Source organism: Amblyraja radiata, chromosome 17 (genome assembly GCF_010909765.2).
Source record: "Amblyraja radiata isolate CabotCenter1 chromosome 17, sAmbRad1.1.pri, whole genome shotgun sequence".
NCBI lineage: Eukaryota > Metazoa > Chordata > Chondrichthyes > Rajiformes > Rajidae > Amblyraja > Amblyraja radiata.
The window spans coordinates 38,458,650-38,715,349 of record NC_045972.1 but is presented as its reverse complement, the minus strand read 5'-3'; the positions used below and the strand labels follow the sequence as shown (position 1 = coordinate 38,715,349).

Below are 256,700 nucleotides of genomic sequence, written 5' to 3'. Positions count from 1 at the left end.
AAAACTCCCCCCCCCCCTTTGGTTGCCTGTTGCTTACAGGATTTCTGTAAAACTGGTATTTCTAAAAGCAAAAGTATTTTGTTTGATTTGTATTCCTAAGTAAGCTTGTAAAATTAGTTTACTTTAGAGATATAGTGTGGAAACAGGCCCTTCAGCCCATGGCATCCACACCAATTAACATTCAACCCATACACGTTTTATTCTACACTCTAGGGCCAAGTTACAGAAGTCAATTAACCTACAAACCTGCACGTCTTTGGAATATGGGAGGAAACCAACACAGTTACAGGGAGAATGTGCAAACTCCATATAGACAGCACCCATAGTTGGAATGAAACTGGGCCTCTGGTGCTGTAAGGCAGCCACTCTGCTGCTGCGCCACTGTGCAGCCCTTTGACAGTACTGCCGCACAGTAAAATGACTAGGGATTATGTCGCAACTTCATTTTCATTCTAAAGTACCTTCACTCCTTCAGATTTCAATGTCCTGTGCCTCTTGCATTCTATATTGGCTATTTAAACCAGTAATAAGTCTTCTGAATGAAGAATTAGTGAATGTCTTGTGGATTTGCTTAGTTTAGTTAAGGACATCAACAGCTTGTCCTCTTCACATGTCAGAGATTCCTTGGTGGAGGCTGCTACGCCAAGGTGAAATCCTAATTACATTCCAATGCCAGCTCCCAAAGCAGGTCTTTGGCTTTGGGTAGTGAGATGAATGGTTGGAACCTATCATTCACTGCCAATTGCAAAATCTGAATCATTGATATTTACCCATTAAGTATAAAAAATATGTTTGCTTGGTGTTATGTTGGTCACTGAAGTAGGATTGAACCTAAAACGTGTTGTGACATAAAAGATGAAACATGTTCGGTAAGCTGCTGCAGATGCTCTATCAATTGGTGGTGGCCAGTGCCATCTTCGCCCTTGGGCAGCAGGGTGAATGCCGTGGATGCTAACACAATTAACAAGCTCATCAGGACGGCTGGCTATGTCCTGGGGAGGAGTTGGATTCATGGGAGGTGGTCTTGGAGGGAAGGATGCTCCTCAAACTGCGGAGCATCTTGGACAATACAGCTCATCCCCTCCATGACACACTGGTCAACCTGAGGAGCACCATCAGCAACAGACTGGTTCCACCAAGATGCAGCACAGAAAGCCACAGGAGATACTTTTTCCCTGTGGCTATCAAACTGTACAACTCCTTCTGTAATGGGGTACACTGAATCCCCTCCCCAATCTTTGCACATCCCCAGTCCTGGACTCCATATCACTTTAATTTCATGTTTCTTGTATCTTGCTTAACGATTGTTGGCAGACCAATTTCCCTCCTGGGATAAATATATTTCCATCATATTGTCTAAAAATATTCAACTTTTGTACCTCGTGTCTTCTTCCCCAACAAGTATTTGGTCTCTCGCACTCTAGTCTTGTATCTAAGTTGGCCATCCCACCAATGTGGCACACAGCACGAAGGAATGATCCTTCCGGTCACAACCCTGCATAGAGCCCTGCCAAAAACTCTGCCATTCTTGTGCCTGGCATTCTTGGCCATGGTGCCTTACATTCTGATCATATCTATGGAAGTTAATTGGTATAACCTTCTCTTGTACAGGGAGGCAGGCATGCTTGATGATATTATCTTAACAGACCTTTTATGTCCTTGAGTATCATATCTTACAACACTATTATGTTTCCTTCCTGTAACCCTTGTCGCTGACATTAATATTGTACCATGTTTTTGGTCAATCTATTGCCATCCCCCTATTCTATGCGTCTATTCTAAAAGTCTATGCTGAACTTAACTATTTGCGCCTCAATATTTGAGCTGTCTTTTTCTGCCTTGATAGTAATGCAAATGCCAAGACTCTTATACTCGGAGTACCTTCTTGCAAGCAAATAATATGCATGTTTTATCTTAATCTTGCAGTTATGCTTAACACGTGTAATGTGATTAAACGGTTCTGTTTTTGTGGACAGCACAGTGTTAACAACCATTTTAATTGATGTGATAGGCAGTAAGTACTAACCAAGCCACTTGGGCGGCACAGTGGTGAAGTGGTAGAGTTGCTGCCTTAAGGGCCTGTCCCACGAGCATGTGACCCCATGCGGCAAGCGCGACCTCAGCGACTCCATGCGGCAAGCGCTACCTAACGTGGTCGCTTGAGCCGTACGGCCTCGCGGGGCCGGTCCCACTTCGATCGCTGGAGCCGTATGGAGTTGTGCGGAGCTGGTCCCGACATCGCGCGGGGCTCCGAAAAACTGACCGCGTTCAAAAATTCCGCGCGGCAACGGCCTGCCGGCCCGCGGCCTCCTCGACGCCGTACGTCACGCGCGGACTTCGCTCGCACTTTATGTCACTCACTCGACCGAGCAGCCCCCGCTTCTGGTTAGGTCGCGCTTGCCGCATGGAGTCGCATGCTCGTGGGACAGGCCCTTCATGGCGCCAGAGACCCGGATTCATGATTATGGGTGATATCTGTATGGAGTTTGTACGTTCTCCCTGTGACCACGTGGGTTTTCTGTGGGTGCTCTGGTTTCCTCCCATATTCCAAAGGCGTGCAGAATTGTAGGTTAATTGGCTTTGGTAAAATTATAAATTGACCCTAGTGTGTAGGTTAGTGCTAGTGTACAGGGTGATCACTGGTTGGCCCGGTCTTGACTGGCTGAAGAGCTTATTTTCACGCTGTGTCTTTAAAGTCTATAGCATAAAGATTAGAGTAAATGGTGATCAGGCAGCATCCTATTTGCTTTTGTGTAAACCAGCACCTGCAGGTCTTGTTTTTACGTAAAGTTTAGGGTGCCATGTTCTTAGTATATATATAGATAGATAGCCTTTTATTTGTCATCCAGACCGAAGTCTGAACAAAATTTAAGTGCTGATCTCTTCTGCAAAACAAATATTTTAAACAATAGAATAATCTTGCTATCCACCTCCGTGAAGTTAACATTTCCAGATTTGTAGAATTCCAGATATGAGGCATAGGATGCTGATACGCAGCTGCCAACGTTGATTAATAATGAAATAGTGTATCGCAATCCTGTGGTTTACCCAAATATTAGCATAAGCTAGTCTTTCCAGTTTTTATTTGGGTCTGTGGGCTTCGATACAATAAGGGACTGACTCTAGGCATGTGTGGTGCTGATCATTACAAGTAGTGGTTGAATGTACCCTTTCCTCTTAATCCCCAACTGCTCAACTGTTTTTATGTACTGCCTTGCCAAATGTAATAATGCTTACTAACAAGAAAAATATTTTAATGAATATTCTGAAGGAGTTAAGCTTTTGTTTTGCAGAAATCCTCGAATGTCTTTCCTGTTTCTAAAAAAAAAAAATAATACCGAGAAACATATGGCAAGATGAGACCGATAAACTTTGCATGTTAGTTAGTCGTCTGCCAAACAAAATGGCAAATCAGCTACTCCTTGATTTGATCTTGCTCCTCACAATGGGGAAAATAAACCATGTCCACTCGCACTTTCTGGACTAACGTTCATGTTTCTGGATTACCTGCTGGGCAGCTTTGTGAGGTTTTCATCTAATGGAGCTCTGGCCAAGAATGTTTTTGTTTAGACATATGGCACAGAAACAGGCTCTTCGACCCACCCAGTCTGCGCCGAGGGACAATTTACAATTTTACCAAGCCAAGTGTGGGAGGAAACCAGAGCACCCCGGATCGAACCCCGGGTCTCTGGCGCTGTAAGGCAGCAACTCTACCGCTGCACCACTGTGCTGCCCTAAGAAATAAGACTGCAAATAAGTCTAAATGGAGCCTAGATAAGGTTTTCAGTGCAATAAAGTCATTGCTTCAGCTGGTTTTGATGCAGATTTGCAGCCCAGGTTAAAGTTCTCTGGTGGTACCCTTGAGACCTGACACAGATTGGCCCCAATATTTCCTTGTGAGCAAGAGGGCTGTTCTTTCCCAGTGTAAATATTTGCAGGTCATGCAAGGATTCTGAAAACTATTGGTAACCCAAAGTTTAGTTTAATTAGCTCCAAGCCAGCATAGTTCTTGGATATTGTTGGATCTTAGAATGAGTTAATTAGTACAGATCCGTTCTACAGATTCAGAACATGCTGAGCCCCAGGAGATGTCAGACCACAGTTTCAATCTGTACCAACGCCTTGTGGGGTTTCCTGAAACTACAGATTCACTTTTAATCCAACACTTGTGCAGAACTCTATAATCTTTGTGCAGAACCTAGTTCTTGCTACTTTGTTGTGGTTTTGGTCAGAAAGAATTAAGTGTTATGAAAATCAATTATTAATAGAACAATGCAGCGCAGGAACAGCCCCTTCAGCCCACAATGTCCGGGCCGAACATCGTGCCAAATTAAACTAATCTCCCCAGCCAGTTTGTGCTCCATATCCCTCCAGTCCCTGTATATCCATGTACCTACAGTATCTTAAAAACCTCTTAAATGGCATCATAGTTTCTGCCTTCATTGCCACCCATGTCAACATATTCCAGCCACCCAGTACTTGTGTCAAAGAAAATGTTCCTTCACCAAGCTGGATAACACGAGTTTTAGAGATACTGGGTGGAAACAGGCCCTTCGCCCCACCGAGTCCATACTGACCCCGTACACTGGCACTATCCTACACACAAGGGACTATTTACAACTTATACTGAAGTCAATTAACTTACAAACCTTTACGCCTTTGAAGTGTGGGAGGAAACTGGAGCCCCCGGAGGTCACGAGGAGAACGTACAAACTCCGTATAGACAGCACCCGTTGGCAGGGTCGAACCTGGGTCTCTGGTGCTGTACGGCAGCAACTCTACCGCTGTGCCACTGTGCTGCCCATGTTTATGTTAATGATTCTAAATGCATAATGTCCACACATTAAGTGCTGATGAAACAGGAAGAAAATTTGTCTGATTGTACTGCGCTGGCAAAGGCTTGAGAATTACGTAAATAGTTAGATGCCAGGACTCCACTGTGTAAGAGGAAGAAGTTGTACATCAACTGAGTTAGCAGAGCAAGGATAGTGTGTATATCCAAATTGCTGCTCAGCTAGAAAGCTGGCAGTGAAGTTTGACTATTTTTAATATCAAAGCTATAGAAATGCTTGATTGTCCAACACCAGTTTTTGGCCCAAATACCAATTTGAAAATCAACCTAATTTACTGTAGAGCTATTTTCCCCCCAAGATGTTCTTGCCTATCTTGACAAATTTGATACAAGATAAACACTACTTTGAAGTTTACCTTTTTCTAAGTTCACATGCTGAATGCCAGTTTATAAATGTCTTGATTTCAAACTTGAAAGGGCAGATCAGTTTTACTGATTGCAGTATGTCTGGCTGAACAATCCAAACCTATTATTGAAGTTCATTTAAAAATCCAGGAAGTGTTTGACCTCCACATGGTTGAGGTCCACAGCCTGGGCACGGCGCCAAGAGAGACGGGACTGTTTGACCTTCAACCCCATTTTCCTCCTGAACTTTGGAGCCACCTTTGAGGAAAGGAGCTTTGAAATTGTAAAAAACAATTGGGGGAAAGTTATCAGTTTCCATATAATCAACCAAAAAGTCTACTTGTGAGGGTTCCTTCTCAACAAAAAATCTACATCAGAATTGATCGAAAAAGTATTCGGTGACCAACCATCTGAAGTCCAGTTAATATTGCAATTAAAGTGTTGACGTATTTTACTGTAGCGTTTTGTTCAGAGATACAGCATGGAAACAGGCACTTTGGCCCACTGTTCCATGTTCTTCCATGTTATCCCACTTTTTGTCATCCACTCCCTGCACATTGTGGCTTATGTTAGAGGCCATTTAGCCTACCAACTCGCCAGTCTTTGGGATCTAGGAGGAAACTGGAGCACCCAAAAGGAAACCTCTGCGGTCCCAGGGAAAATGTGCAAACTCCACACAGGTGGTGCCGGAGGTCAGGATCGACTGGATGGAGGCAGCAACTGCAACAGGCTTTTATGGCCAGTGTCAGCTGGGAATGTAAAATGGCACCTAAACCTGGTGACTATTGCACATAGTCTCAGTGGGCTGTTTCTATGTTTTATGTACACATTGTATTTGTGTATGGCAATAATCTTAGTTTAGTTTAGAGATACAGCGTTGAATCAGGCCCTTTGCCTCCTTTTTTACCAAAGATTTGGGCAGCAGTGGCGCAGGTGTAGAGTTACTGCCTTACAGCGCCAGAGACCTGGGTTCAATCCTGACTAAGGATGTTGTCTGTACGGAGTTTGCACGTTCTCCCGGTGACAGCGTAGTTTTTCTCTGGGTGCTCTGGTTTCCTCCCACACTACAAAGACGTGCAGGTTTGTAGTTTAATTGGCTTCTGCAAATTGTCCCGAGTTTGTAGGATAGAACTAGTATATGGGATAATCATTGGTCGGCATGGACCCGGTGGGCCGAAGGGCCTGTTTCCACCCAGCATCTCTAACCTAAACTAAAAACCAAACCACTGCTGACTAGAATCCTTGTATAGATGTGACCAGAGGAAAGCTATTCTTTCCCCTTTTGTTTTAGAGATACAGCGCGGAAACAGGCCATTCGGCGCACTGACCAGTGATCCCCGCATATTAATACTATCCTACACACAAGGGACGATTTACACATACACCAAGCCAATTAACTTACTTCCCTGCTGGTCTTTGGAGTGTGGGAGGAAACCAAAGATCTCGGAGAAAACCCGCACGGGTCACTGGGAGAATGTATAAACTCCGTGTAGGCAGCACCCGTAGTCGGGATCAAACCCAGGCCTCCAGCGGCAGCAGCAGCTCTATCACTGCGCCACTTTTAGTTAAACCTATGTTAGCATGGAATGGGAAGAAATAGTTAAATCGAAACTCGGCCATTAGTAGAGTAATTAGAGTTGCACATAAGTATTTTTTACTTGTCTTTTCAGAAATTAGTGTAAGCTGACTAAGCACTACCAGCTGTACTGTGCCCCAAGCTAAGCCCAGTGTCAAATAGCTACAGTATAATAGCCCCACAATATACAGACAATGAGTCTGCTTTCTGCAGTGTCTCCAGCATGAAATCCTCTCCTGCCTGTGGCTACTGGGATTAAAATAAAGAACCAACTCTTTTTTGTCAGCAACAACTGTGTATCCGAAAGGGCATTGTTTAAACAGTCATTTAGGGCTTAACTACAACGACTGAAAGAATCTAAATCTTAGATTTAACAAAAGTGCAAGACATGTAAACCCCATCCATCATTTAAATGCAGATCAGAACATATTCAGACTTAAATTAAACTTAAGTTAAAATTCAATAACATTTCAGGTTCATACAACTCAACATACCACAGAGTGAGTTTCCAATTTTTTTAATTCATTCTTTGGGATCAGGACATACGAACAAGGTAAACGTTTATTGCACATATCTCATTATCCTTGAAGATTTAATAGGAACCCAGGGGTAATTTTTTCACGCAATGGTGTGGTGGGTGTATGGAATGAGCAGCCGGAGGAGATAGTTGAGGCAGATACTATTGCAATGGTTAAGAAACATTTAGACAGGTACATGCATGGGTCAGGTTTAGAGGGATATGGGTCAATCATAGGCAGTTGCAACTAGCGTAGATGGGACATGTTGGCCGGTGTGGACAAATTGGGCCAAAGGACCTGTTTCCATGTTGTAAGACTATGATTCTAAGGTGGTAGTTAGCTGAAACTGTGAACCGCACTGTAGCCCACTTGGTGAAAGTACTTCCTCAGTGCTGGTGGTTTTGTGGAGTTCTAGCATTTAAAATCAGTAATAGTGAAGGATGATATACATCCTTGTCTGGGAGGTTGGCAAGTGGAAAATAAATTACAGATGATGGTGCTTCCAAGTGCCTGAAGCCCTTGTCCTTGGGATTGGGGGTCATGGGGTTGAGAAGTGCTGCTGGACTGGACTAGGTGAGTAACTGCAATAAGTCATAGTCATACAGTGTGGAAATAGGCCCAACTTGCCCACACCGATTTGTCTCATCTACATGAGTCTCACATGCCTGCGTTTGGCCCATATCCCTCTAAACCAGTTCTACCCATGTACCTGTCTAATTGTTTCTTAAACATTGCGATAGTCCCTGCCTCAACTATTTCCTCCGGCAGCTCGTTCCATACACCCACGACCCTTTGCATGAAAAAGGTTACCCCTCAAATTCCTATTAAAATATTTTCCCCTTCACCTTAAACCTATACCCTCTAGTTCTTGATTACCTTACTCTGGGCAAAAGACTCTGTGTGTCCACCCAATCTGTTCCTCAATGCATTATAAATACTACCTCCTGATGCCACCGTGTGCCAGTGGTGAAGGGAATGAATGTTTAAGCTAGTTGATTATGGGCAGGGGGAGGGGCAGGATGGGGTAAATGAAGGGTGTTGTTGTTTAGGTTAGATTATTATTGTCACGTGTACTGAGGTATAGTGAAAAGCTTTTTATTGCATGCAATCTAGTCAGCGAAAAGACTATACTTGACTAGAACACGCTGTCCACAGTGTACAGATACATGATAAAGTGTATAACGTTTAGTGCAGGACCAGGCTGCTTAAGAATTATTGGAACTGCATTAATTGAGGCAAAATCAAGGAGGTAGTTGAGACAGGTACTATCGCATTGTTTAAGAAACATTTAGATAAGATAGGTTTACAGGGATATGGGCCAAAAGCATATTCCTAGTGGGACTAATGTGGTACATGTTGGTGGATATGGGCAAGTTGGTCCGAGGGGCCTGTTTCCACACTGTATCACTCTATGACTCTATGACTAGAATATTCCAATGAGATTCCTGACGTACCTTGTGAACATTGGAAAAGTCATGTGATGTTGGGTGGGTCATTCCCTGCAGTAGACTCTGCTCTGACCTGCTCCTGAAGATACAGCATTGTGTGGCTTGATATTCTGGTCAGTAGTGATGATGATGGACATGATGGATGCTAATGCCATTGAACATAAAGTGTAGCTGGTTAAATTCTCCCATTGTCTGAAGGCTGGCTTCTATGAAGTTGGAGATCTCGGGAAGAGGCGTCGACAAATCATCCACTTAGTACTTCTGGCTGAACGTAGTTGTCAATGCTTCAGCTTCATCTGTGCTCAGTTTGTGGAAATTCCTTCCCCTGTTAGCTGTTCAGTTGCCTTCTATCTTCCACTACTAGGTAGTGGTAGCGCAGCAAACCTTGGTTAAGGCAGATCGGTTTTGCTGTTAACACTTATAGCTTTACTAGATCGGCAAGGCGTGCTTGAGTGTGGTCTACTGTTCCCAACATACAGACTGAACTAAGTGCTGGCATAACTCAGCGGGTCAAACGGCATCTCTGGAGAAAAAGGATGGGTGACATTTTGGCTCGGGACTGAAGAACGGTCCTGACCTAAAACATCACCCTACCTTTTTTTCCAGAGATGCTGCTCGACCCGCTGGGTCACTCCAGCATTTTGTCTTTCTTTGAAGCACAGTTGGTCTCCTATCTTGTCGTAATGGTTGAGTGAGGAATATGTTGGGCATGATGTTGGTGATGTAACTTTCTGATGCTGTTGACAGTCCAGAGCACCTCTCGGGCCCAGTTTTGAGCTGCTAGGTCAGTTATGAGTCAACCCAATGATCGTAACACCACACGAGGTGATGGAGAGTTCCTCCTGGAGTCAAAGTCCCATCTCGCCATCAAGGACTGTGAGATAATCACATATATCAAAGCATGACAGTCAAATACATCTGTCAGAGAAGCTTCTGAGGACAAGGTTAAATAGATTATCCCTCACTAATTCACTTGCAGACCTACTCTGACAGCTAAGTCCTTCAGAATCTGAACAGTTGGGTGAGTGGTGATGGTCTTCAGTCCTCCTCCAAAATCAAGAATGCTTTTATGCCTTTGTTGCTTTCAGTACTTCCGACACAGAGTCCGGGTTTGTCAGCTGAGAGAGGAGGGTAGATGTTAATCGGGAAAAAGTTTCCTTGTCCCTGCTGCAAGTTCCAAATCACTACCTACATTATTCCAATGGAAATAGGAATATTTTCTGCTTAGCAACAAGCTTGAGATATTTTAGTGGTGGAGACTGGATGACTTTGGCTTCCAATGTTATAAATGTTCCTTTCAATGAAGATCAAGCTTGAATGCTTCATGTATTAGACTGATGGGGAATACAGACTCTGTGGAAATTGTAGGCTAACCGCAACTACGCCACAAATTAGTAGAACGGAGATAAATGGAACCTATTCCGGGAGGCTTTGAATATTTTCCAACTTCCTCATGTGGGACATGTGGATGTTTTAAAAGAAGTATCAGTTTTCTTCTCCACATTGTGATGTGGACACCAAGCACTGCCCAGTGGGAGATATCTATCTGCTCATACATAAATGTAGGGCAAGTAGAAACATTAGGCTCTGTGAATCAGTACCAGGGCACGAGCAATATAAGCCCGTGGGCGACTCTTTTGTGTACTTTGTATGCCAAAACAAAGAATTTCACTGCACCGAGCTAGGTACAAGTGGCAGTAAAGGATCATCTCATCAAGAAAAGCCACGATTAAGGAATTTGAAGAAATGCTTCTCATCGTCTTGTGAAGAAAACCCTTTATTCCTGTAAATTCTGAGGTAATGTATAACTTCAAAATTCACACAGCACACTCATATTGCACTTGACAAGACCTCATTCCAATCTAAGTTCTATACAATTATTTCAGTGCTAACTCCAGAACTGAAACTGTAATTGGCAAATAATAGTTCAAAATCTCGTCTGGAAATAATAAAAATCGGCCAGTTGGAATCCATAATATTTACTTCAGATTCAACAAACTGCCAAATGGAAAATGTCCAATGATGGATTTGTTTAAATTATGGCAATAGTTCACATAATTACCCACAACTCATTTAATTGCCAGAGACTGAATAAATACAAGCAAGGTGGGAGTGACATTTCTTAGTCTTGGCACTGCCTCCAAAATGGGGACCATTTCCTGTTTTTAGTTAAACACAACTTGCTTTTTCAGAATGTCAGCTGAGGTAAACCTTGTTAGAATTGAATATTATGAAATCAAAATATGTTAAAAAGTAAAAAAAAGTTATACAAAGCCAGAATGCTGGAAGACATCACTGTCTGAAGCACAATTGGTGGGTGGTGAATCTGTGGAATTATTTGCCACAGAAGGGTGTGGAGACCATCAATGGATATTTTTAAGGTAGAGATAGATAGATTCTTGACCAGTTGACAGGTGTCCGGGGTTATGGGGAGAAGGCAGGAGAATGGGGTTAGGAGAGATAGATCAGCCAGAATTGAATGGCAGAGTAGACTTGATGGGCTGAATGGCCTAATTCTGCTTCCATCACTTATGAACATGAACGTATGAGCAATTTGTGGAGCCTTTTTCCTTCACAGATGCTGCTTGTCCCACTGAATTCTTCCAGTGTTCTGTTTTTATTCGAGATTCCACCATCTGCAGTCTATTTTGTTTTCAGAAAAATTGTTACAATGGTATGCAGACCAAGTGTTTAGCCAACCATTTGGGCCCCAAATCTGAGGAAGGATGTGCTGGCGTTGGAAAGGGTCCAGAGGAGGTTTACGAGAATGATCCTAGGAATGTTTGGGTTAACATATGATGTGCATTTGACGGCACTGGGCCTGTACTTGCTGGAGTTTAGAACATGGGTTTCCAACCTTTTTCGTCCCGTTTACCCCTGGCAACTTTAATAGCTCATAACAATGTTATTTCACTTATTTATGAACAACTAATGATGAACAGGTACCGGCATACCAGAACCAAAAACAGTCAGTCAATGGGGAAAAAAAAGTATCATTGCAGAATCATCAAATGTACCCCCTGGGTAGGTGAAATTTACCCCAGGTTGGGAACCCTTGGTTTGGAATGATGGGGGACCTCATTGAAACTTACCGAATAGTGAAAGGCCTGGATAGAGTGGATGTGGAGAGAATGTTTCTACTAGTGAGAGAGTCCAGGGCCGGAGGCCATAACCTCAGAATAAAAGGATGCACCGTTAGAAAGATGAGGAGGAATTTCTTTGGTCAGCGGGTGGTGAATCTGTGGAATTCATTGCAGCAGAAGGCTGTGGAGCCCAAGTCAATGGATATTTTTAAAGAGGAGAGTGACAGATTATTGATCAGTATGGGTGTCAGGGGTTATGGGGAGAAGGCAGGAGAATGGGTTGAGAGGGAAAGATACATCAGCCATGATTGAATGGCGGCGTAGACTTGATGAGCCTACTTCTGCTCCTATCACTTATAAACTTATGACATAACACCACCACATGTATCTCGGAGCCAAGCTGTTCCTGGTGGTGTTAGATGAGCCAACTGGCATTTATTGTTTGTCAATGGGGGAAGTGTTGGTGGGAATGTCTGTGTTGTTATGTGAGTGATATCGTTATCTGTTTTCATTTCTGCTCAGACATTTGAACTAAGCTTTGCCACTGATTATATTGGATGCCAACAATATGTTAATGGAGCCAGTCAAGCCCTCACGAAAGTTTGACTGCAATTAGGCACCAAGTCTATCAAAACCAAAAGAGGCCATCTTCTCTGATCTGGCACTGACGACCTCTCAGGCAGTAGCATCCATGGAAGGAGTACAGGCTGGAATCTTCTCTGAGGAAGTCTGCTTCACGCCACCAGAGATCCGGGTTTGATCCTGACAACGGGTGCTGTTTTGTACGGATTTTGTATGTTCTCCATGTGACCTGTGTGGGATTTCTCCCACACGCCAAAGACGTACAGGTTTGTAGGTTAATTGGCTTGGTAAGATTTTACATTTTCCCTAGTGTGTGTAGGATAGAGTTAGTGTACGGGGATCGCTGGTCAGTGGGCTGAAGGGTTTGTTTCCACGCTGTATCTCTAAACTAAACTAAACAAATGTTGACATTCGTATGGAGAAGAGAATGGTTGGGTGATTAGAATCTGGAAGGCACTGCATGAGGGGATGGTGGAGGCCACCATGTCAATGGTCAATAAAAGCAATAATATGTCGTGGAACAAACACATTTTTGTAGCCGAGAAGGCACATCCTACTTCCTGAGAAGACCAAGGAAATTCGGCATGTTTTGTATGACTCTTACAAACTTCTGCAGATGCACCATAGAAAGTCAAGTCAAGTCAAGTCACATTTATTTATATAGCACATTTAAAAAACAACTCTCGTTGGCCAAAGTGCTTTACATTTGTTATAAGAATAGCACAACAAAACAGACTACATACATATATACATGTAGCCCTCACTCAGAGGACGTCAGGAAAGGCTTGGGAGTATAGATAAGTATTTAGTCTTGACTTAAAAGAGTCGATGGAGGGGGCAGTTCTGATGGGAAAGGGGATGCTGTTCCACAGCCTAGGGGCTGCAACCACAAAGGCACGGTCGCCCCTGAGCTTATGCCTAGACCGTGGGATATTCAGCAACCCCAAGTCGGCCGATCTGAGGGGCCTGGAGGTGGAGTGGTGGGTGAGAAGACTTTTTATGTAGGTGGGGGCAAGCCCATTGAGGGCTTTGTGGACATGGAGGAGTATCTTGAAGTTTATACGGAACCGCACAGGGAGCCAGTGGAGAGAGGCCAGGATCGTGGTGATGTGGTCCCCTTTTCCGGTGCCCGTCAGGAGTCTCGCTGCGGCGTTTTGGACCAGTTGCAGGCGGGACAGGGAAGATTGGCTGATGCCAGTGTAAAGGGAGTTGCAGTAATCTAGGCGGGAGGAGATGAATGTGTGGATAATCTTTTCCAGGTCATCAAACTGGAGGAATTGTTTTATTTTAGCTATCATCCGAAGCTGAAAGAAGCTAGCTTTTACCACGGCATTGGTTTGTTTGTCAAATTTCAGTGCTGAGTCAAATATCACGCCAAGGTTTTTTACGCGAGGTTTGAGTAGTGGGGTAAGGCTTCCAAGGCTGCCTGCTATCATTTTGATTGAGTCCGAGGGGCTGAGAAGGATGACCTCAGACTTACTCTCGTTTAGTTGGAGGAAGTTCTGGGCCATCCAACACTTTATATCCTCGAGGCAGTGGGTAAGGTTAAACAGATTAGATTGGTTTTTGGGCTACAGGGGGAGATAGAGTTGGGTATCGTCTGCGTAGCAATGGAAGGAAATGCCGTGCCTTTCAATGACTTGGCCTAAGGGGAACATATACAGGGAGAAGAGAATGGGGCCAAGGATGGAACCTTGTGGAACCCCACAGCAGAGATTAGCTGGGGAGGAGAATGAGTTGCCTATGTTAGTTGAGAAACTCCTACCTTTGAGGTAGGAGATGAACCAGCTCAGGGCAGTGCCATCAATACCAACCCCATACCGGAGACGCTCAATTAGGATGGTGTGGCCGACAGTGTCAAATGCTGCGCTGAGGTCAAGAAGGAGCAGGATTGCACAGTCGCCGGAGTCAACGGTGAGGAGTAGGTCATTGTGTACCTTCAACAAGGCAGACTCTGTGCTATGGTGAGCCCTGAAACCTGATTGGAAAGTTTCCAAGATAGTGTTTTGGTGAAGGTAAGGTATAAGTTGACTTAAAATTACCTTTTCAAGGGCTTTTGAGAGGAAAGGCAGTTTAGAAATGGGCCTGTAGTTGCCTGGCAAGGTGGGGTCGAGGTTAGGTTTTTTCAGGAGTGGCTGGACCACCGCATGCTTGAAGCAGGTAGGTACAGTGCCAGTGGCCATTGAGCTGTTGAAGATGGCAAGGATGCTGGGACCAGCTGTTGTAATGACGTCCTTTAGGAGGGCAGAGGAGACAGTGTCGAGGGGGCAGGTAAAAGCATACTGTTGGCTTGCATCACCGCTTGGTTTGGAAACAACTCTTCCCAAGACCGCAAGAAATTGTAGAGAGTTGTGGATGTAGCACAGTCCATCACCCAGACCAGACTTCCCACCATTGACTCCATCTACATTTCACACTGCCCCGGAAAAGCAGCCAATGACTTGTCCCACTGCAGTACTGCTTCTTCTCCCTGCTCCCATCCAGCAGAAGGTACAGAAGCTTGCAAGCACGCACCACCAGACTCCGGAACAGCTTCTTTCCCTCCATTATTAGGCTTCTGAACGGTCCTTCCAAAACCTGGGGTACTGTTATTCACCTCTACATCACTGAGGACATTGGACTTTGTCTAAGGAACTGATGAGCCAAAATGCTAACTATATTCTGCACTCTGTATCCCTTTGCTCCAACTATTGCACGAGTTTGAACTGATTGTATCAATGTATGGTAGATCTGATCTGTTTGGATAGCATGCAAAACAAAGCTTTTCACAGTACTTTGGTACATGTGACAATAATAAACCTAAATAGTATTTGGATGGGCAGTTGAATTACCAAGGCACAGGTGCAATGGATCAAATGCTGGTACATGGGATTAGGATACATTGGTACCTGTTTGGTCAGCATGGATTTAGTAGGCTGGTAAACAGACTGTATCAGATAGCCTGGAGTTATCACTAACAGCCATGTGCATGTCTTTCAGCTAAATCTCCAGCACTACAGGTCGAGCAAGTAGCCTAGTGTAGGAAAACAATTCGTTGTTTTGGACAAATACTTGGGCTAACTTAGAAGAACCAGTAAATCATGAAGCCACCTGCAAGGTCACCAAGATAAATTTTAACATTTCAGAGCTATCCGAGACTAGCTTATTATGACCAATAACTCGAGTTTTTGGCACAAAGGAGGATGGCTCATTTTAAAAGATAGTCTACAATTGTTCTTGGATTAGGGTAGAAACACGAGTTTATTGATGGTATAAGAGCATGCCCTGACGGAGCTGAGGGAGCTTCACTTTCGGTCAGCGAGAGGGAGAGAGCGAGGGGGAAGAACGTCATATTTTGGGAAAGAGAACACGTGGACTGTAATATGTGCCTGGGCTTGGGAGATCTCCAGACCAGCCATCACTGACAGGAGTCTCTGATGTGCAGTAGGGCGTGAGATTTGTTGCTTTAATGGTCAGCGTGGTCTTGGTGGCCCAAAGGGCTCGTTTCCATGGTGTATCACTAAACTAGCACCTACCAGCATTCACACTTGTAAGATCCTAAGAGAGTGGGGAGGATATTTTCTTTTGTGCAGCATCTTGAACTCGAGGGTCACTGTCTGAAAGTAAGGGGTTGCATATTTAAGGCAGGGATGAAGCAATAGTTTTTTTTAATTATAGTTTGTTAGTGTTCGGAGTTCTCTTCCTCAAAAGGGCAGCATAAGCTGACTCTGAATATGTTTAAAGCTGAGGTAGACAGATGTTTGATAGTGGGTGGGAGGAGTGAATAAGGTTTGAAAAGTTACTGTAACTGGATGGGAATGCAGAGCCAAGAAAATAAATGGTGGAGCAGGTTTGCGGGACAGAGAGGCCCACTCCTGATCCTAATTTTATAGCCTGGATTTTGAAACACTGCAAAAATTGGAAAAAAATTGGGATTCATTTGCATTTCATTCGCAGGGTAAGAAATGTAATTTACTGCCTTCTTACACAACAGAAATATGGGACTTGGTTCAACGTAAAATAATTAAACATAGAACAGTACAGCACAGGAATGGGCTCTTCAGCCTGCAATGTTTGTGCTGAGCAGGATGCTAAGTTAAACTGATCTCATCTGCCTGGACATGATCCATATCCCTCTATTCCCTGCACTTCCATGTGCCTATCTAAAAGCCTCTTAAACACCACAGTAGTATCTGCCTCCACCCCCATCCCCGGCAATGTGTTCCAAGCCCCACGTACACGATGTGTAAAAAAAAACTTGCCCAGCACATCTCCATTAAACTTACCCTCTCTCACCTTATAGCTATACCATCTAGTGTTGGACATTTCCACCCTGGGAAAAAGGTTTTGACTGTCTACCCTATCTATGCCTCTCATAATTTTATATATTCTATCAACTCTCACCTCAACCTCCGATGTTCCAGAGAAAACAACCCAAGTGTGTCCGATCTCTCCACCTGGCTGAAACCCTCTAATCTGGGCAACATTCTGGTAAATTACAAAGTTCTTTTCTTCTTCTTTATGGAAACTTTATGTAACTATTGCCCTATTCTTACATGCAACCAATACTACGTAACTGACTGGAGGCCATCATTTATGAACACAATTCAGGCAAGTATAAAATCTTTGAACAGATCATTAAAGCAGAATGATTCAGTAAATTTATTTTTATTTGTAGTTTTAGAGATACAGTATGGGAACAGGCCCTTCGGCCCACACCGACCATTGAGCACCCGTACACTAGTTCTATCCTACACACTAGGGATAATTTACAGAAGCTAATTAACCTACAAACTTGCACATCTTTGTGGCGTGGGAGGAAACCGGGGCACCGTACAAACTCCGTACGGAGAGCACCCGTAGTCAGGATTGAACCCGGGTCTCTGACTCTGTAAGGCAGCAACTCTATAGCTGCGCCACTGTGCCATTTTTTATCAGTGCTGGTAATCTACAAAAAAAAACATGCCTTCTAAAACTGTGATTAGTATCCAATACTCATGGAATTAACGAAGCCAAGCAGACTGTATACATGCTAGTCCGGCTTTGAAGTAGTTCCCTTAAGGGCCTGTCCCACTTGGGCGACCTAATCCGCTCGTTCTGGCGAGTTTGCCCTCGACTCATGCTCGCAGCATGGTCAACACAAGGTCGTAGGAGGTCTTCGTAACTCTCCTTCATGCTCGAGAGTGGTCTCCGCGTACTAGCGGCCTCAGCTAGGTCGCGGCGTTTTTTTCAATATGTCGCCATGGAAAAAATCGCTACTTTCTTTACTCGTAGGTTTGGTCGTAGTAGGTCGGCATGTTAGTCGTAGGTCATCGAAGTTGGTCGAAGGTAGTCATAGATAGTCTTTATCATAATCAAAGCGAGGTCGAAGGGAGATCGAAGGAGGTCGTCTTCACTCTCACTCTCCACTATTCGGTGTCCAATTTTCCCGAAGTTAGGCTTAGCTAGTCGAAGCTGGTCTTCAACATAGTCGAAGGAGGTCAAAGGAGGTCTTCTACATAGTCGAAGGAGGTCTTCAACATGTCATTTTTTCAATCTCTTCTAAACTCGCCAATTAGGTCGCCCAAGTGGGCCAGCCCCTTTAGGATCAGCAAGTATGGAATATAATATTTTCACTCAACCCACTGATGGTATATTTTACTCACTGCACTAGGTATTGTCCCAAGAGTGATGTAGATGCTGTAGAAGATCTATGTTCTGCTATGTATATTTAACTCATACAGGAATCAATTACAAAGAACATTATGAATTATAGACCTACATGTTGGTACAAGCAAGGTATTATTTTCCATCCTGGGAAGCAAAAATAAGCAGGACATCTATAAAATGGCATGACACGTTTCTTTTTTTAAAACAGAAATAATCAACAAAATTTAAACTGTATTACATGCTCTTGCTTTCTGCAATTTCATGCTCTTTGAGCCCTTACCATTTTTGGTTCCATCTCAAATCTATTATTAGTCAAACACTATATTTTAAAATGAAGGATTGGTTCATTTATATTTCTGAAGTACCTTACAGATACAAAAGTAGCATTAATAATAAATTTGGCGGAACAGGTCATTGTACCGTACTAGTTGCTAAAATTATCCCAGAACATTTTTCATAAATCAGAGTTTGTAGGTCAAGGCATTAAACTTTTCCTGCAAGATTTGTCACTGCCATCAAGAAACATTAACCCCCCTTCCCCTGGCATAGTATAATTATGCAATTTATGAATCAATAACTCTTGGAAATGTTAGTCACTGTGGTGACTATTTCATGGGCTAAAATTGTGACTCATGACAAATTCATAACTTTGGCATTGATAAGATGACAAAAAAGTTTACAGTTCAATATACACATGACAAATAATGTATAGCCAGTATACATAATAAAAACACCACAGTCAATACATTCTTCACACCATAATGTTTTGTTGTACATTCCACGTTTAATTTAATTTTATACCAGTAAGCTTCGATTTCAAAAGAGTAGCAGAAAGTCTTGAACCTCCTTCATCAGAGATGTGGCAATAAATGATGTCAAGCAACAATGGTACATAAAGTTAGACTTTTTTGATGCAATTTGTGTCTAAATATGGGTGTTCTTTTGAAAATGCAGGCATGTGCATAGGTTGGGATTATAAAAGGAACATTCCCTCTTCAGTATTATCTGTAAAAATATTACCTATGTCTTATTCTCCATTTATTTACCTTTGGAGATGCAACAACTGTTACACCTAAACATAATTATTAGCTATTATGCTAACTATTCAAAAACATGTTTATAGACTGTGAAGTTCAGGACTTTAGGTCAACACCTCCAAAATCAGGATATCATCAAGTTGACAAAAGACTTAAACAAAAAAAAGACACAAAGTGCTGGAGTGAAGAGGGAGCCACTGTAGGTGACGGATGCAAGGAGTGGGCCAGTAGGAGAAGGTCTGGGTTGGGTCGGCTGCAGGACGCGCCCTCCGGGACACAGAGGAAGTTGGCAGAGGAGAGGGATGTCGGGTCGGGCTTACCTAGACTTACCTGGATTGGACTAGACCAATACATGGACTGGACTTTGCACATTAGACTGTTTGTGTTTCCTGTATTTTTTTTTCCTTTAAAAAAAAAAAAGTGCCAAAATTGTGGCGACTGTGCGTAAGAATGTCACTGTGCTGTGCATACGTGACAATAAAGACCATTGACTCAGCGGGTCAAGCAGCATCCCTGGAGAACATGGTTTGGTGACGTTTCGGGTCGGGACCCTTCTTCAGACTGATTTAAACAACTTGCCAAAACATTGCAGGCTTTCCTAGTAATTTAGATTGCACCATAAGAATGTTGTGCAATAAATAATTTTAGAATTCATACTGGATTTCATAATTATGAATGCTTTTTTTGAAATTGCTCTCAGCCATAAGTAGATCAGCCAACAAAGCATTAGAGTTGAACCTTTTCTAACCCCATCCACCCTAAACCTGTCACCGCAGTAATCCATGGGATGCAGTACATCTAACCCATCCTTAGAGTGTACAATAATATCCAACAATTGAGTGTTGTGTCATTGAAAGTGTTGACTGGGCCTGTAGACACTCGAAACCTGCTATGTTTCCGCTCCCAGCATTTTATGCACAAAATCTCCTGGCAGCATGTCCTTGGTAATTTTCATCATTACCAACAATTGCAATGAGATTTAAACACTGCCAGGCAGGTGGAGATTCCCTGTGATCGGGCAATCTGCTCCATCAGAAACAAAGGCGACCATTACTCTAGTCCTCTCCATCCACTTTCTCATCATTTTCAGTCAACAACGTCCGCACCTTCCAATCAAATGAACAAATCAACATATTGAGAACGATCAAAACTGATTGTTTGAATGAAAATGTCCATTTTGGGGCTTTTCTCGCATCAGTCTATTTTTGTAAAGCTTTGGGTAAGACTTTCTTAAATAGGAAAAACCTGTTGAAGATTAAATCGCTTAATGACGTGGGTAAAATACAGAGGAAGACGTACATAATGATGATCTCCTTTCCAGCGTAATATCTTGGTTTTGGATTTGATGAAAGGATAGCGTCTGTGATGCTCTCGATCACGGGGCTAAAGTCCTCTTTGGCGGTGGTGTTGTACTCTAGGAACAAGTCCTTTGTTTCCAGCATGTACTCTTCCCCATAGTCCTGCAGCAGTTCTGTAGAAATGTTTTTTATCAGGTGGTGGACCTGGTTTTCCCAGTACTCAGCGTTATATGACGGAGCTGAAAGAAGGATTGACACAATGAAAGCTGAACAGCATAACCAACAACCGAAGCAATGTACACTTTAATACTACATCAGATAGCACATGGCACCTTTTGCCAGCACAAATAACGGAAGATGGTTCCTCGTCTGTATCACCATTAATTACGATTTTCACTCGGAGCAGAAACAGGCCGTGTGGTCCACATCAACCATCAAACAACCACTTGCACTAATCCTATTATTAATGTCCCCACAATTTCCCCTCAGCTCCCCCAAGATGCGACCACTCATCTACGCAGCGGGGGCAATTAACCTAGCAACCCACATCTGTGGGAAGAAACCGGAGCACATGTATAGAGTGTTAAGAGTCATACAGCGTGGAAACAGGCCTTTCGGTCCAATTTTCCAATTGCCGACTAACGCCCTATCTACACATCCCACCTGCCAATATCCCTCTAAACCTATCCTATCCATGTACCTCTCCAAATGCTTTTAAATGTTCTAATAGTACCTGCCTCAACCATCTCCTCTAGCAGCTTATTCCATATCCGTACCACCCTTTGTGTCATACATATATCAATGTTATATAGTTTTATATATTCTAATAATGCCAATAAATAACTATAAACAGTTATAATGTTACAACTATTATCACAGTTAACTATTATAACAATGGATAATAGATATCCCTATAATAATTATTGTTATAATAGGGATAACATTTCTATTATTCCCGAATAATCAGGCAGATTATTCAGACTCCAGACAGACAGCATCCGAGGTCAGGATTGGATTTGTGAGGCAGCAGTCCCACTAAGGGGTGGAAGATTGCAACCTTCACGTGGTCCGCCCTATTTGGACGAATGCAATCAACCTGGCATGCACAATCAAGTAAGATCAAATAGAACAAGTTGTCCTACAACTTTAGGCTGTGCACGCCATACGCAAGAAGAAGTAGTCCCACTAACTGCTCTGTTGTCAAAGCAATGAGAGTACTGAGACTGACGTAGCTTGATGCCAGAATTCCCTCAGGATTTCAGTCGCGGCATTGGCTTGGTCTGGAGTGCCGGAGAAACCTGGCTCATGGTTGTTTTGCAGCTTTTCCAATAAATATTGTAGACAGGAAATACAAGTGAAGATAGAGATCCATCATAATAGATGTTGGAGGCCATGGGTGTGGCACTGACACAAACCTTTGCATCATCCATCTGTTTGTTTATACCACTGTAACTGGTTTCACAGTCCACCCTTTCTGCTGCTAGTGCATTACATTTCCAGTACATCGTACTTTCAAGATCACTGCATCGTCTCACCGAACCTTCACCGAGATCATCTGCCTCCCCTGAACGCCAAGTACCAGGACACAAGCAGAAGTGAAGACACAAGACAGTAGATGCTGGTAGACACAAACCTTCTGAATTTTGTAGTCAGCAGGGCAGTACTCTGCATATCGCCAACTTGGACAATTTTACATTTTTTTTATCAAGCCAACAAACCTGTACATTTTTGGGTGGAAACTGAAGATCTCGGAGAAGACCCACGCAGATCACGGGGAGAACTTACAAACTCCATACAGACAGCACCCGTAGTCAGGATCGAACCCGGGTCTCTGGCGCTGCATTTTGTTGTGAGGCAGCAACTACCGCTGTGCCAAATGCTGGAGTAACTCAGAAGGTGAGGCAGCAACTCTGGAGACAAGGAATGGGCGACGTTTCAGGTTGAGACCCTTCTTCAGACTGATGTCAGGGGAGGGGGCGGGACAAAGATAGAAAGTAGGCGGAGACAGTAAGACTAGTGGGAGAACTGGGAAGGGGAAGGAGATGGAGAGAGGAAGCAAGGCCTATCTGACGTTTGAGAAGTCAATGTTCATACCGCTGGGGTGTAAACTACCCAAGCAAAATATGAGGTGCTGTTCCTCCAATTTGCGCTGGGCCTCACTCTGACAATGGAGGAGGCCCAGGACAGAAAGGTCAGATTGGGAATGGGAGGGCAAGTGCTGAACCACCAGGGGTTAGGTAGGTAGGTTAAGACAGTAGATTCTGGAATCTTGAGCAGAAAACAAAGTGCTGGAGGAACTCAGCAGGCCTTAAAGAAATGCTTCAACCTCAAACATAGTCTGTCTATTTCCCTCCACAGTCAAATAGAAATGTTGTGTGGACATTTTCACTGAAAAATTCCAAAGGCCACAAACGACATTCAGAGGTGGAAAAAGGCTCAGTGACTTTCTTCCAATAACCTAATCAGTTGTCTTAGGTCATAAGTCATAAGGAATAGGAGTAGAATTAGGCCATTCGGCCCATCAAGTCTACGCCACTCAATCATGGCTGCTCTATCTCTTCCTCCTAACCCCATTCTCCTGCCTTCTCCCCATAATCTCTGACACCTGTACTAATCAAGAATCTTAAAAATATTCTGGAATCTTGGATTCCACAGCCTTCTGTGGCAAATAATTCCACAGATTCACCACCCTCTGACTAAATAAATTTCTCCTCAGCTTCCTAAAAGAATGTCCTTTAATTCTGAGGCTATGACCTCTAGTCCTAGAGTCTCCCTCTCATCCTCTCCACATCCAATGTCTTTATACTGTAAAATGAATCATTACCGATGCTCTGACAGAAGAAAGTTTAAAATATAACAATAACATTTGGGTGGGTTACGAGGAGCATTATCTGCTCCTTTTTAGGCTACAACCGAGATACTCGATGCCCCAACACAAAGGCTCCTTTAGAATACCTCAGAGTAATATGAATGGATGTGAAGTAGGGTAAACAAAAGGGTTAAGTATTATTTAGACACTGATTGCTTGGGAAATGTTGATGTACAAAGGGACCTGGGTGTCCTTGTACCTAATCGCTAAAAGCAAAAATAAAGGTGAAGCAAGAAAGCACAGGAAGGTTGGCCTTCATTACAAAAGGCTCCATGTTACAAGAGTATGGATGTCTTAAAGCTGGAAACCATTCAACGGGTCAGACTGCATTTGTGAGAAAAGGAACAGAGCTAACATTTCAGGTCAAAGACCTTTCATTGGGACTGCAATTATACTGGGATTAGTGCAATTATACCTGGGGTATTGTGCACAGTGATGGTCTCCCTACTCAAGCAAGGATACACATGCAAGAGAAGGACTGTGGACTGCTTCTTGGGAAGGTGGGACTGTCGTACAATGGGAGAGTGAGTCGGCTTGGCCTGTCCTCAGAGGTTTTAAAAATGAGAGAAGATCAAATGGAAAAGTATAAAATTCCAACAGGGCTCATTAAGCTCCATACATAATGCTATATGTATATCCTCCTGTCAAAGCCGTATAGCCAATGCTACCACAATGAATTCGCAGAATTTTGAGATAGAACATCACAGGGAACTAACCAAACTCTCCCAGTGATCAGTTTCACAAAGGAAATGGCACAGCCTCTGACCATAACTCTCATTCTCTTGTATAGTATATTAACTACGAGGCTGGAGAAAGAGCAAAAAATGCTTTTGCCAAGCAATGAGAGAATAAGCCATTAATTGGGGGAAAGATTTACTCGGAACCTGAGGGGCAACTCTGTATTTTTACCATAAGGTTAGTAAGTGTTGGGATTGGGCATTCCTGCCTCACCCTTTACATACCGAGGAATACTCTGAAGTGAACAACAAAGTGGTCTCTTTGCCCACAACCAAGACTGGGATAACAAAACACACACTTATTTGCAACTTTATTTTAAGTTGCTAATAATGTGGGACAGGAACATTGCACAAATTAGTAAGAAGTCTCCATGTGGCTTAGAATCTGAACCAGAATAGCAGACTTCGACTCGGCTACTGGCTCTGAAATAAAAGTACTGGAGGAGAAATTATTTCTAACCGTTTGCCTTGATGAAGAATTCTGTAGTATTTTGCATTATTATTACAAGATGTGCCTGTGATTGATGAAAACGCATAACTTTTGGCTCTTTTCATGATCTATTTTTACATAGCTATCTTTGGCGGTGATGTGTACAAAATCGTTACTACTTGTCACTGCTTCTTAGAGCAACTGTACAATAAAATGCGTAGTAATCAAGCTTATTTACTATCTGAAGAAGGGACCCGACCCGAAATGTCACCTATCCATGTCCTCCACAGATGTTGCCTGACCGATTGAGTTACTCCAGCACCTGGAGTATTTTTCTTTTGTAAACCAGCATCTGCAGTTCCTTGTTTATCCGAGTAATTATTTACTTGCTTTATTGATACTGTGTGAATTTATGAAATAAAGTGCAAATGGGTACTTTGGCTTCTAATTCTGCTCCTATGACTTGTTAACATTTAAAAGATATTTGGACAGGGACATGGATAGGAAAGGTTTAGAGGGATACGGCAGGTGGGACCAACGGAGGTGGTATCTTGGTCGGCGTGGACAAGTTGGGCCGAAGGGCAGTTTCCCTGCAGTTTGATTCCATGTGATCGCAAAACCAGCAGGTTTATATGGCAGGTATAACCATATAACAATTACAGCACAGAAACAGGCTATTTCGGCCCTTCTAGTCCGTGCCGAACACTTACTCTCACCTAGTCCCATTTACCTGCACTCAAACCATAACCCTAGGGTTTGTTTGAGATGCACCCTGTCTTTCACCAATGCAAAAGATTGATAATTGATTACTGCAAATCATTGACAACCATGGGCCAAAGCTGCCTTTTGTCAGTACACAAGGGCGGAGAGATTTTCCACTCACTGAAAATCAAATGTTGACATTTTCTGACAGGTTCTTCACTCTATTGGTACATCTGGATCTTTGAACCCACCATGTCCATCCTAACATCTGCAATGCAACCTCGGCAGTCATGGTGCCTACTGATAGTGTACAGTCAATAAACTACCTATTTGTATGCAGTTTTATATTATCAAAGTTGTTTTTGCATTCTGCCTAAAAAATAAATAGCACATTGATTCTCCTTGTAGACTTAATTCATTCAACACAATGTAAAGTCTTCTGTGTGTCTTAACAGTTTACGAGGATGTTGCCAAGACTCGAGGGTCTGAGCTATAGGGAGAGGTTGAGTAGGCTCAAACTCTATTCCTTGGAGGGCAAGAGGATGACGGGTGGGTCTTATAAAAGTGTATAAAATTGTGAGAGGTATAGATCAGGTAGACGCAGTCTTTTGCCCAGAGTAGGGGAATCTATTACCTGAGGACATACGTTTAAGGTGAAGGGAAAAAGATTTAATAGGAATCTGATGGGTAACTTTTTCACACAAAGGGTGGTGGGTGTATGGAATAAGCTGCCAGTGAAGGTAGTTGAGGCAGGGACTATTTCAACGTTTAAGAAACAATTAGACAAGTACATGGATAAACAGGTTTTAAGGGATATGGGCCAAACGCAGGCAGACGGGACTAGTGTAGCTGGGACATGTTGGCCAGTGTGGGCAAGTTGGGCCGAAGGGCCTTTTTCCATGCTGTATGACTATGACTCTAACAGTTCTTTCCCACAGACAAGTAAGTAGTAGTCCTGAATTACTCTGAGGCAGGCAGTCACTAGGCATCTCCAGCTGCTAACATGACTTTGTTATGAAATTAGCTCTTTGCAAATGAATGGTCCGTGGCCAAACAATAATCCCAAAGTTGTGATAAAAATCCAGAATTCCATGCAGTAAGAACAAAACGACTTCCACTTAAGGATTCACAGTGACCAGTGTTCTGCATTGGTAAACGACTGAGTGGAATGCACCAGAGCAGTAACCTATTGATTTGCAAACACAGTTAGAATCTTCAGTCTGGCTTATAATTGATGTGGGAATCGTGAGCCAAAGGGCCGGTTTCCATGCTGTATCACTAGACCAGATTAAACTGCAATACAGACTCTCTACAATTCTGGGAAAGGAGGTCTGACCAATGTCTGAGGGATCACAGGTTACCAGTTACAGTGGGTGGGTGGGGTGAGGGTTGAGTCCTACGCGTTGATTGCAAGGAATCACACACAACTGTGATGTTCTGGATGTATAAGAAGAAACCACAGGTGCTGGTTTAAACCAAAGACACAAAAAGCCAGATAGACACAAAAAGCCAGAGTAACTCAGTGGGTCAGGCATTTTGTTTATGACACTTTATAAATATTCTTGTTTTTTTGTTTTTGTTTTTTTGTATCCTGTTTTGTATACTTGCATTTTATTTTTTAGTCTGTTCGAAATAAAGGATTTATTATATTATTATATTATGAAGGAAAGGTGGAGCCCACAATGGTCCATTGTTGGCTGTGAGCTAGGTGATAATGAGTTATACAGACAATGAAACTTAACAGGATAACAGTGAAACTAACACGACGACTAGGGTGGTGGAGGAACAGAGAGAGAGAGAGAGAGAGAGAGAGAGAGGATGCAAGAATTACTTGAAGTTAGAGAAATCAATATTACTTGTGTAAGAAAGAACTGCAGATGCTGGTTTAAATCAAAGGTGGACACAAAATGCCAGAGTAACTCAGTGGGTGAGGCAGCATCTCTGGAGTCTGAAGTAGGGCCTCGACACGAAATGTTGCCCATTCCTTCTCTCCGGAGATGCTGCCTCACCCGCTGAATTAATATTACTTGTTGGATTGATGAGGAAATTGAAGGGTTTTTTCTTGAGCTTAACCCCCTCCCACAGAATTCACTGTGAGCTGCAAAAAGAAAGATTTTTAAAAGCTTTCTTAGGTGAAGGTAGTTGGAAGGACCATTCACTAAAGTCTTAAAAGCACAGGAGTCCATTCTCCCTTGGTGTCTTATGAAGAGGCATCACCACCTTCTTCCCCCATCTGCAGAGCATTGCAAAATATTGCTTTGTGGATTTATCCAAATCCCTTTTAAAAGTTACAGCTGAAACCAGGCAGTATATTCCAGACCACAACCTTTACTGATTTGAAGAAATGTCTCCCATCCCTCCTGCTGTTTTTAACATTGGTTTATTTTGCCACTTGCCATCGATTCTCCTGCCAAATAAAGCAAGGCCAGGGTGGCAGCTGCAAGGCATCTTGGCACCAAGAATGTTCATTCAAACAGTTCGAGGACTGCCAATAGTTTCTCAAGCACTTCCTCCCATAATCTCCACATCAAACTTTCACCAACTAAGTATGACCCTAGACTTCCGTTTCTTTGCCAACTTTGCCGTAGTTTTAGCAATATCAGAGTGTGTTTATCCATATTTATTCAATGCCTTAAATACTCTTTTTAATATGTTCTTTCTAAGTTCATGTTCATAAGTTTTAGGAGCAGAATAAGGCCATTTGGCCCATCAAGTCTACTCCACCATTCAATCATGGCTGATCTATCTTTTCCTCTCAACCCCATTCTCTTGCCTTCACCCCATGACCCCTAATCAAAAATCTGTGGCAATTAATTCCACAGATTCATCACCCTCTGACTAAAGAAACTCCTTCTCATCTCCTTTCTAAAAGTACATCCTTACATTCTGAGGGTAAGGTCTCTAGACCTAGACTCTCCCACGAGTGGCAATATCCTCTCCACATACTCATAAAACAAAACTTGGCCTTTTGGACAAAAGACACAAAGTGCTGGAGTAACTCAGCAGGTCAGGCTGCATCTCTGGAGAAAAAAGTCTGTAGAAGGGTCCTGACCCGAAATGTCACCCATCCTTTTACTCCAGAGATGCTGCCCGACGCGCTGAATTACTGCAGTACTTTGTGTCAAACCTTGATGAATAGGTTTTTTGCAGTAAGTAATTGAAGATGTGGCGTTTTGGTTTATGTTTAGGTCTGACGCTTCTTCAGACTGACGTCCTGACCCAAAACGTCACCTATCCTTGATCTCCAGCGATGCTGCCTGACCCACTGAGTACTCCAGCAGCTTGTGCCTTTTTTTGTAAACCAGCACCTGCAGTTCCTCATGTCTACATCTTGGTCTTTCAGATCATCGATGGTCCCAGAGCGGCAGTTGATAGATGTACAAACAAGTCAAAGAATGCAAAGAACCTTTCACCGCTTGAACCTAATAATACCTACCTGTTTTATAGAATCCCGGCAGTATGGTGCAGACTTTCACTCCCCAGCTACTGAGCTCCAAGCGCAGAATATTTGTGAATAAAGTGAGTGCGGCTTTTGAAGCTGCATATGCTGATAAATACGGTAACGGGAACTCTCCTGCAGATACAAGGATAGCAAAAAGCTTGGTTAAATCTTTATTAATAATTACACAGAATGGAATGCAATACATTGCTTAAGGATAAACACAAAATGCTGGAGTAACTCAGCGGGTCAGGCAGCATCTCTGGAGAGAAGGAATAGGTGATATTTTGGGTTAAAACCCTTCATCATTCTGATTTGGGACAAAATGTCACCCATTCCTTTTCTCCAGAGATGCTGGCTGACCCACTGAGTTACTCCATCCACTTGTGTACATCTTTTGTATAAAGCAGCATCTACAGTTACTTCCTATACACTGCATAAGGAGTTGTTGGAAAATACAATTTCACCGTACTGTGCTATTGGGCATTTTGGACAATTTTAGTATTTTACTTTCATCTGGAATAGGACAGCAGAGACTATTGTTTTTATACATAAATAACTGTCTGGGTCATTCCATGGATCAGTGCACTGGAGGCGGTATATGGAGGCCATGACTGGTTGGAGCCAATGTTTTAAGAATGTACAAGCCAACATTGTTAGATTAGCACACTGGCCCATGCAATACCAATTACACACCAGTAGGGTTCCTCAGAATCTGAAGTACTGAATTAGCTTGGCAGAAACTCCATGAAACACGGAGAAAATGTTTTTTTTTTTAAAGTTAAAGTTATGTACCAAGGCTATTCAAAGGATTCACCTTCCTGGTTAGTTTAGTTTATTATTGTCACGTGTACTGAGGTACAGTGAAAACTTTTCCAGTCAGCGGAAAGATTATACATGATTACAATGAAGCCAGAGATATATAGGATTTTGATTAGTATAGGTGTCAGAGGTTATGGGTAGAAGGCAGGAGTGATGGTCTGGGCTTTGTCCACATCCCTCTGCAATTTCTTGCAGGCGTTGGATGGAACTGTTCCCAAACCATGCTATGATGCATTCCTTATGTATCTGCCCACAGATACACCCCAGTGAGTTTGAGAGAGTCCCAGGAAGTACTCTTTACTGGTATGCAGCATGGAGCCAGAGGATGGTCAGACACTGCTTGTAAATGGAAGAAGAGGATAGACAGAATCACAGAAAACAAAGCCCTTTTTGCCCAACAGGTATTTCTAAGCAGAGACACAAGGAATTGCAGATGCTTAAATCTTGAGCAAAACACAACATGCTGGAGTCCATTTGAAGAAGGGTCCCAACCCAAAACATCGCCTGTCCATTCCCTCCATAGATGTGTAGGGAGGAACTGCAGATGCTGGTTTAAACCAAAGGCAGACACAAAAACCTGGAGTAACTCAGCGGGTCAGGCTGTATATCTGGAGAAAAGGAATAGGTGACGTTTCAGGTCGTAACCCTTCATCAGGCTGAGTCAAGGGAAAGCGGAACGAGAGATATAGATGGTACTTAGGACAAATTAATGGAAGATATGCAGAAAGCAACAATATTCAAGGAAATGTGGAACCCACAATGGTCCATTGTTGGTTGTGGGATAGGTGATACCGAGTTCATACAAATAGTGGAACTCCGTGCATCTATAGATGTTGCCTGACTCACTGAGTTATTCCAGCACTCTGTGTTTCGCTCAAGTATTCTAAAAAACATGCTTTGTTGTCTAACTCTCTGAATGGACAATATAGCTTGTTCAACATACCCACTGGACTGGAAACATTCACAATTCTTCCTTTTGTTTTACGTATCAATGGAAGGAAGCCCTTTGTGAGTTCCACTGCGCCAAAGAAGTTGATTTCCATACAGTCTCTATAGCTGGACATGGCGGAGAGCTCGGCATCACTAACATTGAAGCACTTGCCAGCATTGTTGACCAATCCCCATAAACCTGAGGCAAAAGAAAAAGTAGATATCTCTTTAGTGAGGCTCTGTGGCACATACCGTTAGGAAGGAGATGAGGAGGAATTTCGTTAGTCAGAGGGTGGTGAATCTGTGGAATTCATTGTCACAAATGGCTAAGAAGGTCAATTCATTGGGTATTTTTAAACTGGAGATTGACAAATACTTGTGTAGGAAGGAACTGCAGATACTAGTTTACACCAAAGATAGACACAAAATGCTGGAGTAACTCAGAGGGTCAGGCAGCATCTCTGGAAGAAAGGAATAGTGCCGTTTCTGGTCGAGACCCTAGTCCAGCATTTTGTGTCCATTATTAATTAGTAAGAGTGTCAAAGGTAATGTGGAGAAGGCTTGAGAATGGGGTTGAGAGGGAAAGATAGATTAGTCATGATTGAATGGTGGAGTAGACTCGATGGGCTGAATGGCCTAATGCTGCTTCTATGACTTATGAACCTATGTTCCAAGTCAGACGCTACAACTACCAACCACTTGAACATCCTCTTTGAAACTGGTGTGGAGATAATGATCAAAAATTAATGGGGTTGAGAGGGAAAGATAGATTAGTCATGATTGAATGGTGGAGTAGACTCGATGGGCTGAATGGCCTAATGCTGCTTCTATGACTTATGAACCTATGTTCCAAGTCAGACGCTACAACTACCAACCACTTGAACATCCTCTTTGAAACTGGTGTGGAGATAATGATCAAAAATTACAGGCTGTGCAAAACCAATTTACTATGATTATCATTAGTATTGTAATGCACTGTAGCAAAACAATGAACAAGCTGCGCCAACTCCCCGATTGTCTGATGTTTATAATGCATTCCCAATAAGGTATCAATGACAGGCACACATCATTAAATAGTTGCATATATTAACTTACAGCCCATTTCCCATTATAATTTGTGCCAACTCTGGTTGCTCTCTGCCAATTTTGAGCAGTGTGCCTTCACACAGACTATTTGTGACATGGTTGAGATGCAAATCTAAGTGAAAGGGATTTTATAAATTTAACTGCAGACACGGTAGAGTTGGCGCCTTACAGTGCCAGAGACCCGGGATCGATCCTGACTACGGATGCTGTCAGTATAAAGTTTGTACGTTCTCCCCATGATCTGCATGTATTTTCTCCGGGATTTTCGGTTTCCTCCCACACTCCAAAGATGAACAGGTTAATTGGCTTGGTATAATTGTATAAATATAAAATTGTCCCTAGTGTGTACAGAGTAGTGTTAATGTGCGGGGATCGCTGGTCAGTGCGGACTCGGGCCGAAGGGTCTGTTTCCGCACTGTATCTCTAAACTAAACTAAACTAAAACTAAACACAAGGAACTGCAGATGCTGGTGCTGATGGAACCCGACCCAAAACGTCACCTATCCATGTTCTCCAGAGATGCTGCCTGTCCCGCTGAGTTACCCCAGAACTATGTGTGTCTTTTTTTCTGCAAATGTAACTGATAGTTTTCAGTGCCTGGGAGGTTGTTTGCTATTAGCACATCATTAAACATGTAGTTACATTGGAACATACAATCCACGATTTTCTCTGGCAAGCAGCAAATATAGTAAATATAGATTGAGGTGTAAAACCTAATGGACATCATGATTCGTGCATTTAACTGTAATTTGATGGTTGTTGCCGTGTTATGTATATTTTCAACAATGCAAAAATTTGGTCTGAAGGGTCCCGACCCAAAACGTTACCTATCCATGTTCTCCAGAGATGCTGCCTGACCCGCTGAGTTACCCCAGTCTTATAGAAACTTACAAAATTCTTAAGGGGTTGGACAGGCTAGATGCAGGAAGATTGCTCCCGATGTTGGGGAAGTCCAGGACAAGGGGTCACAGCTTAAGGATAAGGGGGAAATCCTTTAAAACCGAGATGAGAAGAACTTTTTTCACACAGAGAGTGGTGAATCTCTGGAACTCCCTGCCACAGAGGGTAGTCGAGGCCAGTTCATTGGCTATATTTAAGAGGGAGTTAGATGTGGCCCTTGTGGCTAAGGGGATCAGAGGGTATGGAGAGAAGGCAGGTACGGGATACTGAGTTGGATGATCAGCCATGATCATATTGAATGGCGGTGCAGGCTCGAAGGGCCGAATGGCCTACTCCTGCACCTAATTTCTATGTTTCTATGTTTCTATGTTTATCAGCATCTGCAGCCTCTTTATCCAAAAAATTGAACTGCTTTATTAAAATAATGCTTTTGATATTGTCTTATTTTTGGTTGAACCCAATTGCTTTCATTATCAGAACAAACAACAGAATCTTGGACTAATTAACGTCCTCTCACCTTTTTCGCCGAGCTTGTCCTTTGTGATTTGCAAGGCTTTGTCAATGTCTTCTTGCTTTGTGAGGTCCATCTGAATCAGGGTAAGCTGTTGCGAACAGTCCTGTAACAGTTCCTTTGCTCCTGGCCCTTCCGTATTCAGCACCGTAGCAAAAACCTGAAGGCCCAGCGAGTCAAAGTGTTGAGCCATGATCTTTCCAAATCCTGAATCACATCCTGAAAAGAATTAGGATTTTTATAAATGATCAGCAAGTTGCTTGCATTGTAACAACTAACAAGCTAAGGCTTTTAACATGTGTCATGTGGCTTATTAGCCAGTTATTGATTATGCAAAAATATTTTAGTTCAGCAGGACATATTTCCAAGTTGCTCTTTACTGGAAGTATTTTGAATGAATAAATGAATAGGAATGATTGATAGTGTATAATCACGTGACATGTCACAGTGAAATACTATGTTTTGCATACCATAAGTAAAGTATGCAAAGAGTCGCCATCTATAGGGCACCAGCAAATGTTCAATGTAGTCCCAATAGTCCCTCTTCATTCTCAGTGACCCCCCGCACGCTGGGTCCCTCTTCATTGTCGCCCCCCATGACGGGTCCTCTTTGATCACGGCGGCCCCCAACACCGGGCCCCTCGTTGTTCTCTCTGCGGTGCATTCTTGACCAACCTCCGGTACCAACCGAGTGCCTGTCGGATGCTTCAAGTCAGGACCCTTTTTCAGACTTAAGATGGGACGAATGTCAGTATTTTTAAAACATGTCTAATTCGGTATGATATTTGCCAGGTAATTTGCCACGGATTTGTTTAAAATTTTATTTTTATTTTTTAGAGATACAGGAAATAGGCCCTTCGGCCCACTGAGTCAGCGCCAACCAGCGATCACCCATACACTCGTACTATGCTAGACACTAGGGACAAATTACAGAAGCCAATTAACCTACAAACCTGCATGTCTTTGGAGTGCAGGAGGAAGCTGGAGATTCTGGAGAAAACCCATAAGGAGAGATTGTACAAACTCTGTACAGACAGCACCCATATTCAGGATCGAACCCGGATCTCTGGCACTGTAAGGCAGCAACTCTACCACTGTGCCACCCTAGTGGAAGATTAACAGTGGATGAAGCCAAATAACAGGGGAAGAAGCTGTTCCTGAGTCTGGTGATGCGCACTTACAAGCCTCTGTATCTTCTGCTCGATGGGAGTTGGGAGAAGAAGGAATGATCGGGGTGGGACAAGTCTTTGATTATGTTGGCTGCTTTTTCAAAGCAGGGTGAAATGTGGACGGAGTCAATGGTGTGGCGTCCGGTCTGTGTGATGGAGTGGTCTACTTTTCAACTCTCCGAAATTTATTTCGATCTTGAACAGAGCTGTTCCCAAACCAAGCCGTGCAGCAACGCTTTGTACGATACCACCTGTAGATTATGTTATTACATATTGCGATTTGATACCTCTCTTTCAAGCAACACACAATTTGGCAGTAGATGCATTAAATAAGGCTGCAAACTATACTCAGGAAAGATGTGAAGCCAAGCCTGGCAGATATGCTTGCTGCTTGGTTTATTATTCTCAACAGGAACAGATGTTATCTTACGAAAAAGATTAAAAAAATAGCAAACAATGACATGTCCAAATAAACCTGATAATGTAGGCTCTTTACATTCCTTTGAACTTTTACCAAGTTATTTATAAATCGCAACACAAAAGCTCTTTTTTGTGTGTTGCGATTTAGTTTTTGAAAAAGGAAGCATTGTTAAAGAGGATGTATTACTTTGAACTGTGCAGCTTAAACTTGAAAGAAGCCAGCAGACAATCCTCTTTTGTCCTCAAATAATATTTTCAGTCAAGCATTTTGGTTTAATACTTTAATGTCCATCTTTGGTCAACAGAGTCTAATTTATTCTGCAGCAAAAAAGTAATAAATAACTCTATTCTGCACAGGGTCCCTTCAGATTTGTTGGCTTTCATCACCAATTAGTTATTTTTAGCGATTCTTGTAGCTCAGTATGATGTTCATCCAGGTTTTAAACCCTTGTTCAACTGGCTGCTCGTGCCATTTGGTGGAACTTTGAAGCCAGTGAACATGGTGTTTAATAGCTGGCTAGCAACCATTCACAGATTTCCTACCTATTCAAAAGGGTCCAGTGGACAAATTACGTTTGTTGCCCGGCCTGCTGCGTGTGACAGAAGGACCTGGCGAGCCGCGGCCTTGCCCTCGACAGCAGGCCTGGCTGGGAGAGGGAAGCCGCCGAACCCCGGCCCCTGCTCGTCCTCGGGAGACCTGGAGGTGGAGGGAGTCAACGACGGTGGCAAACGCTGGACAAGAGTTGTTAGGAAGAACTTACCTTCCGCGCCTTCAAGGTCGGCTCTGGGACGCGGAGGTTGATGTGGGCCGGGCAAGAACGACGGTTCGCTGGGCGCCAGCATCGTGGGGTGATGGCTGCAACTGGCCTTTATGGTCTGCTGCAGTTGGAGCTGTGAAATGGTATCAAAACCTGGAGACTCCTGCATATAGACTCAGTGGGCTGTTTCTTTGGATTATGATCTAACCGGGGATGGTACTGATGTATGGCAATAATCTCACTGATCTGTATGCAAACAAAGAATCTCACTGTACCTTGGTACACGTGACAAAGAAGGAACCATTATAACACAAGTCACACACCCGGTTGCTTTGAACTTTAAAATCTGAAGGAAAGCAGTGCATACAGCCCAAAATATAATTGATATTGTCACGTGTTCCAATGTTAATCCTGGCTGAAATCGAGCAGCCATAGTACCCACACTTTAATAAGGACTTATGCATTGTTAGGCCATTTTGGTCAAGTATGGTGTTCGCTGTAGAAATGGGACAGGCTTCTGATGGTGCCAGCAAGTTTGGGGCCCAGATCAATGTTGCATTGTCAGTTGACAGATAGATGAGATTTCTGCACAAAACATCATAGGAAATGCAAGATCCTGGTCACAGGGAGAACGTACAAACTCCATACAGACAAGTAGTCAGGGTCGAACTCTGGCTCTGATGGTGTTAGGCAGCAACTCTACTGCTGTGCCGCATATGCCAACCAGAATGTGCTGACCACAATAGCTTTTATTTGCTTCATCCAATCACTCTGTCAAGTCACTCATAACGTTCTTTGTTCCAAGTGGAACAGGCCTCACCAGTCTTGCCTTGTGGTTGAAATCCCTGGAACCACTCCAGATAATCCTTCCTGCACCCTCTCTGGATATATTATTCACAAGAATGTTGCCATTTCTTGTGAGAGTGAGCTACAGGGAGAGGTTGGGCAGGGCTAGGACTATATTCTGTAGACAACAGGAGGATGAGCAGTGTATAATATCTTGGAGGTGTACAAGATCTTGAGGGGAATAATTAGGGTACATGCACAGGGTCCTTTACTCAGAATAGGGGTAATCAAGAAACAGAATTAGGGCAGCACAGAGGTAGAGTTGCTGCCTTACAGTGCCAGAGACACAGGTTCGATCCTGACTACTGCCTGGGTACTGTCTATATGGAGTTTGTACGTTCTCCCTGTGTCCGGGAGCTCCAGTTTCCTCCCACACTCCAAAGATATACAGGTTTGTAGGTTATTTCACTTCTGTAAAACTAAATTGTCCCTAGTGTGTAGGATAGTGTCGATTTAAGATGAGAAGGAAATGAATTAATATGAACCCGAGGGCCAACATTTTTCCACACAGAGGGTGGGTGTACGGAACAAGGTGCCAGGGGAGGTAGTTGAGGCAGTTTCAAAAGACATTTGGATAGGTACATGGATAGGGTTATGGGCCAAACGCGGGCAGGTGGGATAAGTGTAGAGTTGGCATGGGCAAGTTGCGCCGATGGGCCAGTATCCATGATGTATGGCTCTGTGACATCCTTCTAAACAGTGACTTGACCAAAGTTACTCACAATATTGCTTTTGAGAGCATATTTCTGAAGAAGGGCCCCAACACAAAATGTCACATATTCATGTTCTCCAGAGATGCTACCTGGCCTGCTGAGTTACTGCACCACTGTGATTTTTGGCAAACCAGCTTCTGCAGTTCCTTGTATCCTCTCACAATACTTCTGTTGTGTATGCCAGGAAATAGTGCTCGAGAGGATTCTTTGTTATGATAATCAGCTGGTCCTGGCTTTTCACCAAAGGGAACAAGTTTAAAATTCTACCCAGATCCAATGCATGGGGGAAAAAAGCCTTTGAAATGTTCTACTTACTTAAAATTTGGGCGGATGCTTAATTTGAACATTGTGTCAGACTATCCAAGCTGGAATGTAAAAATGTCTTTCTTGTCCAACATGGTAGATTAGAGTGAGGGTGTGTGTTGGAAGGAACTGAGAGGATAGTGTGGCTGGTTTAAACTGAAGATGGACACAAAAAGCTGGAGTAACTCAGCGGGACAGGCAACATCTCTGGAGAGAAGGAATGGGTGACGTTTCGGGTCGGGACCCTTCTTCAGACGTGAGGATGTGTCGGGTAGACTTCAAATGATGTGGGTTGGGACAGGGGGTTCACTATTGTAACCGTACACTAGTTGTGATAATACAGCAACAGTAGAACAAGTAGAACAAGGGTTGCTCTGAAAAGATCACATCTTGTTTATATTAGTTCAGAAATCATATTCCTGAAGTTTAGACCAAACAGTAAATTACACCGATAAATCCCCCCACAAAAACTGTTGAAGTTGGGATTTATTTTTACAATGTGTCAGGCAGGACCTCTAGAGAACATGGACAGGCGACGTTTCAGCTCGGAACCCTTCTTCAGACTGAGCATAGCCTAACCTGAAACAATCTCCAGAGATGCCGCTGACCCGCTAAGTTACTCCAGCCAAGTACATCCAAACACAAGGCGTAGCTATGGGCACACGCATGGGCCCCAGCTACGCCTGCCTCTTTGTCGGGTACGTTGAACAATCCTTGTTCGAGACGTACCAGGGCCACATCCCCGACCTCCACCTCCGTTACATTGACGACTGCTTTGGGGCCACCTCCTGCGCCTACACACAACTGACTGACTTCATCCACTTCACCACCAACTTCCATCCGGCACTCCAATACACCTGGACCATTTCCGACACTTCCCTACCATTCCTTGACCTCACCATCTCCATCGCAGGGGACAGACTCCTGACCGACATACATTACAAACCCACTGACTCACATGGCTATCTGGACTACACGTCTTCCCACCCTGCCCCCTGTAAAGACTCCATCCCCTACTCCCAATTCCTCCGCCTATGCCGCATCTGTTCCCAGGATGAGACATTCCATACCAGGGCATCGGAAATGTCCTCGTTCTTCAGGGAACGGGGATTCCCCTCCGCCACCATAGATGAAGCTCACACCAGGGTCTCATCCATACCCCGTAACACTGCTCTCTCTCCCCATCCCCGCACTCGCAACAAGGGCAGAGTCCCTCTGGTCCTCACCTTTCACCCCACCAGCCGGCAAATACAACACATAATCCTCCGCCATTTCCGCCACCTCCAACGTGACCCCACCACTCGCCACATCTTCCCATCTCCCCCCATGTCTGCCTTCCGCAAAGACCGCTCCCTCCGCAACTCCCTCGTCAATTCTTCCCTTCCCTCCCGCACCACCCCCTCCCCAGGCACTTTCCGTTGCAACCGCAAGAAATGCAACACCTGTCCCTTCACCTCCCCCCTCGACTCCATTCAAGGTCCCAAGCAGTCGTTCCAGGTGCGACAAAGGTTCACCTGTATCTCCTCCAACCTCATCTACTGCATCCGCTGCTCTAGATGTCAGCTGATTTACATCGGGGAGACTATGCGGAGGTTGGGCGATCGTTTCGCCGAACACCTCCGCTCAGTCCGCAATAACCAACCTGACCTCCCGGTGGCTCAGCACTTCAACTCCCCCTCCCATTCCCAATCCGTCCTCTCTGTCCTGGGTCTCCTCCATTGCCAGAGTGAGCAACAGCGGAAATTGGAGGAACAGCACCTCATATTCCGTCTGGGGACCTTGCGTCCGGATGGCATTAACATTGAATTCTCCCAATTTTGCTAGTCCTTGCTGTCTCCTCCCCTTCCTCAACCCTCTAGCTGTCTCCTCCCACCCTCCCATCCGCCCGCCCTCGGGCTCCTCCCCTTCCCCTTTTCCTTCCTTCTCCCCCCCACCCCCCATCAGTCTGAAGAAGGGTTTCGGCCCGAAGCGTCGCCTATTTCCTTCGCTCCATAGATGCTGCTGCACCCGCTGAGTTTCTCCAGCAATTTTGTGTACCTTCGATCTTCCAGCATCTGCAGTTCCTTCTTGAACAAGTTACTCCAGCACTTTGACTTGTTTTATATAAGCCAGCACCTGCAGTTCCTTGTGTCTCCAATAATTTATGCTAGTCTGCAAAATTAAGGACAAGTCGTTTAAAAAAAAAGTTGTTGGATAATTGATAATCGTGGTGAACTTTGTTTTGGTTTAACTGGGACAAGAAGAACATTGCTGGGAGTCTTCAGCGAGAGAACAAAGCTGAAAAGCAGCTGAGGATGCGCATGAGTTCCTGATGTTTATTGATCAGCCTCACTCCCCAGTTCCAGCACTCGGGTTTGATCCTGACTAAGGGTGCTGTCTGTAGTTTGTACGTTCTCTCTGCAACTGCATGGATCTCCTCCGACATTCCAAATACTTGTAGGTTAATTTGCTTCTGTAAATTGCCTCTAGGATGCAAAACTGGTCTAGCATAAAACTTGTGAACGTGTGATCACTGGTCACGTGTGATCATTTTCTACAGCATTTGCCGCAAGATTTTAAACACTGCACAAGTAATGTGGACAAGCCCTCAATAATAAAAAGGTAATTGCAAAAAAATTAGAGTATACTTTAGTTTAGAGATACAGCATGGAAACAGGCCCTTCGGTCCACCGAGTCCGCACCGATCAGCGATCCCCGCACATTAACACTATCCTACACACACTAAGGATAATTGACACTCACACCAAGCTAATTAACCTACATACCTGTACATCTTTGGAGTGTGAGAGGAAACCAAAGATCTTGGAGAAAACTCACACGGTATCGGGGAGAACTTACAAACTCCATACAGACAACACCCGTAGTCAGGTTTGAACCTGGGTCTCTGGCACTGCAAGTTCTGCAAGGCAGTAACTCTACTGTCGCACCACCATGGCTGTCCTTTAGTTTATAGATATAGCATGGAAACAGGCTCTTCAGTCACCCAAGTCCACGCTAATCATCAATCGCCCGTTCACACTAGTTCTATGCTTTCCCATTTTCTAATCCAGTCCTGACAACATCTGCAGTTCTTTGTTTCTACATTTCAACCAACATCTTTGTTTTTACATTTTGACAGCACCACTGCGAAATCTCTGTGAATCTAGGCATGCAAAAGTATGCTTACTTTGTAGTTCTCCTCTGAAGAAATCTCGACCTGAGATGTCACCTCTCCACATTCTCCAGAGATGCTGCCTGATTCGCTGAGATACTCAACCTCTACGTGTCCTGTCAACTTGTAGACTTGCCTTGTCAATTCATTGATCTTCCTTCAATACTTTCTCCAGAGGGAACAACTCATTGTCAGAAACCTTAGTTCCACAGCCTAAGCTATCCTGCTGCCTGCCATGAAAATAGCCTAACGCCACAGTCAACACGAGACTGAATGCTGGCAATGGGGATAGCATTTAAAACTGGCTACTCTTTGTGAGCAAATTAAGGACAGGCATGTGTTTGCTGTGCTTATTTAGTTTAGTTTAGTTCAGAGATACAGCATGGAAACAGGCCCTTCGGCCCACCGATTCTGGGCCGACCAGCGATCACCCCTACACTAGTCCTATCCTACACACCAGGGGCAATTTACAGAAGCCAATTAACCTACAACCTGCACGTCTTTGGAATGTGCGAGGAAACCGGAACACCCAGAGAAAACCCACGCGGTCACAGGGAGAACGTACAAACCCCGAGGTGCAATGATGGGAACTCTCCACTAAAGCTCATAACCAAGCAACAGCTTTGAATTAATATTTATTCCACATGATTACCTGTCCTCCCCCTTTTCCCTTGCTCAGGGATACAGGTTTGGTTTTGCTGCTGACATTGAAGCAGTGGGGACTGAGAGCTAAGCATTCTTCACTGTGTTGTTGAACTGAACGAGATGGCCGCGGGTCAGTTACGGAGAGACCAAAATGCTGGAGGACTGACTGGGAACAGCTGAGTGGTTTTCCATTGATTGCCCAGTGGGACTACACAGCAAACAGCTGTGTCACGTAGCCCAGAAGGTGACGGGATTAATTCTTTGTACATGCTGTTAGCTGACCTTGTTAAAGCATCTGTTCTTCATGGACAAGCATGAAAAGTGAATGTGAGCAATGATATCAGCTCTAGGGAGAGTCACAGCCAAGTCTAATCTTGGCTCAAACATGTATGCACAACACGACAGAAATTGTGCATGGTATTCCTCTCCCCACTGTAGGAGTTATCAACCGCAGTGGTCAATGGTTATGGTTGACGTCAGCTCCAGTCACAAAAGGCAGAAAATGATTCTAGGATCTCCAATCATCTCCAATTACCTTCCCAGAAATGCAATTGCTTGGCACCACTGTGGTATACAAACACGGGCAGAAATGCCAGTCAGTCAGTTAGACAAAAAAAAACATAATAATGTAGCCTCTTTACAACTTCAAAATTGTCTTTGTTATTTAGAGTATCGTGTTCAGTTCTGGGCACTATATTATAGGAGAAACGTTGTTCAGTTGGAAAGGGTGCAGAGAAGATATACGAAGATGTTGCCAAGACTCGAGGGTCTGAGCTATAGGGAGAGGTTGAGCAAGCTAGGACTCTATTCCCTGGAGCGCAGGAGGCTGAGAGGTGATCTTATAGAAGTGTATAAAATCATGAGAGGAATAGATCGGGTGGACACACAGAGTCTCTTGTCCAGAGTAGGGGAAATCGAGAACTCAAGGACATATGTTTAAGGTGAAGGGGGAAAGATTTTATAGGAATCTGAAGAGTAACTTTTTCATGCAAAGGGTGGTAGATGTATGGAATGAGCAGACTGAGGAGGTAGTTGAGGCAGGGACTATCGCAACGTTTAAGAAGCAATTAGACAGGTACGTGGATAGGACACGTTTAGAGGGATATTGGCCAAATGCAGGCAAGTGGGACTAGTATAGATGGGACATGTTGGCCGTTGTGGGCAAGTTAGGCCGAAGGGCCTGTTTCCATGCTGTGTGACTCTATGATTCCATCATACTTTTCATAAATGCTCTGTTATGCTTTGCACCAAGTTATAACGGATGATAAAGTAGGTAACAACGGCTTGGCCAAAGAGGGAGTATTACTGGGTAAGTATCTCTAAAACAGGGCGGCACAGTGGCACAGCTGTTAGAGCTTCTGCCTCACTGCACCAGGGACCCAGGTTCAATCCTGACCTTGGGTGCTGTCTGTGTGGAGTTTGCACGTTCTCCCTGTGACCATGTGAGTTTCCTGCGGGTGGTCCGGTCACCTCCCACATCTCAAAGATGTGTGGGTTTGTAGGTTAATTGGCCTCTTTAAATTGCCCCTGGTGTGCAGGGAGTGGATGTGAATGGAGGATATATAGAACTAGTGTGAATGGGTGATTGATGGTCGACATGAACTAAGTGGGCCAACAGGCCTGTTTCCATGCTGTATCTCCAAACTAAACTAAACAGCAATGGAAGAGGATGACAGATAGAGGGTCAGCGAAGGAACGCTGGAGCTCAGGGCTTTATTGGCTGTTGGCATAATCACTTTTCATGCACCCATTAAATTCAGGGATACTCAAGAATTTGAGAAATGTACTGTAAAAAAAATAAAAATAAAAATCATTTATATTTATATGTGATGCAGATGTAAATATGTAAACTGACCAGTGTCCTTGGCAGCACAGTAGCGCAAAGGCAGATTTGCTGCTTTACAGCGCCAGAGACCCAGATTCAATCCTGGACTACGGGTGCTGACTGTACGGAGTTTAAGTTCTCGCTAAGACCACATGGGTATTCCCCAGGAGCTCTGGTTTCTTCCCACACTCCAAAGACATACAGGTTTGCAGGTTAATTGGCTTCAATAAAATTGTAAATTGTCCTTATGCCCCTGTCCCACTTAGGAACCTGAACAGAAACCTCTGGAGACTTTACGCCCCACCCAAGGTTTCCGTGCGGTTCCCGGAGGTTTTTGTCAGTCTCCCTACCTGCAACCTCCGGCAACCACCTGCAACCTCCGGGAACCGCACGGAAACCTTGGGTGGGGCGCAAAGTCTCCAGAGGTTTCCGTTCAGGTTTCTTAAGTGGGACAGGGGCATTAGAGTGTAGGATAGTGCTAGTGTACAGGTGTGATTGTTAGTCAGCACGGACTCGATGGGCCAAAGGGCCTGTTTCTGCGCTATATCTCTAAAGTCTTAAGTGCATCAAAGTGCAGATCAAACCATGGTCTCCAATAGAAGTGTAAATAAATCAACCACTTTTGATCAACTTTTTTGGCAAACATATAGTGAAACATCACCATTATTGGAACACTGCGAAAAAACAAAAACTGGCAGATCTCAAAGGCAGCTATGAAATAACTGAAGAAAGATCCTGACCCAAAACATCACCCGTCCATTCCCTCCACAGATGTTGCCTGACCCACTGAGCACCTCCAGAACTTTGTGCTTGTTTAATATTCCAGCATCTGTAGTCCGTTGTGTCTCCATAAAATGTTTTATGTTCATTGAAGAGGGCAAAAACAGAAGTTCTTGATTTAAGTGCTGATTCCAAAGGGGTGGTACCTCGTTCAGTATTCTCTGCACTAAGTTTAGATTAGTGCTCAAGTTGCTTACAAATGACTTGAACGAACAACCTTCTTAGAGAGGTGAAGCAGTTATAGAGTGATACAGTGTGGAAACAGGCCCTTCGGCACAACTCGACCACATCGCCCAACACCGCTACACTAGTCCCACTTGTCTGTGCTTGGTCCATATCCCTCCAAACCTGTCCTATCCATGTACCTGTCTAACTGTTTCTTAAACAATGAGATAGTCCCAGCCTCAACTACCTCCTCTGGCAGCTTGTTCCATACAACCACCACCATTTGTGTGAAAAAGTTACCCCTCAGATTCCTATTAAATCTTTTCCCCTTCACCTTGAACCTATGTCCTCTGGTCCTCGATTCCCCTACTCTGGGTAAAATACTCTTACCTAGAGACACCACGACGGTTGCGCCTCAAGCCACGCAAGCCCAAGAGCTGCTCTGCACAACACAGGATGACGCTTCTAAGGCCGCCTGGGTCAAGACAAGATGGAAGTCAGTGGAACTATCTAGGCTACACCATTACATCAATGACCCCATGAATGTCCCTGGCCAGGACCTGCCCCGAAATCAGTGGACAACCCTCAACCGCTTGAGGACAGGCATCGGACGCTATGGAGTAGCGATGAAGAGGTGGGGCCTCGTGGACAGCGAGCGCCTCCTGCGAGTGTGGGGACCCAACACAGACAGTGGAGCACATGGTCACCAGTTGCCCCAAACACCGGCCACCGAATGGTGAACGAGGTCTGATTGACCTGGACGATGACACGTTAGCCTGGCTCGCCTCAACGGAGCTGCAGGTCTAAAAGACATACGACAGAAGAAGAAGAAGGTAAATACTCTGTGCATCTACTCAATCTGTTCCTCTCATGATCTTGCACGCCTCTATAAGATCACCCCTTATTCTCCTGTGCTCCATGGAATAGAGACCCAGCCTACTCAACCTCTCCCTATAGCTCACACCCTCTAGTCCTGGCAACATCCTCGTAAATCTTTTCTGAACCCTTTCAAGCTTGACAATATTGCTTTCTTATAACATGGTGCCCAGAACTGAACATGATATTCTAAATGTCTCACCAAAGTCTTATATAACTGCAACTTGACCTCCCACCTTCTATACTCATTGATCTATAGAAAGGATACCCTGCAGAGAGGGTCATTGGCTATGTGGGGCAGTAACAGCTAAGATTAGATTAGATTAGATATAATTTATTGCCACACAGCCAGGCTGGTGGAAATTTGGGTTGTCTGCAACGATACAATAATACAGAACACACAACCACAATAAAACTGTAACACAAACATCCACCACAGCATTCATCACTGTGGTGGAAGGCACAAAATTTGGCCAGTCCTCCTCCATTCCCCCCCCCCGTGGTCAGGACCAGAGTCCAGAGTCAGTCCAGGATCGGCTCTTCCTCACCGGAGACCGCGGCTTCAAGTTGTTGTAGGCCGCAGGCCAGCGGTCAAGATTTAAAGACCCCGCCGCAGCCAGAAGCACCGTAGACTGCAGGGCCGGCGGTCGAAGCTCCCCTCCAGGGGTGTTGGTAAGTCCATGCCGGCCCCGCGGTAGAAGTTGGCCGCGGGCCGGCAGTGATGGCTTCTTCTTCCCCCGGGTCCCCAACGTGAGATCCCGGGCTGTAGACGCTGCACCAGCTGGAGCTCTGCAGACCGCGGCTTCAGGCTGCTGGCTGCCCCGGGCCAGCGAAACGGAGTGCTCCCCTCCAGCAAGCCCCAGCGAGGGTCGCCCGCTCCACGCCGAGAGTCCACGCTGCGCCCGCCGCTGAAGCCCCGGGCGCGTCTCCGGGAAAGGCCGCGTCGATCCTTGATGTTAGGCCACGGGGGAGGCGACCTGGAAAAACTCGCCTCTCCGTGGAGGAGGCGACCGAAGCGGTTTCCCCCTCACCCCCCCCACACCACACACACAAAGAAACATCAAATACAGACTTCAAAACATACTAAAAAAAATAAAAAAAGGTTGAAAAACTGACGAGCTGCATGACATGGCTGCTGCCAGAGCAGCGCCCCCTACAGACTTGCTAAGAGGGGTGGTGCAGCGGTAGAGTTGCTATCATACAGCGCCAGAGACCCCGGTTTGATCCTGACTACGGGTGCTGTCCGTACGGAGTTTGTACGTTCTCTGTGTGACCGTGTGGGTTTTCTCCGCGTGCTCCGGTTTCCGCCCACACTCCTACAACGTGCAGGTTTCTAGGTTAATTGGCTTTTGTAAAAATTGTCCCTAGTGTGTAGGATAGAACTAGTATATGGGTGATCACTGGTCAGGACATGGTGGGACAAAGGGCACGTTTCCACACTGCATCTCTAAAACGATAGAACTAAAGAATTTTGGAGCAATTGTTTTGTCTCGTATGGGGTTTGAAATAGAATTCTTACTCTTTTCACGTGAAAATCTTCTATGGAATTTAGTTCAAAATGAGCCGCAGGATCGTAGGCTGAGGAATGCAGCATTTCTGCTTTCGATACACTACACAGTATGAAACCCCAGGTTATCGCCACATCCAACATCCAAAGAAAACCCTTGAACAACACAGCACTGCTGCACTAGAACAATATTTTTGTTTCTTGCTCGAGCTATCATTGTGGCCTCCGAGTGCAACGGCCAATTTTCTGTCAATTAGTGCAAAAGTACGGGCAGCTTTGTAGCGTGGACTGCTGCCACTTGGAACTAGGTGGAGATTACACAACTTTGCTGCACTAGAGGGCCCAGGCAGCTGCTGAGAGGGATGACCGTCACTGCTTAACACTGGGCTAACTGCAAATGTCTCATGAATGAAAGATGTTTGCTTTAGCCACAGGCATTGCTATTCTGCTGGCTTGTGCTTCAGTGCAAAGTATGTTTCCAAATGCTTGTCGCACCTGTAACCTGCAAAGCTGCATGTTACTATGTAGATAATTATCCATTGCTCAATTTCACAAAAACTGTGAGCCTATATGTTATTTTACTTGCCTCAATTAAGTTCAGGTGATCACCAAGTTTCACTCTCACCATTCAACTCCCCACTCCCCCGCCAAACCAAAGGTTAAAAAAAAAGTTTTTTTTAAGCATCGATTTTAAAATGCTTAATCTAGAGGTTGCAGGGAGACCTGGTAGAAGTATATCAAATTATGAGAAACACAGATAGGATTAACAGTCAGAACCTTTTTCCCCAAGATGGAAAAATCAAATACTAGAGGACAGAGCTTTAAGGTGAGAGAGGCAAAGTTTAAAGGAGATGTGCGGGGCAAGTCTCTTTTAAAAGACGGTGGTTGATGAGTGCCTGGAATGTGTTGCCGGGGATGGTGGTTGAAGCAGATATGATAGTGGCATTCAAGAGATTTTAGGATTAGCAGGGAACGGAGAGATATGGATCATGTGCAAGCAAGATTTAAATTGATCTTGGCATCATGTTAAGCATTGACACTGTGGGTCGAAGGGCCTGTTCATGTGTTGTACTTGTCTATGTAATGCTAATTCGCCAGATTCTCAACCTGGAATTTAATTTGCATCACATTGAAAAGATCAATCTTGTTCATTTTGGGGCACAATTAACTGCCATAAAATATAGTTTTAATTTTGAAATGACAAAAAATTGAAATGGTTTTACAGCAATGATCCTGAAAAAAAGACCTTACATAACGAGAGTGTTTGATCACATTTAAACAAAAATGTCGCACTAAGTTTGGCCTGCCGTTTTGGAGCTGAAGTATTATCTCAGCTTCTCTTTCCACAGACGCTGCTTGACCTCCTGGGTGTTTTTATATTGTTTAAAACAAAAACAAATTTGGAACATATTCCACTGGGAGCCAGTTGAAGACTTACAACTTAAGAAAGAAGTCATCTGTAATTTGTAAAACTGGGGAGCAGGGAGTATTGGAATATATGTATTAGTATTTTTTCATTGCTGAAGCCTTTTCCACCATCGTATGAAAACTACACTAGATAGTTCACAATTACCTCATTGCTTAAAAGAATATAAACTAAGACAATGGGATTTTCTTTCAAAATGGCATGGTGTTTATTTATAGATGTGTTTATTTATTTAAAATGATGAATGTGAAAAGCAGGAGATTGCATTCTGCATAAACATTTAATCCACAAATGCCACAGAAGTGAGTGACCAACCAATCTATTTTTAATGGCCTTGGTTAAGGGAACATTACAGGCAACATTGCGAGTCGATGAAGCCCGCGGAGAATGGCCGATGGGTCTGCGGAGCCTGGGTCTGGATCGGCGTCCGGCGAGGCTCCGGCAGCTATAGTGGGGAGGTCAGTGCGGTGGACGATGATGGCCCCGACCCACGAACGATGACGGACATTTGGAAGTGAGGACGTGGGAAGGAATATTGGAGGACCCGGCATGGGTGATTGCCTTGAGGGAGGGGGAAGAACTATCAGGACCCCTCATGGGGGGGACCGCCGTGAGGGATGGGGGTGGAGAACAAAGAGGGTACTTTGTAAGCACCCTTTATGGGCGACTATTTGCATACTGGGTATGCAAGCAAAGAATTTCACTGTGACTTGTCACATGTGACAAAGCATTCATTCGTTCCCGCAGGTTTGAGGGGACCACCTACTGTGTTTTCGTTCACCTATTGACAATTGCATTGGCCAGACTTCAATCCTACAACCGCCACTGCAGCAGTTTTCAACTGTGGGCTTTTGCCAGCTCAACCAACATGAGGAATGGCGCACGGACAAGATGTTTTACCCACTGACTACAACAGCAAATGAAGAGAGAAGAAAAACTTGGAAGCCATCTGTTCGGCTTGATGGAGCGAGTTATTCTTTCATCGCAGATGATGGCACAACTTGGAAATTCCACAAAAATATAATGTTGAGATAGTTAGAGGCATTTCAAAAACTGAGATATTTCACGCCATATTTGGCTGCAACCAAGACCCCTATTAATATGGTGACAGCCAAACACGATGACGCGATCAGGAACTGGCCACTTAATGATATTGTTACTGCTGTTGCACTGCAGATGATGGGAGGAGAATGCAATGGATCATTTACAGAAAGCCATGGTCATATAGGGCAGCACAGTGGTGCAGTGGCAGGGTTGCTGCTTTACAGCACCAGAGACCCAGGTTTGATCCTTACTATGGGCGATGTCTGTATGGAGTTTGTACCTTCTCCCTGTGACTACGTGGGCTTTCTCTGGGTGCTCCGGTTTCCTCCCACACTCTAAAGATGTGCAGGTTTGTAGGTTAATTGGCTTTGGTAAAGATTGTAAATTGTCCCTAGTGTGAAGGATACTGTTTGTGCTGGTCGGCGCGGACTTGGTGGACCAAAGGGCCTGGTTCTGTGCTGTATCTCTCAAATAAACTAAAATAAAAAAGAAAGCCCAAGTGATTAAAGTGAATAATTCTTTTGGAAGTGGCAATTTAAATCATAACCTTAACTCCTTCACTGTTGAGTTGTACGGCAGAAATACTCTTTTAGCTTCAAGCACCACAGTTGCAAGTGTACAGGTCCCAGAACAAAGTCCCATCGCTGTATCTGACTGACAACTCTAATCATTTAATTGATTTCTCATTGCTTTATTTTCAAATGGTGTTTAGTTCCACTGCCCTTCACCTGGAGCCAGAAATTCTGCCATATTTTTTTTAAACATTGGTTTCATCATTTTTTTAAAGAATTCTTCCCACTAGGCAACACTTCAATGGAATGCAGAAGACACTATGTTTTGTGAGGGTTGATATTCACAAGTTAATTGACACAGATACATAAAAACTACCCTACTTGTGACTGGGTTTAACAAATTGTTCAAGAACCAGAGGACGTGGATTTAAAGTGAGGGGGGAAAGATCGAACAGGAAACTGAGGGGTAGCGTTTTCACACAAAGTGTGCTTGGTGTATGGAAGGAGCTGCCAGAGGACGTAGTTGAGGCAGGTACTATGGCAACATGTAAGAAACCTTTGGACAGGTACTTGGGTAGGATAGGTTTAGAAGGATATGGACCTCTAGAATTTAGGAGATTGAGAAACTTACAAAATTCTTAAGGGGTTGGACAGGCTAGATGCAGGAAGATTGCTCCCGATGTTGGGGAAGTCCAGGACAAGGGGTCACAGCTTAAGGATAAGGGGGAAATCCTTTAAAACCGAGAAGAGAAGAACTTTTTTCACACAGAGAGTGGTGAATCTCTGGAACTCTCTGCCACAGAGGGTAGTCGAGGCCAGTTCATTGGCTATATTTAAGAGGGAGTTAGATGTGGCCCTTGTGGCTAAGGGGATCAGAGGGTATGGAGAGAAGGCAGGTACAGGATACTGAGTTGGATGATCAGCCATGATCATATTGAATGGCGGTGCAGGCTCGAAGGGCCGAATAGCCTACTCCTGCACCTAATTTCTATGTTTCTATGTTTCTATACGCAGGTGGGTGGGACTAGCGAAGATGGGACATGTTGGCAGATGTGGGCAAGTTGGACTGAAGGGCCTGTTTCCACGCAGTAAAACTCTGAGGTGACAAATTTCCCCAGTAAACATCAGGAGAATCTGTGGAATTCATTGCCACAGACGACAGTGGTGGCCATGTCATGGGGCATTTTTAAAGCGGAGATTGATAGGTTCTTGATAATTACGGCCATCAAAGATTACCGGGAGAAGGCAGGTTAATGGGGTTGAGAGGGAAAAATAGATAAGCCATAATTGAATGGTAGAGCAGGCTCAATGGGCCGAATGGCCTAATTCTGCTCCTATGTCTTATGGCCTTATCTTCTGCATCTGCCAACACGTAATTATTATTAAATTAGAGTTTAATTTCATATCCACCTTTTTTTTTTTAACACAGAATCACTTCTATTGAAAGTAGAATTATATTATATTGACACTTACAAAGAGTTAGAGGTCTTTTGCTATCATTTCGTAGTATTAATCCAATAATATTGAGCAATATTAAGCAATTCGTGGAATGTCACAGGGATTAGTGGCGAGGCTCCAGTCATTTCCAATCAGTAATGGAACATGGAAAGGTACAGTACAGGAACAGGCCCTTTGGCCCCCAATGTCCATGCCAAATAAGCTAAATTAGTCTCATCTGTCTGCACATGATCCACACCCCTCCATTCCATGAGCACGATTGAGAGTGGAAGGCCGTCGGAGAGCAGTCAGTCAAGGTGTTGGGGGGTTGCCGAGAACAAAGAGGGGCCCAGTGTGGGAGGTTGCTGAGAATCAAGGACCAGGCATTGGAAGGGTGAGGGAGGGGGGAGGGAGGGTGAAGAAGAGGGACCATCCAAACTATATTGAATACTTTTTATAACTTTTGTCGGCAGCCTATACAAGGCGACTCTTTGTATACTTACGTATTGTATGAGAAACAAAGAATTACACTCTACCAAGTACATGTGACAATAAAAGTATCAATCAATCATTCCTTGCTGACGTAGACAGAGGCTGCATGTTGGACGTACTAAGATCTAATGAATAGTCTTTAACTCTCAGATGCTGCCTGAGCCATGGAACATTTGCATCATTTTCCACGAGTGGTCTCCCTGGTGAATGCAAGAATGTGGAAGCTGTTTTATATTTGGATGAAAGTTCTGGTTGGAGATCTAAAGTACAGTCCTGGACACTCCGAGGTACATGCACCGATCTTCAAATGCAGTAACAAAGCAGCAGAATTATATTGAGACCAAAAGGTTTAATTACAAGACAGTTTCGTTTTTTAGTTCAGTTAATTGTCACGTGTATAGAGGTACAGTGAAAAACTTTTGTTGCGTGCTAACTAGTCAGCATAAAAACAATACATGATTACAAGCGATTCATTTACAGTGTATAGATACACGACAAGGGAATAACCTTCAGTGCAAGGTAAAGCCAATCAAGGATAGTCCAAGGGTCATCAAAAAGGTAGATAGTTGTTCAGCACGGCTCTCTGGGTGTGGTAGGATGATTCATTGCCTGATAAAACCTGGGTATCAGCCTTGAATTGAAACAGGCTCAAAGTTCAGATGAGCTTTCTCACGCCATGTACCATTGCTATGTTTTGCGTGACAGAGCCTATAACTAACATTAACTCTTAACGTAGAAAAATTGCCAACCTTTGATCAATATTTGTTCGTCTAAATAACAATGACAAATGGGTGGAGTAACTTTTCCCTGCAAAAACTGGCTTTCATTCAATTCAGCTCACACTGAATGGATGGTGTTGGATCGTGGAACGTCTAATTGACTAGAGCTGGAATATTTTAAAACACAGAACGTAAATACCAAAATTACTCCAGTGCTGCGGTTCCTTGTTAAATGAGTAGATCGGTGCCAATTTCCCCTGCTGGCATTGATGGAAGTGAAAGGAAGAGGATGTGTGAAAGGTCATAGTCACGTCCAGTGCCAAAAGGATGAGTGGGTGCTCGGATTTGTCTGCCCACCACTCAGGAAGAAAAACATCAGCCCTTTCATTCATTTCAATGTGAAGGATTCAAATTTCAGAGCCACACAACACAAACTGAACAACATTAATTCTATTAAAGTTGCTTTCAAATCGTAACCACACGCTGTTTCCGTTGCAGACTGGACCCAGACTGATTTTCATTTGGTGCAGCAGATCAATCTGCAAAGCAACTCTCTACCAGTTTCCAGTTGCTCCAACTACCATTGGCAGCTTTGCCTTCAGCTGCCTTGGCACCAGGCTGTGAAGTGCACTCCCTACTTCTGCCTCTCATCTCATCAAAGGAAACCCACACACCGCATCTTCAACCAAAGTTTTATGTCCCTTTATGGTCTCTCGTCTTTCAACCTAGTGCCAATTTTCACTCAAATCCTCCCTTACAATATTGAACAGTATAGCATAGGAACAGGCCCTTCGGCTCACAATGTCCATGCTGAACATGATGCCAAGACTAACTCTTACCTGAGTGCACGTAATCCATAATCCCTCCATTCCCTGCAGATTCATGTGCCTAGTCCAAAGTCTCTTAAATACCATTATTGTATCTGCTTCATCCACCAACCCTAGCAGTGCGTTCCAAGTACCTACCACCCTCTGTGTAAATAAAACTTGCCCCGGACAACTCCTTTAAACTCTATCTCTCTCATCTTAAACCCTTGCACTATAGCATTTCATATTTCCATCCTGGGAAAAAGGTCATAGAGTCATGCCATTCGGTCCAACTTGCTCATGCCAACCAAGATGCCCTATCTACACTAATTCCACCTGTCTGAATTTTGCCTGTACTCTTCTGAACCTTTCCTATCCATGAACCTGTCCAAATGTCTTTTAAAGGTTAGGGAACTTGGAATATCTCACTTCATGTAAAAGGTATCACATGCATGTACATAGCACAATTCCAAAACCTCCCATTGCCTGGGAAAGGTGGAACAATGGTCGATTGTTGGCTGTGGAGAAGGTGATAATGAGAGATACAAACAGTGAAACTGGGTAGGGTGACAGTGAAACTAGTATGACGATTGGCGTGAGAGGGACGGAGAGAGAGGGGATGTAAGGGTTAATTGAAGTTAGAGAAATCAAAAACATAAACCTAGGTTGTAAGCTGCCTTAGCGAAATGTGAGGTGCTGTTCACCCAATTTGCGTCACCTATCCCTTTTCTCCAGAGATGCTGCCTGACTTGCCGAGTTACCCCAGCTTTTTGTGTCTATCCTCTGTGTAAACCAGCATCTGCAGTTCCCTCCCGCACATCTGCAGTTCCTTCCTGCACAAGGACCTGGAAAGCCTTCTCACACCAAACATGAAAGCTCTGCGTCGTGTGACATAGGATCTGAATGCAGAAATTTGGCTAAACTCTTATCGTTATTTCTTCTTCGTTAAAACGGTGACAACTGCACAGTTGGGACAGGGGGGGGGGGCCGGGGGGGGGGGGGGGGGAGTGGGGTACTAACTTGTTTTCCTACAGAAACTGCCACTCTGTAAGTTCAGCTCTTGTAGAGTGGACAGAGCTGATTTGTGAAGCATCCAATGACCTAGAGCTGGAATATTTAAAAATAAACAAAAAAACAAAAAAATACAAACTCAAAATTTACAGTAGGAACTACACAATTGATTGAAGTTGGTCTCTGCTGATTTAACAGATGAGTGACAGTTTTCACTGCTGGCATTGAATGGAAGAGGAAGAGGTTAAAGTGGACGGTCAAGTCCAGCACTGAAGAGGATTTCGTTTCGCGCCGCTCAGGCAAGCTCGTCAGCCCTTTCATTCATTTCTTTGCAAAGTACTCAGATTTCAAAGAGCACAAACTAAACTGCACTCATTTTATTTCACAACAGTTTATTTTGAAAGAACAATCACGTTCTCTTCATTGCAGAGTGCAGCCAGGACAGACTAATTTCATTTAGTGCAGTCTAAATCAGTTCTTCAATGTGAATATTTGCAGAGTTCCGTTTAAAACTGTAAATAAGCACTTTCATAAATCATTTTTCTAAAATAAAAATGTTTTTTAGATAGTTTGATATGGAGCACAAAGCGGTGACTCGAAGAGATTAATCTGCCAGACTTCCAGAATGTGGTGAATGTAGCAACAAAGTCCCGCTCGCTACAGTTCAGCATACAGCAGTCCTAATCAGAAGGCAGTTCCAAACCACAAACACGAGGTTTTTTTTTGCCACTGTAGGTCCGACGTAAAAACAAAAACACAATATAATAATCAGCAGGGCTGATCAGCATGTGTTTTATTATTTCAGGGCGCCAAATGTTTAACTCTGAAAATCAAAACTTTTTTAAAAATCCATTCATAATTTGAATTGATACTCACTTGCCTGCAGCCCATTATGCCTTTTTTTAAGTGATAAGAAATTATGTTTTGGACTGTATTTATTTCAAACAAATATCCATTTAAACAACACAAAGAAAATCCAGACACATTGGCATTTGTGCAGTTTTCAGTAGCATTTCAGGATGCGCCTTACCTGTTATGAACACGGCCTTCCCTTGGACAGGTAACTTGGGAGAGGAGAGTGACTGAAAAACGAGGAAGCATGCAGCTGTGAAGATTAGAACTCCTGAAAAGCCTGCCAGGAAAACGCAACAAATCCTCTCCAGGGCGATAAGGAGAATCACATAAATAATCAGGCGGTGATTCCATTGTATTTCAGCCATGGCTAGTCTCAGGAAAGCGACTGTGCCTACCACGCTGACAGCACACACATAAGCTAAGAAGGATGTGGGATAACCTTCCATGAGTTCTGGCAGAGAAAGACGCGGCAGGTCCAAGACTTGACTGATTCACAGACGGTATTTATATACTGTACTATTCGAAAAGCGCGACTAGCCACAAAAGGGGGAGGGATTATGAAAATGTGCGCTAGATTAAATAGTTTTTTTTTTTTAATTCGCCAGTCTGGTTATGCTGCAGCGTGAGTTCAAATATTCACTCAAGAGCCCCAGGCGCTGCTAGCCAGCTTATTCACAAATGTTCCCGGTCTGTTGCTTTCACGTTTCAATAAAAGACGGATTCGGTCTGGAAGTATAAGCTGCCATTTCACGTTGGAAAGATGCCAGGCGTCTGCACTTTAACCTGGAGAAGTGAACTCAAACCCCACGACCTGCCTTTTAATTAATGTGAGCACTGCACTTATAACGCGCCGCGCTCAAATTGCAACATTCGTCGTTTCAGCTTCAGCGGGGGAACAATTGTATTTCGCCCCAAATCGCGGGAGGTTTCTCAGAGCGGGTGTAATAAGGGGTGGGTAACAATGTACAGTGATATCAGGAGAAGTGCGTCCTAGGAACACAGCAGAACGCGGCTAGTTCAATTCCCAACTCTAGTGTGGTATATCACTCGCAGTAGACTAAATAAAGTCTGAGTGCTTCTTTCAACGTTTAAACCTAGCCGCGCGTAGCTCTTAATGTATCGCAGTCATGCATGGAACACACAAAGGACCTGCTTCTGATCCCATGATGAAGATATACACGCTGATTAGCGAAAACCCTTTATGCAATAACAACCCGCATCCTGAATTCCATTGCCTTCACATCTGATTGCTTTTCTTTGTGACTCTTCAGTCGAGTGTTCGAAAGCACCACTGAGCTGACCTGAGAACTCACCAGCACTTCAATCAAACTGATCGAGACCATCTGTTCCATTGCTTAGTTCCCGGCACCTTTCCACAAGTTCCCCCTTATTTCGCCACATGCTGAGATCTTTGCATTTCAGCAGGCCCCGGGAGATGGGTGACACCAATGACCCTTGCTAAACTTCCCGCCTGTCCTTGAAGTCAATTAGAGATGGTCACTCTGTCATCACGGGAGTTGAAATACAGCCTCTTGTTCAGGTGGACAGGTACATGGATAAGAAAGGTTTAGTTTAGAGATGCGGCATGGAAACAGGCCCTTCGGCCCACCGAGCCCTTGCTATCCGGGCAATCTAGTCACACTAGTACTATCCTACACACACTAAGGACAATTTACAATTTTTACCAAAGCCAATTACCCTACAAACCTGTACGTCTTTGGAGTGTGGGAAGAAACCTGAGAAACCTGATGTGGTCATGGGGAGCACGTACAAACTCCAGACAGACAGCACACCTAATCAGGATCGAACCCGGGTCTCTGGTGCTGTTAGGCAGCTACTCTATTGCCACGCCACCGAGCCGCCCAGGGATATGGGTCAAACGCGTGTGGGTGGGGCATCTTGGTTGGCATGGGCAGGTGGGGTTGAAGGGCCTGTTTCCGTGCCGTAGAACTCCATGACCTCCTGGAGCTGAAATTCCATTGCCCCGGCTGCAAGGGGCAAATTCGACCTGACGACCGGCTGCGGAAATCAAGATCGACCGCCTTACCCAAAGATCCTGTAGCGAGCAAGATAGATCACTCGACGAAAAAGACGTAATACGGTCATGGGCACATTCATGGGTAATTTTCGGCCCCATTTCCGTAACCGGCTTCCGTCTCCGCACCAAAGATCCCATAGCGGAGCAAAGATACTAGTGCGGAGAAGGAAGCCGGTTACGGAAACATCCTCGTAAAAATAAAAGTTATTTGGGAAAAATCTTCTCATTTTCAGAATTATAATTTATTGACACAAATTGTTCTCCCGCAACGTTGATTACACTGCGAGTTGGGTCGGGTCGGGTTACTGAAATGGATGAAAAAAAGGCCCACGTTCCGCTGCTTTGCATACTACACGTCAGCCCATTGCATTTAGCAGGAGTGGTCTATCTTGCTTGCTACAGGATCTTTGGCCTTACCTGGCCTAGGTGCCACCTCACGGGGGGACTTCCGGGGAGGGAGGGGGGAAGATTAAAAATGCCCTCTTGTGATATTGTCTGGATTAAAGGAGGTGCCGGACCACCAGTTGCTGGAAAATCGATGGTGGATCTGCTGTTTATACGAGTGCACCACGATAAGGCGATAATATGACAGTGTTGTAACAACGTTTATTGTGGAAAGTACCTGAGTGTGTCTGCCTCAGTGTGTCTGCCTCAGTGTGTCTGCCTCAGTGTGTCTGCCTCAGTGTGTCTGCCTCTTGACACTGAACATTTTATTTATTTAATAACATGATTTAAATTACTTACTATTTTCCAGGATCTTAGAAAGATGTCAGGTCAGATAAGCATTCTGTTGAAGCTGTGCCCATTTTCTAGATTACAAGACATTTTTAATTACTTCAGTCAAATTTATGTCCCTAATCATAAATATGATGATGCTGCACTTTCCGTTATCTACCAGCTGAATCTCTCTGCAGCCATTCATTGTGGATAACCACACTAATCCATATATAATCTATATTTAAAACTATGAGGCATAGATAGGGTAGAGTGTAGACTTTTTCCACATAGTGGAAATGTCCAAGACTTGAGGCCACAGCTTTAAGGTGAGATGGGCAAAGTTTAAGGGAGATGTGCGGGGCAGGTTTTTTATGCAGAGTGGTGGGTGCCTGGAATGTGCCACCAGGAGTGGTAATGAAGGCAGATACAGCAGTGGCATTTAAGAAGCTTTTAGATAGGCATGTGGGTTTGCAGGAAATGGAGGCTTATGTGTAGCAATGTTACAAAATTTTGAGATTTTAAAAATCAAGTCTGCAATTTATCCCATCAGATAAAGCATAACAATAAGTTTAATTTGACACCTAATTCACTTTCATATCTCAAGTATTAAAAAAGTTATGGCCATTTTCATACTGGGAAATGAGCATCTTGTTCCCTATTGATTTTCTATGGACATAACAAAAAAGCTGTGATCGTGAACAGTCAAAAGCCCATAACTTTCTTAAAAATTAAGAGAACTGAATGAAAATTTCAGTTATCATAGATTGAAGCATTCTGAAACAAATATAAAATAATCTTACTTGGATGACCTGAAATTAAAGCATATAATTAGTTAGTTACCTAATTGTAGCTAATTTCAGACTTCAATTACTAGATCTAAACATCTATCCATTTCTTAATAAATGATTAACATTTTTAAATAGCCTAAATGTCCAAATAATATTCACAAATAATTCACAATAAAACATGATTTTTAAATCTCATTTACATTAATTTATAGACCAAATGGAAGGAATTTAGTGTTCAATTGCTGTAAATTAAAGTCCATTTTAAATCAGCTTTCCAGTGGGTCCCCGTGGAACGCGCTGGTTTAGAACGTTCACATTGCGGTAGTTTTGTGCCCCAAATGCCCAGAAAAATACTGCGCGATATAATGGGGCCAAATTGAGCTACTCGCAATATTAAACTTTGTATAAAGGGATCTTTAGAAGCCCTTTTTAATGTAAAAATATACAGCCTTCCTTCAGATATTTGCTTTATGAGACCCTGCGGGTGCGGGTGGTCGCGGGTTCAAAGATTGATTTTTAAACTACTATAACTATTTTACGAGGCCTTTAAAACTAATAATAGCTTTTGCGACGGGGTCTTTCAGCGATTTTTCGTTAATAATTAACTAGGCTGAACATCTTCGATTTGAACAGCCTAGAGAAAATCGCGTTTTAAACCCGCCCCCTCTAAACGGCGCCAAAATCGCGCACAACCTCAGCGGCAGATATTCAACGACGCTTCAGGTAGGCTTTGCAACATACCTATTATGTGCAGGATCATGTGCAGGAAGATGAGAGTTAGTCTTGGCATCATATTCGGCACAGATGTTGTGAGCATGTTCCCATGCTATATTGTTCTGTAGAAGATAGTCACAAAGTGCTGGAGTAACTCAGCGGGTCAGGCAGCATCTCTGGACATAAAGGATGGGAGACGTTTTGTGTCGGGACCCTTCTTAAGACCAGGGTCCCGACCGAAAACGTCATCCATCCTTTTTCTCTGGAGATGCTGCCTGACCCGTTGAGTTACTCCAGCACTTTGTGTCTATCTTCAACATAAACTAGCATCTGCAGTTAATTTCTACACACTGTACTCTTTATCACATTCTACATTCTATCACCTCCAGAGTTTTAGTTCCACCATCCAGTTCAGTGTTAACTTATTGTTCTAATTTTACCATTAGCCTCTCACCACCCTATCTTTGCCCTTTCTCTTTCCCATTTACATGCATCCTTGCAGCAACCCAGCAACTTTGTCCAACATTAGATAGACATTGTTGCTGCATCCTGGACATGTCATACACCAGGTTGGTTTTGGAAACGTTTCAATTGCAATGTAGATGTTTGAAGAAAAAATTAAGGAGACCACCTCCAGCATGAGATACCTGACATCACAGCCTTCTGTGGTGGTGTTTGCCCATAGATCGGTTGATGAATGTGGCTTCGGAAGAAAGGTTCTAACAGCTGGGCTAGGGAAGGGAGGAGACCTGACAGGCAGAATGGAGAGAGTTAGGGAAGGAACTTGCGGGAGGCAAGATGGTTGTTGAGATGTGTTTATTGTCAGATGTAGCGAAAGAGAACAATGGAATTCTTACTTGCAACAGCACAACAGGTTTGTAAACACTCTACTCAATAGATATTATAGTAAACAAATATTTTAAAATGTCAATAAATTATACAAAAATTGCAGTGCAAAACACAAAACAAAACACAAAGTCCCTGGTGCAGCCGAGGGACCGACTCAATACACAAACAACTAGACCTTGCTCGTTAATGGCAAGAACTGTTATCTGAAAGTTGACGCAGGGGCCAGATGTAATGTGATCTGTCTAGTTGTGTTGCGATAAACAGAGACTGTCACTCCTACGACTGCCTCCCTTCTCCCATTTGCAGGATGTCCAGTGCACCCTATCGGTCAAGTCGAGTTACGCTATTGTCTTAACTCACATGTCCACAACCTGAGTTTCTATGTTGTTCTTGAGGATGTGTCACCTCTGCTGGGTGCCAACGCTTGTCACGACCTGGGATCTATCCCTTTCAACCCTTCTGCTTGTCATCAGGATTTGTGACTTTAGCCAACAAATCCTGACACATTACCAAACTTTGACGACAAGCTGGGCAGGCTGCCTGATAAGTACACAATTACCATTAACCCTGAGATAATCCTAGTTGTCCGTCCGGCACACAAGATTCCCCATACTATGCGGGACCGTGTTCAAAGTGAACTCAACAGAATGGTGTCCCATATGTATTCAATTGACTATCATCAGGATAACTTGGGATAATTTTACCTTGAATGCAAAGCATAACAGTATGATACTTGCTTCCTTCTCGATCGACAGATAACTGCTTTGGGCAATCCCTGTGGTAGCTATGGCTGAGTATCCCATTTCCAACAGATGGCTGTAATTTTATATGGTCTTTAAACCATAAATCTGTAAAGAATCATAAAAATCTGGTGAAATACTTTGATTATACTAATTCAGGATGTTTCCCAACTGTTCTAACTCCAGATCACCATAAATGTCCATTAAACTTAGCATTTTACCAGAAAACCACACTTTGAAAACAATGTGGTCAACTCACAAGGTTCCCCTGTCAATTCTCCTAGGTGGCAGATAACATACAGTCAGAATCACCGGAGGCGAACACACAAAAGATGTGAAACAAAAGGATTAGAGAGTTGCAAATTGTGAAGCCAGAGGATTGATGAGGTGTGAATTGTGTAGCATGGGGAAGGAATGTGTGTGGAGGGGGAAGAGAATGGAGAGATCGCTTCAAGTTAGCCAGAGCTCTCATACTGTTATTCTTTTGCATTCAAGGTAAAACTATCTCAAGTTATCCTGAAGATAGTCAATTGAATACATATGGGACACTTGAATTACTTGAATGACAGATGGGAAAATAAGACCTGCAACCTTAGACAGACACAAAAAGCTGGAGTAACTCAGCGGGTCAGACAGCAACTCTGGAGAAAAGGAATAGGTAACGTTTCGGGTCGAGATCCTTCTTAGAGTTCGTCTCAGTTACATTGTTGAGGTTTCTGATGAAACGTTTTGGGGTATCGGGGAAACATTGTTTCATCGGAATTGGCTTGATATTAATGTAAATTGTCTCTAGTGTGTGTGTGGGATTGTGTTAATTTTAGTTTAGTTTTAGTTTAGAGATATGTACAGCGCGGAAACAGGTCCTTTGGCCCACTGAGTCCGTGTCGACCAGCGATCCCTGCACATTAAAACCATCCTACACACACACTAGGGACAATTTACATTTATACCAAGCCAATTAATCTACAAACCTGCACGTCTTTGGAGTGTGGGAGGAAACCAAAGATTTCGGAGAAAACCCATGCAGGTCAAGGGGAGAATTTCAAAACTCCGTACAGACAGCACCCGTAGTCGGGACCAAACCCGGGTCTCTGGCGCTGCAAGGCAGCAACTATACCTCTGCGCCAAATGTGTGGGGATCGCAGGTCGGCACGGACTCGGTGGGCCGAAGGGCCTGTTTCAGCGCTGCATCTCTAAATTAAACTACACTAAAACTGTTGGGATTGCCCTTCATCATGCCGATGAACTGTGAAGCTGATCTCAAATTTTACAATAACAATCAACGATCGTGACCATTGAGTCCAGAGTGTAAACGGTCAGATTTAGTTAAGATTTGACTTTAATTAATTTGATCGTAAATTTGTCAGAATGTGTCTGTTCTTCTTCTTGCGTATGTAAATTATGTTGTGTCTTGGGTCTATTTGTTTGTAATGTATGGCTGCAGAAACGGCATTTCGTTTGGACCTCAAGGGGTCCAAATGACAATAAATTGAATTGTATTGTATTGTATTATTGTATTGTATTGTAATGTGTCTGTTCTTCTTCTTGCGTATGGCGTGCACAGCCTAAAGTTGTAGGACAACTTGTTCCATTTGATCTTATTTGATTGTGCACGCCAGGTTGATTGCATTCGTTGATTGCGGACCAGGTCAAGGTTGCAATCTTCCACCCCAAATGTGTTCTGTTGTGTTGATGAGTCAGTAAAGTCAAAGCCGACTGGCTTGAGTTTTGTTCAGACAATCTGTTATCAGATAAGGAGATATTTGCCTTAATCAATCAATCAATCAATCAATCAATCAATCAATCAATCAATCAATCAATCAATCAATCAACCTTTATTGTCATCTTGCAAGCAACAGTTGTACAGTGCAAAATGAAAAGACGTTTCCCAGGGAATACCGGAGCATCGCACATGAAATTTAAAACATTTCACACATAATAACACTAAAAACAATCCAGTCCCTGATGGAACAGTATAAATAGTTAAAAGCAGGTAAAACACAACGTTAAAATACAATAAACCAATCATAAAAATGTCCGGGGCATTTGTAATGTAGTACGCCAGCCTTTATTAGGTCCTCATTTCTTCTGTAGGTGGACCGATTATATTGCAGAAGAAACTGCAACCGGTCAAGAAATGAATGCTATGCAGTGCCAGTCATTCCATCTGGTTGCTTTTAGGCCAAAGATCATTCAAGTAGATGGGAAACATTTGAATCCAAAGATTAATTCACTTCAGTTGATCCACTTCCAAGAAATAGTCATTTTTTTCAAGCTGATAAGATGTCTTTAGATAAGAAATGCTCTTTCATCATGATTGCTTAAAATGGATATGTTATGCCAATCTATTTTCCTCATCATTTTTTAAAAGGTGCTTTACCACTAAGTTTCACTCTTGGCATACAAGCTCAGAATTTTCTGTATTAACACATTATTACAAATCGTCTTCTCTCAGGGTTGAGAGAGAACAAGGAGTACAACTTTCGAGGAAATATTGGCAACCAAAGTAAATGCCTGCTTAATTTTCTTGCACATTCATTACATGCCCGACTAACTGCGATCCACGATTACTGGGAAAGCGGCTTCGAATGGAATTCTGAAAACCTGCTTTGAAGGCACTATGATTATAATTTGAGAGGTAGATGAAAATCACAATGCCACAGATATACATTATAGTAGGCTTCATCACACGCATAAAAAAGTGCAGAAACCACCAATCCTTCATTTAGTGTTCTGACCTTTTATTTTGCGCCAGTAATCCATGGACTATGAACCAAGTGATCCTCACTGAATCGCGAGAGGTTGGTGAGGGTGCCTCTGCTGGGTGCTGTCAAGAAATTTGGCAGCTCTTGAGATTTAGACTTTAGAGATACAGTGGAAACAGGCCCTTCGGCCCACCAAGTCCACACCGACCATACACTAACCAACATAGGGACAATTTTACAACTTACCAAAGCCAATTAACCTACAAACCTGTACGTCTTTGGAATGTGGGAGGAAACCTGAGCACCTGGAGAAAACCCATGTGGTCACAGGGAGAACGTACAAACTCCATGCAAACAGCACCCGTAGTCTGGATCGATCCTGGGTCGCTGGTGCTGTAAGGCAGCAACTCTGCTGATATGCCACTGTGCCACACAGCACAGTCTTGTTCTCATAAGCAGATGATTCTCTCATAAGCAGAACAATCTCTCTGTGGCCTCACATCAACCTTGCTATTAGGGAATAATGGCCCTTTGGAATGAAAATGACCATGCGTAATTACCGTTCATTCACGTTCTTTATTTCAGTTTCACATCATTTACAATTACCATGGGTAATTGGGGAGGTCTTATTTGTCACAGACAAGAAGATAATGGCCCCATGTGCTTGTAGGAATCCCACAACAGCCACCCGAACTGTTTCAGGCTCGTCTCATGGTAAAGCAAATAGGTGTTTTAGTATAATGGTCAGGTTTGGGCGGCATGGTTGCACAGCTGCAAAGTTGCTGCCTTACAGTGCCAGGAACCCAGGTTTGATCCTGACTATGGATGCTGTCTTTACAGAGTTTGTACCTTCTCCCTGTGACTGCGTGGGTTTTCTCCGGGAGCTCCGGTTTCCTCCCACACTCCAAAGATGTCCAGGTTTGTAGGTTAATTGAATTTGTTAAAAATGGTAAATTGTTCCTAGTGTGTAGGATAGTGCTAGTGTATGTGGTGATTGCTGGTCAGCATGGCCTCAGTGAGCTGAAGGGCCTGTTTCCATGCAATATCTCTAAAGTCCAAAGTCTGTGTCTAACACAATGGTCACTTGTATTGCGCTTGTGTGGGCCACTGCTCGTGAGATCCTCACCCTGAACCTTAAGGTCCTCGGGGCAATCACAAAGCAAGGGGGTTGAAAGTGATGATGAACTAGCCAGAATTCACTGAATTCCTTGAAGCCATGGGATTTCAATTCTTATCTACAAGTTATCTCATCGCACTTCAATGCCGCTTTGCTGTAATATTTCAGAACACATTCAAAGTTCCAGATACGTCTGAAAGTTGCCCTCACTGAGCTATTAATTTATTGGATTTGGCAACCAGCCTGTTGCAAAGGTTAGCATGCAATCAGACGCACTCAGGTCTGATGTCTATGTCAATGGGTTGGGCACACCTTATTGATCCATGCCACACTTAGTACAATTAATCTCCCATCTAATTCAATACCCAGTGTTCAAATAAATTGCAGGTTTCTCTACCAATTCTCTGTCCCTTTCCCTAGTGAATAAAGCAGTGGTGGACAACACGGCTACGCTAGGCCAGGCGGACTCTGCAACACCGCCAGGACAACATGCCTTCATGGTCAGGTTAAGAACCATGCACTTACAACTGGGACTTCCAAATGGATCCAAAAACAGGCTACTCTGTATACTGATTCAGTGTGCCTTGCAGCTGCGGCTCGCCTGCAGTCCGTTTGTCTTTTCTGTTTTTTGTTTTCTTTTGTCCTGTTTTTGCGGTTTGTTTCGGTTTGTTTGGCTGTGTGTGTGTGTGGGGGGGGGGGGGTGGGTGTGGTGTGTTTTTTGGCTCTTCCTTCGGGGGGATGCGACTTTTCCTGCCGTATCCCCCGTCTCCGTGTCCGTCTGCGCTGAGGCCTATCGCGGAGCTGGCGGCCTCCAACTGGGACCGACCTCGAGGCTGTGGAGGCTGTGGAACTGAGCCAGGACTTACCAACGCGAGCCTGGCCGACTTCGGGGCTGTGGTTGCGGTGCGGCACAACTTCCGACCCGACTTTGGAGCCTCGGAGGCTCGGCCGCGGGCCAGTGGGCCAGTGGACGACATCATCGGGAGCTCGAGTTCTGTTTTCCGGAGCTCCCGCAACTACAGCTGCGTCCGCTGGACTGGAGGACGGCAGCTTTGGCAGCTTCGACCGCCCCGGGCCGAGGAGTTTGAACCGGCCCGTTTGCGGAGCTCGGATTCAGCCTGCGGGACTTGCCTACCATCACCCCGCGGGGTCACAACATCGGAGGCTTGGATTGCCTCAGCGCAGAGGGAAAGCAAGGAGGGAAGAGACAATGACTTTGGGACTTTAAACTGTGTTGAGTGTTTGTTATTTATTCTATGTTATGACTGCAGGCTAAACCATATTGTTTGTTTTGTTTTTGTTTTTGTCTTTTGTTTTTACCTTGTTTGGGATGTGTTTATCTTGTGTGGGACTAAAGATGGAAATTAGCCACTGGCTACAACCTTGCATATTACATGTAAATATTTTATTAATATGCACTGTCCCTAATAAAATCAATTCAAAATTCAATTCAATACACTGGTACTGTATCTGAGATACTTATCTAAGAATAGTGATACTTGTACCAAACTGTACACGAAAATGAATTTCACTGTGACAAATAAAGTACGATTGAACCATTAAACCATTAAACCATCAAAGCGTGATAAAGTACCATCAAAGACAGTTAATAAGGGATCATCAAAGAGAAACATGTCGTGAGTGTAAATAATGGCTCAAAAACGTACCATGGAGCAGATTACTATAAATGGTGTAGTCTTAAATATGAGGTCATGGGGAGAATGTACAAACTCTGTACAGACAAGCACCAGTAGTCAGGTTCGAACCCGGATCTCTGGCGGGAAACTACAGCTGTGAAAAGGGTCAGAACTAGTCAGAGCCGGCACCGATGACCAAATATTTGTTCTGAGCCTTTTCATACCTCTCGTTTCCCTCTCCCCCGACTCTCAGTCTGCAGAAGGGTCTCGACCCGAAATGTCACCTATTCCTTTTCTCCAGAGATGTTGCCTGACCCACTGAGTTACACCAACATTTTGTGTCTACCTTCGGTGTAAACCAGCATCTGCAGTTCCTTTCTACACATTAGAGAAAAAATTAGTAGGTTGATGCCATATACGTAAGTATAACAAGAGTGGGGGCAGTGCGATGAGCTCAAATGGCCATCTTTCGATTAAATCATCTCATGTTTCTGTGATTAATATGTGGAGAAATTCATTTACTATCTAAAATTGTGGTTGAAAAGGAAGCCCTTAATCTTAACACCATTTCTCCAATACACAAGCTACACGTTAGATATTTTTCAATTATCTTACTGGGCAAAGTGATTCAGAATAATTGCCTCTGCAAAACCAACATATACTGTAAAATATCAGACATTTACAATGCCATTCAACCATAAATAAAAACAGCTTCAGAAACACATTCTTAGGTTAAATAAGTTTGCTTAATAAATCAATGTCAGAGGGAGGAGAATTTCATATTTCTAAAGATTAAGAAATCAATTTCTAGTTATTCAACCTTTGCAGCAGCCGATATAACAATCAAAATTTTAATCTACCTATGTAACTCCTTCAAATGAGGTTCACTATTCAAAAGTAACAAGCAGTTTCCACTTGGCACAGAAATAAAATTTTCCAAATGTATAAACCTGAATCTGACTCCAGAAAGTCTCTCTCCATTTTGCTTGATTGTAGCCAGGCACAAGTTCTGCATTTAAACTGCCTTCAGACGATAAATGGAGCACCCACCCGTAGATCCATAAGTAAATATTTCATTGCAATTAGGGCATTTCATTCAGGGCGGCACGGTGGCACAGCAGTAGAGTTGCTGCCTTACACTGCCAAAGACCTGGGTTCGATCCTGACTACAGGTGCTGTCTGTACGGAGTTTGTACGTTCTCCCCATGACCACATGGGTTTTCTCCAGGAGCTCCGGTTTCCTCCCATGTACAAGTTTGTAGGTTAATTGGCTTTAATACACGTCGTAAATTGTCCCAGGTGTCTAGAATAGTGTGAGTGTAAGGGGGATCGCTGGTCAGTACGCACTCGGTGGGCTGACGGGCCTGGTTCTGCGCTGCATTTCCAAACTAAACAAATAAAAATCTTGGTACCGCAGATCATTAACTGCCAAGGCCTGAAAAGTGAAGCAAACAGAAGTGTTGCTACACTGCCGGCTTTGGACTGTCAGAAATTGCTATCATTTTGAAATGTTCAAAGATGTATCCTGGCAAAAATTAGCTCAGTGTACACACAGCAGCAGTGTTGTCATTTCCATTTGGTCAGTATATGGGAATCTAACATTTTAATTAAACGTTGTGTGCATTTTAAGTATGGCTTTCTTCCACCGTTTTCTCCTTCCCTCCTGAACGAAATTGCTTGAAAGACCAAACAGAAGAAGGACATAGGTTTAAGGTGAGGGGGCGGTACCTGAGGGGCAACGCTTTTACACAAAGGGCAGTCTTCTTCTTCTTCTTCTTCTTCTTCTTCTTCTTGCGTATGGCATGCACAGCCTAAAGTTGTAGGACAACTTGTTCTATTTGATCTTATTTGATTGTGCACGCCGGGTTGATTGCATTCGTCGAAACAGGGCAGACCACGTGAAGGTTGCAATCTTCCACCCCAACAAAGGGCAGTAGGTATATGGAACAAGCTGCCGGAGGAGGTAGTTGAGGCAAGTACTGTCACAACATTTAAGAAACATTTAGACAGGTACATGGATAGGACAGGTTTAGAGGAATATGGGCTAAATGCAAGCAGGTGGGACTGGTGTAGATGGGACATGTTGGACGACGTGGGCAGGTTGGGCCAAAGGGCCTGTTTCCACTCTCTATGACTCTATGATTAAGAACGATCATTACATGTATTACTCAAATCCCACTACCTTACTGTAGGATCCCAGTCGGAGAATACTTGTTATAAACCGACTGGTGCGGAACAATTCAGTTGCACTAAAACTAACATAGTAAGGGAAAACATGGGACTGGCCCTGAGATTCATGAAGCCCATGATGTTCCTTTTGGGTCTTTCATATTTCTGCTCACACATACTGACATGCACAGACTTTCACCATGGGAGGTTCAAGTTGCGAGTTTGCTCCAAATATACCTGTGCCATGAACTGTGGAGTAGGACATCACTGCACTTGTGAGGCTTGCTTCATCATTACTTAATCATTACAGTGGCGCAGCGGTACAGTTGCTGCCTTACAGTGCCAGAGATCCAGGTTTGATCTTTGCTAGTGTCGGCTCGGACTCGGTGGGCCAAAGGGCCTGTTCCCACACTGTATCTCTAAAGTGTAAAGTTTAAAGTCGTAACTAGAACATTAAGTCTGTCCCTCTCTCCATCAATACCACTTGCTGAGCTCTTCCCAAGATTTAATATGTCTTCTTCCTCAATAGATTTTCACTTTTTACCACCCACCCCTTCCCCCTCTACATCTTAAAGCACACATTTCTTCCTCCACAGTTATTGCCTGACCTGCTGAGTTCCTCCAGCACTTTGTATTTTGCTCCTGATTCCACGATCTGCAGTTCCTTGTGACCCCTTTAGTTCTCACTTGTCCGGCACTGCTAAAGAGTCATCGAACAGAGGCATTATATCTGTTCCTCTCATCACAGATGCTGCCTGACCTGTTGAGTATTATTAACATTCTCTGTTTTTATTTCAGTTTCACAGCATCTATAGGTTTTTTTTTTCAAATCTACATTCATCACATTTTTTTTGCTATTTCAGTCAATTTACTTTTGCCATCTCATCAGCTGTAAAATATTTCCTGAGGTGTAGAATGGCTTTGGAAAGAATTCAAATTTCCATATGCCAAACAAGTGAGAGAAATTCAGTTTTCCATATGTCAATCCCAGCTAAACATACAGTACAACACGCCTTTGCAATAAACTGCACTGTGAGGAGTTCCATTCAAGAAATTCCCAAAGGGGAGAATCGAGTTCCTTGGTTAAGTAACACATCCTACTTGAGTTAAAATAAACAGCTGTACATTTTCAACACATGGATTTGAGCAAGATTTTTTATCTCCATAGAGATTGTTAAACTAATTAGGCAACAATTGACACTGAAAAAAAATCTTCTGCATGATCTCTTTCAGAAAAAAAAAGACACAAACTGAACTGAACCCTTTGGTACGCTCATATTGAATTGACTCCCAAACAGCAAACCCTTCATTTGATAATGTGGGAAGGAGCTGCAGATGCAGGCAATATAGGCAAAAAACGCTGGAGTAACTCAGCGGGACAGGCAGCATCTCTGGAGGGAAGGAATGGGTGACGTTTTGGGTCGAGACACTTCTTCAGACTGAGAGTCAGGGGTGAGGGAGACACAGAGATATGGAAATGTAAGGTGTGAAAACAAGACATCAAAGGGGGACGAAGTTCAAGGAAAATGTAGAATAGATCATTGTTTGATTGGGGAAGTTGACAACGAAGCATACAGAGATAAAATTAAAATTTAATCAGGAGGACAGTCAGACTAGGATGGGGGAGGGATGGAGAGAGAGATGGAAAGCAAGGGTTACTTGAAGTAAGAGAAGTCAATGTTCATACCACTGGGGTGTAAGCTGTCTGTGCGAAATATGAGGTGCTGTTCCTCCAATTTGTGTTGGGTCCCACCCTGACATTGGAGGAGGCCCAGGTCAGCAGGGGAATGGGAGGGGGAGTTAAAATGTTTAGCAACAGGGAGACCTTTGAATAGCTTTCCTGTGTAGCTTCAACTTTTCAAAAACCCCTTTCCCCTGTGTTTCATAGAGTTTTTGCCAAGCTACTTCAGTACTGCTGGAAGCCTACTGACCGTGTAATTGGCCAGTATGCTAAACTAACAATGTTGTTATGTACATACTTAAATCTTTATTAATAATTGCACAGAATGGATGCAACAAACTGCATAAGGATAGACACAAAATGCTGGAGTAACTCAGCGGGTCAGGCAGCATGTCTGGAGAAAAGGAATAGGTGACCATATAACCATATAACAATTACAGCACGGAAACAGGCCATCTCGACCCTTCTAGTCCGTGCCGAACACGTATTCTCCCCTAGTCCCATATACCTGCGCTCAGACCATAACCCTCCATTCCTTTCCCGTCCATATAGCTATCCAATTTATTTTTAAATGATAAAAACGAACCTGCCTCCACCACCTTCACAGGAAGCTCATTCCACATAGCCACCACTCTCTGAGTAAAGAAGTTCCCCCTCATGTTACCCCTAAACTTCTGTCCCTTAATTCTCAAGTCATGTCCCCTTGTTTGAATCTTCCCTACTCTCAGTGGGAAAAGCTTATCCACGTCAACTCTGTCTATCCCTCTCATCATTTTAAAGACCTCTATCAAGTCCCCCCTTAACCTTCTGCGCTCCAAAGAATAAAGCCCTAACCTGTTCAACCTTTTGGGTGACGTTTTGGGTTGAGGCCCTACATCAGACTGAACGGTCTCGACCCGAAACGTCACCCATTCATTCTCTCCAGAGATGCTCCTTGTCCCACTGAATTACTCCAGCATTTTGAGTCTACCTTCATTTTATAGATTCATTACACTCCTCATTAGAAAACATCCACAAAGTACCTTAGGAAGGACGTAGGCTGAAGAAATGTACATATTGTATGTCAATACAATAGAGGTGGAAAATATATTTCTACCAGTGGAAGAGAACCAAACTAGTGCATAAAATATGTAGGAGAATATATGCGAGAAAATATAGTTTTCTCCAGAAGTGCTGCCTGACCCGCTGAGTTTCTCCAGCTTTTTGTGTCTAGAGTGCATAAAGTAGTCAGTAATAAACTCAAGGATTCAAAGGAGCTTTGTTACACAGAAAGTAATTTTTCAACCAGAAATTATACTGTACATGGATAGTAGATAAAAATGCTGGAGAAACTCAGCGGGTGAGGCAGCATCTATGGAGCGAAGGAATAGGTGACGTTTTGGGTCGAGACCCGATTTACCTGTTCCTTCGCTCCATAGATGCTGCCACACCCGCTGAATTTCTCCAGCATTTTTATCTACCTTCGATTTTTCCAGTATCTGCAGTTCCTTCTTAAACAACTGTACATGGATAGGGTAGGTTTAGAGGGATATGTGCCAAATGCAGGCAGATGGGACTAGTTTAGTTGATACATGTTGGCCTGTGTGGACAGGTTGGGTCCATGGGCCTGTTTTCACACTGTATGACTTTTTTAGTAAACACTGGGAAGGTAACAGCAACTTAGTGAATAAGAGCACTTCCTGAGATGCAATGTTGCAGAGGTCCATTCCTATCTTGAGCAACAGGCACTAAATGAAAAGGCCAGTAGATGGAGTACTGAATTAACATTAAGTACGATGGCTCAGAAACGTTGGGGTGACGTAGAGAAGCGGGAAATTGGTGAAAAGCACCGGTGGTGTGTTGGGAAAACATTCTACTACTGCAATGATATGAAGCAGAATTTGCAACTCTTCTTCAAGGGTAGAACAAGCTGTTATTTCAATTGTTAAATAAACCTGATCCATTGGAAAGAGTTCCACTTTCACTCTTTGGTAACTCCTGCAGTTGGATTGGTAAGTTATTAGCAAGAGATTGGACTGAGCACAAGTCCGAGAGCAATAGACTGGATGGTATGTTTTCCTTTTCTGCTGTGGAGAAGAACCCTCCCCCCTGCCTGGTACCGGCCCCTGATGGGGAACAAAGTCATATCATTTGGAATGCGATGAGTTATGCTAACTATTCGTCTATCAGTGCATCGAATTTACTGAAGCTTTTTTTCCCCAGATGACAACTGGAGCCTAAACTACAGATTTTGGCAACAACAGGCTAATTCAAGAAAACCAAAACATCTCAGATTCTGAAATATAAAACACAAACAGAAATACTGAATGCACTCGGTAGGTGAGGCAGATAGAAGTCGGACGTTCTGATGAAGGGTCTTCTATCTAAAATTTATCACTGGATTTTTCTTTTCTTGGTGCTACCTGACCTTTTGAGCATTTCCAGTTCTCTGGGTTTTTTTGGCGAAAATAATGTTATTATTTAAAATTTTTTTTTTTTTTTTGTAGTTTTAATATTTCCAATTGTAGTGAACACTCAATCCTATCATAGCAGGTTAATCTACTCAGGTAATCTTCAGAAATGAAAGGTGACAAAGGTACAATAATCAAGAATAGCGTAAGACTGAGTCCTGTTTGCCTGAATACAGGGGAATAAAGCGTACCGAAAAAGGACAACAAATCGGATCAGGCAACTAATGTATCACGAGTTGCTTACAAGGTATGTGCGGGCCATGTTGAAGAATGGCCGTGAGTGTTTTTTACATGGCACTAACCTGGACACTGGAGAACTAAAGGCATCCTTGTATGGCGAGGCCCCACAGAAGACCCCGTCAATGTCAAAAGAAATATGTTCTGTTCTATAGTTTCAGCTCGTTGACAGCAAGCACAAGATTTTAACTGCAAACTCCCAGAGTTAATCAGTAATGTGCAAACAGTTGGACATTCTAAAATGACTTGGCACCACTCTGGGATTGCAAGGGGGGATCAAGGATTCAGCATCTGTAACGAAGCCAAGTATTGAGGGCCAAAGAACATTCAGTTCTTGACTAAACCATACTGGCAAAATAGGATGTATTATCAAGGGAGGTAACAATTAATAAACTGAAGAGAGACTCTCTTGGGTTCAAAGTCTGCACTTTATCTGTTGTTACTACTTACTTTTTATGGTTTAATATAAAAGTATATATGTATTTTTTAATATTCCTTAAATGTTTAATGTGTATTGTAAAGATTTCATTAAAGTCAATGAACAGTCTCAAACGAATCCTTATAATTCCATCGCGTTGTATTTTACAGAATCACTAACACACTTTCACTGAGGGCTTTCTACAGACATACTTTAAGCCAAGGTGTCTGATTACTGAACAAACCCTCGCTAAAACCCTGGAGTAAATTTGACAGCATAATTAAAGACATTGGGCCAGAAAAGGTCATGTAGGGATAAATGACCAAATGTTTACACTGAGGTGAATAGGGAGGAGAGGTTTGGGGAGGGAATTCTGGAGTTTGGGGCAAAGAGACCAATGTCGTGGTCAATAGTCAGATGAGAAAAGCATCAAACTGTTGCGAGGATTGCAGTTTTGTGGACAGTTTGCAGGATTTAGGAAGTTTGATGAGTGGGAGGAGCCAATAGCCAAGTGGGCTTTGAACACAAGGTTGAAGATTTTAAAATCGGGGTGTTCAGCAATAAGTTGCCACAAGGTCAGTGAGTCCAGGGGAGGATGGGTGATTGAAATTTGGTGCCAATTTAAGATGAGCACAATCTTACGAGGGCAGAAGTTGGCACAGCTGAAAAGCTTCTATTTAACAAGTGGTTGCCTACTACAATAATATATGACTTTTATTTAATGCCTGTTAAACACTAGTTTCATGTCAAATTCCTCACTGAGTATCTCCCAAACAACTCAATAGAACTGTCCAACTGAACCGTCCTCTCACTGACTAGAAAGTAGTCTAGTTTCTATTTAAACTTTCTATTTAAAGTCCAATAAAGTCCGAGGTCTAGAAGGGTCTCGACCCGAAATGTCGCCTATTCCTTTTCTCCAGAGATGCTGCCTGTCCCGTTGAGTTAGTTCAGGAATTTGTGTCTATCTTAGAAAGTGGCCCAGTTCTCCCATCTACCACATTGGATACCTTTGAATTACCTTTAATCGGACTTTATTGGACTTTATCTTGCACTAAATGTTTTACCCTTTATCCTGTATCTGTACTCGGCAGTCAGCTTGATGGTAATCATGCATAGTCTTTTCGCTGAATGGTTAGCATGCAACAAAAAGCTTTTCACTAATCCTCGGTACACGTGACAATAATAAACTAAACTATACCTTATAAATTATGGCAATCTGCGTTTTCTAATTCTGTGCTCTTTAGACATCAACAGCGTCCGTCTAATGCCCTTACCTACTCTCTGTGTTGAAACTGCCACCAGTCAGTTAATGCCTTACTGATCTGCAAACCTCAGGCAGAGCTATTATCAGCGCTACCTGATCCCATTTGGTTTTGAGTGAACTCATGTGATCATAAGGCTCCATATAGTAAACTGAACCTTACTATGAACTGGAGAGCTCTCATGCGCCTCAACATGAAGAGTTTCCGGATGGTCAACGCTGTGTTTCCAGGAACCATGCGTGGCTCCTTTCTGAAGGAATCTACACTGTTTGAGCTCCCAGTGGGATGTACTGCCATCAACAAGGATCTTGGGAGATTAAGGCTCTATTTATTTATCTTGCTGCTTTCTGCACTTGCCAAATGCACCAGCTGCATCGACACGAAAATTCCTGGAAAATAGATCTTTAGAATGCTTCAAAATCGCATTCCGCTACCTTTAATACTCTGGAGACACCATGCAATATGTGCCCAGTAGACACAGGGAATGGAGAGATGTGGATCACGTGCAGGCAGATGACGTTAGTTTATATTGGCATCGTGTTCGGCACAGACATTGTGGGCCAAAGAACCTGTTCCTGTGCTCTACTTTTCTATGTTGTTTGTGGAAACTGTATTGAAGTGTGAATTGAAGATAGCACCCAGTGTTAGTGGAAGAGCAGCCAGATCTGGAGGCTGAAACCACAAGGAGGATTCTCATCCCAGTACAGTAAAAGAGAGAAATGGTATTCATATAGGCTAAAATAGACCGACAGGTAGAGAGGTGCTTCTCTAAGCATCCTATAAAACAAATACAATTCATTTGATCCTTTCCACAGTCTATTCATTACAACCGACACACACCATAGATCAGGTTTTAGTTTAGTTTACAGATATAGTGAGGAAGCAGGCCCTTCGGCTCACCAAGTCCGTGCCAGCCAACGTTCGCCTGTACACTAGTTCTATCCTACTGACTAGGGACAATTTACAGAAAGCCAATTAACCTACAAACCTGCACGTCTTTGCAATGTGGGAGGAAAACGGAGCACCTGGAGGAAATCCACGCGGTCACAGGGAGAACGTGCAAACTCCGTGCAGACCGCACCTATAGTCTGGAGCAATCCCGGGTCTCTAGCGCTGTAAGGCAGCAAATCTACCGCTGCGCCACTGAGCCGTCCACAAAGTAGTGTACCTACTTACTTACTTACTGCCTATTAGGGCATGTAGTGCAGCAACAAAGGTCCTCCTCTCCTGTTTGTTCTGGGCTAGCTTTTGGACACTACCCCAGGTCAGGTCCGTTGTTTTCATTTCCTCCACTACAGTTTGATGCCAGGTGGTTTTGGGTCTCCCTCTTTTCCTTTTCCCTTCCGGTGTCCAGTGCAGGGCTATTCTTGGGATGCTGTCTGGTTCTCTTCTTTCACCATTGACATTCATCCTAGCATCTGTCGATAGCCCTGGAAGTCCATCACGCCCAGTAGTGTTGATTCCTTCAGTTGCTTTTTCCGTAACATGTTTGTTTTACGAGAAAAGGTTGTTAGCCCTGTGACAAAGTAGTCTAGTGTAGCCCAAATGCAACTTAATAAACCCTCACAGGTAGCTTCGCAAGAGTTCAACCTGCAGTGGTTATAAGAAATTGATAACTGAATCCCTGATCCAAATACTGGAATGGCTTGGTACAATATATTATTGATGGTCTGCATCTCAGCCTGACAGATCTTGTGAAAACCTTACATTTTGTTATTGCATTGTTTCAACACTGACCACTTTTTCCTTTGCTGCACAGTGAATCCACAGAAGGTGTATTCAATTGGGCTTGATCCCTCTGGAAAGCCGACCAGTTCAATTTCAGCACGCTTGAGCGTAAAATACTCATACGCTGTTCCAAATTTAATTTTTGTTTTTTCCACCGTTTTTTGAGGAGTACCCAGAATGGGATTAGTGTCAAATTCAATAATGGGTCAGTGTACCAAAAACGCCAGCATTGCAACTTTCCCACAACTGCATCTTGCCAACTCCAGCTGTGAATCGTGCCATCTCCAACTGAAGACCCAAACATGTACAAACCAGAGTGAAGCCACGCGCAAATTGGAGGAACAGCACCTCATATTTTGCTTGGGTAGCTTACAACGTTGTATTCTCTAATGCCCCTGTCACACTTAGGAAACCCGAACGGAAACCTCTGGAGACTTTGCGCCCCACCCAAGGTTTCCGTGCGGTTCCCGGAGGTTGCAGGTGGTTGCCGGAGGTTGCAGGTAGTGGAAGCAGGTAGGGAGACTGACACAAACCTCCGGGAACTGCATGGAAACCTTGGGTGGGGCGCAAAGACTCCAGAGGTTTCCGTTCCGGTTTCCTAAGTGGGACAGGGGCATAACTTTAAGTAACTTCTACTAACACTCCCGTCCCCACTTCCTCCGTTTAACCAGTTCCACAGTTTGCAACAATGTATCGCTCTTGAGCTCACACCGTCCCTGGCCAACAATGGGCCTCCCAAGGAACCATCCTGCGTGTGGTCATCTATTGCTGGCCCTGATTTCTCCTGGTCTTTTCTTGTCTCCAGTTCTTCCCCTACCACCTCCTTACTTTCAGTCTGAAGAAGGGTCTCGATCTGAAACGTCACCTATCCATGTTCTCCAGAGATGCTGCCTGACGCGCTGAGTTACTCCAGTACTTTGTGTGGTTAGGTGCTGAAATGATACCTGTCTTCATACTGTATGACTCTAAATCTTCGGGATCTGATTAAATGTATCCAGGACACAGTGAGAAGCTGGGGAAGACACTATGGGTCCATAGCCAGAGATATTTGTATCATCAATAAAGGTGTGGTGCTGGGAGATGTCAGTGATATTTACCACCACAAAAAAAGTGTCTGATATTATGAGTAGCCTTTTCCCCGCTCTTGTTAATCTTCTTTTACAAAGTCGTTATTAACTAAGGGCGGCACAGTGGCACAGTGGTAGAGTTGCTGCCTTACCGCGCCAGGGACCCGAGTTCAATCCTGACCACGGGTGCTGTCTGTACGGAGATTGTACGTTTTCTCTGTGACCAGTGTAGGTTTTCTCTGGGTGCTCCGGTTTCCACTTATATACGTATGTACAAAGACGTACAGGTTTGTAGGTTAATTAGCTTCTGGAAATTGTAAATTCAAAGATCCAAAGGTCAGTTTATTGTCACACGTACCAATTAAGGTACAGTGAAACTCGAATTATCATGAAGCCATACTAAAAAAAAAGTGACAAGACACACAACTACATAAACGTGAACATAAACATCCACCACATGGAATTCCCCACATTCCTCACTGTGATGGAAGGCAATAAAGTCTAATCTTTTTCCTTCATTATTCTCCTACGGTCGGGGCAGTCGAACCATCCACAGTCAGGGCGATCGAAGCTCCCGCGTTGAGGCGATCGAAGCTCCTGCGGTTGGAGCTCCCAAAGTCGGTCTCTAAAAAGGGACTGCGAGCTCCACGACGTTAAAGTCTGCAGGCTCCCGCGGCTGGAGCTCCAAGGTCGATCCCCGACAGGGACCACCAGCTCCACGATGTTAAGTCATGCAGGCTCCCCAAAGTTGGTCTCCAGCAAAGGCTGCCAACTCCACTATGTTAGGCCGCAGTGCGGACTGATATACGATACGGAAAAAAATCGCATCTCCGTCGAGGTAAGAGATTAAAAAAAGTTTCCCCCACCCCCCCATAAAACAAGCTAAAGAACACTAAAACATACATTTAACACATACTAAAAAAAAAACGACAAAGAAGGAAGGGACAGACAGACGGTTGGCGAGGCAGCCACTGCTGCGCCACCCGATGAAGATTTGTCCCTAGTGTGTAGGATGGTGCTAGTGTACGGGGTGATCGCTGGTTGGCACGGTCTTGGTGGGCTGAAGGGCCTGTTTCCATGCTGTATCTCTAGTCTAAAGATACTGAAGCACTGAATGTAATTTCTATGTGCCCAAAATAATTTAAGTAATTTTCAGACAATAAATTGCATTAATTTTATTAAGTAGTCATTTAGCATTACAGTCAAGTCAAGTTTATTGTCATTTGCACAATTACGTTGAGGCACAAGTACATTACAGCAGCATCAAAGGCACCTAGACTTAGACAACATACACAAACATAAATCGCACATAAATTACACAAGGCAAAGTGCCAGAGACCCGGGTGTTCGATCCTGACTATGGGTGCTTTTCTGTACGGAGTTAGTACGTTCTCCCCGTGACCTGCATGGGTTTCTCTGGGCTCTCCAATTTCCTCCCACACTCCAAAGACGTACAGGTTTGTAGGTTAATTGTAAGGCAGCAACTCTACCGCTGCTCCACCGTGCTGCCCACGTCTAACCTTCACATCTATCCCTCCCGCAGCCTTTGTACCCTGGAACATGAAGCCTTCAGTTCTATCCCTCCTTCAGTGATGTTTCTGCAATAGCTTTAATATCCTTGTACTACATTCCATTCCATGCCCTGACCTCATCTGCCTGTCATTGAAATAAATGAAGTTTAAACCATCATTCCCTGCCGTGCTCCTCCTGTTCCGTCTACTGAACTCGCTCTATTTAACTTCTGTATTTGCCTCAACTCATCTGCCTCACTTCTGCAGCGAGTTCAATGGGCTGCAGATAAATTCACAAAACAGCATGTACTTTGCGGCTCATGAGCTTGGTTCTCCAACTAAAAAGCTGTCTGCACACATCAAATTGTAAAACAAAGGAGTTGACAAAGTTAAGAGAATTCTCCAAGCATTTACACTTAGCCTTTGAATATCTGTCTATTTTTCTTCTAAAACAGAACATTTTGAATGTTGTGTCAATAAACATGTTGTACTATGCAGCCAACTTGATTCTAATCACATATGGCATGAAAGGATACTTTCAAAGGGTTGCTTTCGAGTGAGACTAAGTCATTACCACAAAGCAAGATTAATGTACAAGTTGATTTTTATCCCTGTTTATTTTTACTGAGAGGCCTGCAGGAAAGGCCAGTTCATGGTGCAAGGCAGGAGCCAACGATCAAAGCACAGGAGAGAAACCAAGGTCAATCTGCACGTCAAATCATCCAAAAGTATATTTCCGAGAGAAAATAGTTTCAGTGGTTTATATTTCCTGGATTTCGTCTTTTATGTTTAGCAAAGAAAAGGATTAACCTCAAGAGAACTGTACATGTAGTCACTAGCAGATTGCAAGGGTGCCTCTCACTCCTTTGAAGATCTTGGTTCATTTGCATTATGGTGGCATGGCATGACTGGGGTACCCTCTGGCTCATTACAACTGCAAAACCAGACCTATCCAGCAAAGATCCATGTCCTTGTGGGCTCCTCTCACACCTCCAGCAATCTCGGTTCCAAAGTTAACAATGCAAACCCGGTCAGCTCACTGTAGCTATTATTCCACTGGAGATCACTGATGAGAAAAGTAAAGTGGGTGCTTAAAGGCCCGGCTTTCCTGCTCACAATATTATTGCAGCAACTGTTCACATGTCAGAACCACAGGGACCAGAAGTAAATCCCGGTCCGTGACCAAAGAAATCCCCGGAATATCCCAGCTGTGTAACTACGGAGCCATGTGGCACAACCTGTGGTTCGTGGCTGTCTGACGGATACTGAGAGCCCCAGAAAATCCAAATCACCAAAAAATCGCAATCTCATAAACCTAGGATTCTCATGAATTGTCAATGTCATTATCATGAATCTCCAGAAAACTTCCATTTAACTTTAGACTTTAGAGATACATTGCGGAAACGAGCCCTTCGGCCCACCGAGTCGGTGCCAACTAGTGATCACTCGCTCACACTTATCACACTTGTTATCACACTTTTGCATCTTTTCCATACGCGTTAGGAGCAATTTACCGGGGTCAATTAACCTATTTTTGGGATGTGGGAGGAAACCGGATCACCCAGAGGAAACCCACGCAGTCACAGGGAGAATGTGCAAACTCTACACAAACGGCACCCGGGGTCATGATTGAACCAGGGCCTCTGGTGCTGTGAGGAAACAGCACTGCACAGCTGCTTTGCTATAGCTTTTGTATCCCAGCTTGTCGCCCTCCGGCAGCTGTGTCCAGCCTCACCATCTTCCTCCCCCTTCTGGATCTTTCTTTTTCCTCCTTATCTGTTTCACCTATTACGCACGTATGGCTGATCTATCTCTCCTTCCTAAACCCATTCTTCTGCCTTCTCCCCATATCCCCTGACACACTTACTGATCAATAATTTATCTATCTATCCCAGCCTTAAAAATATTAATTGATTTGGCTTCCACAGCCTTCTGTAGCAATGAATTCCACAGGTTCACCACCCTCTGACTAAAGAAATTCCTCCTCACCTCCTTCCTAAAGGAACGTCCTTTAATTCCAAGGCTATGATCTCTGGTCCTGGACTCTCCCGCTAGTGGAAACATTATGGCCTTGTCTTGCACATATTCTTACATAGACTTACAATACCTACCACCCACACTTATTTACATTAACATTCAGCTCAGCATCAAATACTCATACTGCATGTAAAAGTACTGAGAATTAATTAGTAACGTGAAACCATAGCAATAAGCAGTTGTTCAAAGTTAGATTCCTACTGGTTGGCACTGCTCTGTCGCACACCTTTCGGAAGAAGTCTGTGTGCAACAAAAATCTCATTAAGAACAACGTCGCTCATGAAGGAAGGCAGGAAATAATAAAGGATTTTTAACACATCGATGATATACTCAGTGGTGTACCGAGACTTTGGATGTTGTACTAATAGAGCTGTGACAATTGTGTCAATTACTGGCTCCATGTGCTGTCGGAATAAAGGACCTAACGTGATAATGGTTTGCTTTAACTCAGCAAAATAATCCTCTCCGTAATCGTGCAGAAGAGCTGGTGAGAGGTTGTCCACAAGTTTCCCATACTGTTGCTCCCAAAATTCAACATTCCCAACTTGTCCTGAAATAGAAAATGTGAGAAAGGTTTACGTTTATAATAATAATAATAATAATAATAATAATAATATTATTATAATTATTATTATTATTATTATTATTATTATTATTATTATTATTATTATTATTATTATTATTATTATTATTCATTGGTGATCTATCAAGTCACAAAGACCTTATATGTCCATCAATAAGCAGCAATGATCAGATCTGAAAGAAATATTCACAGTCAAGCAAAAATAACCGAAGCAACCAAGCTGGTAGTAAATCGTGGGAATCATACATTTAGACTTTAGTGTGGAAACAGGCCCTTTGACCCATCTAGTCCACATTAACCAGGGATACTAGCACTATCCAACACTCCAGGGACAATTTACAATTTATAGAAGTTAATTAACCTACCAACCAGTACGTCTTTGGAGTATAGGAGGAAACCGGAGCACCCAGAGAAAACCCACGTGGTCACAGGGAGAACGTATAAACTCCATACAGACAGCTCCCATGGCCAGAATCTAACCTGGTTCCCTGGCACTGTAAGCCAACAACACTACCACTACGCCACCGTGCCGCCCCTATTTTTTCAATTAAGTAGTGAAAAATAAAATAAAAGCTCTGTGCTTAATCGGCACAGTAGTCCAGCTGGTAGAGTTGCTGACTCACAGCGCCCGAGACCCGGATTCCATCCTGACTTCAGATGCTACCTGTCTGAAGCTTGCACGTTCTCCCTGTGACCATGTGGGTTTCCTCCGGGTGTTCCGGTTTCCTCCCAGATCCCCAAATTGTATGAGTTTGTAAGTTAAATGACCTCTGTAAATTGCTGCTAGTGTGTAGGGAGCGATGAGAAAGTGGGATCACATGGAACTAGATCGATGGTCAGCCTGAACCTGGTGGGCCGAAGGGCCTGCTTCATGCTGTGTCTCTAAATTAAACTAAACAACAGTAATTTTTCACTTAAAATCTTTGGGAAAGTGCTTTCTGCTTGAGCTTCTGGCAAGTTGATTAGTGGCCGGCATGGACTCAGTGGGCTAAAGGGCCTGTTTCAATGCTGTATCCTTCAATAAAACAATTGACGGGTGCTGTCTTTAAGGAGTTTGTACGCTGACACTTGACCCAAAACGTCACCTATCCTTTTTCTCCAGAGATGCTGCCTGACCTGCTGAGTTACGCCAGTACTTTGTCTCTCTCTTTGGTATAAACTAGCATCTGCAGTTCCTTGTTTCTACATCAAGATTTGACGATCTCTTTTGCTGGTAACAATTTTGCACATCACTTGGGATAATATGACTTTATGAATCATTACTGTTAGCCTTGTATGTTACACTAATTAACAGGAATGCATTTTACCTGTCTTGGTGGCACCTGGTTGGATGATGGATACTTGTACTCCCCATGGTTTCATTTCTTGACGTAGAATATCTGAAAAAAACTCCAGTGCTGCTTTGGATGTTCCATATGGTGACATTCTTCCAAACGGTAGTTCCCCTGTTGGCCATAAGATCATTACTGAGGTAGGCTTTAGTTTAGGTTAGAGAGACAGCGCGGAAACAGGCCCTTCGGCCCACCAAGTCCACGCCGACCATCGATCCCCATACACTAACACTATCCTACACACACACCAGTGACAATTCAAAATTTTACCGATTAACCTACAAAACCCTGTCCAATAATGGGGGCCATATACCTGTCTTGTCCAATTCTCATCATTAGGTGGCAACCCTGGTGTAACCATGAATAGGCCAATGATCCACATATAAATTGGAGGAGCAGCATCTCATATTTTGCTTGGGCAATTTACACCCCAGCGGTATGAACATTGACTTCTCCAATTTCAGGTAGTCCCTGCTTTCTCCTCCCCTTCCCAGCTCTCCCTCAGCCCACTGTCTCCACCTCTTCCTTTCTTCTTTCCGTCCCCCCCACCCTCACATCAGTCTGAAGAAGGGTCTCAACCCAAAACATCGCCTATTTCCTTCGTTCCATAGATGCTGCCTCACCCGCTGAGTTTCTCCAACATTTTTGTCTACCACCCATTCACACAAGTTCTGTTATCCCACTTTCCTCACCCACTTCCTACACATTCGGGGCAATTTTACAGAGACAAGTTAACCTACAAAGCCAATGCGTCTTTGGGATGTGGGAGGAAACGTACACACTTGCAGGGAGAATGTGCAAATTCAACACAGACAGTGCCTGAGGACAGGATCGAACACAGATCTCTGGCGTGTGAGGCAGCAAGTCTACCAGCTGTGCCACTATATTATATTTTCCAACACACAAAAAATTATACGTTGATAAAAAAAAAGAAAAAATCCATTTTCAGTCTTAAATCTTCAAGTGACGCTCTGTCCCCCTTTACAGCTACTGTATGTTTTAATTCAGTTCAGACTATGGGGCAGTACATTGGTCATAAAGTTGCTGCCTATAAGTGCCAGAGACCTGGAATTGATCCTGAATAGGAGTCCTGTCTGTATGGAGTTTGCTCCTTTCCCCTTTGATCGCATGGGGTTTCTGAGGGTGCTCTTGTTTCCTCCCACATTCCAAAGGTGTGCAGGAACCTATTTCAGACCCAACCCCAAACGTAATATTTTCCTTTTGTCCAGAGATTCTGTCTGACCTGTTGAGTTACTCCAGCTTTTTGTGTCTATCTTCAGTTTAAACCAGCAATTGCAGATCCTTCCTACACACACGATACTATAAGATAGAACTTTATTAATCTCAGGAGGGATATTGTGTGTGTGTGTGTGTGTGTGTGTGTGTGTGCGTATATATATTATATATACACACACACATATATATATCGATATTTATATAGTTATATATTCATATATAAGTATACACCGTTTTGTTTTCTCGTTTATAACATTGTTTACAGAGTACTATGTTTACATATTCTGTTGTGCTGCTGCAAGTAAGGATTTCATTGTTTCAACTGGGATGTGAGAATAAAATACTCTTGACTCGTGAATTGCGTCGCTAATGTGTGGGATAGAACTAGTGTACTGGTAATCGATGGTCGGCGTGGGCCGAAGGGCCTGTTTTCACGTTGTATCTTTAAATTAAACTAAAAACACTAAAACCAGAGGGAGTCTAAAGATGGGTCTCTACCCGAAACGTCACCCAATTTCTTCTATCCAGAGTTGCTGGCTGCTCCATGGAGTTCCCCCGCATAATTAAAGCATGGAATATTCTCCACCCCACCATAGTTACCCAACCAGACGTAACTAAATTTAAGGTAGCTCCTTTTTCCCCAAGAACCCTTTTTTGCTTAAGTCCAAGTCAAGAGTCAAGCGAGTTTTATTGTCATGTCCCAAATAGGACAATGAAATTCTTGCTTGCTGCAGCACAACAGAATATGTAGACATAATACAGAACAGGAGATAAAAGTTCAGTGTGTTTATATACCATAGATCATATATATACACAATAAATAAACAGATAAAATGCAATAGGCTGTTATTGTTCAGAGATTGGAGTTTGGTGATGGATCCTCCACCACCTCCAGTTTAAATTCCATTTAGAATATTTTTGGAGGACCAGGAAACCAGAAGCAAGAGTTACTCCAGGGTGTTAGTCCAGCTCCAGGGAGTGATTCTGTGTTGATTCAGCGGTCGTGGCGAGGCGGCGACCAGACAGCAATGGCGGCCAGATCTCCCACAATTCAAAGCAAGGGAGAAAGTGCCCAGTGCCGACCAGTTGCCGTGGCAGTGCGCATGTGCAGGGCGGTCGATGATGTGCTGGCCGTGGTTGTGCACAAGTGCAAGGCGGTCGGCCGTGCCGGGGGATAAGGAGCGAGCGGAGAGCGGAGACCCGGCGGCCCGGACACGGAGACAGATACGAGTGGCGGGCAGAGGCGGAGAGTGACAGAGAGAGATAGAGAGGGGGGACCCGCTCAGAGTTGAACAGCAGGTGTCCCGGGTGCTTGCCAAGCCGGGCAAAATGACACAACTTTTAGGTTGCCCGGCCAGACGTTAGGTGGCCATTGGCACCCGGGCAACCATTAATTTCGAGTCCTGGGGCTGGTGAGAAGGGCACAGTGCGTGGAAGCAGATGGATACTCATGTATTCCAAATCAGCTTCAGTAGTTTTACATTAGCAGCAGCCAAAACGTCAGGAAGTGCCCTAGGCAAGAACTGTCATTGCAGGCTAGCTGTAAACCAGCTGTCAAATCCAATCGTGTTCTGTTTATGAATTTTATGGCTGCAAGAATAACTGAAATTTATGCTCTAATGTTGAAGTACAAAAGTGATGAATGACTTAGAAACAAATTACAACAGAAATAAAACATATTGATACAAAATGATGAAAAGTCATAAGTTGACAGTTTGCCAAATTTAGTGAGCTTTCTCCTATCAAAATAGTTCTGTTTTGAAATATCCAGAGATTTGGGTGACACGGTTGTGTAGTGGTAGAGTTACTGCCTTATAGTGCATGAGAACCGGGTTCGATCCCGAATACGAGTGCTGTCTGTACGGAATTTGTATGTTCTCCACGTGACCTGCGTGGGATTTCTCCGGGTGTTCCGGTTTCCTCCCACGTTCCAAAGACATACAGTTTTGTAGGCTAATTGGCTTGGTAAAATTGTAAATTGTCCCTAGTGTGTGCAGGATAGTGTCAGTGTGCGGGGATCACTGGTCGGCGCAGACTTAGTGGTCCAAAGTGCCTGTTTCCACGCTGTACCTCTAAACTAAACTAAACTAAAATTTGGTCTCAGATTCACAACTTAGAATGGATGTTGAACACAGGACAGGACAGCACAGCAACAGACCCTTGTGCTCAACCTGAAGCTAAACAAATCTCACCTGCCTGCGTATGTTCCATATTTCTCCATTCCCCGCATTTCCATGTGCCTACCTAAAAGCCTTTTAAAAGCTAAAGTCCTAGCTGCTTCCGTTGATTGTCACCTTGTCGTGGTGGAAAAGCTTGTGTGGACCTGAGATCTTGAGAGCGATGCCGTCTGGAGCTAGTCCCTGGTAGGGCCACCCTTGGCGGTAAGGTTGAGGGGGAGGTCTCTGACAAAGAGCAATCCAACCAAGACCTCAACGGTGGAACAGGCAGAGGACCTTAGTGGAGCGTCACAACGGCTGGGAAGGCGGATGAAGGCTGCAGCAGAAAAGGGTCCCTGGTCGTCTTGGACTCTATGCCACCGGATCCCGACCCAGATCTGTCAAGGACTGTGGGGTGGCTGTCTGTGCACCAGTCTCCCCACGTTAAACAAAGTAACGCACAGGCGTCCTCCGTATAGGGAATAGCACCCTGGAGACACCCGTGGTCAGCCATGACTGAAGGGGGCATAAGAAGAAGTATCTACCTCCACCACCATCCCCGGCAATTTGTTCCAGGAACCCACCGCCTTCTGTGTAAAAACCTTTTCCCGTACATCTCCTTTAAACATTGCCCCCTTGACCTCAAAGCTGAGCCTTCTAGACTTTGACAATTCCACCCTGGCCTGTCCACCCTATGCATTCCTCTCATAATTTTATATACTTCTATCAAGGCTCCCCTCAACCTCCAAAAAAAACAATCCAAGTCTGTTCAATCTCCAAAACCTCCACATCCTTCCTGTAATGGGTGGAATAATTGTTAGAATAATTCTACCGTCATCAGAAAATATCGTGGGATGCAACTTCCATTTGATGCTGGTGACTATAAAAACTTATGAGGTGAGGACTGCTATTTCACATTTCTGGGTCTTGGCATGTGGAGGTAGCAGGCAGTTTTCTGCTTAACTTGCTGGCTGTGATCCTGCTGGCACGGCTCATTATAGAAAGATGGCAATGAGGGGTTGGGCTGAGAGGTACATATTCCTCCCTCCTTCCCTCCCCCCCCACCCCGCCTGTAACTTTCCTCCCTCTAGCTTCACAATTCGCAACTCTTCAATGCTGTCTCACACCTTCTGCTTTTATATCTGTTCTAACCATCCGCTGACCAACCCACCAACCTATCGCCTGCATCCAATTATCAGCTTCCACGCTTTGTCTTGCCTCTCCTCTTCCGCCTCCTCCCCGCCACCTCCTTCACTACAATCAGTCTGAAGTAGGGTAGCCTCAACTACCTTTTGTGGCAGAGAATTCCAGAGATTCACCACTCTCTGTGTGAAAAATGTTTTTCTCATCTCGGTCCTAAAAGATTTCCCCCTTATCCTTAAACTGTGACCCCTTGTTCTGGACTTCGTAACTATTCATGGTTAACGTAACTATTCATTGAGTAAACTTTCTTTATCTATTGCACAAAAATACAATTGTGGTGCAGAAATGAATTTGGGTGATTGCTTGCATTGGCACAGGAAGCACATCTAAAATAACTCATTTTATTTTATTAGAAGCTGGACAGTTATATTAGGTAACTAATTTCAACATAGAAGAGTTGTAGTCAGACTTTTTAATAGGTGGAGTGTTATTGTAACACAAAAATTGGCATGCCTGTGTGTATGCTTCAAATCTAATAAAATGTTATACCCAAAAGATTAAGGTATTTACGAGCACAAGACAAGAACACAAGAATTTCCAGCTTTTAAATGGAAGTACATAGAATACATATGGCCTGTAGTGAGATGATCTGCCAATCTTGATGCCAAGATTCCAGAGTTAGAAAGACTCTGTGATTTGTGCACATTATAGAAGTAATGTTGTACTTGGGGGAAATAAAAACTACGAGTAGAGTAAACCAACTTAATAAATTGTTTCTGATGCAATTGAGCAGATTTTGATGTACGATCATATAAATGACCTGGAACTTTGGAATATAGAAACTTATTTGATTTGTGTGACAGAGGTTACTAGGTTTGTTATTTTGTACCACCAAATTTCACGTGAAATCCTGATTTCAATGCCAAAAACTATGCTCAAGGAAAGGATAATAAACTTCCCACGTTTGTCAAGAACATTGTGTTGTAAAGTTAAAACAACACCACTCTATATCCCTCCTGTTAGTAGCTCAGTCCTGTCAGCCATTTTTTAAACACCTCACAGGAACCATTACAGCTCTCTTACTATTGGAAACAACAACAACAACAATTTGTATTTATTTATGAAAATGTTGCCATTTGTTTCTCTGGAGGGTTATGAAATTAAAGTTGGCACATCTCGTAGGGCTGCTGCCTCTCAGCGCAGGAGACCCAGTTTCGATCCCGACTTCAGGTGCTGTCTGGGTGGAGTTTGCATGTTCTCCCTGTGACCGCGTGGATTTCCTCTAGGTGCTCTGGTTTCTTCCACATGCCAAAGACGGGCAGGTTTGTAAGTTAATTGGCTTCTGTAAATTGCCTTTTGTATGTAAGGAGTGGATGAGAAAATAGGATAACATAGAAATAATTTGAACGTGTGATTGATAGTCGGCATGGACTCAGTGGACTAAAAGACATGTTTCCATACTGCAACTTTCTATCAATTAATTATGGGGATAGGCAATCAAGACCTTGTACAAAGAGGTAAGTTATAAAGCACGCTTTAAAGAACAAAATATGAACTCAGGCCTTCATAGACATGGAATCACAGTCTTTAAGGCATCAGAATCTAAAACATGGTTTGCAAAGGTAGAATGATAGAATTAAGGGATGCTCAAGAACTATTGTAGTCCAATGAGCACTCGAGTGGTAATTCGACAGGGTTTAGTGCACTTCAGGACATGGGCAGATAAGCTGAAGACTGAAGACTGAGCCTGAAGACTGCAACAACCAGGTTCAGGAATAGCTACTTCCCCACAGCCATCAGGCTATTAAACCTGGCTCGGACAAAACTATGAACATTAATAACCCATTATTTGTTATTTGCACTTTATCAGTTTATTTATTCATGTGTTTTGTAGTCAATGCCTACTATGTTCTGTTGTGCTGAAGCAAAGCAAGAATTTCATTGTCCTATCAGGGACACATGACAATAAACTCTCTTGATCTTGAACTTGCATAAAGATTCAAAACTTACCAATGTTTTTTTGGGTTCACAGAAAATATATGGAGCTTTCATGCCTTCTCTTCAGCCTCTCCCCATCACTTGCCCTGCCTGCAGTCTCATACCAGGCAAATTCCTGAACAAACCCGATGTCCATCCTCATTCCAACCGCTGGATCTTCCAGTTGCGAACCATTTGAACTCCCCTTCCCATGCTGACCTTTCTGCCCTGGGCCTGTTCTGTTCCTTTTGCCAGAGTGACGCCACATGCCAACAGGAGGTACAGCACCTCATACTCCGCTTGGGTAGCTTACAACATTGTATCAATATTGGATTCTCCAATTTTAGGGTAACTAACCTGCAAAGAACTCTTCCCCCCCTTCCCCTCCCCTCTCTTCCCTGTGCCCCTCCTGGATTTACACCCATTTCTCCCCTTCACTCTCACCCAGACCCCTCCATCTATATTCCTTCCTCTTGCTTCACAATTCACACATCCTCTATCCTGGCGGGGCCTCGCAGGCTGGACAGAGGAGCCAGGCCCGTGGCTGGGGCCTGGGTCAGCACCATGGAGGCGTGAAGTGGGGAGTCGACAGCGGTAAGGCCTCGGCGGCAATGAAGCGATGGCAGCGGTGAAGCCTCGTGACGATGGGGTCTCGGCGGTGGTGAAGCCTCGCGGCGCCGGCAATACCTTGCGGGTCGACCCATGGTCAACTCTCGATGAGAGCGTGGTGGACCGCCGGAGGGGGGATGAACAATGGAGGACCCGGCGTGTGGGGACCGCCATGAGGGAGGAGGGGAAGAACAATGGAGGAAACCGTGTGGGAGGGGGGGGGGGGGGGGCCCCCAGGAGGGAGAACAATGGACAATGGGGAGGTGTGGGGGGGACCGATGTAGGAGGGGGGAGAACAAAAGGAGGAGCCGGCGTGCTTTGTAACTTTGTCAGCGACGTAGGTGGCTGCTATCTGCATTCATTGGGTATACAAGCAAATAATCTCAGTGCCAAGTCACATGTGACAATAAAGTATTCCATTCCATTCCTTATCTCACACTTTTTGTCTTTTAATCTCTTGCCTTCATCCAACCATTTGTCTATCAAAGCCCCCCTCACCTGTATCCAACTATCACTTGCCAGGATTTGCCCTGGCCTCACCTTTTTTTAAGTCCTATCCCTTGCACCCTCTCCCCTCCATCCCCACCACAATCAGTCTGAAGAAGGATCCCGGCTGAAACTTCATATATGAATGTTCTCCAGAGATGCTGCCTGTCCCACTGAGTTACACCAGCACTTTGTGTCTCATTTTGGAAACCACCATCTGCAGTTCTTTGCGTTTCATTCCTATCAGCCTTGGACAGAAGACCTAATTGAAAAATCAACATACAATCTTGGAGTTAGAATCGTTTGGGCTGACTGTTCCCTAATCACACGGTCCCCCTCTCAACTAAAACCAACTTCTTTCTTCCCCGAGTCAGTCTACGGTTTGGATCTTTAGTTTAGTTTAGTTTGGAGATAAAGTGCGGAAACAGGCCTATCAGCCCACTCAGTCCACGCCGACCAGCGATCCCCATATACTAACACTATCCTACACACTAGGGACAAATTTCAATCTTTACTGAAGCCAATTAACCTATAAACCTGTATGTCTTTGGAGTGTGGGCGAAAACCGGAGCATCCGGGGAAATCCCACGCGGTCACGGGGTAACGTGCAAACTCCTTACAGACAACACCCGTAGTCAGGATCAAACCAGGGTCTCTGGCGCTGTAAGGCAGCAACTCTACCACTGCGACACTGTGCCGCCCCCCTCTGATATTTATTTAATTTCTACCAATGGATGACTGGTAGTTTAATTAGTAAGGGTGTCTGGGGTCATGGGGCAAAGGCAGGAGACTGTGGTTGAGAGGGAAAGATAGAGCAGCCATGATTGAGTGTCAGAGTAGACTTGATGGGCCGAATGGCCTAATTCTGCTCCTAGACCTTATGAATTGATGGATTGAATCCGTGGGTAAAAAGTGCTCTTAGTAAACTTTCAATAAACACGCTTAGTGCTCACAATGCTGAATGCAGGCGTAAAAAACAACACCATTGTGACTGGCTCTAGACTGCTGAAATAATGCCAAAAGGCCACAGGCCTCAACTGTAAACAAATGTAACCGATAATGTGCAATCCTCTTACTAGACAGAAGAAAGTCCAGACTGTTCCTATTGAAACAATATAAGAAAAGGTTTTGTCCGTATGCTTGAACTGCTGCCAATCCTGGAGAGTAATCCAGAGTTAATGATAGTATTTCACAGAGAGGAGTGGCTCTGTGCCTCCCAGTCAGATGATTGTGAGTACAAATGCTGTTCTAAAGAAACCAGTACATAATTGAACACTGAGTTCTGTACAGAAATGTTATGGGCCTGTCCCACTTAGGCGATTTTTCAGGTGATTGCCGGCGACTGTAAAGTCGAGGCAGTCGCCTGAAAAACTGGCAACAGACGACTGTCAGAGTGGAACACACATACACATATCGCTTCCTTCACCAGCCCGTTATGCAGGCGGGGGACAGGGCAAGTGGGGGGAGCGCTGTCGGAGTGAAATTCATACGGCACAAAGCCAATGTGATACAGACACATACCACGATGAACTGTAATTAATACTGCTAAAGCACGGTGTATAGTAAGTCCTTTAAAAGAGGGTGGGAGAGTGGGGGGGGAGGGAGAGGGGAGAAGGAGTGGAGACAACTTTTAAGAAGCCAGAGATACACGGCTGCGAAGCTCGGCAGACATTAACATTACCAGTCAGTTATCCTTGGTTCTGAAAACTACTGCTTATGTTTTTTACCCCCAATGGGTCAATGAAATTCACCGGTCAGCACCAGCTACAACCTACGAGAATCTAATAGAACCTTTGACCTCCTCGAAACCCACTAGGACCTCCTGGCGACCCACCTACAGCACGAGAATTCTCGCTACTCTCCATGACAGCTTCATTCTGGTCGCCGCTAATTTTTCAGCATGTTGAAAAATTTACGGAGACCATAATGAGGCTGCGACTAGTTCCCAGAATGCGGGAACTCCTCACGACCATGAAGGCGACTCCCCAGCAACCACCCGTTAACATGTGGCGACCATGTGGCAAGTGCATAGTCTCCTGTAGTCGCCTAAAAAGTCGCCTATCTATCTTTTGGATGAGATATTGAATTTAGATTCTATCTCCCACTCAGGTGCACTTAAAAGTTCTGACAGCATTATTTTATAACAAAACAGCAATGTTCCTCCATACCCCTGGCTTAGTTTCAATAAAATGCATTTGAACTAAGGTCACTGTTGTGCTGCTGCTGCTACTGCTGCTTGCAAGTAAGAATTTAATTGTTACCTTTCGGTTCAGGGCACCAGGGTGGCACAGTGATAAAGTTGCAGCCTAACAATGCCAGAAACCCAGGTTCAATCCCGACTACGGGTGCTGTCTGTACGGAGTTTGTACGTTGTCCTTGTGATCGCGTGGGTTTTCTCTGCGTGCTCTAGTTTCCACCCACATTCGAAAGACGTGCAGGTTTGTAGGTTATTTGGCTTCTGTAAAATATAACTAGTAGGATAGAACTAGTGTACAATCTGAAGAAGGGTCTCGACGCAAAACGTCACCCTTTCCTTCTCTCCAGAGATGCTGCCTGTCCCGCTGAGTTACTCCAGCATTTTGTGTCTATCTTGATCATTGGTTGGTGCAGACTCGGTGGGTTGAAGGGCCTGTTTCCACGCTGCATCCCTAGACTCCATATGACAATTAAACACTCTTGACTGGTGTAGCAATCTGGGACTTACAACAGTTAGTTTACATACATAGCAGAGTTCTCTATTATATCCTAGCTTATATCTATTGTTAACACACATCATCAATACAGATTGTATAGCCATTATCTCACTGTTGCTTGTATGACCCTGTGTGTAAATTGAGTGTTGCAACAGCGACCTTAGTTCCCATTCATTTTATTACAACTGCGCTCTGGGGAATTTATTTTGCCTTGCTGCACTACTGCTCTTGATATCCACCCAACCTCCAACACGTCCCTGCATTAAACATTGACCAGTTTATTTGCTTTGGTAACATTGCTTGATGTTCAAATATTTGACAGAAGACCTAGAGAGACCTCATGTTCTTCCATTAATGGCAACACTGGGCCAAGGATAACACAGTAATGTAAAATCAAGCCACAGGCCACTTAAAATATATTGCCTGTGAAAAGTCACAAGATTATTTATGTGTTGGAAGGAACTGCAGATGCTGGCTTAAACCGAAGCTAGGCAAAAAATGCTGGGGGTAACTCAGCAGGTCAGGCAGTATCTCTGTAGCTTTATATCCCTTCTCTCCAGGGATGCTGCCTGTCCTGCTGAGTTATTCCAGCATTTTGTGTCTATCATGAGATTATTTACACTGGTATCAAACACTCAAATGTGGTAATGTAATCCATTGCCTTTGAAGCTAGCCTCAGCTCACCCGTCTACTCATGGCATTGACCTGGTGCCATGGCTTGTGATGCTGGAACTCTGTGCTGAGAGGGAAAATATAGATATGTTCTCAAAAGTCATTTTTAACAACAGGCTGGAATTATAGAGGTAAGTAATCGGTGTTCATTGCAGACCAAACCTTGGAAATAAATGCTGTTCCCTTTATCTTTTATCTGTGCACTCTGGATGGCTTAATTGTATTAATGTATAGTATTTTCTTTGACTGGATAACACACAAACAAAAGCCTCAGAACACATGACAATCTAACTATCTATATGGCCCACTGTGCTGCGATTTCCGATAGAACGCCGCCACCTACGGCTGTCATTTTTGGCCACCTCGCTCAGAGCCCCCCTCCGCCATCCTGGACCAGAGGATTTTTCCCATCGATGACAAATCAGAGAGATATTAATGTTTAAACAAAATTCACCATTCTCTCTGCTGCTCCTGCTGGAGGGAGGGGGAGGGACTATAAACCAAGGAAGTGGTGTGCCTCACTCAGTCTCTGCAAGATGGATGAAGCCAAAGGGTCACGTCTCGCTGAGCACTGAATAACACTGAACACATGTCTACTCAACTGTGAGTCCCCTTAATGTGGCTTGAAAATGAAAATATGGTTTGTTTGAAGTAAAAAGGCACTGCCTGCAAATGGTTGTTTGGGTGCTTTTGCGAAGTTAAAAGGCACTACTTACTGCAAATGGTAGCTTGGGTGCCTTGGCATGAAGTTAAAAGGCACTACTTACTGCAAATGGTGGCTTGGGTGCTTTGGCTTGAAAATTGAACAGCACTACTTACTGCAAATGGTGGCTTGGGTGCTTTGCTTGATGTTGAAAGGTACTACTTACTGCAAATGGTGCTTTGGGTGCTTTGGCTTGAAGTTGAAAGGCACTACTTACTGTAAATGGAGACTTGGGTGCTTTGGCTTGAAGTTGAAAGGCACTACTTACTGCAAATGGTGGCTTGGGTGCCTTTTGCTTGAAGTTGAAAAGCACTACTTACTGCAAATGGTGGCTTGGGTGCTTTGGCTTGAAGTTGAAAGGCACTATTTACTGCGCATGGCGGCTTGGGTGCTTTGGGTTGAAGTTGAAAGGCACTACTTACTGCACATGGCGGCTTGGGTGCTTTGGGTTGAAGTTGAAAGGCACTACTTACTGCACATGGCGGCTTGGGTGCTTTGGCTTGAAGTTGAAAGGCACTACTTACTGCAAATGGCGGATTGGGTGCTTTGGCTTGAAGTTGAAAGGCACTACTTACTGCAAATGGTGGTTTGGGTGCTTTAGCTTGAAGTTAAATGGCACTACTGCAAATGCACTTACTTCCTGTTTGCACTGTATATTGAATTTAGATAAAACACTACCACTTACGGCTGTGATTTTTGGCCATCTTACTCAGTCCCCCTCTGCTCAGCAGGTGCAGAGAATTCTTCCCATCAATTAAAAATAAAAGTGTTATTAATGTTTAAAAAATGTTGAGAATCTCTCTCCTGTCAATCACACAATGAAGGCCACACCTTTTCCGGTGGGAGGGGGAGGGGTTATAAAACCCAGAAGTGTGGGTGTGGCTCAGTCTCTGCATGATGGGGGAGGGAGAGGTCACGACTCTGTCTGAGCTGTGAATCAACTGAACACACTGAATGTCTACTGAACTGTGAGTTTGGTGTTTTGTGTGGTTTTATGGTGGTTTCACCCTGCATGAAATGGTATGAAGCTGCACTTGAATTTGGTGGCCTTGCACCCTGCTTGAAGTGGTTGGAAACTGCACTTGAATTCGGTGTCCTTGGACCCTGCTCAAAGTGGTAAGAAACTGCACTTGAATTTGGTGGCCTTGCACCCTGCTTGAAATGGTAGGAAAATGGATTTGAATTTGGTGGCCTTGCACCCTGCTCGAAATGGAATTTCAAGGAATAGCCATGAGTCAACTGCCAGCCCACCAGCCGTGAGTGAGCTGCCAGCAGATCAGGCTTGAGGGACTGAGCTGCCACCCCAAGAACCCATACCAGCGCTCCAGAAAGCCCCCCCACTGGCCACCAATATTGGAATTTGTGGAGAAGTGGAATATTGCGTCGGGGGACCAGCCCTCCCGTGTGAACATGGGACCCAACGGGTCCCACTTAGTCTAGTATATATAAATAAAGTTGCGGAGACATAGAAGACTGCCAATGCTGGAATCTGGAGTAAGAAACAAACTGCTGGAGAATCTCAGAAGGTCAAGCAGCTTTTGTGAGAGAGAAAGAACTAGCTGAAGTTTTGCATCCAAATGCTGCATAAAATTGAACTATGTGTTTCATGTATACTCTGAGAGAACGATCAATTTCTGCACTCACTTACTGCCAATTTTACTTTAGTTTAGTTTAGTTTAAAGATTTGGGCTGAAGGGCCTGTTTCCACGCCGACCAGCAATCACCTATACCATCCATATTAATGGGACGGAGGTGGAACGCGTCTCCAGCTTCAGGTTTCTGGGGGTCAACATCTCCGATGACCTCTCTTGGACCCACAATACCTCAACACTGGTCAAGAAGGCTCACCAGCGTCTCTTCTTCCTGAGGAGACTAAAGAAGGTCCATCTGTCTCGTCAGATTCTGGTGAACATCTACCGCTGCACCATCGAGAGCATCCTTACCAACTGTATCACAGTATGGTATGGCAACTGCTCTGTATCTGACCGGAAAGCACTGCAGAGGGTGGTGAAAACTGCCCAACGCATCACCGGTTCCTCACTCCCCTCCACTGAGTCTGTCCAAAGCAAGCGATGTCTGCGAAGGGCGCGCAGCATCGTCAAGGACTGCTCTCACCACAGCCACAGTCTATTTACCGTCCTCCCATCCGGGAGGTGCTACAGGTCTCTCCGTTGCCGGACCAGCAGGTCCAGGAACAGCTTCTTCCCTGCAGCTGTTACATTACTTAACTCTGCACCTCGATGATTGCCAGTCACCCCCCCCCCCCCCCCCCCCCCCGGACACTCCTTCCCCCAGAAAAATTGCACTACTACGACTGTGTGTACGTATATATATTTATTGCTCATTATTCTATGTTCGCTCTTCTGGGGAGATGCTAACTGCATTTTGTTGTCTCTGTACTGTACACTGCACAATGACAATAAAGTTTGAATCTGATACACTAGTTCTATCCTACACACAAGGGACAATTTTACGGAAGCCAATTAACCTACAAACCTGCACATCTTTGGAATGTAGGAGGAAACCGGAGCACCCGAATAAAACCCACACAGTCACAGATAGATCGTACAAACTACATACAGATAGAAGGTGTAGACAGTATTGAACCTGGGTCTCTGGCGCTGTGAGGCAGCAACTCCACTGCTGCGTCACCCTGCCGCCCTCGAAGCCACTGTGCCACTGTCAGTCAATCACTCATAAACAGTCTTTTTCTCTCTTTCTCTCCTATCATGACGTAGAAAAAGACTATTCAGCTGTGTTCTAGTTCCAAGATTATTATCCTCTAAATGCCCATGCAAATTTGTCATGCAGCAATTATACCATTCTGCAAAAATAGCCGTAAGTAAAGAAATGGAGAGTTCACTGGTGCCAATTCTTATGTCCATTATATCCCATTATCCAATCCCTCTTTACCTTTCATTACATTGATCCCATGAGAAGGTATTTAATCATTAATCATTTTTAGTACAATACTCTGATACAATGGCATCAATCTGTTTTGCAGGTGCCATTTAAAATCATTGTTCATCACTCTGCTAATTAAATGCAACATGAACACGTTGGCAGCCGCAGAGAGCGGCCAAATTGTGCCGGGTGTGAGTACCAAGGCAGATGCATTCCAGCAAGTGTTCAGCATGTTTATAGTCACTTCGGGCCAACACACCAATCCTACAAACTGCTTACGTAGTGAAAAGAACGTGTTCCTGGATGTGATCAAAATTACACTTTCAAAGTATTGGCTACAATATACCAACTTATTTATGGCTCTGGCATAAATTATTTGGGATTTTAATAATGCTGTGTGCACATCTTTACTCCAAAATTATTTGTCCTTACTCAAGACTACTTACACAAGGACTCTGACGATAATATCATTGATTGAAAGGTACAGCAATGGAAACAATCAACTTTGACCCACCGAGTCCACGCTGACCATCGATCATCTGTTCACATTAGTTCCATGTTATCTCGCTTTCACATCCACCCTCTGCACTGTAGGGGCAATTTATAGAGGCCAATTAATCTACAAACCTGCATGTCTTTAGGATGTGGGGGGAAACCCGAGCACCCGGAAGAATCCCAGGCACGATAATTAACGGGGAACTTGTGCTTTAATGCACAATCGGTGAAGTGAGTCCACCTTCGTTTCACATCACAAAGAAGAACGAGGGAGGTGAGAGAATTACATTTCTGAGCCGTGAAAATCTTAACGAGCCATTTGAACTGCATGAGGTACCGCACTGCACTGGATCTTAATTACAATCTTAGAGGTTTGTCAGGAGAACATTTCTTGGTCCAGACATTTTAACCACTTGGCTGCACTTAGTGAGCATGATTTGCCATAACAGGCCTCATAAACCAAACTAAACCCCGAGAGCAACCTTTACAATCTATCCAGCCATCCCAGTAAAGTACTTTGAGGCAAACCAGCTTGATAGGTCAAATGGTCCCAAGCCATAAACAGGTCCCTAATGTAAACTTTTTTCATCTAAAATGAAGATGTTTTGCAGAAAGAAAACCTGCCACTCTCCCTCTATCTTTTCTGGTGGTTTGGCAGTATTTTTGCTTTATAGCTGAGTGTTGACAATATTATTGTACTCTATTATTGCCGTGTAACGCTGTGATGGTAGTAGTTGCTGTAAGTGGGGGGGGGGGGGGGGTAAGAGTCTTAGTTTACTTTAGTTTAGAGATACAGCGTGGAAACAGGCCCTTCGGCCCACCGAGTCCACACTGTCCAGCGATCCCCGCACATTAATAATACCCTACATAGAAACATAGAAAATAGGTGCAGGAGTAGGCCATTCGGCCCTTCGAGCCTGCACCGCCATTCAATATGATCATGGCTGATCATCCAACTCAGTATCCCATCCCTGCCTTCTCTCCATACCCCCTGATCCCTTTAGCCACAAGGGCCACATCTAACTCCCTCTTAAATATAGCCAATGAACTGGCCTCATTGAACTGGCCTCAACTACCTTCTGTGGCAGAGAATTCCACAGATTCACCACTCTCTGTGTAAAAAATGATTTCCTCATCTCGGTCCTAAAAGACTTCCCTCTTATCCTTAAACTGTGACCCCTAGTTCTGGACTTCCCCAACATCGGGAATAATCTTCCTGCATCTAGCCTGTCCAACCCCTTAAGAATTTTGTAAGTACACATGCCAGGGACAATTTTACATTTATACCAAGCCAATTAGCCTACAAACCTGCATACCTTTGGTGTGTGGGAGTCACCCTTACCTTAAGGACTATGATAGATGATTATAAGTTGAAACATTGTTGTATCACTGTTGAAGATGGACCATCACAATATCACAACTTGTTGGCAATTTTCAAGTGAGTGATCAAAAAAAAGTGACTCAAGTCACAGGTTGGAGAAAGTAGGGAAGGGCAAACGACCTGATTTGTAAAGGAGTAGTAATACAGGAAACTTTCATCAAAACTAAAAAAATGATTAGCATAGGCAGATGGCAGATCAGGCAAATATTGAAAAATTCAGGAAAAATAAAACACAAGCGGTAATACCCAAAACGCTGGAGGAACTCAGTGGGGACTGGGGAGAGAATGGACTGGCAATCTTTCAGGCCGGGGCTGGAATTTCTTCTGCAAACCCCGGGGTGGCACGATGGCGCTGCAGTAGAGTTGCTGCCTTACTGTGCCAGAGAAATGGGTTTGATCCTAACTATGTGTGCTGTCTGTATGGAGTTTGTATGTTCTCCCTGTTGCCACGCCGGCTTACTCCAGGAGCTCCGGTTTCCTCCCACCTTTCAAAGAGTGCAGGTGTGTAGGTTAATTGGCTTCTGCAAATTGTCACATGTGTGTATAATAGAACTAGTGTAGGGGTGATCGTGGCCGGCACAGGCTCGGTGGGCTGACCTAAAACCTAAAACATTTGGCCTTTCTCCCTCTTTCTCCTCCCTTAAGGCTTAGTTATGGATAACATTTTAGTTATCCATTCTCATACCTGCTTACGTGGCTTGGTGTAAACTGTTGCCCGATAATAGAAACATAGAAACATAGAAACATAGAAATTAGGTGCAGGAGTAGGCCATTCGGCCCTTCGAGCCTGCACCGCCATTCAATATGATCATGGCTGATCATCCAACTCAGTATCCCGTACCTGCCTTCTCTCCATACCCTCTGATCCCCTTAGCCACAAGGGCCACATCTAACTCCCTCTTAAATATAGCCAATGAACTGGCCTCGACTACCCTCTGTGGCAGGGAGTTCCAGAGATTCACCACTCTCTGTGTGAAAAAAGTTCTTCTCATCTCGGTTTTAAAGGATTTCCCCCTTATCCTTAAGCTGTGACCCCTTGTCCTGGACTTCCCCAACATCGGGAGCAATCTTCCTGCATCTAGCCTGTCCAACCCCTTAAGAATTTTGTAAGTTTCTATAAGATCCCCTCTCAATCTCCTAAATTCTAGAGAGTATAAACCAAGTCTATCCAGTCTTTCTTCATAAGACAGTCCTGACATCCCAGGAATCAGTCTGGTGAACCTTCTCTGCACTCCCTCTATGGCAATAATGTCCTTCCTCAGATTTGGAGACCAAAACTGTACGCAATACTCCAGGTGTGGTCTCACCAAGACCCTGTACAACTGCAGTAGAACCTCCCTGCTCCTATACTCAAATCCTTTTGCTATGAAAGCTAACATACCATTCGCTTTCTTCACTGCCTGCTGCACCTGCATGCCCACTTTCAATGACTGGTGTACCATGACACCCAGGTCTCGCTGCATCTCCCCTTTTCCTAGTCGGCCACCATTTAGATAATAATGATCCAGCAAAGTCACCATAATCTCAAAGCACCTTTTAAACGTGACAATGTTGTACTCTGTATACTTCAGCAGCAGAACTGACAACATTTGTCAACTTGGGGAGTGATTAGTAAGATTTACAGTGCATTCAGAAAGTATTCAGACCCCTTCACTTTTTCCACATTTTGTTACGTCACAGCCTTATTCTAAAATGGATTAAATTCATTTTTTTTTATCATCCATGTACACACAATACCCCATAATGAAAAAGCAAAACAGGTGTTTAGCAATTTTTGTAAAGTAGTTAAAAATAAATAATTGAAATATTACATTTATATGTATTCAGACCCTCCACTCAGTACTTTGTTGAGGCACCTTTGGCAGCGATTACAGCCTCAAGTCTTCTTGGGTATGACGCTACAAGCTTGGCACACAATTATTTGGGTAATTTCTTCCATTCTTCTCTGCAGATCTTCTCAAGCTCTGTCAGGTTGGATGGGGAGCGTCGATGCACAGCTATTTTCAGGTCCCTCCAGAGATGTTCTATCGGGTTCAAGTCCGGGCTCTGACTGGGCCACTCAAGGACATTTACAGACTTGTCATGAAGCCACTCCTGTGTTGTATTGGTTGTGTGCTTTGGGGCATTGTTCTGTTGGAAGGAGAACCTCTGCCCCAGTCCTGAACGCTCTGGAGCAGGTTGTCATCAAGGATCTCTCTGTACTTTGCTCCGTTCATCATTCCCTCAATAGTGACTAGTCTCCCAGTTCCTGCCGCTGAAAAACATCCCCACAGCATGATGCTGCCACCACGATGCTTCACTGTAGGTATGGTATTGGCCAGGTGATGAGCGGTGCCTGGTTTCCTCCAGACGTGACGCTTGGCATTTAGGCCAAAGAGTTCAATCTTGGTTTCATCAGACCAGAGAATCTTTTTTAGGAGCCTTTTGGCAAACTCCAAGCGAGCTGTCATGTGCCTTTTACTGAGGAGTGATTTCCATCGGGCCATTCTAACATAAAGGCCTGATTGGTGGAGTGCTGCAGATATAGTTGTCCTTTTGGAATTTTCTCCCATCTCCACAGAGGAATTTTAGAGCTCTGAAAGAGTGACCATCGGGTTCTTGGTCACCTCCCTGACCACGGCCCTTTTCTCTCGATTGATCAGTTTGGCTGGGTGGCCAGCTCTAAGAAGAGTCCTGGTGGTTCCAAAGTTCTTCCATTTAAGAATGACGGGGGCCACTGTGCTCTTCGGGACCTGCAATGCTGCCAAAATTGTTTTATACCCTTCCCCAGATTTGTGTCTTGACACACTCCTGTCTCGGAGGACTCCGGACAATTCCTTCGTCTTCATGGCTTGGTTTTTGTTCTGACATGCACTGTCAACTGTGGGACCTTATATAGACAGGTGTGTGCCTTTCCAAATCATGTACAATCAATTTAATTTACCACTTGTGGGCTCCAATCCACTTGTAGAAACATCTCAAGCATAATCAATGGAAACAGAATGCACCGAAGCTCAATTCTGAGTGTCACAGAAAAGGGTCTGAATACTTCAGATAAATGTGATATTTCAGTTATTTATTTTTAATTACTTTGCAAATATTTCTAAACACCTGTTTTTGCTTTTATTTTATGAGGTATTGTGTGTAGATTGATGATAAAACAAATGAATTTAATCGATTTTAGAATAAGGTTGTAACATAACAAAATGTGGAAAAAGTGAAGGGGTCTGAATACTTTCTGAATGCACTGTATCAGAGCTTTTAGCACATGTTTTTTCAGTATTCTGAGTGCCAGTGAGTGAGTTTTCCCCACACCAAGAAATCTCACAGCTGCAGTTAAAATCTGTGCATGATTTTAATTCTCCAGACATTCTTGTCAGACATGCACAAAACCTGGAGTCTGTTCCCCATGCCTGCAACAGCAGTCATAGTAATTACGCTGTCAAAATTAATCAAAAGTGAGCAGAATTCACTTTCTGGGGAGCGGGGATTAGCTATCTAATTGAGAAATGTTACTGCCAGCAGTCCATGCAATTAAAGTACATAGTCTAAAAAAAACACAAACGAATACCCACATCTTCTCCACTGCATGTTTAAACTAGGAAAAGTAGAAAGACCACTTGAGGTCACTATGGAACTCCCTCGTTGAGGTCTGCCCTGGCCCTTCTACGCTTTGTAAGTTTTCAACAAGTACTTTCAATTGCTCAGCTGACCGAGGCCAAGGCAGATACACATCAAATTAAACCTCTGCGTACCGACGGTGCTTTAAAAAGTTGTGCCCACTTTTTAGTGCAGTTTGTATGCAGAGATAAAGAGTGTTTAATTTTCAAGCGCAGGAGGACGAGGGGTGATCGTACAAAATCATGAGCGGAATAGATCGAGTCTCTTGCTCAGAGTAGCGGAATTGAGAACCAGAGGACAAAGGGCGGAAAGATTTGGTTTAGTTTAGTTTAGAGATACAGTGCTGAAACAGTTCATTCGGCCCACCGAGTCTGCATCGACTGGCGCTCCCTGTACATTAGCACTATCGTACACACTCGGGACAATTTACAATTTTTTTTTAACCAAAGCCAATTAACCTACAAGTCTGTAAATCTTTGGAGTGTGGGAGGAAGTCGGTGCACCCGGGGAAAACCCACACGGTCACGGGGAGAACGTACTAAATCTGTACAGACAGCACCCCTAGTCGGGTTCGAATCCGGGTCTCTGGCGCTGCAAGGCAGCAACTCTACCGCTGCGCCACCATGCTGCCCTTATAATTTAAAATCCGTACCGACCGATGATCCCCATACACTAGCACTAGCACTCTAGGGACAACTTACAATTGTTTTTACAAATTCAATTAACAGACAAATCTGTACGTCTTTGGCCGCTCCAGTTTTCTCCTTCATTCCAAAGACTTGCAGGTTTGTAGGCTAAATGGCTTCTATAAATGGTCATTTGTGTGCAGGATGGAACTAGTGTACGGGTGATCGCTGGTCGCCGTGAATTCGGTGGGCCGAAAGGGCTGTTTCCAAGCTGCATCTCTAAACTAAACATTTGATCAGTTAAATAGCCCAAATGGGAAGTCATTGTGAAAAAGATGAGAAAAGAAAATACAGCAGAAAACTAACCAAAACCAAAACATATCTCTATATCGAATGCTCTAAAGAAAAAGAGACCAACTAAACAAAAATACTATATAATCGACTGCTAAGCATTGCTTTTAATGTTTGCTTTGACTGGTTGATATTTGTGTGACAATTTTACCTTGGATAGCTAAACTTCAAATCAAATTGTGGTCAATTTCCAGGCTGTACTTACTTACATTTAGAATAATGGCCAATAAGCAGTATTCCAGATATATATTGGCTGTCAAATGAAACTGGCACAAATATGGAATTCCTCCTTCTTAAAAGTTGGTGTTTATTCTTCCCAGTGAGGTGTCAGCAAACTGGGCAAAGACCTAACATTGCTGATTGTACATTTCTCAGGAGTTCCATCCCCTCTTAAGTGGTGTGAATCATTATTTTCCCTGATCCTCGATATATCTCATGTCACCGCTCACAGGCCACCCACGAGTCCTCTTTATCAAGGCCAGCCGGTGAAGCCAGCCAAGATCAAGCAGAAATAGAATCAGGAAGGGATTAGGATGGAGTCAGGGCTGCACTGCGGCAGGCAACAGTCTCAGAGCTGAAACCGGATCTTGCAGAGCTGATGCCAACCTTGTGTATATTGCTTGTCAATTATATTTGGCAATCTACCAACTGCAGGTTTTTGCTCTGGATAAGGGAGCACCCAGGAGGAGGTCAGCATGCAATCATTGTGATTTACTGAGCATAATGGTAGTCTGCGTACTTAGAGTTATAGAGTCATACAGCACAGAAAGAGGTCCTTCGGCCCAACTTGTCCATGCCGACCAAGGTGCCCCATCTAAGATAGTCCCATATCCCATCATCTGGCCCATTATTCTTCAAAACCCTTCTGATCCATGTACCTGTCCAAGTGTCCTTTCAATGATCTTATTGTACCCGACTCAACTACTTCCTCTGGCAGGTACACAAAAATGCTGGAGAAACTCAGCGGGTGCAGCAGCATCTATGGAGCGAAGGAAATAGGCAACGTTTCGGGCTGAAACGTTGCCTATTTCCTTCGCTCCATAGATGCTGCTGCACCCGCTGAGTTTCTCCAGTATTATTGTGTACCTTCGATTTTCCAGCATCTGCAGTTCCTTCTTAAATACTTCCTCTGGCAGCTCGTTCCATCTTTAGTTTAGAGGTACAGCATGTAAGCAGGCACTTCAGTCCACCACGTCCCCGCCGACCAGCAATCACCCATACACTAGTTCTGTCCTACACACGAGGGGCAATTTATGAAAGCCAATTAACCTCCAAACCTGCACGTGTTTAGAATGAGAGAGGAAACTGGAGCACCCGGAGAAAACCCATGAGGTCACGGGGTGAACGAACAAACTCCGTACAGATAGCACCCATGGTCAGGGTCAAATTCAGGTCTCTGGTAACCCCAGAATTCCACCACATTCTGAGTGGAAAAAGTTGCCCCTCAGGTTCCAATTAAATCTTTCTTACCTTCTCACCTTAAACTTATGTCCTCTGGTGCTTGAATCTGATGCTGGGTAAAAGACTCCATCCATTCACCCTATTCAAGAAGAATTGCTCTTAACACCTACATAAAAGCACCCAAGAATGAGATATGAAAACACTCGTTAAATGCAATGAACCAACGCCAAATTTATTGAGATGTCCAAAGTCAGTTTGGCAAGTTAAGGGCCAGTCCCTCTTGCAAATCATGTGATTTAAATCTCTCCCATTCTGAGAAGCTAAAATATTATGGTCAAGAAATTAATGATAGGCTTAGAAATCCCATTGTGTTGCCCATGGTCCTTATGCCTAACATGACTGACTTGTTTTGTAAAATCAATTGCCATTGCGATCAATGTGCTGTAGCATGCATAGAGTCATACAGTCATACAGTGTGGAAACAGGCCCTTCGGTCCAACTTCATAAAGTTGTGAACACTGCCCAGTCCATCACAGGTTCTGACCTTCCCACCATCGAAAGGATTTATTGGAGTCGCTGGCTCAAATAGGTATCCAGCATCATCAGAGACTCACACCACTCTGGCCACAAACTCATTTCACCTCTGCCATCAGGAAGAAGGTACAGGAGCTTGAAAACTGTAACGTTCAGGTTCAGCTTCTTCCCTACAACCATTAGGCTATTAAACATTACAACCCCCAAATAAGCTCTGAACTAGATGGACTAATATTGTTACAGTACTTTTATTGTTTGTTTTATACATATATATATATATATATATATATATATATATATATATATATATATACACATATACATATACATATACATATACATATACATATATATATATACTAGATGAAGTGGGAAATATGCGACACACGGGAAGGGCTGGTCCCACAACGCAATATTCCATCTCTCCACCAATTCCAATATTGGTGGCCAGTGGGGGGGGGGCTTTCTGGAGCGCTAGTATGAGTGTTGTGGGCCAAAGGGACTGATTTCCTGTGGGCTAGTACGGACATTGTGCGCCGAATGGATTCTTGGGCTGGCAACTCAGTCACTCAGGCCTGGTGGGCTGTCAGCTCAGTCACTCAGGCCTGACATTTTTCATCTTTTTCTGCAGTTCACAGCAATGAAGGAGGAAAGTCTATCCTGGCCTGGATCTCACAGGGAGCCTATGAAGGGAGAGATAAATAAACTGGGGTGAGGTTTAATAGTTGCAGGGGGAATACTTACTGATAGGCTGAAGGGGCCCTTTAAAAAGATAGTGAAATCTCAGTGAAAGGCACTTTTTCTGGAATTTTCCTGGCCTGGCACGGGCCTTTTGGGCCAAAATGCTCCTCCTGGGCAAATACGGGCATTTCAGGCAAAAAGGATTGGTTTCTCGGCTAATAGGGGCCTTATGGGCCGAAATTAGTGGTTTCAGGCAGGCCAAACAACTCATTTCATTTCCATTTCAATTTCAAACACAGGGCTGGCCAAACAACTAATTTCATTTAATTTCCATTTCCATTTCAATTTCAAGCATAAGGCAGGCCCAGACAACTCATTTCATTTTCATTTCATTTCCATTTCCATTGCAGTTTCAAGCACATGGCCGGCCAAACACCACATTTCATTTTCATTTCATTTCCTTTCCATTTCCATTGCAGTTTCAAGCACAGGGCAGGCCAAACAACTCATTTCATTTTCATTTCAATTCCATTTTCATTTCCATTGCCGTTTCAAGCACATGGCAGGCTAAACAGCTCATTTCATTTTCATTTCCATTGCAGTTTCAAGCACAGGGCGGGCCAAACAGCTCATTGCATTTTCATATAATTTCCATTTCCATTGCAGTTTCAAGCACAGGGCGGGCCAAACAGCTCATTGCATTTTCATTTCATTTCCATTTCCATTGCAGTTTCAAGCACAGGGCGGGCCAAACAGCTCATTGCATTTTCATTTCATTTCCATTTCCATTGCAGTTTCAAGCACAGGGCGGGCCAAACAGCTCATTGCATTTTCATTTCATTTCTATTTCCATTGCAGTTTCAAGCACAGGGCAGGCCAAACAGCTCATTGCAATTTCATTTCCATTTCCATTTCCATTGCATTTTCAAGCACAGGGCAGGCCAAACAGCTCATTGCATTTTCATTTCATTTCCATTTCCATTGCAGTTTCAAGCAAAGGGCTAACAAATCATTTATTGCAAGTACATTGCAGACTCACAGTTCAGTAGACTCACAGTTCAGTTGACTCACAGCAGACTCACAGTTGTGGCCTCTCCCTCGCGATCTTCCAGTGACTGACTCACGGCAAGACATCCGTGGTTTTATAGTCCAGCCCCTCCCCCCCGGAAGGGGCATTACCTTCATCATGGTGATTGACAGGCAAGAGGAGGAGGAGCCATCTTGGGGAACGGCTGCTAACCAGCAGCCGTCCGTTTAATTCACTTTTTTTTTGTAGTTTTAGTGAGTCCTGTGTTTTGTTTGTGGGAGAAATAGACTTTTTAATGTGGGGGGAAGGGGGTAACTATATTTCTAGGTCCCATCTGGTCGATGAGGCAGCTTTTTCTCCGGGCTGCCCCGTCGACCCGTCCTCGTGGCCTACCAGCGGGCGTGGAGCGCCGTTTCCTGGCGGGGACCGCCCAGCACCTCGGCTTCGGTGGCGGCACAGCGCTGGAGCGCTATCGCGGAGCGGAGCGGGCGATGCCTTGCCTGGGTCGCCGCGCTGGATCGACGCGCTGGAGCTCCGGTGAGCTGTGACCGCCGAGTTCAACACCTCCGGGCTGCGGGTCTGCGGAGCGGGCGGCGCCGACTTCAACATCGAGAGCCTGGGAGCTCCAAACCGGCGCGGCCTTGTCGGCTTCGGAAGCCGCGGTCTCCGGTAAGGAAGCGGCCGTTCCAGGTGGCCCAGCCGCTGATTGATTGATTGATTGATTATACCTTTAATAATCCTTTACAGGAAATTACGGTGCCACGACAGCTTCAAGACAGACATAACACCACACATTTCCTCAAATAGCTTCCATACTTAACAAGTTAAAATACAAGTTAAAATACAAGTTAAAATACAATGAATGAAAAAAAAGTGCAGTTATTTATGCGCATTATATAACCTTATAGCAGCTGGTATACAAGACTTCCTATGTCTCTCAGTTTTGCACATTGGTGCAATCAGCCTCTGACTGAAGATGCTGCTCTTGATCACCTTCAGGGCATGGAGTGGGTGAGTGGGGTTGGTCATTATTGAACCCAGTTTGTTCAGAGTTCTGGCCTCTGCCACCTGCTGGACCGTTCGTTGCTCAGCCCCGACCACTGAGCCGGCCTTCCTGATCAGCTTGTCCAGTCTGTTTTTGTCCGCTATGCGGGCGCCATCTCCCCAACAGGCCACAGCAAAAAAACAGAGCACTGGCCACCACTGAATGGTAGACACTGCACAGCAGGGGTTGGCAGATGTTAAATGACCTCAGCCTCCTTAAAAAATACAGTCGGCTTTGTCCCTTCCTGTACACCGCCTCCATATGACTCTTCCAGTCCAGCTCACTGTCAAGCTGGGCTGGTGTCATCGGGCCCCACTGCCTTCCCTGGCTTCAGTCTGTCCAGCATCATCTTGACCTGAGCAGTATGAAGAGTCATAGGTGGGGCTGCTGGTGGAGTGGGAGGTGGAAAGAGGGGACTCCGTACAGGTGACATCTCAGGAGTGTTGGAGAGAGGGAGGGGAGGAGGAGAGGAAGCAGCAATGGTCAGCAGACCAGGTGGGGGAGGCTGGGGTGGTGTGCGGCAGTCAAATCTGTTGAAAATCTGTTCAGATCATCAGCCAGACTCTGTTCGCCATCAGGCAGTGTACCACCCTTCTGCTTCATGCCCGTGATCTTTCGCATTCCAGCCCATACCTGCTTCACTCCATCTTGCTGCAGCTGTCGTTCTAATTTGAACCTATATGCTTCTTTCCCCTCCTTAATCCTCACCTTCAGTTCCTTTTGAAGTTCTTTGATTTTATTCCTGTCGCCCTCCCTGAAAGCCTTTTTCTTCTCATTTAGTAAGGCCTTCAGGCTGCTGGTAATCCATGGTTTGTTATTAGGGTAGCAACGAATTACCCTGGATGGCATGATGTCATCATAACAGAAATTGATGTAATGGGTAATACATTCTGTTAGGCAATCAATATACCGAGCAGACAGGAAGTGGTCAAGATTAGACTTTTAGTTGTATAGATAATATGTATATGTGTATATATAACTGGGACATGGGACATATGACAATAAAACACTCTTGACCCTTGAACTTGCCCACACCGACCAACATGTCCCATCAACACTCGTCCCACCTGCCTGCGTTTGGCCATCTCCCTCGAAACCTGTCCCATCCATAAATCTATGCAAATGTTCCATAAATGTTGCAATAGTACCTGCCTCAACTACCTGCTCCGGCAACTCGTTCCATACACCCACACCATACTGTGTGAAAAGGTTATCCCTCGGGTTCCTATTAAATCTCAAGCTTATGGAAGGATTTAATTACATGATTTCTTCTGCACCAAACACATATGCCTGACATATGCAGAGGAAGTGGAGCCAAGTCCACAGATCAAAGGCAGCAGGATAGCTAAATAAGATGCAGATAAGATAAAGACATGCAGAACACATTCCTTAATTAGTCGATACGTTGAAATACAAGAACATGGGTAACAAATGTTGGAATAGTCTACAATCCTTTTTAAACCACAGCCTGAATTGTGCGCTGATCACCAAATAATAGGAAGGACATGATTATACAGTTAACCCTCGTTATAACGGATCATAGGAGGGGAGTGGGAGGGGGGTGGGAGGGGAATGATGTCCATTATTGCCGATTGTCCGCTATAACCAAGTAAGGTATTATCATTGCATAAGTAGTAGAAGCAAACAACTACAGTTGCTGGTTAATACACAAAAGGACACAAAGTGCTGGAGTAAATCAGCTGGTCAGGCAGCATCTTTGGATAATATGGAGAGATTACTTTTCGGGTTGAGAACCTTCTTCAAACTCTCAGTCCTGAACTGGGCCTGGAATCTAGGTGTGTTGACGGCCCCAGCCTGCTGGTGACTGGGGGAGAGGCGAGGATCGGCGGCGTCAATGGTTGTGGCTCGCGGGGGCTGGAGTGGAGGTAAGGGTCGGCGGTCGTGGTGGCGATGATAGGCGCAGCCTGTTGGTGGCAGGGAAGACGATGTGAGCTGGGGGTGGAGTGAGCCGCCACGCATGGCGTGGGCTGCCAGGCCTGTAAGTAGCAGGGGAGGCAGTGCAAGCCGGCGGTGGGGAGCAGTGTGAGCAGTGCGAGCCGGGGGAAGTATTGCGAGCCGGGGGTGGGGGGGGGGGGGGGGGGGGGCAGTGTGAGCCGGGGGGGGGTCAGTGCAAGTGGGGTGGGGGGGGTATGGATAGCTGGGGGTGGAAACAGCAGAGGGTGGTAAGGGCAGCGAGGAGTGGGGTGGACAGTTATGGGGGAGGCGATGTGAGCCAGGAGTGGCATCATCAGCCGTCAGTAGGTCCATTCACTGTAACCAAACTCCTTATAAAGAGGTCCATTAACATACCCAGGACTGTGAAGTCAGACGCAGTCCCAACTTTATCTTTAAATTCACCGACGACACCACCATTGAGGATGACCTATGAGTAATCATGAGTCTGAGGATAGATGGGAGATTAATGGTGCCAGAATAACAAATTTGCTCTCAACGCCAGCAAAACAAAGAAGCTGACTATTAGAAGATAAGACCGAGGATCCACAAACCTATTTTCATCAATGGGTCGGCAGTGGAGAGTGTCAACAACCTTAAGTACCTGATCTCTAAAGATCTGTTTAAGAAGGAACTGCAGATGCTGGAAAATCGAAGGTACACAAAAATGCTGGAGAAACTCAGCGGGTGCAGAAGCATCTAGGAGCGAAGGAAATAGGCAACGTTTCGGGCTGAAAACCCTTCTTCAGTCTGAAGAAGGGTTTCGACCCGAAACGTTGCCTATTCCTTTCGCTCCTAGATGCTGCTGCACCAGCTTAGTTTCTCCAGCATTTTTGTGTACCTTCTAAAGATCTGTCCTGGGTCCAGCACATCAATGCAATCACAAAGAAAGCCCATCAATGCCTCTATTTCAACAACCATCAGGCTCTTGAACACTAGAATGACTAACTAAACAATGAACTACAAACTGCATTGGTTGCACCAAGGACTTTGGGCTGTTTGCAATAATATTGGGGTTTGATTAATTTATTGATTTTTCTTTTGTTTATTGTGTTATCGATCAGTATTGTGCTTACAGTCCTGTTATGCTGCTGCAAGTACGAATTTCATTGTTCCATTTTCGGAACATATGACATTTAAACACTCTTTGATCTTTTTTTCTTCAAAAGAAAAGGTTGAAGGTGAACTTAAATTAAACATATAAAATTATGAAGAGCCTGGACAGAGTAAAGAAAAAAAGTCTTTGCTGTCTGAAGGAGGAGCTCGACCCAAAATGTCAGTCATTCCTTCTCTCCAGAGATGCTGCCTCCCGCATTTTGTGTCCATCCAGAGAAAAAAAAAGACCTCTTTTCCTTAACAAAAGGATCAAAGTACAGGGGATGCAAACTTAAACTAATTGGTAGAAGGATTTCAGCAAAGGACAGGAATTGTTTCCTCCCAATAGCTGGGAGTTTTGCACAAAAGGTTAGATTGTGTTGTCACATTACAGATTTTTCTTAATCCATGTCTCAAAGGCTTTGGTTTCCAAACTCCGCAAGTCTTATCGAGGCAAATATACTTACTGAAGTCTTGTGAGGTAAATCATACCTTAAACATATAAATCTTGCAGGTGTTTCTATCAGCCTTCACATTTAACATAATATCACTTCAATTGGAACTGCATTAATCCTCAGATGGTGGTTTATATTTTCCTCTACCAGGTGATTCGTATTTTCTTTGTACCTGAATGATATTTTAACTCACAGCAATCCACCTATTTTGTAGAGTGTTCAGGGCGGCACTGTGGCGCAGCTTTAGAGTTGTTGCTTCCCAGAGCCAGAGACCCGGGTTTGATCCTGACTACAGGCGCTTGTCTATACAGAGTTTGTACATTCTCCCTGCGACCATGTGGGTTTTCTCCGGGTGCTCCGGTCTCCTCTCACACTTCAAAGGCGTACAGGTTTGTAGATTAATTGGCTTCTGCAACTTGTCCCTAGTGTGTAGGATAGAACTAGTGTACATGTGATCATTGGTCAGTGCCGACTCGGTGGGCCTGTTTCCATGCTGTATCTCAAAAAAAATACTAAACATACAATTTTCCCTCAAATTTTTGGACTCAGTAAGGTATAAGGATATATAAAAATGCTTCCTCTGTGATTGTATGATTCTTGAAACATTCAAATGGAATGTTAAAAGAATTCAGATTTTTGCAAACCGCATCCGTATTAAAAGTTGCTATGGTAATGCCTAATTCTCAGGTAATGCCTAATTCCAAAGGGAATGTGACTGTGAATGTAAATAATTTTATAACAATGGCAAAAAATCTACTATGTAGGAAGGAACTGCAGATGCTGGTTTACACCAAAGATAGACACAAAATGCTGGAGTAACTCAGCGGGCCAGGCAGCATCTCTGGAAAAAATGAATCTCTGGAGAAAAGGATGTGTTGGCAGAGATGCTGCCTGACCTGCTGAGTTGACGACTGCATTGGTGGTACCTCCTGCACCCATGCAGAACTTACTGACTTCATCCATTTCACCACTAATTTCCATCCCGCACTCAAATTCACTTGGACCATTTCCGACATCTCCCTACCGTTTCTAGATCTCATCATCTCCATCGCAGGCAACAGACTACTGACCGACATCTACTACAAACCCACTAACTCCCATAGCTATCTGGACTACACTTCTTCCCACCCTGCTTCCTGTAAGGACTCTATCCCCTACTCCAAATTCCTCCATCTATATCTGCACCCAGGATGAGGTGTTCCAGACCAGGGATGCCCTCATTCTTTAGGGAACGGGGATTCCCCTCTTCTATTATAGATGAGGCTCTCACTATATCCCACAGACTCTTCTATATCCAACAGCTCTGCTCTAACTCCCCATCCCCTCACTCGTAACAAGGACAGAGTCCCCCTTGTCCTCACCTTCCACCACATCAGCCATCACATACAACATATAATCCTCCGACATTTTCGCCACCTCCAACGGGATCCTATCACTGGCCACATCTTCCCATCTCCTCCCCTTTCTGCTTTTCGCAGAGACCGTTCCCTCTGTAACTCCCTGGACAATTCGTCCCTTCCTACCCAAACCGCCCCCTCCCCGGGTACTTTCCCTTGCAACCGCAGGAAATGCTGCACTTGTCGCTTGACCTCCCCCCTTGACTCCATCCAAGGACCCAAGCAGTCTTTCCAGGTGCGCCAGAGGTTCACCTGCACCTCCTCCAACCTCATCTATTGCATCCGCTGCTCTAGGTGTCAGCTGTTCTACATCGGTGATCGCTTCGCTCAACACCTCCGCTCGGTCCGCATTAACCAACCTGATGTCCAGGTGGCTCAACACTTCAACTCCCCCTCCCATTCCGAATCCGACCTTTCTGTCCTGGACCTCCTCCATTGCCAGAGTGAGGTCTGGCGCAAATTGGAGGAACAGCACCTCGTATTTTGCTTGGGTCGTTTACACCCCAGCTATATGAACATTGATTTCTCTAATTTCAGATAGTCCTCGCTTTCTCCTTCCCTTCCCCAGCTCTCCCACAAGCCTACTGTCTCCGCCTCTTCCTTTATTTTTCCCCCCCCCCCCCCCCCCCGACATCAGTCTGAAGAAGGGTGTCGACCCGAAACTTCACCTATTCCATCTCTCCATAGATGCTGCCCCACCCGCTGAGTTCCTCCAGCATTTTTGTCTACCTGCTGAGTTACTCCAGTATTTTGTGTCCATCTTTGCTAAAAAAAAATAATTACTTATTGGTTGCAGCATTGTCTTCTAGGAAACACATTATTTTTTATCTGGAAGATCTAAGAGCAGAAAAGCTGTTTGAGGATTCCTCCATTCACCATAATATAACTACGAAGCAGTGAAATCAACAACTGATCCCAGTACCTCGATACAATGGCTACAATCAGATAATCATCCCCCTGCTATATCCCACAGATTTCCCCAAACCACCAAATCAGTGAGAGCAGATAAGAAACAATAGAAGTAACCACCGACACCAGTCATAATCGATCATTTATAGTCGGAACAAAAGTTATGGTAACACAACAATCTCAACGGGGACGACAATGGAATGATTCAAAGTTAAGTTCAAGTCTACTTGTCTACACAGTTGGGCATGGAACTGACAAGCACACACAGAGTCTTATTGTCCCCTCGGGCTTGTACATCAATCTCGCATTTAGGTATTGGAATCATGGTTCACAGAAAAGGCAGCCCTGCAGTGTGTAAAGCTAATAAAAACCATATGATTCGATCCTTCCTCTTTTTAGTTTAGTTTGGTTTAGAGATTTCGAGATACAGCGTGGAAACAGGTCCTTCGGCCCACCGAGTACGTGCCGACCAGCGATCCCCGCACATTAACACTATCCTACACACAATTGGGACAATTTACATTTATACCAAGCAAGTTAACCTGCAAACGTGTCTGTCTTTGGAGTGTGGGAGGAAATAGAAGATCTCGGACAAAATCCACATGGTCACGGGGAGAACGTAAAAGTCCGTACAGACAGAACCCGTAGTCAGGATCTAACCCGGTTCTCTGGTGCCATTAGGCAGTAACTCTACCACTGTGCCACCATGCCGCCCATACAATTATCAACACAGATAAACAATAATGGTTAATTATAGATGTTCTGGCAAATAACTGCAAAAGAAGGCAAAGTCAAAGATATAATTGGTATGTTCATTATCTTTTATCCACTAAACAAACAAGAAAAAAATGGTGTAAGGGAAGTCTTAATTACAAAAATTAAGACAGATAAGGAGAAAAAGCGATAAGAAAATCAGCATATTCGTTATTTGGATAATCAAAACCTTTTTTCTCACAGGTGGAAATGTCAAAGATTAGAGGGCATCCATTTAAGGTGAGATGGTCAAATTTTAAAGGAAATGCGAGGGGAGAGTGTTTGTTGAGTAGCGTTTAAATGCTTTTAAATAGACAAAATATGATACGCAGGGAATGTGCAGTGCCTGTTCCTCTATTGTACTGCCCTGTGTTTTATGATAGTATAATTGCAGATTAGCTCATACAGGATAACGGACTATTGCAGTGCTGTAGGGAGACATGACTTACAGTGAGTTTAGTATGCTAGAAGGTAGAACAATGGAATGATTAACATCAAAATGCACAGAAGTTTGCAACATTACTTTGTCTATTTTGAGTTACTGAAGAGAGAAATAAAGAACCCTGTAAGGAGATAATGGAAGATAGTAATATGTGTGCAGAAAGAACATTGAATAATATAGATAGAATAGATATTTTAAAACAACAACAAAAGGCAAAGACAATTCAACGTCAGTGACTTTAGAGAGACAGTGTGGAAACAAGCCCTTCGGCCCACTGAGTCCGTGCCGACCAGCGATCACCCAGTACACTCGCACTATCCTATACACTAGGGACAATTTATAGAAACCAATTAACCAACAATCCTGTACGTCTTTCGAATGTGGGAGGAAACCAGAGCATCCGGAAAAAGCCCACATGGTCACAGGAGGAACGTACAAACTCCGTATAGACAGTACACATAGTCAGAATCGAACCCGGGTCTCTGGTACTGTAAGGCAGCAACTCTACCGCTGTGCCACAGAGCAGCCCTGGACATCTGGTGTCATTGAACAAGAGGTGTAATAAATATTAGGCATGGATATTTAACCTCATATTATTTCAAGAGTAAACCAGTGATTTGTTCCAATTGACCCTCCCCAACTGGACCGGGCAGTATTAAATCTGTGCTCCAATTCTAACTCTTGCTCTATGAAAATTAGGGTGGCTTTATTTGCCAAATCCTTTAAATAAACCAGATTGCCCCTTTGTGTCACTCAAGTCTAGGTTCTTAAACAATTCCCTCCTTACGAATCATTTACAACTGTAGCAAATCGTAATTATATAAATGTTGGCCGGTTCAGCTTTTTATGAGGCTTCATCTGAAAGTCTGCTTGGAAGTAGAGATTCAGAATGTATTGAAATGTATCCAAGCCTCGTATATCAACTAGAACTGAAATAGAAACTTGCAATTTAATGATGTGCTTGGAATTTATTTTGCACTTTCTAAGCTCACTGAATTATAGAACAGACCCGGTATCCTGGTTATATGGGATTTCCAGGCAGATGGATTGGCACTATGTGGGATTACAGATCCATAGCCATCTGCCAGGGCTACGTTTTAAGACTCAGCTGCAGGAAGAGTTGGAAGGTATTTTACTGTCTGCCAGTTGTACTATAATTGCAGAATTTAACAGAACTATTTATTTCAATGTTTATGTTTTCCAAGAATTATAGAAGATATAAGAAAATATGATTATGAAGGGTGGCCTGGTGGCCCAGCGGTAGAGTTGCTGCCTTACCGCGCCAGGGACCCGGGTTCGATCCTAACTATGTACGGAGTTTGTACATTCTCCCCGTGACCTGCATGGGTTTTCTCCGGGAGCTCCAGTTTCCTCCCACACTCTAAACACACACAGGTTTGTAGGTTAATTGGCTTAATAAAATTGTAAATTGTCCCTAGTGTGTGCAGGATAGTGTTAGTATGCGGGGATTGCTGGTCGACGTGGATTTGGTAGGCTGAATGGTTTGTTTCCGTGCTATATCTCTCAAATAAAAATCACTCTAAGCATGCATTCCCTCCACCAGTAGCACAGCACTAGTGGCTGCAGTGTTACCATCCTCTGTTAATCATTCAAGCTCCATTGACAGCACCCCCCTTCCCTCGAACTCTACTACCAAAGGCAAGTTCATAAGTACACAAAATGCTGGAGAAACTCAGCGGGTGCAGCAGCATCTATGGAGCGAAGGAAATAGGCGATGTTTCGGGCCTAAACCCTTCTTCAGACCAGACAAGTTCATAAGTGACAGGAGCAGAATTAAGCCATTCAGCCCATCACATTTACTCCACCATTCAATCATGGCTGATCTATCTCACCCTCCTAAACCCATTCTCCTGCCTTCTCCCCATAACCCTGACACCGATACTAATCACAAATCTATCTATCTCTGCCATAAAAATATCCATTGACTTGGCCTCCACAGCCTTCTGTAGCAATGAATTCCACAGATTCACCACCCTCTGACTAAAGAAATTCCTCGTCTCCTTCCTCATGGAACGTGCTTTAATTCTGCATGGTTTTCCTCAAAATGCTCCTGTTTCCTCCCATATCCCAAAGACGGGCAGGTTAATTGGCCACCACAGGTTGGCCCTAGTGTATAAGAGAGTGGATGTGAAGGAAGGATAACATGGAACTTGTGCGAAATGTGATCGATGGTTGCCGTGGACTCTGTGCCGTACCTTGCAATCATAACTAATCTTGACAATGATCTGCATTTTCTGGAAAATTAATAAATTAAATGATAGCAAGTTCCCTCTGGACCTCAACGATAGGACAACACTTTGATCCCAGAACCTAACCAAGTAAATTTATTCTGGACTGCCTCCATTGCTAGTATATCTTTATTGATATACGCACAAGAACATGTCCTCCCTTCAGTCTCTCAATATTTATGTTATAATCTGCTCTTTCTCTCTTTAAACTCATTTCCCGCACTCACCCAACCTGCCAATCTATATCTTGATTGCAAAGTCCAAATATTCTTATCAGAGCGTGTGCTCCCACTTATTTTTGTATCATTAGCAAACTTGGATCCCATATTCTTCTCTCTCTTCCAGATCATTAATAGAAACAGCAAAAACTGATCCTAAAGTCATTCAGCCATCTTGCCATATAACAATATCTCATGACAGCATAGAAGGCCATTCTAGCCCATTAAATTAATACCAATTCAGCTCAAATTCCATTCTTCCACTTACCTCCCTGTAATCTACTCATCCCACATTCCCATCACCTCCCCCGCACCCCCCCCCCCCATTCTACCATTCACACGAGGTGGAAGTTACGATGCTAACCAACCTACCAACCCGCTCATCTTGGGAACGTTGACGGAATCCAGGAGAAACACCCATGCAGTCAGAGGAAGAACATGCAAATTCCACACAAACAACTCCGAAGATCAGGATGGCACAGTGGTACAGCTGCTGCCTCACAGCACCAGAGACCCAGGTTTCATCCTCTCTATGGGTGCTGCCTGTACGGAGTTTGTACCTTCTCCCTGCGGCCGTGTGCTCCCGTTTCCTCCCACATTCCAAAGACCTGCAGGTTTGTAGGTTAATTTGCCGTCTGTAAATTGCCACTTGCGAAACTGGGATAACATAGAACTCGTTTGCGGGTGATCATTCCTCAGCGCGGACTTGATGGGCCAAAAGGCCTGTTTCCACACCGTATCTCCAAACTAAATTTAAACAATCATTATCAAACCAAGATTGCTGGAACCGTAAGGCAGTGTTGTTCTGGCACATCCTTCCAGCCTGAATGATATTGATTGATTTGTTTATATGATAACACGCCTTCAATCCATGCTAATATGGCTCCCCCAATTGCATGTTTTAATTTTTAGTTTTAGAGATACAGTGCGGAAACAAGTCCTTCGGCCCACCGAGTCCGAACCGACCAGCGATCCCCGCACACTGAATCTATTTTACACACACGAGGGGCAATTTTACATTTATACCAAGCCAATTAACCTACCAACCTGTACGTCTTTGGAGTGTGGGAGGAAACTGAAGAACTTGGAGAAATCCCACGCAGGTCACAGGGAGAAAATACAAACTCCTTACAGACAGCACCCGGAGTCAGGATCGATTCCGGGTCTCTGGCACTAAGGCAGCAACTTTACCGCTGCACCACCGTGCCACCCATGTGTTCTTGTCTTGTGCACCAGACTTAATGCAGCATTCTGGAAACAATCCCGTTGAGCAGACTTGCTATGGAGCACCATAATCTGCTTGCCATTTGTAGAAACTATTCAACTTACCCTTTAATTGTTGCCATTAGTCCCTGTTTAATATTAGCATACTAAACATTTGCGTCTCCCATTAAAACAACTATTCGATGAATTAATGTGGCAGGTTTGCCAAGCAGTCATGTACTTTCTCAGTAGTTTGGAGAAACCTCAAGGCAACAATCAAATGTGATTCTCAGCAAATGGCAACCATCAGGAAGGAATCCAGTAAATAATCAATCACAGACCAGACAAAATAGTTTATTTTTCTCACAGTATGATATTAATGACCAAGAAACTATACACTGCAAGGAGATCTATGTCAGACTGGTGAGGTACAATAAGCCAAGGCATGGTTTGTGTTTGGGCCTTCTGCTATACAACAGTATTGAAACTAGAACCAAAGCACTGTGCGCAGCAGAACTGACTAACATCCAGGATCAGGAACAGCTTCTTCCCTAAACACTACAATCTCCAAATAAGCTCTGAACTACATAGAATTAGGGGCATTGGTTTTATTGTTTTGCACTATTATTGTTTGTTTGGTGTTTTTATTTGTGTGTGTGTGTGTGCACACACTGCACCTTATCACCCTGATTTACTCTTCCCTCCCCATCCCAGGCATTTCCCACAGCATAGCAGGTGTAACACCAGTCCTTACACCTCTATCCAGGGACCTTAACAGCCATTCCAGGTAACATGGAGATTCACCTGCACCTCCTCTAACCTCATCTATTGCATTGTGTGCATTTAACGTGGTCTCATCTACATTGGTGAGACCAAACACAGACTAGGCAGACGTTTTGCCAAGCACTTATGCTCTGTCCAATATAATTCTCCTTCTTATTCCTACACTGGCCTGTCTGTCCTTGACCTCGTCCACTGCTAGGGCAAGGGCAAACGAAAGCTGGAGGAACAGCACCTCATATTCCGTCTCAGTAGTCTGCAACCCAACACACGAACATTGAATTCTCCAATTTCAAGTTACTTGCACCCCATCCATCCCTTTCTCTTTCCTCCTATCCTGGTCATCTCTCACACCTTCTTTAGTTTAGATTACTTTAGTTTAGTTTAGAGATACAGCATGGAAAAAGGTCCTTTAGCCCACAAAGTCCACAATGACCATTGGTCGCCTGTTCCACTATTCTATGTTACCCCACTTTCGCATCCACTCTCAACACATTAAAACTTCTTCACACAGTACCCATCAGGCCCCAATCAGACTGTTGCCTTCTCCCCCTTTCATTACACTCACCTTCCACTGATCCCCCCCTCCTCCCCCCTACAGCCCACCCCTCCCTCCGTTGTTCCCATCGGTCACTGCGCCTCATTCAGTTCCATTCTTCACTTTCCTTCCTTCCAGAGTCCCAGAATCTGAAGCCTTTTGTTCTCCACTTGGCATCTCCCAGTCTCTGTCGCTATCCCCACATTTCACTCCACCTGACTTACCTGCCGATTGACACCCTCCTCACCTGGATCCACCTCCGGTTTGATAGGTCTTCCCGCTCTCCTCTCCCACCGTTATACTGACTACCTACCCTCTAGACTTCCGATCCCAACCCAAAACGCAATAGTTTATTTCCCTCCACAGACGCCAGATTGTTTATTTCCCTCCATTTGCTCTCTGTTGTTTGCCACACCATTAAGTTGTGTTGAAGCTACGTGCTATACGATGTACTTTCTGCAGCAGTGCTCTGGGTCATTCATAGGTGTGTGCAATGGAATCTTGCAGAAATGGCATGCACTGCATACGCAGCCCAGACCATCACACAAATCAACCTCCCTTCCATTGACTCCATCGCACTTCACACTGCCTTGGCAAGGCCACCAGCAGAACCAAGGACCAGTCTCACCCCAGACACTCCCTCTTCTCCCCTTAGGCAAGAGGTATAAAACCATGAGAATGCATACCTCCAGTTTCAGGGACAGTTTCTTCCCAGTTGTTATCAGGCAACTGGATCATCCTACAACTACAGAGCAGTCTTGAGTACAATCTACCTCACTGGAGACCATCAAACTATCTTAATTTGGACTTTACTGGACTATCTCTTGCACTGAACGTTATACCCTTCATCCTGTATCTATACACTGTGGATGTTTAAGAAAGAACTGCAGATGCTGGAAAAATCGAAGGTAGACAAAAATGCTGGAGAAACTCAGCGGGTGAGGCAGCATCTATGGAGCGAAGGAATAGGTGATCTCGGGTCGAAGAAGGGTCTTGACCCGAGACGTCACCTATTCCTTCGCTCCATAGATGCTGCCTCACCCGATGAGCTTCTCCAGTATTTTTGTCTACCTTTGTACACTGTGGATGGCTTGATTGTAATCATATGTAGTCTTTCTGTGCACTGTACACATGACAATACAGAAAAGTAAACTAAACTAAACTCTGAAGAAGGGTTACAACTCGAAACGTCACACATCCTTTTTCTCCAGAAGTGCTGCCTGGCCCGCTTTGTGCCCATCTAAACTAAATATCTTGGCCCTCTGTACATAAGTTCACCATACATATTAGCATTTTAGTGATCTTTTTAATTCATGCATTGCCTAGTTGCTGATTTTTTAGATAAAGCATTGTACAAAGTGCAAGAATTTCCTGGTTTATATTTTTCCCTGTGAAGTAGTTCTGTTATAGTAGTTTTATAATTATTTTGGATACCATTTCCATTCTTATTGATATCAATCCACTGTGATTTCCAGTAAATCCGGGAGAAATTTAATCGACTACAATATTACTTTGAAAACTGTTTAAAATGTAATGCCACTCACTTCCACATCTGGAACAAATAAGCGTTACAGACCTTGAGTAATTCTAACTACATTAGAAAATAAATTGCCATTGGTTAATTGGTTACATGTGGAAAAGCTACCCCTTGCTCCAGGGAAACAGCCCCCATACAATTATAATTCATTCAGCACAAAAGGTCTATTCATTATTTTGTATCCTGAGATATTTTCAGCATTGATTGCTTACATAATAACTCGGAGAACAGTTTATGGAAAGTTCAAGACGACAAATCTGCAAGCTGAATTGTAGATTAATATGTCATTCCTTAATATATCAGAAGTTCCACTTGTCTAGCATACGCATATTGTTCCCAATGTCTAAACCATGCATCTGGTTCAATAATACTTTTATTATCAATGCATCCCTAGATCTGGCACTCAAAGATAATGTGTAACTGCTATACTCCTGTTAATCATCATTATTGTAATGAATGTTCACTCTGATGCAACATTAACAAAGATTCAACACTTGTAAATGATTTCAAAGTATCTTGTGAGCACTGGATTTTAACAGTCTGTAGGAGACCTCGTTGCACTGAGAAAATCCCAAGTTACATTGGAATTCAAAACTTCGATTTGGAATTGGAATTATTTACTTCGTTCCATAGATGCTGCCTCGCCCGCTGAGTTTCTCCAGCATTTTTGTCTACCTTGGAATTCAAAACTGTATCTTCAACTATAGTTCACCACTGCCACCTTAAGAAATTTGCTTTAATAGGTCTGCATTGTTTTGAGGTGAACATTGCAACAGTCTGAAGAAGCGTCCCAAACTAAAACATCGCCTGTCCATTTCTTTCCATAGACGCCCCCTAATTCACTGGGTTCCTCCAGCACTTTGTTTGCTTTTGCTGAAGGTTACAGTGCTTGCAGTCTTCTGTTTCTCTATTCCAAAATAACTTATTCATGGCTGTCAAGTACTTCTGGCAGGGCCCCACAATTAGCATCCTCACCTCTAGTTAGTGTTCTTGAATGGGTGATTTATTCAGCCAAGAGTTATTTGTTGAAATGAGGAACTGCAGATGCTGGTTAATACACAAAGGGGCACAAAGTACTGGAGTAACTTAATAGATCAGGCAGCATCTCTGGAGAACATGGATAGGTGAAGTTTCAAGTCAAGCATCTTCTTCAGAAGAAGGGTCTCGACCCGAAACGTCACCTATCCGTGGTCTCTACAGATGTTGCCTGACCCGCTGCCTTACTCCAGCATTTTAGAGTCATAGTCATACAGTGTAGAAACAGCCCCTTAGGCCTAACCTACCCACACCAACCAACATATCCCAACCACACTAATCCCACTTGCCTGCATTTGGCCCATATCCCTCTAAACGTGTCCTATCCATGTACCTGTCTAATTGCTTCTTAAATGATGAGATAGTCCCTACGTGTCCTTAACATTTATTTGTTCCATGTCTCAATGATTTGATTTGATTTGATTTGATTTGATGCTCAGGCCCTCTCGCCGGGAAGATGGAACCCCGACGTCGAACGGAAGAACATCCTCAGCGGCCTGGACCTCTGAATCGGCCACCTCCCACCGGAGTCCGCGGCTCCCGAAGTCCACAGGCCGAGCTGGACAGAGATTCAACGCAGGTGGCCCCCGGCAAAGGATCCCAGGCCTCCGCGGTGTTGGTCAGCGCCGCCCGCGCTGGTTGCTCCGTAACCCATAGCTCCGCGATGTCGATGCAGCAGGCCCAACACTTCGGAGCCTCAAACGGCGATTCCAGGTGAGGCATCGCCCACTCCGCGATGTATCCAGCACTGCGCCACTATTGCTGAAGCTCTGGTCCAGTCCCGGCAGGAAAGGTCGCGCCAATTCAGTTGGTAGGCCGCGAGGAGGGGGGCGAGGGCACGACTCGGATAATAGTCACATCCTCACCAGGAAGTGACTGTAGGACGGTTCCCCCCTTACCCTAACCCATTCCCCCACATAAAATACCAAAAAAAAAACATACTTTAAACATACCAAAAATAAAAAAGATAAAAAGACAAACAGACTGTAGGTGGAGGCAGCCATCAACAGCGCCACCGGATGTACAATGATGGCTTTCATGCTGTTTTTCTGGACGTTTTGTGCAAACAATAATATGCTTTTACTATATAAAAGAACATACATACCTGATGGACTAGAAATATTAATTATCCTCCCTTTTGCTCGACGAATTAGAGGTAGAAATGTTTTAGTAACTTCAATTGTTCCAAAGAAATTGACTTCCATGCATCGCTTAAAAGCATCTGTCGGGATGATTTCGGTATCACCAATGCAAGATATAATGCCAGCATTGTTAACTAAAGCGTAGAGTCCTACAGAAAGAGAGAGCAATAATTAGATCTCAAATTTAAAAAAATCCTGTATTGATGATTTTTCTACCTCAGAATAAGAATTGGTTTTATTTGGTAACAACTATAACCATATAACAATTACAGTGCGGAAACAGGCCATCTCGGCCCTTCTAGTCCGTGCCGAACACTTACTCTCACCTAGTCCCATCTACCTGCACTCAGACCATAACCCTCCATTCCTTTCCCGTCCATATACCTATCCAATTTATTTTTAAATGATAAAATCGAACCTGCCTCCACCACTTCCACTGGAAGCTCATTTCACACAGCTACCACTCTCTGAGTAAAGAAGTTCCCCCTCATGTTACCCCTAAACCTTTGTCCCTTAATTCTCAATTCAAACTAATCAAAGCATTTAGTTTAGTTTAGAGATACAGAGCGGAAACAGGCCTTTCAGCCCACCCAGTCCGCACTGACCAGTGATCCTCGTACACTCGCACTATCCTACACACTAGGATAATTTTCATCTTTTACCCAAGCTAACTAAACCTACAAACCTGTATGTCTTTGGAGTGTGGGAGTAAACCGGAGGACCCAGGGAGACCACGCGATCACAGGGAGAATGTACAAACTCCATACAGACAGCACCCATAGTCTGGATCGAATTTGGGTCTCTGGCGCTGTAAGGCAGCAACTCAACCGCTGCGCCATCGTGTCACATTTGCAATAATGCCTTCACTGTTATGGTCTCTGCCGCGAAACCCCTTCAAAGTATCACAATTCTTGAATACTCCACCCCAATTGTAATCCCTGCACCATTGGTAGCTGCCAATACCTTAACCTCAGTAATTCCTACCCTAAACCTCTTCACTGCTGTTTAAGATTTTGATACTGAGATGCAGGTGGGAAATAAAAGAATAAAGATAATAATTGTATTCATTTGTAAATAGAGCAAGATGTTCTATGATAAAGTGTGAGGTGTTCAGTCAGGTGCAGTTCATGGAGCGGGGCCATTAATGATGTTTGGATATGGCAGTGATGAGAGTGAATGATCCCATTGGGAGTTTATTTTTATAGTTGTAATAACATTTTCTTGCCATTTCAAAAATACCTTTGTACAATCCAAAACTCAAATGACATTCAGCTGGATGTTGGAGGCGTTTGGATTTACTCCTTCCGACCCAATTACTTGTATATCCGCTCAGTGTTGGATCTACTTTCAAAGTTTACAGGAACTCACAAATCACACTGCTAGTTGTGGCACGGTGGCTCAGCGGCAGATTTGCTGCCTTATAGCATCAGAGACCCAGGTTCCATTCTGACTACGGGTGCTGTATGTGCATTGTACGTTCTGTTCCCCCTGTGACCATGTGGGTTTTCTCCCAGTGCTCCGGTTTCATCCCACTCTCCAAATGACGTACAGGTTTGTAGGTTAATTGGCTTTGATTTTAAAAAATTGGAAATTGTCCCTAGTGAGTAGGATAATGCTAGTGTACCGGGATTGTTGGTCAGTGCGGACTCGGTGGATTGAAGGGCCTGTTTCCAAGCTGTATCTCTAAACTAAAGCTCCGAAGTTGCTCATTAAAATATATTTTGTGGATTGTAAAACTACTCTCCTAAACCTTATCTTATGAATAAGATGCCATAGATCCAAAATTCATAGATACAAAATTCAAATTGCATTAACAAGCCAGAATATCACCCACAAATCAACTGGAATCCCTGAGAGATACCAAGACAGATCCTTCACATACCCTTGTTTTCCAACTGCTTCTCAATTTCTTTCTCGACTTCTTGGACGGTTGTCAAATTTGTAACATCCATTTGAATTACAGTGAGTCGATCAGAACGGAATGACTTGAGCACTTTTGCTCCATCTCCTTCTTCATGGAGCACCATTGCAAACACATGAAAGCCAAGAGAATGCAGGCGCTTGGCCAAAGCGTGACCAAAGCCCGAATCACAACCTAAATGAAAAGAAAAGACCTTATGAAGAATACATTTACGGAGTCATAGAAGCACACAACATGGAAACAGACTCTTTGGTCCAACTCGTCCATGCTGACCAAGATGCCCCATCTAAGCTAGACCAATTTGCTCACATCCCTCCAATTGTTTCCTGCCCTAACTGTTATAGTACCTGCCCCAACTACCTCCTCTGGCAGCTCATTCCGCATACCCACCACCCAGAAACATTGCCTATCCATCAACTTGGCTATGTTGACCTTGAAGTCATACTGCTGCTGACTGAAATGCTCTGATGAAGTAACAAAGAATACTGAGAAAATGCTCTGTTTTGTATTCTTTTCAAAGTATCCCGTGGCAAGTTTTTTAGAGGCACAAGGGGAAAAATGACAATTACAGCATAGATGCAAAATTGTTTAAGGATCATAAAACAGGAGTAATTGTGAATTTATTGTCCAACCTGGAAGCTAGTTTACAGCTGTACAAATCCAAAAGCAAATGAAGGCAGATACAGCAGAGTAATCACGTCCTCTTCCTGCCCAAAGGTTGAGCAAGCTAGACCTTCATTACTTGGAGCACAGGAGGGTGAGGGGTGATCTTATAGAGGTGTATAAAAGCTGGGAATAGATAAGAGTGAATGCACAAAACCTTTTACGTAGGGTAGGGGATTCCAGAACCAGAGGACATTTTTGATGTCTGTAAATGAATGCAGATATATGTATGCAGATGCAGAATGAAGACAAGACTCTGAAATAATCGAGAAAATTATAAAATGATCTGAAATAATACAGAGAACATTCAAAATACTCAATAGTATTTAGACTGGGGAGGGAGCACTTGAGCAGAGCAACTGACCTCCATTTGAGGAGGGTCCTGGACCTCATGGCTGCTGGCCTTCAGTGTATACATAATGTTGCACACACTCTGCTGGTCAGGCAGCATCAATGGAAAAAGAAAGAGTTAATACCAGGTTAAAGACTGATCAATATTTATTGTGTGCAGCAATAGACTGGAAACGGTACAGATGAGACTTTTAAGGATGTTGCTAAGAATGGAATATGACAGCTGTGAGAAAAAGAAAATCAGTTGAGCTACAAATGTTTTATCTGGAAGAGAGAAGAATGAGGAGAAACCTACTTGAACCGTATGAAATTATGAAGAGTCTAGATGAATTAAATACCAAGGATCAATGGACGGCACAATGGCGCAGCGGTAGAGTTGCTGCTTTACAGTTCCAGAGACCCGGGTTTGATCCGGACTGCGGGTGCTGTCAGTATGGAGTTTGTACGTTCTCCCTGTGACCAAGTGCAGAGGGGAGTCAGTCTACACCACGACAGAAGGGGGAGGAGTTGTACAGTTTGATAGCCACATCTGCAGTTCCTATATACTTATATAGGAACTGCAGATGCTGGTTTACAAAAAAGGCAGAGTGCTGGAGTAACTCTCAGGAGAAGAAACAAGGAACTGCAGATCACAAAGTGCTGGAGTAACTCAGTGGGTCAGAGAGCATCCACAAATAGCTGGACTAACACAGCGCACAGGGAGGGAGCAGTGAGAGAGGGTCTCACAGAACTCCCCTCAAAGAGAGAATGAAAACCTCTTCAAAGTAGGAGTAAATTTTGCAGTGGAGCAGTTCAACCCGAATCATCACCTATCCATGTTCTCTGGAAACGCTGCCTCACCCCAAGTTACTCCGGCACTGAGTTGCTCCAGCACTTTGTGTACTGTTTTAAAAAAAGCTCAATCTGCATTGTTGACTCAGCAGGGTCAGATGTGCTGCCCAATCGCAAATAATTTAGAAGAAGACTCTTTGACAGCTCTAAAATGCATGGAGCATTGTCTGGCCTATCAGACTAGCTTCAGGAGATAGAGTCTGAAGAGGAGCCCCAAACTGAAACGTCACCTATCCAAGTCCTCCAGAGATGCTGCCGGTCCTGCTGATATCCTCCAGCACTTTGTGTTAAAAACATAGAAAATAGGTGCAAGAGTAGGCCATTTAGCCCTTCGAGCCAGCACCGCCATTCAATATGATAATGGCTGATCATCCAAAATCAGTAAAAGTTCGTGCTTTCTCCCCATATCCCTTGATTCCATTAGCCCTAAGAGCTATATCTATCTCTCTCTTGAATTCTTTAATCCATACATTCTATCCAAGAAGTGACTAGGAGCTTGGAACTGATCCATAACTATGTTGGTGCCACATGAGTGTAGGTGGCAGTGTAGACACTGAGGTTTCTGCCCTTTCTTTGGTTGCCAGGATTTTTCCTGCGCCCGACCCTCTCACAAACATCCTGGGAGGCCATTTGTAATTCAGAGCCAGTTTCCCAGCAGACACAAGGCTGGCACCAGAATGTAACATACAGGATAGCAAGACTGGAGGGTTCCAAATCTGCATGGAAATGCTCAAAAATTGGGTATGTTCCATTTATGAATCTCTGAATGAAACCATTCAAATTAACTGGCTGCAGATTATTTTTTTTTTCATTTTTCACTTCCTTACTCAGACATAGTCAAGAGAAGTCAACAATAGGAACGGGAGTGTTTTTGTTGTTATCACTACAAAGCACATAATGAAACCTGCTCAAAATTGTCACATGTTTCTAGATTGTAAAAGACTCTTTCTTCTGTGGCCCTTGTCCATTCTTGGGTTAATTTCTACTTGATCGTTCAGAAGAAAGCAGATCCAAGCGGTACGAGGACAATCTAGGGTGGCAAGTCATGAGGGCAGATTGAGGTACGCAAGCTACTTGACGCCTGAATATGTGGTTAGACTCATTGGAGATTGACAATGCCTGGCAATTTTGACTACATCTGCAAACAAATGGTCTTTACAAGTTAATACACAGCAAAATGTTTGGATGCCAGGAGAGGTCAGTGTTGTGTGAGCAGTGTACAGCGAGCAGTGAGTACTTAGAATGGTGTTCAGAAATCTGACTGCCAGTTTAGTTTAGTTTAGTGATATAGCATGGAAACACGCTCTTCGGCCCACTGAGTCCATGCCGACCAACAATCAGCCGTACACTAGTTCTATCCTACACATTAGGGACAATTGTATAGAAGGAATAGCATTTAGAACGGAGATGAGGAAACACTATTTCACACAGAGAGTTGTGAGTCTGTGGAATTCTCTGACTCAGAGGGCGGTGGAGGCCATTTCTCTGGATACTCAAGAGAGAGCTTGATAGGGCTCTTAAAGATAGCGGAGTCAGGGGATATGGGGAGAAGGCAGCAACTAAATTTAAAGTAGCTCTTTCTTCCCAATAACCCTTTCTGGCTCAAGCCCTCCCTTCATCACCTCCAGTTTAAATTCCATTTGGAATATTTTGGAGGACCAAGAAGCCAAGAACCAAGAACGGGGTACTGATTGTGGATGATCAGCCATGATCACATTAAATGGCGGTGCTGGCTCACAAGGACCGAATGGCCTACTCCTGCACCTATTGTCTATTGTGGAGGGGGGGGGGGGATATAAATAGCGGGAGCGGGAGAGAGGTGGCGAGTAGTCGAGGCGCGGACCACTGCCTTCTGTGGCTGAGAATTCCACAAATTCACAACTGGGTGAAAAAGTTTTTTCTCATCTCAGTGCTAGGCAACGAGACATTTCAGGGAACATATCTTTTGTAAAGATTTTTTTTAGCTGTATGAGGCCATTTATTGAAACATAAGATTATTAAGGTTTTGGACACGCATGAAACACGTTTCCAATGCTGGGAGAGTCCAGAACCAGGGGCCACAGTTTAAGAATAAGGGGTGGCCATTTAGAATGGAGATGAGGAAATACGTTTTCACACAGAGAGTTGTGAATCTGTGGAATTCTCTGCCTCAGAAGGCAGTGGAAGCCAATTCTCTGGAGGCTTTCAAGAGAGAGATAGATAGAGCTCTTGAAGTTAGCAGAGTCAAGGGATATGGGGAGAAGGCAGGAATGGGGTACTGATTGTGGATGATCAGCCATGATCACAGTGAATGGCGGTGCTGGCTCGCAGGGCCGAATGACATACTCCTGCATCTATTTTCTATTTCATGAAATATATATCTTTTGGGGGTTATTTTACTGTTTGTGTCAGAAAAATTCTAAGCTTCTGTTACGTAAACTACCACCAGGGGGCTATCCAGCCTCCTGGACCCCCGGCCAATACTTCCTACTTTTTTATCTGGAGGTGAATATCATGCTTAGTCCACATTGCTTGAAAAATGTGGGTCTGCAGTATGAGAAGGTTTAAAAAAATAATAATAATATTAATAATATAGTGTAATTCAATACAAAATAATAGTTAAAATAAAAAAATTAAGGTTATTAAAGTATCATGTAGGCTAACCGTAAATGAAAAAACGTTCAAATTAAGGATGTTTCATTCTAAATATATTTAATATAAAATAATTATAAATAATTTAAAACACTATTAACATTTATGATAGAAATTAAAAATTTGTGGTGATCTGTCGTGGAACAATTCCATTGAAGAAGATAACAGTGGTTGCCCAGACCTAGTTGCTGGTTGCGAAGGGGCCCCCATAACAGTTCAAGCTTCAGGGCCCCAAAAATGTAGGTACTGGGTGTAAGAGATGAAATGTTCACACGGGAAGACTGGAAAAACCGAGTTAATTCTTCATATAGCAAAAAAATCAGAGGTGGCACCGTGGCACAGCAGGAGAGCTGCTACCACGCATTAGCACCAAGGCATTTGTGTCAGTTTAGCAAGTGTGGCTTAAACTCGTCATTCTCTTCAAATGATCCGGTCAGCCTATGTCGCGTGTCGCCTGTCGTGTTACCCATCGCCTGCCAATGTGTGTCTTAGCTCATGACTTCAGAATCTTTATAATCCCAGCCCTAAGATTCATGCACAGAGTGTGCTGGGGATGTATCCCTACTCACCAAGGGCATTTTGCATTCCTTTCCTGATTCAACGTTCGTTCCCTTAAGATACACATAAGATATTATGCCCTTCTCCACTGTCAATGTCAATTGGTGCAAGAGGCTGCTCCTCCATACCCAAAATCAGTAACCAACCAAACGTGGCACAGTGCTGCTGCCTTACCAGCGCCAGACACCCGGGTTTGATCCTGACTCCGGGTGCTGTCTGCACGGAGTTTGTATGTTCTCCCCGTGACCTGCGTGGGTTTGCTCCGTTTCCTCCCACACTCTAAAGACCTGCAGGTTTGCCGATTAACTGGACTCTGTACAAATTCCCCCAGTGTGCGGGGTGGTTATTGGTCGTCGTGGACCCGGTTGGACTGAAAAGCCAGTTTCCACTCTGTATCCCTAAACTAAACTAAAAAATGCATGCAGCACGGCATGTTGCCAGTCCAATGAAAATTCGACTCCGTGACACTGCAAAAGATGCGGCTTAGTGTTAGGAAAACTATAAGCATGTCGTTAGTTTTGATCTTCTCAATATTTGGCATGAATAGATGAATGGTGATTATTAATTTAACAAGTATTGTTGGTTTTTAATACAAACAATGATTTACCACCATGTCCACGAGCAGTACAAATCGCGACAATTTAACCAGCAAGCGACTAATTCGGGCTTAGCTTACCAGTAATAAGGACGGCCTTTCCTTCAGGTGAAAGAATTGCATTGGAACGGATGGACCAGTAAACCAGATAACAGCACAGGGTGAAAAATACAAGCCCCGCGTATTGCGGTAGGTAACTAAGAGACAGGGAGAAGCCGACAAACAACCACAGCAGCAGCTTACAAGTGCAGAGGTTTAGATTGAAACGAGCTTTAGATTTCTGGAAATGGGTCACCACTGCTGCCCCGAGAGCCACGGTGATGAATCCATACAAGCCGAGAGCTAATCTACTGCCGACGTCCATTTCTTCCCAAAGTTGCATTTTCTCGATTTTTTTAAAGAGCAAAATGGATCAAAGTGTAAACGGAAGCGGCGAAATTGGCATAGGCGGAAATCGCTTTTAAAGCGTGTGGTGGGTGGGGCACACAAATTTCCTGGCGGTCCGGTGACAGTTATGCACGACAACTAACAATTTTATCTCCTCCCCCCCTTAACAACAAGAAGCACATTTTATTTATTATTTACCGTCTGGTTGCCTGCGGAACGCACACAATCTGCCTCGCACGCATAAAACACCAGATAATCAGTATTTTTTTAGTTTATTTACAGTTCAATAGTTTTTTTGAACTTTGCGCATTTAACAGTGCCATGTCGAGTAAATCGAACTTGTTTTCCCGCCCGCCGACGATATATTACTCTCAAATCACATACCTTACCTCTACCCCTCTACATAAAAACAAAGAGTCAATGCCTCTTCAAGATCTACTAATCCACCCGTAGCTTCGGGATTTGGCGCTCGGAACAATGACCGCATTAGAAGATCATCTGAGCATCTTGAAATCAATCTCATGAGCACCAGTCAAGTAGTGAAAGAAGGTACCCAAAAATCTGGAGTCAAACGTGAAAGTATCTCTTGACACTGGCGCTGGAGATTTTCAGCATGGAGGCAGCCGTAATACAGTGTGGAAACAGGCCCTTCGACCCAACTTACCAACAAACCGGCCATCACTAGACCCACCTGCCAACATTTTGTGATGAATTAAAAAAATCAGATACCCGTTTAAATTTTTTAAAAGCTACAACCACAATGTAATAAATAACACTAAATAAAACTGAAGCAAATAAAGGCAAACATAACTAACCTTGGAGGGGGAGAGAGGGAGAAAACAACACACATAAACTTTTCACAAACTAACAAAACACACATAAAGATAAACTAACAAAAATAAACATACTTAAAAAAACATACAACATCCCTAAATGATGGGTACAAATTACTAAATAACCGTGGGTGAACGAGGGACTGTACCTGCACGATAGGAAGAAGCCCGTGCTCGCGGTCCAGAGCCCTTAATGACAGTTTTAAGACATTCTCAAAACAGAATTATATTCACTGAGAAATGCATATCGATATATTGGTAACACATTGTATAGCTACTTGTTAACTACTGGCAGTTAGGTAGTTAACAGTGGTAGTTAACAAATCGTTTTCATCTCAGAGGAATCAAGAGAAACTAGTCCAATCGTTCACTTTTTAAAAATGTTAAATTCCAAGGTTATCCCCCACCTCTCAAAACACGGCGCGGGGGGGGGGGGGGGGGGGCAGGCCCCAGCCAGGATTTCCGCCCATAAACGACATTCACAGTTAGTGTTTCTTTTGAGTCCGTCATGCTTATTGTCGCTGGAAGTTTGCCCATGGCATTGTAGGAAAACTGTACCAAACACATGGAACTCTTCCCTCGTCAGAGTTCCGTATTAGATGGTTTATTCAAGCTAATATGTCAATTCCAGTGTTTGGAAGTTCATATGACAAATTTAAAAATTCAGAGGTTTCTTGGTAGTGGAGCTAGGAAAAAAAGCGGATTTGATTATTGTCATGACCATCATGTCAGTGGTTGAGTGATTTCCATACCTTTTTATACCCTACACACTATTTACCCTCAGAAAACAGCCTTCCATTGTGCCTTTTCAGTTTAATCACATTAATGTATTTTATCTCTTTTATTAAGCTTAGTTTCATCCTAAAATGGACTCTCCCTAGTACAGCATGTGTAGGAAGGACCTGCAGATGTTGGTTTAAACCAAAGATAGACACAAATGCTGGAGTAACTCAGCGGCACAGGCAGCATATCTGGATAGAAGGAATGGGTCATGTTTTGGGTAAAGACCCTTTTTCAGATTTGATCTGTCGCTGTATATAGTATTCAAGAAGGAACTGCAGATGCTGGAAGATCGAAGGTACACAAAAATGCTGGAGAAACTCAGCGGGTGCAGCAGCATCTATGGAGCGAAGGAAATAGGCGACGTTTCGGGCCAAAACCCTTCTTCAGACTGATAGGGGGTGGGGGGGGGGGGAGAAGGAAGGAAAAAGGGAGGAGGAGGAGCCCGAGGGCGGGGGGGATGGGAGGAGACAGCTCGAGGGTTAAGGAAGGGGAGGAGACAGCAAGGGCTTGCAAAACTGGGAGAATTCAACGTTCATGCCATCGGGACGCAAGCAACCCAGGCGGAATATGAGGTGCTGTTCCTCCAATTTTCGGTGTTGCTCACTCTGGCAATGGAGGAGACCCAGGACAGAGAGGTCAGATTGGGAATGGGAGGGGGAGTTGAAGTGCTGAGCCACCGAGAGTTCAGGTAGGTTATTGCGGACTGAGCGGAGGTGTTCGGCGAAACGAACGCCCAACCTCCGCTTAGTCTCCCCGATGTAAATCAGCTGACATCTAGAGCAGCGGATGCAGTAGATGAGGTTGGAGGAGATGCAGGTGAACCTTTGTCATACCTGGAACGACTGCTTGGGTCCTTGAATGGAGTCGAGGGGGGAGGTGAAGGGACAGGTGTTGCATTTCTTGCGGTTGCAACGGAAAGTGCCCGGGGAGGGGGTGGTACAGGAGGGAAGGGAAGAATTGACAAGGGAGTTGCGGAGGGAGCGGTCTTTGCGGAAGGCAGACATAGCGGTAGATGGGAAGATGTGGCGACTGGTGGGGTCACGTTGGAGGTGGCGGAAATGGCGGAGGATTATGTGTTGTATTTGCCGGCTGGTGGGGTGAAAGGTGAGGACTAGGGGGACCCTGCCCTTGTTGCGAGTGCGGGGATGGGGAGAGAGAGCAGTGTTGCGGGGTATGGATGAGACCCTGGTGCGAGCCTCATCTATGGTGGCGGAGGGGAATCCCCGTTCCCTAAAGAACGAGGACATTTCCGATGCCCTGGTGTGGAACGTCTCATCCATAGAGCAGATGCGGCGTAGGCGGAGGAATTGGGAGTAGGGGATGGAGTCTTTACAGGGGGCAGGGTGGGAAGACGTGTAGTCCAGATAGCCATGTGAGTCAGTTGGTTTGTAGTGTATGTCGGTCAGAAGTCTGTCCCCTGCGATGGAGATGGTGAGGTCAAGGAATGGTAGGGAAGTGTCGGAAATGGTCCAGGTGTATTGGAGTGCCGGATGGAAGTTGGTGGTGCAGTGGATGAAGTCAGTCAGTTGTGTGTGGGTGCAGGAGGTGGCCCCAAAGCAGTCGTCAATGTAACGGTAGAGGTCGGGGATGGGGCCCTGGTACGTCTCGAACAAGGATTGTTCAACGTACCCGACAGAGGCAGGCGTAGCTGGGGCCCATGCGTGTGCCCATAGCTAAGCCTTGTGTTTGGAGGAAATGGGAGGAGTCAAACGTAAAGTTGTTGAGGGTGAGGACCAACTCCGCTAGGCGGAGGAGGGTGTCAGTGGCTGGGTATAGGTTGCTCCTCTGGTCGAGGAAGAACCGGACGGCTTTGAGGCCATCGTGGTGGGGGATGGAGGTGTAGAGTGACTGGACATCCATGGTGAAGATGAGGGGGTGAGGGCCTAGGGAGTGGAATGTGCGGAGGAGGCGGAGGGTGTCTGAGGTGTCTAGAACATAGGTGGGAAGGGATTTGACCAGGAGGGATAGTATGGAGTCAAGGTATGTGGAGATGAGTTCGGTGGGGCACGAACAAGCAGAGACAATGGGTCTGCCGGGAGAGCCGGGTTTGTGGATTTTGGGGAGAAGGTAAAAACGGGCCGTGCGGGGCTGGGGAACGATGAGGTTGGAAGCTTGGTCGGGCAGGGCGTGGGAATTGATGAAGTATATAGTACAGCCCTTTTAAAGTGACATGGCAGTAAGTCAGCTGGGTTGTCACACCTTGCCATTTGTTTTTCAGTCAATTATTAGCAGAGTGATAATAATAATAATTATAATAATAATAATAATAATAAATACTTTATTGATCCCCTCAGGGAAATTCAGATGTCCAGAAGCCCCCAACCAACAAACCCACAGATTCAAAACGAACGCAGACAGAAAATACAAAGAATACAATGTGGACACTACCTGAGAGCAATAAATACTTAAAAAGACCAATAATTAACAATTAAAAATTAAAAATTGCAAAATGCATCCCCCTACAGCCTAGCGGTCCTAATTATAAAATCTAATGGCTGCAGGGGTGAAGGATCTCCTGAACCGCTCCGTTCTACAGGGCAGGGAGAGGAGCCGGTTGTTGTTCCAAGTGCTTTTTTGACTCTCCAGAATTACATGGAGGGGATATGGATTACATGCCTGGGGGTTTTTCAGGATGGCCTGCACCTTGTGCCTCATACGCCTCTCAAGCACATCCATCCCAGAGTCTACTCTCCCCTCCAGCACTGAGCTAGCTCGTTTAACCAGTTTGACAAGCCTCTTGTCGTTTTTTTTGCACTAATGCTGTTGCCCCAGCAGACGACAGCGTAGAAAATAACACTTGCAACCACAGTGTTGTAAAACATGTGCAGCATATCATTACACACATTGAAGGATTTGAGCCTTCTGAGGGAAAAGAGTCTGCTCTGGCCTTTTTTGTAGAGGGAGTCAGAGTTGACAGACCAGTCCAGTTTGTTATCAAGGTGCACTCCAAGGTATTTATATGTCTGCACCACCTCAATGTCAGCCCCTGCAGCGTTGACCGGCTGAAGGGGGAGCTTGGACCTGCCAAAGTTAACCACCATCTCTTTAGTCTTAGTTGTGTTCAGGATGAGACAGTTCTCTTCACTCCAGGCACAAAAGGCACTGGTCAAGTTCCTGTATTCCTCCTCCTGCCCGTTCCTTACAAATGCCACAATCGCTGTATCATCTGAATATTTCTGTACGTGGCATGTGTCAGACTTATAGTTAAAGTCTGCTGTATACAGGGTGAAGAGGAACGGGGCCAGAACCGTTCCCTGTGGGGCTCCAACATTGCACACCACTGTGCCAGAGACACTGTCCCCCAGCTTGACAAACTGTGGTCGACCCGTCAGGTAGTCGTATATCCAGGAGATAAATGTGGAATCCACCCCCATCTTTTTAAGCTTGTCATTCAGAATCAGGGGTTGGATGGTGTTGAACGCACTTGAGAAGTCGAAGAACATAATCCTCACATAGCCACCGGGTTTGTCCAAAAAGGAGTAGATCCGGTGCAGCATGTAGAGGACTGCGTCATCCACCCCAATGTTCTCCTGGTATGCAAACTGTAGTGGGTCGAGTGCGTGCTGGACTTGTGGTCTCAGGAGACGAATGAGTAGCCGCTCCATTGTTTTCATGATATGGGATGTAAGGACCACCGGTCTGTAGTCGTTGATCTCGGTCGGCCGCCCTGCTTTGGGAACCGGCACGAGACATGATGTTTTCCACAGACCTGGTACCCTCCCTGACTGGAGGCTCAGGTTGAAAATGGTCTGGAGCGGCTCCGCCAGCTGAGTCGCACAGTCTTTTAGTAGCCTGGGACATACACCATCAGGGCCAGCTGCTTTACCAGGGCGCAACCTCCTCAGCTCAGCTCTCACCTCGTCCGCCGTGAAGAACAGTTGAGGAGATGCCGGCATAGGAGGTGCTGCAGCTGTGGTGTTGGGGGGGCTGCCTCGTGGAGGTGATGGTGGGGGAGAGGCTGCACCTGTAGAGGTGGGAGGGGATACCAGATCAAACCTGTTATAGAACAGGTTAAATTCATGCGCCTTGTCCACGTCTCCTGACGGCTGGCTTCTCTTCTCCTAGAAGCCAGTGATGGTCTTCATTCCTCTCCACACCTCTTTGATGTTGTTGTACTGCAGTTTCTTCTCCAGCTTCCTTTTATAGTCCCCTTTTGCCTGCTTCATACTCCTTTTCAAGTGGTGCTGTACCCTCTTGATTCTTTCCCGATCACCAACCTTGAAACTCCAACCTTGGCACAGTCAAATGGTACATGCTCTCCAATAACCTGGGTAATGATGCCCAATTTGGGTAGGGTCAAACATCTTGAGTTGTTTCAATTACTTCCTACCGTCACAAGACAGAAGTGAAGAGGTATCTTGATGATTGGGCAAACTATTTTCAACTCCTCAGCAAATATAAACATAGGGCAATTAGCGAGAGGAAACAAGGGAGTAGCTAAGTGACAAGTACATTATTATCTGAGGAGTTACAAATACAATCTGTGGCCTCTTCTGGCTAAATCAATGAAGATAGAGAGGGAAACAAGCAGCAGGTGGCCACAGAGATGGTCTGCATGCATCAGTGAATGAAGATCAGATGTGACTGTGGGGAAAGTTTGGAGTTTGTGGGCATGGGGCCAAGAGCAGAACTCAAAGAGAGTGGGGCATAGGAGGAAGGGATCATACATTGTTAACTCTCCTCTTCTACGTCCCCTTCTCCCTCTGACCACACTCTTCCTGCGGGCCTCTCAGGGGCAACATGTGGCATTGTGACGTCACAAAGGGGTGTTTGTGACACGGGCGGCGTTGCCGTGACGCAGCCGATATTGTCGTGGCACTGGGAATGTAGCTGTAAACAAAGGCGATTGTGTGCCAGTTGACCCCAACCGCGCTGAAAGGTGGATGCCATGGGCGATGCTGTGATCCAAGCAGAAGCTGTCGGACGCTTCCGCCTCCGAGCGGTAGGGAGGTTCCTGTTAACTCGCAATTGAACTTGGCTCCTCTGGCCAAATTACCAGAGACAGGGACAGGGAAACCTTGTTAGTGGTGTTGGCTGACGGCAGCATCGTGCTGCAATGCGAACTGACCTGCCCGCCATTGAACCATGTGGTGCGGGGAAGTGGCCACAGCTGGGTCGATTCACCAAGCGCCAACCCTAGGGCCAGGCTGGTGTTGGGAAACGGGCAGTGGTACATTGTGGGACTGGTTGACTTTTTGCGAGGATGCATTAGTACGTTTCTCAGAAACTAAGACCTAGAGGCTTTGTTGAGTCAAGAGTGTTTTATTGTCATATGTCCCGGACGGGACAATGAAATTCTTACTTGCTGCAGCACAACAGAATATGTGAATATGTAAACATTGTACATAACAGGAAAGAAAAGAAAAAGTTCAATAAATGACAAATATAGTGCAAACAACAAATAATAATATAGTCTTTTGCAGTTCAGAGCTCAGAGCTTATTCGTAGTGTTTAATAGCCTGATGGCTGTGGGGAAGTAGCTGTTCCTGAACCTGGATGTTACAGTTTTCAGGCACCCGTATCTTCTTCCTGATGGCAATGGTGAGATGAGTGTGTGGCCAGGATGGTGTGGGTCCTTGATGATTTTGGCTGCCTTTTTGTGGCAGCGACTAGGATAGATCCCTTCGACAGTGGGGAGTTCAAAGCTGGTGATGGACTGGGCAGTGGTCACAACTTTTCGTAGTCTTTTTCGCTCTTGGACTTTCAAGTTGCCGAACCAGGCCACGATGCAACCAGTCAGAATGCTCTCTACCGTGCACCAGTAGACGTTTAGGAGAATCCTCTTCGACATGCCGAATTGATGAAGCTGAATTTTAGTTAAAATATAAGAAGATATTAAATTGGCTTCTGGGCTAGCTTACAGCTTATATTTAGTCTCAAATCAGGCTTGCCTCAGGTTGCGGGTGTGTGGGATAATAAATCCTATAACATTGTCTCCCAAGTGAGGAAGTGACAGAGAAAGAAACAGCTAGTCACATCTTTGAAGTAAGATGCCATAAACCAAATGGCCTATGTTTATGAGGGACCAAATGACAGCGATGAAGCAGCGAAAGAGCTAGGGTGATCTCTGTGAAGATAAAATGGCATTATCCAAATAGCCAATGTTTATGAAGGACGAGAGAGGAACAGGGAAGTGGAAAGATAAAATGTCGTAAACCAAATGGCCAATGTTATCTTGTAACATGTAAACAAAAGGCCTTTGATGTGATGCATTCTGTGGAAACCTTTTCCTGTACCTCTGACCATGACTAATGTCTGTGAAATGTGCTAAGGGGACAAAAAAACCCTATTTAAGACAATGTAATTCTGTTGTTCAGGGAGGTGAACGGAGGACGGTCAAGTGTCTGTAATGGTCACTTGACTGGAGTTCTCCCTCCCTTCCATCGGCCGATGTAAAGTAAAGTTTTGAACTGGTCTACCAAACAGTTTGTGTGGTGTCTGTTTATTAAGAAGCGAACCTGGTTTAGTAGTTAAGAAAGTAGCTTTTTCATTGGCGTAGTTATGCAGGCCTCGCTGGGACCACATCAACAGCTGACTGTGCAAGAGGTTGCAGAGGTTGCCGGGATTGGAAGGGAGATAACTGAGCTCTATCGGCCCCCTTGTAAGACCGACTCCCTAGAAACTCCCGGGAACATCTGTGATCCTTCATCAGACATTGAATTGGTTCCCTGCCGAGGTTCTTAGAAACAGACAAAGGTAAGACCAGTTGGGCTTTATATGGGGTTTTTTTTAAAGAAGGGATTGTGTATGTATTTTTAAGACAGAATTGTGTATGTATTTTTAAGAAGGAATTGTGTATATTTTTAAGAAGGACTTGAGCGGTTTCTCTTTTTCTCTCTCTCTGTCTATCTCTCTTTGTTTTGTTTTTTTCTCTCTCTCTACTAAGGGCTCATCGGCCTCGTTGAGACATCCGTGATTTGTCGGGTTGAGGTTTGCGTCTGGCTTATTGAGACATCCGAAGAGTTGTCGGATTGAGAAATAAGTGGCGTTGTATATTAAAGAGTTAAGAAGTCTGCCAGGTTGAGAAACGGGGGTCACGGATAGCGGGTCTGCTTCGTTGAGACACTTGGGGCTTATTTTAAGAGTTAAGGAGTCTGCCAGGTTGAGAAACGGGGGTCACGGATAGCGGGTCTGCTTCGTTGAGACACTTGGGGCTTATTTTAAGGGATAAAACGTCTGCCAGGTTGAGAAACGGGGGTCTTGGTTAGCGAGTCGGCTTCGTTGAGACACTTGGGTCGTATATTAAAGAGTTAAAAAGTCAGCCAAATTGAGAAACTGGGGTCTCGAGTAGCGAGTCGGCCTGGTTGATATATTTGGAACGATTCGGAATTAAGAAGTCTGCTTTCTTTTTCTCTTTCTTTCTATCTATCTATGGGGAATGCTCTGGATAACAGTCCAACGTATGTGTTATTTGAATCCTAGGTATAATAAGAAATTTAGAATGTTAAGTTACAAGTTGACCAAACGGTTAGGGGATGAAGCCTGGCCAGTAGGGGGAACATGGAATGTAGAGACATTTATATGGGAAAGGAAGGCAGGAAAGAAATGGAAGAAAGGAATTAAAACATGGAAAGCAGGAACAGAGGAGAAGCATGAGGAAAGTAGAGTTCGAAGTTAGATGTATACTGTATGTAAGAAGGGGATAGAGTTAAGAAACAAGGATAGAACTCGGAAAGGATGGAACGTATTGCAACTAGAATGCCAGTGGGCAGAGGAACAAGAGGAAATAATTAAAAGACAGACAGGAGGTGAGAAACAGGTGATGGTTAGTAAAAATAAACCCAGTACTGGTAAATCCTCTGGAGGAGACTTCATGTCTGGCACGACGACCCTATTTGGTAGTGAAGATGAGGAGTTAGATAATTTTGGGAGATGTCCACATGTCCACCTATGCCCTACCAGTAGCAATGGCATCTTTACCTGGGACAGTTCCGTCAGTAACATCCCTATACCTTGAAGTTCTGACCTTACAAAGCTCCCCAGGATTGGGAGCACGGGAATGCCTTTCTGTGCGTAATTTGTTTAACGCATTGATGCTACCAGAACAGCTGGTCATTGTTAAATGTTCTGCACACACTGGTGCTGGGGACCCTATAGCAAAAGGCAATGAGTTGCTGATAATGTATCCAAACAGGCAGCCTGTACATCCAAATGCGGAGTGACAGCACATAAACAGACGCTAGCAAATAGAACGGTCCTGCCAAACATGAAGGAGGTATGTACATTACAGAGGGACGCCTCTTATATATAATATAACTATGGAAACAAGAGGGCTGTGCCATTGATTCAGCACACCCCGCTTGGACAAGTTGGTGTACACTACATTTTTACCCGTCTTACCCATGCTGGTAAGGAGGGAATGATAGGATAACAAAGGAAATATGGTGGCAGGCCTCTGAATGTAAAATTTGCCAACGAAATAATCCAGGCAAACTAATTAAGATACCCTCAGGGGTGACGCCAATGCCATCACGATCGTTTGAATGCATACAGATTGATTTTATTGAAATACCAAGGGCCCAGTGTTATAAATATTGCTTAGTGATTTTAGATTTATTTAGCAGGTGGAGTGAAGCTCTACCAACCACTAATAATACTGCTGAAACTATGGTAACATTGTTGTTAAGAGAAGTTATTCCCAGGTTTGGCCTACCTAATGTCATAAGCTCAGACAATGGTCCTCATTTTAACCACTATTAATAAGGAAATATGTGCACATTGTAATATTCAACAGCAATTCACTGTATACACCACCCACAGGCATCTGGGATGGTGGAAAGAGTCAATGGGGATTGCAAAACAAAATTACCCCGGAGGTAAATCCTTTTTCTGACAGGCAACTATGTTATAAAAAAATTGGGGATGAGGGAAATTTGATGGAGAAATGAGGAAAGAGCTAGGGAGACTGAAAAGTCAAGGGGAGTCTGACTAATCATGATCTGGATCAATGTCCAATTAGGGTTAGGTAACCAGGATTTTGGTAAACAGAAGTCTTGTCAGAAAAAGGGAAAGTAAATTACAAAGAGATGTCTTTGATGATGAAATATTATATACTGCTGGTAAAACAATGTTTTTGTATATATACTGCTGGTAAAACAATGTTTTTGTATATGTACTGCTTGTAAAACAATGTTTTTTATGTGGAATGTGTGAAATTCGAAGCAATGAGCAAAGTTGTGTGTCGCTTTAAGAAGTTTGTCCTTTAAAATGCAAATGGGACAGACAGTTTATGGTGTGCTCCGTTAAGAAACAGGCATGAATGGGGGGCGGAGCTATACTCGAATGATAAAATGTGTTGGTTGATTATAAATCTTTTGAACCAAGTTTAAAAAAGACTCATCCCGATTAAAGTGTTAAATGAGATTGGAAATGTCAAAATTACAGAGAAAAAGAAAATGTATTATTGATTACTGATTCTGAGTGAGTTCTTTTGGGAAAGATTGTTTTGAGATGATAACAGAGGTTGTCTTTTAAAATGCAAATGAAGCAAGATTACTGTTTGGTAAAAGATAAAGTAGATTGGGGAAGAGAACATATTTGGAGAATTGAATATTTAGGTGGGGAGAGCCTCTTCGGATATAATCGGATTAAAGAATAAGTTCACAGGGAAGTGTTAAGAAGGAACTGGAGATTCTGGAGGATCAAATGTAGACAAAAGTGCTGGAGAAACTCAGCTGGGAACAAGATTGATACAGGAAAAGCTGCTGTGTCCACCCCCTGGAGAGTGGGGGGAAGCCACCTACAGGCCCTGGGCAATTAACTAATTATGTATGGTCGGCAATTAACCCATGTCTTGCCAGATCTACATTCCCAGGTTGGAGGAGTTTTTGCTGAAAACCAGTGACCAAGGCCATAAAAGCTATACGATGATGGTGCTGGGACAAGAAGAAATTGAGATTGTGTTGAAAAGAACAACCAAGTGTTGCTAACAACATGAACTGCTGTAAAGATTGAAGATCATCGTCGCTGGATACATTTGATTGACTGTGAACAGTTTGTGGAAACAAGGACGATGGGCTATGGATGCTCCCTTTATTCTGGGGTGGCCCAGCCCACATGGACTGAACTTTCTTCAGAATGGCAAGCTTGCGGACTAACCCACATTTAAAGGATGGTACACACCTCCTTTTAAACAAGATTGAAGTCAAACATGACAAGCGCAGCAAAGATACCCTGACTACAGACAGTAAGAGGTCTGCAAAGGCCAGTTAAATCTACCTGTTTTTGCCACAACCAAGGCACTGGTGTATTTTTAGGAAACAGTATATTTGTGACAGGCATTGTTATGTTGCAAATGCAGTGCCACACAAGAGAAGCATGAACCAGTTACACCAGCACAAGGGGAGTTCCAAGCGAAGCCGAATAAAGGCTGAGCAATTTTAATGATCCTTTTCCTGTCCTATGGTAGTATATTTGTGTCACGTCCGGGGGAGGTTGGTGGCCATTTAAAATGTTTGGAGGGACTTGTGGAACGATTGTCCACTATGAAATAATTGTGTTACTAGTGTACTATTAATTTGTCTGATGAGATGCTTATGGTCTTTCGTATGTACTCAGCAAGGACTGTAGTTGTTATCAAAAATTTGATAAAAGGATGGAATGATGAAGCTGAATTTTAGTTAAAATATAAGAAGATATTAAATTGGCTTCTGGGCTAGCTTACAGCTTATATTTAGTCTCAAATCAGGCTTGCCTCAGGTTGCGGGTGTGTGGGATAATAAATCCTATAACATTGTCTCCCAAGTGAGGAAGTGACAGAGAAAGAAACAGCTAGTCACATCTTTGAAGTAAGATGCCATAAACCAAATGGCCTATGTTTATGAGGGACCAAATGACAGCGATGAAGCAGCGAAAGAGCTAGGGTGATCTCTGTGAAGATAAAATGGCATTATCCAAATAGCCAATGTTTATGAAGGACGAGAGAGGAACAGGGAAGTGGAAAGATAAAATGTCGTAAACCAAATGGCCAATGTTATCTTGTAACATGTAAACAAAAGGCCTTTGATGTGATGCATTCTGTGGAAACCTTTTCCTGTACCTCTGACCATGACTAATGTCTGTGAAATGTGCTAAGGGGACAAAAAAACCCTATTTAAGACAATGTAATTCTGTTGTTCAGGGAGGTGAACGGAGGACGGTCAAGTGTCTGTAATGGTCACTTGACTGGAGTTCTCCCTCCCTTCCATCGGCCGATGTAAAGTAAAGTTTTGAACTGGTCTACCAAACAGTTTGTGTGGTGTCTGTTTATTAAGAAGCGAACCTGGTTTAGTAGTTAAGAAAGTAGCTTTTTCAGAATCTCGACTCTTCTCAGGTAGCAGAGTTGCTGATGTGCCTTCTTTACAATTGCATCGGTGTGCTGGGTCCAGGAAAGATCTTATGATATATGCACGCCCAGGAATTTGAAGTTATTGACCCTTTCCACCATCGTCCCGTTGATATAAACAGGATTGTGGGTCCTCATCCTTCCCCTACCAAAGTCCACAATCTGTTCCTTGGTCTTACTGATGTTGAGAGCCAGGTTGTTGTGCTGATGGCACCATTTGGTCAGTCGGTCGATCTCACTTCTATACTCTGACTTGACCACATCTGTGATACATCCAACCACAGTGGTCTCGTCGGCGAACTTGATGGTGGAGTTCGCATTATGACTGGCTACGCAGTCATGGGTGTAGAGTGAGTAAAGCAGGGGGCTGAGCACGCAGCCTTGAGGTGCTCCCGTCCTAACTGTTATGGAGAATGAAGTGGTTCCTCCAATTCGAACAGACTGTGGTCTGTGGATGAGGAAGTCGAGGATCCAATTGCAACGGGATGCACAGAGGCCCAGTTCCGTGAGCTTGGTAACCAACTTGGTGATGGTATTAAGTGCCGAGCTGTAGTCTATAAACAACAGCCTGACGTAGGTGTTTTTATTGTCCAAGTGGTCCAATGCGGAGTGGAGAGCCAGTGAAATTGCATCCTCCGTTGACCAGTTTGGTGGTTTGCGAACTGTAGTTGGTCGAGGTTCTTGTCGAGGTAGGAGTTGTTGTGCACCATAACTAACCTCTCAAATCACTTCATCACCACAGACGTTAGTGCCACTGGTCGAGTCATTGAGGCACGTCACTTACTCTTCTTGGGCACCGGTATTATTTATGCCCTCAAAGCAGGTGGGATCTCATGGTTGATCCAAGGCTTCTGGTTAGGAAACACTCGGAAGGTTTTTGTTGGAACGCAGTCCTCCACACATTTCCTTATGAAGTCTGTGACGACTGTGACGTATTCATTCAGATCCGTTGCCGAGTCCCTGAACATTGCCCAGTCCACAGACTCCAAGCAGTCCTGGAGTTGTTCCTCTGCCTCCCCAACCAACCAAGGCTGGGCTGTTGCAGCTATTACTTTCCAAGCAGTTTTCTCTCAGAGGGATGGCACAGTCAAATGGCACTTGCATTCCAATAACCCAGGTATTGATGCCCAATTTGGGTAGGGTCTAACATGTTGAGCTGAATCTTCAATAACAAGGCAGTAGTGGAGATTTCTTGATGATTGTGCAAACTATTTTCAACTGGTCAACAAATGAAGGACAGTTAGTTAGCAAGAAGAAACGAGGGACCAGCCAAGTGGCAAGTACGTTATTACCTGAAATTAGACACAAAATGCTGGAGTAACCCAAGGGAGCATTTCTGGAGAGAAAGAATGGGTGACGTTTCTGGTCGAGACCCTTCTTCGTTACCTGAGCAGATAGAAAATTGAACTTGTGACCTCCTGCGGCCAAATTACCAGAGTCAGAGACGGAAACAAGCAGAAGGTGGCCACAGCCAAGGACCCTCTGAGATAATCAGTGGTAGAAAACAGACGTGGCTGTGGTGAAAGATTAGACTTTGTGTGAGGGGGCAGGAGGCGAAAGATCGCACATGGTTAACTCTGTGCAGGAAGGAACTGCAGATGCTGGTTTAAACCGAAGATAGACAGAATAACCTGGAGTAACTCCGCAGATCAGACAGCATCTCTGGAGGAAAGGAATAGGTGACATTTCGAGTAGAGACCCTTCTTCTCCTCAGTCTCCCTTTCCCCCGGACGGCGCTTTTCCCGCGCTCTGCTAGGTGTGGACCGCGCAGGCGCGTCGTAGCGCTTTGCAGCAAAGATACTTTGGTTTGCGGGGTCACTGAGGTGTTTGTGACGTCAGCGGGTCGTTTCCACGGTCGTTTCCACGGCGCGGCCGCCGTTGCTAGGGGCGCGGCCGGCGTTGCCAGGGGCGCGGCCGACGTTGCCATGGCGCGGGGAACGGAGCGTCAATCAGGGTTGCTGCGCGCGAGTTGATCGCGACCATGCAGAAAGACAGATGCAATGGGCGTTGTTGCGAGCCACAGCGGTCGGTCGCTCCGGCCATATATTAGTGGCGTTGGCTGATGGTGACACCGAGATGCAACGTTGAATTACTGCCGGCCATTGAACTCTGAGCGGGGAAGTGGCCCCGGCCGGTCCGGGCTGGCCTGGAGATGGGAAGACGACAATGGTACATTTTTACATTTAAATGGAACGGGATGACTTTCCACAGGGACCAATTCATGATGATTATAATCGTCCCGCGGTTCCTCACGACCTAATTGTCACTGGGTTTTGGGGATTTTGCATCATTCAGCCTGGGTGTAGATCGGAGAGATGAAAGAAACAAGGGACAAAGAGTTACACACTGTAAATGACAAGATTGTGTGCAGTTGGTCGTACCATTATAGGAAGCATGTGGAGGCATTGGAGAAAGTCCTTTTAATGCAGCTTGGGTTAGGAAGGGGTATTGGAAGGAGACATTGGACAAATTTGGATTGTTTACAATGAACAATTACAAATTAAACGGGACCTTAGGACGAAGGAAAGTTCATAGAGAAAACAGTATGCCCATGATATATTGAAATGTCATGCCTTGGAGTTGAAATTGATGTTTTTTGCTATTTCATTATTTTGCTGGGGTTTGAGTAAAATGGAAGGAACTTCAGTGAGAGTGTGTTTGTCAACTTCAAAACGCCCATTTCACTTGCATTTACAGAAGAGGTAATTTATCTAATTTGCAAAATATCCCTCATTTTTGCTCCCAGTATTTGTGAAGGTCGAATTTATTAAAGATTATTAAGTCTGATTGAAATATAACTATATGATATAGTTATGAATAGGATTCCTTCTGGTCTGCCTTGGTTGATTCTGCATTTGCCTTTATAGCGTTGCTACAATGTGAATCACTGCTGCAATTAAACTCAATGCATGCAGATTTTATGTTTCAGGTCACAAATTAATGTGCTAAGTTATATTGTTTAAATTGGTTTTCTTATTTTCCTGCATGTTGCTTATATATTTGTGCTACATTCTTGATAACTATCAACCAGAACATGTACCAATGGAAAGTGGAAGTTCTTTAAATGATGATGGCCTTCATTTTTTTGCTTTACTGGCCCAATACTAAATTATTACTATTTCCAGTACATCATTTTAACAATAAAGAAAAAGTTCAATTCCTATCTAAATTGATCATAACAAATTGCGGTGCATTTTGTCATTTGGTTTTTAATCTGCGGACGGTTGACATGCGTAATTGGGTAGAGCAATTACCTAGAAGATTGTATAAAGGACAGTTGTTCATTATTGAAGAGGAATTTGTGTAGTGTCTTTGAATTGGATATGTTGCCAAGGTGCCATAGCAAAGTACTCTGACATATTGCATATATATATTGATGGGATAGATACACCAAAGGACAGTGTTCATTGTTTGGGCTTGAGACTACCTTGTATTTAGAATGGAAATGCAAAGCTGCATGTTGCAAGATTACCAACAGCTCCCTTGTACCTGCCTTACAATGAGTGGGTTTATTTGCAGCCAAAGCAAGATGATGGTAAGGGTTTTCCTAGCTTTTCTAGTGGGGAGTCTTCTATGATCGCAAAAAAGATGTGTTGGAGATTTTGGGAAATGTCACTTAAATTATTACATATTGTTACTTGTAGATTTTTTTGCATATGTGTGAAGAAGTTTTGGGATATTTTGTTCAAAGTGGCTGCAAATCAATGAAAACAGTTGCTGAACTGACCAGGTTGAAGGAAGAGGGTGTAGTGTGCCCTTCTCTCCAATATTTAATGTTCACATTTTACACTTATTTCTTCTCTCACAAACAGTTGTTCTATTTGTGTGGAACTCTTGCAATAATTATCTCGCATTTGGAAATGGGTCAACCTTTTCAATCCAATGGTTGTAAATCTTTGAAATTCTCCATCCTAAGGTGTATGTCAAGTCAAGTCAATTTTATTTCTGTAGCACATTTAAAAATAACTCGTTGACCAAAGTGATTTACATCAGTGCAGGTACTAACGTGCTACATACAGTGGTACATAGATCTAACAATACATATATAAATACATACATACAGCGCTTCATCAGAGGACCTCAAGAAACGCTTGTGTGTATATGGGCCAGTCTTCATCAAAATTGATCTCTTCTTGAATGCATGCATCTTGAGACAATTCTATTCTTTAAAAAAAATACATCTAATTCCAGTACATCTATATACTTTTAAAGCTCTGTGTGTGTCATTTATTTTGCCTTTGATTCGTTACTCCGCGAAAACCAGACGCAAAAATGCCGAGATTTTTACCATTTCGCTAGCGATTTTCCTTTTACATTCGCTAATCCACTCATTAAATGTAGTTATTTTTCTGTACACATTTTTAATAAAATCCTCCCCCCCCCCCCCCTCACTCATTTTATCGCCTCACGCTGGCCACCTTCTCATCGCCTGCCCCATGCGACCATAACGGTTGCTGCGGCCCAGCTCCCCTCCACTCCCACCCCCCCCCCCCCCCCCCCCCCCCCCCCCCGGCCCGGCTCTGTCACGCTGGCGGAAGCCAAGGATCAGCTGGTCCCCCCGCTGCTTTTCGCCGTCCTCGCTGGCGGCCCGCAGGCTCATTTGGCATCACGCTGGAGTACCACAGTGGGACAGAAGCAGCATGGAATGGGTGACATTTCGGGTCGAGACCTTCTTCCTAGCCAAGTATCACGATGTGCTTAACACAAAGCAGTTGGAAGTGAAACTGTTTTTGTGGTTTATTATGGTTCTAAATTGAATTTCACCCCCTCCGTGAAACTCCATAAACTTTGTTGCTGTATCAATGTTGGTTTAGGTGTGACTTTTTAATATTACATTACAGATGAATTGCTTCAGGAATTTCAGCAAAATTTGGGTATCACAACCGCAGCCTAAATTCATGACCTTCAGAAAACGATCAAGAAGGAATGGATGGAGTTGGCCGCTGCATCCATATCAACTACTTTGTTGGTTGCTCTACCTATTTGATTTTATTGCCATATTTGGCTTTCTTATCCCAGTTATTCCAGTTTGCTGGGTGTATGCTATGTACATTGTATCCTTTTCAATACAAGCATAAAACTGGATTATAAAATACTTTTTCGGGAAGTAGTTGCCAATACTCTGCAGCCTTTCAGTTCAATGTTGCATGTTGATAAGTCGCCTCTTCTACCAAAACTAATTCATGAATAGAATAATAAATCTTCAAAATTTAAAAGGTGATTTAAAGCAGGCAGTCATATTTGTGTAAAATCTACTGAAAACATTTTATAATTAAGATGGCACAAGAGGGTACAGGTATAGACTACAAATTAATAATGTTAAAATCAAATATGATGTGAGAATTGTCCATCAAGAAAGTTGAAAAACTGACTAAACAGTCGCAAAGTGCTGGAGTAACTCGGAAAGGTCAGGCAGCATCTCTATAGAACATGGATAGGTGATGTTTCGGGTCGGGCCCCTTCTGCAGACTTTGTAAACCAATGTCTGCAATTCCTTGTATCTATATGGAACAATTCTGGAAAGTTTGCTGGAGCTCCCCTTTAACTTCGGGAAGGTGGTTATGTCTAAAATCTTATATAGGATGTTCCATTAAATCAGCTTGCATCAATGATCATGCAGCCACAAACCTTGCCGGCCACAACCAAGGAGGGTGACATGTAAAACAACAGGTCTCCTACTCTCCATCTCTGGGTCACTGCAGTTCTCCTTGTTACTTTAACTTCTCAGCCCCTTACAGACCCCACTGGCCACTAAAATGCATTGGACTGTGCTAGCATTAAGCAACAGAGTTATAGCAACAGGGAGCATTAGAGTCAGAACTCTTATTGATCCAGTCAAGTACCTGCCATCCACTTCCAGTTATATAACTTTGCATCGAATAACACTACCACGGGACATTATTGAACATTTGATAATCCGTCATATAAAAGGTGTAAGAGATTGTGTTGGATTAACGGGAATTAATTGTAATAGATTCCAACATCAATGAATAAATGCATTTTATTAGCCAAGGATGTACACATACAAGTAATTTGCCTTGGTGCTTTGCTCACAAGTAACAACACAATATACAGTAGACAATTAAAAATAAAACATAATTTAAACGTGAAGAATTAAATAAAATACCAGAGCACAAGGAGCCTACAGACTTTTGGCTGTTGAGTAGAGCTACTGCTCGTGGGGAAAAAAGCTGTTTTTATGTCTGGCTGTGGTGGCTTTGACAGTCCGGAGTTGCCTTGCAGAGGGAAGTGCTTCAAAGAGTCTGTGGCCAGGATGAGAGGAGTTAGAGATCGTCTTACCTGCTCTCTTGGCCCTTGCAGTGTACAGTTCGTCAATGGGGGGAAGGTTGGATCCAACAACCTTCTCAGCTGATCGAATGATGCGCTGCTGCCTCCGGATGTCATGCTTGGTGGCTGAGCCAAACCAGACCATGATGAAGGTGAGGACAGACTCTATGATGGCAGTATAAAACTGGACCATTATTGCCTGTGGCAGATTGTGTTTTCTCAGCTGCTGCAGGAAGTACATCCCCTTGGGCCTTTTTGACTGTGGAGTCGATGGTGGCCTCCCATTTAATGTCCCTGGAGATGATGGTTCCAAGGAACTTGAATTGCTCCACAGATGTGACTGTGGTGTTGTTGATGGTGTGTGGGGGGGCTCTCCTAAAGTCTACAATCAATTCCACTGTCTTAAGAGCATTGAGCTCCAGGTTGTTGCGATGGCACCAGGTTGTTGCGATGGCACCAGGACGCCAGCTGTGTCAGTTCCTGTCTGTGTCAGTTCCTCCTGTCTCCCCATCCTGGATCAGTTCAATCAGGGTTGTGTCGTCCTCAAACTTGAGAGGCTTAACAGATGAGTCTGTGGAGGTGCAGTCATTGATGTAGAGAAAGTACAGGAGAGGGGAGAGTACGCGGCCTTGCGGTGCTCCTATGCTGAGGGTCTGCGGGTCCGAGATTGCTTTCCCAGCCTCGCGGCTGCTTCCTGTCAGTCAGGAAGTTGATGATCCACTGACAGAGGGGTTCAGGCACAGTCAAGTGGGTGAGTTTGGAGTGTAGTAGCTCTGGCACAATGGTGTTGAAAGCAGAGCTAAAATCCACAAACAAAATCCTTGCATAGGTCCCCTGGTGGTCTAGGTGCTGGAGGATGAAGTGCAGGCCTAGGTTGACTGATCATCCACTGATCTATTTGCCTGGTATGCTAACTATAGAGGGTCCAGCAGGGGATTTGTGATGTTTTTCAGGTGTGCCAGCACAAGTCTTTCAGGGTCTTCATGATTTCGGAGGTCATTGCGACAGGCCTGCAGTATTAAGACCAGTAATCCTTGGCCTTTTGGGTACAGGAACAATAATGGGGACTTTGAAGCAGGTAGGGACGGTGCAGGTTTGCAGGAACCAATTGAAAATATCTGCGTAGACTGGTGCCAGTTGTTCGGCACAGCGCTTGAAGGTAGAAGGAGAAACATTGTCTGGTTCTGGAGATTTCCGGCTTTTCTGTTTCGTGAATGGCTTTTCCACCACCTCAATTGCTATTGTTAGTGATGGAGAAGTGGCCAGACTGATGTTGGGCAGCAAGGAGGTTGTGGGTAGTGTAAGTGGGTGTGAAGTGGTGATTGGGGAGGAGTGGGTGGGGAAGGGTCCAGTCTTTGTAGACTGGAGTCGGGCTTGTGAGTAGGTGTGAAGTGATGATTGGGGAGGAGTGTGTGGGGGAGGGATGGGGTACTGTAGATTAGTTATTTCCTACTAACCAATTGTAGTGCTTGTTAGTAATTACTCCGCCTAATATGCGATTTATATTACCTGCTTACGTAATTCAGGCTGAGTAGCTGTTAGGTACTGTATCGTTCTGCAGACCAATGATGTAAGTGGACTTTAATAAATATGTGTTGTATTGTGTTGTGTGTACAACTCCATTCATTACACGGTATATTTTAAAATTGGAAATTGCTGTTTAAGTTCTAATTTTAGTTTTTACTGTTTTATAATTGTAGTTATAACATTATCATTTAAGTAATTAAAATACTAAATGGACAATCTTTACCTGCTCAACTAAATATTTGGAGAAGGCCACTTAGTGTTTTTCATGTCTAGTTTTATGTCAAAGATTCAAAACTGATATGTAAAGTTTTAAAATAATATAATATTGCCATCCATTCAGTATGTTGAGCCTTAACTCTTTTACAGTGGTTTGGTGTTGTGTTTTCAATCCACATCATACTTTACACATTTGCAACAACAATTGACCCAGCCGATGTCAAAGTTCGAGCCAAACGCTATAATAGAATACTGCCTTTGTTTGACCGCAACCTTCATCAACATGTCATTGAAAATGAGTACTGCTTTCTCTGTGAAGTTGAAGTGTAAGTGCCAAGAGTGTTTTATTGTCATATGTCCCGAAACAGAATAATGTAATCCTTTCTTGCACTGCCACAATGGATAGTACTCTGGAAACGCCATAATAAACAACAGAAAAAGGTCAGTATACTGAATTTTTTGTCGTTGTTTATTATGGCATGCATGTATTAAATACTTGTATTAAATATATTTACTACATATTACTCTGTAAACACCATGATAAATGTTTACAGAGTAGTATCCTTGCCTATCTGTTGTGCTGCTAAAAGTATATTTAATATATTGCATACAACTATACAATAATATACTGAACGTTTGTTTATAATGTTTAGAGTACTGTGTGTGTGTATGTGTATATATGTACATATATATACATATTCAATTATTTGTCATAAATTTAGGATCATAGATATTTATAGGTTTTTCTGATATCTTATTCACAGAGGTTTGAAGACCAAGCATTGCAGTATGTGTAACAAATGCATAGCTGACTTTGATCATCATTGTAAATGGCTCAATAATTGCGTAGGAGTCAGGAATTACTGGTAAGTCTGATATCTGTGTGCTTGCATTAATAAAGAAAAATCTAGATTGGGGAATGGGGAGAATCAAAAGTAGGATAGAGAATCAAAAGTGGCATTTTCACCTTTTTAACATAGCTCAATAATCAAAGATCTTATTGATCTAATAAGAATCAGTTAGATCACTAGTTAGATTCCACATGGAGAGCTTCCACTCTATTTTGAAGATAATTATTTATATTTTGACTGAAAATATTTTTAATTTATTTGCAAGGAAATTCGGTATTAAGTCAGTCCTTTTTTTTTTAATAACGTGACACAAAGTGCTGGAGTAACTGAGCAGATTAGGCAGCATCTCCAGAGAACATGGAAAAGTAACGCTTCAGGTCAAGACCCTTCAATCCAAACGTCACCTTACCCATGTTCTCCAGAGATGCTGCCTGTCCCGCTGAGTTACTCTTTGTGTCCTTTTGTGTATTAACCAGCATCTCCAGTTCATTGCTTCTACTTTTTTTATAATGTGTCATTCAGATTATGTAATTATATTTATGCATTATGTTACACATGTATCTCTTTTAATACAATTTAATTCTGTAGTCTTTGATAACAGAAAACATCCATAAAACATTTTTGATGAGTACAATATATGGAATTTTCATGGTCTGAAGACGGGTCTCGACCCAAAACGTCACCCATTCCTTCTCTCCAGAGATGTTGCCTGTCCCGCTGATTTACTCCAGCATTTTGTGTACCTTCGATTTAAACCAACATCTGCAGTTATTTCCTACACATGGAATTTTAAGTTTCAAAGCACTGAATTAATTACAATGTATTGTTTAAGGTTCATAAATATCATGTCATACATTATTAACATTTGACTTTCTTTCTGGTGTAGGTTTTTCCTGGGCTGTGTTATCTCAGGTATAATTGGTGCTCTACTAATTGTATGCCTTTCGTCCTTTGTGCTCATTGGCTACTTTCTGAATCGAGATATTCTTCGGACCAACCCACTATATGAGTGTAAGTTAACCTCATTGAGTTTTAATTTCAGTAACATGATATCTGTTGTCAGGGTTTATGGGGAGAAGGCAGGAGAATGGGGTTGAGAGGGGAAGATAGATGAGCCATGATTGAATGACGGAGTAGACTTGATAGGTGAACTGGCCTAATTCTTCCCCTATAACATGAACATTTCTGACACTGTACAATCATGGGTTATTTGGCTCCCTGCATTTATCAACTAAATTTTGCAAGGAAATTAAAAAATTTTTGTCTGAGGTCAAGGTGTATCTCTAGCTTTTAGTTTTAGAGATACAGCACAGAAACAGGCTCTTCGACCAACCGAGTCCACACTGCCCAGTGATCCCCGTACACTAGCACTACCCCACACACTAGGGACAATTTTACAATTATACCCTGCCTATAAACCTTGCATCTTTGGAGTGTGGGAGGAAACCGGAGCAGCCAGAGAAAACCCACGCAGATCACAGGGAGAGTGAACAAACTCTGTACAGACAAGCACCCCGAGTCAGTATCGAACCCGGGTCTCTGGCACTGTAAGGCAGCAACTCTACTGCTGTGGCACCATGCCACCCTAGACTAAACTGAACTAAAACTAAGATATCAGTCACTCAAAGGCCCATTGTCTTGGTGGCAGCACTGAGTCTGTATTGAAGGGGTTAGCCTGGCAGAACTGGGAAGGAGAAGAAGTAGGGTTTTATCCAACGCAAGGCATCATCTGGCAGAAGATCTTCACATGTAATGGGGGTAGAGACTGATTGTTGGAATGGAAATATTGAAAGTTCCTCTACACTGAGTGGTCAGAACTTATACCATGAACCATACAGAGGTAAGTGGAGGAGAAAACTGGTGGAGATTAAATCTAATTAAAATGTTATACTCTTAATTCCAGCAACCGTAGGTGGTCCTGAGGTCTGGATTCTATTTCTCCCACTAGCTCATGTTTATGTGAACACTGCTACTTTTCTTACTATCACTGTGATCACCATTGGACTAGGTCTGGGTTCACTAATAACTGAAATTCAGCTTCTGTACTTCCACATCTACCTGTGTAAGTAATGTACTAAATGTCTACTCCACTATTTTTAGCTATAAGATCGACCACTTGTATGCTGCTTTGTTAAGTAAATTAAGACCTTCTCACAAATATTAAAATATCTCTTAAAAATTCTGTTACAAGTAAACGATTGTTAAAAATTAAACTTGATCAAATCTCTGCCATTAAGTAGTTTGCATCTACTTTGATAGATCATAGAAATGACGACAGACCATACAAACCAGTACAGTCAAATACAGTACAGGCACCTCGTGCTTTACAGGCGTTTGATTTTATGTGTTTTTGAAATAATGCTCTTCATTTAATACCAAAGTTTATTTTATACGCTTGTATTTTTGGAATAATGCACACAATTTTACACCTGGCAGTGTAGTCGTGTATATGTTTAATATACTCTTTTTTGAATTTATGCACTGCTTTTCAAGAATGTAATCCTGCATATAATTCCTGTGTTTTCGCAGTTACAACATTCCAGATGCACTTTGTTGACTTCCAGTCATGAACTGGGGCACTCAACATTGGTATATGCATGCAAATTAGGCTTAACTGAGGTTTTGCCTGTGATTTTTATGTCCATTAAATTATGCAGTACATCCCAGAGAGTTAAAAAGGTACCCCTGACCATGTGTACCAGTCATTCGGGCATGAGCATAGAGCTGGAAAATATCTTCACAATATTCCTTCAAGATTCCTTCAGCGTTTGTGTGGGAAGCAGTTTGGTTGGCTATACAAAAATTAGGCTTTAAGCATGGATGCAGTGAAAACATTGCATGCATACAAAACCACTGTATTAGGTGTAAACAAAATAAACATGTTGGCTTTTACCACATGAACTTCACAAAGTTTCTTTAATAAAGGTAAGATCGTATGTTGGGTTTATGAAGCATACATTTTAATCAAGAGCATTTAAGGTACACAAAAATGCTGGAGAAACTCAGCAGGTGCAGCAGCATCTATGGAGCGAAGGAGGTGGGCAACGTTTTGGGCCAAAACCCTTTTGTGTACCTTCGATTTTCCAGCATCTGCAGTTCCTTCTTAAACACAAGAGCATTTAGGGTATTTTTCCTACATTTTTCAGTTTAGCATCATAATCTATTTTACCTACTGATGAATTAGATTTATCATTCATGTCCAAAGCCATCATTCAACGATGGCTTTTAAAAAATAAAAAATAAAGAATTTTAGTTAGCTGTTTGTGATTGCAGATGGTACATAACTTGGATTCTATTCTTCTCTGATAGTATGGTACCGGATAAGCACTTTTGATTATGTGATGCGCCAGCGTCGACTGCGTGCAACAGAAGTTCCCCCCGTGCTTCCAAATGTAAATGCAAGGCCAAAGTCAAGTCCCAATACAATGCCAACTACAAGTTCAAATCCAAAAGCTTCACCCACAACATCTCTTCAGGTAGGAAAGTGTGAGTCTTCCAAAATGTGGTGCGGCCGTTTATATTTTTAGATACTGTCATGTTCAGAAAGCTTTTTGCGTGTGTTCTCGGGTTAAGCGGATTAAAATATTTGTGGTGGGTTAAAAGAGCAGTGGCAGCTCTTGTTCTGATGTAGTTCGATGGCAGGTGAACAGAAAATAATCTCTTCAAAGATAAACACAAAATGCTGGAGTCACTCAGTGGGTCAGGCAACATCTCTGAAGAAAATACATAGGTGACATTTTGGGACCCTTCTTCAGTGTGACCCAAAACGTTACCTATGTATTTTCTCCATAGATGCGCCTGACCAGCTAAATTACTCCAGCATTTTGTGTCTATCATTGGTATAAATCAGCATTTACTGTTTCTTTTTATTACATTAAATTTTTTTTCAGATTGGTTTCAGATTTCCACATTGTTCCTTATATTCCTCCGTTCTGTAATCAATTGCTTCATATGAGGCAGACTTAATTTTAGGTTCTTGTTTTGCATCCAAGTTTTGTTTTGCATTTGTTTTGCATTTGTTTTGCCTGCTGCTGAAAGACTCATCCATGCCTTCATCTCCTCCCGACTGGACTATTGCAACTCACTTCTCCTTGGCATCAGCTCCACCTACATCAACCGACTCCAACTGGTCCAGAACGCAGCCGTCCGACTCATCACCCACACCAAATCCTGGCATCACATCACTCCAGTCCTCAAAAAAACTTCACTGGCTTCCCATCTCCCACTGGATCACCTACAAAATCCTGGTCCTCACCTACAAAGCCCTCCACCATCTGGCCCCCCCATATCTCACTGACCTCCTCTCCCCCTACCAACCCTCACGGTCCCTCAGATCCACACCAGCCGGTCTCCTCTCCATCCACAATTCCAACCTCCGCAGTTTTGGGGACAGAGCCTTTTCCAGGGCAGCTCCCAGGCTCTGGAACTCCCTCCCCCAACTGATCCGCAATTCCGTGTCCCTCACCATCTTCCAGTCCCGCCTCAAGACCCATCTCTTCATCTCTGCCTATCCTTAGCCCCACGTCCCCGTCCCTTTTCATCTGTGCATTAATTGCCTCATACTGTGTTTTGTATTGAATTCTGTCTTTACTTTGTGTACTAGTCATGTCTCTACTATTTATTTCATTCCCCTTACATGTTTTTCCTCTACATGCTCAATTTTTGTAAGGTGTCCTTGAGACTCTTGAAAGGCGCCCATAAATAAAATTTATTATTATTATTATCCAAGATTTTATTTAGTTTAGTCTAGAGCAGGGGTCTCCAAACTATGGCCCGCGGGCCACATCCGGCCCGCCACGCGATTTTATCCGGCCCGCAGCAAGCTCTCAACACGTTCCGTGCAGCGGGCTATTTAGCGAGTTCTGTGCTAGTGGGTTCTGTGCTAGCGAGATAAAACAGTGCCCCCACTTGACCCGCCCCTCCCGTCTTTACTTGACTGGCGTCAAAATCTTTTTTTTTTTCCCCTCGGGAACCCGACAGCTCCACGGGTAAGTTTCCTTTTCTGCCCCACCCCCAGGCCATCGCCGCCCTGCATCGGGGAGGACGAGCGTCCTGGAGCTGGGAAAGGGAGTGGCCGAGGGTACCCGGAGCGGCCTCTCCCCGCTCCCAGTCCCCGCACTGGCTGCAACCCTGGGGTGGGGAGACACCATTCCGGGTATCCTTGGCCTCTCCCTCCCTCGGCTCCAGGGACGCTCGCCCCCCCCACCCGACATTATCGCCGCACTGCTGGAGAAGACGGGGCCTGCAGTAGTTTACAGAGAGAGAGAGAGAGAGAGAGAGCGAGATAGATTAAATTGATAAAACTGACATTTCTTTATTTTTTCCTACGTCCTGCAAAAATGTGCCAAATATATAATTTGGCCCTCGTACTGCAAAGTTTGGAGGCCCCTGGTCTAGCGATACAGCGCATAAACAGGCCTTTGGGCCCACTGAGTCTGCGCCGACCAGTGATCACCCTGTACACTACCACTATCGTACACACATGAGGGACAAGCTAATTAGTCTACATAACCTGTACGTCTTTGGAGAGAGGGTGGAAACCGGAGCATACGGTTTAAACCCATGCAGTTCACGGGAAGAACGTACAAACTCTGTACAGACAGCACCCGGAGTCCGGATCGAACCCGGATCTCTGGCGCTGTAAGGCAGCAACTCTGCTGCTGCGCCACCCTGCTGCCCTGTTGATGAGAAAGGAAGTTGAGAAAGGAAAAATGCTGGATTAATAAACTAATTTTAAATAAAAAGTAAATTAAAAACAAAATATCTCAGGGTCACTGAAAGAAGCATATCTTTAAGTGAAGATTATTATAGAGGCAGAAACTCAAAATGGAATGGTTATTTCTCTATTTTCCAGACTAGTGAAAATATGAGTGTTCAGCCAGTTGTCATTAGTGGACTTGTCATTGAAAGCACCTCGTTGACTGACCCAAAGACAATGAAGTAAGTCTTCTCTCTAAAGGGGCTGTCCCACTGTACGAGCTAATTCAAGAGCTCTCCCGAGTTTAAAAAAAAAAATCAAACTTGTGGTAAGCACGTAGAATGTAGGTAGCGGGTACGTCGGAGCTCGGGACGTCTCTTAGCGGCTTGTAACGCTAACGGCAGGTACTCGGGAAACACGGTAAGCTCGTGGTGAAGACTCGTGAAGATTTTTCAACATGTTGGAAAATGTCCATGAGAGCCCCGAGTACCTACGAGCGGCTACTAACGTAATTCTCCGAGTTCGAATCAGGGGAAACTCGTGAGAACTCTTGAATTAGCTCGTACAGTGGGACAGCCCCTTAACTTTCCACCCCACCTGCAGTTAAATTGATAACCATTTTAACAGAAGCATTGTAACAAATGAAGAAAACTGCATTATGCAAATTTGCCGCATTTCGTCAGTTCAAATCAAAATTATTTTATAATGAAATTACAATTCAGAAAAGATAAACGGATACAATACTATAGAACTTTATTGATATTGTAGCATTATCGCCAAATTAATCTGACTGGGAGTTTGTAAGTAATCGCGCTGTAAGCTATTTAGATAGGCTGTAGTTTACAGTGTCAACGTGTGCTAATTTTCTCTGTGGAGGGTTCCTGCCTGTCTTGTGCAGTTCATCAGTCTTTCTCATTGCTAGAGTGTCTAAGTTCTAAACACTACTTTGAGTTAGTTGGTCATTAAATTCTTTGTGCCATAGAGAGTCCACATATTTTGGGCCTATTTTCTAGTTGGAAATCTTTTTGTGGGTTTTATTGATTCTTTGCAGTAAAATAAGCAAATGTGGAAAGCACATAAAGAACTGCAATCAAACATGCTCCATCCACATGGAGGATTTATCTGTCGTTTTTATCTTTACTAGCGTGAAAAATCCCACACTTTATTGCTTAATTGGACAAAACGGTCTAGACAACCTCATTATTTCTTCCTTTCCATTATTACCACCTAACAGTTGTCTGTTTCATTATAGGGCATTAGGGAAGAATCAGATTGCTGGCACAAACTCAACCATTATCCAGATGGAGAATAAAACGTTGCCGATCAGAGGACATAAAGTTAAGGTCAGAGGAGTAAGAATTAATAGGAACTTGAGGGGCAACTTTTTCACATGGTAGATATTTGAATTGAGTTACCAGAGGTAGTTGAAGCAACTACTGTAACAACCTTTAAAAGGCATTTGGGCAGAAACTGGATTGGAAAGGTTTAGCGAGGTATGGGCCAAATATGGGCTAGTGTAGTTGGGACATCTTGGTCTAAACATGAGTATAAACACACACAAAGTTCTGGAGTAACCCAGCAGGTCAGGCAGCGTCTCTGGAGAACATGAATAGGTGATGTTTCAGGTCTGGATTCTTCTTCAGACTAAAACGTCACCTATTCATGTTCTCCGGAGATGCTGCCGGACCCTGCTGAGTTACTTCAGCACTTTATTGTAAATCAGCATCTGCAGTCCCTTGTAGGTCTCCTTGCAGTCTAAAGCCCCTGTCCCACTTACGTGTCCTTGGCACGCTAATTATGTGTGTGTGTGTATGTATGTATATGTGTGTGTGTATATATATATATATATATATACACACACACACACACACACACACACATATGTATATGTGTGTGTATATATATGTGTGTGTGATACACATATATACATGTGATATAGATGTATATAATCACATATATTTCCCTAGTTTCTTATATATATATATATATATATATATATATATCAATCTCTCTCCCTCTATGAAATCCTAATATTGTGAATAAAATATCAATGAACACAAAGGCTAGCAGGACAGGATCAAGGGTTTGGTTTAGTCCAGGGGTCGGCAACTTTTTTTTTTTTTTGCATAGGGTCCAGGACCCTCTGGGACTAGCTGCAGTTCCCACCAAAGATCATCTTTGGTTCCCAGGTCACCTGCGAGCCCCTGGTCTAGCTGTAGTTCCGCTATCCGGTCCCGGCGGCCGCTGACAGCCACCCGAGCTACTGAGTGAGTTTAATGGGGAACCTGAAGAAATACAGGTTGAGTCGCCTACATTGACGATTCGAGCAATTTATAGCAGAGCAGTACGCTACGCTTGTAGACGTGGACGCCATGACCAAAGATCATAAAGCGTAAATGGATTTTTTTAAAGTGGTGTAAAGGAAGTTTAGAGACTATGGAAATAATTAAAATAATGTGTTTGTTTTACATGTGTGGCTCTGTCAAATTTCTAACGGATGTGTATATATATCTCTCTGGGAGAGTTTTACATTGGACGATCAATCTGAATAACTAATGCTAATCTTTTTTTGTCATTGTAGAGGAAGGCCAAATCGAACAGAGACGTAGTTGACGATATGCCTTCAACCAGAGCTTATATTCCACCAATTTCTTTCATCAATACGGGTAAGGATTAACTAATTAATAAGCAATCAAGCTAAAAATAATGTACTTTTTTACTATATGTCAAATTTCAGGAAATTCATACTGGCCTGTTTTTTGTTTATTTTCTGGAGTTGAAATGAGCTAATGTGTACCTTAAAAACATTTTTTTTTAAATTTAAAAAATACACGTGCTGGAGTAATTCAGCTGGTCAGGCAGCATTTCTGGAGAACATGGATAGGTGACGATTCTTCAGAAGGGTCCTGAACTTACCCATGTCCTCCAGGGATGCTGCCTGACCAGTTGAGCCATTCCAGCACTTTGTCTTTTTTAAAATATAAAACAGTGTCTGCAGATCCTTGCTTCTTAATATAAATTCTTTTTTTTAATAGATGGCAAAACTATCATTCTTACTGCACTTTGTTTCCGTCTAGTGAAATAGTTTCAGCTGTAAGAGTCAACAAGGTCTTATGTTGATTTTCATTTTGTGTTGAGTGTTAGTTACTGTATGGAGTTTTACCAGAAGTTTAATTAATTATGGTGCAGTTCTTTGTTTCTAATATTCCAGGTAATCGGAAGAACATATAAATGTAATGAAGAATTTCCAGAATGATTTAGTTATTTAATTCCACCTGTTTGCTCATTCCACAGAAAAGGTTTCTTCGTTGCAGGCTAGAGCACTGCCTGTCCCAGGCCACCCGTCAAGGTCTTCTCTTCCACTCGCACGGAAAGGGATCATTGTAAGCAAGCAGAAAATCTATGTGCGGGCTGCAGGCCCTCCGCCTGAGTACCATTCCGATTCTGTGGAGTCCATGATTGAAATTCCAGTGGCCCAGACAAGCATCGCGGGCAGTGAAGCAACTGCCAACCAAACCAACACAAACGCAAATGACTACTTCAGGAAGGTTTCTCTGAGTCAGATTCCCAAACACCAGTCTTTAGCTGGAGAAATAATGGTGCCCCTATTGCATCCAAGCAAAAGGAAGAGTGTTAGTAGATACCCAGGCTTAGATCCCAAGAGTAAGAAACCTCAAAGTGCTCCTTCTGTGGTTATCCTTCAAAAGAGTGATGACATGCCCCTCCCTGTACCGTTGCATAAATCTAAATCTGGATCTGGTAACAGGAGATTCGTCAATAAGGTCTATCCAGACCTACCGGCGTCTCGTGCTCCAGACAACAAATAACTTAGACACAAAAGAAGACAACATTTGGATGATTTTAAATTCACATGTTAAAACTAGATCCCTAACAATCATCCAGGTTTGATATGTGAGAATGACAAAGGCATGACACATGATTTTACTTGAACATAGCAGTCTAAACTGTAAATGCTCAATATATTTCCCCTTTTTCTATTCATACATCAACAGGGGGCGAGATATTTCCTCTTTAATATGCATATATCAAAAAGGATTGGCATAATTTCCTCTAATCTCTGTACATCAATTAGAGTTGAAATAATTTGCTCTTTAATATCCATTCATTAATGAGGGTTGATATTTCCTCTAATGTCCATACATCAATGAGGATTGATATAATGTCCCCCTTTTAAATCCATACATCAATAGGGGTTGTAAATAAGTGGATATAGTTTATTTTTAATATTAATGTTATTTATTAATATACATCTATATATCATCAGGCCAATTATGAAATGAAACTGTTTCTCAGGGCACAGATTCACCGCTAAGTTTTGTAAGTACAGTATATATTTTTAAACATTCTGCTTGCCCTCCAATTTATAAATTGTGTACATTGGAATTCGAAATTGTGACAATCTGAGGCAAACAAATGTAACAGATTCTATCCATCCATTTCCTGGAAGCGTCGTATTTATTTTGTGTGGCCTTAGCAATGATGTCCATTTCATTCGAATCTTCCTCAATAGATAATCACGTGCCAATCGCTTTATGTGGTACATCCGTACATCAATAAGGGTTGATATAATTTCCCCTTTTTATATCCATCCATCACCAGAGTTTTAAAATAAATGTAAATAGTTTTTATTTTTATAAGAATATTATTTATTATTAAATATACATCTATATCCTCAGGCCAATTTTGAAATGGAACTGTTTCTAAGGCGCTATGTTTTGGAAGTATTTTTTTAAGCATTAAGATATCCAATTTACAAATTAGATATCAGTGACAATCTGAATAGAAATTTAAGAGGTTCTTTTAATATAGTTCCTGGAAACATAGTATTTTTTTGTGGCCTTAGCAATCTTTTAGTGGTAGTATGACGGATCTTTTTAATGTTTATTTTATTCTATAGATAAGTTTAAGAGCCAATCTCTTTTTTGGATGTAATTTTCATGTTAAGACTGTAATACTGTTTCGTTATTTAAATAAACATTCAAAATTACAGCTTTTTTAAAGTAGTATCATTGCTTCACTATAATGTCGCATACAATTAAGGGTTGGTTCCTCCTGTTTTCTATAACATTTCTGCAATGTAAAATTAAATATTGGGAAGACCAAACCGATTGTCTTCAGTTCCTTGCCACAAACTGCAACAATTTTTGCTCGCCTGTTTGTGATGGCACTGGAATATTCACAGCTCTTTTTCCACTTATTTATCACTAAGCTGTGTTTCTCATCCCAAATGATTCCCATCATCAAGCTTAAATAATTCCATCTCCTTCACTGCTTCTGGTCATCTAATGCTGAAACCCCTTGATGCCCTAGTTCCTTCCATAATTGATTATATGAATGTACTCAAATCTCCTTTGTTCTGCATTGTAAGCTTAGGTTAACCAAAACTCTGCTACCTATAACCCGTGTGTCAGATCCTGTCCATCAATGTGCTGGATTGTAAAATTCTTGTCCTTGATTTCCACTTCCTCTATAGATCTGAGTAAGAAGGAACTGCAGATGCTGATTTACACTGAAGATGGACACATAATCCTGGAGTAACTCAACGGGTCATGCAGCATCTCTGGAGAAAAGGAATAGATGACGTTTGGGGTCGAGACTCTTCATCAGTCTGAGCACTCCAGCATTTTGTGTCCATCCTCCATGAATCTGCCTCCTTTCTATCTTTGCAACATTTGGCAGTTCTACACTTAAATGTTAGATCTTTATCAAAAAGTTCAAATAAATGCTAATCAGTTAAAACACGTCATTTAAGCCATCAACTATTTAGTGGATAACATTTGTGGAGATTACCATTACTCCACCACAGATTATTATGTTTCCCTCAGTGGCACCTCTGGAGGACTTGGATAGATGGCATTTGGGTTGGGGTCCTTCTAGATGTTGATGGTATCTATCACTGCACAGCTGACAGGCGTCTGGACTGACATCTTCAACCTGTCACTTGCCCAAGCAGTTGTCCCCACGTGCCTTAAAACCACCTCCATCGTGCCAGTGCCAAAACACTCCACTGCGGCAAGCCTCAACGACTTCCGCCCAGTTGCACTTACCCCCATCATCACCAAGTGCTTCGAGAGGCTGGTCCTGGCACACCTCAAAGGCTGCCTATCCCTCACATTGGATCCCTATCAGTTTGCCTACCGCAAGAATAGGAGTATGGAGGATGCCATCTCAACGCATTTCACTCCGCCCTCTCCCACCTCGACAACAGAGACACTTACGTAAGAATGCTGTTCATCGATTACAGCTCAGCATTCAACACCATTATACCCTCTAAACTGATCACCAAACTCGGTAACCTGGGCATCGACCCTTCCCTCTGCAACTGGATACTTGACTTTCTAACCAACAGACCCCAGTCTGTTAGGTTAGACAAGCACACCTCTTCAACCCTCACCCTGAACACCGGCGTTCCACAGGGCTGTGTGCTGAGCCCCCTCCTCTACTCCCTCTTCACCTACGACTGCACACCTGTACATGGTACTAACACCATCATCAAGTATGCAGATGATACAACGGTGATTGGCCTCATCAGCAACAACGATGAGTCGGCCTATAGGGAGGAGGTCCAGCTCCTAGCAGCATGGTGCGCTGACAACAACCTGGCCCTTAACTTCAAGAAGACCAAGGACCTCATTGTAGACTTCAGGAAGTCTAGGGGCGGCACGTACACCCCATCCACATCAATGGGACGGAGGTGGAACGTGTTTCCAGCTTCAGGTTCCTGGGGGTCAACATCTCCGATGACCTCTCTTGGACCCACAATACCTCAACTCTGGTCAAGAAGGCTCACCAGCGTCTCTTCTTCCTGAGGAGACTGAGGAAGGTCCATCTGTCTCCTCAGATCCTGGTGAACTTCTACCGCTGCACCATCGGGAGCATCCTTACCAACTGCATCACAGTATGGTATGGCAACTGCTCTGTCTCCGACCGGAAAGCACTGCAGAGGGTGGTGAAAATTGCCCAACGCATCACCGGTTACTCGCTCCCCTCCATTGAGTCTGTCCAAAGCAAGCGTTGTCTGCGGAGGGCGCTCAGCATCGCCAAGGACTGCTCTCACCCCAACCATGGACTGTTTACCCTCCTACCATCCGGGAGGCGCTACAGGTCTCTCTGTTGCCGGACCAGCAGGTCCAGGAACAGCTTCTTCCCTGCGGCTGTCACACTACTCAACAATGGACCTCGGTGACTGCCAATCACCCCCCCCCCCCCGGACACTCCTCCCACAGGAAAAAAGAAGTCTATGACTGTATGCATGTAAACAGATTTATTTATTGAAATCATATTCTATGTCGCTCTTCCAGGGAGATGCTAACTGCATTTTGTTGTCTCTTTACTGTACACTGACAATGACAATTAAAGTTGAATCTGAATCTGAATCTGAATCACACTGTGATAAGTTTGTGTAAAGCCACATGGATAATTATCAGAGCACTAAAGTCAACAGGAATTGACTGTCTTCCAACATTATCAAACATAGGTACCCAGGATTTTAGACGGGAAACATCCATTTCTCGCAGCAACAGCCACATCTCTGTAAATCCACCACACTTGTTCCAGCATACGATGGAGGAAAAAAATTACATGAACTGCTGGAGTGACTCAGCGGGTCAGGCAAGCGCGTCTGGAGGGCATGAATAGATGACATTTTGGGTGGGGTTCCTTCTTCAGACATTCAGGGGGGGGGGGGGATTAGCTAGAAAATAAATGGGGGCAGGACAAGGATGAGGTGGGGGTTTGATTTGCAGATGGGTGGACAAAGGCTAGAGATGAAAAGTGACAAAAGGGTGTGTGATAAGGAGAGAAGAGTAGTGAAATGTAAAGCCAGAGGGAGGGGATAGAGGTGGAATGGGATGATGTGGGGCAGGATAGTCGGAGAAATAGATGCATATCAAGGTTGGGCACATGAAAGGGGGAGGTGTGGGGTGGAAAGATTTCCCCTGAAACACACTCAATCCAATACACCCAAACCAGAGTAATAGTGGATTCTGTTTCTTCAATGGAGTTTGTTTTTTCTACTGGGAATCTGCTCTGTACAGTCAGTGATTCATTGCCTTGTAGCTGTAACGTTAAATTCTATCTTGATGCTGAATTTACCCGCAGAGCACAGTTTACAGATGTTTCCTGGGTTAGTGTACTACAATGCACATTAACTCCTCCCATTGTCAAAGACGGAAATAGCTGCATTTACTAGACTAAGTGGGACACGTTGGGTCCCAGCATCACACGGGAGGGCTGGTCACCAATGCAATATTCCACCTCTCCACCAATTCCAATATTGCTCGCCAGTGTGTGGGGTGGGGGTGGGGGGCCTTTCTGTCGCGCTAGTATGGGTGTTGTGGGCCAAAGGTACTGGTTTCCAGAGGGCTAGTATAGACATTGTGGGCCAAATGGATTCTTGGGCTGGCAGCCAACTGTTGCAACGAATTTAAAAGCCAAGCCAAGGCAAACAATTTGGCTGCAGCCACCCGACAATCAAAATTCATTTTGTGAACACAAACTTTTTAAAAAGGCGAGGCAAACAATTGGGCAGCAACCACCCGACAACCAAAATTCATTTTGTGAACACAAACTTTTAAAAAAGACGAGGCAAACAATTGGGCAGCAACCACCCGACAGCCAAAATTCATTTTGTGAACACAAACTTGTTTAAAAAGTGAGGCAAACAATTGGGCAGCAGCCACCTGACAACCAAAATTCATTTTGTGAACACAAACCCGTTAAAAAGGTAGAGGCAAACAATTGGGCAGCAGCCACCCGACAACCAAAATTCATTTTGTGAACACAAACTCCGTTAAAAAGGCGAGGCAAATAATTGGGCAGCAGCCACCTTACAGCCGCATCGAGGGGACTCACCGTGGAGTAGACGTGCGTTCAGTGTTATTCGCGGCTCAGAGAGCCGTGACCCTCTCGTTTCCTGGGTCTAGCAGAGACTGAGTGAGGGACTACACTACAGGGTTTTATAGTCCCGCCCCCCTGCCGCCAGCGGGGGCAGCAGAGAGAATAGGGATTTTAAAAAACCCCATTAATATCTCTGATTGTTCATCGATGGGAAAAATCCTCCGGTCCCGGAAGGCGGAGGGGGGCTCTGAGCGAGGCGGCGGCGTTCTCTCGGAAATCACACCACAGCGAGCCAAAAGCGGTCAAGATCAGACTTTTAGTAATATAGAAGATAGATATAGCAGCTAAACATTTTAAACCTCTATGGATTGTTACAGATGTCTGGAATATTGGAAGGCCTGAACTGTGAAGCGGCTTCTTGTGTTGACATTTAAATTCCCAGCCTATCTGGAGGGCCACATCCCAAAGATTAAAGGTCATTGTGTTACCTTCCAGCACTCCAGGAGTTGTCATTATCAAGGACAAAGTGGCCTGCTTAATTGACACTCCACCCATCACACTAAACATTTACTTCCTTCACCACACCTACAATGCATATAGAATAAATTCATTCACTGCAAATTGAATAATATTTAAATGTCTTTGAATAGGACCTTCCTCTGGGCAGAATCTACCCTCCACGTCCATTCCAGGTGATGGCAGGTTATGATAGTGGTTCCCATTAACTATCAATATCAATATCAGTTTTATTCGTCACTTGCACATAAAGTGCAAGTGAATAAATTTGCCAGCAGTGGTACAATGAAAAAGAACACACAAAAACACAATACATTTTTTTAACACAAACATCCACCACAGCATTCATCACTTGTGGTGGAAGGCACAAAATTTGGCCAGTCTAATACTTTCATCTCTTTCTCGCTCACTACCTCTTCCCAATATGAAAGATTGTTCATGGTAGCAAAGAAAAGCATGTATTGTAAAGATTCAACTGCATTGTAACAAGCTCAAAGATTGAATCTTTCTAAATCAAAGACCTGCATATAGTTAGAGCTGCTCTTCAATATGGTAAGTCAGCAATCCTCCCAAAGCCACGTCCATGCTCTGCCTACTGATCTTTCGCAAGAGAACATGAAATCAATTAAATTAATATTGCAAAGATTCAACCAAGGAAATCTCTTATCAGTGGTCAAAAAAATGGCTAAATATTCTAAGAATCCAGTTTAGAGGGAACCTGAGTCATAAAGGTTTGTGACATCATAAGGTCATAAGGAATAGAAGTAGAATTAGGCCATTCGGCCCACCATTCAATCATGGCTGGTCTATCTCTCCCCCCTAACCCCATTCTCCTCCCCATAACCTCTGACACCTGTACTAATTAAGAAAGCGTGACATCTTAACAGCCACGGGCAAAATTAATCCTTCCCCTGCTTTGTGGTTGCAGTGTGGCTGTGGTAGGTGGCAGCTTTCAATAAATGAAGCACAGCTACTTAACACACTTGCCACAGTTACATAGAAACATAGAAACTAGGTGCAGGAGGAGGCCATTCTGCCCTTCTAGCCAGCATCGCCATTCATTGTGATCATGGCTGATCGTCCCCTATCAATAACCCGTGCCTGCCTTCTCCCCATATCCCTTGACTCCACTAACCCCTAGAGCTCTAACTCTCTCAAATCCATCCAGTGACTTGGCCTCCACTGCCCTCTGTGGCAGGGAATTCCATAAATTCACAACTCTCTGGGTGAATACGTTTTTTCTCACCTCAGTCTTAAATGACCTCCCCTTTATTCTAAGACCGTGACCCCTGGTTTTGGACTCACCCAACATTGGGAACATTTTTCCTGCATCTAGCTTGTCCAGTCCTTTTATAAATTTATATGTTTCTATAAGAAAGCCCCTCATCCTTCTAAACTCCAGTGAATACAAGCCTAGTCTTTTCAATCTTTCCTCATATGTTAGACCTGCCATCCCAGGGATCAATCTCGTGAACCTATGCTGCACTGCTTCAATCACAAGGATGTCCTTCCTCAAATTAGGAGACCAAAACTGTACACAATACTCCAGATGTGGTCTCACCAGAGCCCTATACAACTGCAGAAGAAAGTTCAGCTGGGAGAATTGTTGACCTTCTTCTTGCGTATGGCGTGCACAGCCTAAAGTTGTAGACAACAAAACACTACATCTATTTGTTTGTGCACATCGGGTTGATTGCATTAGTCAAAACAGGGTGGACCACATGAAGGTTGCAATCTCCCACCCCACTTGTTGACTGAACTGCCTGGTCTGCTGTGAACTACCAACTAAGCGATGATCCCTTTAAATAGCAGGCTGGAGGAGTTGCTTCCTGCTGTTGAATGTGGAATGGGCAATGTGAGAGTGAGAATGTTCCAATATTGGCATTGCTGGCAATGAATCAATAATGTGTGGTTTTTTTTTAGAGATACAGAGCCTTCAGCTCACTGAGTTCACACCGACCAGCGATCCCCAAACACTAGCTCCATCTTACACACTATGGGACAATTTACAATCTTTACTGAAGCCAGTTAACCTACAAACCTGTACGTCTTTGGAGTGTGGGAGGAAACTGAAGCACCTGGGTAAAACTCACAGGGAGAACGTGCAAACTCCGTATAGACAGCACCCTCATTCAGAATCAAATCCAGGTCTCTGGCGCTGTAAGGCAGCAACTCTACCACTGCGCCACCATATTGATTGACAGATATCTTGATCTGCACACACTATATGCATTGATCAGGCTGTGATTCTGGCATCACAGGCATGTCTATACATTGGATGCAGCTTTGCAACCAATCTGGCTCGCATAGTGCTAGAGATTTGAACCTTTCTCTGTACAGTCACTCATTAACTGACCTAGCTGCCTCCAAAGACCATTGTATAAGTTGAGTAATTGGGTCATAATGTCCTTGTTCTTTCTGTGGTCCTCTTCCTGCTGCCTTGGTGACAATAACTGTTGTCTTTTGTTGACCATGTTCGGGTGGTGTAGCTGAAATGCCAGTGGAGTTGTCTGAATTCAGACATTATGTAAGCTCAAAACCTTGCATGATTTATGTGTTGTTGGCAACAGCTCCATAAATAAGATCACAAAGGAATTCTGCTGCATCTATTTGATCATCAACCAACAACATATGGGGAAGCAGTTTTACAGCCAAATTCAATGCTTGGATCTTAAGCTGCTTCAGTTCTGTGAAGAGATTAGTGATAGAGATTGTTGGAAGCTGGTGTTAATTTAGCACCTGCATGGAACTTGCATAGTATGTTGAAATTAATGACACAAACATTAAAAATACCAACTGATTGACAAATATAGTTTCTCTACTATTCCAGCTTTTACAGTTATCTTGTTCAGTAGGTAAGCCTGTGTATGCTGAATTAAAGTGAGCAACCAGAAATGATAAAAGTCTGAAGTAAAAAGAGATAATGGTACAAATGCAATACTGGGTGTTCAGTATAAGATTCAGTACCATATATTTAGTATTGTAAGATTCATCACCAGATGATCACATCCAAATTATTCCTGGCCATTGTTTCCTTTAGAGATACAGCGAGGAAACGGGGCCCTTCGGCCCACCGAATCCATCACTTATACATCAGTTCTATGTCCTACACACAATTTACAGAGGCCAATTAACCTACGAATCTGCACTTCTTTGGAATGTGGGAGGAAACCGGAGCACTGGGTAATAACCCACATGGTCACAGGAAGAATGTACAAACACCAAACAAACAGCACCCAGGTCAGGACCGAACCTGAATCTCTGACATTGTGAGGCGACAACACTAGTTCTAGGTTAACCCACTTTCTCATCCACTCCCAATAAATTAGGACAATTTACAGAGACTATTTAAACTACAAAACTGCATGTCTTTAGGATATGGGAAGAAACCAGAGCAACCGGAGGAAACCCACGCTGTTACAAGGAGAATGTGTCAACCTCACATAGACAGTAGCCGAGTTCAATGGTTCTTTATTGTCACGTATGCACAGCACAGTGAAAGTCTTTTGCACAAACCACAAGTGCATGGTCACTATATTTTGCCGCGCTTTACAAAAAAAAAAAGAAAGTCCAAAGTCTGGTCAACACGCTGGAAGTACTGGAGCGTCCCCGGTCCAGGTAACCCCAGGAAAGCCCCAGGCTGCTGCAGGCCCGCGACTCGATGTCCCTCTCCTCGCCTGACCGCCTGTTTCAGAGGAGTGCCTCCTGCAGCTGACCTTCAAGGCCCGGTCCCTCTCCTACCAGCCCACTCCTCCAATCCGTCGCCATCAGCAGCTCCCCCCTCGACTCTCCGGTCTTCAGAGTTTCCGAGTTTCTCCCTGCAGGTGGCGGCCCACCAAGCCCTTGCTCGCAGCAGCGAACAAGGCCTGCCCACCGCATGTAGCCGCGGGCAGCCTGCTGTGTCTTTGTTCTCGTTGGTCACCAAATCCATCCTTGCTCTCAGCCAGCCACTTCCCTTTCCAGGATCCAATCTGGGTGTGCGGCAGCATCTCTGCCAGCTGTGCCACTTGGCTGGTTGTACACGTGCCATGTATTCTTTATTGCAAAACTAAGCAGAAGCTCCGAGCTTAAAATAATTCAGATCAAAATAGTGAAATTGGTAAACAAGTTAGATAAACTGTTTACATTCTGTTCCCTTTCTGTCTGAAGAAAAGTTCTGACCAGAAATGCTGCCTGACCCGCCGAGTTATTCCAGCATTTTGTGTTTTGGTCTGTTTTATATTGATGTTAAATTTAAAATTTAAATTTCTTTATTTATATAGCACATTTTTAGTCAACTTGCATTGACCCCAAAGTGCTTCACATAATTACATCCACACACACAGGCAAAGGTGGGTGAAGTGTCTTGCCCAAGGACACACACAGGCAAAGGTGGGTGAAGTGTCTTGCCCAAGGACACAACGACAGTATGCACTCCAAGCGGGATTCGGACCAGCTACCTTCCGGTTGCCAGTCGAACACTTAGCCCATTGTGCCATCTGTCGTCCCTCATGAATGATGAAGACATTTTTGACCCGTAAGCCCATTGTACTGTTCAGTGTGATCATGCATGACCCATGACCCAGCTTTTCCCATTGCCTATGACAATTACTTTTGCATATATCAATCTCAAAGTAAACTTAAGGATTAACCTTAAGAATTAATTCCAAAATTCTTCCAACTTTTTTCCAACAGTTCCTAACTGCATTCTCATTCGACTTTTCTCTGTTTTTCTCACCTGTCTCTTCATCTTAATGACAGGATTACTTATTACTGGCTTAACCTGCAAGTGACCTTTCTCAGATGTGCAGCAACATGTTGTAATCCCACCCAAATAAAACATCTTTCTTAAATTTCCCTTTTTATTCACATTTCCCCACTCTCTACTCCATTTTAACCAACTTGCTGAATAATATTAACCCACTTGCTAAATCCCTTTGGCAAACTATGAGCTCCTCGTAACTGGTAAATATATCTGTGGCCTCAGCAAATTTGGCTACAAAATACTCATCTTTCATCTCAGTCATTAATCAAGATTAGAAATCGTCATGACACACTATCTCAGCTCATCTCATCCTATTCACCCAGAGACTGACAACATATGGAGTCATCTAGCATGGAATCAGGCACTTCAGTCCATTGAGTCTGTGCCAGCCCTGAAACACCCATCCACATTAAACTTTCATTTTATGCTCCACACACACTAATCACTTGAAGTAATGGGTATGGATGGAAAGTCAGCCTTACTCTACATTGTAAGAATCGTAGGTTTGTCTATAAGAGCAACCTTCTGCTTGTTATACAGTAAGGAAACGTCAAACTGTAACCATCACATTAAAATAAGTTTGGTCTTCCTCTATGTTTGCTTTAGTTCTAATATTCTTACAGTATATGACATAGTTTGGTCTGGCTCTGGCTCCTAGCGTGATTTCTCAATTAAATGTACTTTTGAAATTCTCATTGCTCTGGTTGCCATGGGGAGGAATAACGCCTGAATAAACCAAACTAGGTGGTGCTTCCTTTGACAACTTGGTGTTTTAGTCCAGTTTAGTTTAGATTAAAGATGCAGCATGGAAACAGGCCCTTCGGCCCACCGAGTCCACCCCGACCAGCGATCACCCGTACTCTAGTTCTATCCTGTACAGAAGGGATAATTTACTGAAGCCTATTAACCTACTAACCTGCACGCCTTTGGGATGTGGGAGGAAACCGGATCACCAGGAGAAAACCCAAATAGTCACAGGGAGAATGTACAAACTCCATACAGATAGCACCCATGGTCAGGATCGAACCTGGGTCTCTGGCGTTGTAAGGCAGCAACTTAGGGCGGTCACAGTGGCGCATAAGGGCAGTCACGGTGGCGCAGCGGTAGAGTTGCTGCCTTTCAGTGAACGCAGCGCTGGAGCTCCGGGTTTGATCCTGACTACGGGTGCTGTCTGTACGGAGTTTGTACGTTCTCCCCGTGATCTGCTTAGGTTTTCTTCGAGATCTTCGGTTCACTTCCACACTCCAGAGACGTACAGGTTTGTAGGTTAATTGGCTTGGTAAATGTAACAAAAAAAATTGTCCATAGTGGGTAGACAAAAATGCTGGAGAAACTCAGCGGGTGAGGCAGCATCTATGGAGCGAAGGAAATAGGCAACGTTTCGGGTCGAAACCCTTCTTCAGACTGATGTGAGGGTGGGGGGGGAGGGAAGAAGAAAGGAAGAGGTGAAGCCAGTGGGCTGAGGGAGAGCTGAGAAGGGGAGGAGAAAGTAGGGACTACCTGAAATTAGAGAAGTCAATGTTCATACCACTGGAGTGCAAACTGCCCAAGCAAAATATGAGGTGCTGCTCCTCCAATTTACGGTGGTCCTCACTCTAGCCATGGAGGAGGCCCAGGACAGAAAGGTCGGATTCGGAATGGGAGGGGGAGTTGAAGTGCTGAGCCACCGGGTGGATGTAGCATAGTGTTAATGTGCGGGGATCGCTGGTCGGCGAGGACTCAGTGGGCCGAAGGGCCTGTTTCCATGCTGTATCTCTAAACTCAACTAAACTCTACTGCTGTGCCACTGTGTCATCCTATTGTTAATTAATTCATGGGATTTGGACAACATCGGTAAGGCCAGCATTTGATGCCCATCCCTAATTGTCCTTCAATTGTCTGGCATTTAAGCCATTTCAGGGGGACAGTTTGGCCTGTTGTGCCTTTGAATAGGTTAGGATGGATAAAGATAGCAGATTTATTTTCCTGAAGGAAATTAGTGAACCTGATTGATATTGAAAAAGCTATCTGGTGATTTCATTCCCAATGCATTCTTTCAAAGTATCAACTCTGATTCAGGCCTCCAACATACTTTCAGTGACTTAACCATGATATTAAGATCCAAATGATATTGAATATATAAACATCCTTTAAATTTATAATTAAGAAACGTAAAACTTTAATTTATTGTTTTGCAGTAAATTGCACACATTCTTCATATTGATTAAGTATCTTTCTAGGTCAAAATGGGTCTTACTGAAACCAAGCTGTTGCTACTACAACTGTAACTAATGACCCTGATCACTTTATTGTGTTGTGCTATTTTATCACGCCCTCTTGATGTTGCTCAGCTTGTTGCTACGGCTACAGGAGAAACAGAAAATAACATCTCCACTTTAAAGGAACATTTTGTGACTGAACTGGGAACAGAAGGACTTTAGTGGAGGGGCTCTCAGAACAAAACTGAAAGCACTCAAAGGTAAGAAGGCTAATTCCTCCTTATTTAATACAGTAACTAATGCCACAAATGCTTTGGGTGTGTAAAAATGGGGTGGGGATGTACAGAGTGAAAAAAATAAGCAGTACTGATTTGTTTGAAGACATAAGAGTGTAGTTCAGAAAAGTTAAAGGACCTTAATATTTTTTTTTGATATCTCAAATTATTTGATGCAGAGTATGATCTTTTCCATTGTTCCTCACCCTTTCCTTCTAAGAGTTGTGCAATCACCTTGTACCTTGTTACTTAGTTCTTCATGCAGAAGAATCCAGCTGTGCATCCACAATTTGCTGAAACGTGCACTAATTTCCACAGGTCATGGTCTGTTGTTTCAGTGTTCTTTGTAATCATTAAAGTGAAGATGTAACTCAATGAAAAGTTTATCTCTTCCTTGTATTCCACAGCAGACTCAGGGCATCACTAAACGTGGAATACCTTTGAAGTCCTGTCGCTATTGTTATGCGACCAACTGCACTATGTTATAAGGAACCACAACTAACAACAAAATCATCACACAATCTCCATCAGTATTAGTTAACGCGATAAAGTTGGTCACACTGAACAGCAAGGTTAAGACCCTGCTCATAAAATGATTCCAAAGATAATTCAGCGAGTCATCCAAAAGGTAGTGCACTGATAATGCAACGTTAGCACTGAACTGAATTAGCAACAGATACTGCAGATGCTGGTTTATACCAAAGATAGACATAAAGTGCTGGAGTAACTCAGTGGGCCAGGCAGCCACTCTGGAGGAAAAGGATAGTTCTGCAGAAGGATCCCAACCCAAAACGTCACTTATACTGATCTTCCAGAGATACTGCCAGACCCGCTGAGTTAAACCAGCATATTGTGTCCATCTTTAGCAACGGATATGCTCAGGTTTGTTCTTCAGATCAACTGTAGATAACTGTAGATCATGTTTGCCTGTGGGTTCAAATCCCACTCCAGTGTCGTGACCACTAGAACCCAGGCAGTGCTTTAAGTGTAAAGTTCTAAATGCTGGAGGAACACAGCGGGTCTGGAAACATTTGTGGAGGAGATGTACAGGTGACGTTTTAGGTCGGCAGGGTCCCGACCGGAAACGTCCTCTGACAATTTCCCTCCACAGATGCTGCCTGACCCGCTGAGTTCCTCCAGCGCTTGGTGTTTTGCTCAAGATTCCAACATCAGCAGTTCCTTATGTCTCCAGTACTTGCAGCACTCCAGTGTTACTCTATCAACAGTGGTATATTTTGGAAGTAAGGTTAAACCACGCTCCAATGGATACCCCATACATTACTTTCAAAAAGAAGGTGGAGTTATGGTTTGTGTGTGGACATGCTTGTCTCACAACCAACATCATAAAATAGATTAGCTGATCATTGTTACATTGAAATTAATGGGAGGTTGTCTTTTGCAAATGGTTACTCAATTTCCTACATTACAGTCAGTGACTACACTTAAAGATGTTGAATAAAAAATACTTTGTGATGTATAAAAGATAATATATAAATGTAAATCTTCCTATTACTGTTGAAGGCACAATATACAGGTAATAGAAACAAAAGTGCTGGAAATGCTCAAAAAGCCAAAGCAGCTGTGAAGGAAGAAACTAAGATAATGTTTAAGGTCATAGACCTTTCATTAGGTGGGTTCTGATACAAGGGCTTCAAACAGAAACTGTAATACTCTTTCACTCTCAGCATAACATGCTGAGTATTTTCAACATTTACAGTACTTTGCTTTTGCAACATAATTAATGTAGGTTACAAACCTGGAGGCTAACATTCTCATATTGTATGAATTTATTTTATTTTCCACAACCTGGAATTTTCCTCATTATTGTTACAATGTTACAACTCACAGCTTTCCTGACTTGGAAACAATCCATAACCACCACCGTCTTTGAAGCTTTATTGATTGATTGATGCAGCATGGAAATGGGCCCCTCGGCTCACGGAGTCCCTGCCAGCCATCGATTACCCGTTCACACTAGTTCTATGTTATCCCTCTTGTTCATCCACTCTCGACACATTAGGGGCAATATACAGAGGCCAATTAATCTACAAACCCATATGTCTTTGGGCTGTGGGAAGAAACCCAAGCACCTGGAGCAAACCCACACGGTCACAGGAAGAATGCGCAAAATTCACACAGACGGCACCCAAGGTCAGGTGTATGGCGCTGTGAGGCAGCAGCTCTACCATCTGTGTGCTGTGCCGCCTAGTGTGCCATTGTGCCACGGTCTGACTAACTGTGCAAAAGGAGAAGTAAAGTTGCTGATCTCTATAGAATGCAAACCAGGAGGGAAAATTTCTCATATTGTAGTTTATCCTATTTTTCACAACCAAGAATTTTCTTAATTATTCCATAAATCTAAATGGTTGAAATTATTTTTAGCAAACAAAAGTGTTTAAATAGCACTGGAGAAAAGGCATGCTTCATTGGTGACTTTCACCCCAGAGATAGCACATCTATTTTTCCAGAATTATTTGAAAATGCAAATTTAAGGGAAGGGCTGAGTAAATAAAATGTCTCTATTTTTGTTCAATATAAGTAATATCATAGGCAAAAATCCAAATTTAGGTTGGACATAAAAATCACCAGATTATTACAATATGCATTTGTAATAGGAAATGGAAATTAAGTTGGTGAGAAAGGTCATTAATAATCAATGTGCCACAGTTAAATAAAGCTAAGGAAAGACACAAAAATGCTGGAGTAACTCACTGGGTTAGACAGCATCCCTGGAGAACATGAGAACATTCTGAACCTACTGAGTTACTCCATCGTATTGTGTCTCTTCTTGGAGAACCAGCACCTGCAGTTCCTTGTTTCTTTAAATAGAGTTAATTCAGAGAATTCAGAATAAGTTTGGTTCTTTGAGGTAGTTTTCTTAAAGTCTTCCCACATTCATAACGTCCACTCCCATAGAAACCAGAAGTCTTCCATTGAGTTGAGCTGCAGATCGGCAGGTACTGCAACCATCCTTTTTCTCCTCTTGCTTGTAAATTATTTGCACCTTCCTAAGACTGCTCAGGAAATGAGTGCGAGAGAAAAGGGGAAGATAACGGTGAAACTATCTACAGCCATTGACGATTGATTTTTAAGAGAATTCTTTTACTTTGCCTATTTCTGAACTGGTAGCAAAGCAAGGAGCTACATTTGCTTGAGTTTTAGAAGCAAGTGGATGAAGTGGCCCTGACATAGCAGAGAATTGCAAAGTGCTGAAGTAGTTCAGCTGATCAGGCAGCACCCATGTAGGGAATGAGGAGGCAACCATGTTGTATTCCAAACCTGAAATGTTACATATCCATTCCTTCCACAGATGTGCTGGTACTCCAGCACTTTATGTGTTTGCTCAAGATTGCAGCATCTGCAGATCCTCCTGTCTCTATCAGAGAATTAGCTCAAAACCAGCCACTGCTTCCAATATTATAGGGTGGTTTAGTTTAGTTTGGTTTAGAAATACAGTGTGGAAACAGGTCCGTCAGCCCACTGAGTCCACACCGATCAGTGATCACCTGTACATTTACAGAACCAATTAATCCACAAACCTGCATGTGTTTGGAATATGGTAGAGAGCTGGAGCATCCAGAGAAGGTACAAACTCCATACAGACAGCACACATGGTCAAGATCAAACTTCTTGCCTGATGAGAGAGGGGAGAAGAGGGAGTGTCTAGGGTGAGACTTATCCTTGAGTATGCTGGTGGCAGGGGCGGAAATCCCGGAGGGGCCAGGGGGGACACGCCCCCCCCCCCCCCACTGTTTTGAGAGGTGGGGGACGAACCCCCCCCCCCCACCCCCATTTTTTATAATCCGGATTTTAAAACCCAGTGAAATCTCTGCTTTCCGCGAGACAGTGGGGGTGGGATGGCTGATCGAGGGCGCCGATTGGACGAGAGAGACGTCGGTCAGCAGGCAATGGGGGCGGGACATGATGATTCAGCACGATCATTGGAGGAGGGAGGTGTCGGTCAGAGGCGGAAGTAGGGGGGGTTGGGACTGAGGATAGAGCGCGGTGATTGGAAGAGGGAGACGTACCAAAACACTCTCGGCACAGACCTGTGCCTCATCTGCAGCCAGGATCGAGCCCGGCTCTCTGGCACTGTTCCGTCCCCATCCAAGTGTCCACCCCTGGGGGTGGCCAGAGACGTCAGGAGTCACACGGGAGCTGTGCCCCCAGGCCCACAGCCAGCGCAAAGAAGCAGTGCTAAACCCAGCTCAGCTCTGCCTGTCCCGCCAGGTTAACCTACAGCCCTGCCTGGACTTGCGGGAAATATGGCCCAGGTTTACAGCCAGCACTGAGAAGCAGCGCTGGCGTCCCATCAGTCCAGGCAGGGCTGTAGGTTAACCTGGCGAGACAGGCAGAGTTGAGCTGCATTTAGCGCTGGATTGAGCCTCCGAAACCTCGCGCGTGTATGTGTGTGAGTGTGCGCATGTGCACGCAGCCGCCAAGAAATCGTGTCCCCCCTATCCCCCAAATCCATAGCGATTTCCATGCCTGGCTGGTGGCCCTGCCAAGGCAGCATTAAGTGTAGATGATGTAATTGGAAAGGAGGTTGGTTTGTGTCATAGTCTGGGCTGCAAACATATTTCTTGCAATCTTGGATGGAGCTGTTCCAAACCTGTGGCCTACCGACCTCCCAGAGCCTCCAACTGATTCTACTGTTGGGGGAGAATACAATAGGTTTAGATCAGGATCATTATAAATGTATGCTTTACGGTGTTTGTTGGACATCTTCCTGTGCATATGTCTCTATGATTCATAAACTAGGGCAGACATTGGCACAGAGAACATGCAGTTGAAGTCAAGCAATGTGCACATTAATGGAATATACATACTTGGTACACCAGAAAGCAAATGGTGCTTGGAAGGATAAACAGTTACAGGCCAAATGCACATACAATTATCAATGCTCATTGCACCCTTGAGATAGAGTAATACAGCATGGAAACAGGCCCTTCGGCCAAATTTTCCCATGCTGACCAAGATGCCCCATCTACAATAGTCCCACCTGCCCACGTTTGACCTATATTCCTGCAAACCTTTGCTGTCCCTGTACCTGTCTAAATGTCTGTGTTGTTATCATACCTGCCTCAACGACACCATCTGGCAGCTCGTTCCATATACCCACCACAACCTGAACTGTATTATCCTTTCAATGGTATTTTAAGGTTGTGGGAATACTAATGCTAAATACACACTGGCCACTGGGCTACATTCAACAATTCAGATACAGAAGTAAAAACAAATAATGCCGGTAATACTCAGGCGATCCAACACATCTGTGCAGAGTGATACAGAAACAGATGCAGAAGTAGATGCAGTCACAGACTAGAGTGAAAACCCTCTGGTTTTCAAAGTGAATGACATTGCAAGTTTGGAGGGAAAAGCAATTTCCAAGAAGTGACTATACTCAGAAAACTGGTAATTGTTGAGCAGATAAATAAATATAATTACAAGCATGAATCATGTCCAGTGGTACACAATAAATCAAATTAGAATCTCAGATAAGTGAGCAGTAAATTCAGTATCACCCTCTCCACAACCTTTTACCTCTCATCACTTTGGAATCTTCTGTTTTGGACAGGCTAATGGGCCTATCCCACTTAGGCAATTTTTCAGGCAACTGCCGGCGACTGTCAAGTTGGCGGCAGTCGCCTGAATAACCAGCAACTGGAGCGGCGACTGTCAGAGTGGAATACACACACACATCGCTTCCTTCACCAACCCGGCAGGGAACAGGGCCAGCAGGGGGAGCGCTGTCTGAGTGACATTCACATGGTGCAAAGCGAATGTGAAACACACCGTGATGAACAGGAAGGTTGGCGCTGTAATTAAGACGGCTAAAGCACAGTTGTACGGTAAGTCCTTTAAAAGAGGGTGGGGGGGGGGGAAGGAGTGGAAACAACTTTTAAGAAACCAGAGATACACGGCTGTGAAGCTCGGAGGACATTTAAAAACTACTGCTTACGTTTTTTTGTCCAATGAGGCAATGAAATTCACCGGTCAGCATCGGCTACAACCTACGAAAACCTACGAGAAACTTCGACCTCCTGGCAACCCAGTAGGACCCCCTGGCAACCACCATCGTGGCTTCATTCTGGTCAATAGACAATAGTCAATAGACAACAGGTGCAGGAGTAGGCCATTCGGCCCTTCGTACTTCCCCTTTTCCCAACTTGACGCCATTTAGATAATCTGCCTTCCCGTTTTTGCGACCAAAGTGGATAACCTCACATTTATCCACATTAAACTTCATCTGCCCACTCCCCCAACCTGTCCAAGTCACCCTGCATTCTCATAGCATCCTCCTCACAGTTCACACTGCCACCCAGCTTTGTGTCATCTGCAAATTTGCTAATGTTACTTTGAATCCCTTCATCCAAATCATTGATGTATGTTGTAAATAGCTGCGGTCCCAGCACCGAGCCTTGCGGTACCCCACTAGTCACTGCCTGCCATTCTGAAAGGGACCCGTTAATCCCTACTCTTTGTTTCCTGTCTGCCAACCACTTCTCTATCCATGTCAGCACTCTACCCCAATACCATGTGCCCTAATTTTGCCCACTAATCTCCTATGTGGGACCTTATCAAATGCTTTCTGAAAGTCCAGGTACACTACATCCACTGGCTCTCCCTTGTGCATTTTCCTAGTTACATCTTCAAAAAATTCCAGATTAGTCAAGCATGATTTCCCCTTCGTAAATCCATGCTGACTCGGACCGATCCTGTTACTGCTATTCAAATGTTCGGCTATCTCATCTTTTATAATTGACTCCAGCATCTTCCCCACCACCGATGTCAGGCTAACTGGTTTATAATTCCCTGTTTTCTCTCTCCCGCCTTTCTTGAAACATGTTGAAAAATTCTCAGCAACCATAATGAGGCCGCGACTAGTTCCCAGAATGCGGGAACTCCTCACGACCATGAAGGCGACTCCCCGGCAACCACCCGCGAACATGTGGCGACCATGTGGCCACTGCATAGTCTCCTGCAGTCGCCGAAAAAGTCGCCTAAGTGGGACAGGCCCATTAGAGTTCTTCCTCATCCAAACGTATTAGATGGGGCACAAGAAACTGCAGATGCTGGAATCTTGCACAACAAATAAAAATGCTGGAGGAACTCATCGGGTCAGGCAGCATCTGTGCAGGGAATTTACAGACAACGTTTTGGGTCGGAAGAGGGGTCTTGATCCTAAATGTCATCCATTCATTCCAACCGCAGATGCTGCCTGACCTACTGCATTCCTCCAGTGCTCTGTTTTTGCTTACGCTTATCAGATTACTCTGAATAGCTTTCAGTTGAAAGATAGAAATGGTGAAAGTATTGTTCAGTTCCAGCTCCTCGTCTCGTTTTCTTGTCTCATTGCGAGCGGAGCACCAAGGCAAATTCCTTGTATTGTGTACATCTTGGCCAATAAACTTATTCATTCATTCATTCATCTGGCCTCATCTTCACTATGCAAAGTTAATGGAAAATAATGCTACTTGCTATCCAATTTGGATTTTCCAATGCAGAATAGTTTCATTCAAGTGCCGTAAACATAAAATTACTTTGAAACACCATGTTGTAAAGAACTTTATGTAAGGTAGTTCATGATCATCAGTCAATTGCACATGTCTAATTGACTGTAAGACGTCCAGAAAAGTTAATTTGAAGTTAATGAAAAGGGACACTAATTTCTGCAAATAGTCCAATTCCAATGCACAGTACTTATGTTTCATTCAAGTGCCATTAACTTAAAAATACTTTGAAATACCATGTTGTTTAAGACATTATTTATGTTGTTCAAGAGCCTGAGTTAATTGGACACGTGTCAATGATTGCAAGACCTTGTCCTGAAAGGTTTGTGGAAGGTTAATTAAAAGGAACGCTACTTTCTGCAATTATCTAACTTGGTGTTTCCAATGCAGAGTAGTTATGTTTCATTCAAGTGCCATTAACTAAAAAGTAATTTGAAATGTTGTAAAGCAATTTGGTCTCCAGGTCTGAGCCTCATTCTACAGCTGTGGAGATGGTCTGTGCCAACAAACCAAACACTAAATGGTTAACATTGTCACTGGATCTTGAATCAACTCCATTTTTCACTGGAAAGGAAGTGAAATTATCTTTTTATACCATATTGTATTTCAGGCCATATACTGTGTAGTGGACTATTTTGTTTATTATTTACTTATCAGTTATCAGCAGGAGGATGGCTGAGGGAGGCTCGGTTAACATGCAAACACTACATGAGTCGTTTAAGAAGTTTGCTTCTTATGGAGACACCAAAGCGACAGGCAATGAAATGACTGGGAAAAACTGGGCCAAGTTGTGCAAGGACTGCAAAATCATCGATGGCAAGACCATCACCTCAACCGACGTGGACATCGTCTTTTCAAAAGTGAAGTAGGTAACAGATGAATTTTCATGTTATGCACTTCCAGTTGAATCATTTGGCATTGTCCACTGAGGCAGAGCTGAGATTTTTACAAACTTGCATGGTACAAAATACTACCTCCAAATTTGAAATAGCTTTGTGAATTTAGTTTAGTTTAAAGATACAGCATGGGAATGGTCCCCTCAGCCCACCATGTCCGCGCCGACCAGTAATCACCTGTAAACTAGTTCTATGATATCCCAGCTTTGCATCCTACAAGTCAAGTGTAGACGAGGTGTATATATCCAGGGTTGATTCTCTGTTTCTTGTTTAGCAGTGTTCACAGAGTGACAAATAACCTTTCACTATAGTGGTCCTAGCTTTGCGTAGCACAATGGCGCAGCAGTAGAGTCGCTGTCCTACAGCACTAGAGACCCGTGTTTGATCCTGACTACGGATGCCGTTTACGGAGTTTGTGCATTCTCCCTGAGACCACATGGGTTTTCTCCGGGTGCTCCGGTTTCCTCCCACATCGCAAAAACATGCAGGATTGCGGGTTAATTGGCTTCTGTAAATTGTCCCTAGTGCGTAGGATAGAACTAGTGTATGCGTTCATCGTTTGTTGATGGTCTGGGCAGCGTCCACAATTCTCTGCAGTTTTTTGTGGTCTTGGATGGAGTTGTTCCGAAGTTGGTCCAAAGGGCATGTTTGATTCTATGACTGTATCTAAAACACTCTGTATGAGACGGTTTGGCTGCTGCTGTATATTTGCAATAATTTAAACCTGGTATTACAATTGCTTTGAGCTCTCAGTTTGTTCACATCACCATTTTCCTTTCATCAGAAGTGAAGTATTTTAATTAAATTTGCACGCAGAGGCAAAACAGCTCGAGTGATCACCTTTGAAGAGTTTAAAAATGCATTGGCAGAGCTGGCCCCCAAAAGATTCAAAGGCCAGAGTAAGGAGGAAGCTACTGAAGCTGCGTACAAGCTGATCGTGGGGAAAGACCCAACAAATGCCGGTGTAACGGTGAGTGAATAGAGCAGACATCACCCAGTGAAGGGTAAAAATGTCACGTAGCATGTTTGGCCTGATTTCATGCACCGTGGCTCAATCAGATTCATGCCATTGTTGGTGAAGGCAGGGGATCGGGCAACATGCAGAAACATTGGGGCAGGAAAAGGTAAGCTGGTCCATCAAAGCTGCCTGGCAATGCCATAAGCATCTGAACTCCTGACACTCCAAACCCACTCTGCGACATGTCATCTCCCAGGAATTACAAACAGAATCAGCAAAATATAGAAAAAGCTTTCAGTCTGAAGAAGAGTTCCGATCTGAAACATCATCTATCCATTCCCTGCACCGATGCTGCCTGGCCCGCTAAGTTCTTCCAGCACTTTGTGTTTTGCTTGCTGAAAAGGATTTCCTTCTGACCTAACAAACAACCTGCTGGAGGAATACAACGGGCCAAGCAGCACCTGTGGAGGCAAAAGGAACTGTTGTTGAGTTTTGACAGGAAACACTAATAATTCCTCCCCCATCCCCATACACACTGCTCACTACTGACTTCCTCCGGCAGATTGTTCGTTGCTCCAGATTGCAGCATCAGCAGCCTCTTGTGTTTTCTTCTGCCTACTTGGCTTTCCCTTCCTCCTCTCACTTTAGTTTAGTTTAGACATACAGCGCAGAAACAGGCCCTTCGGACCACCGGGTCCACGCCGACCAGCGATCCCCGAACATTAACACTATCCTACACCCACTAGGGACAATTTTTACATTTACCAAGCCAATTAACCTACAAACCTGTATGTCTTTGGAGTGTATGAGGAAACCGAAGATCTCGGAGAAAACCCACGCAGGTCATGGGGAAAACGTACAAACCCCGTACAGACAGCACCTGTAGTCGGGATAGAACCCGGGTCTCCGGCACTGCATTCGCTGTAAGGCAGCAACTCTACCGCTGTGCCACCGTGAGCGCCCTTGTACTTGCACTTGCTCTGTGCCCCAAGAACATTTGGGACAGATCTCAAAGCCATAAACTTTATTTCTCATGGTAGAAGAGACACATTTAGGGAACAACAGTTGTCTTTGTCAGCAAAAGCGAAGTATTTCACTGTACCTGGGTACAAGTGTCAATAAGGCATCATTGAATCTAGGGATATTGGGAGAAAGCTGGTATTGAATTTGGATAATCATCTATGATCTTATAGAATCCTTGATCTTATTCAATGATAGAGTAGGTTCAAAGGGCCAAAGTCATATACTTTAATATTATCCTATATAATGTCACTGTCTGAGGAGCTTAACATGAGTCTGGAATCAGAAATAAACATGTGGGTCAAATGCCTCTCTGTTTTTCTTGTTTCATGTAACAAATAAATAATTTTGTTTTCAGAAAGTGACAAAGACCGGTGCTGTTGACAGACTAACGGACACATCCAAGTACACAGGCTCCCACAAGGGACGTTTTAATGAAGACGGAAAAGGCAAAGGGAAGATTGGTCGAGAAGATGTAATAGATAAAACAGGTTATGTTGGAGCTTACAAAGGAGCTGGCACTTATGATGAAAAGCCAAAAGAGAAATAATGCTAGGAGTGATTTCTGGCTTAGGTGCCTTGTTGTGAATTGGAGAAATGTTTTGTTTATTCTGCTGAAAATTTAAGAACATTATAGAATTTCTGCTTAAAATCTTAAGCTTTTAATTAAAAATAATAATTTAATATAAAATAGTGATAATCTTCTGAATGGACACAGCTCATTTACAGTTTTTTTATATTTTGTGTAGAAAGTAGTTATTAAAAATAAACAGTTAACACCTATGTTAAAAAATAAACCAAGGGAAAGATTTTGTGTCGACAGCCACATGACAAAGAGGAAATAAGCCCCAAAAGTATTAAGTACATTTTTTCTATTAGAAATGTTACAATATAATAATGGAAATTGCATTTCATATACCCATTATAGAAAAATAATGTATAACTAGTCTTAAATATAACCTTTATAAAATAATTTAAATATTATTCTTAGATTACAGATACATGCACTTAACTACTTAACTATCCTTGACAAGAAGACTCTGAATTTTGAAGCAATTTCCTTCTGATGGGCCAACAATGCGTAACAATGCATGGGTCTGAAGAAGGGTCCCGACCCGAAACATCACCCGTCTTTTTTTCTCCAGAGATGCTGCCTGACTGGGCTACTCCAGTACTTAAGTGATCATAAGTGATAGTAGAATTAGGCCATTCGGCCCATCAAGTCTACTCCGCCATTCAATCATGGCTGATCTATCTCTCCCTCCTAACTCCATTCTTCTGCGCTCTCCCCATTACCTCTGGCACCCGTACTCATCAAGAATCTATCTATTTCTGCCTTAAATATATCCACTGACTGGCCTCCACAGCCTTCTGTGGCAAAGAATTCCACAGATTCACCACACTTTGAGTCTATCTTCAGCGTAAACCAGCATATGCAGTTCCTTTCTACACTCAATGCTTTACACAGTATTGCTGCTTCCTTTCTGTAGGACTACAGCCTCTGTCTAGTGTTGCAACATGCTGCAGGTTGGAGGCACAAGATGTTGTATGCAAACTCTGTTGATATTGGCATTGCACCATTCCACGCATGATTCCATTGCTTTAGCAAAATCCCTGGAAATGAGATGGCTTCAAAAATTCCTCAACAAGTCGATAGGAGTGAAATATACCGGTTTCAACATGGAAACAGTCTTTTATCATAGCAAGACTACATCACTATTTGCCCTGTTCTGGTTCTAATTCACTCCCCTTCATAATTGCATTCTTTTTAGATTAATAATAAATAATGCAATGTCACTGATTATCTAAACAGACAAGCTGGAATATATTTTAGACTCCAGCCATAGTATGATGAATAAACTCGAATAATCACTAGAAAACACTGGGAGTGGAAGCTCATAAGAGTGCCCTTGTTAATGAAACTCAATGAGATACTATAATATGACGTCACCCAGTTATTAAGATTATTGATGGATGATGGTGGATTAGATTTTCCATATTGAAAGTTTCTATGTTCCTGGGACTGGCAGGCTTGAGTTATAAGGAGAAACTGGATCAATTTTCCCCCTGGATGTAGAGGCTAAGGGTTACTGTATGGAAGTATGTAAAATCTTGAAGGGATTGGTCAGATGAATAGTTGCTGAATTTTCCCCAAATTAAGTGCATCTGAAACAAAGGGGCACTGATTTAAGATGAGGGTGTAGTGCGTGGGTCTCAAAAGGAGGCACGAAGTACAGTGTTTTGAGAGGCACCTTTTATTATGTTCCTCCCGGTTGTAGGGAAGTCCAAACGAGAGGAAGATGGCATCCAAACCCCTGCCTTTAAACCCTCTGGCTAAGGGCCGCCTCCGGACTGAACCACTCCTGTGCCGAGAGGTTCGACACTATGATGGCACGACCCTTGGGAGCCGCCACAAGGGGAAAATTTAAATAGGGACATGAGGGGCAACCTTTTTACACAGAGGGCATCGAGTGTCAGGAACAAGCAGCCAAAGAAAGTGGGTATAATTGTAACTGCTTAAAAGACATTTGGACAGGTGCGTGGATAGAAAGGATTTAGAGGGATATAGGCCAAACACATGGCACAGTTGGGCAGCTGGTAGAATTGCTACCTCACAGCGCCAGAGACCCGAGATTCGATCCTGACGACAGGTGCTGTCTGTGTGAAGTTTGTACATCACAAAGATATGTGAGTTTGGAGGTTCATTGGCCTCTATGAATTGCTCCTAGTGTGTAGGGAGTGGATGAGAAAGTAGGATAATATAGAACTAGTGTGAATGGGTGATCAATTGTCAGCGTGGAGTCGGTGGGCCGATGGGTCTGTTTCAAGATTTATCTCTAAACTAAACTAAACTAAACTAAACAAGCTCAATTAGGCAATTTTTCTGCATGACAAATTGGGTCAAAGGGCCTATTTCCGTACTCTTTAACTGACTAATCCTTCCTGATTATGATCTGGCAGTGTCATAAGATCAGTTTTAGTACTGAAACTTTGTACAAAAACATCCGCCCTCTTAAAGCACCCTTTAAATTGGGGGAATTGACTGCTTTGTTGAACTTCCTTCAATGCCTTATGTACTGACGCAGTAATAATACTGTATTGTATCAATGTATTATTTCCCATGTGCAGGAAGCTAAAATGGTGTGTGGCATAATGGACAGTATGGGTGTTTATGTAATATTATTCAAATATAATATTTTGAATAAAACATGATATACCCAAACATTATTTTGGTGCGTATACTACAGTAATATTTACAAAGATTTAAAAAATATATATCTATTCTGGTTTTTAAACAATTTGTATTGATAACTATTGCATTAAATTATTCTATTTCTAAATAACTGGAGAATTTCATATGCTTTCTATCAGATAGTAAAGGGGGCCAATACAAGGCAGAATTTATGCTATGGGTTAATTAACCATCATCAACAACACTCCGCCTGCAGCAGGCAGATTACGGGAAACTTAAGCAGTGCATCCGTGATGTTATGATAAAAGGTGACATTTAGAATGGGAAAAGTTAACCCAACAACTTTAGTGTCGGTCCAAAGCTAAATATATTTTCTTCCCGGAACAGTCTGCAAAGATAAGATCTTCAAAGATAAAATCAGTAAAAAAGTATAATATTCTCTGGCTTCGCTCTAGTTTCGTGATTTATGGAAGTGTCTTGGGTGAAGCTACCTAAGGAATGAAATTAAAGTTTAGTTACATCCAGGGCATGGCTCTGTTAAATGTGTTTCTCCATGGAAACCACGGATTCATCTAAACAATATAACAGCTGCTTTCAATAAAGCCTAGCCCACACCCAAGCTTGGTTTCAAGGTAACAGTTGTTTGCAGACTGTCGTTGCTGTGCTATGATATGCAATAGTAAGTATCAACATTGAGTTAACTGACTCTAGTTCCCCGGACCATACAAATACTCAAACTTGATGACTGGAAGTTTTCTCTTTATTTCAAACAGTACTGCATCTGACTAAAGGTTAGATTTGTTCAATAAATAGGTCAGACAATGCTTGTTCGTAGTCAGAATTTATAACCAGCCAAAGAAACCATCACACTGTACAATTTCCAATCTTAGTAATTGTATTGGTGGGAACAAGAAAAACAATCAATTGTTACACTACAAATAGTTCTTTAATAATCTCAAGGATCTGATATGATGTTCAACTAGCCTGGAACTTGTTATGTTATTCCAGTGCTAGAGTTTGCAAAATTTCAGCTAAATGGCTGAGTGGAAATTGCCAATTTATGAAGCTGCCATGAATAATATTGGAGTGTATTCACTTTGGAACATTGCTAAACTATGTTGTCCATTTCCAAAACCATTTTTTATTATATAAGAGAATCTGTCGGCTTCCAGTCCGCGAACAATTGTACAGATAGTTAACAGACTCAGCAGTTCAGTCTGTAATGTACCTGCCTCTCACCAGATCAAACTTGTTCATCCCTTACACACATTCAAAGTTTACAAAGGGCATGGTGGAAAGTTTCTTACACTAAATGTTCTGTGGTAAGGCAATAATTCCAGCAAGAGGTCTGCTGAAAACACCAGCAATATCTGTGAGATTCAGAACTAAAATGTCCAATCACCGACATTTAATAGGTGGACTGGTGAAAAATATTATAGATTTGGAAATGCTTAGCCCTCCTTTGAGGTGTTGACAGCCTGAATGTATTTGCAACCATTTACCTGGTCCAGAGCAGCTGATGAACATAATAATCCTTTTTAATAGATTCAACTGACCCAGAGAGGGCCTGGTTGACTACAACTACAGTCCAGGCTTCTTCTGGCCAAGACCTGGGACTACAATGTCTGTACCAGGAGGTTTCCCATCAGTCTGGCGATCATGCTCCAGTATCACTCCTACTCCTTATCCAGCAGATTGGATCCATACAGGATCCAATCCAAGCACTTCTGAGCACCTCAATCTTATTTCCTCCATTAGTATGCTATTTATTCATTGCAACACATTTTACTTACCTCAAATTGTTCATGCCCACTTACATACGACAATGAAGGAAGCCATTTAATCATCGTCCATGCTGGCTCTCAGAACATTCCATTCAGTCCATTCCCACATTTATTTCCCTCTAACCTATCTTCTAATATATGCCTATTAACTCCTTCCTCACCTCCCCCCACCCCCACCCCAGCCCCAACCAACTATATAGCCAATTATGTATGAAGGAACTACAGAACGGGTCTGAAGAAGGGTCTCGACCCGAAATGTCACACATTCCTTCTCTCCTGTCCCACTGAGTTACTCCAGCATTTATCCTGCCATTCTGTTTTTGGGATGTGGGAAGAAACTGGAGCACCTAGAAGAAATCCACAAGGTCAATAGGTTTACCTGCAAACTCCACGCAGACAGCACCTTGCTCGGGCTTGAATGCAGGTCACTGGAGATGTGCAATAGCAGCAAGAACATTGATCATCATTGTTTTAATGTCTGGAACTTGAAACTTCATTCATTTTCATTATCAAGTATTACATTCTGTAATTGAAATATATATTTATATATATATAATTTTTTTTAAATATAAATGTATATATGATAATATCATGAATTTTGGGTGCTTGACAAAATGGAGGATTTCTTTTTTTTTAATTTATATTTTTATTAGAAGTAGTGTACAATAGTAATAAACCGCGGCATGTGACATAATACATTTATTGTACATCTTCCATTTTAATTTTAACAAAAATGAAATAGAAAAAGAGAGAAAGAGCAAGAAAGAAAGAAAGTGAAAGAGAGTTAAAGTGTAAAAATAGAACCCCTAAACTACCAAAGGGTGTAGTCACAGAGTGAGTAAGTAAAAACTTTAAAAATTAAAAAGACAAAAACGAAAAATAATTTAAAAAAAAACAAAATGTGTTGGTATACCTGCTTCGTTTCTCACCACACCCATCACCCTGTCCGTAAATCGGTATAATTCCAAAGTTGTGTTGCACCATACTATCCTTGTAATGTCTCAATGAAAGGAGACCATATCTTTGAAAATTGTTCTGATTTTCCTGCTTAGAGAAGTCTCATATCTTCAAGATGTAGAGTCTCAGACATGTTTGTGATCCACATTTTAAGAGTTGGGGTAGATGCGTTTTTCCAAAATTTAAGTATACGTTTTTTTGCCATTATCAGGCCATAGTTAAGGAAACGTCTTTGAAATATTGATAGCTCAGAGCAGGCTCCTGCTATTCTGAAAATAATCAATTGTGTATGGGGGTCCAATTTTGTTTTAAATAATTTTGAGAACATTTCAAAGATTCCTTTCCAAAATTTATGGAGTTTTATGTAAGAGGTGAAGGAGTGTGTTATAGTTGCTTCTTGAGAGAGACATTTGTCAAAAATAGGAGATACATTTGAAAAAGTCTTATTCAGTTTAGTTTTTGAGTAATATAGTCTACTCCCTAAGGGGAGTCTCCTACTCCGCTTGGAATCTTTCTTCCTTTTTGGAATGAAATTATCCTGCGTCTTCCGGATTATGCCCAGAAATTCCTGCCATTGCTGTTCCACTAGGATCCCTTTCCAGTCTACCTTGGCCAGCCTTCATGGTCCCCTTTGTTCAACTGCATCACTGACACTTCCGATTTAACCTTCTCCTTTTCAAATTGCAGATTAAAACTAATCATATTATGATCACTACCTCCAAGCGGTACCTTTACCTCTAGTTCTCTTATCAAATCTGGTTCATTGGACAACACTGAATCCAGAATTGCCTTTTCTCTGGTCGGCTCCATTACAAGCTGCTCTAAGAATCCATCTCGGAGGCACTCTACAAACTCTCTTTCTTGGGGTACTGAACCAACCTGATTTTCCCAGTCTACCTGCAAATTGAAATCCCCCATCACCACAGTGGCATTACCTTTGTTACATGCCAGTTTGGGCCAAAGGGCCTGTATCTATGTTGTATCTCTAAACTCAACTAAACGAAACTAAACTAATTTGTAAAGGCCACAGCAGTCAGTTAGTCCCTGAGATGTTTGATAGACACAACATTTATTCAGGGGTTTGTCCATACAATGTTTGAAGAGCTGCCCTGGGCAACTGTATCTGAGTTTCACAGTTCAACATGACCCACTTCAATGAAATATGAGCAGGTTCGGAGGTTTCGGATCAATGAATGGAGAAAGAACATTTCAGGGTTACAAACAACTAACTTCATTGTCGTTAATAAAGCAACAAATCTTATGCCCTTCTGCTTGTTCCTGTCGTCATTGATACGAGCTGTGGCCGGTAGCAACAAGTCTCACAGCCTTCTGCCAATTGGAGACTCCTGCTTGCGATGTCTGGCCTGGAAAACCCGAGGGTCCTGGTGCTGTTCCTGATCGCGCTCCAAGGGGAAGTCTCTCTTCCAACCCACCAAAGGTGAACTCCAGTGATCTCACTCACAGCATGCACTTATATAATCAATAAGTCCGAGCTCTTGATGTATGTAGATTGGAGTTGAATCTACATACATCAAGAGACACAAGGAACTGTAGACAGTGGAATCTTGGGCAAGACACTAAGTGCTGTAGTAACTCAGCATCTGTGCAGAGAATGGACAGGAAACGTTTTACGTTTACACGTCTCAACTCTCCCAGTTGCTCTCCATTTTAACTCCCCTTTCCCATTCCCATACTGACCTTTCAGTCCTGGGCCTCCTCTATTGCCAGAGTCAGACCACATGTCAACTGGAGGAACATATTCTGTCTAATTTGATCCACAATTGGCTTGGTGACAGGGGGCAAAGAGTTGTGGTATCCTTCCAGTTGTGGTGGAAGGTTGCTTTTCTGATTGGAAGTCTGGGGTACTCCAGGGATTGGTGTTGTTTGTAATATATATTAACTTGGACGTGAATGTAGGATGTACGATTAGTAAGTTAGCAAATGACACAAATGTTGATGGTGTTGTGAATGGTGAGGAAGGTTGTCTAAGACTACAGCAGGATGTAGATCAGATGGAAAGCTGGGCAAAGTGTTGGCAGATGGAGTTTAATCCCGACATCTGCACGGTGAAGCATCTAGAGAAGTCAAATAGGTAGGGCATTTGGGGAGTGTTGATGAACAGAGGGACCTTGGCATTCAAGTCCATAGTTTCAACAGAGGTGATTGTGTATGATGGTTAAAAAAAAATGCATAGAGCATGCTTACCTATCTTGGTTGGGGCATAAAATATAAAGGTTACAGTGTTATGTTGTAACTTTGCAAACCACAGGTTAGGCTATACTGAGAGTATTGAGTACATATCTGGTCGCCACATTATAGGAAATATATTGTTATGCTGGAGAGAATGCAGAGGAGATTCACCAGGATGTTGCCTGGTATGGAAAGCTTCAATCATGGGGTGAGATTGGATAGACTGGGCGTGTTCTCCCTGGAGTGAAGGTTTCTGAGGAGTGATCTGATGAATGTATATAAAATTACAACAGGCATAGTTAGTGTAGTCAGAATCTTTCCCCCATAATCAGTGTAACAAAAACAAGATATCATAAGTTTAAAGTGAGAGGAAGGAGTTTTAAAGAGGATCTGAGGTAATGATTTTTACACAGTGATTGATTGATATCTGGAACTGGGATTAGTGTAGTTGGAAAAATAATGGTTAGCATGCTCATGGTTGGCTGAAGTGCCCTTTCTTTGTATAACTCGGACATGATTAGTTGATTCCTTTGTTCACCTTTGGAACTCACTAGGTTGTTACATTCTGCACTATCGACAAAGAAAGCGGGCACAACCTCTCTCAAGGCAAATAAATGCTTAAGCCCTCTGTTTTATTTTCAATATTCAATGTTTCATGCCAATGAACGGATTTAATAGCAATACCAAGCTAATCAAAATTTACAGATGTGATCTTGGACTGTTTAGATGTTTTAATCATGGTGATATAAAAATAGTACAGACTGGTAGATTATTTGAAGAAAATAGGATCATAATATTTATAAAAATATCTTTCTGCCAATCAGTTTTCATGACTCAAATTATTATAGTTCAATGATGACAATTGGCATTGTTTACATATTACACGGCTTTGATGTCAAATTTGGTGTTGCCATGGCTGCAACAGTATGTGTAAGATCAATGCTGCACTTTAAAACATCGAGCAAGGAAAAGGATCTTTCTGTATGCGCCTTAGGACATTAGGTGAGAATGTCAAATTCCAGCCTATCAATTATAAAACTGCAAAATTAAATTATAGTTCCTTCTATGAACACTGTGGAATAGCAAGGAAACATAGGAAAGCTGCATTTATGTGGTAGAAATTTCCTCTTTAATGTGTTTCCGCCTCAATTATATTCCACAAGCAAGACCCCACAAGCAGTGGGTAGATCTGACCATTTTATCTGCTATTTAGGATGAGGGAACAGATTTGTCCTAAATATCAACACTCCTCTTTTCAGCAGAGTGCCATGGGATCTAGTCATTTCATTTCAACATCTTAATCAATCATCTGATAATGCCACCATCCCGCAGAATTGTCCATTTATTTGAAGTGCTTTGAATGGAATGAGTTTGAACATTATACCCACTGACTTTATGAGTGAGGGAAGAATGTTTGTAAAGAAAGGGCTGGTGTTTGGCAAATAATGCTGCCTTGAGGAATACCAGCAGTAATATCCTGAGTCTAACAAATACCATCATTTTTATATGGATCACAAATGACTTCAGCAACAGGAGATTCCTTCCTTTGACCTTTGCTGACCTCTGCATGAGTTCCTCACAACCAGACTCAGAGCAATTTCAAGTGCTGTTCGCATCTCTTTAATATTTAGTTTATTTGTTTAAAGACAACTGATGGAAGACTAGGTTTACGTATCATCGGAAAGATTTTATCTCTAACAAAATAATATTCCTTCAATTCTGCGCAGAGATGGCAGACCATTTTGACTGAACCACTGGAATCTAGAGCCTCCCGATCAGAGATAACAGGGGTCCAATAAAACAAAGTGGAACAATGAAACAATTGTAATGTAAAAATCAGAACTATTTCCCTATATCTTGAGTTACCGACTGCAATTCCTTTTCCAATAATTTTAAATTACTTCCTTTCAACTTTCTCCTTATTTTACACAGGACAACTTGAGTAAGCCACACAACCTGAAACATGGCAGGGACATCAACAAATATACAAGCTCTGCATGAGTCATTCAAAAGTTTTGCAATGCATGGGGATACCAAGGCAACTGGGAGTGAAATGAATGGGAAAAACTGGTCCAAAATCTGCAAAGAATGCCACGTTATTGATGGCAAAACAGTCACCTCAACTGACGTGGACATCCTATTTTCAAAAGTAAAGTAAGTACCAGTTACATTTCGCATAATAAAATTGCTTGTACCTACTTTATTGAATAACAATATAGTCTGCCTGAATTTTCCTCACAATAAGAATTGCTGCAGGCCAATTCAACAATGCACATATTTGACAAAGCAATGTGATAAATGTTTACATTTTAAAACAAAATCTAAGCAAGCTCCCTATCTCGACTTTGACAAAATTTACCAGGCAAGTTCTGATGCCCCAGACTATCACTGCAACAGCTCCTCAGGCCAGTGTCCTAGGCCCAATTATCTTGAGTTGCTTCTTCAAAGGCCTTTCTTGCATTAGAAAGTCAGAGCTGAAGAATTTCACACATGACTGTTCCATAGAACATAGAATAGTACAGCACAAGAAACGGGTCCTTCAGCCCACAATGTTTGTGTCGAACATAATGCCAAGTTAAAATGATCTCATCTGCCAATGCATGATCTATATCCCTCTATTCCCTGCTCTTCCACGTGCCTATCTAAAAGCCTCGAAACACCACTATTGTATCTGCCTCCACCATCACCCCAGGCCCCCACTGCTCTGTGTACAAAATTTGCCCCACATATCTTCATTAAACTTTCCCACATACTTTAAAGTTATGCCCTCTAGTGTTGGGCTTTTCCATCCTGGGAAAAAGGTCCTGATTGTCTACCCATTCGTAACTCCACAGCAAATAAAGCCATCTGTTTTACTTTAGTCTTTACAGACACACCGTGAAAACAGGCCCTTTGCCCCACCGAGTCCACACCGAACAGTGATCACCCCCTACACCAGCACTATCCAACACGCTACGGACAATTTAAATTTTACCTAAGCCAATTAACTTACAAACCTGTACGTCTTTAGAATGTGGGTGGAAACTGGAGCATCCGATGGAAACCCATGAGGTCACAGGGAGAACGTACAAACTCTGCACAGACAACAACTGTAGTCAGGATCGAACCCGGGTCTCTGGCGCTGTCAGGCAGCAACTCTAACTAACTCTGTGCCACTGTGCCACCTTGTGCAATCCTTGTCTGCATATAGCAAAAGCTTGAATGGTGTTGAGTTTTTTAATTGTTGGAGTTATGTGAATCCTTACTTATTCCTGGAGGATTATGAAAATACTCTGGGGTATCAGAAGGTGAATCATTTGCCACAGGTTACTTGGTGACAACGTTCAGACATGGGCTGATATGTGGCAAGTAATATTCATGCCACAGAACCACCAGGCAAAAAATCATCGCCTATACATGGAGGCTAATCACCTATCTTTGACATTCAATGGTAATATATTCATCAACTCATTTGCCATCAACATGCCAGGGGTCATCATTGACTTGAAACTAATTTGGACCAGCCTCATAAATATTATGGCCACAAGAACAGGTTAGAACCTAAGTAACCTGTGGTAAGCAATTCACCCTCTGATATCCTAAAGTCTTTCCTTCATCTAGTCAAGTTAAGAGTGTTTTATTGTCATATGCCCTTGAATCCCCACCTGCAGCAGCACAACAGATACGTATGTAAACATACACAATATGTATGCCACAATATATATAGCATTACAACCTCCAAACAATCTCGAAACTACAAAAACTTGGGGGGATTTTTAATATATTTTTAATATATATATAAATATTGCAAAGACAAAACCTAGGCCCCAAACTCTATATAGTTTGGAGGTGATTTGGAGGTTGTAATATTTAATAGCCTGTTGGTTGTTCCTACCACAAACAAGCAAGGGTTAACCCAATCCCAACAACATTCAAGAAACTCAGCACCATTTAGGACTAAGCAGACCACTTGATTAGCACTCTATCCAGCATCATTAATATTTATTCCTTCCACCACTGGTACACAGCAGCTAGTGTGTATTGTCTACAAAATGTACTGCAGTTACCCATCCACTCTACTCTGAGAGCACCTCCCAAGCCTGCAACCTCTACATCCATGAAGGACACGAGCTACAGACTCATAGGAAGTCTCCGACCTGCAGGTTCCCTTCCGAATTGCACACCATCCTGTTTTGGAAACATATTGACTTTCCTTCGCTGTAACTAAATCTTGGAGCTTTTGACCCAAGAGCTTGGTAAAATTATCTTCACCTGAAGAACTTCAGTAGTTCAAAAATGAATCTCACTGCTACCTTCTCAAGGGCATTTACAGTAAATATTGGCCCCTATCCTGTGATACCCAGTTCCTGATAAAAGAACAAATTATATTGTGGAGGTTGGAAAAAATAAAAACAGAAAATGCTGATTAGTGATTATACTCAAGAGGTGGCATAGTTGCGCACCGATGGAGTTGCTGCCTTATAGCGCCAGGGACTCGTGTTCGATCCTGACTACAGGTGCTGTCTGTACGGAGTGTGTATGTTCTCTGTGTGACCGTGTGGGTTTTTATCCGGGTGTTCCGGTGTTCTCCCACATTCCAAAGACGTGCAGGTTTGTAAGTTAATCAGCTTCTGTAAAATTGTCCTTAGTGAGTAGGATATAACTAGTCTATGGATGATTGCTGGTCAATGCGGACTTGGTGGCCGAAGGGCATGTTTCCAAGCTGTACTTCTAAACTAAAAAAAAAGTTGGATGCTGTCAGTGGAAATGTAAACTGATTTAACATCAAGGACTCTCAAGCAGCAATTGATTTTTTCGCTCCATAAACATTGCTGAGCTGCTCAGTATTTACATCATATTCTTTCTTTTTTTAAATGTAATAATGCTAGTCCATATTATATAATCTGGAAGAATTTTTGAGGAAGTTAATCTCCAGTTGTGTTTTAATTTCAGAGCCAAATCAGCTCGGGTAATCACCTTCGAAGAATTTAAGGCAGCTCTGGCCGAACTGGCTCCAAAACGGTTTAAAGGCCAAAGTCACGAACAGGCAATTCAGTCAATTTATGGTCTGATTGCTGGAAAAGACCCAACTAACCTTGGAGTTACAGTAAGCACGTTGACCCAATCTGATTACAAACACAAGTCTGGAGTTATATCATTCCGTTTCAAATGTTTCAATAAGATTCCATCAATTTCCCTTGAGTTACTGGCATTTGTGTTGAATTACTAAATTTTGATGTAACATTCCTAAACTCAACTTCTTCTAACTTGAAACTTCAATATGACTGAGACAAATGTTGGTCCATCTTTGTTAGACCAATGGATAGGGGTACTTCTTCAAAGTATTAGAAGGGCCTCGACCTGAAACATCACCTTTTCCTTTTATCCAGAGATGCTGCCTGACCCGCTGAGTAACTCCAGCATTTTGGGTCTATCTTCGGGATAAGGGGTATGGCTATGTCATGGACTTTACTCAGAACATTCACAAATGCAGAATTAATGCAAACCACGTCATACACTCACATTCATGCATGTGAATGCACACACAGAACAATGTCCCTCTCACACAAATTTGTTGCTACAGGCAGGGCAGCACAGTGGCACAACAGTAGAGTTGCTGCCTTACAGCCCCGGGCCCCGGGTTCTATCCTGACTACGGGTGCTGTCTGTACGGTGTTTGTACGTTCTCTCCGTGACCTGCGTGGGTTTCCTCCGAGATCTTTGGTTTCCTTCCACACTCCAGAGATGTACAGGTTTGTAAGTTAATTGGCTTGGTATAAATGTAAAATGTCCCTATTGTTTGTAGAATAGTGTTACATAACATATTGCATCTTGCTGTATTACTTCCATTCTTATTACTTGCATTAATTATTGCATTCTGCTGTATTGCTTCCTTTCTTATTACTTGCATTACTTATTGCATCCTGTTGTATTATTTGTATCCTTATTAATTGTATTACTTATTACATTCTGCTGTATTAGTTGCATTCCTTATTGCATCTTGCTGGAATAGTGTATTGCTTGCAATTTGCTGTATGGGCTTTTTGGTGCACCTGTGTTGCTTATTCCTGTTTTAATAACCCTGGTGGTCCATAAGAACCTGATATTTTCAATATCTTCCAACTTTTCCTGAAATATCACTCTGATCTCCTCAGACTTCTTGGCAGCTATATTAATGCAAATGTTTATATTCTTTTTCTCTAGGATTTTTTGGCATAAAATTGTAAACTCCTTATCAAACTATGTCACCACAATGTAAATTTATTGTGATAATGAAATACTACAAAATGACTATATTCTTTTTTAGTAAATCATGTAATTTCTCCTTGTAGGTTGCAACTAAAGCAGGAGGTGTTGATAGACTGACAGATACCTCTAAGTACACGGGCTCCCACAAGGAACGTTTTGACGAAAGTGGAAAAGGCAAAGGGATAAGCGGCAGGGAATACATAGCAGAAAACACAGGTTATGTTGCGAATTACAAGGGAGCTGGAACATACGATGAGAAAGTAAAAAAATAGCAGGAATCAGGATGGTTCCGCTGAAGGACACAACAGCATCCATGCGCCCATCATCGTTCCTTGTTCAGTTGCTTAAGGTCCTCTGGTGTTTACATTAAAAAATCAAATTACATCTCTATTTTTACTTTGAACTATCTACTTTCTGGGTAGAATGTGCAACTCACTACACCTGTTGAGAGGGGAAAATAGATCAGCCATGATTGAAAGGCGGAGCAGACTCAATGGGCTGAATGGCCTTATTCTGGTCCTATATGTTATGGTTCCTCACTCTTGTCTTAAGGCAATTCTTCTGCTTCATTTGTAGAGACCAGGAACTGCAAATGCTGGTTTACACAAATGGACACAAAATGCTGGAATAACTCACCAGGTCAGGCAGCATCTCTGGAGAACTCCCAGATGGGTCCAGACCCAAAACGTCACCTATCTATGTTCACCATAGATACTGCCTGGCCCGCTGAGTTACTCCAGCATTTTGTGTCCTCGTCTGCTTTATTTCCCTTCCTGATCCAAAGGAGATAATGAACTTTTTACACTCATCCCACCTGCCTGTGTTTGGCCCATATCCCACTAAACCTGTCCTATTCATGTACTTGTATAAATGTTTCTTAAACGTTGTTATAGTATCTGCCTCAACCACCTCCTCTGGCAGCTCGTTCCATACACCCACCACCCTTGTGTAAAAATATTATCCCTCATTAAATCTTTCCTCCTTCAACTTAAACCTATGTCCTCTGGTTCTCGATTCCCTTACTCTGGGTAAGAGACTCTTGTTTACCCAATCTATTCCTCTCATGACTTTGTACTCCTCTATAATATCATCCCTCATCCTCTTGCGCTCCAAGGAATAGAGTCCTAGCCTGCTCAACCTTTATCTATAGCTCAGGTCCTCGAGACCTGGCAACATCCTCGTAAAATGGCAAAAGCTTTGGGACCAAATAGCATCTCCGATGAAGAACTGAAGCTTCAAAACTGACCACATCTTTAAACAAGTTGTTTAGTGCCATTATAAAGTTGCCCAGGTTTGTTCTGACCATAAAACATAGGACAAATCCACACCAGCTAATTACCACCCAATCAACCTGCCCTCCGTTATCAAAGTACTGGAACGTGTTACAAACAGTGCCATCTTGCATCACTCCCTCTCCAAGAGCCTTCTTGCTACAACTACTCAGTTCCAGATTGCATTATAGATTTGGTCTCAGCTTAGACACAGGGGATGAATTCCAGTGCTGAGACTGGAGGAGTTCTCCCTGACAAGAGCATATGGGACACCTATGAAATGCATAACTCTGAAGTATTCTTGAATATAAGCGCCTGGCACATAGCTAAATTTAAACCACAGTGAGCAATGCACCAGCCATAACTTTTTTGCCGTTATGTAAAATAGGTTAAAAAATACCAGGACTTTCTTAATGTCTTGTACAAAACTTGCTGTAAACTGTGCAAACAATCCTGTTCAATAACATTATTTGACACCAGCAGAAGCCCACAGCATATAGAAAATTATTTATCGTGATGTAAAATGAATGCAATAATACAGGAAATAAAAGATTAATCACATTCAGCAGCAGAATATGGCAGGTTATGAGTTGGTAATAGAGGTCCCATATTTCCATGGAGATAGACATCAACACAATCAAACAAACTGCTTTCATGGAAAAGATCTGTCCTCATGCCAGCTGCTTTGAGATTAGTCAGCACATATTCATACCAAATCGAGTTCATTTGGTAAAAAAGTTAAGGATTTTGGCATAGAAATCAGATAGCTTCCGGAGAGGTTAACCTCTGCCAATTCATGCCAGTTTGGGTCACATGCAGTTTTCATTCACAATCCTAATAAAAGTGTCAGTGTACTTTTTGAATGGTCAACACTCCCTTCAAATAGTTAACGAGTGAGTCACGATTATTAGTGGCTTGATACTGTACACCTGCTGACCCATTGCAGGACTTGTTACACTACTGCTGGCAGTACACTCTTGGGAGAGAGAGGGGGGGGGAGAGAGAGAGAGAGAGAGAGGGGGGTAGAGAGAGGTGGAAGAGAGCGAGGGGGGGGGGGGAGAGGAGGGAGGGGGGGAGAGGGGGGAGTGAGGGGAGAAGGAGGGGGGAGGGTAGGGGGGGCGAGGTGGAGGGTCGTCGGGTATGGGGCTGTGTTCTCTTCTGGGGGATTCTTTTCGTCCTTCCTGTTTTGTTTGACTCTCTTGAGGGGTCTCTGTCTGAGCTCTGTTTATGGGGGGGGGTGGTTGGGGAGAGAAAGCTTTACAGAACGAGAGAGAGAGAACTTTACAGAACTTTGGTTAGGCCACATTTGGGGTATTGTGTGTTCTGGTCACCCTATTACAGGAAAAATGTGGAGGCTTTGGAAAGGGTGCAGCAGTGGTTTACCAGATTGATGTGTGGATTAGGGGATATTAGCTATAGGGAGAGGTTGGACAGATTTGGATTGTTTTCTCTGAAATGCTGGATGTTGTGGGGAAACCTGACAGAAATATATGTAATTATGAGGGTGTAGATAGGGTAGACAGAGGATCCTTTTTCCAGGATGGAAAAATTGAATACCAGAGGGGATAATTTAAAAGTGAGAGGTGCAAAGTTTAAAGCAGATGTGCAGGACAAGTTTTTTACATGGAGGTGTGGTGAGTGCCTGGAATGCGCTGCCAGGGTCTGTGGCAGATATGATAATTACATTTAAGAGTCTTTTGGAAAGGCATATGGAAATGCAAGAAATGGAGGAATACGAATTATATGCAGGGCGACAAGAGTTGGCATCATGCTTGGATTTATTTAAAATGTAATTGATTTGTGGTTATTAGCAAAAATTATGCAAACACCTCGCGTTTAGTTTAGAGATACAGCGCAGTAACAGGCCCTTCGACCCACCGGGTCTGCGCCGACCAACAATCCCTGTACACTAGCACTATGCTGCACGCTAGGGACAATTTACTTTTATTTACTGAAGCCAATTAACCTACAAACCAAAACATCTTCGGACTGTGGAGGGAAACTGGACCACCCGGATAAAATCCACGTGGTCACAGGGAGAACGTACAAACTCCATAAAAACATCACCCGTAGTCAGGATCGAACACGGGTCTCTGGCACTGTAAGGCAACAACTCTACCACTGTGCCACCATGCTGCCTTTATTGACATGACATGGAATAACCACATAATTAGCACATAATTTTTGACCAGGAAATAAAATGTTTTTGCTGTGGCCGCACAGTTGGCATTATTAATATCGTGATTTCTTGAGAGAAACTATGATACACTCTCCTCTGTCCTTATTAAGAAAAGGCTTTCCTGATTCCAGGTTACTTGTGGGGAGTGATTTGTTGGCTGAGAATTCTGCATCAATAGAAACATAGAAAATAGGTGCAGGAATAGGCCATTCGGCCCTTCGAGCCTGCACCGCCATTCAATATGATCATGGCTGATCATCCAACTCAGTATCCTGTACCTGCCTTCTCTCCATACCCCCTGATCCCTTTACCCACAAGGGCCACATCTAACTCCCTCTTAAATATAGCCAATGAACTGGCCTCAACTACTTTCTGTGGCAGAGAATTCCACAGATTCACCACTCTGTGTGTGAATTTATTTTTTCTCATCTCGGTCCTAAAAAACTTCCCCCTTATCCTTAAACTGTGACCCCTTGTTCTGGACTTCCCCAACATCGGGAACAATCTTCTTGCATCTAGCCTGTCCAACCCCTTAAGAATTTTGTACGTTTCTATAAGATCCCCCCTCAATCTTCTAAATTCTAGCGAGTACAAGCCGAGTCTATCCAGTCTGTCTTCATATGACAGTCCTGACATCCCAGGAATCAGTCTGGTGAACCTTCCCTGTACTCCCTCTATGGCAAGAATGTCTTTCCTCAGATTAGGAGACCAAAACTGTACGCAATACTCCAGGTGTGGTCTCACCAAGGCCCTGTACAACTGCAGTTGTACAATAGAAGTGATCAAAATGCACACAGCCAGCCAGTCTGCTGTGCCTGTGGCAGAGCCTTGAAAATCTAAATTCAAAAACTCCTTTTCTCTTTGGTCAGCATGGGCGAGTTGGACCGAAGAGCCTGTTTTTGTGCCATTTGACTGTAATGCATGGTGAATAAACCTACATTCAGTTAGCCAAAAGTAATGTGCTGAATGAGGAAAGTCAAAACAGCTATCGATAGGGAAAATATATAAGTTTATTAGAGATTACTGTACCAAATAATTTAAATATAAATTCAGAGAAAAGTCTTTCAGGGTTAAATTATTTAAACATTTCTTTACATTTACCTTCAACGCCTTTGTACCATTCAAACTTTGTTCAAATCTTCCTGATGCCATTAAATTCAGAAAAAAATGTTAGCTTTTTGTTTATACTAATATTTAAAGCCCGAGGTAGTTAAAAAACCCCACAATTGTTAGCAATTTTTATTCACCTCTAAACATTAAAATCCAGTTGAAACAGCAAAAAATTATTAATTGATTCACCAAACACTTTAAATATCCTGCCAAATAAATTTGTAGTACAATCCAACCACAGAATGTTTCAGGAACATCATCTGCTCAGTAACCCATTCTTACAGGCTTCCTAATTTGCACAAGCTTTTTACTTGGCAAAATCATTTCTCTTCCTGACTATAATGTAAATATGATTAGTGCTAATAATTTACATGATTATCGCATGTCTGAAACTAAAGAATTTTACATAACTTTTGGTAGCCAATTACATTTAAAATGAATCTGATTTAATCAAGACAACATTTTATGAATTAATAATAGCCAACTGTTAAAACAAACTAAATTTAAAGTAAATCATAATCTTTGTGCCCTTTAGGCATTTTCCAATTTTCAAGATTAAAGTATTAGTTTCCGGGAGAATGAAATAAGTGTCAGAGCACCCAGACAAAGGGAATAGAGAGGGCTCAGAGCAGCTTAATATTACAGATATTCAAACAGACTTTATAAAGAGTAATTGCAGATATGCTATTTGTGACATTAGGATCTTTCCCTTTATGATGGTTAAATAATGTGAAAGGGGAAAGATCTTAACTTCATCTTCACTTGTGCACGTTTTCAATTTTACAGCACTTGACAAGCAGGTTCGGGAAGAAGTTAATCATATACAAAATCTCAATTTTGCTGCAACCAATGTAAGAAAATATATACTTTTAGTAACTATTCAAACTGGTTCTAAGCATGAACACACACTAAATTAACAACAGTAAATAAAGCAGTAGTCATTTATATTTCTAAAAATAACAAGCACCGTGATTGAAAGCACATCGTCAACAAATAAATTGTTCTGAATTTCCTCCATTATAACGATGAATACTCACTGCCTCACCGTTATATTTAACTACAACTTCCAGGCCATTGTAATATGCTACACTGTGGAGCATGTAACACGCTGTTTTATTAAACTCAATAATTAACCCAAATGTGAGCATTGGTACCTCTCCTTTTTCTTTACAGTAGAGTATTGTATGTAGTTCTGATCACCCACATTACAGGAAGGATGTGGAAGCTTTGGGGAGGGGGTCAGAATTTTACCAATATGCTGCTTAGATTAGAGGATATTAGGTACAAGGAGAAATTTGGACTGGAATTGTTTTCTGAGTACGTGTATAGTATGATAGGATAGGATAGGTACGGGATACTGAGTTGGATGATCAGCCATGATTATATTGAATGGCGGTGCAGGCTCGAAGGGCCGAATGGCCTACTCCTGCACCTATTTTCTATGTATCTATGATTTGACTGGGACACATGACAATAATAAATCAATAGCAATATCAATATCAAAGACTAGAGGGAATAGCTTTAATGTCAGAGAGGGAAAGTTTAAAGGAAGATGGACACCAAAAGCTGCAGTAACTCAGTGGGTCAGGCGAAAAGGAATAGGTGACATTTTAGGTAGAGACCCTTCTTCAGAAGTTGAAAGGAGATGGGTTGGGCAAGTTTTATTTATGTTGCTACAGGGAGGTTGGATACATTTGGATTGTTTTCTCTGAAGTGTCAGAGGCTGAGGGGAGACCGGACTAGTTTATAAAGTCATGGATAGACAAACAGAACCTTTTTCCTATGCTGGAAATATCAGATACTAGAGGGCATGGCCTCGGAATAAAAGAACATACCGTTAGAAAGGAGACGAGGATTCCTTTAATCAGAGGGTGAATCGGTGGAATTCCTTGCCTGAGGAGGCAGTGGAGGCCAAGTCAATGGATATTTTCAAGGTGGAAATTGACAAGACACTTGATTGGTAAGGGTGACAGAGGTTGTGGGGAGAAGGCAGTGGAATAAGGTTGAGTGGGAAGGATAGATCAGGCATGATTGAATAGCAGAGTCGACTCGATATTCTGCTCCTATAACGTATGATCTACTCTTCTATGTCCAACGTCAACAAATGGTTTCAGACAAATGAAGTTATGGATGCCAACTCTGGTCGGACACATTGCTGGAGGACTTCATCTCACGTCCTCGAGATTCCATCACCTCCCAGTGTTCTACCCGGGGGCATTGGTAACCCTCATGTCCACTTTCCCCAGGTAACAGTGCTGCCTTTCCCACAACAATTAAAAATCATAGTCTGTGTTACTTTCTGGACGATTCGTGGCTCTCAGTCAAACAGCGTTCAAAGAAAACAAACAAGCAGTTTTTTAAATATTTTGCATATTTTCTTGGTGGTTGCTGGTAGCAAGGTTCTGTAGAGTGATCTTCAATTCCCTGAAGGTGGTTCCTTTTACAATCCTGGCTTTTGAGGTTGCCATATCTCGAGGTAACAAGTACACGACCAAGGTTGACTGCAGTTCGTCGCCGCCGCTGATTAAGACCCTCTTTTCACTTCTGCTCAAAGTCAAAGTAGCCAGAAAATAGGAATAATTCTACTCGTGGACAACCGAGCTGCATTGAAAGATAAGTATTTTTATTAATGCATGCTCCTATGGTCTTCGTTGGACGCGGGGGTTGTCCCCGTGGCAAGTGCGTTTTAAAGCAATTGTTTTGCTGTGTGTAAACATAACTTTTTTTTGCATTATTGGCGTCATAATATGCCACCGTTTCAGCTGCTGTGCAAAAGCCCGGGCCGCAGCGCGCGCCGCCTGTCGGCAGGGAGCGTCCCAGCGGGTAGAGTGCATCCGCCTAGCGCCAGCAACTCGCGCTTCTCACTCGGCGCCTGCAGAGGGCGCGGCCAGCGCGCGAGCTCGGAACGTCGGTTGCCCCGGCAACGGGAGAGGCCACCTCGCCCCTCCCCCTCAAGCGGTTCCCTCGGCAACGGTCGCTGCCCGCTCTAATACAACCCCCCCCCTCCCTCCCCTCAAGCGGTTCCCTCGGCAACGGTCGCTGCCCGCTCTAATAGGGCCCCCCCTTCCTCCCGTCGCGCGGATTCCCCGGCAACGCTCGCTGCTCTCCCGCTTCTTTACCCCCGCCCCTCCCCTCGCGCGGTTTCCCCGGCAACGCTCGCTGCTATCCCGCTGCCGCGTGCCGGGGATGTTAGTGTCCCGGGCGACCGAGTGATTAATTGAAGGGGGACGAAGGGAAGACGTGAGGGGGAAAAAATAAGCATGGAGGCGGTGGAGTTGGTGGCGACCGAGGAATGGATCAGGAACAAGGCCCAGCTGAGCAACGTCAGATCGGGTAAGGGTTGGGTTGGGGAGGGGAGGTGAGTGAGGGGATAGTGGGGAGAGGAGGAAGGTGAGGGGATAGGGGGGAGAGAGAGGGGAAGTGGGGGAGGGGGAGAGGAGAAAGCGAAGGTGAAGAAAGGGGTGGCGAGAAAGGGATGGGAAAGAAGGAGGGAAGAGGCGGAGAGAAGGACAGAAGTGGGTGGAAAGGAACAAGGAAGGAGGGAGAAGAATGGATTGGGGAAGGAGATGAGGAAGAGAGGAGAAAGCGAAGTATGGAGTGAATGGGTAAAGAGAGGAGGATGGATAATGGGGGGGAGGGAATGAGGGGGGGGGGTGAGAAGGAGGGATAGGGAAAGGAAGGAGGGAGGGGGACAAGGGAGGAAACAAGGAGGGAAGGAGTGAGAACAATGAGAATGGACGTAGGGAAGGGAGGAGGGAATAAGAGGGAAGTGAGTAAAGGGGGGGGGGGGGGGGGGGGTCATGTAATGGAGGGGCATCTCCACATGGTTGAGTAGCAGCAGCATTCACACCTTCACGGGGAGCAGTGTCGTCCCGACGTGCCACTCTCCACCATCACCTCCAAGCGATGATCTCCGACCACATCTGCATCTTTGAAGGGCAGGTTGCCTTGTTTTGGAAAAGGAGCAGCAGGTGGTTGGCAGAATTATTCACCCAAGTCAGTAATATATGGAGGAATGGTGTCAGATTTGGAAATATGTATAGAGGGTTATGAAAACACTCAACCGGTCAAACAGTAACTGTAGAGAGAGAGAGAGAGAGAGAGAGAGAGAGAAGGAGAGTTGGTATTTCAAATTAGAGAGCTGATGTAGGATCTTTGATTTGGAAAGTTAACCTCCGCAGATGCAGCCTGTGTACACAGTTTTCCGGTTGTATTTCACATTTCCAGCGTCCAGAGTTTCTGATTTTTTTTTTTTACTTCACAAATTCTTATTAACATTCAAAGTTTTATTATGCATATACCTGTACTGCTCTTGCATACAACAGTGTATTAACCCCATGGTTAAAAGAAAGCAATACACTTTCCACTTTGGAATCCACATACTTTCCACTTATGAAGAATGTTTTTTGTTTGCTTTTGAAAACACGCTGCGTTTACTAATACTTCTTCATGAAGAAGTGGGATATCATGATTGCACCTCATGATTTCGGGAGTGACTATAGGTATTTTTCGTCTTGGTAGAAGCACAGGCAATCTGATTGAGTGACAACTTAAACATAACGTCCTCTATTGAAGGATGTAACTCAACAAAGCAGTGTGTAGATATAATCTGTCAGAGTCGGGTGTTTGGGTCAGTTGGAATTTTTACGGTTAATTATTTTGAATGTATGCAGTATATTGGAGGTAGACAACAACTTTCCCCCTTTGGAAGGTATAAGCTAGGCATCTCCATGTTTACACCGGAGCAGTGGATAACTGTGCCCTACTGACATGGGATTTTTAAAACTCACACAGAATGTTTGAAGACACCAAATGATCTTTCAAGCTATAGGCTAGAATGTGAAATTGGAGAAACACCATGTGGGTATTTAAGTTATCCATCTAAAAACTGGTTAATAAATTGTGTAAGAAGAGCTGCAGATGCTGGTTTAAACTGAAGATAGACACAAAATAGCTGGAATGGGACAGGCAGCATCTCTGGAGAGAAGGAATGAAGAGAACCAATTCCTTCTCTCCAGAGATGCTGCCTGTCCTGCTGAGTTACTCCAGCTTTTTGTGTCTCTGGTTAATAAATTGCTATGACTTTACGATCCAAAGTGTGTGGGTTTTTTTTAATGATTGTGATTTGTTCAATACAACCAGTAGATTTACGTTAGTAAATGGGTGATGTTTCAGGTCGAGACACTTCTGCAGACTAGACTTATTTTGTCTAGTCTGCAGAAGGGTCTCGACCCGAAACATCACTCATTGCTTCTCTCCAGAGATGCTGCCTGTCCCGCTGAGTTACTCAGCTTTTTGTGTATATCTTTGGTTTAAACCAGCATCTGCAGTTCTTTTCTACATAGGTTTACATTATAGTTAGGAGGGAACATTTCCATGTAAGTTCTTTATGGTGCATTTTCTAAATTGTACTGTAAAGAGTTTCATGAAAGGAAATTAAGACATGGAAGGAGGGCGTTAGGGATGGAGGTTCGGGAGATCGGTCAATGGGCATGTCCAAGGAGGAAACAATAGGTGAGAACCATGTGTGGGGAGGTGTATGTGTTAGGCTCATGCAAACAGAACCTGGACTCTCACTTCCTCTTACCCCTTATTACTAGATCAATACTTTGCCTGCTGCCTGCATAATCTATGATGTACAATATGCTATCATATGATAAGTTTTAATCTACAATTTGAGAGGGAGAAGGGAAAATCAGAAGTGTCAGTATTGCAGTTGAGCAAAGGGGACTATGGAGGCATGACGGAGGAGCTAGTGAAAGTTGACTGGAAAGAGACCCTAGCAGGGATGACAGTGGAACAACAATGGCAGTTATTTCTGGGAATAATACAGAAGGTGCAGGATCAGTTCATTCCAAAGAGGAAGAAAGATTCCAAGGGGAGTAAACGGCGACCGTGGCTGAAGTGAAGTCAAGGACAGTATAAAAATAAAAGAGAAGAAGTATAACATAGTAAAGATGAGCGGGAAGCCAGAGGATTGGGAAACTTTTAAAGAGCAACATGGGAAACCTTTAAAGAGCAACAGAAGATAACTAAAAATGCATTACGGGGAGTAAAGATGAGGTACAAAGGTAAGCTAGCGAAGAATATAAAGGAGGATAGTAAAAACTTCTTTAAGTATGTGAAGAGAAAAAAATTAGTTAAGACAAATGTGGGTCCCTTGAAGACAGAAACAGGTGTGTTTATTCTGGGGAACAAGGAAATGGCAGATGAGTTGAACAGGTACTTTGGATCTGTCCTCACTAAGGAAAACACAAACAATATCCCAGATGTACTAGTGGCCAGAGGACTTGGGGTGATGGAGGAACTGAAGGAAATTCACAGTAGGCAGGAAATGGTGTTGGGTAAACTGATGGGACTGAAGGCTGATAAATCCCCAGGGCCTGATGGTCTGCATTTCAGGGTACTTAAGGAAGTGGCTCTAGAAATCGTGGATGCATTGGTGATAATTTTCCAATGTTCTATACTCAGGATCAGTTCCTGTGGATTGGAGGGTAGCTAATGTTATCCCACTTTTTAAGAAAGGCAGAAGAGAGAAAACGGCAAATTATAGACCAGTTACCCTGACATCTGTGGTGGGGAAAATGCTGGAGTCAATTATAAAAGATGAAATAGCAGCACATTTGAATAGCAGTAACAGGATTGGTCCGAGTCAGCATGGATTTACGAAGGGGAAATCATGCTTGACTAATCTTCTGGAATTTTTTGAGGATGTAACTAGGAAAACGGACAAGGGAGAAGCCGGTGGATGTAGTGTACCTGGACTTTATGAAAGCCTTTGATAAGGCCCCACATAGGAGATTAGTGAGCAAAATTAGAACACATGGTATTGGAGGTAGGGTACTGACATGGATAGAAAATTGGTTGGCAGACAGGAAACAAAGAGTAGAGATAAACGGGCCCCTTTCAGAATGGCAGGCAGTGACTAGTGGGGTACAATAGACTCGGTGCTGGGACTGCAACTATTTACAATATAGATTAATGATTCAGATGAAGGGATTAAAAGTGACATTAGCAAATTTGCAGATGACACAAAGCTGGGTGGCAGTGTGAACTGTGAGGAGGATGCTATGAGGATGCAGGCTGACTTGGACAGGTTGGGTGAGTGAGCAGATGCATGGCAGATGCAGTTTAATCTGGATAAATGTGAGGTTATCCACTTTGGTGGCAAGAACAGGATAGCAGATTATTATCTGAATGGTGTCAAGTTAGGGATAGGGGAAGTGCAACGAGATCTGGGTGTCCTTGTACATCAGTCACTGAAAGTAAAGGGCCTGTCCCACTTACGTGTCCTTGGCACGCAAATTACGCGACCTCGTTGCACGGGCATCGTATGGCCGCTCGGGGCCAATCCCAATGAGAAGCGCGGAGGGGTATGTAGTTATGCGCGACATCGCGCGGGGCTCTGAAATTTTTGTAGCAAACAAAATCTTTGCGCGCCAGCGGCCTGTCGCGTAACTGATGACCAAAGTGGGACAAGCCCAAGACCCTGGCGCGACGCAACGTCTCACCTCCAACAGCAGCAGAAGTAGGCAAACGATCGCCGAACTCGGCCTGGAGCTCACGGCCGTTGCGGATCCGGATCCGCCCCCACTTCTACTCCCAGAGCGGGGCCAAGAAAATTGAAGATAGACACAAAATGCTGGAGTAACTCAGCGGGAGTGGCAGCATCTCTGGAGAGAAGCAATGGGTGACGTTTCGGGTTAAGACCCTTCTTTCAGACTGAAGAAGAGTCTCGGCACGAAACATTACCCCTTCCTTCTCTCCAGTGATGCTGCCGATCCCGCTGAGTTAGTCCTGCATTTTGTGTCCATCTTCAGACGGCTGTGCGGGCCCAGGAAATCGCACGTGACATTGCGGGACCGTCGCGCCTCATTTAGCCTGCCAAGGACACGTAAGTGGGACGGGCTTAAGCTTGCAGGTACAGCAGGCAGTGAAGAAAGCTAATGGCTAATGGTCTCACTAGGGCCCTGTACAACTGCAGAAGGACCTCTTTGCTCTATACTCAACTCCACTTGTTATGAAGGCCAACATGCCATTTGCTTCCTTCACTGCCTGCTGTACCTGCATGCATACTTTCATTGACTGATGAACAAGGACCCCCCAAATCTTGTACTTCCCCTTTTCAAAACTTGACACCATTTAGATAATAATCTGCCTTCCTGCTTTTGCTACCAAAGTGGATAACCTGATATTAATCCACATTAAACTGCATCTGCTATGCATATGCCCAATCACCAAACCTGTCCAAGTCACCCTGCATTCTCATAGCATCCTCCTCACAGTTCACACTGTCACCCAGCTTTATGTCATCTGCAAATTTGCTAATGTTACTTTGAATCCCTTCATCTCAATCATTGATGTATATTGTAAATAGGTGCGGTCCCAGCACCGAGCCTTGCGGCACCCCACTAGTCACTGCCTGCCATTCTGAAAGGGACCCGTTTATCCCTACTCTTTGTTTCCTGTTTGCCAACCAATTTTCTATCCATGTCAGCACTCTACCCCCAATACCATGTGTTCTAATTTTGCCCACTAATCTCCTATGTGGAACCTTATCAAATGTTTTCTGAAAGTCCAGGTAAACTACATCCACTGGCTCTCCCATGTCCATTTTCCTAGTTACTTCCTCAAAATTCCAGATGATTAGTCAAGCATGATTTCCCCTTCATAAATCCATGCTGACTTGGACCGATCCTGTTACTGCTATCCAAATGTGTCTCTATTTCATCTTTTATGATTGACTCCAGCATCTTCCCCACCACCGATGTCAGGCTAACTGGTCTATTCTCTCTGCCGCCTTTCTTAAAAAGTGAGATGATATTAGCTAACCTCCAATCCACAGGAACTGATCCTGAATCTATAGAACATTCGAAAATGAACATCAATGCGTCCACGATTTCTAGACCCACTTCCTTAAGTACCCTTGGATGCAGACCATCAGGCCCTGGGGATTTATCAGTCTACCCAACACCATTTCCTGCATAACGTGGATTTCCTTCAGTTCCTCCGTCACCCCAGATCCTCTGGCCACTAATTTGAGAAAGGACATTCTTGCAATTGAAGGAGTGCAGCGTAGATTCACGAGGTTAATTCCCTGGATGGCTGGTCTGTCATGTTTAAAGAATGGAGCGACTGGGCTTGTATGCACTGGAATTTAGGATGAAAGGGGATCTTATTGAAATATATAAGATTATTAAGGGACTGGACACGCTAGATGCAGGAAATATGTTCCCGATGTTGGGCGAGTCCCGAACCAGGGGCCACAGTTTAAGAATAAGGGGTAGGCCATTTAGAACGGAGATGAGGAAAAACGTTTTCACCCAGAGAGTTGTGAATCCGTGGAATTATCTGCCTCATAAGGCAGTGGAGGCCAATTCTATGGATGCTTTCAAGAGAGTTAGACAGAGCAGAATCAAGAGATATGGGGAGAAGGCGGGAATGGGGTACTGATTGTGGATGATCAGCCATGTTCACAGTGAATGGCGGTGCTGGCTCGAAGGACCAAATGACTTACTCCTGCACGTATTGTCTAATAGTAAAATAAATTGCACACAGATATTTTCCTCAAATGCTGCCTGGCCAGTGGAGTGTTCCAGCATTTTCTATTTTTATATCAGATTTCCAGCATCTAGTTTTTGATTTTTATCATCAGTATATAATAGTCCTTTTAAGAATAGGCGAGGATACCCTAAACCGTTGTCTCTTTACCACTAGCACATTGTACTATAACAATACTCTTCCATTACTTTTCAAAGCTAGTTTTGAGTGCACTTCTCAAATCTGCTGAGGAGTACAAAACAATAGGTCAATCTGAACAAGACCACATAAAAAGCTGTGAGAATTTGCAGTATATAACGTATCTCTTCCTTGCCAAAATTTGCTTAATGTGGATTTTCACATTAACAACATTGTGCAATGGTTCGAGCAGACCGTTTAGTTCGCTGCCTTAAAATTCTGCCTGTTTCACTTTCTCAAAACAACTGTTTGAGAGTATATTCAATGGTCTACTTCAAAGTTTTCACAAAACTAAATTGCTGCAATGTTTATACAGATATGAAAGATGCAATGTACATTGTATTTTTAGGAACATGCAAATAATAAATAAAGAAAAGAGAATTGCAATTGAACTATTTGCTTTCTCCTTAGATGAAGTGGAGTCTTTGTCGCTGCAGGGAACCTACAGTGACAAAATTATGTCTGTTGGGGATGCTTTTCTGAATTTCAAAAGACTGAGGTCTTTAGACTTGTCAAGAAATTCCATTGTCAATCTTGGGGTAAGTCTACAGTGCTTCCTCAATAAGTAAGGTCCTCCAATTTTATATCTGAAGTATGGGTTCATAAGTATTTACAATCTTAATCCAAATAATTAATGGAATTCAGAAAAAAAAGTGAATTCTACTGAAATCTCTATTCGTTTGATGGGCTGAATCGTGCTGACACCTAGACTACAGTTTCATAAGTGAACCTCAGTTTTGAAAGTTGCAGGCTTCCATGCCTGCGCTTTGCTGTGTGGAAGTTGGGAACATTCAGCAGATTTGATGCAGATACGTCTGACCTTCACTCAGTCCCTGAGTTCAGCATTGAGGCCAGGGTGTTCAATAATGTACTCAGCTGATGTGCCAGTTGCACTTTATAGTTTATTCCACAGTTTTACATGTGGTATGAATGGTGCAAACATTTACTTAAATAGGTTTACCGATCTTCACTTAAACAGCAGATGTACATCTTGAAAATACTGGTTGGAGAGAAACTCATCGAGTCAAATTCGTGTTAGGGCAGCTTTTTATGTATATTCCAGAGTCGAACAGCATTCAGCAATTCTATTCCTTAACAGAGGGTGTAAATTTGAGTTGCGTTTAAGGTTTCTCTTAAAAAAACAAAGTGTATTTGTGAGGATCTAGAATGGCTGTTGGTACCAGATGTTAAATATTTTTATTAAAACTCTGCAAATGACATTGGATGATGCTACTACAATAATCTATTTTAGTTTGATGATTGGATCTAATGAGCCAAAACGTCTTGGGGAAATTGAGACAGCTTCATGCTGATTTGTGGCCATTTCTTAGTGTAAGTGCTTTTCACACTAATGTTCCTAAACTTGAAAGGTGTAGTAATCCACGCGTGTGAATAAAACAATCTTTATTAGCAAATACAGCTTTTAAACAAGCGCGTTAAGTGAGCTCAAACAAAGTCCCTCTTGCTGTAGGACACACCTGTTGACTGATGACGTTCTTCACCCCCAACTCCCGCCAAACTCAGTCACGTGACCATCCCAGCTCCACTGACGAGGGTTCGATCTATAAGTGGCTCAACCACCAGATGGCGCCACTTGACACCCCCCCCCCCCGAGCCAGAGGAATTAAAACGAGCAGGCAGACGAATGAGGCGGCCTGATCTCGTACACACATCACCCTTGCTCGGGGACACAACTGGCAAAGACGAGGGCGGAAGCGGGCGGGACGACGGATGCCCCCGATGGCGAGGCTGGGCCACCTGCACTGGCTGACTAATGTCCAAATGAGCCAGCTCGAGGCGAGCCACCGACACAGTCTCTTGCCTGCCCCCCATGTCGAGCACAAAAGTCAAGGTTCGGTGCCGCAGCACCCAGAAAGGACCTTGATACGGTCGTTGCAGTGGCGTCCGGTAAGCATCACGACGCAGGAAAACATACGGGAAGTCCTTGAGGGCAGGCGGAACATGCGAGGGAGCAAGCCTGTGACAGGAAGTCTGAACAGGAGAGAGCGGACCCACCTTAATCCATGTGTTGTGAATAAAACGATCTTTATTATCAAATACAGCTTTTAAACACGCGGGTTAAGTGAAAGCTCAAGCAAAGTCCCTGCTGTTGCTGTAGGACACACTGGTTGCCTTCTTCACCCCAATCTCCCGCCAAACAGTCACGTGACCGCCCCAGCTCTACTGATGAAGGTTCGATCTATAAGTCGCTCAACCACCAGATGGCACCACAATGCACTACCCCAAAATTACCTCTCTCTGAAGTTAGTGGAGGGCAGTTGATGTGGAGTATCCACCTGATTAATCTAGATCTGTATGTCCTTTCATTTAAATGGAAATGAAAGGCTGAGAGGGACCTCAGGAGTACTATGGAGTATAGAATGCTTAAATTCTTTTCATTGTCTAATAATAATTTAAAGTGCTTTTAACCATTTACATTTTCTTTTACATTTTAAAACATTAAAACAATTTAAGACTTTACAATTCCCTCAATTAATAGTTTTTGAATGCTCTGAATATCAGTGACATTCAAAGTCCTGGAAAGATATGTTAGTTGGTTAAGTTTATGGATGATCCGAATGCAGTGTTTTCTGTTGTTTCATGGGCAAAGCTTGTTCTTGTCAACCTGCATGAAAGCATCATGTCACACAAGGCCCTGCTGCCATGCAATACCTCATAAATTGAGATTAGATGTATTTGGGTGGCAAGTTGACACAATCAGATCAGGAAAAGATAAGTACATATTCCTACATGGGCCAGTTGACAACTGGCTACAGGAAGCAAGTTCAGGCCCATAGCTTGGATGTCTAGAAACCTTATGCAGTTTGCCATTTCCGCAGTGGCAGCCAACAGATGTTGTGCTTAGAAAGTGTTCAAGAAGGAACAGCAGATGCTGGAAGATCGAAGGTACACAAAAATGCTGGAGAAACTCAACCCTCGAGCTGCCTCCTCCCATCCCCCCCGCCCTCGGGCTCCTCCCTTTTCCCTTCCTTCTCCCCCCCCCCCCCCCCCCCACCCCCTATCAGTCTGAAGAAGGGTTTCGGCCCGAAACGTCGCCTATTTCCTTCGCTCCATAGATGCTGCTGCACCCGCTGAGTTTCTCCAGCATTTTTGTGTACCTTTGTGCTTAGAAAGATTTTGTTCATGTGTGCAGCATGTAGAGATGGGTTTGTGGTGTTACTTTTTAACAAGGCTTCTCGACAATTATACCAGAGGAATGTATATGAAATGCTGATTCTCAATTTCTTTTGGCGCAAAATTATTTTTTAAAACAAAAGCGTACTTTGGGGCTAAGTTTGTATTTAATAGGAGTGCTCTTGATCAGAACTGATGGGTAACATTTATTTTAAGAGATTTTGCGATTGGAATTGGCTGTTTATCTTTACTGATGCTGCCAAATTTGTAGCATAATTTATTTTTGTAGTTAATCTAAAATGTTGAGGTTCTGTGCTTGGGGAAAAATAGAAGTGGATTATTAAGTTTAAAGGTTTCAATTGTTTTATGAATGACTATTTGTAGGTTTTTCTTTTGATAGGGTTTGGAGTGTTTGCATTCACTGGAAAAATTAAACTTGTATTATAACAATGTGCCATCTTCGAAAGAAATTTCCAGTTTGCGACACCTAATCAATTTAAAAGAGCTTGATTTACGGCTAAATCCAATTACCAGGAATGAAGAGAATTATAGACAGTATGTAATACACCTGTTGCCAAACTTGAAGAAATTGGGTAAGCACGAGTTTGTGACATATTGACCATGTGATGTTCATTAACTACTGTTTGAGATTGCACTTTCATTAGTTGTTGTGTAGCTAATAGCTCTGAGCTTAATTACAGCAAAACTCTGATATCTATATGGCCAGAATACCTGATGGTTTGGCATCTGGCTAACCAGATAACTTTTGCTGCACTCACTCTCTGTAAGGGACTCCCAGTTCCTTAGCTTCCATTCAATTCTCCAGGGTCCCCTTTCTCTCATTCTCTTCAAATTCTCCAGGATCCTAGTTTTCTGCGCTCACTTAAAAATTGCAGGGATCACTGGGAAATTTATTGCAAAACATTATAATGTCTTTAAAAAATTGAATTTTAAAAACGGTTGGTTATTGATATAAATAACATCCATTAGTCCAGAAGATCTGCTAGTGTGGCACTACCAAAGGCATATGTCATTGGAGGTTTACTGTAGTTGTCTTTTTTTTAGTTAATTATAGATCAATGGAGTAAGTGTCAAATGTGCCTAATAATCATATATACTGGCAACGGGTCAACACAATTCTTATTTGCAGCAGCTTAACAGGCCTGTAAATGCAATACTGCACATAAGTATAATAAAGTCCAGAGAAGTGCTTAGTTGCTGAGGTTAGCGTTGTGTAGTGTTGCTGAGGTTAGTGTTGTGTAGTGTTCAAGAGCCTGATAGTTGCTGGAAAAAATATATTCTTAAGCCTAGTAGTTATGGTTTTCAGGCTGCTATACATTTTTCCCCGAGGGTAGGAGTGAAATAAGAGCATGCCAGAATGATGTAGGTCTTTGATATAGGCTACCTTTTTTACCTTCTATAGATCCCTTCTATAGGCTACCATTTTCTGCCTTCTATAGATCCCTTTGATGATGAGAAGATCAGTATCTGTGATGGACCAGGCAATATCTGTCACTCTCTGTAATCTCCTTCATTCCTGGGCGTTCCACTTGCCAAACTAAGCCGTGATGTAACCAGTCAATGTGCTCAGATTTTTCATTCATACACCTGCAGAGGTTCAACATATCAAATCTCCTCAATCTTCTAATGAAGTAGAGATGTTAATAAGCTGATACGAATAAATGAATCAGTAGGTAGAGTACGATGCCAGTGAAATTCAGTTTATAAAGATGTCTACAAAATGTGTAGTCATTATGGGTGTGCTTGTTTAGCCATTTAAAGTTAAATCCTTTGTAGTATGCAAAAAGTCAAAATAAACTTTGTTGTATACAAAGCATTAACTATTTTTTTTATCTATATGGATATAGTTGCATTAGGGAATGGGGTGGGAAAAGGGAGGAATAAGAAGTTTCAATCTATCCAATTTTTTTCAATGTATTGTTAGATCAGCTTGAGGAGTTCCAGGTCTGCAATGTTCATTTCAAGCCAGAGAAAGGCTAGTGAGATTAATTCTTGTTTTACATTCCACAATAAACATGCCAGTGTAAAGTTATCTGACAAACAAATTTGATTCTCTATTTGCTGCAATTATATTTCCATAGTTTAGCTGATAAATCATGTGCAGATAACAAACACTTGTTTAGGGTACAGTTAAATAACTGCCAAAGCATTCTACTTGAATTAACTGAAGTAGCACTTGCATAATGCCATGTCATGCCTAGCTTGTAATTTAATGAGGTACTCATTTTTAGTCTGGTTACCTCTGAGTAATCACTTGCACCATTAATTGTTCTTTCCATGTACTTTATATCCAAATATTACTTGTCATCAACAGATGACAGACCCGTTCGGGATAGTGAGCGAAAAAGTGCCCAAATTCACTTCATTTCACAAGAGCAAAATGGGACATCAGAACTAGATAAAGCAGATGAGAGGTCAGGAAAAAATTATGTTCTATATATATATACATACATGTACATTTATCTAAAAATGTACTTGGGTCAATAAGAGTTTTATTAATATCCTTGGTGCTTTTATTTCAACTTTTTCAGATTTATGAATTTTACAAATACATTTTATATCTTATTTAACTCAAAAGTGATAGGAGCAGAATTCGGCCATTTGGCCCATCAAGTCTCTGCCATTCAATCATGGCTGATCCATCACTCCCTTCTAACCCAATTCTCCTGCCTTCTCCCCATAACCCCTGACACATGTACCAATCAAGAATCTATCGATCTCTGCTTTAAAAATATCCATTGACTTGGTCTCCACAGCCTTCTGTGGCAAAATATTCCACACATTCACCACCATCTGACTAAATAAATTCCTCCACATCTCCTTCCTAAAGGAAAGTCCTTTAATTCTGAGGCTATGACCTCTAGTCCTAGACACTCCCATTAGTGGAGACATCCTCTCCACATCCACTCCATCCAAGCCTTTTACTATTCGGTAAGTTTCAATGAGATCCGCCCTCATCCTTCTAAACCCCAGCGAGTACAGGCCCAGTGCCGTCAAACGCTTATCATATGCTAACCCACTCATTCCTGGGATCATTTATTATTGCAATTTTCTGATTGTTTGATAAAACATTTTTAAATGCCTTGAAGAAGAATGGATGATTGTTTATTATATTAAAAAAACAGAAAACGACTGAATTGAAAATGAATGAATTACTCAGTAGAGTCAGTGTTCTGTAGGAAGGCTGAACCCAAGCATCCTTCTGTAAATGCTCTGTTACCTGCTGTGCAGTTCCAAAATGTTCTGTTTTTATTTTAGACTACTTGTCTTTGTTATTTTGTTTTGTATGGATATTTATTATGACTGATGTCATAATGAAGCTGATTTTACCTTGCTTCTATTGTTAATTTCAGTGACCATATAAAGAAGAACACATATGATAAAGGTGATCAGGATTCCATGAATCCATCAATGAAATATAAGTGGGATGCTGCATCAAACATTAAAACTGGTAAGAGATACTTTGATTCATATTTGACCATTAAATATGTCTGCCACAGATCATATTGAATAATCAATTCACCATTTTGATTTACTGAGCTAGAACTGGTTGAGAACTGTAAGCTATTCCTTGAAGGGCTGCCATTTCCCAGTATAAGTGCCGACAAGTGTGTGAAATTCATGTTTTAGGAGCAGAATTAGGCCATTCGGCCCAATGAGTCTACTCCACCATTCAATCATGGCTGATCTATCTATCCCCCATTCTCCTGACTACTACAGAACCTTTGACACACTAATCAAAAACCAAGCAATCTCTGCTTTAAATTATCTGGATTTGATCTCTCAGCTGTCTGTTGCAATGAATTGCATAGATTCAACATCTTCTGACCAAAGAAATTCCTCATCTCCTTTCTGTAGATATGTCCATTTATTCTGAGGCTGTGCCCTCTGGTCCTAGACTCTCCCACTAGTGGTAACATCCTCTCCACAACTACTCAATCCAGGCCTTTCATAATGGTAAGTTTCAATGAGATGCCCCCTTATCCTTCTAAACTTCAGAGAGTATAGGCACGGAACCATCAAATGCTTATCATACATTAACCCAATCATCTCCAGGATCATGCTTGTAATTTAATGTATACCACCGGGTGGCGCCGTCAGCGATGGCTGCCTCGCCAAAGGTCTGTCTGTCTTTTTTTGTTATTTTTAGTGTGTTTTAAAAAGTTTGTGTTAATATTCTCTGGTTTGTTTTATGTGGGAGGTGGGGGAGGGCGTCGGGGGGGAAACTTTTTTTCAATCTCTTACCTTGCCGGAGATGCAATTGATTTCCGGATCGTATCACCAGTCGCCCTGCGGCCTAACATCATGGAGTTGGCCTTGCTCGAGACTGACTTTGAGCCCCACTGCGGGGCCATGGATTTATCATCGGAGCCTGCGATCCCTTGCCTGGGATCGACGCTCCAACCGCGACCTGTGGATTTCACCATCGAGGAGCTCGCAGTCTCGGGTAGAGACCGATGTCGGGAAGCTCCAAAGTCGCAGAAGGTTCGATTAGCCCCGACCCGGGGTCCGATCACCCGGCTCGGGGAGCTGAGATCCCCCCGATGCGGGAGCTTGATCGCCTCGACACGGAGGGCCTGACCGCTGGCTTCGGGAGCCAAGATCGCCCCGACAGTGGAAGGCTTGAGGCCCCCAACCGTGGGAGAACAAAGAAGGGAAGAGATAGATTGAACTTTTTTTTTCGCCTTCCATCACAGTGAGGAATGTGGAGGAGTCACTGTGTTTATGTTAAATGTATTTTGTGTGTCTTGTTGCCTTTTATTGGTATGACTGTATGGCAAACCAAATTCCTTGTATGTTGCAAAACATACTTGGTTAATAAAGTATGATCATGATTATGATAATGTAAACCTCTTTTGGAAACATCCATAGCCAGCATATCCCTCCTCAGATATGGGGCCCAAAACTGCCCACAATACTCCAAATGCAATCTGAACAGTGCCTTATAATGACTCAGCATTATCTTCTTGCATTTGTATTCCAGCCCTCACAAAATGAATTTGCCTTCCTTGCGACCGATTCAACCTATAAATTAACCTTTTGGGAATCCTGCACCAACATTCCCAAGTCCTTTTGTACCTCAGATTTTTTTTTAAATCTTTCCATTTAGAAAATAGTCTGCGCCTTTCTTCCTACCACCAAAGTGCATGACTATACACTTCGCTACACTCTGTTACTTCTGCCACTTATTTGTCCACTCTCCCAACCTGTCCAAGTCCGACTGCAGACTCCTTGTTTCCTTTATACTGCCTGCCTGAAACTCTCATCTTCTTATCATCCGCAAACTTGGTCACAAAGCCATAAATTCCATAATTCAGATCATTAATATACACCATGAAAAGTAACGGACCTAACACCGACCCTTGTGGAGCACCACTAGTCACCAGCAGCTAACCAGAGAAAGTCCCCTTTATTCTCACTCTTTGTCATCTGTCATTCCGCCGATCTTCTATCTATGCTAGTACATTTCTCTAATACCATGGGCGCTCATCTTGTTTAGCAGCCTCACTGCGGCACCTTATCAGAGGCCTTCTGAAAATCCAAGTAAACAACATCCACTTTGTCTATCTTGCTATTTACTTCCTCAAAGAATTCCAACAGATTTGTCGGGCAAGATATCCTCTTCACAAATCATGCTGACTTTGGCCTGTTCTGTCATGTGCTTCTAAGTACTTGGAAATCTCATCCAAATTCCAAAATGTGTTGACCTATTTCCACTCCACACCTGTCTGCACATGTCACAGCATTAACCTGTGCAGGTCCCCAAATGGAAATTATTTGGTTGCATAGACAACAGGGAAGCATATGTTAAGTTATGTTTTATTTTAATTAATTTTGTAATTGAGTCATATAGCAGGGAAAGGGCTCTTCGGCCCAACTTGTCCTTGCCAAGCAACATGCCCAGCTAAGAAACAATTGTTGAAACTTTCTTTTGAGACACTCCGGGTCGTCAGGTGACTCAGCCGGGGTCACGATCGACATCCCACCATCGGCAGGTTGATGAGTTATTGCCTCAGCATACACAAACTGTTGTGCTCGTTCGTAAGCTTCATCTGCGAGGAGAAGGAGCATGCTTGCACAGACCATTGCCGGTTTGTCATGAGAAGTTGCAGCAATGAACAAATTATACCGTCACTCGAAGGTACACCACCGTTGTCCGATTCTGCTATCGAAAAGGAGTGGGTCAGGTTTTCTGAACACTTCAGCCATGTCTGAGACTATGAAAAGCCTTGTAAATACCAGCCAAAGTCAAACCGAAATTCCACCTCCGACACCATGTGCAAAGTACTATTGATACAGAGTCGTTATATATCATAACAAGTACTTTAATTAGAATACATACAGAGGCCATCAAAATGAGTACTATAGGCTCCGAGTCGTAAGTAGAACTAACCAGCATTGCTGCCCGCATGCCACCAGGTGGTGGTGTGAAAAACCTGACATCAGGTCATCAACAGCAAAACCAGACACGGATCAAATCGGCAATACTGTTTGATCTACAGACACATCCCTTTGAAAGAAGCAAGGAACTGTGTATGGTGGTTTACCAAGGAAAGACACAAAATGCTAGATAAGGCAGCATCACCGGAAAACATGGATAGGTGACTTTTTGGGTCTGAACCCCTTTTTTCAGACCCTCATTTCGTGTTGGAATCCTACTTCAGTCTGAAAAAGAGTTCCGACCCGAAAGGTTACCTATCCATTTTCTTCAGGGACACTGTCTGTGTTAATCCAGCAATTTGTCTTTCCGTGAGTATCTCCCCTTTGGTTGGGCACAGCAGTAGTTTAAATAGTTTGAGGAGGTTTATAATTATGGGTTTTGTAATTTACTTTTGTTTCCCGTAGATTTGAAGGAAAGATGGGCACCTCATGACTTTCAGATGATGAATGAGCATCGAGAAGCTGCTTGCAGTCGGCCTCCATTATCAGCTCTTTATTCTACAAGGGATGTGAAGGACACCAGAGAAAATGACGTGTCTAGCAAGATGAGTTTAGACCCTATGGTACGATCATTTGTTAATGAACCTAGCCTTTTCAGCACTTACCAGTAGTTATTTTTAAATTGTTTTTAACACGTGTGTCTTTTTGGCAACCCAATGTTATATGATCAAGTACTTCGAACCAGTACTTTTATCACTTGCAAATGTGATTGAAGGTTGCAATAAGTTTTTAAAGATCTGTCAGGATATTCAGCTTGCAATCTAAACAGAGTCTAAGATAAAAATCTGCTGTTGATGAAAGACAAAACAAAAAAAGTTGGAACTCTATCTTCTCATTGTCTCTCAGTTATATCATTCCTATTTCTATCTGAATAGCTCCTATGTGCATAATGACAAACAGCTCTTCCTATTCCATTGCTCTATAATTCTGAGTAGATCTCTTTTAATCCAGACACCAGGCAGTGAATGCAGCCTTCAGGGCTCCCAGTCATGGTGACAAAGAGCCATAGCCATACACCTAACTATTATCCCTTCCCAGCACCATGTTGCTTTTCATTGTGCCCACCTGGGTGAATCTTTGGTTCGATTGCCTGTTTTCTCTCCAGTCTTTGTTCATACCCTAGAGGCGAACATAGGGAAAAGGTATGGACTTTTATATCACCATATCCTGGGTACCCTGTACCTATATGACTTTGCACTCACATCCTTCTGCCCAAATCCCTACCTCATGTTACATTTCCAAGCTGACCCAAAGTCATGGCTGCCTCAGATGTGATTGCGGGAGATCTCGCTAGTCTCAACCAATTCCCACATGCGACATCTGCAACACATCACCTGTTCTATCAAATTTTGTTTTGTGTATTCAATTTGTTTTTATTTGATGAAACTGATTAGTAAAAGCAAACTAAATATTTTCTTCTGAAAAATAATTAATATGTTTTACTTGCCTCAATATTCTTTGAGAATCTTGCTAACTTGCACTTAGCTGGACAAAATTTTGAATACTTGCTGCTGAAGTTGCGTGAATCACTGCGTTGGAGACACCGTACAATTAATGGAAACAAATCAATGTATGGTGTAAATTAGACTATCTGCGTACATTTAAAAATGGAGCAGTATTTACTGTTAGACAACGGATGATCTTTCTTTACTTGTAAAACCTGAATAGTATCTTAATAAAACACGTTTTTTGCAGGAATCAGAACATTTGAGAAGTGGACAGCATCACGGTTATCTCAGTGAAGGTAAAGCCTTGAGAGATGGTGTTTGGGTATAAGTTTGAAATAAAAGTTTATTTATTGTTTATTGAATCATCTGTTTATTTAAGTCAAGAAGGACCCATCACATTTCATTTATACATTCACATTCAAGAGATGATTACCAAGAATTCTCACACTTATGATGAACTGATGCAGCTTGAATGCAAGTGTTCATGACTGTAGTTTTATTGAGCAATATGGGAACATAAAGTTACAAGTAATTGTCCCATAGTGTTTCTTACTTTTAACATCGGCCTTATGGAGATAATTTTAATGTTTATCACAGTTCTGCTATGTGCATCTTCATTTTAAATTGAACTATATCACAAAACTAACTCATTTGGGAAGATACAGGGCCTCAGCATAATTATTTTGAGAAACTCTTGATTAAAAAAAAAAAAGACCTTAAGTGCGATCTTTTCTAAGTGCCGATTACTTTGCATTCTAATGCTGTTTTTGCACATTAACCAGAGTATTTATGTAAGATTAATGTACTTATTTCAGATGTATGCATCCCTACATTCTGTGGCTTTTTATTTTAGCTCAAGGTGTTAAGAGCTATCAGAGCAGTCTTTGTGATATTGATGATACAATATTGATTGTCTTGCCCTGATCACCATATCTGAACACGATGATCATAGCTTCTTGGATGCAATCTAGATTTTACGATTATATATTTAAAATCATAGAGATGTTTTTCTTTGACTATCATTACATTTCACATGTGATTGTTATTGGTTTATTATTGTCAAGTGTGCAGTGATACGGTGAAAAACTTTTGCTTACTATCCAGTCAAATCACACAATACATAAGTATAACAAGCCACATACATAAGTACAACGGATAGTACAAAGAGAAAAATACCAGAGTGCAGAATATAATATTAGTGTTTTAGCATTACAGTTACAGAGTAAGTATAGATACAAAAAAAGTGCAAGCACCACAATATGGTAGGTTGGGAGATCATGACCACATCCTTATCTTATGAGGGATCCGTTCAGTAGTCTGATAACATTAATGAAGAAGCTGTTCCTGAATCTGGTGGTACATACCTTTTAAGCAATATTGTAGCATGCATCACAGTATTTGTTATGTGGTTTCCATGCACGAATATGCATTCCCAAATGATATGGTTTACAAACGGATTATACAGAATTTGCAGCTATAAAATTAAACCCCACGTGATCCATTCTTGACATCTGCACTATATTATTTTTTTCTTAGACAGTGCAGATTTGGGCCAAATGCAGGCAAATGGGACTACAATGGCACCTCAGTCAGTATGGATGAGTTGGGCTGAATTATCTGTTACCATGCTATATAACTCCAATTACTAACTTTCAATTACATTTAAAGAAGTGACTAAATTTTGTGATATTTGCTTTTGAAGGCTTTTCTTTTCTTGCTTATCTAAATTTTTAACTTGGAAATATTATACTCGTGCAATTTAGAAACCTTTTATAATAATATACTATGCAAGAAAACCCCCAAAGTATATTATCTTACTTGGGGATTAGCCTCAAGGCTGTGTGCTCAGCCCCCTGCTTAACTCACTCTATACCCATGACTGCGTAACCGGTCATAGTGCGAACTCCATTATCAAGTTAGCCGATGACACCACTGTGGTTGGACGAATCACCGATGGGGACGAGTCAGAGTATAGAAGTGAGATCGACCGACTGACCAAATGGTGCCAGCACAACATAGAAACATAGAAAATAGGTGCAGGAGTAGGCCATTCGGCCCTTCGAGCCTGCACCGCCATTCGATATGATCATGGCTGATCATCCAACTCAGTATCCCATCCCTGCCTTCTCTCCATACCCCCTGATCCCTTTAGCCACCAGGGCCACATCTAACTCCCTCTTAAATATAGCCAATGAACTGGCCTCAACTACCCTCTGTGGCAGAGAATTCCACAGATTCACTACTCTCTGTGTAAAAAATGATTTCCTCATCTCGGTCCTAAAAGTCTTCCCTCTTATCCTTAAACTGTGACCCCTAGTTCTGGATTTCCTCAACATCGGGAATAATCTTCTTGCATCTAGCCTGTCCAACCCCTTAAGAATTTTGTAAGTTTCTATAAGTCTTCTGAATTCCAACGTGTACAAGCCGAGTCTATCCAGTCTTTCCTCATATGAAAGTCCTGCCATCCCAGGAATCAGTCTGCTGAAGCTTCTCTGTACTCCCTCTATGGCAACAACCTGGCTCTCAACATCAGTAAGACCAAGGAACTATTGTAGACTAGTAGGGGAAGGATGAGGACCCACAATCCTGTTTATATCAACGGGACGATGGTGGAGAGGGTCAATAAATTCAAATTCCTAGGCGTGCATATATCAGAAGATCTTTCCTGGACCCAGCACACGGATGCAATTGTAAAGAATCAGCGACTCTACTTCCTGAGAAGATTACAGAAATTTGGCATGTCGAAAAGGATTCTCCTAAACTTCTACAGGTGCACGGTAGAGAGCATTCTGACTGGTTGCATCGTGGCCTGGTTCGGCAACTTGAATGTCCAGGAGCGAAAAAGACTACAAAAAGTTGTGACCACGGCCCAGTCCATCACCGGCTATGACCTCCTCACCGTCGAAGGGATCTATCGTAATCGCTGCCTCAAAAAGGCAGCTAAAATCACCATCCTGGCCACACACTTATCTCACCACTGCCATCAGGAAGAAGGCACAGGAGCCTGAAGACTGTAACATCCAGGTTCAGGAACAGCTTCTTCCCCACAGCTATCAGGCTATTAAACAAAACGAATAAGCTATGAGTTCTGAACTGCAAAAGACTATTATTATTTGTTATTTGCACTATATTTGTTATTTATTGAACTTTTTCTTTTTTTCCTGTGATACAATGTTTACATATTCACACATTCTGATGTGCTGTAGCAAGTAAGAATGTCATTGTCCTGTCTGGGACATATGACAATAAAACACTCTTGAGTCTAAATGTTTACTGACACTGCCAAAGTGCAAGCCATGACCAAGTTTACTTATTAACGGCTCTACCAGGTTTTGCTGAAATACCTTTTGTAGTCTATTTAAGCCATTCAAATTATTATTTGTCTCTTTCAAAGTGAGGATTGAGTAAGGAGAATTAAGAAACAAAGCAATGATTAGGGATGAACATAAAGTGTAATGTTTAGAATTCATAATTTAATATATTTATTTAGAAGTAATTGTAAGCTTTATAATTTAAGAGGATGGAAATCAGTGGTTAAAATGTCAGGAACATACAAGTAAAGTCTTTTAAATATTTAATTAACATTGTTTCCACTTTAAAAGAAAAATTTGAACTAATATAGTTGAAATTCTACATATTCAAATAACCTTATTATGATAACATTATTCTTTTCCTCTCCATATCTTTATGTGATTGGGATTGTGTGTCAGCCAAGTATGGAGCTTTTCCTGAAATTATTAACAGACTATGGACAAATGCTTGCTGGAAATATAAAAGTATTAGTATAAGAATTATTTTGAATTTAACATAACCTTTTTTTGCAACATATTTATCTTTCAGATGATTACAGAACTTATCAGACACCAGGCCGATCCTCTTTGCGTTCTATTGGGAAGAATGTTTGTAATCGTCCAAGGGAAGGATTCAGAGTAACATTTTCAGATAAAATATTGGATTTGTGTACAGATGAGAAGAATTGCCAGAAAAATTCTATTAATTCAGAATATGACCATTCTTCAAGCTATAGCAAAAAGGAAAGAAATGTTATGGATTATACAGATCCTACTGTAATGAAAGATACTTCTTCAAACTTTGAAACGAGTAGTATATTACCGCGTGACTATCACAAACAATCATATGCAGATACAAAGACTTATCAGTCCACTTTGGAGTCTCAGAATTCGTACTTAAACCATCAGACGGACAGAGCAAATATTGGAATGAGTAGTGACAGATTATTTAAATTGAATTCAGGTAAAAGCACTTGGATTTGCATTTTGCTCATTTTTCGATGGAATGTTTTAATTTTATCAACAGAATATTTGAATGCTATTACATTTCAATAAGATTTATGTGCTTTATATGTTAATAAATTACCGTGCACATCACAAGCCACGTTACCAGGAATTGTGAATATTTAGGATAGGATAGTGATGCAGAAGTTTAGAAAAAAATACAATTACATTTTACTCTTTAAACTAATGCTCTCTTTTCAGGATTATGAGAAATGCTGAAAAGAAACCTGCTTAGACCAAAAATGGTAACAATAAGACAGGGAATTATTGCTTTTGGTGCAAGATTTCCCATTCTAGGTAGAGAATGCATATAACAAGTATACACAGAGACAAGTTATACTGCTTATTTGTAATGATTTTCACAAGTTCGATTTAATTGCATCCAATTTCTCTCTTCACACTTCAAAAGAATACATTCATTGAAATTCTTTGGCACATTTTGAGGTCTTAATATGTCTCTCTGATAAGCGTACTGAGATAGGCAATTTGGCTCGTGGGGCCAAGTTACTTATGGTCTCATGGGGAAAAGCATATTGGAATGAAATTTTATTCTTATTCTTTGTTATTGCTAAATCTGAGACAATGACAAGATTGATACCTGCACAATGTACTGGTGAAAGTGAAGATTGATAGTAAATGTGGATAAATGCTTTTCTGCAAGCATTTTTTTTTCTTTTTTAACTTCTGTGTGATGATTGAATCATATTTCTTATGATGATTTTGGGAAAAACTAAAGCAAAAACCAGAGTGCCACAAGCTTCAATATTGCACAGGAAATTTCAATATTCAGTATTTTTGAACACAATTAATCTTTCCATTAATACATATTTCAGATGGCTGTAATGTTTATTTAGGTAAACTGAATATTTTGTTGTAAACATTGAATGGTGAATTAATTTTGTATGAAGCAATACTGATTTTCTGATTTTTGTTCGTAATTGTCCAGACTTGAAAACGGGTAGCGCATATGGAAGCAGTAAAAGTACCCTAATAGATGATAGTGCCAGCAGTCACAGATCAAGAATGCCTTCTATTAGCCTGATGCCACATCATGGAACTTCATCTTCTGACCACCTAGTTGATCGACAAAATTTAATATCACCCAGCAGTTCTCTTACATCCCTTTATTCTGTTGGCTCAAAGAGAGGCTTTACTGAGCAAATGAATACGGAACTTATGGCCAGTAAAAGCTCAGAAAGACAATCTCAACTAACTACAGCCAATATGGAAAACTTTGAGTCAAAATTAGATGCAAAGAAAACAAGCAGTTTAAATTCATTGTTGTACAACCCACCGAGTTATGATAGAAAGGTAAGTTACCCTGCATATTTAACCTTGATATTTTTTCCAAAGAGCACCTCTCCAATGCATATAGTTAAGGTTTTCTCCAATATTAGCGAATTGTGTAACATCGTGTACACAGGAAATACTTAAAATATTGATTTACCTTGTTCTTAATCACACCCTTCTGCCTCATCCCCAACCTACAAGTGGCAACACATTTCTCACCCTGGTCTTGCAATAACAAAAGTTTTGCCACCAGGAGATGGTAACCCAAGGCTTTGGGTAAGGCTGATTTCTGTGATTTTTTTTTTCTCCCCCACCACCTCCTGAATTTTCAATGGTGATTTCAGTCAAAATATTTAATTGACTGTTATTTTTTAACACATTTTGAGGTTACAATCTGTGCTTTATGAATGTAAACACTCCCTTCTTAATTTCCTTAAATCCCCCTTTTTTTTGCAAAATTAGTAAATTTAGGAAGTTCACAGCATAACCATGAAAAGAATATGGATTATCATTTTGTCTACAATTCTTCAGACAACTTATCTAAGCTTGTCTGAAGAAGGGTTTCGGCCCGAAACGTTGCCTATCACCTTCGTATCCAGTTTATTATTTTATATAGATATTGATTCATTCTTATTGCATGTGTTGTGCTTTTCTTAAATTTTAGTTTAAAAGCAAACTTTTTATTTTTGAAAATAATCAAAGTCACACATATGGATGATATTCGAAACAAAGTGAATGAGTGTTTAGGATTTAGAGTGAGAAGTATTTTCAAAGAGCCATTGATGCAAAGTTACAATAGAAAATAACCAGAATGTTCTTCTGCTAGTTAGTTTGGGAGTAGGTGACCACTAAATGAGAATATGTTAGTGGGATGAAAACAATGATTAAATAAACTGTTGTTCAGATATAATGTATCCGAGTAATGTATGTTGATATAACCCTATCCTCCAAATGATTTTAGGAATACATATTTTTTATTTCTAATTAAACCTAAGCTAATTATTTGTGTAGTTTCTAGCATGAAGCAGCCATATAATGTTCAACTAAAGAGATCTATTCAAACCTTTTCTTTTGCATCTGTTTCCAGATCACATGATTTTAAAAATAGTTGCCTTTGTCAACAATAACTTGCCCCATGAACTTTGTAAAATTTCCCAAGGTGCTTAAAGGGATTTATCAAACAAAATGTGATGTTGAATTGAGTAAAGAGAAAGGATAGTTGCCAAAAGCGTGATAGGATTTAAGGAGTTTTGATACAGAATCCTTGGATGAGGAATGGGTCATTTAGTCTGTCATGTTTGTTTACTATTTCATGATTATTGTGGCTAATCCGTGAACTAATTCTATATATTCATGTTTCAAAACTCTTATATATTTGATTAAATTTGCCAACCTGACTCTACTTCAGAAGCTATAACCACATTATTTGAACTGGTAATTTTCATCCATTGTCTGGCTTATCTACTGTGTATTTGTGTGTTTGTGTCCATTTGCAACAGAAAATAGTGCTCAAATGATCTAACATAAATTGTGACTGGTGATCTTTAAATGAACTGAATATGAAGAAGGTAAATGTACTTGTAAACACATTGTAATTAAATTTCTCCTTTTACCAGCAGGGAACTCTGGATAAATTGCTCGAAGTAGATGAGTGTGGTGATTATCGTTCTCGAACTCCAGTAGGGCTGGGTTCTAATATCTCTGTGACTGCTTCCTCCCTCTTGCATAACTTACTTGATCTGGTGGACCGATACTGGAATGGTTCAAGATCCCTTCACACAAATCAGAGGTTTCTTAGTAAGTTGTAAACCACTCTGATTTATTAGGCAGTCCCTCAGGATTGAGAATGACTTGCTTTCACTCCATTTTTAGGAGGTTAGGAGCTGGCTTGCTCTCTGCCACACAAGCATTGTTGTTGCTTCATGGGGTGGGTGGGTGTTAAGTTTGAGATTTTGTTTGGTCCATCTGTTTTTTGAACTTGCTCTTCATAACTTCCTGTTGTTGGGACTCAAGGTGTTTACTGTCACCGTGGAAGCGCATTCTCCATATTGAGTGATCACTGGCTCATAGGTTTCCCTTGAGTTGGAGAGGAAGTTTGTTTTGCTTGTTTGAGGATGCTATGTGAAAATTATAGAAACATTCCTTTATCCTCCAGGAAATCTCTTACCTTTTCAGAGTTCAAGAATAGTGTTCTTGTTTAGGGAGTCTGGTGTCAGGTGTGCAGACAGCAAAGCCTACCCACCAGTGCTGACTGAACATGATCCGAGTCTTGATATTGGGGTGATAGGTGAGGACAGTGACACTGGATCATATTTTCTGTTAATGGATTTGGAGGATTTGCAGAGACAACATTAATAGTAGTAATTTGTGGTACCTACTATAGATTGCCAAAGTCTTTAAAGCATATAGGAGGATGGGGATCGCTGCTGCTTGTCAGGTTTGAGGCCTTGAACTTTAAAAGGAGCTGGTGATGAATTTTATTATTAATGTCTTCCTTTGTTGAGAGAATGAAATGGCAAAAGATGCATATTTTACAGGACCTTGTTATAAATCTTGGTGGGCTGGAAGTGGGGAGGTACAAACATTGATTCGGTGTTGTAACTCATTCAATAAGATTTGGGGTTGATTCCTTCATATTTTTTGTTTTTAATATAGTCGTTCATTTCAATCTAAACAACGTGATTTGATTAGCAAAATAGACCGAACAAATCTATGCTGTCAATCTTTTTGTTTCCCTGCAATATATCTTCAAAGAAATGAATGCTAAATTAATATTCTTGTGATATTAATTTTGCAGATTTTTTAGATGTTGTAATGTAAAAACTTTAGAGAATATTTGGGAATTTGAACGGATAATATAATTTGTATTAAATCTGAGGAATATTTACAATACAATACCTTTTATTGTCATTTGAACCTCACATGAGGTTCAAACGAAATTTGGTTTCTGCAGCCATACAAAAAAAGAACCAAGACACACACCAACACAATTCAATTCACATAAACATCCATCACAGTGAGTCCTCCTCACTGTGATGGAAGGCAAAACTTAAACATATCTCTCCCCTGCACTCCCCTCTCCCCCCCATGTCAGAGTCAAAGACAGAGTCATTTATTTAGCCTTCGAGAGATTAATGTCACAACTCAGATTATTTAGAATTCATCTGTCAAGATTTTTTGAGGCAACAGGATCTTGATTAAACAATGAAACACAAAAACAGTTTGTACAGTTCATTCAGCAAATGAAACTTTGTAGTTTCATTATATATAGGGAGATGGTGGGGAGGAGGGGAAGAGTAGATGACCACAAACTTGGTCAGTGTATTTTTGCAAGAAGTTCTTAAAAGGGGAAAATCCCAATGGGTTGATGCTGGAGCACTTGGGGCCTTGGCATAAATTGTAGGCTGTGGGCCGAGCATCAAAAATGTGTCTAGAAATAGGTTTTTGTGACCCAAGTCACCAAACTACATGAAATTTTCCACAGATTTAGATGAAATATAATTGAGAAGGATGTCATAACTCGTCATTGCCAAAAGTTGCACATTAATTAATTAAACTAATTAGAAAATGAGATCGAGGAAATAAGCGCCCTCTAGTGGCCAATGCCCGTATTACACCATGGGCAGCCTATTTCCGTGTTGCAGTCCATTTAAACTATATATTATTATACCAATATATATATATATAACCTGTTAAGGCTTAAGTATAGAATATAATTGTGAGTGTTTTTTTTAATGACACTGTCGCAAAGGTCCTGCACTTGAACCAGCCTAATTAATGGGTTAGGGCAGTTCTTGTGGGTTCCTCCCTTTACTGAACCTCACTGACTGCCAGTGTGCAGAGTGGGGGTGACGGCCATAGTGGGACCGGGGCAGTGCCAGGCAGGCATGTTCCAGTCGCTTTAATAGGAAATTAAATGAGACTGCAGCAGATGTCCCAGGTTTTAAGGGCTCATGAACCTGCCAAATTAAAGGGTCAGGACAGATCCTCTAGGTTTCCCCATTTATTGAACCCCGCTGACTGCCAAAGTGGGGAGAGTGGGGGTAACGGCCATAGTGGGACTGGGGCAGTGCCAGGCAGGCATGTTCCAGTCGCTTTAATAGGAAATTAAATGAGACTGCAGCAGATGTCCCAGGTTTTAAGGACTCATGAACCTGCCTAAATAAAGGGTCAGGACAGATCCTCTAGGTTTCCCCATTTACTGAACCCCGCTGACTGCCAAAGTGGGGAGAGTGGGGGTAACGGCCATAGTGGGACTGGGGCAGTGCCAGACCTGTAAGTGACCTGTCTTATTTCTGATGTAAATGTCACATCCTGGCCAAGAATCGAATGCTCTGATGTTTACTCGATGAATATTCATTTTAAGCTACAATGAGCTTATATTTATGTTATAGACCCCTCCCCCCCCCCGGATGGTGCCTTTGCAAATGAGGGCTATTACCTTTGACCTAAAAGAACCGTAAAAGTGTTGCATTGTTTATCTCTAGTTTGTGTGTGTGTCTGTGTATGCCTTTCAAACGTGTATCTGTGGCTGTAAGTGTGTATTTACGTGTGGATGGATGTATGTGTGCATGTATGTTTGGATGTGTACATGTATGTCTGCGTGTGAATAGATGTGTGTGTGTGTGCGGATTTATGTGTGCATGTATGTGTGTGTTTGCATGCATGGAAGTGTGCGTATGGATTGATGTGTGTGTGTGGATGTGCGTATGTATGTATGTGTGGATCGGTGGGTGGATTGTCGCAGTCATTCAGCGGCACGCCATTATCATAAGTAATTCACTCATTGTTTAAATAATTTGACCAAATAAACAGTGAAACGATCCACATTAAAATAAAACTTTATATAATCATTTTTTTCCACAATTTATTTCTTTTGTGTACTTTGAACCTTTACAAATGATGCAATGCGCTGGTAGGACATGCCTCCGGTCAGTGTGCTCGACAGTTGCTGTTTGTTGACTACGACTTGTCATAGATCGAAGCAGTCTCTTTGGGGCCGGCTCATCTGCTTCACCATCAGGAACTGCCTCTTGAGGTGATTCACCTGCTTCAGGCTTTTCAGCGTCTTGAACTCAATTGAAAGAGGAAAAAGAAAACAGAAAAGGAATGAAAAGTAAAATAAATCAACATCCTCAAATATATCTTTTCATTTTTCAAAGTAACATCATATGACCATAAGTAAAAAGATTTGTTGTTTGAATCCTATCATTACCTTTCTTCCTTCTAGACTTTGCTATCGCTCGATTTATTGTTGTTATGTTGCAGAAGTGACGATAGCACTCTGCATGATAACCCGGGATACACTGCTGCCTCCTAATAATAGATGATAATATGTGTCAGGGTGTATTTTACATATTTTCATGTTTTATATTATTTAAGACAATATCGACATATCAATGAGGAAATTAAACATGTATGCATGTCCAGGTAGATGGGATGGCAAGTCTGCAAATTATCAAATTAATGTTCATTAAAGCACAGTGCATGTCCACACAAAACACTTTTGTGTGGACAGGCTCTGAAGAGTGGAGGGGCAGAAGCTGCAGAAAAAGAAAATCTCATATTACTTAGGTCTGCATGGACTTCAATTCATAAAATGTCAATCTCCTCTTAATGTCAATGAGACTTACACTGTAATTTACTGCCATAGTTAAGACTTCAAGTTCAAGTGCAGGAGCAGAGGGTGCAGAATAGCTAGAGAAAGAAACATCTCATAGTACCTAGGTCTGCATGAACTTCAATTCATAAAGTGTCAACCTCTATTTAATGTAAATTAGACTTACACTGTAATTTACTACAATTGATAAATTATTTCAAGTTTAAGTAGAGGCTACAGTAAAAAAAATCTCAGTCATTAAGTCTGCATGGACTTCAATTCATAAAATTTCAACCTCTTCTTAATGTTAATGAGAATAACAATAGGTTACTACCATAGAAAAACTAGTTCAAGTTCACATATCACCAATTCATTTCTACAGAAACATCAACCATTTCTGACAATTTCTCACTGCAATGGAAGCCGATAAAGTGCGATCAATATCCCTCCGTTTTTCTCCCGTGGTCGGGGCCTGGAAACGGCCGCTACAGACGGCACTATGTACAGCCTTCCCCCCCCCCCCCGCGGCGATGATCCACGGTTCCGCGTTCGCGAATCGGCCGCTTATTAATTGAGACCGCGGCTTCACTATATTAAGTACCTAGGCCCCGCAGCCGGAGCACTTTTTCCCGGTAAGTTATCGCAGGCAGCTCCGAGATTAGCTGTTAAAGACTTATTACTCTACAACAAGCTGGCATTAGTGACAATGTTTAATTGACTGTGTTATGGATACATATAGTTTAGGCCCTCAACTTCATGAATGAATGAGTGCATGAATGAATGAGTAAGTGAGTGAATGAATGAATTTATTCACATTATAAAAGGGTGCAATTAAATTAATTAAAGTCCATACAGATAGATTTTCATAAATTCAGACTTTAGATCTTACCTTTCAGTTAGAGTTGATTCCTGGCTGTCTTCTTTCAGTACCTCAGCAGCGACTTTGCTTTCAAGGCTTTCTTCCACCTATCCACTTAGCAGCACATTCTTCAGCCTTTTTAATGCTTTTCTCACTAAATTCAATAACCCTGCTGAAAGTTTCCACGACATGTATTCCACAGAACAACAAATCGGAATCTCCAGTAAAACAGGCATCAGTGAAGCCGTCTCAGCCATGTTGTGTGCTAGCCTGAAACAAAGCGCTTGATTGGCCAACTGGCAGACAACTCAATGTTAAACGTGCTTTGATTGGACTAAAAATTACCCGAAATGTTTCCGGTTTTTCTCTAATTTAATAAAAATGTGCAAGTCTTGTTCATGACGAGTTTCAGGGGTGATTTATATAATTTCTTTACACAATATGTGAAAATTTCATGTAGTTTGGTGACTTGTGTCACGAAACAGTAGAATAAAGCTCCTCGGCCCACAGCCTATTGGTGCCACTTGCATATTTTGCCACTTTTATGTTTGCTTTCATGTCATAAAATATCTGATGATGGGACATGTTCATCCTTTGAGGCTGAATTAATGATGGTTAATAAACAATGAGTGATTTTTCTTTCTAAAAGTAATATAAACACAAATAAATGTTTCGGTTGATAATCTTTCATCACAATTGTACTTTTCCTTCCAAAAGTTATTGGGACATGAAGCATTATATGCAAGTATACACAAGTTAACAAATTAGATTAAGTTTGAAGAATTATATATTCATGACAGTACATTATAGCTGTTTTGCCTCAGCTTAGCAATTGAAAAACACCTATTCAGCTCTAAAGCTTATTTGTGATCCTTATATCAAAGATATCAAATAATTAATTATGTTGAATGAAAACTGAAGTGCTATGTTAGAACTTCCTAATGCAATAAAACTATGTTGGACTAGAGTTTTTCCCCTTTCATTGCAATATACGTTACTATAGGTCCTGCTCATGAACTACTATCTAATGTGCTGAACTCGATGTCCATTTCAAAAATTCAAAGCCTAGAAAAAAAGGTTAAAGCATTAGCTGAAGAGAACAAATCTTTGCTAACCAGAACAGGCTCTGGTCTAGACACGGCAGAGTTATATCGTGTAAAACAACAATTGACTCAGAAACAAGATGATTTGGTAAGTAGCATTAAACTTGCTTTTATAGCTTGTATTGCCACAAATCAGTTTGTAAAATGTAATTTGAAATTGCAGAAAATATTCATCTTGTTTTATTAAAAACAGACCTTCAAACAAAGGTGCAACACATCTGAGAAAGGTTCTGCAGGAAAACAGGGAATTATTGGGGATTGATCTCTAAGAATATCCAGCCTTTTATCCACTTGGAATTCCATGTGCTGTGGTAAATTTGACCCTTGTGTTAATCCTTTTAATTCACCCCACCATTAGCTTTCAGCTGCCCTGTTACAAAATGCTGAAATTCCCTCCCTAAACTTCATGCACATTTAACCTTTTGTTCTTTGAACACACTCCCTAAAATCTATCTTTTGACCCAGCTTTTGCTCCTTGCAAAATATTTCTTCAAGCAGTTTTGTATCAAATTGTATTTGATAATGCTCCAGTTAAGAGAGTTGAAGTGTCTTATTTCAGTGTTGTTGATAAACTATGTGCAGTTAATCCATTCTGGAAAACAAAATCATAAAAGGTTAAACATCCTGTAAAGTAGGCATACTTTAAATCTTCTTTAGAATATAAGGTACTGTGCTAAAGCAAATTTTACATAAAATTAGCACTATGATGTCTTTCAGTTTAAAATATTTTCAAAATATATAACTTTGAAGGTATATACTTTAAAGTTGAAGGTGAAAGATTTAACAGGAACCCGAGGGGCAACTTTTTCCACACAAAGGTTAGGAGGGGTATGTGGAACGAACTACCAGAGGAGGGAGTTGAGGCAGGTACTATCACAACATTAAAAATACTTTTGTACAGGTACATGGGTAGGAAAGGTTTAGAAGGGCCAAATGCATGCAGCTGTGTAGATGGGGCATCTTGGTCGGTGTGGGCCAGTTGAGCAAAAAGACATGTTTCCATGGTGTATTACTCCATGACTCTGACTTTAAGAAAGAATAACATTTCATTTTTGCTGTATGTAAAATATGTTTTTTTCTATCCAAACCCTACCCCACAAAATTAAAAACAAACTGTAAAGATTCACTGATTTTTGCTGTTGTCTCGTATAGCTGTCTCATTGATATTCCAAAATGAAATATACTGTGATAAATGTTCTCATGAGTAATAGCTTGATACAGTGATGTGTATTAGTCAATAATATAAAATATACAACACAAAGAGGAAAATATTTGAGATCGAAAAAATACAACATATTATAGACACAAATTGCTGGAGTAACTCAACGGGTGAGGCAGCATCTATGGAGATTTGACTATGATATCAGTGATATTTTGTTTTTAAATCTTTGAAGGAATCATTAAAAGGAAGGTTAGCAAAAGTACAGGATGAAAACAATAAGCTACGCTCTCAGTTAACAAGCTTGGAACTTGCGAATTGTGCTGGAAATCAACTACAGAACAGTAGGTCTCTTTTTTCTCATTTACAATTTTTCTGTAGATACAACTTCTGAAATGAAAATGGAAAATGCTGGAAATACTCAGAGATATATTATGTTCAGACAATATCTGAAGGGAGATAGTTAACAACTTAATTTGATAACCAAACTGATCTTAAAAAAAAAAGGCTAGTTATTTGAAATGATTGAATATACCGATAAATCATAAGGACTGCAAAACATGTCTCTACTCTAATGCACAATCCTGGGTAATCATCTCTGTACTCTATAGACCTGGCATCACCCTTAAGAATAATTCTGAGAATTATACAGTACTTGTAACAGTTTATTCTGTTATAAACATGGAAAATTATGCAAATGTGCAGCATGTCAAGCGATATCCATGGAGAAGAAACAAATCTTTCATGTGATGATTTGATCTGGTGAAATGTCATGAACTTGAAACATTGATTCTGTTTTTGCAAAGGATCTTCTGTTCTATTTGAATTTCAGATTTGTTGCTTGCAAAAATTTGTCATGACTTGTTTTTATATTGGACTATATTATTTATAGCCCCAGATACCTTGCCTGATTTCTTTAACCTCCTCGTGTACTTATCAGAAGGACCTTTCAGGAAAAGTTTAAAAGATTAAGAAATTTAGATCAAAATAGTAAATAAAACTAAGAATTTTGTTTTTAATTGCTAACGCTATCATACATTTAAATAATTAAATGTATGATAGCCTTTGCAATTTAAAAACAAAATTCTACCTTTATTATTCATATAATTTTAGATTTTACAAATCAGATAACTGAAAGTTAGTTGTTTCACAAAGTTTTAACCTAAATACAAACCAAGTTGAAAAATCATTTATTATATTGAAATGTTTGCTGTTTGGCTGTTTTCTTAGAGGATCTGCAGAAAGACAATGAAAGACTAAATTTGGAGGTGGAATATTTGAATCAGCAAATTAAACAATACAACAAACTACAGGAAACTGTCACGATGTTGCAAGAGAGTCATAGGTAATAAAAATAAAGAAAAATATTGTTAAATCGTATTTTAAAATAATACTAGATATGCTAATGTCTGATTAGAAATTAGATTTAAAAATTAGATTAGAAATTAGATTTGAAATTAGAATCTAGGAAAGTAAGAAAACTGATATTTTAATATATTTTGATTTTTTTCCCTTGCCTATCTGCTACTTAAAGATCAAAAATGTATGTTAAAACAATTCAAATTACTATATTTTATAATTTCTGGGAATTTTTGTTGTTATCTGCAGTATTGTGAAAAACACGTAACCATTATTTTACAATTTAGCAGTAAAACACTAAAAATAATTCCATGATTGAATTTTTACAGAAGTATATAACGAAACAAAGTTATCTGTATCAATTGTTGGCTTAATATTTTTTTCCTGGATTTTCATTTTCATTACAACTAATTTGCACGTTAAAGTATAGAATACATATCTTTTAGAAAAGGCATGTGCACTGATTATATTTCCTTTGGCATTCTCATTGTTTGTCCAAACAATTTCTTCATAATATCCAAACATAATCCAAACAATAATCGTAGTGTGGCAGTATGTAGGTTGTCAACTGCAGATTCCCAGGCAGAAGAAGTGCTGATCTCAGACCTTGTAGGATAATCTATGAGCTCCCTAAGTATCCGAGAGCATTTTGGGTCAGGACCTGAAACGCCACTTATCCATGCTGCTTGACCCCCTGAGTTACTCCAGCATTTTATGTCTATGGTATAAACCAATATCTGCAGTTCCTTTCTATTGTATATTATACTTGACCATCACTGAGGCCCCGACCACGGGTGAACAACAGAGGAGGACTGAACTTTGGTGCCTTCCTTCACAGTGGGAAACTTTGATACCGCTGTGTGGGGATGGTTGTGTTAAAGACTATCGTGTTCTGTGTGCTTTATTTTATTCGTATGGCTGTATGGTGACCACAAATTTCACTGTACCAATTGGTACATGTGACAATAAATGTCTCTTGTCTCTTGCCTCTTGTCTCGTCTTGAGCCCCATGGCAATTGGTCATTGACTGACATGGGACAGTGGTCAAGAACAGGTTTTCCATGTACTATGGCAGCAAAAGACAGAATAAAATGAATTTAGCGTTATTTTGTAAGAAATTCTTAAAATCAAAAGCGAAATAATTCATATTTTTTGGATAATTTGAAATAATGTAATTTTTAAAAATTCAAGTTGAAAATACCACTGCTTTTAAATTCATTAAAGATCCTGTTCCATTTTTGACCAGCCTTCTCAAGGCATTTGCTTCCCAGAAAGTTGCTGTCCCTCCAGAGTGCAGATCCATATTCGGTGGATAATTTGTGAGATAATTTGTAAACTGACAGTGAAAAAGAAAAGGTGGGGAAAGTGAGAATAAACACAAAGAAAGGGAGCAAATAGTTTAAAAGGGAACCCAGAAGTCTTCTAAACGCATGTAAAAAGGGGAGAAGAGGTGCACCATGTAGAGATCAAGAAGGTTGACCTATGCATAAAGATGGAGGCATGTGCATTCACTAACTTCACTACTAATTTCCATCCTGCACTCAAATTCACTTGGACTTAGATTGGGCATCCTGGTTGACATGAACAAGTTGGGCCAAAAGGCCTGTGTCCGTTCTCTATGGCTGAAAGGCTCGGGGCAATTGCATTATCTATATAACTAAAAGTCTCATCTTGACCACTTCCTGTCTGCGCTGTATATTGATTTTTAGAAAAAAGGCTACCCTATATTGCTATGATTTTTGGCCATCTTACTTAGTCCTCCTCTGTTGAGCCAGCCCCGAGGATTTTTCCGATCGATGAAAAATAAAAAAGTTATGAGTGTTTTAAAAAAAAATCTGTGAGTCTTGCAATAAATAATTTGCTAGCCCTTAGTGAAAATGCAATGAGTTGTTTGGCCTGCCCTCTGCCTGAAACTGCAATGGACATGAAATGAAAATGCAATGAGCTGTTTGGCCTGCCCTGTGCCTGAAGCTGCAATGGAAATGGAAATGAAATGAAAATGCAATGAGCTGTTTGGCCTGCCCTCTGCCTGAAACTGCAATATAAATTGAAATGAAATAAAAATGCAATGAGCTGTTTGGTCTGCCCTCTGCCTGAAACTGCAATGGAAAAGAAATGAAAATGCAATGAGCTGTTTGGCCTGCCCTGTGCCTGAAGCTGCAATGGAAATGGAAATGAAATGAAAATGCAATGAGCTGTTTGGCCTGCCCTGTGCCTGAAACTGCAATGGAAATGAAATGAAAATGCAACGAGCTGTTTGGCCTGCCCTGTGCCTGAAACTGCAATAGAAATGAAATGAAAATGCAATGAGCTGTTTGGCCTGCCCTATGCCTGAAACTGCAATGGAAATGAAATGAAAATGCAATGAGCTGTTTGGCCTGCCCTGTGCCTGAAACTGCAATGGAAACGGAAATGAAATGAAAATGCAATGAGCTGGTCGGCCTGCCCTCTGCCTGAAACTGCATTGGAAATGGAAATGAAATGAAAATGCATGAGTTGTTTGGCCTGCCCTGTGCTTGAAATTGAAATGGAAATGAAATGAAATGAGTTGTTTGGCCTGCCTGAAACCACTAATTTCTGCCCACAAGGCCCCTATTCGCCGAAAAAACAGTCCTTTTTGCCCAAATTGCCCGTATCTGCCCAGCAGGAGCATTTTGGCCCAAAGGCCCGTGCCAGGCCAGGAAAAGTCCAGAAAAAGTGTCTTTCACTGAGATTTCACTCTTTAAAAAAATATTTTTTTTTTAAAGAGCCTCTTCGGCCCATCAGGTCTGTGCTAACCCAGGAGGAGTCCCTTCGGCCCATCAGTAAGTATTCCCCCTGCAAGTATTAAACCTCACCCCAGTATTTTTCTCCCTCCCTTCATTGGCTCCCTGTGAGATCCAGGCCAGGATAGACTTTCCTCCTTCATTGCTGTGATCTGCAGAAAAATATAAAAAACGCCTAAAATTGATTCTCCACCCACTCCCCCTTCTCTCTCACAGTCTCTGACCTGTTTTGGGCAGAATTTCTGGCAGTTTCTGAGCTGCCAACCCACCAGCCCTGAGTGACTGAGCTGCCAGCCCACCAGGCCCGAGTTACTGAGCTGCCAGTCCACCAGGCCTGAGTGACTGAGCTGCCAGCCCACCAGGCCTGAGTGACTGAGCTGCCAGCCCACCAGGCTTGAGTGACTGACCGGCCAGCCAACCAGGCCTGAGTGACTGAGCTGCCGGCCCACCAGGCCTGAGTGACTGAGCTGCCAGTCCACCAGGCCTGAGTGACTGAGCTGCCAGCCCAAGAATCCATTCCGTCCACAATGTCCATACTAGCCCTCTGGAAACCGGTCCCTTCGTCCCACAACACCCTTACTAGCGCTCCAGAAACACCCCCCCCCCCCCCCCCCAAATGGCCACCAATATTGGAATAGGTGGAGAGGTGGAATATTGCGTTGGGGACCAGCCCTCCCATGGGACCTAATGGGTCCCACTTAGTCTAGTATCCACTATAAAACACCTGTACAGCTACATATGAAGTATTGTGTCCAGTTCTGGGTGCTCTGTTTCAGGAAAAGCTTTAGAAGGGGTGGCTAAGAAATTTGTTCAAATGATTCCAGGGATTAAATATTTTAGAAATGTGGATCAACTAGAAGACCCAGGATTGTTCTCCTTGGAAAAGTGGTTGTGGAAAATGACAGATATTTCAAATCATGAATAATCTATGGGATTTTTTTTTGCTAATGGTGCGGAATGCGAAAATGAATTGTGAAGTCCAGAATGAAGGTGATCAATAAAAGAACCAAATCTAACATGGGAATATGCACACTTTACACAGTGAGTGATTTGTGTCTGGAATGCAGTGTCAGATGTGGTTGTGGAGGTATCTTCATTGCAGCATTCAAAAGAGCTCCAATAGATAATATACAATTTTCTCCCTAAGTATCTGAGAGCAAACAAGTTGCAACAAAAGGGCTGGAGAGTGGAAGCTGCTGGATTGCTCTTAAAACGACTTTTGCACTTGATGAATCAAATAGCCTCCCGTGTTACCATTTTGTGTTTCAGGTTCAACTTTTTTGATTTAAATACACTTTATAGTTAGAAGTACAGTTGTAAGTTTCTAATACTGAATTTCTAATATTGAAGTTAATTCTGCTGTGTTAATCAATTGCTTTTCTTAAAAAATATTTTTAGGTCTCTAATATCCACCAATAATTACTTACAAGAGCAGCTGAACATAAGTCCTGTAGGCCAAAGGACAGACATGTCACATCATCTTGGTTCTCATCGGACAAAAACGTGGAGCAAACTGTCTACCTCAGGAATCTCAGAACTACCCTTATCCAAATGTAGTCATCACAGTAATACAGATATACTGTAATAAAAGTGCTGTATATTACAGTAAATCAAAAATGACTAATTCTAATTAAATTAGTGCCTTTTGGAAATTGTACAATGGCTAATATTAAGTTATTTTTAGTCCAAGAATCTCTTATTTAGTCAAAAATTTGAGTTGGTCAGCAATAAATATGTTGTATTAATACTGGACCACTGGGAATAAGTACTTTGTATTGTTAAATAGAAGATTAACATGGAATTCATTTGTCTTGGGGATGGGACGTGTGTTAAAAATCTATTTTTTTAATCAGATGTATCATGTGTGAGTTTTGCAATAATCCTGATATTTATATTTACATCTGAATTTATTTTCATGCATAATAGTTGCTTAATGTTTTTAACTGCAACAAATTAGAGAGAAAAAATATTTTATTAGTCAGCCAAATATAGTTATTTTTTACTTATTTAATGGCCTGACATTAAATTAATTTGATTTAATGATGCTTACAAACCAAACCCTCAGCCCTATATGCAAATTGTTTGCGATGGGTGAGAAATTGGCAACTCACTTCCATAGTTGTTTCTGTCTGGTTTGCTAAAATAGACACATTTAAGTGCACATGAATAAATCTAGTTACCAATTATGTCTACCATATGATATAAAGAAGTACGATTTACATCTAATTGTACTCCAAATAGTACAATAGTATCCTAAATTGTCTATAGAGTTAAAAATAATATTCATATAGTTGAAAACATGCAACTAATGTCAACTGAGGGAAACCAAAAGATGGAATCAGTAGATAGGCCAGTCAGGATCATCACCTGAATCATTAACACTTCCTACTTTCCAACAGTGCTGCCCAATCATTTTAGATTTACACCATCTGAGAAAAGAATTGAAGCATAAAACTGCAGAAGCTGAAAATCAAAAATAAAAAATATATAGAAATGCTCAATAAGAGAAATAACAAATATAGGAAACGTTTAGCAGGGGTCACAATATCTGTGGGGAGAGAAACAGAGTTAATGCTTTAAGGAAATTAATTTTCTTCCGTTCTAAAAAGTCATAGAACTGAAATTTCTAAACACCTGTTTTCACTTTTTTATTATGGGGTATTGTGTGTAGATTGATGATTAAAAAAAAGAATTTAATTCATTTTAGAATAAGGCTGTAACGTAACAAAATATGGAAACAATGAAGGAGTCTGAATACTTTCTGAATGCACTGTATGCGATATCACACAGGGTTCATTCTGGGACCATTACTTTGCTGATTAAATTAAACAGATTTAATGATTGGAAAAAGATCTAAAAGTAATGTGGAAAATGTAGTACTAAATTTTTGTGGAACTAGATTGTGCAAACTGAAAATTAGATGGAACCAGATTCAGTAGTTCCTTGCAAAAAGGAATTGGATAAATACTTTAACTCAGAAAATTATTAGGTCTACTGGGGGATGAAGAAGTGGATTTAGTTGAGTGGTCTTGCACTTAATTAACTCCTTCGTGTTGTATCATTCTTGTGTGAAAACTGCAGAAACTACGGTAATGTTAAAAAAAAATCGAATCTAGTATGAGGCATCTTGGTTATCATGGACGCATTGGGCCAAAGGGCATGTTTACATACTGTATTACTCTAATCCCTTGATTGCACTGCACAGGAAAAGTGCCTCCATTTGTCATTTTTTATCTTTTTGTGCCTGTCCTTATTTTATAGTTGCACAAGATTTTAGCTGAATACCTTGCTTTTACTGCTGACCATACTGCTTCAGGTAATAATGTAATAATAGAGCATCCCATCTCACTAGGCAGTCCACTTTTTATTTCCTCATCCTTCAAATAAAAGGTGTTCTACAATGTTTATACTGATCCTGACAGCAAATTTATTTTTCAAAATTAATGTTTAAACAGATGAGTGCTTTCACGTTAAACTTCTAGTTACTTGCCCCATGCTCAAGAATTTTAACTTTTGCTCTATAGTACCCTTTGTTGTGATTTGCATGTTTTTGGGATTTTTTTTGGTGGTACGGGTAGATCTGCTTTGTAGTCAATGTGAATTGAATTATTGTATTCATTAGCACGGAGAAATAGCTGAATCAGCATCAAGCACTTAAAGCTCAAGTGGATCGTGCTCGGCTGTAGAGTAATGATTCTTCTGTTTTGAGTGCGCTACCTCAAATATTTTGTAGTAGTATGACATGTTCCCCAGCATTCATTTTGCAAAAGAATGAACCAAGTGCCCTTTTCCCCCCAATGAAGGGCCCCAGGAAATAACCAAGACTACCATACGCTCTAGGTTCCTTTAATTCAATCCCTTTACACTCAGTGACAATATCATTGTTACACCTGTATGTTTCAATAGCCCGGGAGTCTCCAATGAGCTTCAATTTAATTAGCATAAATACTGTGGCTACAAAATTAATTTTACACAAATGATGTTCAATGACAGTTTTAAAATGTTTGAACAGGACAAATTAAATATCAGAATGTTTAAATATGAAATGTAATGTTTTATGCACTTTTCTGTAAGAGATAAATGTAATTTATGCAAATTTCTCAAGCATAATTTTGAAACACAATTTATTAAGATTGCCATGCTTATGAAATCAAATTGTGATAGATTAATATATTTTACAAAATAAAAAAATATTTTGCTTAACATTTGTTTCTATTTGGATCTGTCTTGTGCTCCACAAACCTTTTTTTGGTGTTGTTAACCCTCTTTTAATAGCAAACAAACTATGGTTGCTTTAGTTGCCTTTTTTAAAAAGCATTAATTTCTCAATAGTATTTCCTGGGACCAGCAAGGAAGCTGCCAATTTTAGGTTCATAATAGAATGAACTAAATTTAAATTAACAGCACGTGTTGCATCTATTAGGGTTCACTGTGGGGTTCCTGGGCAAGCAAGAGTTGGTTGAATTTTATGCTTGAGAAAGACTGAAAGGAGATAGAGACACATTGTAAATTGGGCAAGTCAATAAATTGGTAAAATCACAACAAAATCAGATCACAGAAAGTCTCTCATGTCATTGGGAACACAGTTGAGCCAAAAGAACATTTTTCCAGGAAGCCTGTACTAGAATGAAATTGACAAGAGGTATTTTGAGATAAAAAAATCTTCAGGTTACATACACCATTGTAAAATCTACTGGGTTTTACAATAAAGTATTTACACTCCATAAGTTCAAAATATAGAATATTTCATGAATGTTGTGACACTTAATTGTCACTATTAAGTAATTTTAACTTTATGCCATGGTTGTATTAAGTTTGTAAAATTATTTTCAAATCTAAAATATCTGTTATTACTGCAGAATAAATTGCATTTGGTTTGTAACATTAAAGTCTGAGAAAGTGTACCAAATAGAATTGAGCAGCTGAACCTTCGTTTCATCTGTATTTTCCAGATTTGATTCTTCTAGGTAAGAAAATACTACTTTGGGTGAAAAGGTTACTCCTTTGATTCCTGCCAAATCTTTTACCACTTCACCTCAAACCTATGCCCCCCGGTCCTCGATTAATCTACTCTGGGCAAGAAACTATGTGCGTCTTTTCCCTATTAACTCCCCCCATTCAATCCGATTCCATTTCACTATCCATTACATTAAACGTGGTAGTCACGCACATTTCAGCATAGTCAATGCTCCACAATGATTCAATCTGCCCCGCTAGCTCCGCCGGTTACAAGTGGAGACTCCACGCAGTCGCCACGGACACTGCGCAGGACTTGTTTTATTTTTATTTTGCAGGATGCTGGCGTTTCTGAATATGGGACAGATCAGTCGTAACATTTATAATATAAAAAACTCATTCTGAACAAATAACAACAGTCATAATAATGGGGCAGCGACAGGGGAGACTGCGAACATTTTTTTTGTAAATGTAGTGTTGCCTCACACACCAAATTGTTCGTGTGTTTCAAACATACAGAATCATACAGTAATCCAATCCACCGCGCTGGGCGGGTGTAGAGGTTCCAGGGGCGCTCGTGCTGCGCGGGTGTAGAAGTTACAGGGGCGCTCGCGCTGCGCGGGTGTAGAGGTTCCAGGGACGCGCGAGATGGGCGGGTGTAGAGGTTCCAGGGACGCGCGAGATGGGCGGGTGTAGAGGTACCAGGGGCGCTCGTGCTGCGCGGGTGTAGAGGTTCCAGGGACGCGCGAGATGGGCGGGTGTAGAGGTTCCAGGGACGCGCGAGATGGGCGGGTGTAGAGGTTCCAGGGACGCTCGTGCTGCGCGGGTGTAGAGGTTCCAGGGACGCGCGAGATGGGCGGGTGTAGAGGTTCCAGGGGCGCGCGAGATGCGCGGGTGTAGAGGTTCCAGGGACGCTCGTGCTGCGCGGGTGTAGAGGTTCCAGGGGCGCGCGAGATGGGCGGGTGTAGAGGTTCCAGGGGCGCGCGAGGTTGGTGGGTGTAGAGGTTCCAGGGGCGCGCGAGATGCGCGGGTGTAGAGGTTCCAGGGGCGCGCGCGATGGGCGGGTGTAGAGGTTCCAGGGACGCGCGAGATGCGCGGGTGTAGAGGTTCCAGGGACGCGCGCGATGCGCGGGTGTAGAGGTTCCAGGGGCGCGCGCGATGGGCGGGTGCAAAGAGCTTATAAGATCTTTGGTTCCAGGGGCCGAGGTTGCGCGTGTGTCCGGGAGACGGTTGTATTCAAAATGTTTGGAGGGAAGGACAAACGGACAGAGAGCGGGTGCAGCGCGTTCAAACCCTCATCCCTCGGGCCTGGCGGGCTGGTTTGCACAAGTAACTGGAGACTGAGGTGAATTGAGCAATGCGGGTCGTGTTTTATTTGTTTTACGCATCATCTGCGAGCAGGTGTCTAGAGTGCGGGTGACACCGCGCAGTAAAAGCCTGGCAAACACACACAGTGAGAGCCCTTCAGATGAGACGGACACTGACGGGAACACAACTCAAAGAAAACCTGCTGGAGGAATTCAGCAGGTCAGGCAGCATCTGTTGGGTGAATGAACCAACGACGTTTTGGGTCGGGACCCAGCTTCAGACTGCACAACTGTAGGAATGTTACAAAATTTTGAGATTTTAAAAATCAAGTCTGTAATTTATCCCATCAGATAAAGCATAAAAAGAAGTTTAATTTGACACCTAATTTACTTTCATATCTTCAGTATTAAAAAGGTTATGGCTATTTTCATACTCGGAAATTAGCATCTTGTTCCCTATTGCTTTTTCATTGACTTAACACAAAAGCTGTGATCGAGAACAGTCAAAAGCCCATAACTTTCTTAAAAATTAAGAGAACTGAGAGAAATTTTCAGTTATTATAGATTGAAGCATTCTGAAACAAATATGAAACAACCTTACTTAGATGACTTGAAATTAAAGCATATAATTAGTTAGTTACCTAATTGTAGCTAATTACAAAATTCAATTACTAGATCTAAACATCTATCCATTTCTTAAGAATAGATTAACATTTTTAAATAGCCTAAGTGTCCAAATAACATTCACACAATAATTCACAATATAACATAATTTTTAAATCTCATTGTCATGGGTTTATAGGCCAAATGGAAGGAATTTAATGTTTAATACCTGTAAATTAATGGCCATTTAAATCAGCTTGCGAGTGGGTTTTTCTGGAACTCGACCATTTGGAACATTGCGGTTGCGGTGATTTAGTCCCCCATATCTGCAGCAAAAACACTGCCGGTTCGTTCGGGGGAAAAAATCACCGTTTCGCAACTTAAAATGTGAATTAAAATGCATCTTAAGAAACACTTTTATACATAAAAATAAACTACTTTCTTTTACCTGGCCCTCCATGAAATCCGTCCCCGTTGTCGGCGTTGACGGCTTCAGAAGCTGATTTTAAAATCAATCTAGCGATTAACTTGTCGGGCGAATTTTCTTTAAAAACACAGAATGGCCGTTGGAACGATTCTTTAGCAAACGCTTGCACTCCAACAAAATATAATCCAGGACCAAGTCGGAGTAACCCCGCCTCCCCTCAAACGCGACAAAATCGCGCACACGGCCAGTGGCAGAATTGCAGCGCCGCTGAAGGTAAGTATTGTAACATACCTAGAAATAGTAATAAACACCCAGACTGCCTTGAACATTAAAAAATGTGATATTCTCAAGATCAGAACCTTAATATTATTGTATTATATGCTGTAAGTCCGCAACAGGTAAAGAAATTACAATTTCTAGCGAAAGACTAGGTATGTTACAATACTTACCTTCAGCGGCGCTGCAGTTCTGTGACACTGGCCGTGTGCGCGACTTTGGCGCCTTTGAGGGGGGGCGGGGTTAAAATGCCGTTTTCTCCTTACCTGTCCAATCTATATTTTCTCAGGCTACTACCTAATGCTGAAAATTCATTCCGACTGCCGTTCTGTGAATCAAAATCATTCTTTTTTGCATAATACATCTGACTAAAACTACTGTGCTGTGCTGTACTGTGGATATTTAGTATGAAAATATTGATCATGGATAGACAATAACACAAAATATAGATGATTTAGATGTTCTAATGACATGATTGTGCAAAAAAAGAATGAATTGGATAATCTTGAGTGGATGCTTCTGGAAAGTGATCGTTTGGATTGTTGCCATTGCCATAAATTTTAAGCCCATATCAGCAGGCAGGACACGGCCGATTCATATGGCGCCTAAATAACATTTTTCGCATCATAAGATTAAAATGAAACCACACCAAAAAGCAAGATTATATGTTAAATAAACGACATACGTTTTGTTTTGTCCTGATATTGCGATCAGTGATGTTGAAGGCATTTTTAGTCGCGTTTAAGTTAAATCCAGCAATGCAATTGTCCAGCAAATTTTTTTTTTAAACCGCGAACGGAAGCCCGAACGATTTTTCTTCATCAGCTAGCAACCCGAGGAAATCCTTCTCTGACAACCTACATTTTAATCCTGCCTCCCCCCCCCCCCCCCCCCCCCCAAAGCCTCCAGAATCACACGCACAGGCAGTGGCAGATTTGTAGCGCCGCTGATGGTAGGTTTTGTAACAACGCTAACAACTGTGTCATTTGATATTTCTTGTCTCTCTTTATCCTGTTGACCAATGTATTATCACTTATTTTGCTCATTCAGCCATATCTTCTGTAAAAACAAAAGAATACAGATGCTGGTTTATTTCCAAAAATGGAGACAAAGTGCTGGAGTAACTCAGCTGGTCAGACAACATCTCTGGAAGAAGTCTGTAGAAGGGTCCCGACCCAAAATGTCGCCCATCCGTTTTCTCCAGAGATACTGCCTCACCTGCTGAGTTACTCCAATACTTTGTGTCCAGCCATGTCTTACCGCAGTCTTTTACAATCCACCTTACTGTTTACCACACCTCACCTAGCTTGGTGTTCTCTATGAACTTGAGAACTTTACTCTGTATACTCAAGTCATTGATATATCAAGATAATGATGGATTCACCACCAATTTTTATTTAGAGATACGGTATGAAAACAGGCCCTTTGGCCCACTGAGTCCACGTTAACCGTTGATCACCTGTTCACACTAATTAACCAATTCTACATCTGCTCCCTACACTCTAGGAGCAATTTACAGAGGCCAATTAACCTACAAACTCACATGTCTTTGGGATGTGGGGGGAAAGGGATATCATGCTTGACTAATCTTCTCGAATTTTTTGAAGATGTGACAAGTAAAATGGATGAAGGGGAGCCAGTGGATGTAGTGTATCTACACTTTCAGAAATCCTATGATAAGATCCCGCACAGGAGAGACTGGTGACTAAAATTAGAGCACATGGTATTGGGGGTATGGTGATGACTTGTTTAGAAAATTGGTTGGCAGACAGGAAGCAAAGAGTAGGAGTGAACGGGTCGTTTTCAGAATGGCAGGCAGCGGTGAGTGGAGTGCCGCAAGGCTCGGTGTTGGGGCCACAATTGTTTACCATATATATTAATGATTTGAAAGAGGGAAATAGGAGCAACACTAGCAAGTTTGCGGATGACACAAAGCTGGGTGGCAGTGTGAACTGTGAAGAGGATGTTAGGTGGTTACAGGGTGACTTGGACAGGTTGAGTGAGTGAACAGATGCGTGGCAGGTGCAGTATAATATAGATAAATGTGAGGTTATCCACTTTGGTGGCAAAAACAAGGGGGCAGATTATTATCTCAATGGGGTTAAGTTAGGTAAGGGGGAGGTGCAGCGAGACCTGGGTGTCCTTGTACACCAGTCATTGAAAGTTGGCGTGCAGGTACAGCAGGCAATGAAGAAAGCTAATGGAATATTGGCCTTCATAACCAGAGGATTTCAGTATAGGAGTAAAGTGGTTCTTCTGCAGTTGTATAGGGCTCTGGTAAGACCACATCTGGAGTATTGTGTACAGTTTTGGTCTCTTAATTTGAGGAAGGACATCATTGTGATTGAGGCAGTGCAGCGTAGTTTCACGAGATTGATCCCTGGGATGGCGGGACTGTCGTATGAGGAAAGATTGAAAAGACTAGGCTTGTATTCACTGGAGTTTAGAAGGATGAGGGGGCTCTTATAGAAACATATAAAATTATAAAAGGACTGGACAAGCTAGATGCAGGAAAACTGTTCCCAATGTTGGGCGAGTCCAGAACCAGGGGCCACAGTCTTGGAATAAAGGGGAGGCTATTTAAGACTGAGGTGAGAAAAAACTTTTTCACCCAGAGAGTTGTGAGTTTGTGGAATTCCCTGCCACAGAGGGCAGTGGAGGCCAAATCACTGGATGGATTTAAGAGAGAGTTAGATAGAGCTCTAGGGGTTAGTGGAATCAATGGATATGGGGAGAAGGCAGGCACGGGTTATTGATTTGGGACGATCAGCCATGATCATAATGAATCGAAGGGCCGAATGGCCTCCTTCTGCACTTATTTTCTATGTTTCTATGAAACTAGAGTACCCATGGGAAATCCACGCAGTCACAAGGAGAATGTACAAACCACACAAATCCGAGGTCAGGATTGAATCTGGGTTATTGGTGCCGTGAGGCAGCAACTGTACTACTGCATCACTTTGCCACACGAAGGGGTAAGGGAAGCATTATCTACAATTCTCCAAAAAGAAAAAAAACATCTATCACTATTTTCTGCCTTTCAACCAATTTCCTGTCTGAAATATAATCATCACTCTGTGCCTCCTGGGTCCCTTTTAAATCTTTCCTCTCTTACCTTAAATCTATGCCCTCTAGTTTTTGATTCCCCTATTGTGGAAAATAGACTGTTGGTATTCACCTTATCTATGCCCCTCATAATTTTATAAACCTCTTTAACTTCAGCTCCCTACTCCCCAGGGAAAAAGATCCAACATATCCAGCCTCTTTAGAGATTAAAGCTAGACTAGGTATCACCCTCAAATCTTTTTTTGCACCCTTTCCAGTTTAATGACACCCTATAGCCATGGGACTGAATCTATATACATTATTCCAATTGTGGCTTGCCAGCAGCTTGTATTGCTGTGACATGACATACTAATTTCTGTATCAGTACCTGACTGATGAAGGCAAGTGTACCAAACGCTTTCTCATCCTATGTATCTGCATTGTCATTTTCAAGGAACTATATCTGCATCACCATCACCATGGCTAGTGTTGTCTCTCTGTTCTACAACACTAGCCATGCCCAACCATTTACTGTGTGCCTTGATTTGTCTTTACAAATACAACACACCACGTTTATCTAAATTAATGTATATCTGCCATTCCTCAGCCCATTAGTCTAGCTGACGAAGACCCTATACCACCAATTTTCATGTCATCTGCAAATTTACTAATCATGCCACCTTCAATCGTATCCAAATTGCTAATATAAATAACAAACAACAGTAAACCCAGTGCTGATCCCTGTGGTACACTACCTGTTACAGGCCTCCAGTCTGAAAAACAACCCTGTACCACCAATTTCTGTTTCCTACCTTCAAACCAATTTTTTAATCCAATTTGTTAACTCATCCCGCATCCCATGTAAACTAACCTTCCAGACCGTCTTATCATGTGGCATATTGTCAAAGGCCTTGCTTTAGTCCAAGTAAACATTGCCCTTATCAATCCTCTTGGGCACCTCTTCAAAAAAATCTTCTGAAAGTCCACTCAAGCATGCATCTATAATATTATCTTCATCAATCTCATCTATTATCTTATTTAAAAATTTAAATGCAATTTGCCTTTCACAATTCATTGATTCCACTTTATCCAATCAAACTTCTCCAAGTGCCCATCAATGTTTTCCATTATTAATTTTTCTAAAAGTTTTTCCACAACCAAAGTTAAACTTTTTGAACAAGCATCTTATACTTGTAATTTTTAATCCCTTGGCATCTCTTAATGGAAAACATTGATGGGCACTTGGAAAAGGTTCCTAAGCAACCTCATTTATATATCTAATCTCTGTCCAGCCATTGTTTAAATATGGCCTTTCTAGGGCTTCCTTATCAATAATTAACCCATTTACTCTTTTTGTTATGTGTATTGAGATATCTTTCTTGGCAAAAAGCAATGCTTAATATTCCAGTTATGCCTTCACCACACCCTTACTTTTAACTGCCAGCTAAGTTTACGTACTAATAGAACATTTTGATTAACATTGTTAACAGTTGCTGGATCTCATAAGCTCTCTTTCTCTCTCTTAATTTCCTTTCCACTTTTACCCTCTAAGCGGACATATGTAGCCTGGTTTTCTCTTGATTTGTACCTCATAATATTTCGCTTTGATCAACTGTGGAGTTCCAGGTTCTACATAAAAATAAAAACTCCACTTAGCAGTCAGAGAGCATCTAAGCAGGAAGAAACAGAGTTAATATTTCAGGTCAGAAGGGTCTTGGATCTTTTGCTTTACAGTTGTAGAATGTTTCCTGCATTTTCTATTGTGCATACTTCCAGGTTATGCAGTTTTTTTGCCAATCACTGTTTCGTAATCTTACCCTTCAACATTTTAGATTGTCTCTTGCCTTTCTATGTTACTAATCTAAATCTTAAGATACAATAGTCAAGTGTTCTCTCATTGACGGCCCATCTCATTACTCAGAACCAGGCCCAACACATGAAAGAAGTTGTCAAAAATGCATTTAAAAGTAGAATAATGTTGAATTGTTAACAATATTTAATCCTAAAACAACACAACTGTTTCAAAGCTAATTGAAAGACCATTCTAGTTGCATGGTGGCTTTCTTGA

The 256,700-nt window shown here is 42.7% G+C and overlaps 6 protein-coding genes across 13 annotated transcripts; 4 read left to right on the top strand and 2 right to left on the bottom strand.

Moving 5' to 3' along the window:
- Window positions 1-18,361: 18,361 nt before the first annotated feature.
- On the bottom strand, window positions 18,362-72,472 carry hsd11b2 (hydroxysteroid 11-beta dehydrogenase 2). Of its 3 annotated transcripts, none has more exons than XM_033036241.1 (5): window positions 72,161-72,472; window positions 32,800-33,012; window positions 30,310-30,495; window positions 28,542-28,679; window positions 18,362-20,606 (listed from the first exon to the last, which is right to left on the bottom strand). In XM_033036241.1, the coding sequence occupies exons 1-5, from the start codon at window positions 72,183-72,185 to the stop codon at window positions 20,269-20,271; spliced, it is 900 nt and encodes a 299-aa protein (XP_032892132.1). In that variant the 5' UTR covers window positions 72,186-72,472; the 3' UTR covers window positions 18,362-20,268. The 3 variants fall into 3 exon arrangements, with proteins under 3 accessions (XP_032892132.1, XP_032892129.1, XP_032892131.1); XM_033036238.1 differs by lacking the exon at window positions 72,161-72,472 and adding an exon at window positions 54,429-54,822; XM_033036240.1 differs by lacking the exons at window positions 30,310-30,495; window positions 72,161-72,472 and adding an exon at window positions 54,429-54,826.
- A 5,252-nt stretch (window positions 72,473-77,724) lies between these two features.
- Window positions 77,725-131,467, bottom strand: LOC116982788 (estradiol 17-beta-dehydrogenase 2-like). 2 transcript variants are annotated; one of them, XM_033036236.1, is made up of 5 exons: window positions 131,090-131,465; window positions 125,341-125,553; window positions 123,422-123,607; window positions 82,009-82,146; window positions 77,725-80,668 (listed from the first exon to the last, which is right to left on the bottom strand). In XM_033036236.1, the coding sequence occupies exons 1-5, from the start codon at window positions 131,388-131,390 to the stop codon at window positions 80,316-80,318; spliced, it is 1,191 nt and encodes a 396-aa protein (XP_032892127.1). In that variant the 5' UTR covers window positions 131,391-131,465; the 3' UTR covers window positions 77,725-80,315. The 2 variants fall into 2 exon arrangements, with proteins under 2 accessions (XP_032892127.1, XP_032892128.1); XM_033036237.1 differs by lacking the exon at window positions 82,009-82,146 and having other exon boundaries at window positions 131,090-131,467.
- Window positions 131,468-146,280: 14,813 nt separating this feature from the next.
- Window positions 146,281-164,109, top strand: zdhhc1 (zinc finger DHHC-type containing 1). The gene is made up of 11 exons (XM_033036235.1): window positions 146,281-146,503; window positions 149,176-149,388; window positions 152,516-152,691; window positions 153,130-153,231; window positions 154,103-154,227; window positions 155,120-155,278; window positions 156,526-156,692; window positions 159,071-159,156; window positions 160,167-160,257; window positions 161,496-161,580; window positions 162,209-164,109. The coding sequence occupies exons 1-11, from the start codon at window positions 146,501-146,503 to the stop codon at window positions 162,739-162,741; spliced, it is 1,740 nt and encodes a 579-aa protein (XP_032892126.1). The 5' UTR covers window positions 146,281-146,500; the 3' UTR covers window positions 162,742-164,109.
- Window positions 164,110-175,378: 11,269 nt separating this feature from the next.
- On the top strand, window positions 175,379-186,687 carry LOC116982785 (tubulin polymerization-promoting protein family member 3-like). Its single transcript, XM_033036234.1, has 4 exons — window positions 175,379-175,491; window positions 183,678-183,885; window positions 184,733-184,886; window positions 186,253-186,687. The coding sequence occupies exons 2-4, from the start codon at window positions 183,692-183,694 to the stop codon at window positions 186,442-186,444; spliced, it is 540 nt and encodes a 179-aa protein (XP_032892125.1). The 5' UTR covers window positions 175,379-175,491; window positions 183,678-183,691; the 3' UTR covers window positions 186,445-186,687.
- Window positions 186,688-195,840: 9,153 nt separating this feature from the next.
- On the top strand, window positions 195,841-200,632 carry LOC116982956 (tubulin polymerization-promoting protein family member 3-like). Its single transcript, XM_033036493.1, has 3 exons — window positions 195,841-196,172; window positions 198,951-199,104; window positions 200,330-200,632. Exons 1-3 carry the CDS (start codon window positions 195,982-195,984, stop codon window positions 200,516-200,518), a joined length of 534 nt encoding a protein of 177 aa, XP_032892384.1. The 5' UTR covers window positions 195,841-195,981; the 3' UTR covers window positions 200,519-200,632.
- A 7,246-nt stretch (window positions 200,633-207,878) lies between these two features.
- lrrc36 (leucine rich repeat containing 36) lies at window positions 207,879-248,219 on the top strand. Of its 5 annotated transcripts, XM_033036229.1 has the most exons (14): window positions 207,879-208,139; window positions 214,956-215,083; window positions 218,080-218,272; window positions 220,015-220,114; window positions 221,054-221,151; window positions 224,547-224,704; window positions 225,837-225,885; window positions 229,430-229,843; window positions 230,831-231,195; window positions 232,794-232,971; window positions 238,636-238,823; window positions 240,130-240,238; window positions 241,125-241,239; window positions 245,417-248,219. In XM_033036229.1, exons 1-14 carry the CDS (start codon window positions 208,067-208,069, stop codon window positions 245,601-245,603), a joined length of 2,355 nt encoding a protein of 784 aa, XP_032892120.1. In that variant the 5' UTR covers window positions 207,879-208,066; the 3' UTR covers window positions 245,604-248,219. The 5 variants fall into 5 exon arrangements, with proteins under 5 accessions (XP_032892120.1, XP_032892121.1, XP_032892123.1 ...); XM_033036230.1 differs by lacking the exon at window positions 241,125-241,239 and having other exon boundaries at window positions 245,417-245,555; XM_033036232.1 differs by lacking the exons at window positions 240,130-240,238; window positions 241,125-241,239 and having other exon boundaries at window positions 245,417-245,578.
- The last annotated feature ends 8,481 nt before the right edge of the window (window positions 248,220-256,700 follow it).

Coding starts and splice junctions, on each gene's coding strand:
- hsd11b2 (XM_033036238.1), bottom strand. CDS start 54,699: ATGGAAGGTTATCCCACATCCTTCTTAGCTTATGTGTGTGCTGTCAGC. Junction 30,496..32,799: donor GGACAAGCTCGGCGAAAAAG/GTGAGAGGACGT, acceptor CTTTTGCCTCAG/GTTTATGGGGATTGGTCAAC. Junction 20,607..28,541: donor GCCGGGATTCTATAAAACAG/GTAGGTATTATT, acceptor TCCTTCTTTCAG/CTCCGTCATATAACGCTGAG.
- zdhhc1 (XM_033036235.1), top strand. Junction 156,693..159,070: donor CACCCACAACATCTCTTCAG/GTAGGAAAGTGT, acceptor TCTATTTTCCAG/ACTAGTGAAAATATGAGTGT. Junction 159,157..160,166: donor ACTGACCCAAAGACAATGAA/GTAAGTCTTCTC, acceptor GTTTCATTATAG/GGCATTAGGGAAGAATCAGA.
- LOC116982788 (XM_033036236.1), bottom strand. CDS start 131,390: ATGCAACTTTGGGAAGAAATGGACGTCGGCAGTAGATTAGCTCTCGGC. Junction 125,554..131,089: donor AAAGGCCGTCCTTATTACTG/GTAAGCTAAGCC, acceptor CTTTTCATTTAG/GTTGTGATTCGGGCTTTGGT. Junction 123,608..125,340: donor GAAGCAGTTGGAAAACAAGG/GTATGTGAAGGA, acceptor CTCTTTCTGTAG/GACTCTACGCTTTAGTTAAC.
- LOC116982956 (XM_033036493.1), top strand. CDS start 195,982: ATGGCAGGGACATCAACAAATATACAAGCTCTGCATGAGTCATTCAAA. Junction 196,173..198,950: donor ATCCTATTTTCAAAAGTAAA/GTAAGTACCAGT, acceptor TTTTAATTTCAG/AGCCAAATCAGCTCGGGTAA. Junction 199,105..200,329: donor CAACTAACCTTGGAGTTACA/GTAAGCACGTTG, acceptor TTCTCCTTGTAG/GTTGCAACTAAAGCAGGAGG.
- LOC116982785 (XM_033036234.1), top strand. CDS start 183,692: ATGGCTGAGGGAGGCTCGGTTAACATGCAAACACTACATGAGTCGTTT. Junction 183,886..184,732: donor ATCGTCTTTTCAAAAGTGAA/GTAGGTAACAGA, acceptor ATTTGCACGCAG/AGGCAAAACAGCTCGAGTGA. Junction 184,887..186,252: donor CAACAAATGCCGGTGTAACG/GTGAGTGAATAG, acceptor TTTTGTTTTCAG/AAAGTGACAAAGACCGGTGC.
- lrrc36 (XM_033036229.1), top strand. CDS start 208,067: ATGGAGGCGGTGGAGTTGGTGGCGACCGAGGAATGGATCAGGAACAAG. Junction 220,115..221,053: donor CTAGATAAAGCAGATGAGAG/GTCAGGAAAAAA, acceptor TGTTAATTTCAG/TGACCATATAAAGAAGAACA. Junction 221,152..224,546: donor TGCATCAAACATTAAAACTG/GTAAGAGATACT, acceptor TGTTTCCCGTAG/ATTTGAAGGAAAGATGGGCA.